This window comes from Nothoprocta perdicaria, unplaced genomic scaffold, assembly GCF_003342845.1.
Source record: "Nothoprocta perdicaria isolate Ctin4 unplaced genomic scaffold, notPer1 scaffold_34, whole genome shotgun sequence".
Classification (NCBI taxonomy): domain Eukaryota; kingdom Metazoa; phylum Chordata; class Aves; order Tinamiformes; family Tinamidae; genus Nothoprocta; species Nothoprocta perdicaria.
Genome location: NW_020455577.1, coordinates 2,356,646 through 2,564,531, shown reverse-complemented (window position 1 = coordinate 2,564,531; position 207,886 = coordinate 2,356,646). Strand labels below are relative to the sequence as shown.

At 37.4% G+C, this 207,886-nt stretch overlaps 2 protein-coding genes across 2 annotated transcripts; one reads left to right on the top strand and one right to left on the bottom strand.

The window, feature by feature from the left end:
• Positions 1-3,086: 3,086 nt before the first annotated feature.
• Positions 3,087-31,725, bottom strand: CFH (complement factor H). The gene is made up of 24 exons (XM_026043883.1): positions 31,555-31,725; positions 28,467-28,652; positions 26,059-26,164; positions 25,505-25,581; positions 23,318-23,512; positions 22,371-22,541; positions 20,287-20,466; positions 17,615-17,815; positions 16,803-16,982; positions 15,605-15,781; positions 15,106-15,285; positions 14,767-14,940; positions 13,981-14,163; positions 12,722-12,898; positions 11,276-11,458; positions 10,537-10,713; positions 9,054-9,260; positions 8,524-8,700; positions 7,793-7,969; positions 7,086-7,262; positions 5,877-6,059; positions 5,358-5,558; positions 4,346-4,543; positions 3,087-3,339 (listed from the first exon to the last, which is right to left on the bottom strand). Exons 1-24 carry the CDS (start codon positions 31,613-31,615, stop codon positions 3,326-3,328), a joined length of 3,942 nt encoding a protein of 1,313 aa, XP_025899668.1. The 5' UTR covers positions 31,616-31,725; the 3' UTR covers positions 3,087-3,325.
• Positions 31,726-40,415: 8,690 nt separating this feature from the next.
• KCNT2 (potassium sodium-activated channel subfamily T member 2) lies at positions 40,416-168,804 on the top strand. Its single transcript, XM_026043863.1, has 30 exons — positions 40,416-40,547; positions 71,626-71,705; positions 78,006-78,105; positions 81,934-81,990; positions 82,473-82,521; positions 84,088-84,147; positions 88,629-88,703; positions 89,159-89,242; positions 89,786-89,880; positions 112,315-112,495; positions 114,698-114,862; positions 116,275-116,411; positions 119,698-119,761; positions 126,658-126,766; positions 134,191-134,299; positions 136,089-136,145; positions 137,193-137,342; positions 138,410-138,639; positions 138,968-139,184; positions 140,650-140,755; positions 141,031-141,203; positions 143,755-143,826; positions 145,549-145,683; positions 151,529-151,640; positions 156,168-156,269; positions 157,766-157,849; positions 158,296-158,424; positions 162,095-162,386; positions 165,107-165,191; positions 165,678-168,804. Exons 1-30 carry the CDS (start codon positions 40,453-40,455, stop codon positions 165,787-165,789), a joined length of 3,516 nt encoding a protein of 1,171 aa, XP_025899648.1. The 5' UTR covers positions 40,416-40,452; the 3' UTR covers positions 165,790-168,804.
• The last annotated feature ends 39,082 nt before the right edge of the window (positions 168,805-207,886 follow it).

The following is a 207,886-nucleotide window of genomic DNA, read 5'->3' as shown; positions in this document are numbered from 1 at the left end:
TATGCGGAGGCTGCTTTCTGAGGATGCATTTCAAGGCTGAAGTGAGTGTAATGGAATCATTTATAGTAATTGTTCTGCCAATTAGAATATTTATAAATATCTGAGGGGAGAATGAAAAGATGATGGGGGAGGGTCCAAACTCTTCTGGCCAGCGACAGAACGAAGGGTATAAATTAAAATTAAAACACAGGAAGGTATAAATTAAAACACAGGAAGTTCCATCTCGAGATGAGGAAGAACTTTTCTGTGAGGATGACAGAGCCCTAGAAGAAGCTGCTCAGAGGGGCTATGGAGTCTACTCTAGAGATCTTCCAAACCCTCCTCGACGCTACCCTGTGTCCCGTGCTCTAGGTGTCCCTGCTGGAGCAGGACGTTGAACTAGATGGTCTCCAGAACTCCCTTCCAACCACAGCCCTTCTGTGAGTCTAATCATAATTCAAACAGTGTAATGCGGATAGGGCAAGTGTAGCATATAGCACGTGTGTCCCCAGCCAGCAAGTTCATTTACCACCTTTGAAATGTGATCAACTCTGTGGTGGGTTTTTTGTTTTGTTTTGTTTTGTTTTTGTTTTTGTTTTTTTTTAATGCTGAATTCTCCTTCTGAGGAAAGCAGACAAGATAGGACCATTTTTCACTCATGTTTTTAAATAAGTGAAACCTGAAGAAGCTTTTATAATGAATATTAATGGCACACAAATGTAGATAATGTGTCAGATATAAGGTTTCCTTACATCCATCCAGGTGCTGTATGTTTTCAGGCTTTATCCTGATTTCTTATGAGGAGCTCAGATGAAAGCACTCTTGGTACAATTATCTAGTTTTTGGATTTTGGTCTTATTACTCCATCAAGAATACTATGGTTTTATTTACATGTTTTTCATCGTAGAAGCAAGTGGGAGAGGACGGATGCATAGTAAGCCCAGTTCAGGACTTTTGGTCTTCTTTCAGCTCTGTCAACCACACAATCACTGTGTTTTGTAACTGTGTCACTTCTGAGACACACATACACACACACACACACACACACACACACACACACACACACACACACGTCTGTATCTGTTGAAAACTCTGTTGTGCCAGTGAACAAAAGCCAATGGTTGCCTGAGAGAGAAGGAAGAAAGAAGACATAACAAAGGARAGGAAGAAAGGAAAGAAGAAAGGAAAAGAAGGAGGGAGAGAGAGAGAAGGGATGCACAGCACAAGCTTGTTAAACAGAGGCATTGTACGATGTGTTGTTAGGCCATGCTGTGTCTTGTCTGCAAGCAGCTGTATGCACAGAGACTGTCATAGAGTGTTCTGGAGGTGCTGCATTATTAGTGTCTTTTTCCYGCTGTTTTGTGCAGCTCTTCAGTCTTTTGAGTTTATCTTTCATCTGATAACACTTTTATGTACATATCTAGACATTTTTTTCATAATATTTCCCCTGGATTGACCAGTGACAGTGGCTGATCATTATTGTTGCTTGCTGCTACATGATAAACAAGAAAATAAACTCTGTGTATCAGATTGTCAGAAAAGTAAAAATTGCGAGAAAAGGACCCATATCACTACCTGCACTTAAGCAGCATAAACAGTACAGATCAGAGGTTCACTTGTGTTTGAAGAAAAGGAAGAATAGAGAGAGATGTTTTCCAGAAGGACTGTGCATTCTCCATTCTTGCAGGTAATCCAGACCTGCTTGGATGTAGCTCTGAGCCAGTCTGGGTTGTGCTCTGAGCTGACTTGGCTTTGAGTGGGGACCAGAGCTTCCCTGAGCTTCCTTCTAGTCTAATTTATTCTGTGAGTCTATATTCAGGATTACAGGCTCTAYTCATCAACGAGAAGACGGAGGTGGAAGGAGGCGAGGAGGAGCACTGGCTTGGGAAGCCTGTCCCACGAACTAAAGGTTCCCTCCAACAGGAGGTTTGGTGGAGCACCCCTTACARTCTGCACCAGATCTTTTCTCCAGCCTTACTCCTCCTCTGCACTACGGCCTTCTCGAGGCCGGTTCTTGCAGCACCCACAGCTGCAGCCCAGCTGGCYCCTTGGGCTGTATGGGCTGGGTTCCGTTCCCTCAAGGAAGCCCTGACTCAAGCCTTAGCCTCTGTGGGTCCTTCTCCTCCTCCCCCTGGAACTTGGGACCCTGCTGCTAAGCTAGGCCTGTGAGAGCCTGTGGCTGAAGGCTGAGGCCCAAAGGCACGTGCTCCCTCAGCCTTGGCCCTGCCTCCTGCCAAGGGACACCTGCCCAGTTCAGTCAGGGGACACATCTTGCTGCTCTGCTCTTGCACTGAGACCGTACTGACATGCGGTGGGGCCTTGTTGCCCTTGAAGGYCTCTTGCAAGTTGCCATCTGGAGGTGACCTAACACCAGCCCCACACACATGGGCAATGCCACCAACAATGCCACCTTGCACCTATCTCTGCTTCTGCCTCCTTCTTATTGCTGGCTTTGCTGCACAGGAGGCCTGTCGCAACTTCCCAGGTCTTGCTGTTCTTCACATACTGCTGCCCTAAGCTTCATGGTGGGATGTTCTTGTGCCTGGAAGGAGCTGTCTTCAATGGCCTGCCAGCTCTGCTGCGCTTCTTTGACCTACTGAGCTGCCTCCCAKGSGATCTCACCTACTCAATTCCTTAGTAAGCCCAAAGATGCCCTCCCACAGGCCAGGCTCCCTACTTCGCAACTTGCCTTCCTCACTTGCCTTCCTCAGGCCTCAAGTTCCTCTACGTCATGGTCTCTACAGCCAAGGCTGACACTCATCTCCATATCTACAACCTCCTCTTTGTGAACTGTAGGGGCAGCTGTGTTTTACTGCAGGTTGGCCCAGACAGAAGCTGGATCATGGACCAGGTTCTGTCCTGGTCCCTCCCCTAWCTCTCAYCTCTCTCTGCCTTCCCGAAATCCAGTCACTTGSYSRTCYGTATCTTGYCCTGCCACCGTTCACTTCTCACCCTCATTAGGTGGCTGGGCACTCACCTCGGTCGCGGCACAAGGGTTTTTCCAGGGAGCTGCAAGGAGAAGCAGYTCAGAACAGACAAGGCCAAACACACGCACCTTGCTRATGAGGCAATTGTCTGTAGCCTTTAATTYCTGTCTCCACAGGCCACCAAAGAGAGCTGAATTCAGGACATAACAGGTCAACAAAGTGACAATTTAAGCAATATGGAATGGTTATAAAGAAAGGGGAAAGGCAATCATATACCAGGAATGCTGATGCAGAGCATTGCCTACGCTCATCGCAACGCACAGCAAAACAGAATCTCYCGTATAACATTAAAGCCTAATAACTGGGTTGGTGGAGGCATTTGTCCCTTCTGAAGCCAGGTTTCTTCATGTCACTTTGATTTATCCAATAAAATCTGTGGAGTGAAGAGAAAGAAGGGGAGAATCAATGAATACCAAGCCAGGCACAGGGCAGTGCTTCCTCACAGCARTCTGGAGAGGMTTTCAGCTGAGGCGCCAGCTATCATGYTGGGTGAGTCCAGCGGGCTTGGAAAGGAAAAGCCCACTTCCCAGGGCCCTCCCCATGGCAGAAGCTCAGCGAGGGACACAGACCAGTTCTTCTGCCTGAAAGGAACAAATCCTGTTCCCTTGTGGATTCCTTGYTGCTGCCACTCACAGGAGTCCTGTGACRTYTCCACAAYRCTGMAGTCCTCMCACTGCCCRTTCCTCACACAAATCCAGACACATCCCCATTCCTCATAATATTCCAACAAAAATCCCCATTCCTCAAAGGCCTGGAGAAGTCAACACAAGAGGCCGGAGTGGCCACTGAGGGGCCTGAGAGCTCCTCATTCACAGCGTGGAGAAGGTCAGTGACAAGAGCCCTTCCTCCATGGAGACACGAGCCCCAGCAGCAAGGAACCCAAGCTATCCGTCTGCCAAARGAGTGGTTGGTGCACACCACAGGGGCAGCTGTGCTGAGACCACAKGCAGTGAGTGCGGCCCTGCAGAAGCAGGGAGAGTGGGATGGAGGGAGAAAGGGAGAAGCCTCTCCACGACCTAGTGCCACCCGAGGGAGCAACCAGATGCTCCAGAACCATGCGAGTGTCAAGCAAGGAGATAATAACGGGAGCCCAACTTCTCTCTCTCTGGAAGCACTGCAGCAGATCTGGCCGCACTGCCAAGRGCATGATCATAGGGCCACTCATGTTGACACTCCCATTGCATTRGGAAGGGGCTGRGCCCTCCTCACACACCCTGTGTCTCCAAACACTGTTGGTGGTCTCTACCAGCAAGCCATGGGCCTCTGCCACTGAAGGGCACCAAGCTGCTCTCTCAGCTGGACTTGGTCTCCTGCCTAAGGCAAAAGAGTTACCTGGCAGGCAGGCAACTCATGGGTCTCCTCATGGAGGATCGACTTACTTTGGCATCTGGGGTACTTGAACTCTCCATCCAAGCACTGAACTTTAAATTCCTCATCTCTTGAAGCTTTTGTATGCCACCACTGTCTACATTCAAAATAAATATATTCCCTGGAGAGAAAGGTGGAGTACTGTGACAGGCTTGATTTTAGTTGAATTTTGTTCTTCTCCATATCACTCTCATGCACTGTACACGTCCCTGGAAAACAGAAAGCCCATTTATTATTGGCCTGTAGACCTCATGCTGGACAACTGCTCCTCTCATGCTGCAGGTGCCCAATGACTCTCCCCAAAACTTCCATCCTTCGCTGTCTTCCTTCATGGTCGTGGCAGGCAAGTACTGGGAGAGGGCTCCAAGGAGAACAGCAGGGCAGTCATGAGGAAAAGCATCCCGCTTCCCTCGGGCAATGCCCGGCCATCCCTACTTGCGTGGGCACAACAGGTTTCTTTACTGCGAGCTCAGGGGCCCTTCCACAACTGCCCCCATCTCCATCAACACACGGTGCAGGCCATGAAGGCCTCAGCTCTCGCCCTCTGCACTGTGCAGTGCCTGGGCTTTGGGCAAATTGGAGGGCAATGCAGGTGTAAACTTCCTTACTGAGAAGCCCATGAAGCCCTGGAGAGGCCAGAGAGGGCAGAAGGAGACCCTGCCACAGCTGCCAAGGAGGAGAGAGGCTGCTGTGGAAAAGCAGGTTGTGTGAAGAGGCAGGTATGGAGGAGACAGCGAGGAACCGGTCCCCTTCCTCTTCAGTCCCACCATGGGAAAGGGAAGAGGGCAGTTTTTGTAAAGAATATGGAGTGCATCCAAGATAGGTTCTGCCCAGCTATCTATCCCCAGGGTGTCTTCTAGGCAATCCCCTCCTCCACGGCCTGCAGCTTTACGGGGAGCTCCCTCACCTTGGGGCTCTCCCATTGTTTCCCCAGCCTCACTATCTAAGTACTCTCCTCTCAGCAGACCAGTGCAAAGTGCAGGAAAAGAACAGAGAAGCAGTGGCCGACTTCAGGTGACTTACTTCCYGGCTTGCAGTGGGGATAGACTAGTGTCCCCTCTACACACTGTACTCGGAATGGAGAGGAGGCTGGGTCCCGCACATATCCAATTTTACATTCAAACTCAATAAAGTCACCAGATTCTGCATACAGCTTGTTCCTTGCRRTCCATCTCAGCTYGATGTTGTTTCTGTCCATGWCCTCTTCAGATGCCGTACACGCCACTTGAAAAGGGAAGAGCAGGTTRTGAGATCATACAGAAGCACCACGGGGAGTTTGCTTCCCTAGGGCCTAGAGGAGGCCCCACSCTGGCTTCCCAGGCCCRCCAGGCACTCACACTCATCCTCCCCTCTCACAGCCCACTCACCGCAGCTTTGCCCCCGCTCCAGCGAGGGCTCTCAGGAGCCCTGCACCGTGATGGAGACCCCTCACACAGGGTCACGTTTGGACCTCAGGGTCACATTTGAGCCTCAGAGTCCAAACAAAAGGGCAAACACAGAAACCACCCTTATTATTGCCACAAAGGGGACACTTTAACCCACCTAAGCAAACAGGGGGATCTGTCCACTGCCCCCCAACACATGTAATAGTGGGAGATCCTTCCAGGACATAGAGACTTGGGCACTTGTACTSCACAGTTGCACCTGATGCGTACTCTTGCTGCGCAAACGAAAGGAGATCTCCATTCTCAATCGCTGGAGGTGGGCCGCATTTTTCGTCTCTCCCTTGAAGAAAAGTGCCAAGAAGAGAGAAAACCTTCAGGATTTAACTGCAGGGGAGTTAACCASGGCCTGGCCACAGCTGCATTGTTGGTGCTCTGAGGGATGTGGGGGAAAGGAGAGGGGAAACCTCCACCTCGATGCCAAACACCTGACAGGTGAAAAAGAGCARAAGTGAGTGTTTCCTTTCTCCACTGCTGGCACCCACTGCTGCCAGTTCATCCTCTTGGCATCACTCAAGAGCTTGGAGCTTCCAGCAGGCCTTTCTCCACCACCACGCAATGGTGCAGCGTGTTTGGCACAGCTCTTCTGCAKGAGCCTCCTGCAGAAGGAGGCACCTCCTTCCTCTAATGTGTGAGCAGTGCAGGAAGGAGGAGAAGCAGCACTGGAAACTGGGTGCAGAAGGAAACCTCCGGGAAAGGAGGGGTACTGAAACACTGACTAGAAGAACAGAGGTTGATTTCTCAGAAACACATAAAGGGAACTGTTTCTTCTGGCAACTCCCCCATGTTCCCCAGCTCAACACAGACTCCTTGGCCAGGAGCCTGCTGCTCTCACCAAGCACTTCCTGTATCCTTATCTGTCCTTGGAAATGCTGCCGCTTCGCCTGGCAGGGCCCCTCTATTCTGGAAAGCACTTGCAGGTTGACAGAGATGAGACTGGGGCACCCTCAGAGGATCAGAGCTCTCCCGCTTCCAGCTCCATACAGTTGCCTGGCTGCAATGCAGCCTTCACACCCTGCACTCACTGAGTGCTCACCCACTGCACACTGTGAACACAGCAGGCCACATGCTTGCCTTTGGGGGCCACCTGCTTGCAGTGCTRTATGTGAGCTCCAAGCTCAACTATCACCAAGGTGAGCGTCGCACTCTGCAGSAGTTTAGCCCTCGGGTTCTGCACGTGCCATGGGCAACGCCAGATCCGCTATTACAGACTAGGTATAAAAAGAGAGAGAGACAGGCAGAGAGAAGGTGGAATGGAAGAATGGAAGGAGGAAGGGAGGGAGGAAGAGAAGTCAGAGGGAGAAAYTACCTGTGCATTTTGGCCTCTTCGTCCAGGTCCCGTTCTCACAGGCTACAGTGGAATCGCCAGTCATGTGAAAACCCTGCCAGCACTGATACCGAGCTCTCTCCCCAGGCATGTACTTGGACTTYCTAACACCTTGAACTTTACCACCAGCAATTTCTGGAGGGGGTTCACATTTCAAATCTGAAATGAGACAAAGCGACGTTTTGCAGCCATTGAGGTCACTCCTGCTGTGGGGCTCACTGTCCCTAGCGGGTCACAGCTCTAGGACTTCCCAGTAGTGGGAGCAAGCAGGGGTGACARTGATAGCACAACTTTCTAGGCCCCTCATGACATGCAGTGAGATCAGTGAGAGTGACTCGACAACCTGAGTGTCCTTTAGCTCCACCTAAAGGCATGCCAAGCCACATTAACCTTCTTGTGAGCCCACATGCTTCCCCAGGGTGTGCTGGCATTCCTGAAAATCATGGAGGAGGGAGCAGAGCTGGTGCTCTGCTGAATGGCAGCACTCTGGAGCACTCGCAGCGCTGGAGACGCTTCTCCAACGGCACTGTCCAGGGACAGGCACACGTGGTCAGCCCCATGGAGGTGCGGGAAATGAAAGCAGCCCTCGCTGCCCCTGCCACCACCGACATGGCCTAGGAGCTCGGCCTTGGCACACAACATCGCCACACTTGAGCTCTGGAGAGTCTCTGGATGAAAGTACCTCCTACCTCTGCAAGTTGGTGGTTGGGACCATTGTCCATTTGTACAAATGATGTAATTTACACCTACAATCTGGAAGTTGGTTTCACATTCATATTGCACTCTGGCACCTGGCAGATACCTGTTGGCTTCACTGCTCCCAGTAGAAGCCCCGAGAACTACAGGTGGGGCTGTACAGGTGACATCTGAAAAGATAATTTAAAAAAATCTGAGCACAGCAGTATCCCTGTGACAGAATATTGCATTCAGAAACAGCATTATTCTTCATGAGCAACACCTCTTTGCCTCACTCAAGACACCAGGATTGTCAATCTGCTGTATTCCACCCCGTAAGACTGTCTTTCCTTGTACTGACCAGAAAGAGGAAAGGAGCTGCAGAGATTGGCCACGTTATCAGACAGGTGCTCTATTGATGGGTGGATCAAAGGACTGGAGAGTGGTTTGTTTACTGCCTCAAGTTACCTCCCCATGAAGTGCAAAGGCAATCTAGTATCCTACCAGCTATCTCATTCTTTGTAGCCAGTGCCCCTTTCTCCGTAAGCCCCTCTCTGCTCATCCTAGCAGCGCACACAGCGGCACCTGCGAGCCAGAAATGATGGCGTGAAGCAGTCCTTGCAAGCAGGTCACGGGTGGACTCTGCTGCCCTCACTGCCTGCGTGCCTGCAGGGTTCTGTGTTATTTTCATTAGCTTCATTAAAGACCCGGGAGGCTCCAGGATATTCACAAGCAGAACCAATACCTTCGCAGTAGGGTGGTGCTGTCCAGTTTCCTGCTCTGCAAATAATTTCTGGGTTGCCAACTGTCAAGAACCCAGCATCACACTGGTAGCGAATAGTTTCTCCAGGCTCATACATTTTCTTGATTCTTCCTTCTATTTGGGCATTGTCAACTGTTGGGAAACTTCCGCATGACATTTCTGAAAAGATAGACACATTTCATGCTTTGATAACGTGGTCCCTAGCACTGCAATGGGCACTCACAGACAGTAGAAAAAGGTTGTAGAAAAGGAGTATAAAAAGGCAGCTTGTGGAAAATTAAGTCATTACTCCAACCTGAGCAAAGATTGCAAGAACACCAAAGGATGATTCTCCTCCATCCCCAACTGCCTTCAGTCTTGTAAACCGATCAGAATTGCTTTGAAGCAACCATGAAGGATGATAAGGCTGTGCAGAAAAATCTGCAGCTACTGTCTCTTACTATTGAGCTCCAATATAAAATAATTTCAAATTCAGTAAGCACACTTCAAAAAGTAGTATTGCTTGATATTACCAGTGCATGTAGGAGAGGCAGTCCAGGTTCCCATAGAACAAGTTATCTCTGATTGTCCATCTAATATGAATCCAGAACGAGGAACATACTTAAATTTAGCACCAGCCAGATAAGTTGTTTTCCCTTCTTTTTCCACTCTTAAACTTGGATTTTCCAGCCTGGGATCTTCAGCACATTCTATAGATTGTGGTGGCAAACATGGCCTTTCTTTGAATTCAAAAAAAACATGAGGGTTAGTAAAAAGGCAATTAATATTCCCAAGACATACACAGTCAAAAACTTAAAAAAAAAAAATACTAAGTGACTGGAAACTTAGATGAAGAAATATTTAAGATTAAGTAGACAAATTGCACCAACAGACTGAGAGGTTCTCTGAAGACATGCTGAAAATACTACAGGAGAGATTTTTCAAGTATTATCGCATACTTCTTTCTGACAGCTACAGTGGACTGAAGCCCCATCAAGCTGGCCTGAGTCAGGACTCTCCAAGTACTTTCTTCTCTTCTATCACAGCAGAGTGTGCAGATTTAAATTATTACATGTATTGTGCATTTTCTGTTTTCTGTACATTTAGTTTTATCAATTGATACACCAAGTTGAAAATATATTTTTACGCTGAATTCCACAAGAGAAAATATACCATTTCTGTCAAAATTGTCCTTGTTCAGCAAGAAGAGCAACTGGAGTTGGGAATATTATTTTGTTAAAATTTATTTTATGAATATTTCCAACAATTTTACAGTTCTGATACTATTCTTCCTCCTTACTAGCAGAAAGGGAAGACCCCAAAACAATGAAAGAAAAACCATGTGCATCAAAATTTTCCAACTTAACCGTATAGACAGGCATAGCATCTGTCTGTATTAATCACCAGCTGGCACCTCATTTGACCTGTACTTACCTATGTACTTCTCATTTCTGAAAGTGTTCCACTAGCTCTTAAAGAAATTTTGCCAACAAGACATTATCTGCATCAGCAATGTTCTATCAAATGATTTACAGAAAGGATTCTCAGCATGTTTAAGAGTAGGTGGCCAGAATTATGTATTATCACATACACTCCTATAAGAGGGAAAGGCCAGGAGAAGGTGGGAAATCCAGAAACTCTCTAGGAAAGGATAAAGATACAGAACTTCAGTCTGCTACTGCTAGTACTAAATAATAAATAAAACTAGATTTTCACCAGGATACTATTATGGACACCSAGTGTCTCCTTTCTGCAAGATAATGAAGGAATAATCCAAAACGTAATTCCTGAGGACTATCTGAAAATTTTACATGCTATCTCAGATAGCTATGTCTGTCTAAATAAAAAGACTGCCTGCCTGACATTGGCGCCTTCTTTAGTAATTTACACGCTATTGCTTTTCTGCAGTTATGTGCTCTTGACACTCTTAACTCCACCTCATAGTACTAATTGCTAATTGATAGCAACGTAAATATCTAATAACATAAAATAACATAAAAAAAATGCACTACTAACCAATACAGCGTGGTGGTGATTGCCATTTTCCATGGATACATGTAATTTCATTCACACCATCAAGCTGGAAATTCTCCAGACATGAAAGCGTTACTTTACTCCCATTTCTGTAATTTCTTTCAACTGGTATCGGTTGAGCACCAGGCAGCTGAGGTGGAGGTGGGCACAACTTCTCAGCTGAGGAGGATATGTATTTATTTGGTAATAGAATATAAGATAGACTGTAACAGTTTATCACAAATTATAACATTTACAGTATTGGTATTCCGTAATTTTTAGCAGCTATCTCAAGCTTTAATTAATATCACTGTCATTTTTTATTGCCTGAAAAACAGCTGAGCTGTCTTCAGATGCTCTAAACCCCATGGAAAACACTTTATTACACAACTATGCTTTACTATATACTTGGCTAAGCATACATGCACAAATATATGTATATTATGTATACATATATATATACACACCTCTATAGGTGTGTGTATATACACATGTCTGTATGTGTATATATATATATATACACACACCTATGTGTGTGTGTGTGTGTGTGTGAGTGTACGTGTGTGTGTGTAAATACATATTTATCTCAAAATATACACACACATGTACATACACGTATAGAAGCATATAAGCATTTCAAGCATTTCAATCTAGTGGTACAATGATGCTAAGAAGTATCACTAATTAGCGTCTAGCATTCCTGCAGAAAAAGAAGAAATTATATGCAAATCTAAAAACATACCGAAGCATTCAATCTCAGGTGACCATTTTCCAAATATGCAAGTAGCTTTTTTAACACTGCTGTCATTTGGTTGGCATGTATACCATATAATTTTGTGGACTTCGGTCTCCTTATTTGGCCTGGGAACATTTTCAGTTTTCACTATGTTGATACCCAGTGGAGGTGCACACTTCTGAGATGGACCTAATATATAACCCAACATAAAGAGTCAACCACGCCCAAAAAAAAAAAAAAAAAAAAAAAGAAAAAGAGTTAGGCTAATATGTAAGTACGCATTTCCTGATGAAGGGGCCATCAATATTATAATGCATATCCATGTGAAACTGTTTTAATTACTGTGACCTGAAATAACTCCAAAGATTCCTAGATGATGAGAACAAAACGATTCTTTGTTCCTGTTATCTAAAGCAGAGGSTATTCCTACTAACAGAGCAATTATTTTAATTGACAGCATCCCTTTTTGCTCTGCACGCTAATAGAAAAATGAAGCATTCTTCTCCTAAGCCTGGACCAGGTCTTGCGCCAAGGGCTTGTGCTTTTGAGGCTCATAACACAAACTGCTTGCGAAAGCTAAGCTAAGCAAACTGTGCTCTGTGCCTCAACATAGCTGTAAAAAAAGGAACAAGGTATTCAAATCAGTAATGGATAGAAAAGCACTTCTGATAAAAGGGGAAATGAAGAGTAGGGCACATCATATGTTGCATTCTGTTAAAAATACGGAAGTGCTGGAGTAATTTATCCCAGCTCTGACTCCTTCATGATTAACATGGTCTATTGATCTTTGACCCTCATGCATACAATTCTTTTTAACTTCAGTAGAGCGTTTATTTAATTTTTTTTTTTTTTTTTGGTTGCTTGGTTTTTAAGATACCCTTTCGATAATTTATATACTGTGAATCTAAGTGGGATTTGAAAAAGGAGTGAAAACTACACGTCAGAAATGAAAAAGCCTAATGCACATAGAAACAGCACCAGAGGATGTGATTTGCCTACCAGATTGTGACTATGACTATTGTTTTTAAGTCCTGTTATGACTTAAAAATAAGCGAAGTGGAAGACATAAAATTACAACTAATTTACAAACCAGACATGCTCTTTTATTACTTCTATGTCCCAAGGTATCTAAAGGGTCTCTATTGGGCAAACAGGCAAAAGCTCATTGCTGGAAGTCCCTGGTACATCAAAGATTTAATCCCTATTTGATTCCACCCACTCTAAAAGGGTCCACTTCTACCAAACTACTCCAAGTATTTGCTACATTTCGAGTCTTTCCGGGATCACGGACATGAACATACTTAAAAGAGGGGCAATCAGAAAATCAGCTGAGGTGAGTGATATGACAGTGTCTGTAGATACACATCAATTAGTGAATTCCTTTCAACTTTGAATACAACTACATTATACCCATCTCTGAAATCTTACAGAAGTGCTATGGAAAGAGGTTACCTCCACAAGAAGTTAAAGGTTTCCATTCTCCATTAAGACATTTTAGTTTCCCATAAATTTCTTTTCTTGCTTTACATTTATAAGTTACTTCATCACCATGAGAAAACTGGGCTTGTTTTTGCCGATAGACAATCACATTCAGCCCAGAAGGAGGTGATCCACATGGCATTTTATCTTCTGTTGAAAAACAAACAAACAAAAGAAGACAGACTATTCCACAATCATACGGGTGCCATAAATGAAGATCTGACAGAACTTAAACAAAAATAATTATATGAAATTTGGTTAGGTCTGTCAGCCTTGCTGCGATAGTGAGGGTAAAGCGTTGCACTGGCTGTAGGAGGGCAGTAGTTCATTTCAGGGAAGAGAAAGGGATGGTAGGGGGAAGAGGACATACAACCTGCTCTCTGTAGGCGACAGAGATAAACCAAAAAATGGATTTGAGCAACTTCCACTCAAGTTTGGGACACTCTTGTTTTAAGCAGGCATCCAGAAACAGGGTTCTGTGCATCCAAGTGATTAAAGTATTGAAAAGACGCCAGCAGGTGAGGCCACACCTGGAATRTTGTGTGCAGTTCTGGCCTCCCCAGTATAAGAGGGATGTGGAGCTTCTAGAGAGAGTCCAGCGGAGGACAACAAAGATGATTAAGGGACTGAAGCATCTATTGTACAAGGAAAGATTGAGTGAGTTGGTYCTGTTTAGCCTGGAGAAGAGAAGGCTGAGAGGGGATCTTATCAACATGTACAAATATCTGAGGGGAGAAKGTAGGGAGGAGAGGGCCAAATCCTTCTCAGTGGTGGCCAGTGACAGTACAAATGGTAATGGGTATAAGTTGAAACATAGGAAGCTCCATCTCCAGGTGAGGAAGAACTGTCACTGTGAGGGTGACAGAGCCCTGAAACAGGCTGCCCAGGGAGGCTGTGRAGTCTCCGTCTCTGGAGGTCTTCCAAACCCKCCTGGATGCCACCCTGTGCCATGTGCTCTAGGTGTTCCTGCTGGARCAGGGGGATTGGACTAGATGATCTCTAGAGGTCCCTTCCAACCTTAACTATTCTGTGATTCTGTGCGATTTGTAGAAGAACAGGGCAAACCACTCTGGAAGAAAAATAGTATATATTGACTCTGCTGTTTGATCATCTGACTCCATAAGAACACCCTTAATTATTTTCTGTATTTCATTTTATCATATTTCAGATTTTCATTTTATATTACTTCAATATACTGTGAAACATAGATTTCTCACAAGTAACACAGTTACCAATGCAAGAGGGACGAGATGACCATTGTCCGTCAACACATTCTATTTCCTTTGATCCAAGCATTTTAAAGTTATCATTGCATTCGTATTCTGTTCTGTGCCCATGATGATACGGTTCCTCAAAGCCACCAATAATACTTCCATTGACAATCTCAGGTGGAGGCAAACAGTCTCTGGGGTCAACTGCAACGAAAAATCAGATCTATGCTCTGAAGTCAGTGCTTTCAGTGCAATTATACGTAAACTGCAGCAACAACAACAAACTCTGAATATGCTGTTTAACATTATAAAAATGTCTGAATGGGCCTTTGGTTTATGCCTCCGAAAAATCCAGATGCTGGCTCTGCTATAGATCACAGACAGACACGAGTGACCCTGTCTCACTCTACTCTCTTATTCACAGGATTTTTCAAAAGTGAAAATTCCTCAAATAATTTTAGATTCTGAGTAGAATTTTGTAATTTATCACTCATTGTCAGCCATCACAGAACTCCCRTTGGCATAAATAGAGCTTACATTATAAAATCAAAATTTTATATAGATGACTGCCACAGAAATTGTTCAATGTTTTGAGACACTGAAATGTGAACACTGAAAGTTCAGATGTTCAGAATCTGTCACAGCAAAGAGCAAAATAACATGAATGATTCTGAAGAGCAAGAGAAAGGAGGTTGGGGTAAATGGCCTTGGGAGTCAGACTGATATGCATGAGCTGTCCACAGAAGTGCTGGGGATCCAACCAGTTTACTACACTGGCTACTAAARTAAAATTAATAGAAGAATTACCTTTACATATTGGTGGTGATGGAAACCATCCAAAGTAATAGCATTGAGCAGAGAAAGGTCCCACTCTGGCATGATCTGCCRCACAAGTAAATTCCACAACAGCTCCATTCTGATATATATCTGCCTTCGGGGAAACATCTCCGTGGGACAGTATTGGCTTTTCACATTCTATTGCTATGAAGAGAAAAAAAAAAAAAACACTTTAACATATAGCATAAAAACTACAAAAGCATACGCAATATTACCAACTCCAACAAAGCCAAAGAAAGTCTCAAATCCAAAAGCTCTCACAAAGTGTATACCGCACACTTGTACTAGCAAACACACAGAAATCCTTACCAAGGCACTGGGGCTCTGGGATCCATTCACTGTCCATGTTACATCTTGCAGTACCAGTCGTCATATTATTTGCCGTTTGATATCCATCTGCACATGTGTAYTCAAGTGTGTCTCCAGGAAGAAACAGAGTTCTACTGCTGTGATAATTCAGATTCCTAAAGCCAGACGTACTACATGGTCCTGTAGAAATGAATTATATCAGGCCATTTTGTCAACCAGAAGCAATGCTCTTTGAATTCAACATTTCTGTATGTATTTTAATKAACTGGGGGAAAGGTGGACATCTCCCTGTTTACCCAATTCCCTTTTTCTTTTCTCCATTTATTTCTTTGACCCTCAGAAAGATCAGTCTCCAGCAGCCCAGTCCTCTACCCAAATTTCCCGCAGCAGAGGGAGAAACTYTACTGATCCCGAGAGCAAAACCCCGAGCACATTGGATGTTTGTCCATGCAGTGGCCATGACTCTGCCARTGACTCAGAGAGCCTTTATGCTACTCACTGATGCACTTGGGAGGAGGTGTCCAGCCATCCTTCTGACACGCTGTCTGTCCTGTTCTTCGCCTCTCTGCAGTCACATAGTTACCAAGACATGTGTAGCTCACCACCTGCTGCAAATTGTATGTTGGCTGTCTCACAGTCAAATAACCATGGTCAAACTGTATATACTGGCACAAATCTAAAGCAAAAAGACAGAATTTTGTCCAGATAAATACTGCTAAACCATACGGTTACAACATGAATATGAAGGAGTACAAATGAAAACAGCTGAAGAGTTGAGAACATTTCTGAGCACAAAAATTGCTGCCTCTGCACTGAGCTGTCTTCCTGGGGGAAAAGTGAAGAGTTCTCTTAACAACAAGCACACTAGTAACAGGGACAGACCAGGGCCAAGCTTTGAATTCTGCATCTCTTACGCTTCCCAAGACACTTTTRGACTCTGCTGGCAATGGCATGTCGGCTAGGCTCTATGCTGTGCTCCTATGAGGATCTCAGTGCTGGAGGACCTTGTTTCCATATGGCAAGTGAGGCACTCCAGAGATCACCACGGCGTTGAGCTACAGCCTCGGTTCTGCCACGGAGAAATCTTTCAGAATGATCTAGTGGGCACTGCAGCACACCTGACACTGAAAGCTAAGACTTGAGAAAGACGAGGAGATGTATTTGCACATTGGGGTAGAGGTAAGTCRCTGCAGGATTTTAAATAATCACATGTGATATTGAATTGGCATGCATACCAGGGATGCCTGCTATGGCCTAACRCATGAAATGATAAAACCTTATTTTACTTGCTCATGACTCCAACAAATGCTCTGTGGCAGCCCAAAACATTCTCTCACAGGTGTCTCCCTTGGGCTAGAACAGTTCTCTCCCCACAAACACAAATTAAAAGGAAAGGATGGGCTGCAGAATGAGAATGGTTACTATTTACTGCATCCTTATACTTCCTACTTAGTATTTACTACTGCACTACTGGGCTATCAAGGGTTTCACTGGTAGAGGCAAAAGAGACACCATTCCCATTCCCYGAGTTCACACTCCAGAGCACCTGGCAAGTCAGCTGTGAGAAGCACAGAAGTGCATTTTGAGGGCGACAGCACCTGGAATGAGGCTCATCTTAACCACTGGTCAGCAGTTAATGTGCTTCATGTATTGATTGCTTTTAGCTGGAACCTTGACAAGACAGAAGCACTACTCACTCTTGCGGATACATCTTGGAGGAGGCGACCAGTCATTCTTGGTGCATGTAACTTGACCACGTTCTTTTTCTGGGGTATAGTCAGCACTGCAGGAATATTTAGTTGTTTCTCCTTCCTTATAGACATACTTGTTTCTTGTTAGGAAAGCACCATTTTCCAACTGCTTCACACGACATATTTCTAGAGAGAAAGGGTGAGTACGTTTAACCACCATAATTCACACAGCTAGGACTGAGGAAAATTAACTCCAAGGAAAGTAATTACTGAAGAAAGGGTCCTCCTGACACCTTTCTGCATCATTCCACCCCTCCAAAGACCCCCAACCCAAATGTTGTTCATTTGTTCTTGTTCTCTTCCACCACCCTGAGATTAACGATCGCAGGAACAGGAGTGCAAGTGATTACGCAAGCTACAAACACACAGTCCAGCAAACTATCTTTCTCTCCTATTCTACCTGCAGGTACAACAAGCAAAACTGCATACTTCTAAGGCAGGCCTCACCAGCAGAGCATAATCCCTGCTGACTATCACATATGCATGCAGAAGAAGGCAACCGCACACTGTTATGTAGGCATGTAGTGCTGCCTTAATGACTTCTAGAGGTAACACCATAAGTACTGAAGCAGGCAACTCTCAGTGTAGGCTAACCGAGGGTCATGAGTTTTCACACATCTTTGCCAGACTGGCAAATGACATTTCTGACAAGAGAGAGARAGAGAAAAAGAAAACTCTTGTACTCCCTTAGTTCAGCTTTTGTTGCATAGACCTTCCCAATTATATAAGAATTAAGTATACCGTGGAAATGTACTTACTCATGCACTCTGGCTCTGGCCTCCAGCCTGAGGCATAACATCTGATTCGAACCCAGATGTCTCCTCTTGGGGTTGAGTAACCATCATGACAGTGGTAATCAACTTGCTGCCCAATTGCCATCGGAAAATATATGTGTGCATTTCGCTGCACAGCTTCGCTTAATTCACCATTTTCTATAACTGGGTAGTCACATGGTTTTGCTTCAAATAGAAGGGAAGAGCAACAGCATCAATGCTTGCACTGAAAAAAGGTGCAGCACGCAACATTCGGAACAGTCATTCAGATTTCATCGCGTTACGTGAGCGTTTCCTCAGCCTGGCGGGAGCCAGGCCTATTCAGTGGTGCAGGAGTCATCTCAGTGCGGTTTTGGTGTCTCTGTCAATTTGTGTGTCCATGCTGGTTGCCCGAGTTTCCATTGCAGCCAACTGAAATCCAATCAATATTCTTACTGGACTCCAAAGGCTGATTCATGCGACCACAGAAGTATTTTTTTTCTTATGAGATAAGTCTAGTCTTTTAGAGTGCCGTGATTCTACTGGCCATAGCGACCTTCATGTGACCTCAGACAACTACCTCACATTTGGACACTGCACTTGGGACTCACTCTTAAAATAGAGGAGAGGACTCCAGTCACAACCTTCTTTYGGACYRTTTGGGTCCCCATACCAAAAGCTCTTCCTAGCTCTTTTTCAGCTTCTTGAAATTTTAAAACTGTAGTGTTCTTYTTCCAGCTTACTCAAGAATACTGACGCCTGTCAGGGAAAATCCAGAGGCAGGAGGGAGCAACTCCCAGTGGTTTTCTCTCACAGTTTTCSCAGAGCAGCCCACTAGACCGTGGCAGGARGTTTGCTCCTGATGTGCCCTAAGCCAGAGCCCATATCCTGAGGGAAGGGGAGGTGCAAGAGGGATGACCCATTGAACAGACCATGCACTCAGGAGTGAAGTGGCCTCAGGAAGGTAGCAGAATTGCAGCCCCCGTACACAGAGGAAAGATGAACAGCTCAAAATGCACTCCTCTTGAACAGCTCAAATCTGCTTATCAAAAGGTCCATTTACCTGGCTGCAATCAAGACTATCTTAACTTGGTATTTGACAGAAGGCAGGGTGTGGAGTAAACCTGTAGTTATTTGTAATACACCAAACCACAACCRACAGAAAAAAAGCCAGCATCAGTTGGGGTTTGCTATTTTTTTACTCACACTGGCTGGCGTGCTGCTCCTTGGTTGGGCACATGTAACACCAAATATGTTCCTGTCAAAGAGCTGACGATAGCAACTTTTAACATATAATCTCACAAATACACTAATAGAGAATAAAATCATAGAATGCTTAAGGTTGAAAGGGACCTCCAGAGGTCATCTAGTCCAACCCCCCTGCATATGCAGGGTCACCTAGAGCACATGACACAGGGCTGTATCCAAGAAGGTTTAAAGATCTCCAGAGAAGGAGACTCCAGAACCTCTCTGGGCAGCCTGTTCCAGGGTTCTGTCACCCTCACTGTTAAGAATTTTTTTCCTAAGTTCCTGTGGAACTTTTGGTGCTTCCATTTGTGGCCTTTTCCGCTAGTCGTATCAGTGGCCACCAGTGAAAAGAGCCYGTCGCTCCTCCTCACTCCCTCTTTTGAGGTATTTATACACACTGATCAGATCTCCCTTCAGCCTTCTCTTCTCCAGGCTGAACAGGCCSAGCTCTCTCAGCCTTTGCTAATGGGTCAGATGTTCCAGGCCCCTGATCATCCTCGCAGCCCTGTGCTGGACTCTCTCCAGCAGCTCCACATCCCTCTTGTACTGGGGAGCCCAGAACTGGACACAGGCTCCAGATGTGGCCTTACCAGGGCTGTGTATAGGAGGACAATCACCTCCCTGGACCTGCTGGAGACGCTCTTCTTAATGAACCTCRGGATCCCATTGGCCTTCTTGGCCACCAGGGCATACTGCTGCCTCATGGTGAACTTGTCGTCTACCATGATGCCCAGGTCCCTTTCTGCGGGCCTGCTCTCCAGCAGGTCAGTTCCCAGCCTGTACTGGTGTCTGGGGTAATTCCTCCCCAAGTGCAGGACCCTGCACTTGCCCTGCTTGAACTTCATGAGATTTCTCACTGCCCAGTCGTCCAGTCTGTCCAGGTCCCTCTGGATGGCAGCACAGCCTTCAGGGCTATCAGCTACTCCTCCCAGTTTGTATCATCAGCAAACTTGCTGAGGGAGCACTCCAGCCCTTCATCCAGGTCATTAATGAATAAGTTGAACAGGACCGGACCGAGGACTGACTCYTGGGGGACACCTCTAATGACAGGCCACCGACCAGACTCTGCACCACTGATCACCACCCTAATATATCAATTAATATATSAATTGAATATGAATATATGAATTCATTTAATGCATTCATTCATTTCATGTATTCATTTTATGTAATCATTCAATTGAATATGAATACATGAATGAATATATGAATTTTTATATATGATGTAGATCTACAAGATCATACCTCTGCTTTTACAACTTTTTTTTCTCCCCCCAAAACCACCAAATTAAGCTTTATAAGCTCAGGAAACACTAGGAATGAGCATCTAATTCCTTTTCTGGTGAAGGTTTCCTTTGGCCAGTTTCTACTATGGTAGTTTGAGAACAGGAATTCTGCATGTTTAGTCTTCACTCATGGAAGTTACTTACCAACACATTCTGGAGAAGGTGCCCAGCCGGCCTTGGTGCATTGAGCTGTGTTTTGGCCAGTGACTGCTTTAAAGTGATATCCAGAATTACATTCCACGGTGATCTCACTGCCTTCTCTGTATACATTTGCTCGAGGGTTGAAGATCCCATTGGGAATTCTTGGAGGAGGACATAGAACTTCTAAATAAAAAGAGAAAAAACAGGTGTTTGCCTGAAGAATATCTGTGGAACTATTTCTGTTGTRTTAGTGCCCACTATAACAACATCTTTACACTATACCGACAGCAACTGCATAATAATGCCAAAAAGGGTCTTGTTAGGCCAAAGAAAAGGATACAACTCTTTTCCACTCATGGAAATACCCTTGTCTATTTGGAGGTTTAATCTTAATTGCAAAAGGCAGTGGTTGCGGTAAAGGAGATCGGGGCGAAGGAAGCTAGTCTGTCCCAGTAGGTCAYGGCCCAGCTGGAGCCCCAAGTGCCCTGTGCTGGGCTCGCCCTCAGCYCTCTGGAGCAGCATACCAAAGGAGACTAGGTTCATTGGCAGGTCCTGAGTGGAGACACAACTGCACTTAACAACAACCTCATTATGCAAAGGCTGTTTGATCAAGATCAAGGTGATGCACTGGCACTAGAAATATTTCACCTGAAAAGCTGAGAAGAATGTTGTTCTGAAAGCTCATGACAAGCTTTATTCCTTGGAAAAGCCAGGAAAACACTTTCTTTAAAGACTAGAGGTTCTTCTGCTTTTATTATCTACTTCCAATTCAGAATATCACCCCGACACAGMGGTTTGACCAACAGGTTGGTCCCTACATGAGTGGTTCTCCTGTGGATCAAAGGTGGGTGACTTAGTGGTGTGCGTGTACTGCTGGCTCATGCACGTTCAAGTGAYAAGTCAAGCAGGATCCATGGACACTTCATGGTGGCAGAAAGCTAGAGGACCAGGGCAGGAGAGAAACTCTAGCTTATTGTTGTACTGCTGAAGGATGCTCTTTGAGGGGACTAGTATATGAGGCCAGATAACAGGTAACAGAGGCCAGCAGAACAGTGGTCAAAAGAATGCTTGGCTTGGCAGTTTGCAGAAGCAATATGTTGCAAACCCAGAGACAAAGCATACCGATTAGTAGCCTTCCTAATCTTGAAGCAGAAAGTTCAAGGYTGGACCGAGTGGTGACGCTGATTGACTTATTACTGAAAGATCCTATAAATCTGCCCTGCCAATAGCATTTTTTTTTTCCACTTTCAAGCGTTCTTTGGCAATTTCTTGCAGATATTTCAAGGCATAAATTATTTCCCCCCAAATGAAATCAAACTACACAATGTATCTAGTTCTGTTTGTGAGATCTAGGGTTCTAACTAAAAATTTTAAGGCCTGTGGCTGAGAGAAATAAAAGTGAAAAGTGACCCAGTAGTGCTGAAAAGGTACAATCAAAGAGGACTAAACACAGAAGTCATGGATTCATTATGTTAACTGCAGAATAATTATTCTGTTAATATATTCTATTATTACAAATTTCTGATTCTTTCTGCAATTTGATTTTGTCTGGTTTTAATGCTTTTTTCTTTTCCTGCATGCTTTCATGTTCTTTTCTATGTCTGATATTTCCATGCCATAGCTAACAACACTTTTATTGTCCTCTGTAGAAGGAGGTTCAGCTTTTTCTTATTTGTAAAAACTACTTTTTTTTTTTCCAATTCATTAATAGCTTTTCTCTATTTTTTCACCATTCAGAATCCTAAAACAAACAAACAGCTACTCATGCTAGATGATATATTTTAGCAATCAATCTTGTTCATGCAGGATATAGCAGCAATAGTATCTTCCTAGACCTATCTAACTACTCACCTGCTGACGTAACTGMAGAGTGAATTGCCTACTTTTGCCATGGAAAGCTCATATTCAGTTCTTTCATCTCTTCAATGCACAGTGCTATGATATCCTTCATGGGATATTAGTCAGATGGGCATGGATTTTTTTTTTTGGCATTGAAAATACTACTTCTGAACACAGTATTTCTACTACTAAACACTACTACTTCTAAACACAACAAAATATGAAAGATAACTTTAGCAAAGACTGACCGGTGCAATAGGGGGTTGGACTCCATCCTAAGTCAGTACATTCTACTTCTGCTTTATCACCATGTCTGTATCCTTTATTACAGGAAAACCGCAGTCGTTCAGACTTTTTGTAAGATGCCTTTGTAGATTCCACATATCCATCCTGAATTTCTGGCCTATCACAGGTAGTTTCTGAAGTTGACAAAGACAAAATTCATATTTTTTTGCATATTCAGATTCACTGAGAATAACTGCCTATTAGATTTTTTTTTCCACCTGATATCAGAGAAATTGTGTTATGTCGACCAAAACATTTGCATTTGGAATCTGTTAGGAACTCCTCCAAGAAGCCTTCTATGACCTGTTTGTGGGAGCCAGGGGAAACAATGTATGGAAATGCATAGTAACAGTAGTAAAATAGTTGATAAAACARATTTCAGGGCTTTGAATCACCTCAAGAGGTCCCTTCCAACCTCAATTACCCTGTGATTCTGCAAAAACAAAATATGAATGAATCTTTTAACTTTTCCACACATACTCATTTGATCAAAAAACACATTGTGATTTCTTTATAGCTTATGTACTTTAGAAATATGAATCATACTTGTTTTTTAAACTAGCTTCACATAGATTCAAAACTGTTTATAATTACTTTGGCTAAATCAACACTGAAATGATTGAATTTTATACGGACATACCTAAGCCTGTTTTGATTAAATTGATTGCAGTCTGGTAAGCATACAGCTTTTAATAAAATTGGGAAAGAACTACATGGTCCATTACAACCAATGTTSTTTGGGTCTTCTTGCTTATCCGTGTATGCAGTGGAGATTGTTTACAAACTATGCTTAATTTCTGCAGATAGAAGTCACATCTTTGCAGTGTCCTCTACAGCAACCATTCTCTAGAAATCTGCGAGCATAAACTTTTAAAATCACAGATAAACACAGTAATAGTTTTCTTTTTACCTTGGCACTGAGGTACATCACTACTCCACTTTCCATTTGAAGAACAGTGTACTTCTTTAGATCCAATAAGCTTGTAATTTTTATCACATTCGAACTTTACTACTTGGCCAAAGGAAAATTCTTGGTCTAACTCAAACACACCGGTCACAATTATTCGTCCATTTGCTGGTGCTTGTACTGGTAAACACTTTGCCACTGGAAAGCAAACAACAAACCACCTCAAGCATTTTAAGTCTGTTCTGTTAAGTGAATTGACACACACCAAAGTTAAAACACAGGCAAAAAAACAAACAAAAACCCACACTGTAATTACCTTCAATTCTGAAAACAATATTTTTATTTATTGTGTATTCAGATACCAATAATAAAAAATCCTAAATAGAGAAATGGAACTGAGGGGTTGCTAGGAGGTTGGATCTCGTTATCCTGCTTTCTGCCCTTGCAGGTTAAAGGCAGAGTGTCCACAAAATGGGATGACCTCCTGAAGTCCCTGCCAGCCTGGATTATCCTTTGATCTTATGAACTCTGTGGATGGCAGGTAAAACTTTACTGACACACATAACCATAAAACCCTAGCAAAATAAGTTCATTTGCCTCAGAGTTATGCCAAACTAAATCTTCTATAAGCTAATGGTCTGGAAAAGTGCTGAGCCTTAGGGATTGACCGGAAAAAAAAAAAAAAAAAAAAAGATGTGTCTGCTTTTACAGCACTGTATTCATTGCATTGATATGCAGGATTTAGATATGACGAGCACACACCTGAACTCCAGTCACTAGATTTGATCTTATGCCGTTGACAAAAAAAAAAAAAAAAAAAAAAGGATATGCTAGCAAAAAACCTAGTTAGAGATAGCAGAACAATTGCACTACTAAAGTAAATGAACATCCTGTATGTCAGACCTGGATTTAGACTTCGTGTGTCTTATAACAATATAGCTGCAGAAAAGGGAGAAATCAATATAAGGCACCAAATATTTCTTCCTAAGTGGGAAGTGACTGAGATCACAGACCTTTTCATGCTGATATCACTGACCCCATCTGAATGTGCCTGATATTTTGTTTGCCACAGCTCCYGCTTTTCTCTGAAGATGCTCTCCATCCTATGTGCCATCTACCTTTCCTAGTCACTCATATTCTGTCATCTAGGTGCCCTACAATTACATTACAAAGGATATGTTCTAAACAAAACTCTTCCGCTGTGAAGGCTAAATCTTATGAGGACTTTGAAATTCCAGCATCTTGGTGACATGTAACAACAGTGTTGCTGTGTACTGTGCAGAGTATGCCTGAATGCCTGTATGCCTGAAATGGAAGATGCTCAAAATCCAGTAAACTGAAAGCGGAATATCTGAGATGAGCGATATTAGGAAGAGTACAGCACAGATGATACCTACCTCCAGACAAGAGAAAGATATCCAGTTTTATTAACTATTCTTAACCTAGAGATCCTTTCCTAAAATTAGGTGCTCATATGCAGAGAAAAAAAGAAAKCAAATCTACAGATATATGCTAAAATAGACACATGGTTTAAAATAACCTCTGGGAAGAAAGGAAGCCTCTTCTTATAAACACACAGGTCTGAAACTGGTAAAAGGTTCCCAAACTCAGAGCAGTATCCCAGCCCCCCTGCCTGGGGATTTAGGTCTTAGGGACTAGTTCTCCTTTTCTTACTGAAATTGTTCCACTGTATACTAATAGAAAGAGGAGCCTTTAATGAAAGCTTAGTGGCTAGAATATGCACAAGGATGAAGGGGAATTATGTGCTATAAACACACATATATTCATCTACCCAGATATCCCAGATAGCTTTTGTAAGAATGCTTTGTTTTTCTTAAGCAGGCCCTTTCTGTGTGACCCTCCAGAGGCCACAGAGCCATGAGGCAATACAGGAGGTGACACGACTCMATTTTTGAGGGATTTTTTGATAAAATCTCAAATGCCTACTTGATTAAAACGGCAACCAAGCAAGCATTTCAAGAGTTTCACTGCCACATAGCTTGGATTTAGACGGCTATATATCTATATGAATTCATACTTCTTAATCTGCACGGTTATTTATATCACAGGCAGTCATGGTGGCTTGTGGTGACTGACTGACAGTAGTGMGATCACAAACCTAGACTCTAGACAATATTAGACAGACAAAAAGTCAGACTGATAAAGAATTAAACGTCAAACCTCATTTACCTTCACAGTGAGGGACACTGTTGCTCCATCCATCTGCCTGACACTCACGGTAATTTTTTAGGTTGAGCATCTGGTATCTTACCAAAAAAAAAAAGGAAAAAAAAAAAAGAAAAGAAAAGAAAACAGTTCTAAAATATAGCCTCATTATGAGATAGAAACAGCAGTGCTGCTGTTATTGAAGCAAATGAAGTAGGTTTAATATGCCCTAGCATTGGCTAAAGCAAAACCCAATAAAACAGCAAAATATTTTTCTACCTGTGTCTATTCTATTTTTTGTACTTGCATATAGCAAAAGTAGGAAAAAAAGCAGAAAGCAGGAAAAAAAAGATATATTTTTGATTAAAGTGAAGAAATATTTAAACTGACTTATTATATGCACTATATTCAGTTACCCAATAGCATTAGAGAGGAGAAAGAGCGGTTTGTATTCTTCATGTATTTAAAACTAAACAATAACAAAATGYAGCTGTTTTACAGACAACAAATTTATTACTGACACATCCCTTAACATCTCCTGTTATCACCCACATACTGAATATTTAAATAAATATTACCCCTCATCACATCTGTACTCAACTCGGGCACCAAATACAAACTGATCTCCAGCGGTAAGTTCAAATGAACCAAACTGAATATCTCCAGGATGTCCACAGGGCTTAGCTGTTTAAAAACAAAACAAAACAAAAGTGCACACACARAAACAAAAAAGCAATATTACTTACTGCATATATAAGGATGCGACAAGTAGCGCTTTTCTAGTAATTTGGAGGCAATACTTTTAAAACTACTCTAAGYGTTAGATTGATTAACTCTTTTTTAATCACTGTTTTCAAAAAAAATGTGATTGGATTAAGGATCTTTTTTTAATTAAGTAACAAATTAGGAGCTTTTATTCCTTTAAAAAGACAGATCTGATCTTAAGTTTTATGACAACATAATGGCAGGATGTAACTTCGGCTTTTCAGGTAAGTTTCCACACAATCTAGGTACAAAGCCTTCCCCCGTAGAAGCCTCCCCGACTGGGAATGGAACAGCCTTTGTCTGACGTGGACTTTGCTGAGCACAGAAGATCAAAGGCCACGGGAGTCCTGTGCTCCTCCAAGTTCCCCATGTGGCAGCTCATTTTTCTGGCCCTAACTATTTGCACTGGTWCCCCAGAAAAACTGCACAGATGAACACATCAGCTCTCTGATGTGCCAACCAGAAGACTAAATAGTAGAATAACTTCATATAAAAGCATATAAAAAAATGTATTAGACCTCCTCCAAACAAATCCTTTGTGGACTCCACACCAAACTCATATATGCTGGAGAAATCCAGCAGCCATAGTTTTTTAAGGAAGAGATGAGTGAAGAGGCTCTAAGCCTTTTTACCATGTGACATGGAAAACAGACAAGCGGGCTAAGCAGTTTTGCTGTCTGGCAGCCTCATATGAAAAGGAGATGAAGGCTCTTAACCCACAGCAAAGCATTTTCTTTCTCTTTCCAACTGAGTCTTGCCAGTGTCAGCAGCTGCTTGCTGCATGGCACTAAATTTGTTAGCTAAAATTTACTGCTAAAATGCAGCATCTAATTTTGTGTAAGTCAAGGATCTRTGTGCACTGGTTATATTCATACATGTAAACCCCAATGTTTTTCAAGTTAAATAAGTAACATTAAGTTAAATAAATTAATAAGGTAAAGTTAATACTAGTTATTATAAGTTAATAATATGAAATGTCAAATAAGTTAATCTTAAACATAAAGAATACATAAATTTATGTAGAAAATAGTAACAACTTAATTGATATTTATTCRTGATTTATTTTAGTCTTTGTTTGAATGAAATATGGAACTTACATTACTTGACCGAACACCTGTATGTAATTCATCTTTTTACATTAGATATGTAAGAAAAATAAAAGYTTGTATGTCTAAACTTGCTTTGTGTTTAAAATTGATTTATTACAGAATATAGGTATCTTTTGTCTAATGATAATAAAGCTCAATTTCTTCACTCATAAACTCTGTATAATGGTGAGAAAGACATCCAAACTGTTTACATGGTATCCTAGAAATAACAATAGCAGCTCTCATCCTTATCATGAGTTTTTCCTCATAGATTGCAAAAGAAGGAGAATCCTGTCCTACTTCTTTTTATCTCCAACATTCTTTTCAACTTTCAAGAAATTAGATTTTGCATGGAACTAGTTGAACTAACTAAAAGAYAACATTGTCTCTTGGCTTACACTGGAAATCTGAGATAGTGCTTTATTCTGCTTAGACTGCAAATTTCATCCATGTAGCAGTCTTTTTTTTTTTTTTTTTAACATTTCATAACCAAGCCTCTATTAACTTCATAATTTAAAGTATAATAGACCTAACTAAAAAAAAGTTATGACCATAAGTGGCTGGGAAATAACAGAACTATTTTTTAAAATGCCCAAAAGAATGCTATTTTCAACCTGCAATTTGTAGGCTATAAACATGACTTAATATTTTTTATTTAATTTGATGGCAAAAGTGTCTGTATCATCAGTTGAATAGACTTTTCTGTAGTAGCACTTTAGCTTATTGGGAGCTAATCTCCCAGCTAACCTAATCCAGAAATAAAATTTCCCAGGCGTACATGCAACGATACTAGAACCATAAATATCTTGTGTATCCTTAAAACATTTCTACTCTCAGAGCAAATATACAAATTAGGTTAATAAAGTTGGCCGAGTGTATAACTTTCCCATGTAAACGGGAAGGTAAGTCTTCCCCTTTCAGAGAAGATAAGGAGATTTAGGGGAAGATAAGGAGAAAATGAACTTCTAAAAATGTTTCTTTATGCACATATGTCTTTTAGGATGGTTAGTTAAAGGATGCTGAAACAAATAATTGACAGGTAAAGATGCAACTGAAATTGGACACTGACACCATTGGCAAGGGATGCGATCTGCCAGGTCAAATATTTGCACATATTTTGCATAAATACTTACGTCTGCACTCCAGCAACTGGAAGGGTTGTTCCCAAGCTCCATCAGTGCACTCAAATACAATCCGTCCAACTTTTATATAGCCAGGCCGACACTTGTATGCTGCTTGAGTGCCGTGAGGATAGGGAGGCTTGTCCCATGTTTCTATAGGTATCTCTTTAACTCTCCTAGGAGGGGGTTCTTCACAGGCTAAAAATTGAATAAGTAAAATACTGGTGACTGAAGCACACACTACATATTCCAAAATACTTTCAGCAATACAAAAAAGTAACAAAAAACCATGAGGACGAGTGTGATAAAATGAGTGTATCTTTGCTACTTAGCCATAAAAACTACTGAGCTTGCGCCTTTTGTCAGAATAGAAAGAGACACTTAAGAGCCTATAAAAATGGGCATGCGCACAGCAAAACTAAAAACAAACATWTTGGGCAGAGTCCAACATCCATTAAAAAGAAAATAATCACATCAGCGTTTAGAGCCCATTTCTAGCCCCACACATCTCTTGCCCTTCCGTTTGTAGAAGCGCCTCCATTCCAGTCCTTCCATCACCGTGGAGGAGAACTCTGCACAGTCCAGATATTTCCTCACATGCTCTGTTCCTCATCAGCAACAACACTTTCTGACTGAAATTGAGTTCRTATGCTGCACTTGATTGAGGTCTGACAAATCTCCCTTAGCCTTTATATCCCCTAAACTTTCTCTCCAGGCAGATCACCCGAGTTTCCAAAACTTATCTCTTCCTGTCCATGGGATAATTTCTTATAGTGAGATACTTGTCACAAGCTCAATTAACTCTTGGTAATCACATTGACTTTTGCTATTTTCAAAACATATTGCCTCCATTTGACAGAGAGATTATCTAATATTACTCTTTAGATCAATGTTACACAGTTTCCTTCTCCAAAAGGCCCTTCCTGGACGTTCTTCCATTAAATGTACACCCAGGCCATATGGTTTATACAAAATGAACTTRAATTCAATTCATTAAGAAGCTCCCAAAAAAACTGCGATGGAAAAAGACAGACCAAAATACAGATACATTGCTCTGTAGASAGCGTGCACAAAAAGTGTTCTGTAGCTATGAAAATAAAGGAAAGAAATGTTTCTGGGGAGAGCTAATACCTTTCTCCAAGCTGGCTTCAGTATTGACAAAAAGGAGGCAAGCTTTTGAGGACACTGCTGTCCTGATGAGGAAGGGCGTGCCCATAGGTTTACCTTCTTTCCGACTACTTCAACTACTCAAAAAAAAAAAGTATTACATTTATTCTACTGGTGATTACATTTGAGTAARAACTCGTATTCTCTCTCCACTAGATGGTAGTACCATACTATCAAAAGCATCAGCAGTGACATCTGCTTTCATAAGTTTCATTAAAAAGAATAAAAAGAAAACACATTGTAATACCTTTTTTTCAAAATTAAGGAATAAGCAAAATGAAGAATATTGAATTCTCCAGTTAGTTCTCTCTTACAAATGAGTTAAAAATAGAATTACAACAACACACCATGTTTGGATCCCATTTGGATCCCACCACTGCCGACCTGGTGTCAGCCTATGTGAGCCTGTATGGGAAGCATTCCTGCATGCACATAATTCTGACTAGAGCAAATTGTTCCCTGTTTTACATTTTTTCAGTACTTTGAGAAACAAATTTTCCAAGGTGTGGACTTCAAAACTATACTAATTACATCATGTATTATATCTGTACTTACCAAAATTTGGAGTAATATTGTTATACTAGAAAGGATAGTCTAAACTTATACCTTCAAATATCATACCTTAGTGGAGAACTGGGATAGCTGGAATTAATCTGCAAATACTTCGTAAGTCATTTGACTTCAGCTAGGAATAGCTCAAGCTGCTCTCTCAGCATCATTAAACAAACCAGTAGCAACTTCAGCAAAACCAAGCACATACTACACATTCTCACTATAACGTTTGTTTCCAGGCTCTATGCAACAACCTGATCTCAAACAACTGACAGAGACTTTGCATATGGAGCTCACACTAAGTCCCTGTAGGGCTGATGGTAATAATATTTAATTGAGCTAGGGAAACTATTACAACTAGCTAGGGAAACTATTACATTTTGCAATATCTCTCATGTAAACCAAGTATTTGGAAAAGAAAGGGCAAATTTAAACAAATGTTCTTTTCAAATTCTATATTTTTTTTCTGGATTTTGAAAAAAAAAAAAAAGGCGCTAGTAATGGTGCTTTGAAACAATATGTATTATAAGTATATACACTTATACATGTAATACATTTCATTAACCTCCTGAWTTTTCAAATACAATCCTCTTTCCTATCAGCAAACTTTAAAATAATAAATATCTTTACAAAGGGCTCACTTCTACAGAAGTCTGGAGTAAAATCTAACTTTTTTTTGTAAATTATTGATTAATAAGGTTTTGCTAATCTTCTCATACAATTAGAACACAATCCAAACTGTTATCTATCTCAAAGATACACGACACCCTTTCTCCAACAGTCTGACAAAAAGCAAAGCTATTGAATTATTGAGCATATAAATTAAACAATATAAATACAATATTATCAAAAAAATAAATCAAGTGTGTCAAGGAAGAAAAACGAGACAGAAAATATTGACAGTGGCCAGAACTTGATATCTCTTTAACCATGAACAAAAGTGGATTAAAATAGAACCAAACAAGTTGTCATTCGACAAACACTTTGTAAACACCTTCTCAGTCAATATAGTACTCACTTCTCTTTTTCACATTTTCTCACAAGTTATTCCAGATATAAGAAATATTATTTTACTTTACGAACTATTTATAGTTCTATAATTATATAGGTATTTTGGAATTTTAGATGTTAAAATAATTATCAAACAAAACACAAATAACTAATGAGTTTATAAGTAATCATCACAAAAACGTACAAAATTATCCAGACAAATGAGATAAATAACGCCTGTGGTGCATACTGTATTAAAGGATCTACATACTGCTACAGCTCAGTTTTTGTTGACAGAGCTTCTGATAATCTGAACATTTCATTTAAAAACATATTTTAATAACGTTTTCCAAATATAAAAGAACAGATTTTTTCCATATTACAATCTTACCTCTTTGTGCAGCACAATATATCCAACATAACAGCAGAACCGCATAACCCAGAAGTGACATTCTAGAGACTCAGAAACGCAGCGAACACATTTATAAAAGCAGCAGTTTTGTTTGCTCTGTGTTGTACGCACTCCTGCTCTACTCAGTAACTGCTTCTGGGACTGACCTTGCAAAACATTTATACTTTGATTTCAGCAGTCACTTCCTCTAATCCTCTTGCAACACACAACTGTTTCTTTTTTTGCATAAACACTTTATGCAAACTTTGCTAAATGAATAAATAAATGAGTGCCTGGTTATTTCAGCTGACACTGCCCCTTCTGTTCAACGAGTTTTTACATCATACTTTTTTTCAATGTTAATTCTTTCTATGCTCAGATGAATCTTTTCCAATCCAAAAGAAATTGCTCAAAAAAAATTGCTTTGCTCCATTTTTAGGTGTTGCATTTGTGATGTCATGAGGCTTCAACCAGTCCTGGTTTCAAATGTTTTGGGATTACTAAATCACTTGGCAAAACATTAGTGGTTTGAACTACAGTCAAATTAGCTTCAGTGAGAGCTGAAACCAAACAGGAGATGAACTGAAAATTTACCAAGAATTTCTTGTTTGCTTTTTATGAACACAATGAATGTTAAAACTAGTTAAGCTGTGAGGTAGAACTATTTAAGATAAAAGATATCACCACAGAAGAACTGATATAAATGTCCTATGAATAAATTTAAATAGGAAATTAGAAGAATCACCTGAAAAGTGCACTCAGAGGTAATCTTTTCGAGAGCATATTGTAGACAAAAACAAACAAATAAATAACTCTTCAGCTTCAGTTGCAAAACAGACCAGATTCAGTCCATTCCAGCCCTATGTTATTGACATTAGGTCAGTGATAAGACTTACATTAACCAAATGGCAAGAAAATCAGGAGCTTAATCTTTCTTCCCCTACTCACATCCTCTGCAGTCCATAAATTAATTCAAAACCGATTTTCTTTTAAGCGTATCAGGATGCCACGGTCATCTCCAGCCTCTAAGGAAACGGAACATAGAGGAAAACAGAGTGGCCAAGAAGTGTCAGTGAGAATGGACTCAGGACAAGGCTAAGTCAGGCAGAGGGCAAGTCCTCTCTCAAGTACTATATCTRTAAAGAGAGGCTGGAACAGCTCAGTAATCGTGCAGACAAAGCTGCATGGTTTGCAAAGCATGTGTGACAAGGCAGCTGATTTCTGCCTATCAAAGCAGAAGGATTTTACTCATCGCCCTGCTTGGACAATTGGCGCACTACACTCAGACAATCTTTGTGGTCACAAGCAGACTGTCATAGACTTCCTACAGGCTGCAGATCCCCAGACCACCTCTCACTGAAGGTATGGATGCTTGATGTGCGCTTGGGCTGCTCCTAGCCGTGTGCTAATGCGCATGCTGCAAAGCCAGCACCACACAGGTCACATACGGGCACCCCACATGAGGTCCCTGCTGCTCAGCACCCACTGGCACTGTCCTGGCTGGCCACAGGTTGCCTGGCAGGGGATCATCCCACTTCCAACAGTGCCAGAGCAGACTGCTGCTTTGACTGCTGCCCACTTCGCCCACCAAGGCCTCTCCCTCCCGTATAAGTTTTCATGCTCCCTTTGCTCTTCCTTCCAAATTGACATCTCATTTGTTGGGAAAGTCTCCCTGTTGCTCCCTGGTTACTGTTTAATCGGGCTGGTGCCTGTCGACCCTTGAAGGTGATCAGCTGGGTTATGCCCTTTTAGGTGTTGGTACTCACACTCCTGTCCTAACAGCTGTTGTTATCCAGGGCTTTTCACCAAGAGTGGGCCACGTACACATCCCTGCACATGGAATATTCTTTTAGCATATTCTCTGCATATTCTTTTAGCTTATTTTAGTACAAATCAGCTAACAGCATGYGTTCAGGCAGGGCTTTGCAGAAATGAAGGCAGACATAGGTCAAGTTCTGCTAACGGACAGAGGTTATCCACATTTCTTTTCCCCCGTGCCCTGCTGCAGTGCTGTCATCCCTCCTGTTCCCTGTGCAGCTGTACAGGATTTTTTCAGGGCATCACAGGCCAGGTGATGCTTTGGGATCCGTGCTGTGATGGTTCAGCATATAAGAATAGATGGATTGGGTCATACTGTGCACTCAATTCCTAGAATTGCCTTCAAGGGATCGTGCCTAAGCGCAGAGCATTGCTCAAGGAACTGTAGCAAACATGCCCTCAACCTGTGAGCACTACACATGCTCAGCTTCCTCTCCYGTCAGGACTTTCTTAGCYACAATGTCAGTTTAATTGGAAAAAAAAAACACACACACACTTGGTCCTGCTCTTTTTGATCCTTTTCAAGRAATTCTCAAATCAGAAGGTTCCTCTTATTTCTATTTTTGGCTCTGGCTTTGTTGCTTTCAGCGTCRTTAGAACACTGTTCTTGGGATATCTCAGTTTACCACTGCTCCTGAATCACAAGCCACTTCCTCAGTGGCAGCAGAACAGGCTGCCTCGTGCACGGCCAGTTAAAAAAACAAGCACCAAGTGGAATGATAGAAGGACTCCCAAGAGCTATTCTTTCCTTTGAAGTTTAAACAAACGTTGTCTGCAGTGTTTGTAACTCAAACATTGCAGTAACTCAAACATTACTATGGAAGGTGTATCTGAAAGTAAAACTAAGAAGCAAGCAAAACATCAGCAGGCAGAATATATAATAAAAGTGAATAGGATCATTAAGGTTTTCAATTTTTATTAAATATGTGAGAAAGATAAGATTGTTTAAAAATATGCACTACTATGCAAAAAATAGACCTTATACTAAAGAGTTCTCAAAAAGGAAAAAAAAAAAAAAAGAAAAAGAAAAAAAAGGAAAAAGTGACATGCTTGTTTCAACCTGACCCGTTTCTAGTTCTTTTTGAGAAAAGGATGAGAAAGAGATCKTTAAGTCTATAAACATTGCATTGACAGTGCAGCAAAACTTCTTTTGCAGCAAGGGAGAAACATAAGAAAATGATGAAATGATGTCACCTACAACACGTGGGAACAGAGACTTGTTAGGGAAAGATGCAAGACTGAAACAAACGCCTGCCAATGACACGGTAAGTGTGGAAAAGTGAGGAAGCGAAAGGGAAATAAGCACTAGTGACGTAAGTACTAAAGTGTTGTGGTCACAACAACGGAGAAGGTGAACAACACTGCTTTTATTCAGGTTGTCACCAAGACAAAATTATGAACCTAAGGGAGAACTGTATGTTCAATTACATGAAATAAATGTCCAAGAACTGGATACTGTGAATGTGRGGCTCTAAAATAACATCTCAGAATATTGTGGGCCTTGTAAATGATACAAAGCCAGTAACGTCCTTTGCTTCCCATCAACCTCAGGAAGCGCAAGCATTGAGAAAAGGTAAATCAGGCGGCTATAATCCACACTCASAGGTCATCTTGACCTCTTGCCACTCGGAGCTACGTGTATCTAAATAAAGGTGCAAGCCACAGCTCACACAGGCAGAGTCTCAGTGTGCAGACACCCTGGCCTCAGCATTGTCTGAGTCATTAGTAATACACAGTGCTCATTAAATGCATAAATTAAGTAAGATTAAACAAATAAGACATGTATTTTAAAAGATCAAAAGTTCATTCAGGGAAGTTAAATGTAAGAGCACACCCTCCAGATAATCATTTCACACTGATATATTTTTAATCATATAACCCACATCATAGTAACACTCTGGTGTCGCCGTAGATCTACTTCTGTCACAGAGATGAGAAACCAAAGTCTAATCAGAAATATAGGTCAAAAGAGAGTTGTCTCCTTGAAAAGGGATAAAGGGTCTAAATTAGAAAAGATTTTGAGCTAGAGATGTAGTTTACACACAATGAACTACAGTTTGCCCTCCCTGTGGCAGGGCTGCAAATGGATGTCTTAGTTTGATGCAGTGATAGGGTCCTCTTCTATTTTTTTTTTATTTATATGTCTATACATACACATTTTTTATGTGTGTCTATACATACACATATATATTGTGTATTTAAAAATATATAAACACATTTACAAACATCATATCAAGCAATAACAAAGTACAGAATAACTATAGATAAATTAATAGCTATAGTCCTCTTCTGCTCCTGAATTTTTCATCAATTATTTTTCTGCTTTTCAAAAAACACTAATAGATTTCTTAAGAATACTGTTTTCTTACTGAATAATATATTTTTGAAACTATTTTCTGAGATACAGAATTCATTAGAAACACAATATTCATCAGAAAAAAAAAAGTCACTTCAAACTATAGTTAGGCATATTTAACAGATAAGTCATTATGCATTTTTTTTTCCTRTGGAAGACTTGCACCTTTGCAAATTCTTTTGGAAGTGAAATAGTAGAAAGAGTTAATAAAATACCATTTAAGTCATCTACTACTCTAAACTCCAAATACCCCTGTGAAATTGAATTCTCAGAGTCTTTCAAAGATTACATTCCAGTGGCAAAGCCGCAAGGCTGCCTCATGGAGGCTGTCTGATATTATCAGGACTCCAGTCCTCACTTCTGGTCTTAATCCAAAATTGCCACGCACACACTGAACACTGAAGTGAGACCTGACTGCCCTGTGCCTTGTCCCAAAAGTGCTCATGAGTTCTATAAACAGCTAGATACAAAAAAAAAAGAAAAAAAAGGCAAAAACCCACACCAAAACCACACCCAAAATAAAAACAAACCTTTTAGTCATTAACTTTTCAGTCAGAATTTTCTGCATGAAACAGGCAAATAGCAGAAAGTATGTAAAATCTGCAAAAACATCCGTGCTAAATGTGCAAATCTCCTTTTCCGCCACAGCCTAGACTTCTCCCATGGTAAATAACTGCCTTGTACATGGCCACTTCTCAGGTTAACTGAATCCCATTTGGACATAGTTAAGCTCCCTTGGAAGGACAGTAAGTGCAAGTTACTTAAATTATAAATCATCAGCAATTGATTAGCTAATGGAATTCTTAAGCACTGCTCCATTTCTCCTGCCATAAAGTGGATCTTCAGGATCAGAGTTAACCACCACGTAGTACTTGGAAAAAGTCATCCAGCCTGAACTAGCCAGGAAAAAAATATATTCATTGAAAGGTATTTTGGGCCTCCATATCAAGGCTGTAGAAGCTCCTGCCGGCTCTGCCTCCAGGGTCAAAGTCATCTSCTGAGAGTACCTGCACTTGTGCTCTGGAATAAGGGAGCAGCTCACAGCTCTTCTTTAACACACGAGCACAGCAAAAGGAAAGCCTAGCTTGAACAAAATGACCTTGTATAATAGCTCGTATATAACAGCATTTGTCTCCGAGTGGATGATTCAATGTCTCCTCAGCTTGAAGACATTCAAAGCTACATTTCCCAGGTGTCTTGAGAATGCTTAATCGCTATATTGAATCTAGCTACCTAAAATCCCAGCTCTGTTCAATTTTATATACTTAAAGCTTTTTAGAGTGGCCATGCCTCATACTGTCAGACACGCAAAAACACAGCTAATTTTATAAATGCAAAGAGCTTATATCATTTAAGAGAATAAAATTAAGTTTTTCTRTAAAAGGCATCACTATGATCTCAGTTATGAGTTTCCTCTGCTCATTCTTCTAACCACATTTTAACCAGTTTGCCAGTTAGCTAACACCATTTCGAAATGTATCTTTGTGGTGGAAAAATAATCCAAAAGCCTTCTACAGCTATTTTTCTCCTCTAGTATAAAAATAAGTGTTTAAATGATCAATTAAGGTGGAAAAAATAATGAGTCTGCTAAAAAATAGCATTAGTAGAGCACTAATTTCTCATCCAACCCATGATTCATAGATTTCAGAATGGGACATTTAGTCTAACCYCTGTTTAACTTCTACAACAAGTCATTATAACATCCTTATCCTCTCCTCCCTCCAAATGACGTGATAAGAATAGAGACCAAGGATATTTGAACAACATAAGGAGATCAGGGCCGAGGGAAGAAACAAAGTTTTTCATATAAAAGCCTACAGAAGCAGCTGAGAATTGTTTGCCCATGATATTCTGAAACAGATTTTTTCTTGAATTTTCAATATTTTATTGAAATTAAAATATTACCAGCCAAACCAAAGCCAACCAAACCTTAAACTTTTGCTTCATATGCGCCACAGATGTGTCTGTTCTGCTTCATCTAATGAACCCTTTGAAAAGCAGCCTACMAGCTCTGCAAAAGGGTGAGGCCCAGCGCACCAGTGACTTGCAGGCCTGGGGGCGCAAGGGCCTGTTCTTCAGAGCACCAACAGAGATGCTCTGCTCGAGATGGACGTGCTAAAGCAGCAGGCGTTATCTGCAACCGCAGCACAGACGCCGTTATCTGCAACCGCAGCACAGACGCAAAGCAGAGCAGCAGCAACCCGAGTCCTGCGTTAGCCGGCCTGGTTACCTGTTGAAACCTCCCCGCAGCAGTATGAGGCTCAGAGCTGGGTCTTCAGCACGTTAGCATGTGCTATGCCATAAATTACTGTCATAAAATACGTTGGCTTRTGTTAAAACAGTTTTAAAATTACCTGAGCTCCTACTTGGAGACTGACCTGAATGGAAAACAAAGGCCTGCTCTTCCACGCAGAGTGTGTGTATGCACCTAATGAAGTATGTGGTATTTAAACCACACCGAGGAAATAACTTCTCATTTACCACTTAGCTCCTAAACCAGCAAAGAATAAAAACAAACTCATCCACACTTAAAAACCACACCAGCATAATTATATAGCACATCAATGTCATTCTGGTAAGGAAATACTGCAAGCAAAGAGCCTGAGAGCAAGTGAGGTCAAGCCAGAACAACACAGCAGTGAGTATTTGTGTTTACCAAAACCAGCACTTTAGGTACCAGGTATAGCTATAATACGTATGATAGTCTAGATTACAGAGAATCTTTAAGAGCACATCTAGAAGTCCTGTAARATTTTAATTTTGAGACAGCGTTTCCAAACAAATCATGACAATATTGGTACCAGGTGCTTGAGCAAGAGCAGAAAAGAAAGAAAAGTCAAAGAGACCAATCTATAGCATCACCCGACTTTCAGTCATTGCTGGCAAATGTAATCCTTTGGCTTTTCCTGTACAATCAGAGGCTTTAAGGGATAAATACAATGTAAAGCAGCTTTTTTTTTTTACTTGAAAATGGGGATCATCCACAGACTGTTTGCTTGGGGTTATCAGCATTGCTCAAAAATACTTGCAGTCTGGGCTTTCTCAGAGATGTTACTACAGGAGAAAAATTTGCTGAGAAGAACTGCAGTTGGAACATGACTTGTATTTTTGATTTACATAAATTTACATTTACATAAATTACATTTCAGTGTTTGATCAGGCTGTGGCTAAAAATGACAAGTTTGAACTTAAAAAAAAAAAAGAAAGAAAGAAAGAAAAGGGAAAAAAAATGATAGAGGTGAGATTGGCAACACAGGGAGGAGCTATGGGCTAGAAATCTCTTCAGGCTTAGACCAGCTCAGAGACAAACCACGTTATTATTTGCACACAAAAGGCAAAGCAAAGCATAGCCACGGCCACTTGCTAATGTCCAGCTCTGCATTGAGCTCAAAACACTTGAAATACAACTTTGCTCACATACATAGATGTACAAGATGAAATATACTTTTTAACAAATAAATTTTACGTTTTCTATTTGTTTTGTATCAGCACAAGATTTCCTAAGTGCAACATGTAGCCCTATCATAAAAGCACGAATGGAAGATTACACTGGGAATTAAAAAAAAAAAAAAAAAAAAAGGCAGTAAACAACCACAAAGCGTTACTCCCCTATTAACAGTAAGAGGCACTTTGCTGGCCTTTGTTTATGCGGCAAACTAAACCTGTAGTTTAACGAAGGCTTTACCACAGCCGAGGAATTAGCGCTGCTCAAAGAGCGGGGCTTCCCCTGCCTCGGGGCGCTGCTCGGCACCGACCCAGCCTCCACCTGAGCCTGCGTGCGGAAACCTRCCAGAAATGAGCACCAGACCAATAAAATAAAAAAAGCCGTGTTTTTTTCAGCTGTGGGGGTTCATTTTTAAAGAGGGCTTGCGCCTCCGCACCTGATGATGATGATAAGCTAAACCTCTCCCCCACCCCCGGCAGGGATCGTGTAAATTGGCCGGTTGATGCGGTGCACCTGGAGTCTGGCCCCGCGCAGCACCAGGTGTCTTCCCTGCTGGGCCAGGCATGAGCAACGGGAAAATACATTTTTTTTTTTTTTTAAGGGGGCATTTAAAGGGCATTTTTAAGGAAGGTGGGGGAAGAAACATCTCCGAGGGCACAAGACCCCCAGGGCGCAGACACCAGTGCTGGAATTCCGGGGCCTTTTCCCCGCTCCTGCCGCACGTGGCACCCASCGAAGCCGCCGCGCGCGGCTGTGAGAGCCGGGAGCGGTAACGGCCCCGCCCCAACGGGCGCCGCGGGAGCGGAGAAGCCCCCGCCGCCCACGCTGCCGGCGGCGCCTTCCCATTGGCCGGCGGGCCGAGGATCCCGCGGCGTCACTGGCTGGCGCGGAGGGGCGGCCGCCCGCCATTGGCTGCCCGGCCGGCGGCGGCTCCGCACAACATTTGCATGGCACTCGACGCCTCTTTGTTGTCAGCCGCGGCGGGCGGCGCGTGCTCGTGCTCGCGCTCGCGCTCGCGCCGGGCTGGGTGGGTGGGGAGGGGGCGAGCGGGGAGGGTCGCGCGGCGCAACTTTAAACCCGCCGACCGTTAACGGCCGTTAGCGCCCCGGAGCGCGAGCCGCGGGCTCCGTCCCTCCTCTCAGCCCGCCCTCCCGCCGCCTTTGTGCGTGCGCGACCCCCACGCCCCTCCCTGGGCTTTTTTATAACATCATTATTGTTGCTTTTATTGCTTTTTGTTTTTTCCCTTTTTATTTTCGGCGCGGGAGCGGCGGCGGGCAGCATGGTGGACCTGGACAGCGAGGTGCCGCCGCTGCCCCCGCGGTACCGGTTCCGGGACCTGCTGCTGGGCGACCAGGGCTGGCAGAGCGACGACAGGTGGGCGAAGCGGAGCGGGACGCGGAGGCGGCGGCCGCGGTCGCGCGTGGCGGGAGCCGCGTGTTTCCCCGTTCCGCGGGCGGGGGGCACGTCTCCCCGCGCCGTTCGGCCGCGCAGCCTCGTGTGGCGATCGGCCGCGGCGCCATCCCGCCCGCGCCACGCGGGGACGGGGTGCGCGACGTGGTCGCAGCGCGTCCCGCGGAGCGCGGGGCGGGGAGGAAAGTTGCCGCGAGGCCGCCGCCTCGAGGGGCGGTGGGAAGGCGGTTTATACCATCCCAATTAAGCCCCTTTAACTCGGTCATCAGAAATATCGCTTATATTGCTGGGCTATATTCTGTGGGGTTTTTTTTTTTTTTTTCCTACTTTGATAAATGAAGGGTCTTGTTGAGKGGCAATCAAGCTCATACAGATATGCAACTAATTGTTACTTTAGTCTAAGAGAATATGATATGTGTTGAAGCAAATTGTGTTTATTCTGATATATTCAAATAAAAAAAAAAATGGAAAATGGTTGGAAATTACAGCATTAGTTAAACAATGGAGAGTTAGAAGATAAGTGTATCAAAGCATGGATTTTATATTCTGAAATTCTTTATATTCTGAAAATATTCTGAAAGCATAAAAAGTGTATTCTGTATTATCCACTTTCTGGTCACACTATTCTTTATGATTTATTTTTAATGTTTTTTTCTTTTTCTTTTTTTTTTTTTTTGGCATGCACTAGTCCTAGCATTTTACACCTACATTTTATATCTTACTGGAACTGTAAAAAAAACCAACAATCTTTCTCATTTCATCAACTGTTCGCGATAAGAGCCTTAACTAAAAGGAACAGAATATTATTTATACACCTCTTTGGATGGCTGTGTGTCGTGGCGCTTTTGCCCACTCTAGTTCAAATTTCCATCAAGCATGGCCCTAACTTCAGTTGTTCGGCTTTCTTAGGCATAAAGTGAGCTTCTGTGACCTCAAATAGGTGGTAGCGGGTAAGAACTCGTGCAAACTGTGGCATCAATTCAGCTTCTGTTTCATAAAATATGGAAACAGTTCTTGGGAAATAGCAGAATGACAGCATAACAGTGTTATAGAGCATGATTATTACTGGCAAAATACAACTCGGGACTAGCAAAAAATGAATAAAATTTGACTTTATTAATATTAGATAAAAGCATGCAAATATTACAAGATTGATCTCTGGCTGCTAAATTGTCTCCATTGATATAAGAGATACGAACTCAGGATTGGAACCGACTGGTGGAAATGACTTTTCAGACCTTCAGGTCTCATCCCCTGCTGGTGCTGGTCACAGTYGTGGCAAGGGTGCACAGGGCAGTTTTTTCCCCACGACATATTCAGGACAGCTCTGCATGAGACTGAGAGCAGAGCACTCTTCAGCTCTGGAAGTTACCGTAGAAGTCTCTCTTGTTACTAGCTTTACCGGTCAAAGTCCATGCTCTAAAATAAAGAATTTTGCTATTATCTATTATACCAAAAGCATATACAGTCTACATAGAAATACTGTCAAAGGCACTATTTAGAATATTAGACATCATTTTAGGAAATACTTAATGAGAGACAAGCAGCCTGTGGGCACTTGCTAATAAACAGTTTATTAGTAGTACAGATTAGTCGCAGGCGTGATATTATACAAGTATGCCATACTTTAATAGCTTTTTTCTTTTTTGCAGCCTTACATAAGGTGTATGAGTTTGTTTTTGATGAAGCATCTTTCTTGTGTCCTAATTAGCATGTAATACAGATACTGCCAGAAGTATTGCTTTTACCCCCTTCAACTGTATGGGCAGTAACAATGAATGAAATGACTGAGCCCTAAAACACACTTGAAGTAGCCTTCTAGAATGGTCACCCAGGGGCCAGTGATCAGGATCACACATTCGAGAGATTACTGGCCCTTCACTTGGGTGCTGAAAGTGATTTTGTAAATATTTCAAGTTTGCTGCAATGTCAGGTTGCTTTCAGTTCCTTGCAGTCCAATTTGTATTCGATACTCAAGTATACCAAGGGTATAAATGGACACCTAGCAGCTGAGGAGTATGTGAAACCTTTCTCCCTTTTCCTTCAGTACCATATGCAGAGCAGTGCACAGCAGTAGCTGCAATGCTTAATTTTCTTACTTTGCTCACCTACTTATCCCAGAATATCTAAGTCTTGAAGAAACTCTTGGACTAAAGGACAGAAGGGTTTTCATAAGGTTTTTTAGCGAGGGTAGACCAGGCACTTCATGGGACAGGAGGACTCAARTCAGCTGTATTGGGGATCCCAACTCTTGTGCTTTCATAAAGACTGACAGACCTTCCTACTTTTAAGAATACAGGTGCCATAAGTTAGTTATATTTTAAAGTTCTTTAATGTACCACACTTAACCAGCTCTTGAAATAGCTTTTCCCATGAAAAACCTTCCTGGCTTTCTTGACTATCAATTTGCCATTTAAAAAACAAACAACAAAAAAACCCACCCCTAATGAAAAACTGATTCAATTGTCATACCAGAGTGGGACAAAAAGTATGAATGAAGCAAAAAGTGTGAATGACTTGACTTGAAAGCTGGGCTTGTAACCCCACAACTAGGAACTGACTGGCAATTGACATGCAGAGACAGTGCTGCCTAACTTGAAAAGCCTAAACTAAAACAATGTTTCAATGTTTCATCTTCTTTAGGACCACAGATTGTATAGCAGTATTTGCAAAGCCTACATAATCTGTGTTTATATAAATCTGTGCACTTTCTCTTGTCTCCCCAGATTGGTTTTTGGTATATACACTGTATCAAAATGAGGTGTATATATACCCCCTCTCTATTCACCCAAGGTCTTATGTCACCAAATCTCAGTTTCAATGACAGTCTGCCAGAAAGTCTTATGGTAGCATTTAGTAATAATTATGATCAAAGCTACAGACATCTACTTTTTAGAACTTATATTAGAGATATTTCAAACAGTTGTCTTACTGAATTTTGAGATCTTACTGGTTGTTTAAAAGGAGGACTTCTTTATAGTATAGTCCTGTTTAAAAGGACTTCTTCTATAGTATAGCTTCCATTAGGCTTTTTCAACACTTGGTTAACGGTCCATTTCTTTATTGAAGTAACATCTATTTCATTGCTTTTGCAATTCTTTCTCAGTAAAATAATTCAGTTAAGGCTAGTTTCCTAATGAGGCTTATAGTTAGCCTCAGTAACAGATGGGTTCTTGGCTGGCTGTGATATTCCGCATACCAGCAAATTGGATTGTATATTATTTTTAATAAAAGAAGTTTCTGTGTGCACAAGAACATGGTGAATCATTGGCAAGCACTTTTTTTCCCCCTCAAAAATTGTATTTTACATAATTCATTGACATTCTTAAGTTGTTTACTTGTATTTGTGAATTAAATCAAGTTTGAAAAATAGTTTGGGCTTTTGGAAGGCTAGATTTTCAAAGGCCATAGTCCCTTTTGAAAATTATGGAGTGAAGCTTGATGCTTATAGCACAAAGGAACCACAAACGTGGAAATTTCAGCAGTAAATCAGAAAAAAATAAGAGCTCTCCCTTTTACTTTGTAAGATTAGATAGAGTTAAGTTGGTAAGGTTAGATTTCTGGGCTGTTCTGAGGCAGTCTCTTTTCACATAAACTTACTAGGTTTTTCACAATATACATTGAACAGCTATTTACTCAGTGATCCTTGTGCATAGTTCTGCCTTTGTAAGGTGACAGAGTTGTGTTCCTGTCGCTATGTTAAATAGTTAAATATGGCCCTGGTTCATGTGAAAAGTAGACGACCATGTGAAAGTTCAACCCCATAGCTAGAGTATATGGCACATAGATGATTCCTGCAGCAGGAAGGGGAAATGCACCAGTTTTCTTGTGGCCGCATGAACATTCCAAACATTGGGCTAGAAAGCAAGAGCAAACCTCTGACTTCTGTGAATCTCACATTTTACTTTCATTAGTCAAAGTATTTGAAACTGAGAAAAGCTGTTCTGATATGTTGAAAGTTTTGAAATATTTGTACTTGACTATCATGATACAATTTTCAGTTTGTCTGCTTGGAGAATCAGCAGAAAGGGAAGGCTTGTCCTGGCCTCTCCCATGCAGCAAACATCCATTTATTCAGTGAGGTTTTACACTTCTTAATTCAGTGAGATTTTATTCAAACATTATTATAACAGTAAATAATGTAATAGAACATTTCAGTTTTCATAAGCCTACTAATAATCAATTCTTAATCTTATTAGTTATGTTGAGAAGCAACACGGAAATATCCTATTAAGTGAAGATGTGTTTAAAAAACATTGCATATTTAAAAGCTTCAGAGAAAGGAGAAAATAGAATATTTATTTAAAATTCTCATGTAAGCTTGGGGTAGATATAATGAAAAGGTTATTCACAAGAAATATTTTCTCTTGTCACCCTATATTTTTTAAAAAAGCCAAGTCAGAGGATACTAATGTAAAGAACTTTTTTATTTTAAAAATAAAAAAGCATTTACAGGCTATGGATAACAATGCTTTTTTGGTAAGGTCAATCATAATGTTCAGTATCTTGCATATCACAACTTTTCTTAAGCCTTTTATGAACACATTTAACTCTAAGTATATTCTTTAGAAGTCAGTAAAGATACAGAGGCAGCATCTGTTTTAGCAGTAAAATCAAGCTAGTCAGGAATGCTCCTCACCCTTGAAATGTGGCTGCTTATACTAATAAACTCTTCAAATTTTGCTTAGTACACCTAGAGCAACTCCAGCTAACCAAACTTTTGAGCAGTTCCCAAGAATGATTTAGCAGTTTGAGCAACCTGGGAATCATTCCCTGCAGGCAGACTGTGGATAGCTACCCTGCATGGGAGACAAGACAGTTTATGGGTGGATATACTGGCATTTTTGTGCCACTTTATAGTGGTGCCTAGGCATATTCAACTTACTGGTACACGGGTAGCCAGAGTGGGTCAAAGTCTGTTATAGAAATAACCTCTGCACTTAGATTGTGCTGATCCTTCTCCCATCCATACAGTTACTTCTCCTGGTATCCTAGATTTACTTCAGTCAGACACTGGGATTATGCAGATAGGGTGGACTGTGTTGTAGGAAGATCTTTGTATAAAGCATGAATTTGTTTATGCTTGATGTCAGCCTTCCTCAAGTATACAATGTGGTTTGTAATCATAGACAATAAGTGGTTTTCATCTTAGAACTCTTAAAAGGGTGGGGAAAATTAGTTCTTGAAGAACAAATCTTAAAAAAACAAAGAGACTCTGGAATACACATTGTGTCAAATTATCGAAACGACTGTCCTATGACCAAGTCATTGTACAATCCTTCATGTCTCTTTCTTACTATTTCACTGTACTGCACATAGTATTTTAGTATTAGGTTATATGTAGACCTAGTATATTCTAGAAAAATCGCTGTGTCACGTATTAAAAATAAATTGGAGTGAAAGCAGCCAAGTGAACACAAAGACTCAATACAATTTTCAAAATCCCAGACAAATCAAAACCTCAGATTTCATAACTCTTCCATTTGCTGTTCCAATAATTTAGTTTTACAACCGTAAAACAAAAATATACATTTCCCAGGTCTCTTTGTTGTACATAAAGCTAGACATATAAGCTAGTGCTAGAAACAATATCTGAAATATATTCCTATATTGAGATGAAAGACTTGAGTCATTTTGCTGCAGTACATACTTACATGATGAAACTTTAGAGCTAAATATTACCTTTGTGAGAACTATACTTACATTGGCTACTTAAAGGATTAAATTAAAATTATGTTTCCTTTCTGATGTTCTTACTACTAAAATGAACATTACCACCTATTTGCAAAGAGATTCAGATAATATCAAACACCTCCACACATGGACAATTGTAGTGCTGGCTGTCATGTTTCCTGGTGGCTTCAATGAGCAGCTCCCAACTGTAAGTCTCAGAAGGCACTTGTAACAGTCATTTGTCAGTGTGAATTACTGAGTAAAGCCCTACTTTTGCCTTTCCAATTGCAAGTCACCTGTGCTTATTAAAAGGAGGATGAAAAACCCACACATTTCTGAATCAAAGTGAGTTAAAATATCAGTCTAAATTCAACTTGCACAAAAGTTCTATTACGGATTCCTCAAAAGAAAATTCTTTTGTGAGTTCCTCAAAATAATCCTCATTCTTCCATCAAGAAATATTTCAGTTTAGCCCCTCATTTCAGAGAATGTTAATTTTTAAGTTCTTCCATTTAACAGAGCTATAGTAAGCTACAAAATAAACATCCTTAAGCAAATATTGTCAAATTTATGTCAATTTATCATTAGAGGTAAATTTTCAAAGTTAAAGTGTTCTAGAAGACTAAATTCTATTTTCAAAGTTTGATTTTGATCAAAATTGCTCATCCTACTTGGTATCTGGCAGACACTATAATACTCTGTGGGGAACTGAAGCAGTTCTGTCCCAAGTGGTTTCCCTCATAATTTTATGATTATTTTTCTGTTGCAGCGAATGATCCTTTTTTTTTTTATCATAGTAAACTTCTTTCTGTGTTAAACCATATATTGTTCTCAGAATGACTTTTCTATAGCAAATGGTAGTATTGATTCATGTTGTGTCCTTTTTATCCTGTAACGGCAAGGAAATAGATCTACAGCCACTTGGAGAATCAGAAGTGTCTGAGGCTTCAGAATACTTCTTTATAATGATATGAACCATTTCAGTGCTACACATTGTTTCTAGTCTGTATTCACCAACAGAGGTATCTTTTTACTGAATTGCATGATACGTACAGTACACCCAAGAACTTGTACTGATCCATTACCCGTTTCATTTTGTTTCCTAGAAGCCTGTACACCACGTTGCCACAATCTCAATATTTGGCGAGAACGCTGCTGAACAACTGTACATGTTCTGCAGCACAGAATGCCTTTAAACAGCTGTTAAAGATTCCAGCCTCCCCCATGCAATCATCTGCTAATTATATTAACAGACAACTTCCTGGTGGGAAGTAGCAGTAAAACAGAAACACTCATTAAGAGACAAAAACAGCATTTATACTTGCAGAGATAAAAACAGTGATGATATTATTTACCCAGAAGTATCTCCTAAAAGACAAACCCTGCTTTCCCTTACAGAGATGTCTATAACAGATGTCTCATGTGGCAAGCCATAGTAGATGGGGCAGGAAAGCCACTGCAGGGACAAGTTATCTACCAAGTTGGCAAAAAAGAACAAGAAGATTTTATCTACTCCTGTGCCTGGACACATGCTGGTTTCATGCTAGCTCTAAATGATAACAATTGTGCACATCCAGTAGCTAGCATGAGCATCACATGCCTTGTAGAGGCAAGATTTGAGTTAGAGTCCCAGCTATGGGTTAGCTCTGCCAGGGAAGCTCTAGCCCTTCTGCAAGTCAAGCCGCTTTGATGTTCTGCAAAGAAAAGTTTGTCCTTTAGCTATAAATGAAGTTAAAATTAACAGCAGTTGACTTTCTTCAAATGGTCTGAAGATATAAAGTTTCTTCAGAGTAGAGCAATTGTTAAAATATTTAATGAGGAGTAAACACTATAAAAGAACTTCATTCCTTTATCATTTTCAACAGCCTAAATTGTTCTAGGGGGTTTTATGTTCTTTTCTCACTTTATTTTGCTTCTCCCCTGTGACTAAAGAAAATAGCAGCACACAGTAAAGCAGTGTTACCAAAGCCCAAACAACTATAAACAGGAGAAAACGCCACCTCTGCCACCACAAACTGAGTTGAAAATGGAAGACCGTGGTAATATTTGTTCCTTTTTGACAGCCCTGTTAATACTCCTCAATATTTCCTGACTCTGCAAGAGTCTCACCAAATTCAAAAGAAGCCAAGGGCACAGGTCAGTTGTCACTGCTGCCTTGTAATTCTCAATATCAAGCACTGACAGTTATAACAGAGATAGACTAAAGCCTAAGCTCTGTACGTGGCTGAATGTATCCTTAGGAAGGGTAAGCAAGCTCTGGCTTTACTGCATACAATGTAGCATTTGCTTACCATCTCCAAATAGTTTAATCACTTATATAAAAATGTCAAACAAGCAACTTCTAAAGAGGTATCTCTGTAGATGTCCAGTTTTTATTGTTATTTTTGTTCCCATAGTAGTTACTTGAGAAAGACAACATGAAATGGAACAAAATACTCCATAACATGCAGATGTTGATTAATCAACTAGATTTTTATAAACACTATTAAGCTCCAAGGAACTTTTTTCACCCATTAAAGGATATCAAGATAATAATCCCAAGAGAAGTGCCAGATATCCAGTATCTTATTGCCATTGAAGAATCCAAATTTTACACATTGAACTCAGATAATTTATTTTTACATTGAGACAGTAGATTGCATGAAAGTTACAACTTAGCTTAAAAAAAGTTTAAAAGATGCAAGCTACATTCAAATTGCATTGGATTAATTTTAAAGATTTAATTAATTCCTGCTTCCCCTTTTTACTGTTATTTGGCACTTCATATATCCAAGTCCAGAGTCCAGGAAAAAAATAAAGTAAATTTGTGCTGACATTAAATACAATGAATTGTGGCAGTTCCCGGTTACAAGAGCTGTAGTAATGGGATTTGCACGTGACCAGCTAAATTTGTCCTTCAGCGTGGTTCTTAGCAATGGGATTTTACCATGACCTCAGCATTATTGCACGTGGTGGAGAGAACAGGACTGGCTGCTAGAGATGTTTCAGAGCACAGAGGGAGCCTTTTCCAAGGGGTCAGGACAGCAGTGCCACTTGGCAATGTCAGGAAAGGCCCTATAGTGAAAAGAGCAAGCTGGAAGTAGCACCTTGTGTGGCCTAGACATTTGACGGTTGCTTATCAGAATACTTAATATCAATTCAGCCAGACCCTAAACTGATCTCTTCTTGTACCCTTGTTCTGCCTGAACAGTCTTAAAAATACCTCTTTAGCTCACCTCATCAACACACTGCTTTGACTTTCAAAGCCACACTCCAAACTTTGTGCTCTGTTGGAAACTTACATTTAAGAAAAAAATAGTTTTTGTACTGAAGAAGATAATTTTAAGGCACCTGCTTAATTATTAAAAAAATTACACAAGTCACATTATAAGAGTTACTCATTATTATTTTGAAAAATTCATACCTGACACAGAACTCTATCACCCATACTGCTAAGGGGTAATGCCACCATCTCTGCTTTCTGTAATGGGAGGTATTACTTAACAAATGACGACAGCTTTGGGCTTTTAACATTTTGTTAAAACATATAACTTAACTTTTTCTTAATCTAATGGAAAGAAAATTAAAACCATGTCTTTTGAAGACTAAATTAATGAGGAAGTATAATAGATGACTGACTAATGAGACAGATGTATTTGAAATTCATGATTACATGTACCTTGTTAGCTGTAAAGACACAATACCAGAGAGATGTTTTAGAGATAAGAATAGCTTTTAGAATTTGTTCTGTGTTCACTGTTTCTAAATCACTACAACTCCCTAATAAAATATGCAATGTTTTATTAAAAAGGGTTAAACAATCATATGCAATGCTTGTACAGTGTGGAAAGCTGCATTCAAAAGGAGGAATGCAGTTTCATACTGCACTTAGATAAGCAAGTATAAGCATACTGCTGTGGTGTAAGTTGCAAGTATCCTATGTATTTTATCCTCTAATTGGATGGTAATATTGAAGCCAAAGATGCTGTAAATACCAGAGAATAAAGACATGTAAGTATTAATGCACAATTATTTTAAGAGTTGGCATCAGCATTTTGTTAAACATTTTTCTCCCGTTGATTTGATAGAACAAATYGAGTCCCTGGTAAACATTTCTCTGCGGGAAACATTCAGGCAAGACACCTACATCATTTGGGATCCTTCGGTCCTTTGAACTTTTTTCTAAATATATATTTTTTGTAGGTGTTTTAAAACATCATCTTTGTGTTTTGTATAACTGCTATAAGTGTGATTGAGGGAGACAAAAAAAAAAGCAAAAAAAAAAGCATACCTCCCAGAATTTCAGGCTAACTGTAAGCTTGGTTTCAGCTCAGGTCATTACTTAGGCTTGCTGGCATGCTAATGGCAACCTCTAGTGTATTGTGGAAGTGTCTGCAGGTCTCGACCCTTTGGCTTTGTAACTTAAGAAATGACACACCTTTTTATAGGGCTACACTGGCCATGGCGATGTGTAAAAAGCAGGCACAGTATCACTTTTTTTTTTTCCCCCCTCTCTTTGTCACTTTTTAACACTTCAGCTATATATGGAATCCCAGAGAACTTCTTTCTAGGCCTGCTAAAGCGTCTGTGAAAAGTTCCAGATATGCTCAGTTTGATTTTTTCCCCCTCCAAATCAGACAGTTCCTCCAGTAATAATTTCTCAGTCTGAAATGAACAGGTATTGCTAATACAATTAAAGTACACGCAAATGAGCAGCTGAGCAGAGTACAGAAAATAGCTTGTAAGCTGCTATTATCATATTGCTTTGGAGGTTGTATTTTGCATCCCAACCTATTACTGATAGAAAAAATGCAGCTTGCAGAAGAAACATTTGCAGAATAAAATTGTATTTTAAAGTCTACTATGTTACTTCTCTTTCTGTGTAATTTAAAACAGATTAAAGCGTAGATCAGTACAAGTTTTTGGAATACAATCCAAAAGATCATGGTATGAAATATTTCCAGTTTATGAAATTTCAAAAAGTAAAATCTGGCATAAGTAGTTTTAGGACTGTTATAAGAGAGAATCATAGAATGTTTAATAGCACTTTTCCTTTAAGAATTCTATAGACAATGACTGGAATCAAGAAAGAGCTAAAAAGCAGACTGTTGCATATTGGGTTATTTTCCTCCTAAATGGAGTTCTTGGGAAGGTGAAAGTGATGAGAATTAACTAGGAATTTATTTTATGGTCAAAGAGTTGCGTACACTTTACCAAATACCTTGACAACAGATTTCAGTATTGACTTTCAGTAAATATGAAGAGAGTATTTTAATTTTTCTATCAAAGTAAAAAAAAAAAAAACAAAAACAAAAAACCCCTCTAAACTGTAACTGAAATACCAAGGTTTTATCTGTTTCATACCCTAAGTGGACTCCTGAGGAATTCTGATCTGTGCAGAGCACTGCATTAGTATTCTAGAAGATCCCTGTCTTGGGCAGAGTTTCCTTCCTTACTGTTCATCGAAATACTATGAAAGTATGAAATCCATATGAAGAGCATTAGCCATTAAAAGCATTCTAATGTGTGTGAGAAATTAAGGGTAAAATGTCACATGTCAAAATAAACTGAGGAAAAAGTGTTAACTTTTTAACAGTAAATAATACATCTTATACTAGAGCTAGTCCTGTTTATTTCAGTGGGAATAGTTATAGGTCAGTATGTTGTTTGGTATGAGAAGGGAATATTTGCTATTCTGCAGATGGCATACCAGGCAATGCAATATGAAGTTTCATGAAACAACTTGTTCCGTACTGTTTTTGAATGTATAGGACAAAAGTCAACTTCTTTCCCTTGTCCCTTATCATTGTAATAAATATAGGCACAATAGGGTCAAACCCAAATATAACAAATCAGAATGAATGCCCTATGAATTTACACAGTTTTTCCCCCCGCCCTCGTTTATTAAATGTGAAGTAATAGTTTACTGTGCTGTGTTAAGTCTCAGTTTTGACAGATGAACATAGTGTTTTAATTTGTTGTTATTTAATATGGACATTCTTCAGGCAGTTTTGAAATATTACTCCTCTATATGTACAGTGCTAAGAAAAAACAAACAAACAGATACCAAAATAGTAGCTGTACACCCTAACACTTGGATTACTTATAACCTTAAGCAACTGCCCCTTTCCAAGCACTGTTGTCTCTTTGCTAGAAGGTAAAAAGGTTAATGCAGGGTTAATGAAATCCAGATATGAAACAGAGCAAGTATTCCTATGATTTCCTTTGATCCTGAATTTGGACTTGGAAACTACCCCAAGCTGGAGATAATCATATTTTTTTTTGAAAAGAATATCCAAATGCAAATATCTGGAATCAGAGATTAGCTTGCGTTTCAAGGAGATAGTGTTTAGGTAGCTAAGAGAAAGATTTGCTCTCTGCTTGTAATACTGCAAGGAAGGATCCTTAATCAAGTTGCATCATTCTCTAGCCATATCCCAAATGCATTAAATCTTACTCCAAAGTAGAACAGAGATTTTGATTAAAAATTACCAAGATAAATTTAAAAGAGTGAAATTACAGTGTTAAGTTGATTCTCAGAATAAAAAAAAAAAAAAACACAGCGGTGATAGATATTTTAAAATTACTCCAGTACAAGCTTATTTATAGTTTGGTGATTTTCAAAGTCATGAAAGACAGTGAGCCAAAGCAGCATAGAAAACTTCCTGCTGGTAATTGATTATCTCGCTTGGAATATACATGAGTTGGAATGTTAGATAAATGCTGAAATACTAGCATAAATAAGCTCTATAAATGTTTAGGAACATGAAACCATTTTGATTGAAGTAGTAAGTGTTCAATTATTATTACTTTCAAAACAAGATTATCTTCCCTCACATAGGGACATGTGAAGTGAACTCCTACTTGTATTTGTAATGTGATTGCACTCTCACTCCCATTTCTAGTGGGGAGGCTGTTCGCCAGTAAACTGGAATAAAGTTATTCTATTGATAAATAATTTTATTTTCTACTGCACAGAGCCACTGAAGGAAAAAAAAATCTGAAAAAAAGAAAACCCCAAACCTCCAGCTAATCTTTTTATTTAAAATCTGAGTCTCAACCAAATTCAAGCAAATGTTTTCTCAACAAATATCTCTAAACCAGTCATTATTTCACAGCTCCACTAATGATAAGCTAGACTATTTGGGGTAGGAGAAAAAAATATTACAGTCAATCATTTTAARTCCAACTGAGTGACTCTTTCAGATTAGCCCATGTAATGTTTGTTTTACACTGTTGTGAGGTACGAGTTTTTTTGTGGCGACATTTCAGAGCTGGAGCATTGAAATAACGAAGCAACCCAAGAAAATACYTTAAATCCAGTCTGAGTAAAGATTTGAACCAGGCAACAGTAACGTATATTTTCCTCTTACCTAAACATCCTTAGAGCAGATGATAACATGTTTAAAACTTAGGAAAAGGGATAATACTGGTCTTCTGCTTTTCCAGTGCAGGCAATGAATTAAGTCCTAAGCTTTCCATAGTTTCTCGGGCTCTTAGTTTTAGTGGTGTGGGAGGGAAAGAAAAAGAAAATACAGGGACGGCCCTCAGGAATTTGAATTTTTGAATCATGCGAACTTGGAAACTCCATATTCTTTTTTCTTATTAAGAAGAAATGTATTTAAACTCTGACAGCAAAGGAAAATGTCTAGAAAAGAATGAGTAGTGGGATATGAGAAAAACTGACATTGAGATGTTACTAAAATAGACATTCTCTTTCAATAAAGGAAAGAGGGTAGAAAAGTGAACACAAAGCAGGGCTGTAGGGACTACTCTGTGCTTATGGAAGATTAAGTGTTAGCCCCCTTGGGATCTCAGCACATATTTAATTTCACTTCCTATGTTAGTATAAGGGGAAAAATAATCTTTTAAAAAGTAGTACTACAACTGAATATTTACTTTTTCATTCCTAATACTACCTTTTTCAATACTTACTATGCAAAGACAACTGCTTATCGTAACTAATGACATTCTTTATCTTCTATTATATATTTAGTCATAAATTTTTAATAGCAAAGACTATTCCTTTGTTTTATGTTTCTCAATGCAAAGCAATGTCTTAATCTACTAGAATTCCTAATGTTCTGGTAAAAATAATTGCTAATAATACAGTTTGAGAGGCATTTCTGCAGTCAGGGCACTAAGAAGTCTTTACTCAGACAAACTAAGCAGTGAATTCTGGTTAGCCTGGCTTTTTGTTYGACTAATCACTCTATTTATGCAGCAATCTGTTGATTTTGCTCTTACCTCTGCCTATAAGCGTACCACGTACTTTGCTTTCTCATACACATTACTGATATAAAATATTATTCACAGAGCAGACAAATGTATTTGTATTATCACTTGCATGCCAGATGACTGTTAGTTTATACAGATAATACAGAATTAAAAAAGTAATTACTAGCCATTTTTATTATGCAACTACACTATCTAGACATCTAATATATGTACCCAGGAACATGCAAAGCTATGACAGCTTTTTCCCCACTCCTTCCCTTCACCAGTAGCCTATTTGGCCTATCTTTGGCCTACTGTTAAAGTAGCCTATCCTGTACTTGAAGTGTCTGTCCCATTTCACAGGAGTCTCCCTTCTGTGACCAGATAAACAACAATCTGGTTAATAAATGCTGATCCCATCTTTAAACTACATTCAGTATAGTCACACAATAGGAAAAGAGTTGAAATATATGGATTTATAGTTCATTGTATTGCAAGGGAATGAACGTAGGTAGGCTGCAAAATGCTTATTCATTGTTGCTGGCCATTGTTGTTTTAGTGTGCCTGTGTCTGGCCTCAAGGCAAGCAAATATTAATTTTATCTCAATTAGACTGCTTTTCCCTTATGAGTGAAGCAACAAGCCCTTGCTTTGCTACATCTGTAAGAGGTCATCTGGCTTATTCAATTAGGATTCTCTCTGTTCTGGCTACAGAAACATTTTATATTCCTTTATAAAGAGGCTTTTATTATACTCCTCTCCCTCTCCCAAGTTATATCATCTTCCTACTCGGGAGATTTTTTCTTCTCCCTCTTTGACTTTAAGACTAATTTATGTTTCTTATATTAAATACATAAGGAGATGCTTTGTTTGCTATAGGCATAATGGTATTGTTACTGTATGTTCTTTCCTAAAGAAAGAAGTTTTGAAAGTGTTAGTGCTATTGACCCTGTTTATTTACTTTTTGGGTTGTTTATTTCTTTTCCTTATTTCAAGTATTTGATTTTGTACCTTCAGTATCAATCTCCAGAGAACCTTTTGAAATGCCTTATGAAAATTTAAGTACATGATGTTCATTTCAGAGTTCCCCCTTATCTATCTTTTCCAATTATCTCATAATGGAGCAGAGTGCTACAGCTCATACTCTATTTATATCTGTCATTTGTTCATTCCTAGCTTATTCCCAGGCTAAATCCAACTTGTAGATCTTGGCATGGGTGCTACCTATTCTTTTTCATCCTTCGTTGACATTCTAACCAGTATTTATCTTCACATACAGAGGGAGAGTAGTTTTTTGTTTGCCATGATGCTACTTATCCACCATTCTCTCTTAATATTATGCTAACAAAAACCCCACAAATTTGATGTCTGGCATTGTAACCTAGTTCCTGGGCCTGGAAGCTTTGCAGCAATACTGCAGGTATGACAGCTGGAATATATAGAACTTAACATGATCATGATACTTGTTAAAAAACATGAGTTGTACATCTGAGACTACTATCCCCATGCATGTTGTTTACATCTACTTAGGAAATGCACATTAGAGCTAAAAATATAGTTTATACAATACCATAGAGTATTACTTACTAAGGCTGTTTCCTGTCTAAAGTATTAAGGTTCTTTCCAATTTAAGTACCAACAGAACTTGATCTCTGAGACAATATGCTTTGCATTTAATTCAAATAAAGTATACATGTACATGAAGAGAAGAAGAAACAAAGCAGGAACAGAAGAGTGCTGGCAGGAAGGCCCTGGAAGTTTGCTTTTGAACCTCATATATATCTTTGAATACAATCCAGAGACCTAATGATCAAGGTCCTAGCACTGCAGGGGAACGTGGGAACATTTCCTTCCCATTTCAGAAAGAATGGAACAGAACTCAAGCAACATGCACTAAGTAGATGTAACATAAGACCGGAAAGTATAGATGGATCAATATAAACCAAACAATGAGGAATACAGTGTACTAAACTGACCTAATTCTAACAGCGTGCTTTTTAGAGAGATAAACATTTACAGGCAACAAAACTAAAGATGCAAGAATGATTGAAAGAAAAAAAAAAGAGACAAAATTACAGTGCTAACTGCCTCTTTGATGCCAGAACAGTGGGTTAGTAGCCTACATGTGCACATATCTACTTATGCAGCTAGAGCTGAATGAGGTATTCAGCTCTTAGCTGTGGGTAACTGTTGTTTCTTCAGAATCACTTTAAACATACGCAGACACACACGTAAACAAAAAATCACCCACAGTAGATAACTTATAAACTCTCCTCTTGGGAATACCGTATTTATATATTATCTTACTTGTACATTTCCCAAACATAACTCTGTAGCCATAAAAAGGATTAATTTTGATTTTATGAACTCAAATGGAAATTGGGAGCTGTATTATGCTTCATTATAATAAGCCATCAGGGTACAGCTCTGTTTCAGTTGACTGTAAATTTACACAGGTGGAATTAAAGTTGTAAGACCTCTAATTCTCTTAAAGGGGAAAGCTCTGATCATATTAATCTTTTGCCAGTCACATTTGGCTTTGTTTATCTAGATTTCCTCTAAAACAGAAGAGTAGCCACACAGAGAGAGCGTTTAGTCAATTATTTAGCAGACTAAATCGGCCCCTAGTCAGTTTAGCAGACCATAGTGAGCGATAAGGGGATGTACCTAAGAGCAGAACTAATACACACAGGTAGTTATCTTGATATAGCCTTACTCTCATATGTTCTTTTCTTTCGCCTACATCAACATTCCTTCCATTCCCATAATTCTCTCTTTTAACCCTACCATCAATACATTTATTACCGAAACAAACAAAAAGTTTCTATAGATACCGAGTGTTCTTGATGTTCTGAAATGCTGAGACTTTTACATTAGTCAGCAGTATAAAACCTTATCATGGACAGTCTAACGGATGCAATGATTAGAGACAGCAGAGGAAGAGCTGTACTTTCTTAGACTGGAGTAACTTGTGTTTCTGAAATAGGCTTTGATTAAATGATTATCACCACTATCAAGCAATACATTCTGCTAAAGCTACTCCTGTAGGAGCTCTAACAGAAAATGTGACTGAAACATGAATTTCCATAAATTTGCTGGGAAATATATTTGATGCACCTTAAGATCAGTGTTTAAGAATTTAGCCTAAAATAGATGATGCTTTCATATACAACTAATCATAAACAGTTATGTAAGATACATAATAAACTTGTCCAGAATTTTGAAGGAGACCAAAAAAAGTGAACGAAACTAACTAGTTTTTTTAAATGCTGAATTCATAAATATATGTTTGCCAATTGCAAAATATCTTAGTGGATATGCAGAAGAAAAATGCATTATGGTTAACAGATACTCTACAGAATCAATGGAAGGTTTTCCTAGAAGATACACTCTCTAAAGGGATCAATAGTGGAAATACATATATAACCAGGAAAAGTGTTAGTGGTAATGTGTACAGCAGTTTATTATGCCAAATCAAGCTTTTATTTTAAGCATAATTATAGATAACAAATTTCAAAATAAAGATTAAACCATAAACAACATATGTTATCATATTTATGGATGCATTGCCGTAAGCATCACACCGTTCAGTTTCCAGAACAAAAGTTTTGGTTGTCATTTCCCCATCCACCCTTTCCTTCCATTATTTTCATTCTCATCTGTAATAGTGAGCCATGGCCACTAAACAGAATTGATCATACACTTTGTGACAGCAAGTTTATGCCAAAGTAATTCTTAGCACTGCTACAGAAGGATGGTCTAAATCATCACAAATCAGTCCAATAATTCCACCATTCCGGAGCACCAGCTGTTTCTTTGCATTGATTATGATAATCACAGAAGTGAAGGAGAGCAGATCTGAAATCATCCATGAGTAGAATATCCCTTTTGGGGAATACCACATTCATCACCTGGTTTGCACTGGTCATAAAAATCATAGACTAACTTTACAGTACCTCACAACTATCTTTTAAAACACTCAGCACAAGTCCACCTTAGTGGTTGACAGAAACTCTATTTGTTTGCATCTAATTCATACACCCTGCTTTACCTTGTAGCATACCAGAATTCACCAATCAACACTGGATTCGTAAGTTTAATCACAGCTGGCAGGAAATTGCATTGTTGAGTAGTAGACAGACCAGTTAATTACATATTGATAAATAATCAGCCATCTAGTTCTAAACATGACTCAAACAGTTACTGCATCTGCAAAACAAAAACTGCCAATATGACTTTCCTGAAAACCTCAAGTAGCTGATAAATATCAAATAGATGGTTCACTGAGGACATGCATCTAAGTATTCTTTTATGATTTTGCTGCTTCTGTTAGGAGATCCTTAGTCTACACTAAAAGACTTTCTACTGTATTTTCTTTAACTGGAGATAAGTATTACTTGCAAGAGTTTTCTCCCCCCCCCTCTTCCTTCTCCCCCCTCTTTCCTTTGAGGGAATTGTGTGATTAAAGTTCAGAGGCATCATATTAGTAATGCATCATAGGAAATACAGAAGGAATTTCCCTAGCTTCACTTTGAAGCTAGGTTATTAGATTATCCGCAACTGCATTATGTTCAGATGTTACTTTCTTCAGGTTATTACTTCTGCACAGATGGCATAATTATCTGCACATCAGGTTTATAATTGTTTTAGAGCAGTAGGGCAAGCTTCAAGCTTCAATTGTCCTGCAGATACCAGCCACAGACATTTTGTGGGGATTGCGCCARGGGGAGGGGGAAGGAATCAAGTTTGCCTTGGTTTTTATCTTGAAGAAAACAGCTTTAGAAAGCAGAAAAATGCAAAGACTCCTGTCAGTTCAAATGGACCAGAGAAGACAGATTGCTTAGAGAAATCTGAGCGCCTACCTTCTCTAACAAAAAGACTTTTCAAAGGGAAAGCAGGATTTTGACATAACATGTTGCCATTTTTACCCTAACTCAGAATATTTTGTTTCTGAAACTTACTAAATTGACTTAGTAAACCCTGAAAATGCATTTTGAGACAAGTCTCCTGAAATTCATTTCTGACTTGACATAATTATGCTATGCATTTTTCCAATAAACAGTTGGTTATAATAGAACAATACCAAGCATAACTAACATAGTACCATGAAAACCAAAAGCAGAAGAGCCAGCAGGCATAAAGTAATAATAAAGCAAGATAGTAATAGGAAGGAGGAGAGCAAAGGTGGGGGGAGAAAGAAAAAAAAAAAGAGAGGGGGAGAAGTTTTTGGAGCTGTATTAGAGAACCATCAATGTATCTTCTCAATCTCACACTGATCTGACAGTTTTGCTGAAGGTACACTGTGGAAGTGAAGTGGAATAAAAATCCCCCATATATCTGTCAAAAGACAGTAATGAAATATTTGAAGCAGTGAGGACATGTCCTAGCGTAAATGTACCACACCTTCACTTTATACAACTCTAAGGGAAACCTTTTTGTCAAACTTGAGAGGAAACTGGGATAATGTTAAAGGTAACATATTTATGACTCAATTATCTTGTACACTTAACTGTATTTTGATTAAAGAAAAAAACAGGTGAGCAATATAATCTGCAAGTGTCAAGCTGCCTTGACTCAAAGGTGCTGGCCACAGATAAAGTAAACTATGTGTTAGTTTACACAGATAAAACGCTATATGTAGTAAAAGTGCAGACAAAACTGTTGTAGTTGCATTTTGTATGAATTTGAACTGAACGAGCAAACTGAAGTCATTTATGCAGAACACAAAGGCAACTAGTATGTCCCTAAAGCGAGGATCCACATTTGCATCCTTCCCAGAATTTGATTCTTCAATATCTGATCCAAAAAAGAGGTAAATGGTAACAAGAGTTTGGAGTGATAGGCTGTTATTCTGTTGGATTTTTTCCCCTTTGAAATCAGGTGCAGCTGACGTCATTGCATGTTTGTTCCTAATTGGAAACTGACAGGTATTTATTCTGTAATTGAAAGAATTTACTTTAAGACTAACAATATTTTTGTTTTTAACTAAACATTGCTATACAAGTGTCTGAACATTTAATGATGCTAAAGATAAATCTAGCCACGTAGAATTACCTGTTTAAGTGTATTCCTTTTGATTTACAACGAAAATAGAGAAAATTAAATACTTGCTTCTAGCCTTCTCCAAAAGGTGTACACCATGCTCCCAAATGGTACTGAAAAGCATAGCCTTGTTCTCTAGCGTAACGCCAATAGCTATTAGCAGAGCTTTGCTATGTGATTTTATGCTTAAAAGCTTTAATATTTCCAGGTGCTGTACTTAGCTTAATAAGCTCCAACTTATTTTCCATACACTTACAGAACATGCTACATGATTACAAACATCATAAATATTTCTAAGACATAATACATTACACTTCCATATTTTAATCCATGAAATATGTTTTTGTAATTGTACTAGGTCAAGTTTTCTCTGCAATTGAATGAAGCCATTGTGAATCTCATCCATTTTCTTTTCTCTTTCATGCATTCTTTAGTGCTGCAGTCGCTGCCAATGGGTTCTAACTAGCCTACTGATGTCACTAGTCAAGGGAATAATTCCCGTTAATGAACATGAGTAGTGCTAAGAGATTTCTATTTCCCAAATCAGTTATAGGCCACCAACAACCACGCAAAACCCCACTATATTAGAAGCAAACAGGAGATAAGTACAGTCTTTTAGTGACATGTTTTTGTATGCCGAACACAAGTAATACTCCCTTTCTGAAGTGTTCTGTAATCAAGTACATAGATAATGCAATAACTATTGATCAGCACAACTTAAATGAATCAAATTCATCACAATCCTCCTGTGTGAAAGACTGTCATATATAAAAACTTCACTTAAAGCATCCTTACATCACTTCAATCATCCTTGCTTCTAATTTTTTTAAGCATTTGTTTCTTCAACTTAAGCACTCATTTATATTCAAACCATTCATAATTTTGTCTTAAGTCTGCATAATCATTTCTGTGACCACCTGTTCTTATCGTTGTCTGGATAATCTCCATGACGATGTCCCTCAGCATTTAACTGCTAGCTCTATAAGAGAATGGAAAAAATAAATTGAAAGCACATAAACTGAAACTAAACACATAAATCTAGTATGAAATAACTTCATATGTGAAGTGTTACAGATAGAGGCGATCCAATGCTGTAACTGTCATCCATCTAGTTTGTAGCACGTACAGGGAATATTTTAAATACACTGACACTATTAAATTTGATTGCCTGACGAGAGCTCCTTAAAGGGTCATAGAGCACAGACAGCATAGCACCAAAATACCCACATGACATTTATGCAAAGCTACAGGGTTCATTGAAGCCTYGATAATTGCGGGCCATGCTAGTGTATAATACTAGAAATAGAAAATTAATCAAATAACCCAGGAAGGGAGGCAAGAGAGGCTTCTCAGAAAGCTCAGATCTTTCAAGATCACAGATTGATGGTTTAGCAGTAGTAAAGTCAAATATCCATGGCATAGGCCAGCGTTTTGATTGCTAGAAATTCAGATGGAAAGGAATAACTTTCAGTGTTACTATTAAGCTAAAAGATAAAGTGACTTGATAATATGGATAGTTTTGACTAGAAGTGGTTACATTTGTTCCTGACAAATTGCTAAGACAAGTGGAGATGCTGGCTTGCTCTTTGAAGGAGAGATCAAAGCTAAAGAAATGGATTTTGGAATTGTTAAAGAAATGTAATTGCTGATGCTATGGGAAAGAATGACTTCTCTCAAAAAATGAAAGAGATAAAAATGAAAGAAAGAACTTGACCAAAGGCAAAAAATAGTGAGAATAGTGAGAATTTGAAGAACAGAGTGTTGAAGAAAAGAAGCTATAGAAGTGAGTGTGTTATTTCCTCTAGGTTTTCAAACAAAAAGTAAAATTCCGTAGTATGAATTTGGGTTATCTGGACAAGCTACATCATACTATGCTTGCCTACCCATCTCAAAAGAGATGAGTCAACAAGCAGAAACACTGTTATTGTGTGAGAATAATCCGCCACCTTACACTTGCTTTAGAGTATCAGCAAGGAATAGGGACATGTAGTTGTGATACAGAGGAATACAGCATGTTAGACACACGCATCCTCCTCCTCACAAGGCAGTTTGTTACTCGTGAATCACCAGCTGTCCTGTTGCCTATCATAGTAAGGCAACCTTTTCCTTCAATCAGAAATTAAATGTTTGTTGAACAGTAAAGAAGAGTTRGTACAGAAAAATAAATCTCAGTAAAACAAGAGAAGCTATCCTAATGAAAATGTGTTTTGGGAAGAAACAAAATATAAAGAAATGGTGTTCTGCAATGAGCTACTGAGATTTTCACTCCTCCAGCAACTGCATAGTTAATCCAGATTGACTGTGGTTGCTATGTCTAACGCACAGAAATTTAATAAGTGTCTTTTTGACAAATAGTTACTAGCTCTATTAAAAGATACATACACACACGCAAACCACCTCCCCCAGAAGCATAATAAAAAGCCCTAAAAGGAAAAAACAAACAAACAAAAAAATCATACAAGCCAAAAGCAACTAAAAAGCACCACAGAATCCATAAGGACAAGAACCTCTCACAGAGCACCTCCCCTTCCATGCTATGCACATACATCTGACAAAGTTACATATAACTTTGTAGGATCTTAATCAAACACATGAAGCATAGTTCATTTTTCAGAGAGTTCCATGGTATTCAGACTTGCATAATTAAAAGGGCTCAACATAAAATGATTTAAGTTGCAACAGCTTATTGTTGTATATATCTTACAGGTGGAATACTTGTGCCCAGAGGTTAAAAAAAGTAAATTTCATGTGCAGTAAATYCACTTTAAGAAAGCATGCATGTGCTGTTTTACTCCCTCCCCCAGCCGTTTAATAAAACTTGTCAGCTTTTTTCCTTGTGTGTGTATATATATATATATTTTTTTTTTTTTGCTAAGTTTAGCTTACAAGTATACTTTTCCTTAGGGCATCATTTATATTTGATGTATTAACTTTCCACCTTAGGCAATACATTTTACTTTCTATTGCAGATCTATGTTATTTGTAGAGTCACCAAACTAGAGATGGCTTTGAGATTTCTTTTCCGCATAGTAACAATTTTCTGTAAGTTTTTTTCCCCCCCTCTCCTCTCAATATAAACGTTTCTAAAGAGAGGGAATATAGTGGCAGATTCACTGACTGTTGCTGCACCATCACAGCCATGGTGATTTTATTTTGTTACTGATTTTCATGTATGCACGATGGAGAGGGTAATTTCCTTTTTAAATTTTCAAGAGAACTGCAACTATTGCAAGAGCAGATAATGGGATATTTAATGAGGAATAAAGCTTCTTTTTTATTTAATTGAAAAGTATACTACCCAACACTAAGTCACAATCACTTAGTCTTACCCTGGAAAATTCCAGCTTAAAAATGAAATGGTAAAGTACATACAATGATATTTTGCAGAGCATGATTTGGAAAGTAGTTCCTCAATCTCTCTACCTTTATAGTATTAGATTGCTGCCACRTACTTGCACAAGTCTCATGAAGATAGTCACTTGCCTCAGGTACATAAACTAAAAAGGTCCATGAAGCTGAGAGAAGAGAAGACTGAGAGGGGATCTGATAAACATGTATAAGTACCTGAAAGGAGAATGGAGGGAGGAAGGGACCAAGCTCTTCTCACTGGTGGCCAGTGACAGGACAAGGGGCAATGGATCTAAGTTGCAACACAGGAAGTTCCATCTCCAGGTGAGGAGGAACTTCTTGACTGTKAGGGTGACAGAGAAGTGGAACAGGCTGCCCAGGGAGGTTGTGGAGTCTCTTTCTCTGGAGGAGGTCTTCAAAACCCACCTGGATGTCACCCTGTGCCACATGCTCTAGGAGTCCCTGCTGGAGCAGGAAGGTTGGACTAGATAATGTCTAGGAGTCCCTTCTAACCTTGAACATTCTGTGAAGTGGGTGTGTGTGCATGCATACGTGCATGTGTGTGTAAAATAAGCACATTACATATTCTAAGGAAGGAAAAATAAGCATTTTTACAGATAATGGCTAACATTTTTAGCATTTTGGCTGCTGAACCATTACATAAAAAGTTTGCTTATAAGAAACGTGTGGTAGGTTCAAAATTTTATTTGTGCAACCTGAAAAATTCTGCATAGCCTATTTTCTAGGTGCTATCTTTGTTTTGTTTTTGATCGGAATAGACACTGCTTTTTGGAAAAGAGATAACAATAAGATGTGTTTGAGTGCACATATGGTTCCTAAAGCACTGCATTTTTCATGCGGAGTTGATTCTTTATTCTGTCATTTGTGGGTAAGCTGAACTCAACACATGCAATTTCTATCTCCATTAATACTGATTCAGGCAGAATTCATATGACAACACTTATCTCTCTGTGAAACGATGAATTATGGGTAGCATTTTCTAGCTACATGTCAAGTGTGGGTATGTCCAGAAAAGCTTCACTGGACAGATTAATTCACATTTGCCAATTTAGAAACTGATTTTCAAAACAACCTTCCTGTAAAAAGAAAAGATTCTCACATGCAGATATATTTATAGCATATAGTCCTTGAGTATAAAGATAATAAAATGTTTTTGTCACAGTTTATATTTGAACTGGGTCATTAGACTGCATGCTTTTCTAGAGTATTATAGCAAGAGTTTAAAGAAAATAAGAGATAATACTAATTACTATAGAAGATACAGCAATTATTAGAAGGTACAAAACTTACCAGATATACTTTTATAATGTTAAATATGGTAGAGCATCTATATTTTAGATTTTCAAACTCCGAATACAGAGTCATGGAATTTGGAGGGGAGGTATCTCCCTTTGCACTTCTTTATAACACTGCAGTGCATAGGCCAGACCTAATGTCTTGCGTCATCACATCATGAGTGTTGCCCAAATCCCTCCTAGGGTCCTTAGTGGGACAGCAAAATAACCGGCTAAGGGACAGATGGAAGTACTGGCAGCCGCACTGGTGTCTGCCCTGACAGGCTGCTTCTCTGGGTGTGGGTGCATGAAATACTGCAGAACTACATGATAATGTCCTACAAAATGAAGATCAGAGATCATTTTGTCCACCTTGATACAATTAAGTGACATTGCATAATGCCATTCTAGTTTTAAACTTAAGATCATATTGCATTTTTGTAAACAGTAATAAAAATTGAATAATGCAGCTAGGAGAATAGTTGGCAGCAATTTTGGAATCTTAGGGCAACAAGAATAAGGAACACAGTACAGATGAAAACATTAATCTTGCAGTTRGTGTTTTAGAATCTCATTTGGATATCATTTAAGCTTAGTAAAAAGCAGTTCAGACTAGTCGTAGCTTGGATAATAAATTCAAGTTTGAAACAATGCAATTGCAATTCTAAAACTAGTAAATCTGGAATAGTTAAGTCAACAGGAACACCTGGGTAATATCTTCCTTATATCCAACAAGAATAAAAGGAAAAGTTATTTGATTCACCATTGCAAGAAAATGTTTCTTTTTATAATGAGGGGAAGAATTAAGGATAATAAAGCAAATGCAGCTATTAGATCTTAATTTAAAACCTGTGTACTTTCCAATCATGTCATTTTAGTACACTGCATTTTCACTTGGCATGCTTAACAAGACCCACAGGGGATGATGTGCCGCAACCCAGTAGCTGTTCCAGCTCTGCCTGGTTGATGGTGGCACAGTAGGCAACGGGGTCTGCAAGAGTAGAACGCAAAGGTAGAAGGCAAAACCCCAGTGGAAGTGTTTCACTACCTCTCAGAACTCAATGTTCTGCAGTTCTTGACAGCTGAATGACTGAATATTGGCAATGTAGTACAAGACAGGATTATATGGGCCTAATTCCTAGGAACTATTGAAAAATACTTAGACTCCTCGTAAAAGAATGATAGCTGCTTATTATGAGCAAATAGATAAAGATGATGATCTTAAGCTTATCACTTCAATTATTTCCCATTATTTGGAAATCATTTTTAAGAGAATGCACCGCCATATTACAAATGTTAGATTGTATCAGCGTAGCAAATAGCTCCAGTAAGGAGCTAATTAAAAAGTGTCCTAAGGTATTCAGAAAAACATTATAGTCTTGATCTCCCAAACTCCATTGTGTCATGCTCACACTACAAAGATGGACTACCAAGTTAGGAGGCTGCCAGCTGCAAGAGAAATAGCATCTCTTGTCTTTCCAATGAGTGGAAAGAAACAGGGCTCAGATTAAAAATAAATAAATATCGCTACTATTTGTTTTGGGTTCCTGTCATGTAGCCTAGAGAGGAAGTAAAAAGCCTCAGAACTTTGTTTGCTCAATGTGCACCATGACCTGTGCCAGAGAGCAATTTCCTACCAGGAGCAAACAGAAGGCTTCCTCAAGTGCCATTACTGGCACTTACTGCCATTTCCTTGGGCACAAGAGCATCATTTGGCAAGCAGTCTTGCTCTCTTGTATTGATCTTGAAGGAACAAATAGGTCTGGAAAGTCAAATCTGTTAGCGTGACTATTCCCATGTGCAGCTTTATACAAATCCAAGTTTTGGGTTCAGCTCTTTGAAAGAGAGCTCTAATAAAAAAAGCCTATTTCCTTTTTCTCCCACTGTAAAATAGTGAAACACTCAGACAAAACACTTCATTTTAATACTTAAAATGCATCTTTAAGCACTTCATCTACATCCCAGATAAAGGAACTTTCAGTCATTTCAAGTTTGAAATTTATTGGGATTTCACATAGTTTGAAAAATCCCAATTAAAAAGAAAACAAAACCAAGAATATTGTGAATATATTACAAGGCTCTCTCTTTCAGGAAAAACAGTGTGGAATGCCCCTTTCAACAAAGATTTAAAGAAATAGTCACAATTATCTCTAGATTGACTCTATTTGTATAAACGACATCTTTTCTTAATTCCAGAGTGAAAAAGTAGAGCACAGACATTCTAGCAGCTCTCAGTATACACACAGTTAACAAAAAACCCCAAATCGCCCCCCACACACACTCAGCACTTAATATTACTTTGAAAGGKTTTTTTCTGCCAAATCTGCTGCTTCCTTATAAAAGGAAGGGCAATTTTTGGATGTGAGGGTGTAAGGTAAGATTTTTACTATAGTAAAATATGAGGCTATTTATAATGTCATTCTAGATTCAATAGAAAAGCACAGGCAGAATTAGCTAAGAAACTCAAGTTTTTACTGCAGACAGATTGGCCCCAATTGTTTACAGTCATGAGAAAATCCAAAACAAGAAAAACCCACTTGACTGTTCTTGACATGCCATAATTTTTTGCATTATATTCAAATGTACTACTCCAATTACACTCTGGCCCAGTTCMACCAACATCATTGTTCTGTTAGGTTTAAAATAGGAAGGACCTCTTTAGCTGAGAGGTAATTAAAAAAAGCCTTTAAAAAGTCTATCTTTTAAAAGAGAATAGGGTGCTAACAGTTGTTTTTGTCAAAGGTCTATCAATCACATTTATCCCTTTCTAGTCAGGAAAAAAAAAAAAAAAATCAATAAAGCATAAAATCCTTCTTCAATTTCCAAAAGCAGCTCTCCATAGAGTACTTGATACCTATTGCAGGAGGGTTTAGCTGAGCACATTCTTGTACTTGTTTCTCAATGGGAGGAAGGTAGTCAGGGTGGAGTGGAAATCAAGTGTTTCTGTCCTGGTCACCAGCTTGATTCCTTTTCTGATCAGGGAGGACTGAATTACTTTAAAAAGTAAACCACAAAATCTATGGAATTTAAAAACCTATTCCATAGTCCAGATGATGTGCGTACCTTGATCTTCACTTAAGCCATTTCATGAAAACCATTTACCTTTGTTTGGAACTCAATTTCAAACATTTATTCTGTTACAGCAAAAATAGCTTATTCAGTTACTCTTTTGAAATATCTTACTAAGTCATGCTTAATGAGTGTGTTAATATCTGCCACACCATTAGACAGCATAAGCTAAAATGCCCTAAATGTTACTCGGTGAACCATCATAAGCAGCCACAGTATTTATAGTCCTGCCAACTTATGGTTACGGCCATAAAACATCTATCCAAAACAACTTCAACGCAGTATATATTTGAACAGAAGATTTCTAGGGAGTAACAAGAAAGACGAAATTGTTAGTGATTCAGCAGATTCTTCCTTTTGAGACTATGCTGGGGGCAAGGGGAGAAAATAAAATACCCTCCAGTGCAGGACGACATGGGTTACAGGGCTTTCTGACATGTTGGGCCTAAAGTAACATCTGTCTTGCAGACAGTATTCACTGTACTATCAGCTATGCTAGTTACAGACAAGAGATACAAGGAAGGCAAGAGAAAAATCCAAGAAAGTCAAGGTGTCCTGGGGTGTGCACATGCAGAAGGGGCTCTCACAATATTTTAACATTGAGAATGACAGGCACAATTTACTCRGGCTCTTTTCCCAAAACACTTATTTTCTAGGCTATACTTTAAATAGGAAGAGAGATAGAAGAACAAGTACTTAGGGCAAAATTGTAATCTTCAAAAATCACAAATGTTTGAGCAGGGTGAGCATTCTCCCTAGAATAAATAATAATAATGATAATAATAATAAAAAAATCTTCCACAGTGCTGAGAAAGAAACTGTATCCAGAGGTCTCTGTCCTGACCGTCACCAGTGGTTTTTTTTTTTTTTTTTTTCTTTTTTTTTCCCCTCAAGTGAATATTCACCTCCTATTTCACCTAGTTAGTTGGCAGCCAGCAAGACACTCTGTCTGGTAGGCAGACATTTCTAGTATTTATTATCTGTATTGATTGTATGTGCACAATCATTCACTTTCTGCAAGTGCAGAAGGCCAATATGGGCTTTCCTTAAGTTTTTTAACAAGTCGGGGCAGGAGCAGGCGGAGCTGAGCACAGGAGCGGCGTTAGCCGCATTCATAATCCGCTTTGCCATGGAAACTGCCGCACTGTGGAGTCCCAGCCTGCTCGGAGCACCCGTTGCTAAGGGAAGGCAAGCACAAGGAGACAGCTGCTAGAAGGCTATCAGAGCAATTCGGAATGGTGCTGATAGGAGGGTGATTAGCTCCCACATCCTCTTCCCTCATTACCATTAAATCATGGCTTACTGTTAACATGTTGTTCTTGCCTGGTAAGTGACTACTGTAATTTTCTTACCTAAAAATCTGAGATGCTAGTTTAAAAGGCATAAAAATAGTAAAAGCCACAGATTCTGTGCTTAAATAACATTCCTCACTTCAATAGCTTGTGCCACTTTGTTTACCTACCAAAATATGTCCTTGAAGAATAAGTATATACACTTAGCATGCGACAGCTGCCAAGTCAGGGGAAGTGTTTCCCACTAGAACTGTCATGGAGTTAACAACACTAAATACCTTGGGAAATGTGCAGCAAAGAACAAAGCATAACTTGGACTACCACATCCCAAGACTTCACACCTGATAATTAGCTCCTGGACAGCCTTCCTTTACTTGCCTACGTTCCCAGCTATGCAGAACTGTACTGTTAGAGCCGTGAGCAGCTCCTGCAGTCCTGAGCAGCACTACATTCTGTTTGAGCTTGATAAGGGCCCAGAGACAGGCTCTTCTCCCTCTAATGGCCTTTTCTTCCAGATTGTTGGGAGCTTCTGTGACATTCCTATGGATCAATTTCCTCAGCCTCTTTTAATTTAAAAAGAAGAAAGCAGATAGGTAAGACCCTTAAGTGGCTGCAACTAGGAAAGAGGTGAAACCTAAGATGATGTAGAACTTTTGAGGGGAGGCAGGTTTCAAGCTGGTTCCCAGTAAGGTTCACTCTTTTTTTGCTGAGCACACACCATTGCATGATAATATATTCAAGTTTCTGGAGGTTACTCAACTTGACTGTAATGTATATAAATGCTTAAAAATAGGCTCCTYTGGTTAGGAAGCAATGCAATTCTTGTTCTACAGGAAACACCACAAACCACATCAAAACCAAGTGGCTAACTAAAATTAACTGATCCTGGTAAGTGGGTCATAGAGGGTCTTTTATGAACTTCTGACTTCAGTGTGGTAATATGTAAACTTAAGGTAATAAGCAAGCATTAAAAAAGTTTTATTTTCTAGGTTGTTGTTCTTGACCTCAGATTGTAACTATCATTCACTTACACAGAGTTAGAAAAATACACATTATTAGACAACTACTTAGGGTAAGGCAATAGAAGTAATACTAAATTATATGAGTTATTTCAGCAATGACTTTACATATAAGAAGTAAATAACTAAAGTCCGGAAAAAATATACAACAATATATCTAACAACAAATAAGAATGAAAGATTACTGACAAGAAATTCTTAAAAGGTCAAATGCATATGTATTTCTGTCCTTAAGGGCAATTTTGCAACACTTACACTTTGCACAGAGAAAGTGAGAGCTGAGGAAGGAATTCAGTTTTACTGTGCTGCCAGTCTGTTCTTTAGCAAAGTATGGCAGTTCTGAAGCTGAGAACTGAAGCTCAGATACAGAAAATGTGCTGGAATGAAGTGAAAGGTGCTGCATTGCTGGCCAGGCAGATACAGCCATTCGGAGGCGGCAAGGAGTTCAGAGAAAGCAGAGCTCATGTTGCACTCAGACTGCAAGTGCAGCCTCACACCTCTGGAATGAGCCAAGTGTATTCTGCATAACTAACACCCCCACCCAGTCGCTGCACTAGTTTGAAAACCTGCTGAGGAGAACAGACATGAACTGTATCCTGGCATGTGGTGGGGAAAAGGGTGGTGGTGGCAGTGGGGGTCATTACTGTTGCTTTAGAAAGAAGGTTGTGCAGATCAGGGAGATCAGTGTATGCACATCATAAACAAGGTAAGAAGAAGAATCATTAAAATGGCATTTTAACAGGAGCAGAGCTAAAATAAGAAAAGTTAACCTAAACATCAGGGAAATATTGACAGAGATATCCATGCTAGAATAACCTCCCCCCACAAAAACCAACCAAGAAAACCAAGCACAGATGCTTTTGACTTCAGGATGCAGAGTGCAAGTATTATGAAGAGGATTCTACATTGAAAGGGGATGAACTAGATGAAATAAGCCAAAAAAAAAAAAAATCTATCATTACTCATTCCCATCTCGGTGATCTCTTGGCTAGACACTCTGTGGATCCAATTGTATGGGAAGAAGGGGGAAGGTTACTGGGAAAAGTCATTTTGAAATGTTATCATTTATTCTTTCATGCTCAATTCTAATATTTCCTTTTATATTTCAGGGTGCAAGTTGAATTCTATATGAATGAAAATACATTTAAAGAGAGACTGAAGCTCTTCTTCATCAAAAACCAAAGATCAAGTAAGCAGTTTATTATGCATGATTTTAATCCTTTGGGTAAAATCCAATTCTATTGAAGACAATTGCAAAGTTCTCACTAATTTTCTGCAGAACTAGAGTTTTGCCCAGTAGGAATCAGTTTTACTATTATGGGGAGGAAAAAAAAGAGAAATCTACAGACATATCTAGTTAAAAGTGCTTAGTCTTACTATTAGTTATATTTCAAATCTTTATCTGTACAGCAAAATGAAACTTTGAAGAGAAAACTAATGGGGAAGATGCACCTACTCAGTCTTCTGCAATGCATTCTCAGTTAAAAATGAATTCCATGCTTTTAGCCCAACTTAAGGCAGCTACGTGTAGGTCTGTGCTTGAATTCATAGGCTATCATAAAAGAGAACATGGAAGAACTAAAACATGGCTATATCTACAAAAATACGATGAAAACAAGTGGTGTAGACACTGATTAGTTATCTRTTTGTTACAGAATTCTCATCAGGATTAAGAAAACCAAACAAACTGAACAACCACCACCCCAAACCCCTTTCTCAGTATACAATGTGAACATAAGTCACAGTCCACAAAATATGAAGAGTAGATCAAGTTATTAAAAATAAGACCAACCACAGTATGTTCCATCCTAAAAAAACAAAAACAAAAAAAACCACACACAAAACCAGAAATACTGGTTTTACATCACTTGACAAGATCTTTTTATTAGTTGAGCTTTCCAATTATGATAGAAACAAGAAAGTTTAGCTGGGTTTACATTTAAGGTGTCACTGTTAATGTAATAAAACTCCTCAAACAGTTTTGCTTCCCCTGTACTTTTCTCCTTAGAACACTGTGCTTCTAAGTATTTTGTACCTTTATAATCTTCAGCCTCTAATGTTGTTCATATATCATATAATAGATTACTACTAAATATATGGATATATAATAAAAATACTAATAAAAAATACTATTCTTAACTGGAATCTTAGGATTCCAGCTTAATCTTAGCTGGAATCTTAGGCAGTCTTCAAAGTTGTAAACTAGTGAATAGCCTTCCTTCTATTTGTTCCTGCACTGTTGCACAAGACAGCAGATTGATGAGTGCTTTTTTACTTTAAAAAACAGCACTCTGACCTGACTCATTTTAAATCTCTTTTCATATATAGGAAAGATTCTTAATAGTACTTAATTATTTGAAGTAACTAAAGATGAGAAATAAGTTCTTGCATTTAACGTGCAAGTGTGTATGTGTGTGGAGGAGGCGCGTAGTATACAATTATATACAATATATAATCTTTGGTGGCAGAACTGACGAGTTTGTACACAGAATCATAGAATCCTTAAGGTTAGAAGGGACCATTACAGATCATGTAGTCCAAATCTAAGAGGCCAAATTTCTAGCATAAAAAATATAAGCATAAGCTAGTTAATTAGCATGAATTCACAGCTATTTTGGTGAAAGATGCTTACCCTTCTGGCCAAGCACATTAAGAGACTCGTAAGTTACTGAATCATAGCCCAACAGAGATATCCCAGTACTGGGAATATGATGCATTGGTCCAAGGGACAGAAATTATTTGCAAGATTATTTGACAGAGGTAAGAGTGGGAATGCAGCTGTTAATTCATCCTACTGGGGACAAGTTAACACTATAAATAAGAAAAACCAAGAGATTTCCTGCTCAGTGTGCTTGATGATTGCTTAAGAAATCCAGATTCAGATTATTTCTCCTATGTAGTATATTCCTCCTATACCATCTATAGGTGTGGTAAGTTTCATAGAAGAATGAGGATCTCACAGGCTAGTTTGSCTTACAGAGCTTAACTAAATTCTGCTCTACTGTATGAAAGTGATTAAAGAGAATCACACACCACACAATAATCAGAATTAGAAATTTTAGTCAAACCCTCACTTACTCAAGTGTTCAAAACAAGAATGCCTCCCAAATACCCTTTATCTCCAAGAACTGCATGTAGAAGAGTACCTACCACTCATTCCAGTTTATATTGAAATTGTAAGATTTTGCCACACAACAAGACAATAAGTTAAGACATGGCCATTCAAATCTTGGTTGGTCTCTAGCGAGATGGACTTACCAAACATCCTTCACGTATTATACTTTCCCCTGCTACCTCCTATCATTGCTGATGATAGTCTTATTTTCCTCATTTTTCCCCAGACAGTACATTATATCAAACCATTTGTGTTTGACAATTAAGCCAACTTTTAAGACTTTACAAATGAGTTTAAGTAATCTGAGAGTTAGAAACAATACTATGTATTCTTCCCAATCTGAACAGCCAATTCCAACATTTAGAGATTCTCTACAGAATATTATTCTAGTCTAAATTGCACGTGGATTTGCAGCATGAAATAGCAGCATTTCAGTCATTATGGTTTTTCAGCAGTTCTTTAAAATGAGAAAAAATAAGCCTTGCTCTAAGTCCAGTGTCAACCTAGCTTCCAATCAGTCTTTTGCAAAGCAAATGCATATTCAAGACCGTTTACAACGCATCAAAAAACATTTTATAACAGTATCGGCCAGCTACAGAGAAGCGATGACATATTAGTATGACTTGCTTGTACTTGCCAAGCTGACACACTGTATTATCACAGCTTCAAATATGTCTCAAATGGAAAAATAAGTGAAGTTCCAATTCAGTAGAGAAGGAATAAATGAAATAGCCATCTCCAGGATATGAATTATTAACCATATGTTTTCATCCAACTTCTAAAGCCAGCTGCTACCGAGATGAATTTGCTAAAAGACAAAACATGTTAAAGACTTACTGGAAACTTTATCAGGTCTCTTGAACTATCATAGTTACCCGATTTAGAGTTGAAAGGGAAGAAGACAGAAAACAGATGATAGAGATACAGCTGAAAGGTATAAGAAAAGGCAGCAGTAAAGTTTTCATCTGCCATCTTTGTCACTCTCACTTTGAATGAGATCGCCTCTCTAAAATGAAGGATTATTCTCCAAAATGCTTGTAAAAGCAGCAGTAGGAACTTGTATTATATGTGAAGGTCACAAGCCAGGCTGATAAGGTTTGATGCATCACTTTATGTATCAAATTGCATTAAAATAGGAGGTTCTTGTTCAAACCTGATAAGGCAACTATATCAAATGTTAATGTTGCATTTCATGAAACAAACAAGTTCTGAACCATTTATAGCAATGTCTTATTTTAAAAAAAGACAAAAGATATAATACCATGGTTACAGGGGTACAGTGAAATTATAATCTTATTAAACAGTCTATAACTCGATTAACAGCAAATAACTGATATGAATAGACATTTCAGGCACCAAGGTCAAAATATAGATAGAGACATTCTGTGCAAATGCCCATGCTACTTGAACAGTCTGCCTATGCATGGGGGGAAAAAAAGGAATTAAGTCAAGCAGACCATACTGATACACTGACAGCATGCAAAATAGAGGACAAAAATAGTCAACTAGCAAACAAACATGGACGGCTTGGTTTGTAACAAAAAAAAAAAGCCACTTATTTTTAATTCCATCATTTTGTGTCTACATTTTAGACTTCCTCAGTTGAAATCCTACCACTCCATAATGGCAAAAGAAATGCAGTTCTTCCAACTCACAGATAACAGCTCTAACTATCAGGTGACAGCATATTTTGATCAGGGAGAACACTGGCTTAGTGGCCCTGGGTAACTATTCCAACCTTGCAAGGGTGACCAAATAAACTCCCTGTTGCTGCACATGCTATTTCTAATGCCCAAGACTCATCCAAGTAGGAGACATTACATTCTGAAGCACGAGAAGCTTCTCTTCTCCCACATGAGTGTTCTGACTGACACAATTACACATTACAAAAGGCTCATCTTTTTACTGTTAAGCATATATATATGTAAAAGATATATATATAGAGAGAGATGGGCTATAGAAAGCCCATCCACAGTATAGAGCTGCCCATTAAGTATGACATAACATCTCTGATGACATAACATCTCTGTGAAAAGCCTACTTAGACTTGTGTGGTACATAGCTATTCCTGCTCAGATATTCAGGTCCTGGAGCACTTTGGGGCATATCAGAAATAGATTTGGGGAACTTATTTAAATGCTCTGTTTTTTCAGGGAGGAGACTTCAGAATTAAGAGCCTAACACAAGAATCCAGAACATGGCTTCCCTATATTGATTTAGCTTTATCATAAAGGCGCCATTTCCTACTGGCATTTAACCAACATAAGATTTCAAAAAATAATGAGAAGCTGGCCTAACATAAAAATGTTTCAGATTGAGATTGACATTTACAGAGATAAAACCTGGAGAAATTGCAGATGATGGACTTGCATACTCGCTCAACAGTTAGACAAGATGATACRGGTGGGGAAAAGAAGCAAGTCCTGCTCCCTCCTGCCCCATCATCTGTTCCTCTCATCGTGATAGCTTAGTTGGTATAGCAACCATTCATAGTGCAGGAGGCTTCCACAGAAGGATTAACACAGCCAGACAATTCATATCTTTTCAACAACAGTTCAAAAAACAAACCAACCAAAAACAAGGATTATAGCAGAATCTAAGAAAAGTAGCAAGGCTCTGCCCAGTGAAATAACAGCATTACAGCACATTTACTCACCTACCTTCCAAAGCCTCTAGATGCACTTACTAGCACAATCTCACCATTCTTCCCTGGGCAATAAATAGTCTGTGGCTAATTAGGCTTGATAAGGCAAGGGGAATCTCTAGGGTAATGGTCACAAATCTAATTGCCACTAACAGCTGTGGGGTTTCTCCTAGTTTGAACCTCAGCACAGGATTTAACCCCTAGTTTACAGGTGGCAAGATGCTATAAAGTTGCTTCCAGTTCTCATAAAAGTGAAACTTCATAGTAATTAATATTACATAATATTTTTTGTTCATTGTCTGCATTTTAAAATATTGAAGATTCTGTGTTTTATATTTTTCTGTATTTTCTATGTTTTTCTATAAATGCTCTAAGTTGCATTTTAATGGGCTGGGTGATGCAGAGGGYCATTTTTTCAGCTTTGTCTGTGTTGTATTATTTTAAGTTTAAGGCTGAATAAGGTGAAGTATGTAACATCTTAAGACATTCCTTAAAAGTGAATGTATTCACAGCGGTTTGGGTAAGCATAATGGGACTTTAATTCCTCAAACCATTGAACTAATTATATTGAATTCAGTGGGCCTACTAATACACTTGTGACATGTAAGAGATATCTACCTATGGCTGGTGCAAATTAAAACATATCTGTGTGAGGCTCGGTCACTGGTATTCTGCTTTGGTTACAAGGGTTCAGTTGCACAAAACTGGATTCTCAGCTCAAAAGTCTGAAGAATAATAATGCTTGAAAATAAAGTTGCCTTTTACCATCTAATCAACAGTCTGACCTTAAACCCGGAGTGAAAGCCTTTAAAGCCTAGAGTTAGACAAAGGTATTTTCAGGGCCGAAACTTTAAGACTACTGTATGCCATAACAAGACTGAGGATTTGAACTAATCCTGTAATGACTACAAAACCTGATTAAAGTACAGTTAAGTTGCACTGCGGTAAACAATGGCTCTATTAACTCCAATTAACATTGAATTAAATTGCCTTTTTTAGAACCAAGTGTCCATGTGGATCTATTTGAAAGAATCCTGTCTTTGTGCAGACTTCTAGGATTTAGGTGTACATTTTTAGGAAGTACTCTAATGTGGGAGAGTATTTGGGGGCTGTCACCTAGAATACTTCCATGTGCCCAGAGTCCCTAGAACAATTATTCAATCATTCAGTGTTCAAGGAGTATATTTGACATGATTTTCAGATGTCAGTTTAATATATATTTACAGTTTAGTATTTTATATTAAATTATTAATATATTCCATATGAAAAGCTGCATAAAGACTTCCAAATACTGATACTTGACTACTTGCCATTGTTTATTCTCTGCTTCTGACTGAAAGTATGTCGTCATGACATTATATTTTGCATTTCAAATAACTATATGTATTTTTTGTTCTCCTTTCTAAAAAAGAACTTAGAAAACTAAAAAAGGTCCAAATAATGACTTCAGCAAATATGAATGGCATAAAATGGCCTTTGAGGGAATGAGTAGATCTGCATATTAAAACACAAAGTCTTAATCCAGAGATTTATATGTCTAGTTGAGAGGCTTTTCTTGTGTTCTATCCTGTGACACAGACTAGCCGATATCAGAGACAAGTTAATAGGCTAGACGGATTTTTGGTACRATGCAGCATGGCTGGGCTGTCCTAGTTCCTTTTAAATAATTTTACTTTAAAAATGAGTTAAACTATAAAGAACTTGAATTTCTTGTTTTCTTTTAAAAATAGGTCTAAGAATACGGTTATTCAATTTTTCTCTCAAGCTACTAAGCTGTTTCTTATACATAATTCGTGTGCTCCTAGATGATCCTACGCAAGGACAAGCATGGTAATGTTTTATTTGTTATCTGTTCTCTGAAAACATTGTTTAACTTGAACTACATGAACTGCATAAATAAATGTTCGGTATTCTACCACAGGGATTTAGTTTTATGTCTTACAGATATTCTGAATGAATTAGAAAGCTAGTCTTGTATTTTGAATGGGAATCATAAAGTTGTGCAGTAAAAAAGTAACAGTTTCTTTTTACTTCAGTATTAAAATCATGTTGGCTATTTGTTCAGATACTGTGCATTTCATATAGTTGTGCAAAAGCACATGTATCTTTGGTTGTATTGCATAGAGCATTTGTGTCATATTTATGTTTATATTTGCAAAAATAAAATTCTAAACATCACGCCAGTTTCTGCAGCACTGATTTTAAATGCTGATAAGAACAGTGACTGGTATGTGCAAAGCAGGGAGACTTGAGCCGTGGAAAAATGGATGGTTAAGCTGTGTTTTGAAAGTAATAATGAACAGTCTATCAGATAATATATCTACCATACTTGTAGTCATAAGCAGACCAACAGGTATGCACAGGTAGTGTCCACACCAGCTGTAAGCCTCTGCTACTTCGGAGCATTAATCTTCTTATTTGGCGTGAAATAGTCCTAGATGACAATATCCTTCTGCTGCCTCTTAAGTGTGTTGTGTTCTGAGCCTTCCACTGAAAGGCAGTTTCCCAGGCTTCCTGCTAAAGATCCTGTATGCTCCTTGGCAGCTTTGTTGTTTTTTTTTTCCAGCTGCCTAAATACCTAGACCTTGCAATGTCATTTGGAAGTGCATTTAGTATATACTTTGGTTCTTAATTATCCGTGCCATAAATATGAGAATTTTTGCAGTTTTACATAAAACCCCGGATCCATGGGACAAGCTGATGAATACATGAAACTGAGCATTCAAGTAGAGGACAGGGATGATAATTTTCTAGCCATCCTGCTTTCCCTAAACAAATAAGAAAGGGAAACCAAAATTACATTCTGTAACAATGATTTTCCATGGTCCTAATGCACGATTGTTGCATACTCACAACTGGCATTAAAGGTATTCTGTGTGGATACTCGGATGTTTTCTCGTGCATTTTACAACCAACCACATAAAACTACAAAATAAACAATTATAATCTAATAATTCTATATAAAATGATAATAATTCATTCAATGTTGTACTTTGATTTTATTTTCTAATTTGAAGTTTAAACTAGATTAATTATACAGAATTGTAAATTGATTTCCTCCTTAGCCTAAAATGTCCGATGTTAAATCTTCTCTATTATTCTGCACGTTAACAAGCACCATTTTTTATTAACTGCAGTTTGTATCTAAAATGGTGTTATCTAACAGGATGAATTTGCTGTAATAACAATGGTTGCTGTGTCAGGTCAAGACAATATTGGCAGAAAGGCCAAGCAAGCTCCTGCTTGCTTGTTTCTCTGGCCTCCCCAAGAGCTCTTGCTTACCTGTATCTTCCATTAGAGTTCAGATCAAGTTGTGCAAATTTGCCAAAACCTAGTTTTAATATGTTTTAAATAGAATGCAACAACTGAACGGAACAATAACTTTCTTTGTTAGTGAAAAAACGGCAAAGGTCACAATGGCATCCAGGGACGTGGATACAGAGTCTCAACAGTTCCGTGCACCGTTATTCACTCCCGCTGTCCTTGCCACTAGTATGTCCAGTCAGCATCCTCCCTTTGTCTTATTTCAGAATACGTTCTGCCAATGGGATGTTGTGCAGAGATTGTAGTGACTGATGTAAGTTGATGTTGACCTTCAGGAACATTCCTACAAGATTCTTCAAGCTGCTACTTTTAATGCTTTAACTGGGGGAAAAAAAAGACGACAAGATTTCATAAAATAAAATTACAATGCAGGGCTTTAAACCGACATTATTTGCTATTCCTCAGTGAGAAGCATACAAATTCAGGATTGGAAAAGATGTGTAATGTGAAACCAGGGAGATATTTAAGTATTAAGATATTGAGAAGTATGCATAGGGAGCAATACTTTGTAATATAATGCAAGAGTACAAAACAGCTGTATTAATTCACATACAGTTTATAGCAAATAGAGCTGTTTTAAAAACAAAAAAGAACCCCCAAATCCCAAACCTGAAAAGGATATATATATATAAAAAAATGCCTAATATAATATCACCAAGGGATTTTATAAAAAGAATAAAACAATGATCTTGCTATACTCTTTTCGAATAAATTATCCATTTGGTATCAAAGCTTCCAGCACAATTGCATGGCAGAAAGTAAAATTGGACTTCATGGATCTAATTTAAAGTAATGTAATTTTCTAGTGGAAAAGAAATATAAAGTTCAGATGATGACTTCTTGCATGGAGAAGCTGCTGGTATTGTTTTGTTATGAGAACTCTTAATACAAAAGTTAGCTTAAATGAGAATCTTATAAGGCAAACATGTCTGGACAGGTAGGGCATATTAAAAAGTCAGAAAGATAAAAATATGTCAGTACTTCTATTGCTAGCAGATGTAGTTTCATACTTTTATATTCACACATAAAGATTTTTCTGCATCTTGCAGACTGCTTAATTCTCCAGGCCTTTCCTGGAAACAAAATTTTTAATAATTAACTAACGACAGTGTGTAGTCATCTTTTCTACATGTTTTAGTATAGTTTAGCAAAGAAGTTCCTTTGTTCCATCTCTGTATAGTATTTGACTGCCTTAGAAATATCTGATAAGTCATGTCTGCATGCTGCCAAAGCCTGCAATTTTACCAGCTGTGCCTCAAGTCCAGTTCCGTGCCCGAAGGGTATCCCATTAATGTCAATGGCTTTGTCCATCCTGACCCTGAGGGCTTGAGAACTCAGGCACTTACATAAGGCATCCCTCCTAAGCTGCCTTGCTCAGAGATCTCCCCCGAGGCGCTCTGTCACAGCCTAATAAAAGAAATTACTTGATTGCTGATAAGAGTAGCCACAGTTGTCTCCTAGTTGTTCCTGAAGTGACAGTTCTGGGAGGAGATTTATTGCCCGTCTTCCAGAAATGCTATGCAAGTTGGTATCTATCACTCACTCCTTCAGGGCCAGCAGCAGGAGTGAGAGTTTAAGATGCAAAGCAGCCTTACTAAGGGATACTATTTAGGCCTGTCCCACCCTTGTAGTTGGTAAAAATACAGCTATTAGTGGGCCAGAGCTCCCTTTCTCCTGATCTTGTTTGCCAGGGACAATGTTATTTGTTATCATTTACACAAAGATATTCCCACCTCCTTACATGACCATTTAAAGGGAAGATTTGTACCAGCCATTCAAGGCAAGATCAGACTATATGTACACAGCAGCTTTTATTTTTGTTCTTTTTGCATAGATGCCAACGGTTTCCCACTTGAATTACCAAGGCTGCCTGAAACCCAGGCCACCTCACAGGTGGATATGAACTATAGTTTGATGCAGGCTTTCCTGTTGAGAGAATAGCAATTACAGATACACATACGCTTTGTGTCCCAACCTGTCTTTGTAATGGGATTTCTAGTATCTCTGCATCTCCTTTATTGTATACTTGGTTCAACTTGAAAATATATTGTAAGTTATTTAGTTATTTTCAATTTGATCTTGTAAATGAATCTTTAAAAAATGTAACTTGAAATGCTTTATAGACCTTTACCTAAAACATATAGAATTATTTTATTAGAATTATTTTTGAATTACTATATCCATTATTCTAGCTAGTATTTTAAAATATTGAATCTATAATCTATTTTTAATAATCCATTTAATGCCCCTTCCCCCCTTTATATTCTTCTATGATGGTGTTCCAATTTTTGCTAATGAAAACGGACTTTTCATGGATATATTGGCAACCATCAGTAAGGAATTCAACCGGAGTTGTTCAAGTCAAAACTACACACCTGGAATGATTGATTGGTGAGTTCCTAATTTAGAAAAGACAAACCAAAAGTCTGCTTAGTGGTGGGTAGGGAGGGAAACTGGAAGACAGGAATGTGACATTTTAAAGCTCCTTAGCTGTCAAGCAATTACTTCCAGTCCTACCACAAATAATTATTCCCCTGCAGCTCTAGAATCAGAACCTCAAATTGAGGATTTCTGCTTTCTTTCTAGAATTGTGGCAGATGAATGAGCAGCCCTGAGGCCAATAACAGACTTTGGCATCACTGTGCATTAGATTATTCTCAAGGAAACTCAGTGATTGGCTCTGGATTAGAAAGACAAACAGAATGTCAGTACTAAGTAGATAACTTATTTCAAAATTTTATTACTGAGAACCATTTTTAAAAAATGAGTTTGCTTTAATTTCCATTGACATGTACACAAGATTTTTCCCTTTGGTGAGGACATTAATCAGATTTAGAATAACATCATATTTATTTTCTCATTATAATGAACAGGTCTCCTATTATTTGGGTGAATCGAAGTTTGCCTTTATGGGGATTACAGGTAATGTATGAATGGGCAATTTTAACTGTTTCCACTTAATAACCCTAAGCAGTATTGATTTGTAGCATTTTAGAGATGTTAAACGATAAATGGAAAAGGTAATATTAACAATCTACTTGATGACTGAGTACAAAGAAAACATAAAGTAAACAAGATACCATGATATGAGCTGTTCGATTTCAATTTATGAGGCTAACTGCTTTACAAATATGTTCATAAAGTATTGAGCATTACAAAAATATTGTAGAGTTAGTCTAGCTTTTTCTTCTAGAATTATCAAGGTGTGTTGCTTTAATAGTGGCTATATTCTATAATGGTTAGTTTATACTTTGTAATTGCCTAAGATTAGCTTTTGTAATGTGTTTTCTGGGCTTCTGTATTAAATCTACTAGAAAATTAAAGTTGCTTCATATTCTAGAAGCTTGTATGTTTACTGAAGTATATTACAGTAGATGCATTATATAAAATGCTTTATGGATCTCTGAGTGCTTTTGAATTATGTGGTTCAGTTTTCAGTGTCCAAGAGCCTGCTCATCGAAGCAACCTCTCTTTTTTACCTGTGCATGGCGTTGCATGTTACTGCCCAAAGCAGAAATTCATTCATAGTGGTCCTTTCTTTCACTAAAGGATGAAAGATTACTCTTGGGATTATAATGCTGGGAACTGAGGGAGACTGGTTTCATAACTGCTCTATAGGCTGGTCCTTAATCTCAAAGGAATGTTTCATGATTCATGTTTTTATTGGGTTTCCAGGGGAAGAAACAAAACAAACAAAAAAACCCAAAAAACAGTTCCCAAAGAATGTAATGTAGATTTACATACCCAAGCTGCATTATTGAATTTCAGTAATTTTATTTCCTGGAATAATGTTTTTCTACTGTTTTACTTTCCTTCAAAAAACAGGTGTAACTACCCTGTCACTACTTTCGGAAATCCAAATAACAAGCTAACTGAAAATAACAGGACTTTCAAATGCTCAACGGCCCTTAAAAGTGATCTAACAGTTATTAAAATTACATGATTTATGGTATATAGAAAATACTCTTTTACTTAAGTTCTCAATTTCTCCAAACTTTCAAAACCATTTATAGGAATTCTCCCAGGAATACTCCTTGTATTTTTCTATTAAAAATTCTTTATGCTTCTGGAATAATTATGCCATTATGTTCTTGCACTGGGCTTAATGCAGTGCCATTGTGGTGGTTTTTATTTGCATCAAATCTAACATTTTAATAAAGATTCCCTTAATGAATATACCTTTCAAATGCTTGGTTAAAGTAGGCACAGTTTGAGTAAATACATTCGGACCGAGGCATGCAGCTTACTGTGTCCAATTTACTTCTAAAATAGAGACACTGATAGCACATGGTTACAATCTTGCATTAAAGCCTATGCTTTACTCAAACAAATGAGAGTTTCTAAGCTTGGAGCTTTATGTTGTTGGCTGAGATGGTTTCAGAGGATGTATGGAAAAGCTGTTTTATATAATCTTTAATTTTTCAATTTTTTTATGTTATATATTCTTTAGAAGCTAGTATTAACATATGTTATCTCTCTTCATTTAAGGTTTCAGTGGCTTTAATAAGTCTGTTTGAAACGATGCTGCTGAGTTATCTAAGCTACAAGGTAAGCACATAGAGTTGCCTGACTTGAATCTCCACTGTATCTAAAGCTATAGAGTGAACCCTCTAACTAGGATTGGACTGCTGTTCCTGTTTTCAAGTGAGTACAGTGCCTCAGAAATACACCTTTGGTTTTGGATACTGATATTTCAAGTGCACAATTTTATATATCTATGGAATTATTATGCGATGGACACACAATTGTCAGTTGGTTCAAAGGCAAGGTTACTTAGTATCCAGAGCTCAAATTTCATGCTTTCAGAATTGGGCACCAAAAAACTAGGCCAAAACAGACCTTTTATTTTCACCTGCCCAAATCCATTTCTTATCAATTAGTACATCTTTGTAAAATGTCTTGAAATCTTCTGATAAAAGTATGTGAATACAAAACACTTTTGTCTTTGCCTTTCCCTTGAAAAGTTGTACTTACATGAATCTTCAGATAATGCATTCATTTGGTAAGCTTAGAAATAACCCAATTAAATTAACACATTGTAGTCTTATATTCAAAACCCACATTATAAAACAGCCATAATTTATACTGTCCCTTGTTGCCGGCGGGGGTCGGCAAGCCTTGTTTGCTAGCTGGACTGACCTGGGGTTGTCCTCACCCCAGGGCCCTAGAGCACAGATATCACTATGGGGGATGCGGCAAAATGGCCTTTATTGCGCAGTGCAGTCTGCCTATATACTCCAGCTGAATGCGGAAACTCACCTACTGCCCAATYGGGAGACTAATTTCTACTTTTCGCCTTGTATGGCATGGGGTTATCAGTAAACTGCATAAATTAATTAYGCTCCTAACTCCGGTGACATCGCGAGATCTTCCGAGCGCCATGCCCTAAGCTCTATGCCCTATACTATACTATATCATCTACTTTCGCTAAGCTCTCTAACTTATTAAGCCCTAAAAACACAAAAACGCCTACAGTCCCTGAATTTACTGAGCAGCACTTTTTGCCTATCCAGTGTGCTTGCACCTTGCACAAATTTCAGAGAGTACACAAGAGGAAAGAAATATCTACAAGTAAACTCCCTCGATGAGTTATTTCCTAATGCAGAATGAGTAGAGAGCTCTCCTATCCCGATTTGCTGCATATACTTTTCACAGAAAAAAAATTCACAGAAAAAAAAGAACTGTACTTGCTGTGGGTCAAGGAAATTCCAAAATATGTAATCAGAAGCTGAATAGTCATTGCAATTATTTTTGCATAAAAGATAATATTCTTACCTGACTGGCTTAAGTAAATTTTCAACGTTATAATTACCTGCTTCCTTGACGTCTGAAAAAAAAAAAAAAAAAAAAAACCCTCTTTCCATCTTACAAATTCAGGATCAAAGTAGAAGCTGAGCTGTTGAAGCAACATACATAGGAATAGCAAATACATAGGAATCTATGTATTCTTTTTTTACTCAAGGATATAAAAATATTGTAAGGAAGAATAACTGTACTGAAATGCACTTTGGCAATCCACCTGATGCAAAAACATCTCCCCTCGGGTCCTGGATCTCTGCTTAAGAGTCTGAAAACAACATCATGATAGAGCATTTAGTCTTGGCAAGCTAAAAGGACTATTTTTTTCACTCATTGTAAAGTCTTTCTGCACAGCCAGGGCAAACAAAGCAAAGCAGTCTTGATATAAATCTGAGACAGATCGCTTATTTCATGCCAACATTTCCAGAGCTCTTACAATTTTGGCACAGGTGAGAGAACAAACAGGAAGACAACAAGAAGAAAAAGATGATTTTATCACAAACATTGCTAGAATTTTACAGATTACCTCAAGGAGGAGTATAATAATCATCTGAGAGAATATTCCAAAGAATTACCTAGCACTTACCTATAAGTGACCTGACACACAAAAAATGAGGAGAGTATAAAGATATTAGGATACACTTAAATGAATTTGCCTGTTTTATTGCTTCTATATGGTAGGTTATGCAAAGAAAATAGCATTGTATTACACAGCTGATCACTTGGATCCAAAAACTTCATCACTTAGATTCAAAAAGTTTTACAAGCTGTGTTCCAACAGCCTACATTGACATGAGAGTTTGCAAAATCCTAAAAAAGACTATATTCTACATCAGAAATTTCCATTGCCAAAACATTTGTCACAGATATTTGGCAATTCTACCGTGTCACCAGGGCACAGGCACCCTTATCTACTTTGGTCAGTACCATGTGCTCTTATTGCAAGAGACAGTTTTACAGAAGACACGATGTACTTGTGTGTGGGAGCCAGAACGTTACAGCTGCAAGCAACACTAGGTCACTGAACCACATCAGCATTTTGCCTGCACAGATAAATTACTGTGTTTTGTTTTTTATTTTTTTTTCCCATTCAGGGAGATGAATGGAAATTATATGAGTATATGAATCGCCGGAATATAACATTTCAATAATGGATTTTATTTTACTAACAGAAAGACTAATTTTGCCAACGGAATTTGAATTTGTATGAGAACATACACAAACCTGTAGCATTAAAAGGCAAGACTAGGGATATATTTTCTAATGTAGAACATGCCAAAAGAATTAAGTTCCTTAATCCTGGCTCTGTATTCTCTTTAGAGAGGAACAATAAAAATACAAGGAAACATGAAACCACGATCATTATTTTCTAGCTTAGAAAAGAAGGCTCACATAAAAGATMAGGAAATGAGTGAAAACACAGAATGGGTTAATAAATTAAAAGATTTGGAGGTCTTTTTTTAAATTTTATTTTATTATTCCTACCAGTAAAAACTCAAGTCTGTAGACTCATAATTTTATTTCTGTTCAAAGGACTACTAGCATATCAAATATTTAAGATCACTGAAGTAGGTCTAACTTACGCCAACCACAATTACATTGGAGACATTAATTTCTGCCCAATAGCTACAATGAGCTCCAAATGTGAAAAGGAAAAAAAACAGAGGAATATTATACACAATGTGGCTTCTGTTTAAATTCAGAGGCTATACCAGATGGTTATTTTCAAAAGAAGGATTTATTTATCATTGCAACTGAAATTATGGTGCTGTACTGCAAATTCTTGCAATAATATCATATAATCTGCATTTTGATATTGCATTACCTATGATAGATTCATGATACATAGCGTTAGTAAAGCTAGAAGTTACTGAATTTTAAATATCTCTTTTTGTTTAATGAATGGATTTTCATCCTACCACCTAAGCATTCAGTCACAGCTCAGCCGTGTTAAGCGTAGCAGTATTATCTCCATTCTGTAACACGTGGTAAGCAGATCAAGAGATCAAGAGAACCCTCCAGCACCATAACTAGTGTATGTTGGAGCACCCTTCATTTCAAGATAAAGATCCAAACAGCTAAAGTGCCTATGGCAGAATTAAGCTTTGATTTTTAGTTCTAGTTCCAATATTAAACACTAGACTGTCTTTCTTCCTTTCAAACCAGTAGTAAGGCAGAAGATTAAAGATAAAAGAAGATAAACTGACTTGAAAGGAAAAAAAGACTCTCCATTGAGTGCTGCTATCTTTCCCTAACTTAACGTTATTTCTCTTCTTAATTAACGCTTAAATCAAAATTAATACAGAGTGACASCCAAACCTCTGAGACTAAGCAACATGCACAGGCTAATGAAACAAGATCAACAGAAAATAAGCTGGTATCTTCTTCTTGGAAAACAAAACATATCTACATTCCTCTTGGCTTTATGCTTTGCTATGAATAAGAAGACAGTACAGAGGGTGCTTCATCATTCTCAAGAAATGTTAGTTCGGCAGTCACCCATGGGCAGAGATAATCAAAATTGCTGGATATCATTTTATAGATTTAAAGGTTTCTAAGAAAAAGGGACTAGAAAGAGTTGCAAATAGAAGAGTTCACTGTCAGGWTGACCTATTGCTTGTTGAAGAATCAGTGAAAAACTAGTATTGCTGTAAAAATAAATTCCTAAAGACAACAGCTTCATCTCCTCATTTATCTGTGAATGTTTAAAAACAGAAGTCAACTAACCTTGAAAGAATGAAAAAGCAAAACAAGAAGATGGCTGTATATGATGTCAAGATACCTAAAAATGCAATAAGAGAAAAAGGAATATATTATTCTTTTCAAAATTTTGAAAAATTAATGTTCATTAAATGAGAACATTTCATTAGCTGAGAGAATGAGCTGGCTAGTTAATGCAATTAGAAATCTTAATTTAAGCTGTCTTGTTAAATGGCTCATAGCAAGAAAATATATGGTAATATGAAAACAGAGAACAACTGTAATACAAATAAAAATTTAAAAATCGATATTTTTACCTATGAGGTACATTATACAAAGTAGAAAACATAATTAGCTGGGGTGGCCTCTCTTCTCACTGTTTGACATATATGTGTAAATTACTGACAAATCATCTTCCTGAAATTCAAATAATGGGAGGAATTTCACTTGGAGCTATGGAATATTATGTGTATTTCTCATTATGAATCATTATCACATTATGTGATTTTCTTTTTTCCTTTTCTTTCAAGGGAAATATCTGGGAACAAATTCTGAGAATACCCTTCCTGCTGGAAATAATTAATGCAGTCCCTTTCATCATCACGGTAAACATGTTTGAATACCCTCTTGTGCACTGTACTTCTTTAGCTGCACAAATTAATATTCTAATTTTTATTGAACTAAATGGGAGTCTTGCATGGATGCTGGATTGGTGCCTGTGGGAACAGAATTAGACAACAACAAGAAAGTTCTTCCCTTTCCTTGCAAAAAGGAGACAAATTCAATCTCCTAACTTAAGATACAGCATAATAAATAAAATAGCTAGTTTATGATTTTTTGATATCTAAGAATCTCTAGTATCTTCACTGTAAACTGACTTTCCTTATTTTATCACATGATCTTGTATGCAGTTCATAACATAGAAACATAAAATTATTTTAAAGTCACGTCTGACACTGGAAACACATTAATAATATGGATTTTTCCTGAGTGCTTCATTTGTTAATATTCTCTTAAAGAAAAAGAGCCTTTAATATGTATGTGCTGATTTTTCTTTCAGATTTTCTGGCCTGTTCTAAGAAACCTATTTATTCCTGTATTTTTAAATTGTTGGCTGGCAAAGCATGCTTTGGAGAACATGATTGTAAGTCTAATGTATTGTTAATATATATTAATTGTTATTAATGGGATCTTGGCAGTATAGTTCACTGTCTAGCTTTGCTGGGAAACTAATCAGATCTGCAGTTAAATTACAGAAATGGTCAAGCCTTGCAAAAAGTGTTTTCTGCATCAAAATTAGAAAGACATCAACTGAAATCTTCAGTTAGCAGAATCTTCCCGCAAGTCAGACTGGCTGGTTCATTTGTTTCTTCTCCATTCACACACATTTAGAGGGGACTGAATTGCTCTGCCCTAATTGGTCCTTGCAGCCCACATAATTTATAAGCTGGACATCAGCGGGCAAARCTGAAGGCAGTTTGCAGCGTTATCAAAATTATGGCAGAATGAACGAAGAACCTGTTAAATAATCACTGAATCACAGCTGCGCCCCTCTAAGCGATCAGCACATTCTCAATGCATTTCAATGACTCCATTTTATGAGGGCACTATATAATTTCTCTATAGAATTAGCTCATGCCTTTATTAATTCAAATCCAAAAATAACACCTATTTTCCATTAATATAGAATGATCTTCACAGAGCCATACAACGCACACAGTCTGCAATGTTTAACCAAGTCCTCATTTTAATATCCACCTTATTATGTCTTATCTTCACTTGGTAAGTGATCAAAATCCTTTTGTTTTCATTATATATATGTATTTTGCCTTTTCTCGCTTTATTACATGCTGATAAAAGAGTTTCAGTAGAAATAATATATTTAGACAGAGTAATATATTTGCAATGAAAGTGTTAGCAGCTGGTACTGCTGGAGTCTGGAACTTTGGGGCTGGAAGCAGTATGTGCCTGCATGGGAGAGGGAAACGTTCTCACTCTATGGAAGGAAATACTGGCTATTCAAAACCACAAAGTGGTGGTGGTGGAGGTGGTGGTTTACATACAAACCAAGAGGTCACTCAAGTGTGTGGAGTCTAGACTCTCCTAATCTTCATTGAACTGGTGGGAAAGATGGGAGAAAATTCCACAGGATCCCAGCCTTCTCACTCCACTGGTAAGTCTAGCCTCTAGAAGAAATACAGGGGCAGATAATAATGAAGTTTATAAAAAGTAATAGGTAATAATCTAGACTACAGAAAGTAATAGTAGACTCAAACACCTAAAATGTGTTCTTCTGAGGAACATTTCGCTAGAAGATGTTGAAATCTTTTAAGATTACAGGGGTTTAAGATTACAGGGGTTTAAGAAGGATGGAGAAAAATCTATTGGGGGTATTAAATATAAAAATAATGTTGTTTTCTCATGAAATTCATAAACTGAAGATTATTGGAGGCTAGGAAAACATCTGTAGGAAATATCACTTGATTGCCTCTTTTTTTTTTTTTAGGGTGAGAAAGGGCTGAAGAAATATAAACCATATTAGATAGCTCTTTGGTCTCACACAATATGGTCATTTCTGTATTCTTAAAATAGTGTAGAGGTAGTGCAGCTTGGTAGTGTACATAACTTACGGAATTTTTCTGAAAGGAGCAGTGCCTGAAAAATGAGTGTCGCATGTAGAAAACATAGGGAGAATATGCATGTTGCAAGGTGGTATGCAAGAAGACAGTGAACAGAGATGATGATTCTGTGTGGAAATGCTGAGTAATGTTTGCTCATTTTGCCAGACTGGGAGCAAGTGGGTCAGTGCATTGATAAAGTCTGTTCTGTCATTTTGGAGACAGTGATTTGATTTTCTCCTACTTTATTTCTCTAGTTTATTCTTCTAATAGCCATGGCTAACCATTTTTGATAATAGCAGTGTAAAATAGCACTTGGCCTCTTAAGTTCTGTCCATCTTTATATGAGAAGAATAGTCTATTCCAGCCACTGGCTAAAATAATGGTCAAATTTTACTCTTTGTCTTAGGGCCACACAATTGCATAACGATAAATGCTGACAGTTATAAAGAAATACAGTTCTTTGTGAGAGTAAATTTCCTACTGAATATTGCAATTCTTCAAGAGAAAGTTTTATATAAAGGCTACAATACTTGACCAAGGCTGCATAAAATGCTACCAGTGTAACACTTGGACACTTTGGACATTATTTATTTTTTTCAATACAAAGTGTTCGTGAATAAAATATGCTTTTGTCCTTGTTATTGGCCTACTTAGTATTCTACTTAACTGCTGAACAAAATATGTATCCAGCTCTCTGTAAAGCAAGCTGGAAACAAGAGTATTTGCTGAGAACTCATTGTGAACATTGAAAAGGTAGAGAACCTGCAGCTAGAATGGAAYGTCATGTTCACTACCAGACATTATGATAACTGAAAGTAAAACATCTAGAAAATGGCAAGCAGACCTCCACTAATAAGAATAATGTCTGGTCTCAAGAGTTGCAGGTACCAGCTCATTACAAATCATTACATATTGACCTAGTATTGACCCTGCTAGACTGCAAAATCAGCTAAATACCATGAAAACGCCCAGTAATGCAGTAGCTAAGGAAATGAAATACTTTTGGAATTGCTAAGAATAGATGTTGAGGCATCTGCAGTTTGCCTAATACTGGAAATCTGCTCAGGCAATTGCTTCTATTGTTTGACTTGAACAGCTATAATGGGTTTTTTAGACTTTTTCACTCATCTTTGCGTAATTTTACATTTTAGACTATATTTTAAAATATCATTAAAATACTTTATTAACAGACTGCCAAATCACTTAGTCGGGCATCTTCAATTTTGTTCCATCCTTGGTAACAAATTTGAAGCAGTGCTTCATTTTAGGAGACGGTACTTAGACAGACAGGAATCMGAATCCAAAGTGTTTCTTCATGCTGACATGTGAGCACGGTCCCTTTCTGCTCTTGGTGGCCCTGGGGGTGGCTCCCAGCAGGCTTGCAAGCAGCAGCCGAAGGGTGGCCGCTGCTGCCGGGCGGGTGGGAGCCAGCGTTGCACAAGCACCTGCCTCTGCAGGAACGCCGGCTCCCCTGCACTGCTCAAGTCCACACAACTTCACAGCACAGAGCTCTGTTCTAAATGGGCTCTGTAGCAGGCACATAGCTCCCTTTGCGGGCTCTGACATTTTATAAGAAATCCAAGACTAAATAAGGGCCGAAAAGGTTCCCTTTTTTACCTCTACTTTTGTAACTGGTTAGTGCACTGAGAAAATGCAGCCATAAAGTGCTCGCTTATAGCTTTAAGTGAMCTGAAAGCTTTTCTGTGTCATGTTGGTCCTTTCTATGAGAAAGCTTAAAATAAATTAATACTGAAACATAACTGTTCTCCAACAGTTAGTTCGTATCTAACAGATATACACCTTAATCCATTTTTCAGAATTCTGTATATATTTTAACATATTTAAAAGCATGCTTTTGCTGAGTGCCTGAGGTGGGAAAGGGATGCTTTTTCTTTACTGTGCAATAACAGAAGTCAATAGTTCTGTACTGAATACAAAATAGCTGGATCAGTACAAGCCTATTTAAGTCCATATGTCTCCACTGGTAATTCCGAGGATATCATTTTGCTACAGAAGGCACATTATAGGCTCTTTCCTGAGGGGAAAAAGGAGCTCTGAGGGAAAAAAAAAAGAGCCTATTGTGTGCTTACAGATTAAGAGGATATTTATGTCAGAAGATACTTATCTCTGTTCTTTGGCACGTGTGCAAGCTGAGTGAGCAGCCTGGTATCTCTCTGTCATACAGGAAGTTCTAGGAAGAACTGAAATTTTGCTTTCTGCAATGTGTAGGAACCGTTCAGTTCCCAGACTCGTGCAAGTGCCTCATCACAYCCAGGACGCTGGGGAAGAATCGGGATGGACTTCCCAGCCTCCCACTGGTTTACTAAAAGGGAGAAGGCTAAGTGCAGCAGAAAATAGTAGGAAAAAAATACAGTGTTGCATTCATTACCAATAGATTGGTCATCTTTCTGAGCAGAGATTCACCTTAAAGATAAGTTTAAAGGGTCTGTGTTACATATGTACTAGCTAAAAAAAAMCTGCTGCATTTATAGAATACTACAAAAATGCATAAAAAAGCACTTAACTTTGCTAATGTTGCATCTTTCAAAAGTGTAGTTCTATCATAGCTAGCAGAAACCCCACAGAAGATGAATTAAATTCTGCCTAATGTACCATCAGCAAAACCATCAATTATGTCTCCATTCTAGAATGTTATGTGGTGATAACACATGCAAACAGCTTCCAGTTTATGTCTTACAATTTAACTGCAAGCTTGCAGGTAAAAAAGCCAAGAATTAATGTTTACAGCTAATTGGCTAATGTCACCGTATTTAGGAAAACATTATTCAGGCTGTCCTTTGCACTCTGAATTTATCAGGAAGAGCCTCCATCTGTATTTTTATCATCATCTAAAAATTCCCTGCATTATTACAAAACAGAAAAGTAATCACATTACCAAATTTCTCCTCTATGCAGCCATTTGATTTTTGATGAAAATTGTTTGTAGTTCTGGAGTTAGAACAGTAAGAAATGTATAAAGCCAACTTTACTTATTTATATTTCTACAGATAACATATGAAGACTTTTTTTCTCATTTCTTCTTTCAAAGACAGACCATCCCACCCAGTAATTTTCTTTAAAATACCTTGGTGGCCTCCTTGCCACCACCTTTTTTATATGTACCAAAAGAAGTGTCCTTTTATCTGGCACATTTTTCAACAGTTACTATAGACAGAGCCTTAGTGAAAGCTACAGAGCTAGTCAAAGAATTTGTTGTGTCATCCAGCCAATGAATGTTTGCACTTGTCTGCCAAATGAAATACTAACCATTTAATTATTTTGTAAACTCTACAAGACATAGCGCAATGAATGATTATTTCAGGCATTTTTCTATGCCACAATGAATTATTACTAAGACATTATTATTATTATTATTATTTTAAATCATTGCTAGCTGTATACCAGTACATATCAGCACATATCACCAGTGTAGAATGATCAGTTCRTAATAAGGTGACTACAGGCTGAGTTGTACATTTATTGTTTCGGTACTTACGACTTGTATTGATTGTTTYGGTACTTAAGAAGCTTGTACAAAAGCTTCGCTCATGTCTTCACTGAACGCTCACAGAGGTCATTAATAACCTTATCTCTGAAATGAAGTCGATTATCATGGACTTGCTTTCTTCAAAGAACAGATCTCCATTTTCTATTTTAAAATATATCTATGCAGTGCTCTCCAAACATAAAGCAATCAAATAGGTCTGACAAGTAAGCCAGGTAGCATGCTGCGAGCACCTCCAGCTACGTTAGTCTGCCAAGAGTGACAAGTGCCTCCCAAATCTATTACATCAAGCCCATTACTTCACTTCCCGAGCCCTTGTCCTGCTCTCTAATTTTATTGCTGAAATCGGGATGGGTGGCAGGAGGGAGCTTTCCTGTGGGAGTGGACAAGTAGGATTCCAAGTTTATCTGAACTATTGCTTTCTGGGAAAAACTGTGCACGTGAACACAAGGAGAAAATTTTCATTAACTTGAGTAGGAGAGAAATCTATTTACTAATATTTTGTTAATTATATTTTAGTAGAAGTTTGTCTCTGGAGGACTTCAGTGCTAAACTCAATATGTGGCATTAAAAATAAAGTTGAAAGCATCGTTGATTTCTTTGTGGCTATGCCACTCTTCTCTTTGCCCATGGTTACCAACTCATCAGGTGTTTCTGAAATGACATCATTAAAACTGTAACACTAATTTCTAATTAATGGTAAAATATTCATCATTTGAAAAAAGGGCCCCCTTCCCCCTCCACCCCCCCAAAAAAAAWGAAACTCTGAACATGCCTGAACTGTTGTCATTAAAGTATAGCCCAACAATAAGTATTTTAAGATTCAAACTATTAAAAAATCATGTAAGTAGCAAAGCAAATTACAGACTGCATTGTTGAAACAACACACCCAGGTGTTGTTGGTATGAAACAATGTACCAAGTCTACCTCTTAGACAGAAGTTGTTAGACCTATAAAGGGGACACTAGCTGATGCTACTGAATGACCATGCCTGACATGCTATCATAAAAACACAGTCAATCAACAGACACATGATTTTCTTCAGCTCCTTCTTCTACTAGGATGGTCAGTGTGTGGCCTAGCCAYGACACCAATGGCTAGGGGCAACTGAGTACGAGTCAGCACATTTTGAGATGCAAGTTAACTCTCAGCTTTTGGAAGGACCAGCACTCAATGTCCGTATGACAAATACTAGCAACGAGTCTTTGGCCAGAAGCAGTATTTCAAGTCATAATTTTACTGCAGAAAATATTATTTGCTATTTTCATATTCTGGAGAGATAACAAAATAGAGAAAATAGTCTAATGTTAATTTTTTCACAGATTYTGGAAGTTTGTTGGTAACTAGTTACTATGATGCATGTGACATTCCAAACATGTTGCCTATGATTATTTTATTGGGCTTGAATTCCACCAAAATGGTGCATATAGAGCATGCTATTTAAAGATATTTAAAGATGCTTTTACTGCTAAGCTTTTGTCAATAGCTGAATAGCTGTAGCTATTATAAATGAATATATGTAGGTCAGTAGCTAAATTGCCTAGCTTTGCCAGTTGAAAACCAGGCAGTAACCAGAGATATTTCTAGAATCTCTGTATGGTATAGACATTTAATTAATACTCTCTTTTTATACAACATATACCCATATACCAAGTTACTCTGTTTCCTTTTTCCTTTGAATGATAGTTGGTATTTCTCATAGTTCATTTATATAAATATTTTTACGTGTTTCAGTTCAAGAGTGGAGTTCTTTTAAAAGCATATAGGTGATTAGCGCTGTCATTTAAGAATGCAGGGTCAAAAACTGCATTCCTGAAAACCTGAGGCATTGTTTATGAGAGACAGAACAGAATTAATGCTTATTAAAGGCAGAAGTGTGGAAGCCCAATCCTACTAACCTTTGGAAGCCATTGACTACCTATTAAACATAGTTTCTATGGAAACCTAGATAATTGTACAGTGATTTTCATGGTATTTTTGTTATTAATTTCGTAGTGACATATTTCATTTCATTCAGTGATTTTAGATGCTTCTACATAGTTATTTCTAAAATAATTAGGTCAAAATCTTTCTCCCTACACGTGCAGAGAATTTTGTGTGTAATGGAACATTTCAAGCTATATGCAGAGACTTGTCAAATCAGTAATAATATTAGCAATAATAGCATATTTTATATGGTCTGTGAAACAAAGTAATAAAGATTATTGAGAGAATTCAGCCTAATTTTATCTGCTAGTGTGAAAGAAACACATTTGTGGTCCTTTGGCTTCTCCTAAAAAAAAAAAAGAATGACAAAATGGTATCTCAGAAAGAAGCATTTTACAAATTCTTTGTGAAATGGAGAGTCAAGAACAGATCATTTATAAGTAAATCCTACTTCTCTCTCTGTTTTTTTTAAATGTAGAGCAATACCTAATTAAGGAACTCCTTGCTGAAATTCATGGAGAAATCTGTTAGAAATAGAAAGTGTGATCCCAACTACAGATGGCTTAAAAACTCATTGATTTCAGTAGAGAAAGCATTCTTGAGACATTTCTCATCAGATTATCTCACTGAGCACTGGATCATATTTTCTAGTCACAACTGAAAAGATATGTTCAAGGACTTACCCCAAAACATAAAGGTAAAAGTAAAACAATGGCAAGTCTATCACCATATTTTGTGTAGTATGGGCTTCCCTGGAGTGTCAGAAAATGTCAGAAGATTGGAAAGTTGCCCCAGTGAGTTTCTAGGGAGATATCCAAAATTCATCCTGACATTTTATCCTTCAATTTCTGATATTTTTCTTTATTATATATATATATATATATATATAAAAACAAGGCTATATATTATATTACACGCAAGAAAAAGTAATTCTTACAAGTGCTATTTGCAACTGAAGTAAAACAGGTGTAAGCCACATTCATCGCTTTTGATTTGTGAAACAATTTTGAAATTAAAACCTTCAATTTCAGCAAGGAGGTATATTTATGATAAGATAGTAAAGGAGTAGCTGTTTTCTTTAAAATTCAGAAGAAAATACCATGGAATGTAAATGTATGGATCTTAGATATGTGTGCACTTATCTATGTTGTCACTAAGACAAACAGTAAATTGTTATGATGGGGAAGTGGGGCTTAGAAAGCAAGCTTACACGGCGAGAGTAAATTCCAGATTCACTAAAAGAGGAAAATGCCAAATGTTTTCTAATTTCTAATTGTTATTTCCCATTTAGAGACTTAAAAATCCAATTTTGAGGCTTTCATGATATTTAACTAAGATTGACTCCAGCTGTAATCTAGCACAGACAATTATACCTGCATTCTTTCATTAACCAAATTCTGCTAATAATTACAGTAGTTGGTGCAGCTTTTTATTTTTAAAGGTGCTTTGAGAATATTTGGGAGAAGCATGCAGTATTTTGCAAAACATATACTCTGAATATGCCACTGGGAAAACCACCTTTCAGCTGTTAAAATAGCCTTTTATTATCTTGCTGTCTTTTAATACAGTAATAATATTTCCAGATCTACTGGTATTATGAAGGGAGTAAAAARGGTAACTGATTTTGAGTCAAGTAACATTTACAGTGTTGGAAGTAAGATCCTAAAAGACTACATCTCCATAGCATCCTTTCTTTATCAACCATACTTTGAATTCTACAGGAGATACAAAATGAAGTCAAGCTGTTCCAGTATTAACTAATTATGCTTGCCAACCCATGTTTAAAACAACACATAAAATCCCTCAAAATGAATTTAAATCTGGTCTTAGCCTTTGAAAGAACACAGCAAAAGACAGAATGACTGCAAGGCATATGCAAAGCCTTAATTTAATTAAATTAGTAAAGCCTGCTTTAATTTTCTTGTGAAGAAACTGTGTGTACCACTCTGGTGCACAGAAGCAGAGCCATAACATGTAATTCTGTAACTATTAGATGAATACTGAAGTAATAAAGGGAGATAGAGCGAAAATGTAGAAGTGCTGGTCTGAAGAGTAAGGACAAATAAGAAGYGTCAAATAGTATATTCAATTATCAAAATCAGTTACCATATTTTAATGTTTACAATCTCATGTACTTTAGGTAGGCATGTCTTCAAAAGTAATAATTTTCAAAAAAGATGAAGAGTCAGAAGGAAGTCTTTGAGGAATCAGAGATAGACATGCACAAACATGATGATTATTGGGTAAAGGGTTCTTTAGTAAGCTTTGCTTTGCGCTCATGCACACACACCTGCTGATAAATCACAGATTTTTAAGTAGATAGTGTGTGAAAATGGAAGTGTTACATTTGTAAAATGTGTGTCACTTTCAGAACAGGGGGTGACAAGAATGGCTGGTAAAATAAGATTCAGGAATAAAATTAGATCTGGAATACAACTGGAGTCTGCAGATTGGGAAATAGTGTATCAGCGTATTGGTTAAAAAAAAATCTTATATTTTCCTTTGATTTGGGGGGGCTTGAATAGAAGCAAGTAAAGATCCYCTTAAAGGAAGAATTTAGTGTAAGTGTTAAAACTCATTATCTTTCATCTCTTTCTTGCACAAAGGCATTACATTTTACTTGCTTCATTTTGTCTTTGCAGTAAAAGGAAAAAGTTGATATCCAGATGCTCTGAGAATCTTGTATCACTTTAGACATTAGCAAATAGAGTGCCATGTGTAACAGCGGATGACTAGTTGTGTTGAAGATGCTGGTTCACCATTTAAAATTCAATGCCTGGCATTAAACCATCATCACTCACTACTCCTGGCTCAGAGATGAAGTTGTTATTAACATAAAGACTTAAAAAAATATATATCTTCCATTGACTGATTCATTAAGCTGACAAATTATTTATTACATTACTAGGGTTTGGTGTTTGTGGTAGCTTATGCTAACATAYTTAACTTTATTATTAGATGTCATTAGTTATTTTGTTTCTCTGGTGGAGAGTAAGATTTTATGCATAGTAATTTCAACACTTTTATTGTCTATTTCATATTCTAAGTACATTTTCAGAGCGTGGAATTTATCAAAATTTACATTTCTGAAATAAGGAAGAGTTAAAAAAAGATGTTGTTGCAGTACTGGCCATACCAACAGAATTTGGCATTAGCGACTAGGAATTGTTTGCTCTCATTCTACTCATATAAGAAATAATTTTATCGAATGATGAGAGGATGCATCAGAGGCTTTGGCAGAGCTAGAGATGTGATATGAGATGGTCTAAAAAGAAGATGAATTTTAGTGCATTTAGGATAGTAAATTTTAAAAGAACTAATTCTCATCTTTCTCTTCTGTATATTAGAAATTGCTATAATATGTAGACAGATATTTTTCAAACAGGAAAAGTACATGTGTAAATAATCTTCTAAACACAGTATCATATTTAAGTGATACAAAAATAGGTGCAAAATTATACGTCCTTTGCTTTTGGAGTCTGAACAGGACTAATGTCATGACAAACCTGAGATCACTTTGACATCCATCAGCATCTAGCATTCATTCTTTTCATGTCATTCTTTTTAAAAATTGATCATGGTGGAGGCATATGGGTTCCTCTGAGCTCTGTGTAATATTCTTCCATATTAGCTATAGGGACCCTATCTCCCATTCTGAAGCTGTCACATGACAAAATCACTTATTGAACTTAAATAAGGCAAGTAAAATTTAAAAATATGATTCATTCTGAACTATTGCATGTGATCTTAAATCTTTGATATCTGTTTGTAGACCTTAGCAAAAATCCTTAACAACACACACAGAACTGCCAACCATTTGACCTAATTATGGCAATCAAATACCAAGTTAATGTCAAAAAGTGCTAAAGATAAATCTCTGAATGGTATCTCAGCTCTAATGAATTTGAATTTCTAACACTGTTAATAGATATCACTCTTCTTTCTTCTCTTCCCCACCAAATACAACTAAATGGCAAAGTGATACATAAAATGCAAATATGAGCACTGTTGGCTSAAAGTTTGCTGAGTAAAGGAGGAGTTCTGTGCATCCTTTGGCAGTTAAATCCTTTTCCTAAGAAAAGTTAAGACTATGAGCAATTATTCATTAGTTTCATTACCTCTTGTGATGTTTATCTAATGGTAAATTTAAGTATATACATATAAAGGAACTCAAATGTAAGCTTTTAATTGGACATATTCTCCTCCTCTTTGCAAAATATGAGCTGTACTTTTGTGCTGGTGCTGTTTTTTACCTAGAGCCCATATATTATAGTGGAAGTACCTGAGTYACAGCAAATGCAAGAAAAAATAATTGCCATTCATTTAGTAAACACTTAAGTGCAAATCGTGGGTTGACTTTGCAGACTGAATACTTAACAACAGGCATGAAATTAAGTTGTCAGTTCCACTCGGCACAGTACGATGCCTAATTGCAATCCACAGCAAAGCAGTATGTTTACTAATATATTACAGAGGGATGAAGAAATCATATAGGGAACAAGTCTATTTAAAGTAACTATTGCACAATGGTGTCCTGCAATTTCATATATTCTACTGCTTTACATCACTCTAGAGTGCAAGAACAGGATTCATGATATTCCAGTAACTTTTGGTTCTGTTACCTTTTCACATTGTTGAGATATCTATCATTATTGGCATCCACTTACAAAAAACCTTAGTCAACTGTTATGTATTTGGAGAGAGAATAAAAGAGTGAACATTTGTAATTAATTTGCTTTTCAGTTTACAGTGTGTTGATATCAACAAATTAAACACAGCCCTATATTTTCCAAGTTTGTTACCATTAGTGATGGGCAGTGAAAACAAAATGAATGGGAAAAATTTATGCAAGGAAACTCAAAATATATATATTTTTTGCCCTTTGATGAGAGGGCACAGATGTATGTGGGTTTATGTACATTTACTAGAAGTGGGTAAATACTGCAAAAATGACTATGAATGATGTTTCAACTGTATTCCGTCACTCAATCTCATTTTTATTCACTCTACTAGTACCCTAATAATCCTAAATTCTTGCTAATATTCTAATATATTAATAATAAAAAAGAAAAAAGAAAAGTTAAAAAATGTAGTCAACAATGTTCAGTGTAGGAATCTAAGGGCTGTAGTGAGTACCCAGTAAGAATAAAATTTTACTAAATATTCACCGTGGGCTAGGCAATTAAGAGCAAACTATAGCAGGCAAAATATAGCAGAGGCTACTCCAGCATAATCCAGGTAGCCACAATGATCTTTTATTTTCTTCCTCTTCTGACTTCACCTACCAAGAATCATCATTGTTAAACCGATCTTGCTTTGCTGGCTACTTGAATCAGTTCCTCTCTTTCTTGTCTGCTGTGTTCCAGTCATCCTAATAGGATCTATGCTCCTCATTTAAATGATGAGTTCMATCAAATACTATATTGTGAAATTATAGCTTATGGGCAATTTATATACCCGTTATAAGCATACTTGTGACTATTAAATAGTCACACTTCATGCTTAACAATGGTCCTGTGCATCTTGGATTTTATTGACCTTTATGAAGAGTTATATGCATAGATCCATTTGAATTCTAGTCACTGAAATGATCAGACTTGAAAGTTTTTCTCCAAGCAGAAACAAGATCAAAACAGGCCTCCACAGAAAGAAACTCAATTGAACTCAATAAAAACTCAGGAAACTCAGATTATCGTAAAGTCCAGGCTTTTGTCATTCAACTAGTACATTGCATTGAAAACACCATCAAGTCTCCATCAGAGTACTCAAAGTTGAGGATCAGGAGAAAAATAGTGATGAAATCATGGACGTCACTGATCAAATCAAACAAGGAGACAGTCCTCTGACTCACAGCTAGAGGAACTGCTAGGATTCTGAGAGAAACACAAACTACTTCTCTAACGTGCAATGTAATATGTTGCTAGCATTATTCCAGAGAGGAGAATTCAAAGAATTTATAAGGGCCCTAGGAAACTATGAGTAATTATCTCCTTTAATTTTAGCTTGAGTAACAATATATATTTAATGTTTGCCCCCTTTTGGTACTTCTGCAGCCTAAGCAGTACTTGATCTTGTTGCCCTACACCTCATATATACCTCTGTGCCTGCTGCTTAATTATGTCCTGTTCACCGGCACTTTGTTGTTGCCCAAGCAACTTTGCTGTAGCTAAGAGTGACAACTTTGAAGCAGAGGTACCTTTCTAACGTGAACACAAACAGGAAGAATAAAYTATCCAGCACACATTTTCACATATGCTCTTGGTTTTTGATTTTCATAATAACATGAGTTTTTATGAAATATATAGGTCTAGGTATACCATACTATTATTAAAAGATAATATATTTTAAATTAAATGGCAATGTACTTTCCTTCATACTGCCCATACAGACAGCCATTTAATATATCTGCAAAATTACTGGTTAGTGTCTTCTCTGCCGTCCTTCAGAGAGCAGATGTTGTAGCATTTATTAATCACTCCACCCTTTGCCACTGCCCTGCACAATCTCAGGAGTTCTCTACAGAAATGAGGAAGAAGATGACAATAACCCAAGACTGGAATGAGCTGATAGGAGCAGAGAGGAGTCAGAGAAATAAAGCAATGCTGTTATTGATGTTGGCAAGGAGGCTACAGCTTTGACAGTAACTAGTGGCCTTTATTCCTTGCTCTACAGCAGTTGACCTCACTGGCAGAGGTAACAAAACTGACAACACCTATACATATGAAAGAAGTATAAATGCCATATTTGTGCAGATAAGAGCAACAAAAATATTGAAAGGAAGGGCTCATGAAGCATAATGATAACAGAGGAAAGACCATTGATGATAAGTGATTCCACAGCATACCTTGGTGTGCAAAGAGTGTATACCAATGTCCTCATGTCATTGGATTACAGTCATTTGCCTTAAACATGCTTTCTAAGCTTAAAGTTTTCCAGAAGGGGAAACAACGGGGTGTTTCCCAGTACCTGCACCCCATTCCTCACAGAAGCACATTTGCCCAGCATCCAGTGATGCAGAAAACTGACATATCTGTCTAACCTCTGACATGTAAATAAATTTGTAAGTTTGCTACATTTATAAATTAGAGATATACTTAAGAGAATTGCACCACTTCTGAATTAAATACTACGCAATGTAATATATGAAAATAATATAATATTTTTCAAGGATGTTTTCAATTTTATTTATTAAAAATACTAAGAGATGTGCTTATAAAAATAGTAGTTGTTGTTCACACCTACTGCAAAGGTAAAAAATAGTACAATAAGAAAATTAAAAACTGAGCAGAGATTACATCCTCATACGAGATATAAAGGTTTTGCATTCACTGATCTATATATATTAATTCACATATAGAATTAAATCCTAGGTGTGAGCATAAACATTGTGTAATAGGAGCACAGTACATCTATATCTCTATGTTCCCACATAATTGCAGCATTTCATAGTGCCCTTCATTCTCCGTTCTAAAAATGTTCATAAAAGTCTGTCCTCTCCCATCTAGCGCCTCTTCCTATCCATCTGCAAACCTCTCTCCTTTGTTCCCAGGAAGATTATATAAAGCACAGCAAGCAGCTGTCATGAGAAACAGATCTTCCTCATCAGTGTCTGTGCTTCATTTATTCACCCTTTAGTCTTCCAAATGCATATTCTACTGCTTTTCTTAAAAAGTGCTTTTCTCCATTTTGAGTGTGCAATGAACAATTTCATAAACTCAGAGACATATGAAAAGCTCCTGCTAGTAAATGATAACCCATGAGTAGCTTTTTTKCCTTGGTTATAAATCACATGGGAAAGGAAACCAAGACTCACAAATTTCATTTCTTTTTACCAGTGCAAGCAATAACAGAATTATGGCTGTATGGAATTATCTCTCTACAAGCTGGACTTGTCCTCAGACAAAAGGGAGCTGGAATGAGGAAGGTAGAATTTGGAAGGCCATYTGCTTCTAGAGGGCCTCAGAGGAAAGTCAGCTTTTGAGATCAGTCCTGGCTCTCTGTGTGGAGTACCACGTGAACATTATTGTTATTATAATGAGCAGGCCTTTTACTGATGAAAAAAAGTAAAAGTGTGATGAAAACAAATGAGAAAGAATTTCTGGTGAATAGATGAGCTTAATGCAGACAGTGAGGATTGGCTGCACTAGCAACCAGATTGTGAAGAGACTGTGTGAGCGCCTATAAATAGGACAAACAAGAATCAGTTTCTTCCACAGCCAGAAGTTAAAATTTACTTCTTCTGRCAGAGCTGGGGTTTAACTCTAGAATACAGTTTATACTTTATAGAAATTCAAGCTAGAAAGCCATATTTTACCTGTGAGTTTTCTGACTGGGCTGCACTCCTTATGCATGTAGGTAAGGTGGATACAAGTGGTATCTGCTGTGAATCGACTGTGCATTTGAGACCACTTCTAGTCTGTAATTACAATGAGCTTTGTAGGTATGAAAATGCTCTTACCACAGGCAGATTTGRTGCATAATACATGTAAATGTTTGAGAGGATACTAAAGGACAGGAGCTGCAGGGTTGTTTATAACAAATCAATGTTTGTTATGAGACTGAAGTACCTAGGCTAGGATGGAAACAGTGCTGATTCACCCTCWACCAGAGAAAAGCTGCTCTTGGAGCACCACTGAGCTATAATTAAGGTTCGTATGATGAATTATTATTGATACAGACAGAAAGGATGATCCCCAGGGGAGGATCATTCTGTACTGTTCCTTATTCTTTCACTAAACACATGCTACTCCTATCAGTAGAAGAGTTAAAAATAATTAAAAATACTTTAGACTATGATTTTTTTCTTGTAACAAAACATCAAATAATGGAAAAAAGCACAGAACRTTCACAGGTCACAGTCTTCCAACTAGGCTGGACACTGCTCTACTCACCTTTATTAACCGCCCACTGCTCTGAAGCAATGCATTTTAATCATTCAATGTCAAGAGAAAAGTTGGAAAGTCACCTGTGTTATGTTTTAACCTATTTTACACTTTCCTAAGAAGTGGAGAATGTGATTTTGCATTTACACTCATAGAGGATGAACATAAAATCGGATCTTTCATATCTCAGGTGGTAATCCAACCAATAATCGTTAGTTCCTCAAATAGAAACAAATGATAAAATTAATAAAAAGTAGTGTTTCCATAGTGAATATAACCTGCTTCTCCATCTCAAGGGTTTTGAAAGAATGATTTACAATTTCTTTATAATCATTGGCTTCGCCGAGTCAAGCTTTCATGAATTAAGATTTTTTTAAACTAATTTGATAATTAAAATCCAGGTTTAGTGTGCTTAAAATCTGTCAATTACATAATTAAACAGCTTCTATAATGATAGTAAAACAGTAGGAAAAAGATTTGGAAATACATCTTTTGTACTGTCTGCATGTTTCTATTTCCTGAATAGCTACTGATTCCTTGTGCAAGGAGGAAGACCTCAGMCTCCAGCGGGCTCTTATATGAAGGRGTAATGGCACATTGCATTTGGAATTCCAAACTCTTCATCAAAACATGAACRCTCTGGAGCAGACAGAAAGTGTTCAGAAATACAGATAGTTCTTTGGATGTAATGAATAAAGTGCACAATCCTTTTACAGAAATAAAAATGGCTTTCACTGGGCTGAAATCTGCCCACAGTAGGACTATACTTATGCCATCCCAAAACAGAATTGTTCGCTGCAGCTCTACTTCTCATTTCTCAAAATGTAGCAGCAGGGATAGGTTCTCACTCAGCTTCAGCAAATATTTACATAGAGTTGGTCATTTCATAATATTCTATTTTGCTTACCAAGCTGGTTTGCAGCTGCTTGAAGTCACRTGGCTAGATAGTAGAGGTTTGTAAGTTCAGCTTCTGTAACCGTTTGCTGCATATAATTCTTTGGGAAGTAAAATAATTGTATAATAGATTATGGATAGGAAACAGTCATTTTTGATAAAGATAGATCTGAAACARAAAAAGGTGACACTCTGAGCTGACAAAAAAATTGATAATTTCCGATATGTTTTTTGGCCTGGTGGGATAGCTACAAAGATTTCTGTATCCTAATCTCAGCTGAGGGCTTGATTCAAAGTCTCAGGAAGCTGAGCTTTTCTGTCCACTACCGTGATTCTTTAAAAAAAAAAAAAAAGAAAAAAGAAAAGAGAGAGAGAGAGAGAGATGAGAGATATTCTCTGCCAATCTCTGGAAAGGAATTAGCCTGGAAAAATATAAAGATTTGCATTTGGCTGTCTGATATAGCAGCATTTGAGAACTGCAAATAATTCTGAGGGAATTCTCAAGTCACTGATTTTCTCCTTAAAAATTAGGAAATCGCAACGTCCAGCAATATTTCTTCTTTTCCAGTCAGTCCTTACTTTGAATGTATTTCAGCATGTTCTATTGCACTCATAGGATCACTTGTTTCCAATTAAGAACAAGTATATTTCCCTACAGACAAAAGACAGTTTAATAACTGTTTAATAAACTACATCACCCTTTTAGTCTGCATTTCTCCCTCAATGCTTTCACCGTCTTGTATAAAGGACCCATTTCTAGGTTCTATAATTCAGTTATTCCTACAGCTTTAAAACCTACCTGTATGGAATCACAGTCCAGATGGAGACTTTTCATTGTATTTTCTAAAATTGTTACATTATACAAGATCTATTGCACCATATCCTGTCATTTTTAACATTTCAAAAAATGCACATTTACTTAAACTAGTTGATTTTGGTTTCTATTTTAATGTATGAAAAATTGCTTTTCAGAAAATAAATACTTAGAAAAATAGTTTTTGTAAATGACTTGTGAAATCATCACAAACCTTGGAAAAACTGTTGGAAGCAGTTGGTTTTCAGCAGCTTCAAATTTCAGCTTTCAGGGTTCTGAACAGCATCATGGCAGAATATTTTCTTCCTGTCTTTCACATTTATTCATTTATTTGTTGAAGATTTTACATTCCTCACCTTGTTCTTTTGTTTGACATGTTTATTTACACAAGAGGTTCAGAGAAAGCATTAGCTTAGTAGGTCACGGGTAAGTGGGTTAGCAACACCTTCTGTCTGCAGGGGCAGACTACAAAGCTCTGTGACATCTCAGAGGAAAATGCTAATTAAAGTTCAGAGGACATGTTTAATCATTCCGAAGCCAACATACAGCGTTTGTATGAGCAAATGAAGGAAGTCACTTTAGTATCACTCCAATTACATCAGCATTCAACACAGATTTTTGAGAAGTATAAATTCAGCATTTGATGGTTCTCTGGAGGCCGAGTCCACAAACACTGAAAATTGCTTTCCCCCTAACGTCTAATTTTAAAATACAGGGAGAAAAAATGCATCTGGCTCTACATCAGTACCACAGAGAAAACCAAACAACCCACAGAAACCGCTTCTAGTATTCCAGAAAAGCTACTTGCCTCTGTACAGAGCGGGGCAATCTCCAGGTGTAGCATTACTTCCCACGTTGCGTTTACTTTAGGGACTTACGGCTGCACTGTTAATCTATTAACGGTTAACACTAACATCCTAGGCCGGCAATAAGCACCTTTTCCCAGTATCAGGCAAAACATTATATGCCTTCTAGAGTGACGCTGAAGTAGAAACTGTTCTATAGCCGTATTTTATTTTGCTGAAAAATTCAGGAAGTTTCTTTAAACATCCTAGATGAACCCTGCCAAAGCTTCATGTCCTTAAGCAGATAATTCCAGCCACCCCAGAGACAAGGTACATCTCATGCAGCCCATGCAATTCCTAGAAAGTTAACCAGCTTTTTTGTTTAGTACTACACTCTGAACTCTACCCACAGACATCTACTAAAGTTGTGGGCATATCAGCAGTTCCAGTTTTTCTCATAAAAAACATTTTGTCTATAACATAATCATCAGATTATTTTAAAACAGCATAAACATTAACTGGCAGATTATTATTATTAGTTTGGTCTAACAGCATCATTTTACATTTAAATTTATGAAGACTTCCATGACTTTTAAGACCTAAGAAATCACTGGTTTAAATGGGAACCTTCACCCAATATGGGTTACAGAATGACTGTATTTCTGAGTTGCAGCTGAGTGCGTTTTAAATGCAGCTTCTACAGTATCTAAGCAATCAAGTATTACAAAATCTCACAGAAGTTGATAAAATTCATCCTGCTTGATTTTGCATCGGATAGTCCTAGAAACTAGCTGCTTAAAGCACTACGGGAAATAATCATGCCACTTGAAGTTCAAAGTTAAAATCTAAAGAAAGCAACACTGTTGAGTTGTTACCTAATATAGACAAATAAAAATACAAACTAATATAAAATTGATTATAAATAAGAGTAGTTAAGGTACAATATTTCTGAATTCCAATTCAAACTGCTTTAATTCTTGTGTCAATTCCATTCTATGCTACAGMAGCACTATAAAAATCTGATTTAATTTCACTGATTATTCCACACTGTTTGCAATAGTAGAATGCTCAGAAATAAGACAAAACTGGGTTTAAAATAAGACGGCAATACTGAAATACTTGTTTCCATATTTCTCTATATTTTAAACTGCCCAGGTAACAGACTTAGCAGATCTGTAGGAACATTCCAATTTTAAAATATTTTGGATAATTGTCACCTACAATTTTTACCATTTCCACAAAAGAACTGTAGCATTTTTTTTGTGTGATGCAGGGGACTATTTGATGCAGTTATTGGAATAGGTCACTATTTATACACCAAAACTGTAAAGTAACAATTCAGGATGGAAAACATTTGTCTAAGTCTATGACATTGCCTAATGTCATACTGAAGTACAGCAGTCCGGTCTGACCAGCAGTCTGGTCTGACCATCCAGAACTCTGAGGTTCCATTCTCAAGGCTGTATCTTCCCTGGGGAAAGCAGGATAAATGTGTCTGAACAGAGTATTGTTATTTCCATCTTATCCGTTGTTTGTTTTTTCAAGACAGCTGAAAAATCTACTAAGTGGTTAGGGAAAGACTGTGGCTAGTAGTAGTATGGTAAATATGTTGCAATCTATCCTTCTGTGTATTGAATTCTTTTATGCCTGAGCTTTTATACTGCAGTTGGAGATTTGGCTGTTTACAAAACAGTAGTTAGTTTTGGCACATTCAGCGTTTAAGTAAACAAAGATTACTGGAATTAGCAAAAAACTTCCAGTAAACAAAGACTGACCTCTCAAAAGTTCAAATGATACCTAACTAAACATGACTAATCCTCAGAGATGACATTATGTTCTTTTTATTTTCAGTTGCATGTGCTGTGGAGTGAATAAAATCACACTTCTGTTCTCCACGCATTTGTAAGGAGATCTGTGTTTTCTTTGGTAGACATTTCTTTTTCATTTCTTTTTTTTCTTTTCTTTTTTTTTTTTTTTTTTGAAGTAATACCAAATATCTTCTCCATTAAACTAGTTTTGTTGCCACTGTTTATTTAAATCCACTGGGAAATGACAGCCTTGTTGAAATTACAGAAAATGAAAATTAATAAAGGTGCTGAATTAGGCCCTATGTTTTAATTAGGGTCTTGTTTGATCTTGTCCAAATACTAACATAAAATAGCAAAACAGCCCAAAATTTATCTGAGTGTTATGGCACACTTAATTACCTCAGGAAATAAGAGGAAGCAGAACGAGGGCATGTGCTGCTTATGTTGTTAAATGCAGTATCCATGCACCTTTTAAAAATAATGCTTAATATTTAGTAACATAAGGAATGTAAGTTGCTGAAACAACTATTTTTAAACAAAACAGGTTGTAGCAAAAGATGTCGGTAACCGGTAGGAAACGGAGTCACTCAGCCACGTGTACAGGGCCTCGCGGCCCCTCAGTAGGTGACCCCAGCACCCTAATGAACGCAGCCAGGCAGCCTAGGTGGCAGAACATATCACGGTGCTGAGTAACCTTTCCCCAAGTGCACTAGGAGGGAGAGTGTAGGGCAGTACTCATGGGGGAAGAGTTAATCAGGTAATATTTCATTTGGCAATTACACTCCCACAAAGCTGTCTCTTGAAAGTAATTTTTTCTGCAATTTTGTGATCTCTGGTTCTAGGGAAATAAAGAGCAGAGCAGCAAATCAACCAGTGAAATTAAGATTTGGTCATCTAATCTTGGATTTATCATTCCTTTGTTTTCAGGACTAGGGCTTGATGTAAAATTTGGCAAAACTGCAGGTGAGGTGTAAATAAGTTTGAGAGGGAAAAAAAAAAAAAACCTTTTCAGGAAGTTTCAATGGAAAGGAAATAGCCTCCACCATTGCCTTTAGTAGTGGTAACTAAAAGTGAAAAGCCTTAGCTCATAACTTTCAATGAAAGTCACCTCAAATCCACAGCATTTATCAGCTACAAAATGATTTTTATGGTTTCAAGGAATAGGAAGGTATAGGATCATATAGGACAACATCTGGTGGAATCTTTCTAAATACTCATTAAATTCAAGGGGATTTTTGCAGTTATCCTAAACTGTAAGGATTCATGACATAGAACTTGCTATTTTCAGTTAAGTATTTTCAGTGAAGCCAAATGATTGGCTAGACTAGCCTACGAATAATACTATAGAATCCGTAAGGAATAATATTAATAAAGAAAATCTCTCCCTCATGAAGACTTGAGTTTTCCTGCCCGTAAATTCTATAAGAATTTTTCAAGATTCAAAGCAATCAAACAAAGTGCAAAAATGCCTCTCTCATTCCTTGAATATGTCAAAAAACCTATAGCAGAATTCTACCATCTTAGTCATCACATCAGCTAGTGGAAGCAGCAAYGGTAAAACTGACCCTTTTTTCTAAACAAACACCAGACAATTTCATAGGCACCACCAACAGAGAAAATACATTTCTACCTTTGCCAGGATCAACCATTGTGCTTCAACATAAACCTACGTACAGACATTGAATACAACCAGCGAGTGCTGTAGTAGTCCTTTTATGTGGGACAGCCGTATGGGGCAGTCCTGTCACTGTCTCTSTAATTACTACTTTGCTGCTCCGGGGAGCTTCAGCTCCTGAAGGTTAAATGCACCGGAGTGATCAGGAATAACAACAACCAAGACATTAAAATCCATCTTAATTTGCTTTTTAGGATTCCATATAAATTATGGGAATACTATTAAAACAGGCATACTTAGAATATGTATATTCCTGCAATATACTTCATTCTTTCAAATTAACACTGGAAAAGGAGCTAGCTGAAAAGCATCCATGGCTGGTATTAATAGAAAGTGTTATTCATTGACATACTTCCAAATAGTCCCTCTGTTAATATCTTCAAAGCCAAAAATATAATTAACCTAAAAAAAAAAAAAGTTAAATGAAACTCTGGGAACATAGTGACATTACAGAAGATCTAAGTTACAACTCCAGTGAAAAAATGTGGGACAAATAGGGTAGGAATATAGAAGTATCAGTTCTGACTGAAGGCTGAAACTTATGCAAACAGCAGCATAAAAACCTTTTTAGAACATTTTGAGATGTGTGAAAACTACAAATGCTAGAACTGTGAAAAGGAAACTGGGAATCTGATACATATGTTATGGAAATGCCACTGCCCACTGCTAAATTATTTTTGGAGATCAGAATGGAGAATAGGAGAACAACTGCTAAAGCTGTTATAAACACAGGGTCTCCCTGGCAAAGCAAAAATCTTACCATGGATGATATTAATGACTACTRCCATCTGGATACATTTATGAAGAAACCATCTTTGGTATGTTCCAGAATACTTACTAGGAAATACAGCATTGTTTATCTATTACATCTCTGATTGTCATTGCCCTAACTTGGTCATACCAAGCAAATTCCCTAAAAAAAGATTAATTCCCTAAAAAAAAAAAAAATCTGAATGGTAGCAGCTATGCAGCATCTGCCTTGTTCTAGTTCAGAAGAAATTGCATCGATCCATGATGTTCAACATACCACCTCTTAACTCACAACCACCACTAAGAAAAACCTAGCAACATAGTTGTGACTGTCTTATTGAAATAATGAAAAAAAAAGATTTTTTTAGGTTATAAATGGTGTTTGAAAATTACACTAATAACACTTGTGGCTTAATACTGATGATTTCATTGAAAGAAATGCTAACTGGAAAATGCATTCTAGAATAAATAATTGCACGCATAGCAGTCATCGAACTGGAATTGACCCTAAGTACAGTTTTTATTCTTTATGTCTTTATTCATTCTTTTTTACTAGTATTTGTGGAATTCAGCATCTGGAACGAGCAGGAAACAAGTTGACTCTCTTTGACTCCCTTTATTTCTGCATAGTGACATTTTCCACTGTGGGCTTTGGGGATGTTACACCCAAGATATGGCCTTCAAAGCTGCTTGTTGTCATTATGATCTGTGTTGCTCTTGTGGTGTTGCCCATACAGGTAAATGTAGATTTTTTTTCTCTTTAGAATTATTTTTAAAATGAAATAATAATTGAAGTAATTTACTGTTACTGTTATTATAGCATATTTATGTTGAAAGGGATTACATTTTATTTGCACATAAAAATGAAATATTCTTTTCTCCCCTCATTTTCTATGTCTGTCCTGTAATAAGTTTAAAATTACACTAAAAAAAACAAGTACGAGCAACAGTTTTCAAGCGCTGGTGAAAAATAATGGATCCTGTCTTGTACCATACAGCCCTTCTCTTCATCCTAAAATTTAGCTTTGGTATTAATGGACCGATTTCAAAACAAACAGTAGCCAGCACTTTCTGTATGAGCATAGCATTTCCTCCCCAAGATGTCCCTGTTTCTAATCTTGGTTCTTTCTGCTTCCTCTCTTGTTCTTATGGTCTGATGTTAGCTTGAAAAACTCTTTTTAAATTTGCAACTCAAGCAGATTGCCTCACAGCTGTGTGTGCCGGTACATACGCACACTCGCCCGCACACAGAGCCAGCAACGCGGGAACCTGCAACTCCTACATAGGTTTAAAACTTCTAACAGCTTCAAGGGGAAAAGGCAGATTTGTCCAAATCCCAATTCCCTATTTCATGGAATCAGTATAGGTTTCACTACACTTAGAGCAAACATCAGTCTGATTTCTGGCTGCAGAAATCCTGGGGCGTCCTGGGCAGCCCTGCCAAGATGTTCACTGTCCCGCAGCTGATGATCACACATGACCCAGACCTCCTACCAAAAGAAGGAGATGTGGGAGGACACTGCGTGCAGCTATTCCAGTAGTCCTGCTAGAGTGCTCCACATTGGAGCTCCTTACACGGCAGGAGCTTCCAAACTGCCTCTTTGACAGTGAGCTAAAGCTCGCTGTGTGTGCAGCACAGAAAACCTTGAAATCATATGAACATTCTCACTATATCTAAATATTTAACGTCTGTGTACATGAGTATATATGCAATTATATACCCACTCAATGAAGTGGAAATTTGGTAAAATACACATCCTTTTTAAAAATGTGTTTTAAGAAATTAAAAAATTCCTTAAACTTCCCAAGAAATTGGAATTTCAACTTTCAAGTAATTCTGATTTACACCTCTGCAATCTCAGTTAATGGCCTATGATTTACTGCTTTTTCTACACCAATTTACTAGAATTAGCTATTTTAATTTTATAGCTTTGTACTGATAGGGGCTTCATATAGTGTTCCTCATAAGATGTGGGAGGCAATCTCTCCTGCGCTTTTGTCCTGCTAAGATATGAAAACAGTTATTAGTCATGATTCACTCTCTCCATCATTCGAATGGGGATGAGGAAAACAGCTAWCACACAGGCATACAGTTATACTGAGCTCAGTATTAACTGTATACAACTTCCAACGAACTTTGAAATGATATTTACATGTTTTATTAATAGTACAGATTGTTTAAATATTCTCTTTTGCCTGAAGAGCTCTGTCTACTAAAGTGGTGCTCTTACATACTTAACGATTCTGATTCATATTTCCCAACATACTGCACACTAGATTTCCCATCCGTAAGAGCACAAGACAGATTTTGCTGGGAGCCTTCAAACGCTATTCAGCTGGCAAAGATAAAATAGCTCTATTAAGAGCTGCCATGTATTTAAGTGATATCTCTGTTTGTAAAACAGGTAAGAGAGTATGTACAGATTTGATCATAATATGCGCATATTCTCACCTTCAGAATACTATAAAATCTGTGAAGAAAGTCATTGCCCAGATCATAAATAAGATGGTGCCTTTATCAGACTATCTATGCTTATAGTCACCTGAGAATATGACAGTGTTTAGGCCAAATGGCAATGGAAAAAAGTGCAGAAATGTGAAATAACAGGAAGTAAATAAGGTACAACCTTTATTTGGTTTCTAAAATCTATAATTCAGTATCATCTCTTGCTTTAAGTCCTCCTTCCCATTATTTCTGAGTGCCACACTGAGACTAGCCACAGTGCTAAGTTTGTTAGCCTTCCTACTATCATTCATCTCACCCACTTAGTAGTAATTTTTATACAAAGAAGAAAGACCTCAGGAAGAAAGTGCTCCTGATAAGACATTCAAGAGCTAAATAAAAAATAAATTGAAAAATGCAACATTGTTAAGTCATGATCCAGTTGTGCTGCACATCTGCTTGTCTGTAATTCACTGATGTTTGACATCTATTGCAGTTTGAACAGCTGGCATATTTGTGGATGGAGAGGCAAAAGTCTGGTGGCAATTACAGCCGACACAGAGCTCAGACGGAAAAACATGTTGTGCTATGTGTCAGCTCTCTGAAGATTGACTTACTTATGGATTTCTTAAATGAATTCTATGCTCACCCAAGACTGCAGGTATTTTTACAAAAAAAAAAAAAAAAAAAAAAAGAAAAAAGAAACAGTTAAACACTAGTACTTTTCAGACAGTCTTCTGAAACTGCTTTTAATTTGTAAAACTGCATTTGGGAATAGCTGACTGGATTGGGACTCTATAATTGCAGCATGGATGAGAGATACAGTATGGATACATTCATTTTAAATTGAGATAAATGGATTAAACAGACAGAATTACTGTCTTGTTGAATTATACTCGTGCTTTTAGAAACAAGTATTTCCATGTAGCTTCCTTTTCTTTCCTGTATCAAAATAGAAAACTCTATAAGTATTCTGGGGACTGCATCCAGAACTCCTTCATAAGTCAAAGAGTTTTTTGGTTTGGACATTTTATTTGGTTTTCACTGATGTTATGTAGATTATATCCTCTGCAGTTAAGAAATAGATGCACATTAAATGACAAAGATCTACATAAATTATATATAAGATTTTTACAGTCTACACATTCCCTAACACTCTCAGGGCAAAATAATGTCATATGAGTGGGTCCATATTTGGATCTGATCATATAAAACCTATTTATATTAAATAGCAATTTGGATTCAATATTGTTATCTTTGCTACAGACCATTTCTTCTATTTCCATATTTTTACTAAGCTAACTGTGGTATCTTAATTCATTAAGTAGCACATAAAATCAGAAAACAAAATACTCAAGAAGCTGAGCAGCAGTTTGTGAAGTCCCAAATATGCCTTAAATTAATTAGCACCTAAGAGATATAAGCAAATGTACAAAGAAACTCTTTTATAGACGTATACAGAAACTGAAATCCAAAATTTAGTAGCTAGTGCAAATAATAAGTCAGCTTCTATATACACTGGAGACAAAAAGTCTTAATATTACCAATATAGTCTAAAAGAGTTTTAGATACATTCTTTTTACAGTCAGAATGGGAAGCAGGAGGGCACAGATGATCCACTAGATCCAAGAGATTGTTTTCTGAAAATATCCATGAGTAGTAAGGAAAGGTTCTGTTGAGCCTTTCCTAAGCCCTTGATCCTTCTCTTCCCTAAGCCTCCCATTTATCTCTCTTTCATACATACACCTACATAGATCTTAGAACAACAGAGTACAGTCTCTATGCAGAACTTTGTCTGCATAGAGACTGTACCACAGGAAATAGGGTTTGGATCTGTCTGTTAACATAGAGGAAAAAAATGTGCAKGTATTTAAGAGGTGGGGTTTTGTAAGTGCTGGACAAATCTTCAACCAGTATTTTAAACCCATCTATTGAAATAGCTTGTGTCAATGAAATTTGAGAAATTATCAGAGATGTTTTTGACATTCTGAGCCTCTGTTGTCTTATCCTGTAGCAACAACAGACGGTAACATCAAGTAATAACATGCCTATTCCCCCTTATGTTTTTGACAGGACTATTATGTCGTTATTTTGTGTCCTACTGAGATGGATGCTCAGGTCCGAAGGGTGTTACAAATCCCAATGTGGTCCCAAAGAGTTATCTATCTGCAAGGCTCAGCACTAAAAGATCAAGACCTGTTGAGAGCAAAGTAGGCAAATATTGACTAATACTTATTTTTTGCTTGTTTCACATCATGCTGTTTACTAAGTTTGACAGACAACACAAGCTTTGTTAGAAGGAAAGCATGTGTACTGAAGAAAGCAGAGATCTGTTATATAATCTGTTTTTTCTAATATATGAAAATTTTCAAGAGATAAATATTCGTAAGCTACTTATTTTGACCAAGCTTTTCTTCACTGTCTTTTCTGTCTCAGTTTTTAGAGGTGTTAAAACAAGAGTGCATATAAACAAATCAATTTCTTCCAGAAACAGTACAGAAAATTACAAAACTGCCAGAAATGCTAACATTTATTTCTGTTCCTTGAGCAAATGTGACAAATGTCACTAGTAGTTCTACTGATCAACTGAAGGGATAAAAAGTAAACAAGGTAATGATTTCCCTTTTAAGTCATCTCACAGTCTTATTTCCTTACCTAGTCCAGACTAATAATTACAAGCAACTATTCCATTATACCACCTCCTGCAGGACCCTCCTCTTGCCACATACTTCTAGAAGATCTACTCTGTCAGGTAATAGACAATAATAATAGTTAAAAGAAATCAATCGTATTGCCTAAAAAAAAATATAACACCTAAAACACCAAAAATCCTCTGCTGAGTTGCTTGAAGGGGGGAAGGCATCATCCCTTCAAAGGAGGATCGTCACTTCAAACTCTCCAAAGAGAGATAAAGGTGATTCTTAGCAATTAATGGATTTAGGTAACCTGCACTGCTCATATAAGAACTTATTTCTTTCAACTTAAAATAAGCAACTAATAAAGACATCTAAAATTAAGGCAATACCTGCCTGAGAATTCATRGCAGTCCGTCTTCCCAGCAGAATTGTTCCAGCAGTCAAATCAATCCAAGGAGCTGAGTGAGCGGTATTTTTTCAAATGTCTGCCACTGTAATTAGAGCTACTTTTGTATCTGTTTAAAAATTGAAAATTTGATAAAGCTTTGCTCAGGTTTAAGATTTTTTTTTAAAGGTTTAAAAAGAACATTGTGAGAGGGCTGATTTTTAAGAGATCCTTCTCATGTGGGATTTGGTTGGCATTTGTTCTACACACTAGTAGAAGAAAAATTAGGCTGTTCCCTAAAGATAATCATGAATTTCACTTATAATAACCTAGAGCTAGTCAACTGTGGAACTGTGCTTTTTCCTGCAGAACATGTAATTGAATGTACCTGTCATAGAATAATTTTTAACCTCTCCTGAGGGAAAAAGCATATGGGGAATTTAATAGAATATTTAATATGAAATATAATCCAGTACCTAAGCTGTTTGCTATTTTTCTTTTAATAAGAACATAATGCACTGAGAAGATAACAAGGCACACAGTAAACTCTTCTAATAAATAAAATAATTATTAGTAACAAAAAAGGCATTTCATTATCGTAATTTATGCATGTATTACACATGAACTGCAATATCAAAATAACATGAGAAAGGCTGCATTGAAAAAGTAAAGGAATACCAAAAGTGGGCTGACTGCATTGTTAGCAAATTATCAGAAAATTAAAATTACACTTTGTATGCCGTACAACACCATTTGACTTTACAAATATTATATTCATTCCTGTTTCCTACTTTTTGAGAGCCTCACTATGCGAACAGTATTTGTGCACCCAGGTGTAATAAACAGAATAAATTTTGTCCTGTGATACCACACTGGAGCTGACGTTGTTCAGCTCCACACTGGAACTAGAAAATGAGTAACGGTACTATGTTAGATTTCTTTTCCCCTTCATCTTTCTTCCATGTTCTGTCGTGAACTCAGATATTTTTTTACCCTTCTCCTTATATTCTTCCTCTTTCTTCTCATAAACCCACCACAAATCTTCCTACTGTTAACATCAGTATTTTTCTTTATACTTCATCCTCTCACATTTTCTCCTCAGTTTACCCTGTCCCTTTAGTTTCTGCCATTTTCTAGCAGTGGAACTACTGTTCTTTGTCTCAAACTCAGATTTTCTGGCATATAAAAATAGTGTAATTGCCAAAAAAAAATCTTTCCCAATTGTTAGGACATCAATAACACTGTTCTCTCATAGAGAGTCTCTGGGTTCTAATAAATGTGTTCAATAGAGATGCTATTAGCATTTCTGTTGTCGACATTCAAGACATTTATAGAAAGTTAATCTCAGGCTGTTATCCTTGTCATCTGCAGCTGAAATGATTCAAGAAGCTTCAAAAAAAAATTCAAAAAAGGAAAAGAATGACTATGATCCCATTAGCCTCATCTAGTTATGAAACCATTCAAATATACTGTTGATCCCAGTTTCCTCACCAGCTCTCATAAAAATCCATTCCCTCACTAATGTCACTTGTCTTTCAAGGCTCTCCTTGTCTTCCAACTACTAGGACTAGTTACTGTGTAAAGGTACAGCAATTAGGAGTTATTAATGATATAGAATCTTCTTCCCCAAGCTTCTTTCTCCTTGCTCTCCTTTCCAGGAAATCCATTTTGATCATCCTGTTTCCCTTTGCCCAGAAAGTCCAGTTTTCATAAGCAAGTTGACCAGGTTCCTCTTTCCGTACTTCCCAACACCAGTAATTGGTGTGGGATTCACTTGGAGAGGATATTAAAAACTGAGGCAAGAGTGCAATAATGAGGTCATGAGACCTTCAGTCAGTTTGTTTTTCACCCCTGCTTCCACCTCAAGTCCTTATTACATGACTGCTGCACCTGCTGTAGAATAATTGCACATCAGAAGTTCTCGAAGGACTGCAGCCAGAAAACAATTCATTCAACATAGGCAGACAAAGCCACTTGTTATTTATCCCTAATGCATTGCATTGTTTATGTATCCATCATTCCACTAGCACTGGACAAGACAATTCTATGTTATGGCTGTTACCTGCCATCTCATATTCATTCTTACCATTAATGACTCCTCATTATGGTACCTTTATGCAGTAAGGTACAATAAGTAGCACAGAGTGCTGCTGCTTACCCACATTTAAACTCATGGCAAATAAATATTTTGCAGAGTAAATGTGCTGGGGCCACACTGATGTTCCTATTTTGGCACCTCTTCCACTGGCATCAGAAGTTATCTTGCTAGAACCTCGTCAAGAAGCACTGATAAGCTGTGAATTTTCTGCACAAGACAACTGCTGCTGACATTCAGATAATGGGTGAAAACAGATAGACTAAGCTTTCTCAGTATTCAGTTCCTAAGGATATATAGCATTATGAACTGTGAAACACAAGTCCACAGAAGTATTTTATTTGCAAATAACAGGCTTTTTTCTCTGCCCCTTCTTCTAGAATGGATGATGCTGAAGCTTGTTTCATTCTGAGTAGTCGCTGCGAGGTGGACAGAACAGCAGCTGTAAGTTTTGCAGAAACAACTCACAAAGAATGTGCATGCTGTTTATACTGTTACCAACTATATCCCCTCCCTAGCCTGAGACTTGTGTGCATGCAAGATTAAAATTAGCTGATTTACACAGAGGTTTCGCATGAGTGCGATGAACTTCTGCTCTCAATTAAGTTATTGGAAAGGCTTCTATTGAATTTGTTAAGGCCAGGTTCTCACAAATTCAGGAAATTAGATTTAATGTCTCATTTCACATGACGTATCTACTACTGCTTTCTTAGAAACTAAGTTATATGAACACTACCAATGAAGCTATGATTTTACAGTGTACGTTAGTTATATATTGAGAAAAGATTTTTAGAAGCCTGAAGATTTATATGTATACATTTTCTACTACAGTACTCTTTAAAAACAGAGTTCACTTGCTGAACTGTGTTTATAGTTTATGAACTATTACACATTTTTGTGCATTTTTTTTTCTTTTCATAGAATAGCAGCATATAATTATAACATTTAGGGATCATTTCCATATTTTATATTTAAGTATATAAGCAATATCCTGATCCTGTACAGATTTGTTGACGCTTGGTTATTAATCACTCTAAAGAGTAGCACTCCGTCAAAAATAGAAGTTTTATTCATATTGTCTGGACTAATTGCAGTTTGCTGTCAGTGTCTAATTTAGAGAGTTATATTTAATAAAGCAGAAAAGAAGTACACCAGCTGGCTGGTATATCCATTCAGAAGCTTTAAACTATCAAGTGCTTAGTGTGAACAAAGTAAGAATTGAATTCAACTTTATAAATCATTCAGTGACTAATATCAAACAACCAATACCTCTAAGAATAACTTAATACTTTTCATATTTGTTAATAATAGATGTGAAAAATGCAAAGATTCTTTAAATAAATTATGTTCATGCTAATAGTTATTTGCTGTCAGACTAGTTACTATCCAAAAASGGCAGTGATATAACTATGCAGCATATCTGTGGTAAAAGAATAAAAATATTTTAGTATCAACTAGAACTTATTAAATTGGTGAATTATCTATTGATTGCAAATAACTGGGGAGAAAATCGCTGAGGAAGAAGAGTTCATGAACTCAATTTCACTGTTTTCACCATGATTCACAAGGTAAAATATTGCACACTTAGCTGTCTCTTCAGTTCAGTATTGAAGTGCATAGCAAGATAATCAAAATAGGTTTAAGAATCCACAGAATTAAATTAGGTTGTTTGCAAATTGCTTGACAACATCAAAGTTGTGTCTTCAAATCAGTTTATCTCAATTAAAAAAAAAAAATAGGATAGTAATATTTGAAAACAAAGCAATGCACCTGTATAAAGAGTTTTAGTTTAATTTGTATTTGTTAATATTATCTTTTACAGACTACTGTTCTACTGTTAGATAATAAGGAATAGCCATTAGTTTCCTAAACGTTAAAATTGGGAATAAGTAAACACAGGAAATAAAGACTGCATCAAATACGTAGAGCTTCTTAATATATTGCCTAAAACTTGACTTCTTAATATATTGCCTATAACTTGACATAACAACGACTTCCTTTGCCCTCAAAACCTATTTACCACCCTCACTATACCTATAACTGAGTAGAAAAAAAGTGACAGAAGCAGCAACAAAAGCTGTAGTTAGCACAAAGAAAAAAAAAAATTCCCTTTGTAGAGAAATGAGCCTCTAGAAGCAAATTTGATTAAAAGTAGCTTTTTTTTTTTTTTTTGGGTAGAATATCACAATGCTATAAGAAGTATTTTACTTCAGAGCTAAAGATCCTGGGCTAAACTTCACTCACATAAAGCCACTGAACTCTCTTGAGAAATAAATCTGCTATGATATTCAGACTTTTCCTGAACTAATGGCATTGAATTCGATTAATCAGCACTAGACTCTTGAGTAGTGAGAGCCACTGAATGCAGCAATAGGTCCTAGAGAAAATGTTAAGGCAAGTACTCAGAATGTACTATTTGGAAGTGAAGGAGGTACTAGGGTATTTATATATAAGAATAGATAGTAATTCCTGCAAATACCTGTGAAAATACTGCTTTATGACACTGAAGAAAAACACCTTGCTTAAATTAGCTCARTTAGCTTAAATTAGCTGATTCTGATTCAGCTACAAAATCTTGTTTCAAAGAATATACTGGACAAAACAGCTCAGAAATGAGAAATCCCATAAACCAGAGGATGTGAATCACAGCCATTCTTGTACTCTACCTTTCCACAGCTGTAAGGACATCTGCGCTGACGTAGGAGTCACTTAGACATAAGCTCTACATCTCTACTCTGCTCTAACCCCTCCAAAGCTTACACCAAGAGAGGGCAATTTTCAGCTCTGCCTAGATTTCCCACAGGGCAGCCAGTGGACTCCAAGTATCTTCCATCCATTCTGGCCAATCCTACTCGTTTCTGATTTCAAAGCTGCAGCCAGCTACAGTTCTCTCCATGCAGCCTTTCCACCCTCTTGGCCAGAGTGCCCCAAGGAACAATAAAATATTTTGTCCCATCTCTTCCAATCGAGGCCATTAGCAACACTCAGGTATCACTTTATCCAGACATCCAAAATGGGAGATCTTACTGAAGAAAAGATCCCTCTTATCTTCTGCTGTAGCAATATGCCCTTTTGGCTAACTAGTCATAATGTGGCAGCAGTTAGCAGATGGTTTTCTAGATAGAATAAATAACATGAATCAAGCTTTTCTTATCCTCTTTATTTGAGTTTTGTACATTTTAAGAACTTTCCTCCCCTACAATGCCTTATGGGGAAGGCCCTTGTCTTGGCAGCACTGCATACACCTACACTTCCCCCTTCCGCAATACAGACCTCAACAATCTGCTACCAAGCAAATAATATTATTCGCACAGCCTGCTGTGGTGTACAGATCAATTTTTGCCACTGAAATCAACCATCACTCTTTATAAGGAGTTGTGTCTTCGTTCTCTATGATTTTCAGAAAAGTTTTCTTATGCAGGTTTATACAAAACGAAAAAAATCCTCTTGCCACAGAGAGATGGAAAAGGATTCCCCATAGAGAGGATTCTCCCAAAAGATGAAATGATTCTCCATCTTTTGTAACTATTCATGTAAAGCAAAAATAACTATTTTGATCTCTTAAATTCAGACTTTCACTTGGCCAAGTGCATTGAGAAACTGATTATGCATGTCTAAACTCTATCCCTTATTCTRTCCATTCTACACTATATGCCACCTGTCAATAAACAGTGTTTCTCAGTGAAATGGCAAAAAAAATGATAAGAAAACATAAAAGAGCAGGAATATGACTAAACGGTGCTTATAGTTCAAAAGAAGATATTATCCTAGGCTTGTGTTACACATTTATCAAAGTCAAGTATTTGCTACAACTTTAGTAAATGCCACTCTCTGAATGAGTTAGGATTTTTCCAAACAAGAAATGTTTGCTCGGAAATACCAGCTAATGAGAACTGGACTGTGTCCAGAAAGCCTAGCAGTTTCAAAAATGTCTAAGGAAGGCCAGCTTGCCTTGAGAGTTGAGAGAGAGCTTAAAAACTTCCTTCAAGTGGGACCCAGTCCTGCCCCGCAGGCTCCCCAGAGCCACTGCTCCCCAGAGCCACTGCTGCGGCGTCCTGCTCACGCTGGTCACGTCTTGCCTCTCAAGCGTGTCACCGGCCCGGCAGCTCGGCACTCCTGGGGTACTTCAGTTCAGAGACATGATTTATTCTGTGGCTCCAAAGCAAATGGCATAAATCAGGAATCTGAATTGGAACAGTGAAATTGGGCTCTGAGGGTCAGTGTGGTTTTTGCTCTTCCTTTTCGTTGTTGTTCAGATCCCCTTTTCACATACTAGAATTTATACTTTATATAATAGGGCAGTTTTTTTGTCTCTGTTTTTTGTTTCATCTTACTGCCCTCTAGAGCTTTGAAATGAAATAGAAACTTCTCTACTAAGGAGTATATGAATATAAGTTACTGTTTGATACTGAGCTAAAAAAAGTTCAATTTTAAGCCTATCTCAGTAGCTGCAACTGATTTTTCACCCTACTTTGCCTGGGAGACTGACAAAGTGTTAGGAATACCCCAGATCCTGTCCTACATCTGACAGTTGCTAAAATAAAAGTTAAAAGACATGTTTAGGAGACCCCTGTCTAGAACAGCTCTTGTTACTCGGGGGATTTTTCGAAGTCCATGAGGGTTTTCCTCTCAACTGCAGTCCTTAGAAGAGGGAACTGGCTGTTCCTTGCCTGCCTTTGTGTTCTTAATACATTCTTAATACATTTAATACATTTAAGCAMCACAGTCCGGTACTTCTCATCCATGATTCTGAACTATAGCTCATAAGGAAAGTTCAACACCAGGTGACAGGCAGCTACTTTATAAAAAATTATCAGACCAAGAATCTGTCAGCTTTTCCGTCTCCTACCGTGCATTTTCTCTTTCCTGTCAAGACAAAGCTCTACCAAATTTTATTTTATCAAATGTCGTTTTGACATCTCAGACCAAGATATAAGCTGCTCATCTGCCACAGTAAGCAGAACAGTCATCTATTTCATATATGGAGGATTTTATTAAGCATTCTTTACTGTTATTATAATTTACTGTATTATAAATAACAGTATATAGTAATTTAAATAACAGATAGTTTCAGGGAAAAATACTTTTTTCAGACAAAAACAGTTATGCTTTCAAGAGAAAATAATTTTTAAAAACTCATAGAAAATACCTGAATAACCTGGAGGAAAACGGAAGGACTGAAATTATACTTGCTGGTCTAATTTTGGTTTATCACAGCAAATTCAATCTTAACTTATGGATGTAATATATGGGAATGAAAAACGCAATTCTCTTCGATTTTATTAAGTCTCAACTCTGTGTCAACAAAGCAGTTATTCAAGAAACCATTCTTTCTCATCTGTTTCAAAAATCAATGAGGTCTGTGCCAGGCTGCTATGGAAAGGACAGGGAGGAAGCTAGTTATGTCAAACCCAATGTAATGAAGTAGTATTATCACTGCAAATGACTGAAGATTATGTTTCCTTGACACTGTTTGCATAAAAAGGGCAGATAAACCTGTGTTGTTGCAGACAGGTTTTCATATCTGCCCTAAATCTGCCTCCCAGCTTCTTGCTCGTATCAGTGCTTTAGCATCCCATTACCCAGTCATTTGCTACTTGTAAGGTGAGTTGGGATTTAGCTCCCTTCAGACAAAGCAACAAGAAGCCCAAATGCCAAGAATCATAATACAGGGTCATAAGTCATATGTGGAAGAAACAGGGTTGAAAAAGTGACTGTAAAAGAGGAAAGCTTAAAGCAAGTTCTCCAATCTGCTGCGTGGCCAACAGCAAACATACATAATCTTTCATAAAAGTGTTAATAAGATAAAACATATACTAATCTATTTTACCATCCTCAAAAGGTCTTCTCCTTATGACTTCATTCCAGTATTTCTAGCAGAAGAGCTACTTGGTACCATCTCAATTGACATTAAAATATTATGGTTTGAAAATGTCAATTATGCTCTGTTCCAGGCAGAGATTTTCCCTTGTGTTCATGAGTCTGAAAGCTTTCCTTATTGCTGATGCTGCAAACATAATGAATTACTCTTTATATTCTGTCTTTTAATAGCACCAATTTCATGACTAGGCAAGGCATTTCAAACCAAAAACTGTTTCCAATGTGGAGTTCTCAATTATTCCTTTTTATTTCTGAAGTAAATAAAAACTATGTTGAAGTGAACCATATTTCATGGAATTCAATATATTATCAAATACTTTTGTGGGATAGCAGCTACTTATATTTAACTCTCACTTGACATATAGTAATGAGCACAAAACCTCTATCTGTGAATCTGTTGAAATCCAGTGGCCAGTAGATGGTAAAATTCTGCCATCAGTTATGAATATGCGCTAGCAGCACAAAAATGCAGTTCTATTTTGAGTTTTGGTGTTTAGCTGATATTTTGATCCTTGGTGTTTAGCTGACAACTTGTGAGACTTACCACTAATTTAACATTTTAAAACTGATATCTTTATTCTATATTACTCAAATGAGGAGTCTTTTTCTAAATACACTAATATATCCATCCAGATTAATTATGCGTGGCTCATCGCTACCATCTAAGAGTTTTCACACACGTTTTCCCAATCAAATGTCAGCCCTCTCAAATTAAGCTATTGCTGATACTTGCGAAAGGATGAGAGAGACAAAATACCTCACATGCAGAAGGTTTTCGGAAACAAATCTTCTCTTGCTCTTTCCAACAAGTAAAACAGGAGATCACAAAAGGTTCATAATAGTATACTACAGGTAGGAGAAGAGCTTATAGGAGGTCTTCAGCCCAATAATCCTTCTCAAAGCAGGGTCAGCTATGGGCTCAACCGGTTTTCTGGTGGGCTTTATCCAGTCAGGTCTTGAAAAGTTGCAGCACAGCCTTTCTGGACAACCTTGCTTCAGTGCTCGACTATCCTAATGGGGAAAAGGTTCGTTATATCCAGTCTCAACCTCATTGCAACCTAAATCCCTTGTCCTTTGTCTCCTACCACACAGTACTGTGGACAAGTGCTCCAGCCTCCTGACCACCTCGGAGGCCTTTTGCTGAACTCACTCCAAATTGTCCAAGTTTTTTCCTGTGTGGAGGAGCTGAAAACCCCGCCCAGTATCTGAATGCAGTCTAACTTGGGAGGAGTAGAAAGGGATAATGACTTCCCTCCATCTCCAGGCTGTGCTCCTGTTAACACAGCCCAGGATGCTGTTGGTTGCCCTTGCCCACGGGGCACACTCTACTGTCTGCCCAGACCCCCAGGTCCTTCCAGAAGAGCTGCACCCAGCTGGTCTCCTGCCTGGGCCAGTGCAGGGTGTTACCCCACTGTCCTGGATCTCACTGTCATTGTCTCATACTCTTTATTTCATTTTAGGATCATCAAACCATTTTAAGAGCATGGGCAGTTAAAGACTTTGCTCCAAATTGTCCTTTGTATGTCCAGATATTGAAACCCGAGAATAAATTTCACATCAAGTTTGCAGGTAAGTGCCATATTTCAGCCATGTAAAGAACCTGCTAATATTCTTTGGTCATTTGTTTTATAAACATGTAAACAAAAAAGTCAGATTCTCTAGAGATATTTACTGCTTAAAAAGAGCCTCTAAAAAGAACAAAATACTGTAAAAGACCATGCAATGTACCTATCATAACAACAGCAATATGTCATGCTTTGCATTAATGCCTTATTCATAAGCATTTAAAGGATTACTGTATTCACACATTCTGTTTTATAATGTATTATATAGAATTGTTTCATATATAGCACATTTTTACTGCATAACTAGAAAGGCAGGTTGCAGTATCAAGATCAGCTTGCTGAATTCATATTTTTAAACTATTTCTGTTGTTTGAATCTTACTATTACCAAGAGCCATATGGAAATAACAGGTAAGAAAAGGCCAAAAGTCAGCTACAGAATGAACTGAAAAAGGATGCTTGTTCCTGTGCGTTTTTTTTTTTTTTTTTTATGGTATAAAAACCCATGATTTTATTTACTTTCAAATATTTTTGGAAAAAAAATATAATTTAGTTCTAAATCCAGTAAAACGAGTATCTCAGAAACTAGGAATAAAAAGCAAAAAGATGTTAAGAAACCAAAATAAAGAATTCTCTCATAAGAACAGATTACTAGCTTTTATATGGCATACTTTTTTTTTTTTTTTTTTTTTTTTTTTTTTGTCAGTATGTGGGCAGGTCTCACTTTCTCTCTTCATACATATATATATATATACACACACACACACATACTTTTTTATTTATATATATCTATGTATATCTTTATCTACATATGCTCTAGGTGTCCCTGCTTGAGCAGGGCGGGGTGGACTAGATGCTCTCTAGAGGTCCCTTTCAACCTCAACCATTCAGTGATTCTGTGATATATACACAGATGCAAACACACCCATATATGCACATATTTATATGCTCATACAAACACACACATACGTGCTTATCTGTGAAAACATGCAAACACTTTCCTAAGAATAACACATTTTATCCATCTTTGCAAAAATATCTCTGTAAGTAGAAGCAAAGCTTTCCATTTCAAAGGTAACGTGAAAAAAAACAGTTTTCTTGAAGTGTATTTTGAGCATAAAGAGATTGCTGATTCATGCAAAATTCAGAAATCTCTATGGAGAAATATTAGTCTCCTTCATCATTTCAGAATGTGATAAAAAAGCAAATTTCACTGCAGAGCAATTCCAGAGCAGTAGTTAAAACTGTTTTAAAGGCTACTGGATTTATCAATAGATTCAAAAGAAGGCAAAAAGCATCAATAACAGTCCCCAAGTCATAAAAGTGCAATCTTAAAACTATGATTTGGAACAGCAGGGAATAAGACTTATACTGTGACAAGTATTACAGATTTTTTTCCCCCTTCTCCTCCTTTAAAACAAAAAGCATCAACATAACCTCTTCTCTCTTTAGCTACGGTTACATTTCTTTACCGTAACTATGGTAAATTGTCATTCCTAATTGTCTTATTACTCCAACTCCTTTATTCTTAATGCCTTATCTCTGTAGAAGCTGATACATAACTAGACTTGCAAAACACAGATATGTTCTAATTCTCAAATTGAGAATTTGGACCACATAATAATAATAATAATAATAATAATAATAATAAAGTCAACCTCCCCCCCCCAAAACAACAAAAATCTTTTTGAAATCTTTCCTTCTGTTGAGCTTAACCGAACTATTATCTCACTGTTGTCTTTTATATTCTGTAGTTCCTGAAGGGTTTATGAAGACGTTATGTATTCTGAGATTCATCAGCCACCTCCAATATTAAATACAAAAGTGCAGTGTTGTAGCGTTAAATATTTTTACTACATCTTACATCCCGAAAGAATTTTTGAGCAGCTTAGGGCAATCCATTTCCATATGCTCTGTGTGAAACAGTATTGTTGCCTTTAATTTAATGTCAATGCAAAACAGTAAAGACCTGAGAATTACAAGCTTTTTAAACTTAATCTTATTAGTCTTACTGATACAAAACACAGGAAAATTAAAATTAAAATTAAAATTGGCCAGGTTACCAACCATATAAACAGCATCATTGGATGGTTTATCTACTGCAGGTAGTCAGACAGTAAGTGTGAAACGTCAAAATGTTTGTTCACACACCTTTGCGAAGGGAGATCTCTTCTGGTTACTACCCTAGTCCAACTCTGCTTCATTCTGAGATATGCACCCAGTGGGGGCTGCGAACTATAGCCCTGCCCAGAGTCCTTACCAAGCAAATCTGTTATAAACATATGCAACATTTTTCTAAGTGCTTTTCTTATTATTCAGTACTGCTTTACTACTGCCTTAATGTAAAAGCCTTCTTTTAAATTTGATTTTCCTTTAAAAATGATTCTTCTGAAGGTTTACTGAACCAGTATTTTGCATTTTTATGAACCTGAAATCTTCAGTAGTAAACTTTTTTTTTTTTTTTTTTTTTTTTATGGGCAGGTTGCAATACCATACCTGAGAAAACTAAAGTTTCTTAATTCAATGGGGAAAATGTATCAAGGAAGTTTTTGCAACAGAAGTCTTACTTTAACTACACTGAAAATCTCTAGCACTATAAACTCAATTTCTCAGCCAATTATGTTATACTATTTTAACAACAGGTTGACCAATTGCCCAGGTTGCATGAGACAGTCCGAAATGTAGTCCCTGACTGCAGCATCCCAAGAAAAATCTCCAGGATGCTATTCAAAACAGTATACTGGAAAACTACCTGTTATAATTTATTTCAGACCGGAACACAGGAAGCCAGGCACACCTCCGCATCCTGTCTTCTCTTTGCACCTATTATTACTTTTTACATTAAAATTTGGTTACCTTTATTTGAAATGGCAGTAGTTCTTTGTGCTTGGATATGGCACACACCAATGGAGTCTGAAAAGCACCTACCATAAAGGTTTGCCCAAGCAAATTACTTTGCAAATGAGTATGAAAACACTGTAAGTATACAGTCACTAAAACAACAACCCTCAGATAGATTAGGAAACACTGTATCACCATTGTTAATAGTCTCATGTCTTGAACTGAAATACTGTGCTTATTCCTGARCAATTTCCAATACACAAATGCCCTGGCTATTCTTGTGGTAATATTCAATTTTCCTCCACTGGCAGTTGCTGATGGTTTTCTTATTCTTTTTCGCTTTTCTTTCAAACAGAGGGCTACAAAAGGCCCTCTACTCTTGATGCATCCAACTGGCTCTGCATTTAAGGACAAATATGAAAAGTAAAAATTATCCACATCTTAGCAGTATCTGCTCATGCAGTACAGATACTGAAGAAAATCTTTCTACATTTTAATTATAACTTCTATTCATTTTCTAGCAAACATATTAATCACTTTTACCTTGAATATTCAGAAATCACATACAAACAATTCCAGGAACCGGGAACATATTTCATCATTGTTGATTTATTCTAGATATCCCAATGAATTAGACTGGTGAAATCTGACATAAAATCTATAATACTTTAGCAGAAAGGAGCATTGTCCAGATTCACTGAAATGATTACTGAATGAATGCATGCGATGATGAATATAACCAATTACAGATAAAAATAGGCTAATGGATGGGCAGTTTTCTTTATCTGGTCTGGTAGTGATCATGTTAAGTTACAAATTATGAAAGTAAGGTTTCTCAGAATAATTTTGTCAGTTCTAGGACATTCTTACCACAAGACTGATGCTGCAGGCATAAATCAACACTTCAAGTATGTTTGATTTTCAGGAACATTACAGAAGTCACAGCTTACTACACTATGTTCCTACATCTATTTGTGACAGTGGCAAATTTTCTCTCAAAATATATTTTCAGTAAAAAATATAGTTTCAGAAAATCCTAAATTGTCTATTTCTTTAGTATTAATGCAGTAGAAATACTTCTATGTGATAAAATGACTTGACATCTTTAAGATTCAATTCAAGACAAAGTGCTTTTTTCTCTGACTGTTCTGTGGCAAACTGAATGGTAATTTGGTGACACTGTCACCTGATGTCACGAGACGTGAAGTTTGGGAAAACCATCACTCAGCTTCCTCCCTACCCGCATTACAGGAAAAAGCATCAGATGCAGTTGCTCATAGCCTAAACCGCAGCTCCAGAATAAAAGTACCAAGAATAAAATTAAAACATAGTGAAGTTCTAAGCACGCCATAATCTGTCAAATAATTGCAGAGACAAGTAGATTATCCTTGACCTCATCTGTGTGTAATACAACTTGGCTCCAGATAAGAAGAAACCCATAATAGTATTTCTCCTGTTTCAAATGACAGAGAAAAGACAGACAATGGAAGGCTTTTATAACACAAAACATTCATTTTTATAATATAAAAAAGGCAATTTATGAGAGAGCCAGACAGTTCATGCAATCGGGCATCTAGCTCATCAACAAAACAGAGCACAAAACAATAGCTGGACAAAGAGAAGCGCCTTATCATGAGTCAGCAAACTTTTCAAAATGTGTTTATATCTTCTGAGCCAACATTAATATTTACTCAGAGCAGATACATGAATAATTTAGCACAAAACTCTTATTTCAGTGAATTCATTTCCAGAAATGCAATGAGAATGGAAAAATGAGATGTATTCTAACAATAAAGATACGCTTGTTTCTGGAATAAATCAAAATTACTTCCAATTATTAAAGATCATGTTGATCCAAGCAAGAACAAAACATGTCCCTAATATGTTAACATCCAGTTTGATTCCATATAAGCGTTGAGTCCTTATCATTACTCAGAGAAATTTATAGGATTAGATTTCTTAAAACCTAGTTTTCCAAGCACGTCTGTAAGACTGACATTGACATAGGACCTCATTAAACAGCAGATGAAGTTAAAAAGAAAAAATCTGAATCCTGTTTTGGAATTTCCTGACCCCGTAAAGCTGATGTCCCTGTTTAAAAATGAGTATTTTACAAAGCATTTGATTTCCTTTTTTTTTTTTTTAATTCCTGAAAAGGAATCAACTAGACCTGTTCTGTTACATAATCTGAAGACTCTAGTTTTTAAAGAATTAGAGTAATAGAATGATGAAAATTAGGGCTCTGAGGAACCTGATGTTCTCAAACTACCACTAAGAATTTCTTAAGCTTCAAAATACTTCTGAAGAAAGTAGGATATTTTTATCATCCCCCCTTTCACACATGCATAAATAGCTGTTGAGGGCATAAACGGCTCACACAAGGTCAAAGACTCCAAAAGAGGTGGAAATAAATCTCAGCGTGCCCAGCTTTGTGGCTCTTAATTTAAATACCTGCCAACACAATCTCTGCTTACTCCCTAAAACACAGGAGATTAAGATGACTATTGTGTCACAGCAATCTACTTCCTTGGTGCTATATTCTTTKCCAATAAAATAAATTATATAGCTACTCAAAAACAATATTCAAGATAAAAACACATATATATTAGATAGTGCAGCCTTTGTGTTGGATTTAACTCTGAGGTATAATTTTCATTTGTATTTTGCCAACTCTGCTTTATTCAGTTTCATTTATATATATATATTTAGATCATCAGCGTGTACCTTTCAGTTCAGTACTAGAGCTGAAACAGCAGATGATTAAATAATTTTTCTATATTTTGTTCTTTTTTTTTTATTTTCCAAATATCATATATATTACTTTATAAACAACGTAAGGGAAAAGTATTTGACAAAATCCCATAAAAAAATAAAAAACACTAAGATTTCTTATTCATTCAATTTCAGGAAGTCAGAATTCATTTTCATAAACCTCTGCCATCTGACTAATGTTCATGGAACACAGATATTCTGTGCAGCAGCAGACTATGCCTTATCCTGTCAAAACTCCTTGTTTTGAATTCAAATAGAACCTTTTCAGATTTATTAATGGCACACGGTCAACTAAAAAAATGTGTTTCTGTCTGCATACTTTTTGCAGCTAATACTTAATTGTCATAACTGAAATATAGTTAGGGGAAGAAAAATCTAAGATTATCCTGCATTTGACAGCCTCTTCATATAACTAAATTCATTCTTTCTCTATAACATTTAAGTAGGCCCCAATCTTCAGAAAATGGGAGAATTAATTTGTCCTTTCAGTGACTGATGACTCTGCTGTTGAAAAGTCTTAACAAATTCCAAAAAAAGAATAGAGAAAGCATACAAAATATGCACTCACTTTTGTGTTCAGGGGGCGTCATGCAAGTAGTATGGACTATAGACTGGCTAGGGTGCCCTTGTTACAGAAATAAGGTGTTTCTAAGTACTAGAAGGTGCAGGTGTATCATGAATAAATCCCAAATCCATTAAAAGAAAAAAAAAAAAAAAAAACCGTTAGGATGCAGCATACCTATACAACCCTTGAAAATCTTCTTTATGACTTTGAGTTCCTACATTGATGGGAAATTAATTAAATTTTAACTTTGCACTTATCCTTCCTTCAACTTGCTTAAAAATTGACAGGTATACTTTAATGACATTGAAGAATAAATTTATTTTCCTTTTCATGCCGTCACCAACAACAAGAACTTAATTTTAAGCATGAGTCATCTAAGCTGGATAATACTTCATCCTATACTGTAAGCAGGTACAGAAGAGTTTGTATTTTGAAGTATAAGCCAGCGTAGAGGACACTACATCTAATGATTCTGTCGCTTTCTCTTCTCACTTCCTTCCCACTGAGTACCATTAAAGCCCAGAAGAAATAGGTATGTGCATAGCCCTGTTCCATCACAGAAAGTACTGTTCTGCAGACATACTGTTCTGCAAGTGTGTCGTATACGAAAGCCAGACAGGGACTAGGATAAAAGGAACAGTAAGCTGTTAGAAAACCCAAAAAAAGTTAAATCTAAAACCCACATGCCTAGATGAGGAGGAGGCAGCAGTTTCCGGAGGAGATAATCAAATCCACACCATACGCTCAAGTGCAGTGCAAACATCCCGGAGCTCCTGCCAAATGAGCACTGTGCAAAGCCAGCAGAGCCTGCCTAGCCAGCCTGGCGCTCCCGCTCCGCCCTGCCCTCAGGATGCGCCTGCCCAGGGACAGCACTGGCTCTCTGGGCAATTCTTGGTGTCCCTGTTCCAGCTCAGGCAAAGCTGCAGAAGGTGCAAGGAATCTAAACTGGGTTATGTTACACCGGCTACTCCTATCACTAGTGCAGCAAGAGAGTGGATGCAGGATYCATTCCTTACTGGGAGCTGCAAGACAAAGTAGGCACTGGATGGAAAATTAACTCTAATTAATGAAATCTAAGAGGTAAGCACAGATGGGACAAATCATAAGCAGCTACAGCACAAGTAAAAGAGGAAGATCCAGAGGAAAATTCTCATTGTATCTTTTATAATCATTTTATTAGGAGAGCAAGTGACAATTTAGTTCAATTGTTTTTTTGTAAGAAAATTTATATAACTTTTTTTTTCTTTATAGATCATGTTGTGTGTGAAGAGGAGTTCAAATATGCTATGCTAGCTCTAAACTGTATATGTCCAGCTACTTCCACATTAATCACGCTGCTGGTTCACACATCAAGGGGACAGTAAGTATATACTAGCATAAAAACCCTTGTCAAAGTTATAGCTGAAATGCTTTGGAAATAGCTTACCTTGAGCTCCCAGACAACCACTACAATTTTTAAAAAGAAACTAGAACAGAAGTGTCAAGATGCTTTACTTGAGATATTATAATTTCAAGGAGAACTCTCCCAAATATTTAACAACTAACTTCACCCTGTTATGCCAAAAGCACAATATAAAATGTGAGAAATCTATATTTCCAGTTCAGTAGATTGAATTGTAGATATTTTGCACGGTTCTACTTAAGAAAAACAAAAAAAAGAAAGACTATTCTAGCATATTCGATTTTACACAAACATCAAAATCCTCTTAACTTAAACTAAGATTTTTTTTCTGATAACATATAAAATAGAATTTTATATTCAGTGTCTCTATATTAAAAAGGAAGCAAATATAAATATGAGGAGAGAGATAAACGCAGTAGCCCTGCTGTTGAGAATGGTACAAGATTACAGTGTCTCTACAGACTTCCTAGTAGGACTTATCTCTGTAGGCAAACCCCACCTATACAATCTGCCATACTACATTCTTGGAATAATAAGATATTCATATTAAGGCAGCCCTGACAGAGAGAGGTGTTAAAGAGTAAATGTATCTGTAGATGTGGAGTACGTGAATACAGACAGTACATTTGAGAGTCTAGTAAAAATACATATGTTTTATTGTAGTAACCATGAGCCCAGGAATACCTTGACATTTACAGACTTATTTAACCTTTTACATGGCATTTGCAGTATTCCCCTGTGCCCAGGACAGGGAGCACCAAAATTATTGGTAAAACTTTTACTACTGAGAACAGCAAATGTCAAGATTTTAATGGCACTCTCTGTACTCTACAGTCTGTTAACAAGGTGACAACAAAAACATTTCCACGCCTTCTGAGAATCAGGAATAAATATATTCATCGAATACCTACCTTTCATTACATGGCATATGCAGAATTGAAAGCCCCTTTTAATTATTCTATATTACAAGTACATGAAAGGGATTCTGTTTTCTGATGTATTAAAGCACTTCAGCACTTCATTTCTAACTTGGCCATACTGATCTTACATACAGATTATGTATATCTGATGTAGCTTATTCTAATGGCATTGAAGAGTTCAGTGACAATTCATAGATTAAAAAATTGTCCACAAATTTTACAAATGAAGTACCAGCTATTATATGTAGAGTTCTGGATAGGGATTCTCTATAAGGTTTTTGTTAACAAATAGTTTGACTCTGATAAATATAAATTTATTTCTGATCATTGTGAAGATAAGTACACTGAGAAATCACCAGAAAGTGAATGGAATAAACAGCAGCAGAACACAACAAGAAATAATAATTATGTATTATTGAATTTTCCTTGTAATTAGGATAAACAGAAACAAATATATGTAAATTAAAATCATTTTATCTTCTGGAATCAATATGTGATGGGATTGGGAAAAGCTGATTTTCAAAACAACTTTGTTTAGATCCAGGGGAGGTTTAGATTAATGGGAGGTTTTTTGCTATTTACATGGTCTTTCATATTATTCTTCATATTAAATAAGTTATATATAAATAATTTACAGAATCTAAGATTTTAGGATAGGAAAATTTTACCTTTAATTGCAATCATAATGTCATTATTGATCTTAATTACTAATTGTCATACTTATCATTAAACATTTACAATCTAGTAATAGAATGCTATTAGGGCTTGTAATATGACACAAAATATTGGAAGAAAGTAATATTTCTGACTTCATGTGATCTTTACAGAACAGCACCATGGGAAACTTTCAAACAACTAACTGGAACCAAGCAGACTTTAAACAGGTAAACATTCGATTTTTGAGGGAAAAGTGAAATACGCAACAAGTTTCTTTTAGTTTTTAGTTTTGTTATTCTATATCAAATGCACTGTCTATTAATAATGTTACAATAAAAATGAGTTATTTTCATTAATTTTGAAACAAAATATTTTTACATTAAGGAGAAAAAAATGGTAAACTGAAGAAAGACATAAACTGATTCCAGAAACTGAAAATGTGTAAAAGAGCACAGAGGAGTAGGGGCCAGCATTAATAGAAATGCTAGCTCCAGGAGGCAAAGCAGCACGTTTTTTAGCTTTACGTAAGATCTATTGACCTTTTATATCTCGTAAGGTTCTTTCAAACAGAATACTATTTCCACATGAAACTTTGCAAAGGTAGAGGTTCAAAAAGCCCCCAGTCTACCTGCTCTGATCTTCCTAAAGGTTTATAACATTTTCTTTGAGTCTCCATGAGATAAAGAATTGGTCTACATACAGTAACAAATCAGGACAATCTCAACGTGATTAAAGTAATAATTTCTTTTTTTTGCACTGCAGAAAAAAAGGTATTTACTTGTTGTAGAGTACAAGGCACAGTAGCTAAAAACATCCTTTAGGGTTAGGGTATATACTGACGATAGGAAACTGGCAAGCAACTATAGAAAATTCTTCCTTACCATAAACGTAACCTAAGTCAACTGGGCCTTTTCTACATAAACTGCCTACAAGCAGTCAAAGAGCATCAGACAGGGCTTTCACAGAGAGCTCACACACACACTGTTGGAACCGCAGTGCATCAGCTTATTATCATGTGATTTTTAACTAATTCAGCCRTATTTCTCCTGATACTCAAGTACATAATCTTAAAATGCCTATTACTTAACATGCTTTTTAATGCATTAAAACAAATCTCTGCACTTCAATATTATTAAGCTTTGATYTCAAATATTTCTTTCAGCACAGTGGACCTTTTTACTAGGCATTTGTAGCTTCTATTGCTATGAGAAACTGCTCTAATGAGAATTTTACATTAAATTTTAAATTATTCTCTTTATCTGTACATGTTTCAGGGAGGGGCAGCAATCAGCAGAACAATGGCAGAAAATGTATGGCAGATGCTCGGGTAATGAAGTATATCATATTAACTTGGAAGAAAGTACATTTTTTGCTGAATACGAGGGGAAAAGTTTCACCTATGCTTCTTTCCATGCACATAAAAAGTAAGTTTATTTTCTCTACAAATACTAAATGATCAAATAAATAATTATTTGCTTTGCCCACAACATAGCTCTCTAATTGAAACTGCAAGATTACTCAGTACTCTTTGTTTGGGTTTAAGTATTTGGCTACTGAAATATTTCATGGATATTCTTCTCTAACATATATGTGGTCAGGTAAAAACTTATTCTGCATAACTCAACTCAGAGAGTAGAATATAAAGGATATATTGGATAAATCAGACAACAAAAATAGACCCATACCTTAAAAACCAACTATATTAAAACACTAGATCTTTTTTGGTTGAGTCAGGTGGAAAACTGGCGTGCTCCACTGTGTGCTCATTTCATGCACAATGTTCAGTTGGGAGGTGGTACACGCTATAGCCTAGCAATCGTCCAAAATAAAAACAATTTCTTCTGTTACAGTGAGCCTTAAGAATGATGTTAACATATCTTCCTTATTTAGATCATGCAGAGCTTACTCATTGTTGCTGTGAGGTGAATATACAGGCTAAACATAAATCTCATATGTTTATATATCAGTAACAAAATGAACCTATACCAAACTCTAAACAGAGAATTCTTTTGTCATATTTGATAAGGAATTAAAGCATTTCTGCCATTGACCAAGTAGATTTTAAATTGAATATCAAAAATGAATTCTGAAAATGGTTTCCATTACATATGAATAATAGAAGACTTTATTATGATGAATACTTTCTCATGTCATATATCCAGTCTTCTATTAATACATTCTCAGAAGGGAAYAGTCAAGCTAATAGAACAAATTAACTGGAACAAGAGTAGAATCAGTAGAAGATCATTACAAAGATTAAAAAAAAATGGACTGAAATGTCTAGGGATTCATCACTCTGTAAAAACAGTGTTTGATCACAAGTGGCCTATTTAGGAGATAACTTTTTTAAAACATATTTGTCATCCACACCTCTAAAAAATATTCAGAATCTGCAAAATATAAAAATAAACGGAAGTTACTTTTGACCCTGGAAATCCGAGTACATACAGAACTATGCTTAATGAACTATGCCTTTCCTTTTTTAATTAAGGTTTGGAGTCTGTCTGATTGGTGTTAGAAAGGAGGATAACAAAAACATTTTGCTGAATCCAGGTCCTCGGTACATCATGAGCTCTACAGATATATGCTTTTACATAAATATCACTAAGGAAGAGAACTCTGCTTTTAAGAAGCAAGAAAAGCACAGAAAAAAACATGAATCAAAATTATCTTATCATGGAACTTCTAGGTTGCCCGTACACAGTATAATAGCCAGCATGGGTAAGTAAAAAAAAAAAAAAAAAAAAAAAAAAAAAGCCGTTACTTATCAAGTTTATCAAGATTATTTGTACATTTATGGTATAAAAATGCAATGAACAGCAACAAGAAAAAAAAGCTATTAATAGAAACTTCATATAAAATTGCAACTTCGGGTTGCTTCTTCAGGTGTAGTTTAATCATTTGTTATATGGCTATATAGTAATCAAAATTCCTGCATAGTTTTCCTTTCAATCTTTGTCTGCAAACGCAGACAACCCTCACTAAATGGGGGAATCTCATTCACATGTTTGGTCAACCCCACTGAGAGGGTCTTTTCCACCTTGCCCAGGGACGGTGGCTATTGATTTGCAAGACACGGGCTGCCGCACTTCCAGCGGGCCCACGCTGGCCCTTCCCTCCGAGGCGGGCAAGGAGGGCCGGCGGCCCAGCATCGCCCCTGTTCTGGAGGTTGCGGACTCCTCCTCCCTGCAGACGTGCGACCTGCTGAGTGACCAGTCGGAAGATGAAACTACCCCGTCAGACGACGAAGTTTCGGCAGGCTTAGAGTAGGTATACTTCATTATAACAATGTCATCTGAAAAGCTACTGTTATTGAAAACAGCACTGTTTTTCATAGGAATGGAAATAAAACACCATTTGATTAGTGATGGTCACCTTATCTTTTGGATGTGCAGCTCGATCCGAGCAGTTGTAGCCAGCAGGACACCTAAAGGCCACCTAGAAAATTATTTCTGTTCAAGAAATACTATATTATATATTAACTCAGTGCTGTTACGACTGTTTTGAAATGAAATTAATTTCTCTATCTGCTGGAAATTTGCTACGCTTAGTAATAAGGACGTAACTGTATATTGCAATTTATTCTATAAGATAGAGGCATAACATTTTTCTTATGCTTGTTAGCCATAAGGATAATACTCAACTAATTTGTAAACAGATAAATTCTTCCGTCCTGAGAATGCATTGATAATCAGTTAACCCTTCAACAGCCTTGCTGAATACCTAGGAACAGGTACTCGAGTTCAAAACGCTGGAACAACAACAAGAAAGAAAACTGTATGAGACAAAATTATTGCTTCTAAATTACACCATTAGTACATTACTGAAATAATGATACATTACTCTGCTCTGATGAAACTAGAGCAGTCAGTCCTGTAACTCTCATACCATGAGTAATTATGGTTAGTGCAATTACTGACAGGAGTATTAAAACTGAGATGAAAGAAAGCCTGTGCCTCACCTAGCACCCTTTTCCATCTCCAACAGTGGCAAATATGAGAAACCTCAGGGAAGATCATAAAACTCCAATAAGAAAATTAATAGTTAATTATCTTCAATTTTCAAATTGAAATACCAAATTTATAGGTCTGCTATTCCCTGCCCCTGCCCACTCCAGGAGCGCTGGATATTCTGATGGTGCACATGCACCTGAAAAACCTTCCATCTCCTACTACAGGTCTCAGCAGCATCGCACCAGCAAGAGCATTTGCTATTTTCAGATAATATGAGAGCACCAGGAGTACTTAAAAATATCCTATGTTGAAAATATTAGGAGAAGAAAAAAAAAAGTTGTTACTTGAGATTAACATTTGCTCATAATCTCACTCTTCATTTGTTTTTGAAAGGGAAATGAAGAAGGCGGAAAAGTATGAGGCCCACTATTTTTCTTCCTTCTTTTCCTTTTTTAGAAGGTTTCAGCATAGATGCTCAAAAAAATAGCATAACACTTTACATCAGGCTATTTCCAAGATGCCCATGTGCAAAATAAATCTAAATTACTTTTGGTAATCCAAAAACATGATAGCTCTCAGTAATTTTTATAGAATTGCTCTAAGCTACAAAATACAAATTCTTTGATCCTAATTAAGGATATCTTTCATATGCTTCACTGTTAGTTTAAGTAACTACCAAAATGAGTCACAGATATAACACCCTCCTAAAACTATTATTTCATTAGTCAGTTATTTTAGCAATTGCCTATACTCAAAAACTTTTATTCTATTCTTCTAGGTATGCCAAAGGATATCCTCCTTACTCTCCTTATATTGGAAGTTCTCCTACATTTTGCCATCTTCTTCATGAAAAAGTGCCCTTCTGCTGTCTAAGGCTAGATAAGGTAAATGGAGTTTTTGTTACAGCATAAAACTGCATTTACGTTCATCTCTTGAATGCAGCAGAGTTCGATTCTGGTTTCTACTTAGAGATAAGATTTGTTTAGTAACTGCTAAGTTACCTGTTTTCTCACCCTATTCATCACCAAAAACACATTTGTATAGCTGTAAAATCACCTCAACCAGTCTAGTTTTTTATTTTTTTAATTGTAAAAAAATTGTCTTCACTGTCACAGCTAAATCTGTAATCCACTCAACTTGTTTCCTATTCTGATCTTAGGGGTGCCAGCATAATTACTATGAGGATGCCAAAGCCTATGGATTCAAAAATAAATTGATTATAGTTGCTGCAGAAACTGCTGGAAATGGTTTATATAATTTTATTGTTCCACTCAGAGCTTATTACCGACCAAAGAAAGAACTAAATCCTATTGTATTACTCCTGGATAACCCGTATGTAGATTTCAATTTTTTTTTTTTTTTGTGATATATTTTCAAATCAATTTAGCATTACTTTGATAGATGGTTACTCTTCACATGGCCAGTTTACAATCAAAAACATTATGGCACATATATCTTTGAGAAAGGTTGGTGACAAAAATAATACAATGCGTTAACTATCTTGTACTAAATTGACTTCTTGCTTATTACAGATGGTCAGTTTGAATTTAGATGACCTTGTTCTTCACGGGCAATATTAAAATTAAAAATTCCTTATAGTACGACAAATTACATTAATATTATTGCATCATGATAAAACTAAAATACTTTATAAATGCTGTTAAAAAAAMCCCTATATAACAGTAATTCAGACACCAAAAACCTACTTACACTTAGTGGGCTAGACCACTTAGGCATATTTTGATTACTCTAATACAAGTAGTTCTATAAACCTTTATCTATCATTATATACAATTATGGAAGAATATTAAGCCTGAACTCTCCAACTGCACAGCTCCAAAATAAACCCTGCCTTTGCAGCTATATCATAGTACTATCCCTGTGCAAGCTTAATTCATGATTTGGATTTTTTTTTTTTTGTTATCTCTCCCCAAATTTTTTGCTCAAATCTGAGATGTACATGATAGCATTGCATAAAGTATAGCCAGACAACGTGGTATAAGAAGATAGGTAGACGAGGATCCACTTAAGATTTCTGAAAAATCAGTAAGCTAATGAAATAGATTGCTTTCCCTCTCCCTTTCCCTCTGCCTTTCCCTCTGCCTTTCCCTCCCACCTTACTAAAGCCAAAGGTCCTTTTCCATGTTTTACTTACAGAAAAGACTGGGCTAGAGTGAGTGATAGGTAAATTGCTACACAATACCAGGGGCAAAACTTAAAATGGACTAACCACTACATTGCAGGAATCACCCACTAAAACAAATCTTTATTTAAAAACTCCTCCAGGAACCTTCTGTCCCTCCACTTCTGCACCAAACCACATTTGAACACATCCTACTGAGAACTCCAGGAGAACCTCCTGCAGTTATCAAACTTCCTCCTCCAGACCCAAGGATATGTTAGGAAATATTCCTTAACCTTTCCCACAGGTTTTCGTAGCATTGGAAAAGACAGAAAAATAACATATTGGAGATATAGTTTTACATACATCTACATAAGAAACATAGTGAAATCATAAAGTCTAAATGTGTATTTTCATAGAAGGCATCCAAACAGAGAAAGGTAATGCCCCAAAGCAGGACTGACATCTCCCTGGTCTTGGAAAGGCTGCAGACACTTCAGAGAGTACTCAAACCTCTCTGATCATAACAGTAATTAGTTTTACTGTCATATCTGTCTGGAAATCTCTGGAACTCTTAGTAGCTGCTTGATGATAGTTATTAATGTGATTTATTATAAAGATCTTTAGTGAAGCAGTATATACCTAAGTTTGCAAAATAGAAAGTGATTTAATTATAGTTTATAATATGACATAAATTACACAAATTGTTAAAGGTCTACAGTATTATTTCCGCTTTGCAATTTCGTATTAGATCGTATTTAAGATTAGACATACAAGTCAACAGTGCCCTCTAGTGCTTATTCTCTTTTTCAGGGTAGTGCTTGACTTGGTATATTGATACATATTTTTATGCCATTGTCACATTCCAAGCCTAAAAATGCTACTTCTCAGCATAAAGTAGAAACCATGCCAGCTAATTAAACTAACACTCTTAGTGTTGTTTCTCTTTACAGAGCAGAATCCTCTGAAAGGCACCACTTCTGTGGGGCCACAGGAGCTGAGCTGAAAGGCACAGCGGTGCTTTTCTACTGCCCGAGGTGGAATCCAGGCTGCCATTCAAGTCAACCAGCACTTTGCAGTTAACCACTTTAAATTAAAATTACCTCCTCCTTGCTCTTATGTGCCTATTTTCTCTGGTTACATAGGCAATCTGTTACAGCACGCTTACTCTACATGGCATGCCGATACTCGTGTATTTCATGGGTTTTAAGGTATCAGTTGTTTTTGAATATGTGAGATGACACCCATAAAGTAAATTTTGTAACATAAAAAACAATACTACAGTGTATTTTGCTTTCTGCATTCCTTTTTGAAAATGAGGTTTCATCTAAGATTATTGAACCATTGACTTGAATGGAGCTGATGTCTCTAAAACCAAATAATCATTGGATTCCACTTCACATTTTTATTAAAAATTTTCATGGCTTSTTTTAATTATACTTACGTCATGCATTGGAATCACGCATGTAGAAGGTCTTTGTCATCATTCATTCTTATAAGATATTTGGAATTGAATTGTGCCATAACATTTCTGATTTAAGTGCATTTATTAATAAGTAAGTCTGATCACTCTTTTTGATCAGGACAACTGTTGATTCACAGCTTTCTGCACATCTATTTCCTGTTTACAATATTAAACGATACTGCCAAAGTTTTAAAAAGCTTTTTTCTTAAACAAGCTACCACTGTATTGATGTACTTTAGAAGCGATGCTGCTTTTGTGATGTTGTGTTTCATTTTGTAATCCCATCTGCTGCTTAGGCCAGATATGCATTTTCTGGATGCAATCTGTTGGTTTCCAATGGTTTACTACATGGTGGGCTCTATCGACAAGTAGGTGAAATAACCGTCAGAAAACTTAACCTTGTAGTGCTCAGTGGTCTGTCGTGTGTATCGTGACTGCATGCTCAAGTTTGGTGTCGTACTGGAAGATGATCTTTTTGCATGCATAGCTTGTGTCAGTGTGCAATAATTTTGGACTTAAAATTTCTGGCTACTAAAAGAAATCATTAGTGAAAAATTTCTTGTAGTTTGCACAGCCACTAGTAATACTATCAAAAGCTTTAATTAATAACAGGTCTCTGAGGATGAGTAGACAGGGAATGCTGGTTAGCTTCAAAAGAAGGATTAAAATAACACATATTTAGGTGCATAAATACGTTTCTAGAAACTGACAGATTATAGCCCTCATTCTAGTGCCATCCTGTTCCTGGGTATTTGTCGGCATGGAAATACTGACTAAGGTTTTGTAAAGATACCTACAGGATGCAGACAGTACTAATAATAACGATAATGGTAGTTTAAAATGTGCCTAACAGGCTTTGCTCTTTACTACTTGAAGTATCACCTACTTCTAAATTTCTGTCCTAACCTCTTCCAATACATATTTGCATTATAGGTTTAGCAATATAGCTTTAATGTAAAAATCAGACAGAAACAAGAGAAGATGGGCCCACTAGCTAATCTGTAATCCTCAATGTCCAGAGTATCAATTCAAGAAAGAAAATGGTTTGCTTTACTGCAGTTAATACTGTGTTGGAGGTCCCTGGTGGAAATCAGGAAAGTTTTGTCTAAACAGTGTCATAGGTAACTAGTATTTACCACACTCTCTCTCAATTTCATAACACTTAAAAAGAGAATTTATACTGACAGAATAATTGAATGGGCTCAAAGCTTCGCAAATAATTAATTACCCAATGTTGTTAACCTGTTTTTGTTAGGAAGGAAAATTAGGTTTTATTAAAATTTACTTATTTATTTTCAAAAAGGAAAGTGCCATTTCCTTCCTAAAGTGATTTCTTTTCAATTTCCAAGCTAGTTTTTCACAACAATTTTAGAATTGAATGCATAAAAATGAAATGTTTTGAAGCAATTATTAGAATAGAATTCCTCAGTTTTGCATAAGCATGCGGATCATTTTGGACAATGCAATCACTTTAACCTCAGATGCAACAACATATCATATATAGTAGATGTTTTTCACTGTCTGGTTGTATAAATAAAAAGACCTATTAAAAAAATGAGGTTCACATTTATTTACTATGTTTCTGAATATCTGAAGTTATGCAGAAACAGATTATCTGGTGGCAATTTATTAACACTTTGAAAGTGAAGTATAATTGATACAATGGGAAAAAAACAACCCAAAACATTTAAAATTTTTTTTTTTTTTTTTTTTTTTTTTTAAGAATAATACCTGCAGTGAGATAAATGAGGTTGCTTTAGCATCAGGGCATACAGCCTTCCCACATAATTCTTAAAGGCTTATTAAAAAGTTAAAACAAATTTATCTTTCTCATGAAGGGAGAGGGATCTTAGCAACCTAATGAAATTCATTCTGTAGGGCATCAAGAATTTTTAACGTTATATAAGTTCACTGAAACAATATATTTAAGTAGATTACACGGGAAATTGTGGTATGTACATGGAGATGATAAAATGGAGGGAAGCAGAAATTCAATGTATAATTTACCAATTCCAGCCAGCCATAATATTTCAGTATTCCATATTTAAGTTGTTTGTTTGTGTCTTTCTCCCTCTTTCTCTTTACAAAAGCCTAGATGACTTATTAAGATGTGGGGTCACCTTTGCAGCTAATATGGTGGTGGTGGACAAAGAAAGTACAATGAGCGCTGAGGAAGAATACATGGCRGATGCTAAGACTATAGTGAATGTTCAAACACTTTTCAGGTAAGAGACTTTTACAGTCTTTATCACACCTTTGGTAATCATGAAATATTTAACTATGCCTTTCATTTTATTTATATTGTTTATGTTTTATAATATTTATATAACTATATTACAGTGATATTTACAATGTTTTGATACATATTATTTTCCTTTACTTAGTGATAAACTGAGCTTCCTAACATACAGAGGTATTTACCTGAAATCTCAATTGAAACTCCTGGGAGGGACAAAGGGGCGACAAAATATTCTAGGACCCTAAGATCTAGGACCTAAGAGAAATGGAAGACGTAGACATGCTTCAGCGCAGCAGTAGCGCACATCAATAATAAACCAAGGAGGAAAGGCAGATCCATCTAAAGTTAGAACTATGACTTTAGCAAGGCAGCCTAACATATTAGTAGTAGGTGTTCACATTTTGAATTCTTCATTTTGAAAATTAGCTATATAAGTTAAGCAAGCTGAGATCTCCTAATTTTTTCTCATTAAGGTCTTGCTAGTGTTAAATGTCTTGATTCAACAAGTACTGAATGATATATGCTACTATAAACTCTGAAACAAAGTTCCTAGTTATTTAAGAGGAAAAAACAATAGAAAACAAAGCAAAGCACACACCACACACACAAAATGCACCATGAATTAAGCACAAAATCTCTCCCAAATTTCAGTTCTAATTCCTGCGCATCCTGTCGTTCATTCTAATCACATGTGGGCAAGGATGACTCAGGGATTAGTCCTTCGCTGCAGTTCAATACCATTCAATATCACTACCCTTTGCTGTGTCAAAGCTTCTASACCTAAACAGAGATGCATAGCAAGTCTTTTGAATATGACAGTTTTTATAAGATATAAACTCATGAAATCAAAATGATTTTAATAGCTTTTAAATGCAGTCACCTGTGACAATGCAGTTAAATGCCGTTTGCATTACTGGATGCACTGATAAGAAAATCAGTGTTACCTGAGAAATTTTTATTCTGTCCTTTTAAAAAAAACTTTTAAGTTTTAAGTTTTGAATATGTACCTTATGTTTGCAGAAATGTATGGGTTTTTTTCATAGTTACATCTACATTAAAGGCATAATGATTTAACTTAATGTTTGTGTCATTAAAATGTGCTCTTAACTGTGGAGCACTAGGCTATCTCACTGAGGCGTTTGTATAGATGGTGATATTTTCCAATATTTTCTGAATATCTCAGATCTTCTATTCCATATCACAAAAAGCTATGAAGTACTGTTTGTGTTTTAACTTGTTAAAAACAAACAAAAAGAGCAGCAATKCTACAATACATACAGTAAGATATGCATACAACTACAACTGCTATCTAATCATTCTGTTGTCCTGCACTATGCTTACACTAGATGGCAGATTTAACTCATAAAATATATTTCTGTTTCTCAATAATTTTTAGGTTACATGATTCCTTTTCCAAATATTGAGATAAATATCTTTATGACTTAACATTGTCTTTTCAGAAAACTTCGTAAACTTTCACAGGTATTGTGGTTTATATAATTTTAAAAATTTTACTACTTTACTACAACACGTACCTTACGCTTACTGAACTTTTTAAATAATGTCAAAATTATATAATAATTAAATAAGAAATAACTAAACTCTGGGGAAAGGTATGAGGTAACAGTATTTACCTGTTCTACTGAACAAACTACATTCATTGCACCAAAGAGACAGTTTGGTAAATATACTTTAAGAATATGTTTAAAGGTCTTTCATTATTTAAACAAGAGGTAATAACATAAATAAATACTAAATAAGAAGCTGTACACAAGCTGTCACATTAAAGATTGTAASTCAATTTTTTGCTCAAAGATTTTGCTGAGATATGCTATTTCCATATAGCATTACTGAAAAAACATGACACCTAAGGCACACCAAGTGAAATGATTCAGAAGATAGAAGCTAATCTGCTTCATTGATTTGATCGACTCAGATCAGTTGACCTCCCTGAGGCTGCAGTTGTGTCCAAAAAGATGAAGCAAACGTGCTGCAATGCACCCAAGGCAAGAGGCCATCTAGCCTTATGTACAGTCCTCACCCCTTTTGCTGCTAGAATGCGCTCTGATGTAAGGTAGGAATTTTAGTGATGCTTATTTTGAAGCTGAGTTCCTAATAGAAATCTTTTCTAATAGCTCAGTGATAGTCCAAACGCAGCTTTAACTGGAATAACTTAGAATTTCTCTGTAAGTTAGGTGTATTTTATCACTAGATCAAGCAGAAACTCCCATCACTATYAGGTGTTATATTGTTAATATTCAAATATAAAAACGCATTCCCTTAGTACAGTAATGCAAGAAAACTTCCAACCAGCAAAAGCTTAAGTAATTTTACATTTCGGGATGCAGAATTAATGCAGAAGAAAACAGAATTTAAAAGTTGTAATTCCTTCCTCTTCCTCAGAACTTTAACAAGTTTCTTGAGCTACCTAAGAGTAGTTCATGTCTATAATATATAACAACATCAGCACTTAAAACATTTTAGTATAAAACTCAGCTTACGAGTGAAGAGATAACCATGGCTATGAGATGCAACTGTGGTACCATGTATTTAAACTATGCACGTAGAACCTGTTCTCAAGTGCTTAATCTGTAATAGGTCATAGGCAAATTCTGCATAACACTCCAACTCTCACAGCTTGTATCAAAGTCTGAATAAAAGAGTTGAGTGGCACAGAGAACTGGTGCATACGCACACCACTTTTTAAACTATAGTGCACCAAAAGGGTCATTTTTAATTATTCAGATTCTCACCAAGTTTAACTCCCTTTTTCCTTGTATGGTCACATTTAGTATTTGGTTATTCAGAAATGTAACAGCTGCTAACATGATAACCTCTAGCATTTCCAGCCTATTCAGAACATATTTGAGGCCAAGTTATTACAAGCCAAGTGACCTCCATCGCTGTAGGATTTCAAGGCCCAATGGGATAAAACCTGGAACGACTTGGTCTGAACTCACAGCTCACCCTGCTTTGAGAAAGCAGTTACACTAGACACCTCCTGTCTTCATTCCAACCTGATCTATCCCATGCTTTTTTTCTGTAAACAGCATCAGCTTTGAATTCATTAGATTCTATAATAATCTCAATCATGTTTGCAAATCTTTGCTAATTAGACCAGCTGTTCATATTCACCCACTAGAGACAGCCATTTGTTTTGGTTTCAACCAAGAACCTTCCTAACTGAATCATTTGGGAGAATGCTTTACAATACTCAATCACTGGCACTAAGGACTAGGACAAGTCAGGCAGCAGTTGCCATTTTGCCTTCAGAATCAGCAAGTTCTATTTCAAGACGTGCACAATTCTCCAAGCTGCAATCAGTAGCACAACATATTGGCTTTTTTCCTCATGATAGCACCTAACGAGAATCTCTTCATTAGTGTCCTTGAGTCATTTTATCAGGATGTAAACAGTATTTCCTAGGTTTGTGTAGTGAAGAGGAAGAAAGACATGCCAGTTATTCTGGAAAAATCTGATATGAAAAGGGACTTACGTGATTGCAAAAAGTGCCACTTCTTCCAGCAGAAAAAAATGCAGCCAATCTTACCAAAAGAGCTAATGGCTGCACTACTTTAAGAGAAATATTTATCTCTGACTTGAAAGACTCAATCTGTTCGTATGCTCCCTTTAAATTTCATACCTGAAGGAAAACAGTTGATATTGATGAAGACTGGCCAATGTAAGAGATAAGCAAAATTTTTCAGTAAGTACCTGATGAATCCAGTTGTCCTCAATTATAGAGAGCATCCGTGGAGACACCGGATCATCAGGAAGGCTTAACATTAGTTCCCTAATCAAAATGGGCTGCTCGAAATTTGCTCACAGAATCACAGAATGGTTAAGGTTGGAAGGGACCTCTAGTCCAATCCTCCTGCTCAAGCAGGGACACCCAGAGCACAGGGCACACACTGGCATCCAGGTGGGTTTTGAAGATCTCCAGAGCARGAGACTCCACAGCCTCCCTGGGCAGCCTGTTCCAGGGCTCTGTCACCCTCACAGTCAAGAAGTTTCTCCTCACCTGGAGATGAAACTGCCTGTGTTTCAACTTATACCCATTGCCCCTTGTCCTATCACTGGCCACTGGCTCACTTTGGGCAACCAGAAATGTTAGAATTGATGATTAGTGATCACCTTCAACATAGGGGTACAGCAGGCCATATTCCCAGTGTAAAACATTCGCAGGACTTGACTTTGTCTTCCAGTATTATTTTTCCCAGTAAGTGAATACAGATTCGGCGTTAGCAGTTAAGTTTTGTGTATTTCTTGGCAAATATTCCTTTAAATTGAATACACTGATGGCATACACTAAGGTTTTATATAAAACCCATTATTCAACCCAAGGTTTGGAATCTTTATTTTAACCTACTTTTAGGTAAAACATCTACTTTTAGAAAAATGTCAAAAACTATTTCAGAATTTTAAGACCTTTCTGTGTGTCCAAACTGATCATCTATATGCTAATGCTTATTTTCTAAGTCTGTTTTCATAACATTCATTATTTCTACAAAGGTCTTCTGTATTCATGCAAATTGCAGCCTGTTCCACCAAAGGAGAACATTTTAGAACTGATAAAGAAGGATTTCTTCCAATGAAACAGCTTTGGAAGCTAAAAATGCTTTAAAGAAAGGAACATCTTGATTCTAAGATGAATTTTCAATGCTAAAAAGCCAGAACATCTGGCCCCTGGCTTTAGGCAATCGATAAGTATAGATTAAAGTTACTTATAATCATCATTCTGTATATTGTATCATTCTCTTTACTGCAGTACATCCTTTAAAAATAGAGAAAGCATTAAATGGAAAGTTTTGTCTCACTTCTGTATACTACTTTCTGTGTTAAATGCCTTACTGTATTCTCAGGCAAATTAAATGTCGCATCTGGCACTTATTTTTATGCTGTTGCTAAAGGTAGAGTGCAGAGGAGCACTAGTCAACTTTTGGAGATGCTCATTATTTACTGAGATGCTGATTTTCCCTTGCATACAGCACTTGAGACAGCGTGTCTGCTTGCCTTTCTGCCCCAGAAAGAACACTCTGATGTCCTGTAAATAAAGATACTGCTTTATAGCTTTTGAATAGTATTAAGAGCAACGTCATAAGCGAACTGTTCAAGTAATCTGCTTGCTTTATATTATGAAACTAGAGTTATTAAAAAAGAGTTGCGTTCTGTCTATTGAAAGTGACTAAATAACCTAATTTTGGAGGAAGCCGAGAGAATCTTCCATGATTCACAAATACCCTAAAGGCCATAAAACTGTCCCAAACTGCTAGCTTCCCCATAGAGGTGCTATGCATATTACATCTGGAATCTGGAGTTTTATTCCAAATTATTTAGTATTTTCATAACCTAAATTAGAAAACTTTCTGCTTCTCAGAGCACTGAGCGCTGTGTGTGTGATGGGCAGGTTCTTTAGCCTGCTTCATGAAAATTTGGGTAACGTAGACAGAATTTTTTCCTCCCCACTGCTTTTCTTTGTTGTTATTGTTGAAAGTCTGAGTAATGTATTTTGCAAGCATTTTATATATGTAGATATTGCAAAGTGAGTATTCAAGTAAAATCTATGGTAACTAAAATATATGGTCCCTCCAAGCATTAAAATATTTATAAAGTCGACAGTTGAATATATGCTTCGGGCTAGTAATCTACAGAGAACGTTTTGTACAGTTCTCTGCTATTATACCAGCATTTCATTTTGCCAAATGCCACAGGTCTTAGGCAGTTAATTAAAAGCATAGACATCAACAAAGAGACACAGCATTACTGCAGAGCCATACAATAGTGAATTGTCATAATAAGACCTATAACTGCAGCATTCTTTTAAAATACAGGTTGTTCTCAAGCCTAAGCATTATCACAGAACTAACTCACCCAGCCAATATGAGATTCATGCAGTTCCGAGCCAAAGACTGCTACTCGCTTGCTCTATCCAAACTGGAAAAGGTAAGAAAGACTACTTTTTTATAAACGTAATAATTCTACTCTTTCTCTAATTTTGTAAACTCTTCAAAACAAATGGAAGCAGTGAAAACGCATTAGTTGCAAGGCTAATGCAATAATTGTTTTATTTTTCCCTTAAATCCTACCCTCATTAAAGAATGAAATTCGGTTTCTGTAATTCTGTCAATTTACAGAATAAAAATCAATGTACCAACTATTTTGACAATATAGGTATACACACATTTTGCTTAAGCAAATTTGAATATTTTTATATAACTAAATATTTAAACCTGATAATATTTTCCAGTAAGCTTTCAGACCAATAATATGGAAAATATTCAACTGACTAAACACTTTTCATTTTACTAATACTAAAATGGCATGTTCTTCATTTTAGTGAATGCACTTGTTTTCAAACTGGGGAACAGGAAGGTTATATGGAGGCTTAGGAATGTGTAGCTTAATAGCCAGATTAGTGTGTGATCCTAGGCCTGTTCAAAATCTTATTGCTAAAACACTCAGTAAATCCTTTTCTCAAGGATGATCTGACCCACATACCTCTGGACTCCACAAAACTTTCATCATCTCCACCAGGATCTTTCAGGCCTTTTTCTGAGTTACTTTGTTAGAGAAAGACCAGTGTTATCAACAAGGCAGTATTCAAGGATAGAGATCTTTCACTTCGCTTTTTTGTTCTCCCTGCTGTCAAACTAGATATTATTGTTAGATTCTCTCATGTAGCTCCCACAGTCTCCTCATCTCATATATAAAGACTGCAACTTCTTCTACATCTTCATTTATTGTACAGTTGCAAGACTTGTGGATATATGCTGGAAGCTGAACTGTTAAATAACTTATCTAAATTATGTGGGTGAAAGAGAGGTAGATAATTTATCTTCAAGGAAGAACATTTTCTTCATGCTGTTGAAGTTGCCTGCTGTTGATATTTCCCATTCATTTCATCTTAACATTTGCAGGGAACACTTCACAGGTGGTGCTGTAGTTCATTAGACTTTTCAGAACTCCCTCATGCAAAATGAAAGGCAATTAAAAACTTGAGTGAAAATTATCTGATGCAGTCAAATGTGCAGTTGACTGTTATTTCAGCATTAAGTGCCTTTTTTTTTTTTTTTTTTTTTTTTTAAGAAAGACTACAAAAGCCAGGGACTGGAGCTTCAGCTAGCAGTCAAACACACAGGGAAAATTGACTTTGCAACCTAATGGGCTGCAGAATAAAGATATGCAAATCAGAGAAGTCCATCTGCTGTTACAGCTGCAAGATTCCTTATTTTAAAACTAAAGTTGAGCTCAACTCAGCATTGACATGAGAGAAAAGGGGGAGGGGGGGGAGGTCAGTGAAGAAAAAGAGGATAAAAACAGCCTGAACTTCAAACATTTTCTCCATTTACCGTAAATGAGAAAAACACGAAGTGACCACAGCACCTTTCTTGAAAGAAAGGATTTATAGTGTCCTGGGTGAGCTTCACGCTAGTTTTCTATGATCCTTATTTTGTATGTAAAATTTCTATGCACCTTCTGGAAGATGAAAGCTCTATGCCTTTGATTCGTCATTTTAAAATACACGCACACATTTCTATCTTTTAAACAAACCAATACTGCCATTTCATATCCTCTGCAGAAATAAACACATACCTACAAGGTGAGCTGCAATCCATCTCAGAGAGCCAAGTACATTTGTTGCAATGCACAGAAAGGCAGACGGATTTTCTTAGCTTCAATTAAGAGTAGGGCCTGCTGTCACTATTACTATTTACTATTGTTCAGTTGCAAACAGATTTGAAGTAGGAAAGAGCAAGCAATAATGGCATGTGGTATTTTTAAGTAGCCAGATCAGTACCTGAAAACTGGTATAACTTGAAATGGATCTCTATTGATTTAGACCCACTACAGTTCTGATCAAAGCTATATAAACCCTTACTCCACTGATTTGGCTGCTGAACTGACAGATCTTCAGAAAGCTCTTCCAGATCAGCAACAGAAGATGAACCTGTTGTTGCCAAGGAAGGCAGAACAGAAGAGAGAAAGATCAAACAGCTCAAAATACCATAAACTGCCCAGGAAGAGAAATTATAGCATCCTAGGTTTACCACAACTAGAACAGAACAATTCATTTCTCCCCAGAACTCCACTATCTGTTACCTTTGCATCCTCTAGCACAACTCCCAAATTATGTCACACTCCATCTTCTAGTGTCTTCCCTGTGACTGTTTTTGCCTTATTGGTTCACAACAGTCAGTTCCCATGCTACTGTCTAAACTGAGAAGAATATTTAAACTAGGAGGGCCCTAGACCTCCTTAAACAACTGACGGGCTGTCCAAACAGGTTTTGGGTTAGTCTGGGATGGTACTTTCAGTCACCGGTATGATAGTATTAATTGTTTTAAAGGAATATGTATATATTTAAAAAATAATAAGAATATAAAATCAGGGTATATGAAGAAGTGTATAAGGAATATAAAAATATAACGAAATATAAGGAGCTAGAAAAGAGGGAAGTAAACAGAAAAGTTTATGAACTTGATCTAGTCAGAAAATCTCAAATCTTTTCTATGATACATAAACCCAAGGAAAAAAAAGTAATTAACTTGAAATTAAACAGTATATGTAGGTGTGCTATATATTAAGAACTTAAAGACTGCAAGTATACAGTTGCTACTATTAAAAAAATAATAATTCTGAACTCCATAACACTGAGCAAAGTCATAACCATTGGGAGACGATGGAGGACAACAAATATCTCCATCTATAAAGATCTTTATCTCATATATTTGCAGTTCTACAGGATATACTCATGCCATACTCTGCTCCTGTTTCTGGAGATGACCTGTGCTGTTGCTCTAAGGAGTTATAAACCCTTCCTGATGACTGAATTATGTGCTCTAGGTGACCCTGCGTGAGCAGGGGGGTTGGACTCGATGACCTCTGAGGTCCCTTCCAACCTTCGGCATTCTATGATTCTATGAATTCCAAAAGGTGTCAGGAAAAGAGCTATCAAACGTAATGTGGAATGAAACAGTTGGGGCCATTCTGATATATTTCAGGCTTCTGTGGCTGCTGTATTCTCTCAGAAGCCAGTGAGACTGCAGGTAATAAAGCAGAAGTTCAGTACAATATGCCTTAGTAAAAACTGCACTTCTCACTAAACTCTTAAACAAGAGGCAAGAAAAACTAAGCCTATAATAAAAAAGACAGAGAGGAAATGATACAAGTTTAATATAAAAATAAGCCTGCGGTCTTCCATTTTAAAATAAGCCACAGAGAAATGTCTTTATCTTCAGAATCTTGGATACAAACCAAATTAGTCCCAAAATATTGCTTGCCTTTCCTCACCTCTCTTGGCACAGCACCAGAATCTGCTGCAAATTATTCTAAACAGATGGAAAGATAAACATAATACCCTTATTTACCTGATGTGAAAACAGTCACCTCACAGCCAGTTCCCTATAAAACATTTTATAGCAGGAATTTAAAAGGATTTAATTCAATTGTAGATGCGGTAAATATGCATATAATTTTAATATCAAAGGACTCGATGTGGAACAAATCGTACATCTGCCATAAATGCACACCCCAAATCTTAATTCACAATAGAAGAATATTTCCAACTTCATTCAGTCACACTAAAAAGAAAAGGACTTAAGAGCTATGGAAGAAATGCATAAGCTCTTGTTTCTGTGGCCAGTTACCCCAATAAGCACAAGGATGTGCTTTTTGAAGTAAGAGATGGCTTGAGAGATGATGGCTCACCTAAGCCTAAGCATGCTCTTCATACCCTTAGGCTTTCTTTGCCAATTTTCCATCTAAGATTACTCCTTGCCTGCTTTGTTATTATAAGTTCAAAACTATCTAGCAACACGCATCAGAGCTTGGGGGGATGGTATAAGCATGTATATTTTTCTTGGGGCAAGGGGATCAAAGATTCAGAAAAATATCATAGAAAAATGAGACTATAAAATACAGTATTGCTCCGATCACATAGAAACAAAAAATAAATTAGAAAAAAAAAATCAACCGTAACACGCTTATTTTGCTGGGTGTTTTTATCTGTTCTTTTTTTGTAACATCCGTTTCAACCCATCTGAAGCCCTAGAAACCAACATGGACGAGGAGCCTATCCAACCCTGACAAAGGGGTTGCTGCAGTTCAGCAAAACTGGATGATGCACAAGTTAAGCAGACTGTTCATTTGCATGTAAATGTCTTTAATTTCAAGACCTGCAACATTTCTGCACTTAGTGAATACATCTTGCTCCTCATGACATTTCTAAACTGAAAGTTTGATACTTCCTCTCTTCTTGAAATAGCAGAAAAAATCACTTCCAACATGCTTTAATCAAAATTATATTTAAAAATATATATTATGTAATCAAAAGTATATAAAATGATATTCACAGAAAAGGGGTTTTACATTGTAATTTCTTTTAAATTCTTTTAAATTTCAATTTGATGTTATTACTGTAATCCTTTCAAAAACAGTACTAAAGTTATTATTATTTTTATTCCTGAACAGAAAGAACGGGAAAAAGGGTCTAACTTGGCATTCATGTTTCGCCTGCCCTTTGCTGCTGGCAGGGTTTTCAGCATCAGTATGTTGGACACGCTGCTTTATCAGGTACCGGGAATTACAGTGTGCCTCATCTTGCCTCAGACATGCATTGCCACCACCTATTTCTTGTTTGCACTTGGTTGGTASATGACCCTGGCTGTTCTCCTGGGCTTGTTTACTTGATATTTGGTGCTTTAAAAGTTTTCAGTTCTACTTGAAAATTAATTCTCTGAAGGAAGTTTCAAGGTACAMGGAAAAATTCCTGGAGCTAGGCTTTTCTCACTAATTCATTAATATATAGAAGAGGCAGAAAATGAAGATTAGCCAAGAGATGCAAATCCCTTTACCCAATTCTACATATTTTAGAAATAAATTTGTTCATGAAACATGTTTTTAAATGCAAGATATCAACACTAAACATGGCATTATTTAAAAACAGTAAATAAATGAGGGTACTTTTGTAGAAGCAGTTTGTCATCAACTCCTTCCAGCACATAAATAACTAACGTATTTTATAWCTGTTCCCAGCCAAGATCAATCATGCTTTGGCTTGACAGTGTGAAACTATTCACTAGGCAGTATTTAAATACAAACAGACAAAATAACAACAACAAACAAACAAGGCCCTTAAGTACCAGCTTTTCTGTCTTTGAACTCCTGCTACTCAGGAGTCTCATTTTTCTAGAATTATCTTTCCCATTCCAAGACACACATACTATGACAGCAAGTTCTCACCAGTTTTCTTCTAATATACTATTTCAAATAATGCCTCCTTCTTCTAAGGAASAAAGTAAATATCACAGAACCCAGTGAGATTCCCATTCAATAGCTCCTATTTCAGGCCAAAAGAAAAATCTTTTAAGATATCCTTAAAACAGTAAAATACGAAGTTGGTCATGCACATCCCTTACAATACGCTTGTCAGTCTAATGATAATTCTGTAGCATAAATGCATAAATAGCAGTCAAAAATTAAAAAAAGACAATTGTCCATACTGTCCCAAAATAAATAACTGGAATAAATAATATGTACTGTCTGCAGTTATTGGTTTTACCTAGGGTTCAGAAATGCACAACTTAACTGCATTTTCCTAAAAAACAGGTGCATTGGTTAAGGCAAAATACTCCAGTTTGGATTAAAATAATAGCAGTCTCCCAGTACTGGTTACTACTCCAGCTCCATATAACCAAAAAACATCATTTCTTATGCACAGAAGATAGTTAACTATCATTAATTCCACACTTCAGCCTAACACCTTACTTCCATTGATTCATCCTGCCTAGTTCTCGTGCTGCTAAAAAAATCCTTATTATGTCTTAGCCTCCAATTCCTGTGACCACTGCATGCAAATACACAATGAAGTAAAAACCCATACTCTGTTAGTAGATTCAATACTCAAATATCTATTTCTTCGGTGCTATTACCATACTTGATATAGACTGATTGTAAATGTAAACACATATATGTATAATTTCTTTGAAATTCACACAGTATTCATGGTTACCTAAYTGTCTGCTCATTAAAGCTTCTTTCTTCTCTTTCTCTCTGTAAAAATCCTGTAGTCATTTGTGAAAGATTATATGATCTCTATCACACGACTTCTGCTGGGACTTGATACCACACCAGGATCTGGGTTTCTTTGTTCTGTAAGTTAAAAATAAATACATAAAATCAGATTGGTGGAAAGTACTAGAAAAGAATCTGTACTGTTTGCAAAATGTCACCGTTTTCTCTGTATACCCATCTCCATCCCAGGAAAAAACCCCAATGCATTCTTTAAGATGCAAATAAAAAGCACAAGTATTCATGTATTTAACTATAAAAAATTAAAAACAAGAAAAAGGAAAAAAAAAGAAAAAGAAGCCATTTCATGAGAGTCGGGCTTTTGTACTACAGCATCTCCCAAAAAGGGGGACAGTAATGAAAAGGGACGGTGTGTAAACATTTAACAGAAATTTCAGTTTTTTCRTGGATTATCAGTGCAGTACTACAGTATGGTAACTACCAGTGTATGTTTTATTTTCCAAAATTTTTCAATAGTAGAATAGTGAACAAGAAATGAAAGACTCCATTCCTCTTATTATTTGTTCAGATGAAAATAACAGAAGAGGATCTGTGGATTAGGACATATGCCAGACTATACCAAAAACTGTGTTCTTCTACGGGAGACATTCCAATCGGAGTCTACAGGACAGAATCCCAAAAGCTTACAACATCTGAGGTACAACAGTTTATTATACCTTTTATGTGGATTTGATTACAGATACAACTTTAGCCCTTACAAGATTCTGAAGCAGTTGGTAAAAAGACTACTGGAAATACAGTGGGTCTCCCTGCAGTCCTTCTGGCTACATGAACATAGACACGTATACCCAGGACCCAGTTTACATCCTGATTTTTATTCTGGAGCTTGTACATAGGAAGCTGATTGATCAGGACAGCCTCAGCACCAGTAAGACAAGTGAGAGTTAGCTCCAGTATAAAAACTTGCATATACAAACTACATCGAACAACCTGTATGAGCAGGTCCTGTAGCAGGTATGTCACAGGAAGGTTGTGTTAGTAATCCACCCAAACCCTGAAATATTAATTAGAAATCAACAAGAATAAATCAGTGTTACTGAAAATACTGTGGGATCTCTCTGAGGTTAGCTGCCAAACAGGAGGAATGTGGGTATATGTGTATGTATATGTCTGCAATACATATGTATGTTTCTSCCAACACAAATATAAGAGAATGACAAAACTGCATGCTGATGATGGTAACTTCTGCCAGAATCCACATGCTAAGATTATACAAATGTAGCTTACACATAACAGTCTGATAAAATACAGAGATTGTAAGCTTCAAAATCTCTAACCCTAAATTGCTTAATACAGATTTATAAYGTTCATTCTGTATTGCCACATTTATCTTCAAGTACTCTTCTTTTACGAGTTTTGTTTTTTAGCGAGTTTCCATCCTTTTCACARCTTTCCTGTGATACAAAACTAAACACATCCAACCTCCATTCTCTGAAGTTCTGTAAATGCTTTCAAAACCAACTGCTGCCACTCAGACATTGGCTTGCAACTAGTAAATACTTTATTTTTTAACTCCTTTACAGACTTTTTTTTTCTTTTGTAAAGCTTCTGCAGGAGCTTTATCATTTTCAAAACTGAAGTGCAAAGATCCTGAGTAAACTAGCTAAAATTCAATGGCCATGTGTATTTTGCCACAAGTCACTGATTTCATAGCACTACCTATTTCTGAATTGTTTTTAACAAAAAGTTTAAACAAGAACCTAGTACATTAAACACACACACATGCAAAAATTAGAGCTGCTAAAMTGAACAGAGTGAAAAAGTTTCCCTCCTCTGTAAACAATGAAAAWTGGCTTCTTCAAATTGCTGAGTTCAATACCTTCCATTTGGTGGCTTTCTTGTAACCAGTACTTAACTTAAAATGTACTTAACTTAAACTTAAACTTAAAATGGGCTGCATATTTACCCCTTACCATCATTTAGTATCAYCCAGCATAGCAGACCATTTTAACATGACCATTACAGTCAATTTATGTTATTTAGAATAATTTTTACACTTACATTATACCAGCTTAGTAAGGTGCTATCCCATTTACTAATAACTCCCAAACTTGATAGATCCTGCTTTAAATCTTAAATAAGTYCATAATAAAAGCAAATAAAAAAATTGTGATAAAAGCTGGAAGCAAAATTTCTCTGGAAAGTACTTTTTTCAGTCCAGTCATATTCAATACTAATGGAAAYTCAAAACTTCAAAAAGACAGATTTTAAATTTATTTCCCTACTTATTCATTTGCAGTAATGCCATATACTTCCTGATGTTCTAGTGAGATACCATTCTCCAGGTTCCATTTTCTCACTATAAATAGGCTATGTTAAAAATCACTTTCTTTCTAAAAATGCTTATATACCAGTATAGAAGATGCTACTGCTATCTGCCATGCAATAATTGCTTCCATCGACTGTGCTCCCAATTAGATATACTGTAACATGAGGCAGAGATCTTTGGGATGCAAGTTGAACCATTTTGCTAAAGCAGCCGCACACGCAGCATCAATACGTGGCTGCGGAAATTACTGCAGATGAAACACCCGAGCTGCAATCTGTCATCAGTCTGACAAGCGACTTGTCCAAACCATGCCACGCAGAGCAGCAATGATTATGAATCCAGTGATGTAGCTGCTAACACACATCTAACATGCCACTCAATGACATGGTCGTATGATTCACACTGCATCCGTTTCAGAAGAAAGCTTCCTTATTTCTTGTGTAGTTTCTGTGTTTGCAGTTAAATCCTGCATGTTAAACCAACCATTTGCTCCTTTAGATTCACGTCTGTCTAAATTGTCTTGTTTTCTTTTTCCCCTTCCTTTGTCAGTCACGAGAAATGGCTTCACAAGTAAGTATTTGTTTACCATCTGCCTGTTTCCAAGTAAACTCAGGGAGCAAAACCCTTACTAGTTCTGAAAAACTGAATGGGCTTAATATAGGCATTTTGTGAGAGCATATTTGATTAGCATCTACTTGTTAGGTACATGGCTAAGTGTTTATCTTCCAGTTGCACTTGCAGAAAAGGAAGCTTTGCAATATATCTGTTTGATTAAGTTTAAAGTAATATTGTTCTTTACACAAAAGTCTTAAGTACCTGAAAGCTGATAGGAGTTAGATGGGATGACTCCAGGGAATTCCAAAGGTAAGAGATTGCCTTTAGCGTGCTGTAAATAAAAGCTAGTCAGTACAAAGGGAAAAAAAATAGTGTCTTGCCCATACTTGTAGACTTAGTGATGTTGAGCTGTAAGTTATTGACTCCAGGAACTCTACGGGGGGATAAAAGGAAGAGATGGGCCTCTTAAAGAGAGGTTATATCCAAYACTGATGAGGACAGCAGCATCTTGCCTTCAGGAGCCTGCCTAGTTTTGAATGGGGAAAGGCCTCTTAGAACCTCAAAGGTCAAGAAATCAGTAGCTCTTCAGATTAAATTGCTTTGTTCACAAATCACTTCCAGCATATTGAGAACTTTCAGCTCTTTGGATTCCTATTAACTGAGTGAGTTTTACTTTTAAGTAAGCTTTCTTCTGCACATTTGTTTCAGACTTGTTTCCCAATACTCAGCCTTCTGAAATCAGTAGTAGTTTGCTAATAGGACTGCACTGATACCACAGAAGACTCSACTACTTGTTATTATTTCAATATCAGTAAAAATTCAGCATAAAATAGTTTTGAGAAAAAAGCTGAAAATATTAATCTGACAGTGAAATTAAAACAATTATAAAAGTTGTCTCAAAATGTTTTCCATTTCATTCCCTATGTCCTTTTTGTATACATTACAACTGCATATGTAGCCCATTGACTTATTTCAGTACATACTCAAGTGCTGGGTGCATGAAGAAGCTACTGCAGTAGAGGGTCAGATACTGGCCCTTCCGAGGGTTTTTGCTACAACAATGAAAAAGCAATGCAGCTTTGCTTGCATATAGAAACTACAGATTAATTCTTTGGCAAGGGCTCTGCCAAGTCATGAGGGCTACAGCACCCCTCCGTAGGATCATACACACAGGCATTCCTTAAATCAAGCATTGGGAAGTCAAAAGTACTTAGGAATTGGAGAAACGGGCATTAACGTGTAACTGATTTGGCAACTAATAAATACATTCACATTATAAATGAGTATTTTACATAAAAGATGAAAGTGCATAGCAGAGAATTGCCCATTCAGCAATGCTTGKTAAGCATCAACAGCTGAATCCCCTCAGCTCCAAATCTGAGCAAGAAATCACGTGTTCACCAACTCTATCAAAAAGGCAAGAATATCTTCTTCTGTTTCCTGTTTTTAAAGCCCTCATCCCTCCTGTCATTTTCCTTTCAAGTCTCAAATCTCTATCAGTGTGGAAGAATGGGAAGACACCAAAGAACAATTTAATTATCGCAGTAATCATCGAAACTCGACATCCAGCGACCAGTCAGATCATCCCTTGTTGCGACGGAAAAGCATGCAGTGGGCCCGGCGCCTCAGCAGGAAAGTCCCCAGACACTCGGGCAAGACAGCGGACAGGATAAGCCAGCAGCGCATGAACCTCTACAGGCGGTCAGAAAGACAGGAACTTGCCGAACTCGTGAAAAACAGAATGAAGCATCTGGGTCTTTCTCCAGCAGGATATGGTATGACTGTTGTAACAACTTACTAAAACARTAGTATTATGCCAGACATACTGATTTCTAATCTTTTGCAGGCTAACACTGCCATAAAGGAAACTTGAAATTTATGGTAGTGTTTTTCTGTTTTTTATTGAAGAAAACTTGATGAATTTTTTTTTAAACACACACATCAATAGTTCTTTCCTATTTTCAGATGAAGAACCTCACAAGACTGCATATCAGTTACATTTATATTTTACATCCGTTAGATATGCAAGATGAATATATAAGCATTCCCCTGGTCCATGGACTTATATTACTTTCCCTTATTCCCATTTTTTTTTAAATGAAGTGAAAATATTGTCCTGTGAAATTCATTTTCCACATGTGTTACTCTAGGTCTGTAGGTGCTGTTTCTATCCAATAATCCTTTTCCTGACGAAACCAGGAGTCCCGTGACATCTTTTTTAATACATGCAAACATAGGCAACTGGATCAAGATCATTTATAATATATTATTGGAAGAATGGTTAAAAATAACAAAATAACATATGGTTAAGAAATAACAACTTCTATTTATAGTTTTTACCTTTCACTCCATTGGCAGGAGTGGTAAGAGAAAAAAAAAGTAACATCACTTACTTGATACATATGGAAAATGGGGGGAAAAAAGGTATATTGACCAATCTGTGAGCATGGATGGGAATGCCATACAACGGGCTGTACTCACAGCATTGGCTATGACCAATGTTGACTCTAATCCACAGCTGGGAATAAAAATCCCTACTTCCCAAATACTAACAAAGCTAAATGACAGGCTTCAATTAAACTGAAATTATGTTGCATTAAGAATTGCCATCTACTAGCGTAAAAAAAAAAAAAAAAAAAAAAAGAACACACCGAACTTTTTCAAACACTCATAAAGAAAATACATCTTATAAGCTATCATACCTTGCTAAGTTCATTTCACGAGGCAAAGGTGGCAGGAAAAGCATAAATGAAAAACTGAAGCTCTGGCATATGCCAGAAGCATCCCCAAAACATCACAGTGCTGCACTGTACCACTTCAAACATTCTCAGTTGTGGCACCTTCTCCCTATCACCAGCAGCGTCCTTCTCTCTAACTCACTTAATGTCTCCTTACAATTCTGCGGTACATKAAAGGTAGGACAGAAACTTTAGTCTTTATATAGATAGATATAGAAGGTATCAAGTTGAAGAACATGTTTATACTGACRACAGAGAATTTGTTGTGAAATGAGAATAATGTGTTCTTCACCTGCAGAAGTATTTGTTCTGTAGAACTTGCCTCCACTGATTCCAGCATGAAGAGCAACATGAAGCAAGTAAAACCTCTACTGAGGTTTTAGAAAGCAAACACACATGAAATAATCCTATAATCCTAGGTCTTGTGGATGGAAGTCTGCTGCACTGCCTAACGGATACTGCATTATCCCTGAGCAGCACCCACAGCTGTCAGCTTTTCATACTGTGGCTGCTTTTCAAGTGCCCTCCACCAGTCTCACATTCTGGAAACTTTGCAGCATTCAGTGACTTAAAAGGATTCCCAGCAAACTATCTTTTCTTCCTGATTCAGTGAGGCTGTTCCCAGCTGCTGACATGTATTTCTTCCCCAGTGATAAGAGAACATTCAGCTTCCTCAGTTCACAGCCACAAAGCTGCTCAGAGTGTCTGCTCAGCTTGCAAAAGCACAGTCCTCTCACCACATGAAGCTGAAGGCCATACATCTACCAGACACTATATTAATATATGGTATTTTATATTTATATACACACACACTTCTACCAGATACCAACATATTAATATATATACTTAGTACTGCTCTGAAAGCGGCACTGAGCCCGTTTCCACTGTCAGTGGCCTAGTGTGGAAGGACTGCCTTCAGTGCAGGCCATGACAACTCTTAACTTGAAGCTTCCCTTGTACTCAGGAGCATGGAATCCTTTCACTGTCATGCAAGAATACAGTGTATTACAACAACAGCTCAATTTAAAATATTCTATCATGTTGCTATCAAAGCTATTATTTAGAATCACAGTTCAAATCCTAGCTATCTTTGTGCTTCCCCAGCACTACCATGTAGTATATTTTGTGAGCATCTTTTACCTCTATTCTTTAACCTCAGTCTTCTGTAGAGACTCTAGGAAGATAAGAGTTAAGATTTAAAATATAAGAATTATATAAGTAATAGTTTTAAAATGAGCATGAATGCCAACATTGTTTTTCCTCATCTAACATATTAAACATTCAAGGAGACACAATCATGAAACAGTATTGTATGTATGTATGCATTGTATGTAATGGCTGCTACATAAAACTAGATGTATAGCTTTCCAGATCAAAAATGCACCTGAAGAGTGGCAAGGGGATACCAGATAYACCAGATACGTAACTTGCCTTCAGCTATTTTAATGTTAATTATCAAATAATAAAGTAAAGTTAAATGGTAATTTGCCCATGAAAAAGTGAAATAACTCTAAGTTTAGCTGTGATGATGCTATTTGATATATTAAGAACTGGCAACTTGTAAGATTGTTATGTTAGTTTGCTGCAAGTACATTTGAAAGAAAATCATGAAAGTTATCACTAATTTTTGATACTTCGTTTTGGACAACTCTATGAGCCAAAGACAATCTTTATGAAAATAATTCGCTAGCTGTGATACTCTGAACAGCTTCTTTGTAAATACTTTGATTAATCTGGTATTTCTTTTTATCGTTTAGATGAAATGAATGACCATCAGAATACCCTCTCTTACATCCTGATYAATCCTTCTCCAGATACAAGATTAGAACTGAACGATATAGTGTAAGTTAAAGCATAAAGATGACCTGCRAAGTTTCTTGTTCACACTTCTGTCWGGTTTTTATTTTACTTAATACTTTCCTGCTAGAAGACCTACTCCTGTAAAACAAAAGAAAGCTAAGATGAAGATTCTGTTTCAACAGACATTAGATTTTATGTACTGTTTTATATATCCACACAAAACACACTTTTTCTAGTAATCCTTTGTATTCTCTGGTCTTTCCTTCACTCCTTTTGTGTATCAAAAATAATCCAAGGATAAATAAGTCTCCTGGATAGCTTCACAGAATTAATATTCTCATTAGATTCCTGCTTTTAACTAGCCAGTCTTAAAAGAAAGCTCCAATAGGAACTAGACTGAGCTGCTTCAAAATAAGGTTCACGGTCTTCCATCAAATCTTTCCAACAATGGCACAGCAGCAGGAAGTTCTGTCCCTACACATACCAAGTCTTCTCATTAAAAGTTTTTTGTTGTTGTTTTTAATACAGATACTTGATCCGACCTGACCCTTTGGCTTACGTTCCAAATGCTGCACCCAACCGAAAAGACAGTTTCTGCAATACASTGGGACAAGACACCAGGGAAGAAACACAACTTTGATGTGGAACTCATCACAAAATTAAGAGACAGTTTTATACAAATATGCTGTTTTCAGTATCCATTTTGAAAAGTATTTTGAATGATGCATTTCATTCAAATTTGAGAGCCAGAGAAAGGGATAATGGTAAGTGACCGTAAGTGACCAGCTTTAGATAGATGGTCTCTAGGAACTCTGATTTTCTGAACTGTCTGCTTTCTAATACAGTACAAGTATCAATACAGTAAACAAACTTTGTTACCTTAATAGAATTATGAAAACTATCACTTCTTAAYTGATATGAACAAATTATTTCAGAAGAACAAGTTCAGACCGATTTCACATAGAAGCTAAATATATTTATCAAAGTGACAACATAACAGTGACTGAGCTCCTGACCTATATCCTGAAGCCACCTGATGCCTGTGGAAAGACTACGCACAACTTGTAGTAGTAAATATTATGTTAATACCTACTTGTGCCAACGAGGCTTTGTGTGTTAACAGTCCAACCTTTCAGATAATTTTCAAGCTTAGCTTGTCATCCATTTATATTAGAACAKTCTGACAGCAGTCCCATTATAGGTGCTGGGACGGGGGTGTTGGAGAACACAGATTAGGCTGCACAACACAGCCTAGTTTCTAATTTGAGGTATATCTGCTGCCAAGGTATTTCACAGGATCCTATCTAGAGGAAGTTTCCCATCATCTCACACAGGCATTTCAAGTTATAGTAGTTTTCTAGAGCTACTGAGGCATACCTTCCTTTTGTAGGGATATAGGAATTTTTTAAAGGCAGCCTTCTAACATCTGTAGAAACTCAAAAACTACCCTCAACATGATGCCTCAAACAATGGCAGCTCAAGCAGAACATAACCCTTTTAATCCAAACAATTTGTTAGTGAGAAGCCTGTATAGATTTTGAAACAGAAGCAAGAGCACCCCTCCAGGAAACATTCCATACCACAGCTCCAAGATGCCAGAACTGTTACTGTTCAACAAAAACATCTAGATGCTCAGTTAGTCAGATTAGCACAAACTTGGTAACCTCATATGGAAACGGATGTATCATATTGAAAATCAATCTATTGCCCATTCCAGGAAATGAATAGAATACTAAGTTGCATGAAAAGGCACAGCAGATTCAGTTGTTCAGCTTTTGCATTTAGTGACCAAGAAAATATCAGAAGCTGCTACAAAGTCTCCAATCTGCAGATGTCAGAATGCCACAAGTTTGGGTCAACCTTTCTACAGAATAAGCATGTCTGTAGATGGTCTTCCAAAATTACATTCTTCCTTTGCCATTTGTTACAGGAAGAGGAAAGAGAACACACAGAAAGGTAAAAGCCCTACTGTTAAAGAGATCTATAGATATCTGTTGTATCTGTAAATTTGGCAGGCAGTCTACACTTGCAAAACTGATTTCTTTGAACTTTCTTCACGTACAGATCTTGATTCTAGAAACTACCTATCCTATTTTATTTAGAAAAGCAACTACATGGCTGGTTTTGTTTCAAAATATAAAATGTCAACTTGTCCAATGAACAACACATGGATTTGAGCATGCTTACCAGTATTATAAGTATGCTGATACTAAATCACATTCASATTAGTAGTGTCTGCTATTGTCCTCTCCCTTCTTCCTAATCGTTTTAAAACATAACTACTTTTTGTTAAGTCAGAAATCCTAAAGCCACAATTACAAAAATTCTCACAGTAGACTGAAGTCATTTTGGTATAACCATCAGAAGAGCAGGAATTAAAAGTTTTGACAAGAAAAAAAAAAGTAGCTGGAAAGCACCATTTCTTAGCATTTTTTCCCTCCAGATATTAAAGCAGTACTGGAGTTCAGAAAGGTTTCAAAGGTTTGCTTAGGACCTGGTGTTCAGTGCTTCTCCACCCCMAAACCAGACATCTATGCAAATTATTCACAGCTCAAGATGAAATATTTCAAATACCATGTCCCTTTGGGACATGAAACAATTAATATTAACTGTTGGCTGGAGCCTGAACAGCTAAAATAAATGAAAAACCTCACAATAAATGGAACAGAATTGCATTCAAGACCTGGCAGAGCAACTGGCCCAGAAAAGACTGTGTAATGTCAAAGAGTATCCATTTTTAGTACTTTCACTTCAGTGAGAAAATTCAATCCCAGCTGAATTCTCAAAATAAAAGACCCCATTTGGGTTTTTGAAAAGCATTCTCTCCAAAACGTTAGAAGAACCTTTGTTTCATACTGGTGGTGTGTTCTGATGGTCAGAAGTAGGTATTTCAGAAACACGCTGGCAGGCCAGGCTGGCCACTTTCAGTGGCATCCACAGACTTTCTCTAAAGGCATCCAGTGGTGCAAGTGAACTGGGTAGGGTACCTACCACYGAGTGAAGGACTCTGCGGTAAGACCTACAGCTAGGATTCAGAGCCTGGCAYTTAACAGCTTACACACCAACAGAAAAAGCAGTCAGGCGAACCATCTCTTTGGACCCACCTCAAAGGAAATGCTCAGCTACAGGGAACAGTAGCAGCTAATGTCACCTGAAACTACCCTTGCTTAATGAATTTTAAATTGCATMTTAGATCCAAAAGATTTGCTTGAGCAAACAGGAAGGCAACTGGAAACAGATGGCAGCCTTCCTTATAATTAACGGAAGGCAATCTCTGAACAATATAACATCCAATTCTCTTCAGAATCTGCTGGAAGCTAAGCAAGGCAATAAAACTAAGAGCAGATCTTCTGAAGCAGCATTGCTAATAATCCATGAATAAACACTGTTGAAAATACATTGTCTTTGAAGTCCTGAGTAGAACAGTTCCATTTCTACTGACGTATCTTCACAGAGAGTCTCCCAACTAACTAACAGGACTTCAAACCTTCAAGAATCATCCTGAGGACTTACATTCACATGGAGACATTCCTTTGGAGGTCAGGAAAGAGATTCCTAGAGGGTCACACCACAGGTACTGTAATGTTCACCCGCTTTCTTTGGATCACGATAATCATAAGCKCAAGACATGGCTTGCTGGTTCGGATATTCTGCAGTGGTTTTCTCCAGGCTCTGTGCTGAAAGAATGTGAAGTTGGGAGCCAGTGCACCAAAACAGCAGTTGGGCAGAAGAGTTTTGCCTAGTTCACTTTGAATTAGTATCACTAGTGACAGTTCACTTTGGGGATACAGACACTAAAAGTTATGATCACTGACATAAGCAAAAGATTTCATATTAAACTATTTGTCAAGAATTGCGTGGCCAGATAACCTACAAGTATTTCTTTCAAAGATGGTTGATTAAATCTGTATTTAATTGTATATATATATATTTTTTTCTCCTAACCTACTTTCACTTATAAATAGACAATGTTCTCTAGCACAAGAAGTAACTTGTTCCGGGAAGACACAATCTCAGTGAACAAAGCGATAGCAGGTGATAATTACTTCTTTCTACCTATCAAACATGAGAATTTATGAAAAGAGAGATTTGCCTACAAAAGTGGTCTGCGATTAAAGAGCAAAACAAAGCACAGAGGAAAATTTACACGTGAATGCAGGTYGTCTCCTCAAGTATTTCACTCCAACTCCAGAACAAACATTCACTCAAATGGGATTATAATACAAAGTAGAAAGCATTTTCAGAATCTGCAGCAGAATTAGTTATGTTCTTGCATCATCTTGACTTGAAAATTGAAAGAACATTTATTTCCCAGCATACCTTTTATCTCCCACAATTTCCTACTATGAGAACTCTTTTTATCTATAAAGCGCACAAGTACATTTGTTAATTTTTTGTTTAACATTGCACCACTAAAATGTTAAGAACAAATGAACAGGTTACAGCAGGGGAGATAAACTGAAATGATACAAAGTGCCATCAGCAACAAACAGTTCTTTAGTTAGCACTGACCACAACCATTTTGTGATTTTGGAGCACCGATGGATGAGGTTTTACTCATTCTATTTCACTTGCTATCAGAAGGAATTCAGTCACTGCAATCCAGAAAGGAGTTAATGAAAGCCTCCCAAGCAACACTGTGTAGCAACATGCAATGTACAAAGACACAGMAAAAGCCCTTTTCAAGACAGTGATATGACTGCAAAATTATAAAGTCAGACATGTATAAAATACTGTTGCATAAAATATTGTTGCATATAGTTGATTTTACAAATTGGGAATGGCCCACTCCATTTGGCACAGATATGCAGTAATGTCTAAAGGCTGCACTCAAGTTTTCATCCACTGTTCCATTTGCTTGAAGAAGAACATGAGTTGCAGGGTAACAGGAAAAGTGTAATTAATTCATATTATGATATCAGGGATGACCGAGACCTCACTGATGGGTATCTTGTGAAYTTAACTGATAATATTAAACAGTAATCACATCTAAGCATCCARTGTTGCCACTAACAGTAATTCATCACAGGTTAACTCCGATGTCCTCTAAAGAAGCTTAAAAGTTTACAAATAAGAAYTTTTTTTCCTTCATAAATAAAAAACAAACATTAGAGGTTTCTACAAAATTTTCTATTGGTTCTATAAATGCTAGACTATATACTTTTGTAGCACTGTAAAATAGGATAAATACTCTTCTTTGGATTTGTGTCTCTTTGGACAAAAAGTAAAGGGTCRAGATATTTATTTTCAATCCCTTTTTTCCATAAGCTCATTCAACAGTTGCTCTGCATTTTCACTGCTGAAAACTGGAAGGTTTTCAAGCTCTTTGTATTTGTCAAAAAGAGCTGTTTTTCTCCTGAGCAGCTCTTCCCTATCTAACACAAATAAAGAAAACATGTTGAAAGGAATAAAGTGCATTCAGAAGATTCTTGTCTATTGGGAGCTTTTGTCCTTGGCTACATGAACCCCACAACACTAAGGAGACTGTTTTTGCTGCAATATGACATTTGTCTCAAAACATGACATAGRTAAAAGCATTTTCTCAATAATATATGTCAAATCTATGTCATCTATATCGGCTTCTTCAAGTTTTAGGTTTTAGTTTTTATCTACAGGATAAAAATACTAGTTATTCCAGTACAGAAACTTACTTCAAAAACCACAACCATAGTTTCAATGCACATTGAATGTAGGAACCTATAGATAGATCTAGTTTGCTTGGACAAATCGAATCAGAAAGTCTTCAAGTCAATGTTTTGGTTTGTTCTTCCCTATGACAGTGTTCTAAAATTGTAGAAACAAGTGATTAAACTGATCTAATAACTCTTAATACTGCAATTACTACCTCCTCTATCAATGGATGCAATTACAACCTCAGGTTTCTGTCCAGAAGCAGAAAAGGGACAGCAAATATGCGTTTAGTGCTTCATTTCATGCCAGACAGACAGACGGACAAATTTAGCGCCAATGAAAGGACATTTTCTTGAACATAATTGAATTGTAAATGGTCTATTGCAACAGTTTTTTCCAATACCTATTGGAAAAATACCAATTTCAGTTGTTGGGTTACTGTGCACACTGTTGGTCTCTACATAGCAGCTATAGCAGTTCTACAAGAACATGTATTGCTTATGCTACAGTACTTATATTAGTACCTATCTGGGGCATCCATATAGCAATTATTCATAGATGCTCCCTACACTTAGGCCTCTGACAGAGAGAGGATGCAATAATAAACCTTAGGAATTTGCTTATTCAGAATATATTTGTATTCCACTATTTTAGCCAGAAATTTGAATTATCTACATCTAAACTCATAATGGAGCCAACTACAAACTAAAAAAGTAAATTCTATTTCAGCAAATCCAAACTCACTAAATATAATTCTTTTAATGTATAAAAAAGTCAGTTAAGCAGAGCCCAGAGCACTGAGGACTCTGAAGTTTTCCTATAGCRGCTAATTGCACAATCAGTGCAATTTTAATAATCCCAAGCTGCTGGAAACCTAGATTCCACTGGAGTTTAGATGTGTGTCCTGGTCCCTTATCTACCGGTTAATTATCCAACCACACATGTTGGATGTGTGGCAGRCTAAAAACAATCTATTAATTGCAACCAGAACTAATATCCAGTTAAGCATTCAAGCACCTTGGATGTAAAAGAATCAGGAGACCAAACCTACCCTGAGCCAGCCTATTGCACAAGGTGTCTCAGCTGTCAGAGATAACACTCAGGAGGTGGATCCTGTTGCTTTYAGATGCAAAATAGTTGAGTTCCAGGCCTTATCCTAGATAGTTAAGTGTACAGATTTGAGGATATTCCTGCTTCCTACCTGACATCCGAACTCTATGACTGGTGAGAACTTGAAGTGGAAATAAGGTAATCTCAAAAATGTATCCAGGCCAGGCTGAACAGAAGATGTGAGGGGAAGAGTTGCAACAGGAAAATGCCTAGCCTAACTCGTGTGCCCATTTTCTTAACATGYTCCCCAAAGAAAAACCATGTACAGCGAGTCCCTGACTGTAACAGGGACTCATTCCTTCTGCAGGGTAAGCCGGAGGCTGCCGAATGCAACTTTCTCCCTATGAGCCTGAAGAAAAGCGACACCTCCCGCACTCCCCTTGCAACACACACGCACTAAAACCAATTACAACAACATTGAGCAGTAACCTCAGACATACAAACACACATTCACCAACTTACTATAGGTAATCCACCCCTGCACTAACATACCCTTTTCCCCATCGTTACCCAAAGAGCTACTGCCAAACCTCCCTCACATGGCCGAAGCTATAAACATTTCCTGTAAATATTTAGTAATTTTGTGAGTTTGTATAACCCAGAAAACAAAGAGTTCAATACAGCTTTACCACTCAGCTATGATAAGCTAACTGTAAGCTTTTTAATTAAATGGAACCAGTGACTCATGAACTAGAGCAATCCATGGGCTTTTGAGCTGTTAAGTATACCTGACGCTTACTCCACCTTTGTTAAGCCCTTGTGATGACTGTAGCATATAAAATACTACTCCATACCCCACAGTTTCAGTTTTAAGGCTGACCTCTTCAAATAATTTATTGACATGTCTGGAAGGAAAAGGAATACATTGCAGCATAAAAACAGCTCAGATAATGAGTTCTCCCCAGGCACCTTAGGATGGTATGCAAATGTTTGGAAAACAATCCTGATTATGAGTGCAAATCAATATATCTGCAGCAAGAGATTACTCTGATGGGATTGCACTAGTACTTCAGATGAACATACCCATGAGAAAAATACCTACACTGAATAGGCAATGGGGAAAGGAATGTTCCTGTAAACTGTGGTCATTCTAAATCAGAGGAAATTTGATCAGAAGTTCTATAGCCTTCTCCAACAGCTTTTAGGGATCAAATATCCTTAGAATGCAGATCAAAAGAGCAAAATCCAAGAGACAACTTTTTATAGATCTGTGGCGCAGTAAGCAGAATAGCAGAGTAGTAAACAACCTGTCAGCAACCATAAGAGCAACTATAAAATCTAGTTGGTAATTAGCTTTTTAGGATTAGCTCATTTCCTAGTTATCTTTAGAGGCAATACATATAATATATCCTATTTTTACCAGCCAATACCAGAATTAGAAACAGATAATCTTGGTTTGGTATTTCCTGAAGCCTTACCTGAATGCAAGAATTGTCTGCAGAGTACCAAGGAGCTCCCTTCCCAGTCCAAGGCTTGAGATGCAACTAAAACTTCCTGGCAAAGAGGCTCCTGAAGGCACAAGGGCTTGCACAGCTGCAGGCGCCCAGCAGCCCCCAGCCAGGTCACACCTCCCACACCTGAAGCCAATCTTTCAAGCAAAGGGGAGCTCCTGAGCTCCTGCCCAGACTCTAAAGGAGACWGGAGACTCAAACTCATCTCACCATAATCTCTTTCTCAGGAAACTTGATAAATCTTTCTATTAGCATTTTGAAAGCACCTGAGCTCACACATAGAACCTTCTAACCATGCAGCCCTGGCCCTTTCAGATCCCATACTGCAGGTCCTCAAATTATTACAGCCCTCCTACTGTTCCTATGACTTTATTCATTTCAGCAAGCCATCCACCCCCCACCTCCACCCATTTAACACTTAAATCAGCTCCAGGACTCCATTCTCACCTGTGTCCCCTTCCCTTATCAAGTACCTAAACCACTCTGAGCAGGAGTGTCACCTGTGCCCGCAGGCAGAGTTAAAGTGTCAGCACCATCTTGCCACTTGGCAGGACTTGGCCACTTAGCAAAGGAAAAACTAAAAATTCCCCACAAGTCCAACAACATAAACATCGAACATATTGAAGGGCTTTGGAACCATGGCTAACGTCTCATCAAATCTCACTCGTTTTTTAAGGAATCTATTGTTTTAGGGACAGACAAAAATGTTTTGAAATGTCTGAGGCAAGAGAGCTTACAGAAACAAAGCAGCTTTTAACAGCWTGTTCTCTATTTCTAGTGCCAAATACGCACTCCACAACATTCTAACTGCATAGCCATAATAGGGGTCTCAAGCTGACACGCTCATTAAGCCTCTCCAAGYAAGCACTCTTCATTGACTTAACTGGAAAATTTGCATCAGTTGGTGTTGTCAGTGCTAGCATAGTATCCTGAATCAAGTTCTTTTTCAGTAAAAAGAATTATTCCCTGAATATATCTGGCTCAAGTGGACCAGACGGACAATCAAACAGAATCTCAGCACGCTTTAGGTAAGTTCCTATTCTYGTGCCCTGTCACAGACTCAGAAGATCACAGGAAGGAAGCTCAGGAGACCTCTAGRCCTGCAGACTAGATTGCCCCCGACTTTATCCAGCCTAGAATGACTGGAAGAATGGGCCAACAGAAACTTCAAGAAATTCAACAAAAAAAAAAGTGAAGTCTGAGGAAGAATAATGCTGTGCTTCAATGCAGCCTGGGGACAGGCTGGCCGGGGAAGAAGCAAGCTGAGCACGAGCCAATAATGTGCCTTGGCTGCACAAAAAAGGCCAGCAACATCTTGGGCTGTATTACCTTGAGAATTATATATAAAGGATTTATCTATGGATCATAGAAAGTTTAAAACCATTTTAGAGAAGGGAAAGTTCCCTCAATAGTCACCACCACAGCATTAGAGAACATGCACAGGGGAGAGGGCTTTTCTTAACATGTGCTGATGTGAGTAAAGTTGTACAAAGATTTAGTTTCTCTTGAGAGACTTTGAGGAGTCTGTTTTTTTTTTACTTTTCTATAAGTCTGTATGATATATTTTGCTGGGTATTATAGCAACACATTTTTTTTTTTGCCTTGTACTAAAAATCTATCAATAAATGGGCTTCATTTATTTCCCTGACATGAAACATAAATCTTCTTTCCCTTCCAACTACATTTTTTCCTCTTAGTAAATCATAAGTGTGAAAATGTGTAGTAAATAACTAGGTCTTATAAACTGGGCACAGAGAGTGAAAATTGTGAAAATTCTTCATCCAAGGGAGGCTTCCACCAAGTTTGTATAATGCTTTCCCATTGAACATACATTACTAGAAATATGATGACTAGACCTGTCCAATTTTGTAATAATAGTTTTTAGCAGCAGTTTTTCAGGACCATATCACATTTCCTGCTGAAATCAATGACAATGTCCCCTAACATGCAATTTTTATTTACAACTCACTAGGAAAAAAGCAATAGCAGCTGGCAAATATACAATATGAAAAATMTTAACACAGTAATTTAAAACTTTAGATAGAAACAGACAGAAATACTGTTTTCCTCTAAGATCCTGTTCTATTACATCTGAACAACTCCTTCCTATTCAACAAAACAAAGAAAAATAAAAAACAAGCACTTGACAAAATGTAAATCATGTTTTTTATACACATGATTCTGATCTTTTTGTATATTCAACTTTGTCTCCTTTTCCAAAATGACTTMATTGCTGTATCCCATGATTTTCTTTTATGACAATAAATTATTTGACCAGAAAAAAAGATTAGTAGTCACATAAAATTAAAAATTATTCCTAATTATAAGACTGTGATGTACCACCTTGTTCAACTCAATAAATCTGAGTGCTATGTAATATTAGTTACATTACTCTGAGCACTACATTACCTCCTTCCTTACCCTACAGCTGACTATTGTGTTATGGCTAAACTGACTCCTGCATATTATCARCTCATAAATCTATTGAGTTTCATTGAAACATTGCAGTAATCATATGTATTATTTAAGTCATATTAGAAGATAGTTTCTAGATAGTTCTATCATTAGAAGAGTTTAAATTSCCAGACAAGTTCTTAAAACTTCCTACACAATTTCAATATGCACACCAATATTATTATTACTTCAGACTTAAAGACTGGAGTACTTAACAAGCAGGGCACTTTTATATTACAAAATGTGGTAGTTAGAAATAAGCAAAGCTTGAACAGACTTTATCGACAGGATTAGCCTTGAGTTTCGGTCTTGAAAATTGTGAACAAGCAAAAAGAGTACGAGAGGAGACAAAACTAGYAGGAGTTCAGCTAAAATTAGAAATACTTGAATTCATCATTTTATATAAATGAACAAATTGAACTAGTATCTATGTCAAGAAATATTACACAATTAATACCCTGAAAGGTGACAATGTTAGAAGCTGTTATGTGGTCCATCTGCCAGAGTAAAATGTGCATATTTTTAATACACATTAGGTTTAATACACAGGTTCAATCAAGTTTTTAAATGACCAGGTTTTACATGTCCAACACCATAGTCTATATAATTCTCATTTATATTTTAAGAACAGTCTTGGAGTGCATCCTACTCTTGCATGCAGCGTGATCCTAAGAATTCCTCTACTGAACCGACCAGAAGGCACTGGCAGGTGTCCCAACGTAGCCAGTGTCATGGAGTTTGTCTAGATATTCTCCTGATCCTGCCAATTTCAAATTGAAATTTCACAAACCCACCTAATGTACCACCTAAAGTACAACCAAATACTCAATCAGCTGAATGCAATATTACAATCAGTCTTTCAATATGATATATGCAAAAATATAAGAATATATATGCAAAATACTGTCAATCTTTGCATATGGTTGTCTTTCATACTAACGGAAGTATACTGAACATCTGAGTGATATAACATATTGCAGACTATATACAATATTCCAAAAGTATACATTTAGCCAAAAATACTAAAAAGACTTCTAAAATAAAATAATTGATATTCCAATTTCTATACCACTTCTGGGCTAAAAAAACACGGGGAAAGGCAGGGGGAAGGAGGGATATGGCTTAACTTCATTTTTCAAAATGTTATTTTATAACTGAATGAGTTTAAAGCTAATGAACGATTATGGTTGATTATGGATTCACAGGCTTGGAGACTATTGTGATGAATTACACAGCAAGAATCTTTCACAATTTCAGAACTGGAAGCAGAGCTGACAGACGCTGTCTAGGTCACATCAGATGTTAATGCGGAGAGAGGGAGAACATTTCCAGAGGATAACTCAGACATCCAAAGACGGGTGTCTGACGTGAGATGAAGGGCCCTCTGGCTGTGCCTGCCTCTCATCGCACACTGTACAGAGCCTTTCAGACAACCAGCTTAGGCCAGACCTGCACATATTGAATGGCTGCGATGGAACGAGTTGAGTCCAACGCTCACAGACTGCAAGGTCAGGAAGAAGGTACTGGCCCAGGGAATGCAGCTATTAACTGTAGCTATTTTTAGAGCTTTGAGTAATTCTCTGTTTTTTTTTTTTTTTTTTTTTTTTTACAATAGCCACCATTTTTTTACAATGTCCTCCCTCACCTAAGTGATACAGAAGTTTATCCAAGTCCTGGAGTTGCACCAGCGTTTGCAAGAACAGGGGACATAATCACACGTTTCACTTTTCACACACCACAAACTGCTAAGAGCCAAGAAGGCAGTTTACGAAAATGTTCAACTTACCTGTGCTGAACTGCTTTTTACAAATGAGGCTCTGAAAATCTCTCTAGAAGTGAGCTGCAGAAGCATAATTCAGGTGCATAATTCAGGTGAAATACAGATATAATTTAATCAGGATAAAACATATGTTATTTAATCTGAAATTAATGTAAGTACAGACTATCTGCCTTGGAGAGAAAAAAAATATCTTAGAAAATAGTGCAGATAGGAAAGCAGCTGCAATAAAACATTCAGACATCTTTTTATCATTTGCACCTTGTGGGGATTTTCTTCTAACTCTATGTTTATAAACATGCATTTATAAATCTGCATATTAGTACTCAGCAACTTATGCTTGTATTTGAAATTTTGCAACATAACATTAATTTACCAAGCAAATATTTTAGCATCTCTATATATTTCTAGATAGAATATTCAACATTATTTATGTATTTTAGCATGGCGATTTTACTTGAATAAGTTAAAAATGCTTTGTCAAAGTTTATTTTGATTTGAGACAATTCTGTTTAATAAAACCCTGATTCCACAAAGAATAGGAACTCCTAAGAAGACTTTTCTAACAAGCAGCTAGAATGTTCTTTGTTGCAAGTTTGGTAAAGTTAYTAAAAGATAAGCAGAGAATTCATGTTGCAGAAGAGCAGATATGCAGAAGAGCATATATCTGAAGAAAGAAGTAATTTATTTTACTTACTACTTCTAAAATGCTAGGAAGCTCTCAAAATATACTCCTCCTTTTCTATTACAATTTCCCCTCCAGGAAAAGGAAAGGAACAAAACACATTTAGAGAACAGAAAGTTTCCAACACATGATATAGCACCTATAGTATTAATCAAAATGATTAGCATTCATAGAGGTTTTGTTTCTGAAACAGGGCAGGGAGCACCACTGGATTCAAAGAACCATGCACATTAAGGTACCTCGGTGGCCCAACACCTACCCCATCTGCTTCCACATGCTCYACCTTTGGAGCCTCCTTGTACATGGATTCTGTCCCTCCGCAGGGGACAGGATTTAAATCACAAATATCCTGTAATTATATCTTTGGCTATTTATTCAAAACTGGCACAGCAGCGTGTTCGCCCCTTGTCTCTGAYGAAGCCACAAATATCTTTGATCAGCTCGTAAGATCTGCATGGCCCACAGAGCTGCTCCAGCTGCCGTGCTGGCTGGTTCYGCCTTTCCCCAACTTTGGCTGAAGAAGCCAGTGCAACCTCTGTGMGGTCCCTGCAACGACCCTTTTGGGCCAAAATGATCATTCCTCATCTGCACACAGAGAAATATGTCACAACAGGTRTATGACACTTTAAAGGTGTACTAAGGTGTATATGTACTCATATACATAYACATATGAGTATGTAACTCATATAATAAACTCAAAATAAAGCAGAATTTCTTATATTAAACCTAGAAAGAGTCCTACATGCCTAAAGGGTAAAATACAAAAAAACCCTACATGTGGAACTTTTTTTCCTATTTACTTGACATGAACGGTTTTGCAATGATGCCATCTTGTGATCATATTGGAAATAACATCATCTCTAAATACAGTCATACTTCATTTAATTCCCATGTATTTTTAGGCTAAGGCAGCTACTGAACAGACAACGCTAGGATAAAACTAACGATTCACAGGTAAGTTTCTTAAAATTCAGAGGAAAAAAGAATTACCCTACTTTAATAAGGAAATWTCAAACAACATGTTTTTGACTTTTGTTTGTTTGTTTTCCGCTTATTAACAAAGAAATGCCAGCAGAATGATCTCTTTACTCTTTATCACGTAACTTGGCCAATGACACCTGCGCAGCAAGGTGCTAGGGTGCCTGCCTGCTGCCATAGCTGTTACAAAGTTGCTACCTCACACTTCATTTCTAAAGAAAAGGTGCGAAAAAGATGAAAATATTGAAATCCAGGGTTAAAAAATCCCTATTTTACTTTCCCAAGTAAGAATATATTATGCCTTTTCCATCTGCTCGTTCAGGTTTCTGCTAGACTCCAGGAATTTACTTTCAATCGTGAAATCCMAAAAGAATTCCTAAGATTTTCAGTGAGTTCTCTTAACGTACTCAACCAGTTGAGTTGCCAGTTGTCCATTTTCGGTACATTTGCTGAAAGGTTTTGGCTTAAGATGACAAAACTTGGGTCTATTAAAGGCCTTAAAAACAGCAGCCAGTTGCAGTGACTCTTAGAAATTAAGTACTATCTGAATTGATTTTTTTAAAGAAATTTGAAGAAGGACGATTTTCTAATTTTTATTTTAATGTTATAATTCAATGGAAAACAAGATTTTGCTTAAAGTATTGAATTACCCTAATGGGTAAATATCCGAACCCAAGGGATCCATAGGTGTTTGCAGGCCCGGTGGTGCTGAGCACTGAATTGGAGGTGGGACCACCAAGTACGAGCGCGAGTTGCATTCTGGCGCTGGGACCGACACGCTGCTTGCCCAGCACTGCAAACCTTTGCCATTGATAAGGAAAAGCTTCACTGAAATGTTCTAGGAGTAATGGGCGTGTAGGTGACTAAGTCAAAGAGAAATTAACATTTCTGAATCAGCATTTATTTGTAGTCCTTTAAATCTTAGCTGTGCCTCTAGATGGTAGTGTAACACCAAYATACACAGCAGAGAGGAGTCACAGGAGTGTATGAGCACTTGCTCTTCTATCACTGGCCAATCTTCAGCTTATACTAATAATCAGCAATAAAATTCATGCATTACCATCCTCCATAAAAACAGTGCCTCGTCCCAGCTCAGATTTTGTTGGACATCTGTTTTGTTCCACTATCCCAGATTGCATTCTTACCAGCACTGACAGTGAAATTACTCTTTTTTTTTTTTTTTTTTAGCGTAGACCATGCTTAAAAACTCTAATAAAATACATATTTTCTATATATTTCTCCGGAAAATAAAATTAAGGTGGTCATTATATCTTAGCAATCTTCAAAATTGCAATCTTAAAACCTTGTGGAAAAGAATGAACTTCTGAGTGGATTTATATATATATATATATATGGTGTTCCGTTTTCATGAACATACCAACATATTACATTTATATGAACAGAAATGAAATTGTGCTTTAGTACCTGAAGTAAAAATCTACTGCAGATTTATAGTTTCAGTTTTAAGGTCCAAATTATGTCACGCTCTTTCTAATATTCCACTCGTTCTTTCTGATGAATAGCTGTGTTTTGCCATGTTATATTTAGATCATTTTTATTTTTCACTGATAGATCTGCACTAGAACTCATTTTCTGATAACTTTCAGCAGATAAAAACACTCATACTCTTCCATTCCAACTTGGCAGCATTATGCGCTAGCTGGTGTAATCCTAGTGTAAAAGAATATTTTGTATAAACTCATCTAGAATGAGCTAAACTACTTTAAAAAAAGGAAATTTATCCATGGTCCTGTGTAAAAAATACCTGTACTTGCACTGTTGCACTTTCACAGAAATGCAATACCACAGAAATGGTGATGATAAACAAATAAAATCATCTAAAGGAAGTAATATATGAGAAGGAAAAAAAGAAACTCTTACCCCCTTGGTAAGAAAACCATGCTTTTCAGAAGGATCTATTTTTCATTGCTAGCAAACAGTTCAATCAGTTGGCTCTGAGCTAGGGTAGTTCATGATCCGTTTTAAAGTCTCTTCTACATGGGAGTACAGATTTTTACACATAGGTATAAATCCCACTAATACTAGAGCCCAGATATAAATTGAAACATTTAGCAGAGCTCTTGAATTTTAATATCACAGCTCACTACATATCTAAAATCTTTGAGGATATGTTCAGAATGATTTCTTCCTTACATTCAAAATCATTAGCTTTCTGCTCAAAATGCACCTAAAATTCACAAAACAAAATGCTCTGTAGACTATACTAGAACCCATGGAAAATTCCTATGCAGAATAATAGATTCTGATGCAACCTACTGTTTTTATTGGCTTCTTTCCAAAAGTACTTTGGGACTGTTCAATAAAAATTGCTTGATAACAGCTACCTTTTTTTTTTTTTTTTTTTTTTTTTTTTTTTTTTTCAAATGTTTGGGTAATATTTTAAGTTCATTAAAATCTGAGTTTAAATCTATGGTATCACTGGAATAAAATCCTGCTAAGTTGAATTTGGTGATGCAGCAATAAGGCCTCACTTAAAATTTCGTTTGGGAGGGTCCTCTGGAGGTCACCTAATCAAACAGGACTAGCTTCAAAATTAGAACAGGCTCTTGAGGATCTTTAAAATCTCCAGGGATGTTCAAAGCTTCCATTAGAGGCCTGATCTCTCTCATGGTTACTGCAAACAAAGCTGCTGTTCTCTTTCCCACTTGTAGCCAGTTCCTAGTCAGAATTAGCAGAACTACTGCTAATGACGTCTTCACAACCTAAACTTCGTAGATCAAATGGAGGATATCCTAACACTTTTTTTCAGGTATTTGCATTCTTCTAGGATTATACTTTCCCTGTTCCTCTTGATTTTTGATGCTGTTGTGAAGCRCTTGAAATAACTGCAATTGAAATATTTAACGGAAATCACCTCTTCAAGTATAGAAAGTTGTATTTAGACATGCAGAAGTTTTTCACCAACTTCTCATATTCTTCTAACTGCTACTACACGTAGAGCTCTCATAGCATTTTTATTGGATCGAGAATTCAGTTTTGCACTTCAGAATACTACTACAAGTAAATCAAACATATATAAATAAAGCATAGTTGCGAACTGTCATAGTTATTTTTTCATAAAGATAGAAGTAGCATGCACATGGTAGTAAAGAGATGCTAGGTTCAGCAGCAAAAGCAATGCAAAGCAAAATTCATTAATACTGCAAAGCAACGTTATCAGAGTACTCAGGCTAGTATTTTGTTGTGCATTTCCCTTACAGTCAAAAGATTTTTTTTGTTCTCTTTGCAGCAGTCTCTGCTAGCCTTAAATGATCAAGTCATCGAAAAAGGGAAGCACACGCAAAAAGCTCCAACRCGAGAATTTTGAGAGTGCTTCTGAAATTCTTCTTTACTTTGAAAGCAGAGAGACATTTTCAGATTTCTATTTTGAGGCTGCAGAGGGAAAAAAAATCACTTCAGAACTTTGAAAGACTTTTGCCATATATCACTGAAGTTACAAATACTTTTTAAAAATAGGGAAGACTGCCAAGAAACTGTCAGCAGCAATAAAAATAATTGATGCCTGTTCATAAAATCCTGCTAAGCTAAGTTTCCTCTCGAGGTATGACATTGAGGAATGCAGATTTGGGCCCCCTTTCTTCAAGCTATGTTTCTGGAGTGTGGGATACTACCAAATTAGTATATGGAAGTCAACTACTTCTGCACAGCAAAGAGCACAATTTCTGGTACCATAATATTACTTCGCTTCATTATAGGAGTTGTCAGAGTCACTTTACCTCCTTATAGAGATGGTGACATCCTAAGGTTTTTTTTTGTTTTGKTTTGGTTTTTTTTTGTAAATAATACTAAGTGGTTCTTCTGATAGGCAATTCAAATTATTGCTTACAAGTGCCATCAAGTTATAGATGCATTAAAGTGCAGCAGGAATGAAATATCTTTCAGCTCACTGCTCATGATGTGTCCAAAAAGCTTGGTTGTTTTAATAGACTGTAATATATTTTGTCACTGTAAGTCACTTTCACAACTCGCGGTGCAGCAAATTATTTAACTATTACCAATCTTTTCTCATGTAGCAAAGACATTAATTTTCAATTGCATGCACTTCCTTGGTATTGGCAATAATTTCCTCCCATCTCCTCACAAATAGAAGTCTATAGTGAAGAAATCTCTCCTGAGGGTAAACTTCAGGAAGCACAGAGAAAYGTACTGGAATAGGCTCTTGAAATAGTCCAGAAACAAATTTCACAGAGTTTGTAAGCATTAAGGCTGTGTCTGTGATTGTTTACATGAAGGTATTATGTAGGATATGAAAGTAATAAAATCATTATTTGAGTAATAAATTATTATTTAAGCCACTTTTTTTTTCCCCTTCTTGTCTCAGCTTATCACTTTCCTTTTCTTCTTCCAATTTCAATTTAACCTTTATGACTTGTGTAAGAATATTTATTTGAAACTGAAATCTTAACATCTGTTAAGAAGTACAAAAGATACGGCCTGCTCCTGAAACAAAGGTCCTGCCTGTCATTTTTGGATTTTAATATGGAAACAACAAACCAAAAAGAGCTCTTTAGAGCGCATATAACAACATCTGCATGCCCCTTTAACATCATACATAAACTTTATTTTCTACCTGTCTAGCTGCCTTGCAGCCTAATATACTTTACATTAGCTATTACTTCTACAAATTCTCATTTTCTCTGTCAAATGATGCATGAAAGTTAGAATCACTGCAGCTTAATGGAATAAGCCTCTTATCAGCGCTATATATCAAAGGCATCCCTCTCTGAACATCTAAGGACAGAAGAATCGCAAGCTCTAAAATGATTTCAACCGAACTTGCATCCACAATTTGAAGTTTTGTCGCAGCTGTTTACATTTCCCTTGCAGTGGAGGTAGTAGATATTGTTATGTTATTATTTTGTTTTCTAGACATTAAAGTGTGCAGCAGGACATGGCAGATCTGCCTGGCACCAGAGCCAAAATAAAATAAAATACAAATCAAATTTTGTTGTTACTGAAGCTCTGCCCTAAGAACTGAAGTACTGATTTGGGACAAACTGCAAAGAATGATGAGACAGAAAGGGGAGAGAAAGAAGATTCAAGCCCATGAATACCTTGAGCTGGACTCACTGCCTCCACACCTCTTCTGAGCTGGTGGTAACACGGACTGACAGATGTAAGACATACGATGATTGAAGTCCCATCCTAGAAAACAAGAGTCAACAACAAAAATTTCAGATGAAGTCATAGATGAACACTGGCTTTTCCTGACTCTAGAAATATTCTTAACAAAATCTATGCAGATACGTGTTCTTCTGTGCTGATCAATAACCACAGGCAAATGATGTTTAATCAGCTACAAAATATTCCAAATATACTTTTGCAGAGAAAATAGGAGTCCAAGACTTGTAAAAGTTTCAATTAAGAATGACGAGAACCAGTTCAGTCAACATAACATTTCTTATGCTTCCTCTTTTTGCACAAAGTACAAAAACAAACCTTTGTTTTTAGTTTCCTAAATCATACCATATTTGTGATGTTACAGGAGAAAGTCTGGTTGCCAATTATTATCTCCTTTCACAAAATCCCCTTTTCATTATAAAGCTGCATCTTAGATAAACCTTCTGTCTATAAATTATCTTATAACAACTCTAAGTTCAATTGTCTTAGTTTCACCCTCTTTTGGTTTCAATTAACCAGTATCTGATATTTCTCCAATTGTGGTTGTAGTTTACACTCTCTATGCCAATTGCCTTGGACTTCTTTGTTGGTTTTGCTTTCACCTTTAAAACTAGAATTTGTCAATTTGGCAATTCATTCTCAGAAAGTATTGCTGTAGCAATCATTCCAAAAAAAAATAGCTATTGCTAAACAAACAAAACTATTTACTCAGAAGAGATTATTTATTTTCTGCTTTTTTGGGGTTGGACTTCACTCATTTTTCTTTGTTCTTTTTGCCTGAATGTACAGAGGAGACCCCAATGGCAAAATCTTTTTCCAGATGCCTGAATTACCTCTGCAATAGATGAACAGATTCTCCCCAAAACGCAGCTGGACAGAATAGGGCTTTTGTCTATGAAAAGGCTGCACAGAAACAGTGCAGATTGTAAAACTTCCCTTTGAAAAAACAGACTTTTTGTTAGGCATGAGGATTTTAATCCTCATTTTAATACTTATGTTCAACTTAGCTATGAAGAAGTTTGGGAAACRGGAGAAAAAAAGAAAGCCAAACGCAGAAGAGCATTACCAAATGAACTTTCAACTCTCCATTTCTGCATTCTCAAATTCATTCTGTTTCCATCTCAAATGCAGAGTTTCTACCAAACCCATAGCTTGATTACTATCTTGGAAAAAACAGTTACAAAAATCTGAAAAACAGCCACTTTACTGCTATGGCCAATGAGGCATATTTGTTTTCCTTGTTGCACCCATGTGCAACTGTAAATATTCGTCATTGTAATCCACAAGGAACACTCCCTCAGGGTGCATTACATTGTCCTCTCAAATATTTACACAGAAGAGTTTTTATGATGTTTCAGATTTCTCCTTTCCAAGTCTGATGGGTTCAATTCCTTATCAGCTAGGATCAGTTTTCTGACCTGAGACCCTTCTGTGGGGAAGACCCATCTCCAACACAAGAACTGAAGAGGTTGCTCAGAGATGTCTAGTTCCCATTCCCAGGGAAGGACTTGTTTCCCAAGCCCTTTATGTGCAAGTGCTAACTGATATTCCTTTAATATCCTTGCAAACAACAGTATTTCATCCTCAGGTARTAACACAGAAATTCCACTTTCTGCATTCTAGCTTAAATAAACATACAGAAGGAAAAAAAAAAAAAGAAACAAGAAACAAATACAGAGATTGTTTAGAAAGCCTGAGATGAAAGGCTTCATATTCTAAAAATTTCAGATTCCTTCTTTCATATTCTGTCTATGCTTCACTGCGACTGATGAGTACAGCATGTTTTGCATTGSGACTAAACTCCCTTTGTATACACAGACCTTTCCTCAAGTTGAAGATGATGTCAGCAAGAGCATTTCAAAGGAAGCAAATCACAATACCTTTAATATGTGCTAAGCTAGTCAAGTAAAAGCCATGACTTAGCATCGATCCCAGCACATTTTAATGGATTTTCTTTTATTTAATCTTCCTGCTGCACCAGTCCCTGTTGGGCTCTCCAGTCCATTGCAGGATTCAGTGCTGGTACAGATGGGACATGAGCGAGTGACTGATTGGGGCCGCCCTGATGATCTTCCCCAGCCTTCCGTGAGACCGCGGGGGCTCTGCCCTCCTCCTGCTCCTGCTTATTTCATCATCTGCTTATTTTTCATTTCTCCTCCGTGCAGTAGTTGCCAGGGTGAGGACTCCGGCTGGCACAGGAGAGCGGATGGCTGCTCATGACTGCATAGCTGAAGCCGTTACCATCTAATCCTTCTCCATCCCATCTGCTCAGGAATCAGCTCCAGCACTATTACAGTTTTCTGCCTGGCTTATTAAAGTAAACTGGCTGAAATTCACATGTGCAAAAGGTGGCTACAAAGATGACAAGACTATTTTATACATAAATAAATTCTAAATATGCATGAAGATTAAGGTAGACTTGATGAAAACTTTCTACCAGCCAAGGCATGAAGCATCAGACCAGATTGCACAAGAAGATTTTGGAGCCTCTAATACTGAAGAACTTTAAGAACAAATATGACAAACTTGTGTCAGGAGCAAGAGCCTGTGTTGCAGCAGGGGAACACACCTGCTTATTTCTGAAAGTCTCTTCTCACATGATTTTGGTGTGATCCTAGAACACATTCATTTACAAAAAGTTTGTTTCTTTAAAATCTCTTAAAACAAAAGCCTATTTTTTTTAAGGAAAAAGGAGTATATTTTCCTTAGGTTAATTTATTCTCAGCGCACAGGTGAAGCAGCATGAGCAACACTGGACCCATATGAAAAAGCACTGACAGCTGGCAGGTCTGCCCACTTCTCACCACAGAACTGAGGGGGTTGTGCAGCTAGAGCAGCAAAACTGATACTAACTCTGTTCTCAAATAGTAAGACCATGAAGGTTTTACTGTCGTAAACCTTTATTTCTTGTAGCTTTCATAATGACATGCAATTTAGTTGAATAGCAACCCTGATTATTAAAGGTGAAAACAGCACTGCCAGTTGCATGCTATAAAATCCAGTGTGTTTGTGTGAAAAGCAGGTCAAGGACTATTTAATTGAAATTTCAAATTCTGCCTCTACATTTGCAAGTGCTTATTTAAGAACACTGATTCTGAGATTTAGCTCTGACAATGTAGTCTACTATTTCTTTGGGGAAAATATAGCAACAGTTTACAGCAAATGAGATATTTTCCTTCTTTTTGTTCACAGGTTGTACACAAACTTCTCCTCAGAGCTGCATTTCTGGTGAAAAAATTTATCAAATATTTGAACGAACAGTTCCTGACCACAACATTCTCGCAACTGCTCAGACTGATGTAGACGACACTGAAGTAGCGCCTGCTATGTTTCATTTTGAGTTATGATATTCAAAGTGTGCTGTCTGTCGACATGCAGTATTACTTGCATAAATTCACCTGCAGTATTAATGGAGAAAGTATACAACAAGTAGAACGTAGATAAGGGAAAAAGAAAGAGTAGGTATAAGAGTTGTAGGCAGAAGGAGCAATATGCAAAACCATGCAGCAATATGAGAAGAGAAATGCTTCTTTGTCAGTACTCCTGGCTATACCTTGCTAGGCACCTGACAGTTTGGAGAGCTGTTGAAATGTTTCTATTAATGTGCTGGATCAAGCCCATAGGGACCTGCTCATTCTGTCAGCAGAAATACCCACATTAGGAACATGAAGTTCTGCCCTGTTCCCTGTTACAGAACTTTCTCAGCGCCTGCTATAATCAGAGTGAGCAACTTCTCCCTCTTTGTAGCGTCGCTACGGACACGTGAAGACCCCTAGGAGGCCAGTCTCCTGCACAGCCCACCTAGTGTTGCCCCCTGAGTACAGCCACTCATTTGGAGGGGACTTGAGGATCACGTGCCACCTCTCTAGTGATTCTGTGCTGCCTTCTTCTACCTACCTTCCTTCCTCTTCTCTCTGCTGAAGCAGGATTGCACGCAATGGGATATGCTGCTGCAGGAATGAGGAAGAATACAAAGCTAAAGGTCTTTCCACAAAACTGCAAACCTGAGATGTCCCATAGCCCAGGGAGGACACAGCTCCCTGCAGAAACCAATCACCAGTTTTTCTAGGAGAACTTTCTCYGGTTTTCAGTGGGGTGCAGAAGACCCATGCAGATGCCACTTTCACAAAGGAATTTGCTGAAGTGTCTCAAAGTACATGGACTAGGGATGGCCCAGTGAGACAATCTTTCTATTGCAATTCATAAAATCAGATTAGGACTCTTCAAACCCAGTGATATAAATGGTACCTTTGTATTCAGGAAAATGTTCAGATTCCTGACATTTCCAGAACATTAAACATATCTTTTTTTTTTTTTTTTTTCCAAACTGCCATAGTGGGCACTTGCTGAGTGTAATGTTATTCTGTGATTTTAAAAGTTCTGAAGCAGAGAGCAGAAACAGTGCCAGATGATTTATGTGCTCCATTACAGAGCACAAAGTCAACATTATCCCGTAGTGCCCAAATGTCGCATATAACCTATGTACATAAAAAGGGGTCTGTGAACAGGAAGGTCAAGAACAATCTGACCTGGTTATTAACCACAATAGGATTGAAATGATTGTACATACTAGTAATATGGAAATATTCTCACCATCTCTAAAGACCTAACAGTTCTGTTAAGTACAATTTTTCTAATCTTTGGCATAGGATGGAAAACCATTATYTTCCTTTCTCTATACACCTCTGAATGCAAGAAAATGACTACAAATCAGTATTCTGTTCAAAAAGAAAGSAATTTTTCACAGGACCTGCTTCCTCTGAACAGGAAGTTGCCTGATCACTTAACGATACAGTGTAGTAATGCTGATGTAATTAGAACTAGTACAATTAGTGGCACCATGCAAAATTCTTCAAACATATCTATATGCTCTATGCTATACACTTTTGAACAAAAATTTCATATTTAAGGAAAAGTGTAGAGTCAAATTTACAGTGTCCAACAGAAAAGAAGACCTGTCATTCAGCCTTAGTGTCAGAATAGAGAGTGCAAAGAAAGTCTGAAGATATTTAAGGACACTGTGCAGTGGAACAGAAGAATAAGGAGAACAGGGACACACAAAGTAGAAGCCGGAGGAGCTAGTGAAGGRTGAAGTAGATTCATTTCTCTAAGGACAACATTTCATTTTAGTTTACATGTGTTGCTTGCTGTGCAGTTCCACAATTTGGCAAGTATAATGTGGCTGTTGTGCCACGTGCCAGCTACATAACCCCACACTTTGCAAGAATTAAATACTTTCAGTATAATCTGACATATGGATTAGGGCACATTTTTATTTATTTTTAGCATCTCATTACAATGACACTGTAACTGGGTACTCAACCCAATTCTTAATGGCAGATACTGACTACTGATACACTATTTCCTTACGTGTGCAGCTCATTAACTGCAACAGGTTTTGCCCTGATGGCAATGAGATCAGAATCCCACTTTCTAGAACAATAATCCAAAGAGACTAAAGCTGTAACAGACAAGAATGTCCCCAGAGATGTCCATTTGAATTAATGCAACTAAGGCATTACTTAAACTGCTTTCTGCTGTATATAGAGCACTGATTTAATTTTAGCTCAGGGTAGATGAACTGTGACTTGTGGGGGTTTAAGTTTTTTTTTTTCTGGAAAATTGAAAATTATACTCAATGTCAGAAATGTAGACGTATAGAAGAACCTTTTACATATGCATTAATTGCCATATGGATTTTTTTTTTTTTTTTTTTTTTTTTTTTTTTTTTTTTTTNTTTTTTTTTTTTGTCATTTCAGTCACAAGAAAGTCATCAAACCATGACAGGAGGATAAATGTATCATCAGAGCTGTTTCTAGCTCTAGCAGGGCCATCTCTACTTGAATCATTGCAACAAAAAGAGTAGTGTAGATTAAACAGAAGCCTTGTTTGAAAGCACACTGCAGTTCCCAAGCTTTCTCCAATCTATAACATTATTCCCTCGATTAAAATCATTCATTGAGGACTGGATCGCTGCAATAAGGTTCACAATCTATCTCCCATTTCATCAGCAGCCCCCATGCTGAGTGGCCTCCTCCAGACAGCCTCTTGAGTCTAATCCTATTCTTTTTAAGTCTTCCTTCTGCTGCTTGAATCCTTGCAGACAGCTGTCACACAGGCTCTGCAAGATACCCGTAATCTATTTTCCCTTCATCCCTTCCATCACATTTTTTTCCCTTTCCTTTTATTTTTCCATCTAATTTTCACATAATTTTCCACTACCTAATTTCTAACCTGCTTCTCTCTCTCTGTTAAGTGCCACTAGAAACTTTTTCATTTTTCCTCAGATTATGAGACTTATCTCTAAAATTTCAATTAGGTGTCCAAGGATTTGTCTCACCTACTGCCTGACATGAAACACACCTGAAAGAATATCAGCGCTCACAGCAGGGCTGCTGAGCTTGCCTACTAACTCCCACAGGAAAAAGAAAAGAAGGAAGAAAAAAAAAAAAAGGAAAAAAAAAAAAGGTTTGAGGGAGATTTGAATTTTTCCCATCAAGAGTTAGCCCTTGGTAACTTCCTTACCCCAGGAAGGCACTCCGTGCAGAGCCACACTTGCTGCTGAGGTCTGACAAGCAGAGCCACGTGTGCTTTTCTCCAAGCTCTGGAACCAAAATGAGTTACCTGACCGTGGATCAGCCCAGGTTAGGGTAAGGAAAACTGGAGAGCCAGATTTATTGTTGGTTCTGACAYGGAAGACCTCTCTGTGGTCTCTGAATATGGCATGGTCACTCAAAACAATGTCTTAATTTTTATTCTTAAGCATACGTGCTTGCCTATCCAGAAGAATTATGAATACTAATGTAAATAAGTAATACAAAGTAAATAACATTGGATTTATTCACTGTGATYATCTTTACTAATCTGAACCACCCACCCCTGAAATTTCCAAAATAAATAGATATTATTCTCCTTCCATGTCCATCTAGGGCTGACTTCCTTAGATGCTGACATTTTATAAATGTCATAGTTTATGAGGAAATAATAAAAACCCAGATAACACRGCACAACTCTGTGACCTTTACCTGAGGGATTGATATAAGTTCTTAAGTAAGCCCAGTAAAGAAATTCAGGAGTAAAAATTCAGGTTCTAGTAAGTAATTGAGGACTTCAAAGGTCACAGATTTACCAGCAATCTTGTGTATAAGCCAGAGCCAGCAACAGTTCTATTACCTCTTGCTTGTGATTTGATTTTGCAAATGACCTGCTTAGCTACATGTTGTAAATAGCTTCAACTGAAAACTTGGATATTTTAAATTATTTTTTGGAACTGAATTTGTTTATAGTGATAAGTCTCATCAAACCTAAAGAAATCCCCAATRTTAATGTTCTCATTTAGGAATTAGATTTTGTAGATATATTTCTATGACAATATTGCTCGCGTACACTCACAACAGGTATGCATTTCCATTTAATGAGCCATTTATTCCCAAAATATAGTTAGACAGTTGATACTACCAGGTATATCTTCTGCTCTTTAATTTGCAGGAAAAACGTCTATTTTGTAATCAGATACAAATCTGTCTCTTCCTGAAATCTTGAAAACGAAATTTGCAGCTACAGAATTTCCTACTTGCAAATGTCAAATCCATCCAAACTTATAAAGACTGTGCAATAAGCAGGGTTGCCACTGATAAATTATAAATGCTTTGCCAATATAAATGTGCATTTTGTTAGACTCAACATGTAGTGATGATGAAAGGCAGCATATGAGATTTATCACAAAGTCCCTAAGGATTTTGCAGTGTGACTCATTCATAATAATCTTTACTCTTTAAGCAAAAAACTATTAAAAAATAATCTTACTGTCATAGCAAAGAGCATTTTTAATACATTTTGTAAAATTAACATCAATTTATACCTTCCTTTTTTTCCCACAACAGTATATTGCACATATATGGCAGTTTCTACAAAATCAAATTTAGAAGACCTCTCCAAAAGTGGTCAAGTCCAGTTCATAAGGCAGCTGTGATGGGATATGATAATTGTTGGATATTAAAATTAAGACATCAGGTTTCATAAGTACAGCAACGTGGAAAAAATATTAACTAGAGGTTATTAGAGTCTAATCTGAGGATCATTTAGGAAAGGTCAGGTGAAACTATTTTAAAGAGGAAATGGAAAGACTATGAACATCTCTCCCCTTTCCTTTCTATCATTAAGTAATCATTATGAAACACAATTATGCAAAACATTTGAAATTCTGCAACCAGTTGATCACTTAGTCTGTGCAGCAGAAAGTTCATGACTGCTCAGTGTTACACCAGACCATCAGACCATCTAACTCTGATGAAGATTTTGTGCAGCATTAATCTTGTTCTTGAAAAATCCAGAGAGATTAATTTTCTCTATGGGGCTTTTTTTTTTTTTTTTTTTCCTTCTTCTCAAGACAGAAGATGATGAATCTCTTTACAGAGTCATTAATCCTTAAATGTAATTTGTGCTATAAAATGCTGAGATTGGGAATACAAAGCTCATTTCAAGATTCACTGGAAAGAGAACCAGGTCAAGACTTTTCATCACTCATTCATTAAGAATGAGTTTAAAAGAACCTCTTGCTCTCCTGCTCAAAGAAGCTCAAAGAAAAACTCCTGCTCAAAGAAAAACTCGCCGAGTTTTGCAGCTGCAGCGAGGCARCCCCTCCAAACAGGGAGCTTTGGGAACGGGCGACTGAGAGGTCTTTGGGGAGGGATGTGGGTGTCTGACTGAGACTTGATTCTGGTCCCTGATATTGTTGATTCTATTCTGTAGATAAGAGAGTCTCTGTCTATCTCCTTGCTGCTCCCTTGAATCTTTCCTAGCTAAGCTGGTTAGAATGTACAAGCAATGTACCATTGTTTTTTATGACTTTGCAGAACTTCTGAAATACAGGATAAAACTACCGGAAGAGTCTAGCATTTGGAGACAGTGTACTCTGCTATGGACTCTGCCACACATATCAACAGCACTGATATGTCACAAATGGTATTTATTGTCATTTTTGTTGTTTTTATTGTCACTTTCAAGTAATATTCACACCCACAAGATATTCAGTCCTCACTCCATTACTGCTTTACATGATAGGAATTTGCCTCCAAGTAAGAGAAAAACTTTAAATAGGCAAGAAAGATGGGAGGGCAGTCCAGTGCTATTTTAGCCATATAGGACCTGGTGAAATGCTCCATTTTTTTTTTTTTTTTTACTGTAAATGCCAATTTGTTGAAATAAAACCTCACTGTAACATTCATTAGCTTCTATGAAGCTTTGTCAAAGAATTTTTCAGGGATGAACTTGGAGGAAAAGGAGGAGAAAGATCTCCCCAGACTAGTCTTTGGGCAGCAACCTAAGGAAGCCATGGAGACAAGTGATTAAGTTCCTCTTCTCAAGAGCAAAGACTTTGAACTAATCTCCCCAGGTAGCTGGTGAGGGCCCTAATTATTTAGCAGTTCATTTGATATAGTCTCTCTCATTTCCATTCAAAAGCATTTCACTAAATTTTGATATCTCAACATTTTTTGCAGGAACAGATTATTGCTTTATAGGCAACTTTTAACTAACTCTCAGTTTGCCTCCTAAAATATCCTCCAAAGATTTCCTTGTAAGTTATGCTTTGAATCTACAAACATATCAATCYTTTCTTTTCCTGTTACACAGACAAAATTATTTGTAAAAATTTCTTTAGAATTCATAAAGCAAGCTGAGCTAATATGAAAATTATTTTGCAAATACAAATACTGACTGATGATCTTCATAAAAATCATAATATTCTTAATCTGCACACACAGTATCACAGGGCAACTATACTCTGGAATTTAAAAGGTCAATTTGCTGAGAAAAACAAAGGAATACTGAGCTACACAATCCGTCATCCTATAATATTCCAGCTATTATTGTTAATCTCATTACTTATACACCACTTACGCAAAAAATCATCTAAGCCAACACTTACAAAGACAGCACACACAACCCAAGTTGGCTTATCCACACAGCAAATACCTGCGTTCCTACAGGACTTTCCCAGCTGCTGGGGCTCACCCAGGACATGATGCTCCCTTATGCTGCCTGTCACACTCAGGGAGGTAGAAGGTGTCCCTGAACCATGGGAAGCTCCTCTAGATCTGGGCCACYGTAGAAGCTTCCCATTCCCTGGCAATATCATGCAGGTAGAGGATTCAGGAAGGCAGGTTCGTCCTCACTCCCATCAATGGGCAATCCACTGTTGGGTCTCCTTTGGAAGTGCTGAAGGAAACTTGGCCAACCTGTCTCCCCCTTGACCTGCTTCGACTTGTGCTTATATTGGTGACCTCTGCCTGCCCACTCAGACATATCCTCACTTATCTTGCCCTAATTTTATGCAGTCATCATTAGTCTCCAGATCATGCCTGCTGTTTTTGACCAGAGACCTTAAAGGACAGCATTCATTTTCCCTTTTTTATCTCAGCTGTTGCCTTACAGCTCAATGGTTAATTTTCCTTCTGAATCTATCACCTTAAAGCTGCTGTTCACAGATTCGTCTTTAGGAGATTTCAACTGTCAAGAAAAGGCTCTACTTTGGCACTTCTGAGCATAAATCAGTATTTAAATCTTACATTTTTAAATGAGCAAAAAGACATTCTATATATTAGCACTCCAATCAGCAAATGAAAACAATGACATTTGACCCATGTAATAAACTACATATCCTAAGAGTARAACACCTTGAACATCTAAAATATATGCTCAGGACTAGCTATTACACGCCTAAACTTTGTAGCAAGTAGTGAATCAATGTGTTAATTAGTCATTAAAAGTTCTAATTTTGAAATAATTTTGCATTTGCTTTTGCTAATTTTGCAAATAAACATTTGAGCTAGTTCTCATAATAAACTGCAAAAAAAGTTGCTGCTGTTCATAACAGTTAATGACTGTCTCTCCAGTGCATTAGAGCTTCTTTATATTGCAAACAAGACAGAAGCCAGCTGCTGTGGGAAACGATGGCAGGAATATTCCTTAGAAGTAATTTCAGTAATGCTTCTGGTTGTAATAATTTCTAGCTGTGTCTTCTTCTGTAATATCTTGTAGGTGTGACTGTAAGAAACAGCCAAGGAAAACAGGGTGCAGTTTGGACTCTCCTCAAGCAATCCTTTAAAACTGGAATGTCTTCTATAGACTACAAAATAGACTTCAACCTACTTTACTGATATGCATCACTTGGTAAGTGCCTGGATCACATTTATTAAGTCTATGGAAAAGCCACTACTACATAAACTGCATGGAGAACCTGACAGCTGCTGCTCAAAAGTCTCCTGCAATAATGCCACCTCAAGGGTGATGCTGGACCAAAACTTGGACCAAATTACTGATTTAGATCAGCTCTTTCACCTCTCTGGCAGGTTTTTATTTTAGCTGTTATGTTATTGGGTATGAGGAGTTAAGTTAGTCTTCTTGGGAGCTTCACTGCCCTTCAAATCAAGCAATGATTGTYGCTAAAGACATCCTGAATAGAGCGCTTATAAAAGGTAAACTCTCTGCAGCGGCACCGAGGGTTTACCTCTAGGTTTGCCTCCTACATCACAATACCCCAGAGATGGGGTTTGAATGAGCTGTGACTATGTGAAACTGATGCAAAATGTCCATCCCTTCCTTGAGCTGGCAGCCTACAGAAAGCTTATCATCTATGCATCTAGAGCACTCTAAACTTTCAGCTACTCTTCCAAGAAAAGTCAAGTATTTTTCCTCACGAAAATTGCTATTTCTCTCTGTCACACTCCATTTGTCCATCTGACTTTCTTCATATGCCTGCCTAGTACTTCACCAGAAATGGGAGATGCTCTTTCATTTGTTTTGCAGCATAATTTCCATTATGCCCAAGAGCTACCTTTGATCTTCACAAAGTTCTCAGTTGTACCATGTACGCCATAGATTTGCAATCATACTAAAAAAAAAAAAAAAAAAAAAAAAAAAGAAAAATTTAAAAAAAGAGAGAGAGAGAGAGAGAGAGAGAGAGAAAGATTTATACTGTCCTTTCCTTCTCTATGGCATTCCCAGGTTCTGTTGAAATTCAGCCATTTGCTGAATAGAAAGTATGACCAACTGATTAGGAGAGCTCACTGAAAGACCGCACAAACACATGAAACGTGACCCTATTTGCTTTTAAAATCAGTATTCAGATGAGATTGCTCTGTTCTTTACTGCTAAAAGGCAGTTACTGTACTGCTCCTGCAGCTCTTTGGCAGCTGTCGACCTTGGTTATATTTTTAGTTGAGAGCCTAAAAAGTACACAGTTCAAATGAAGACATAATATTCTTACATTTTAATGTCCAGAAGTACCAAAGGACCAATAGATGGTGCAATTATCCAGCTTATGACCTGGCATAGCTAAGCACTGAATTGAATTCAAGTCCTTAGTGAGAACTAATGAGAAACTGAGGCTGTGTCTATTTTAGCTTCCTTGATGCCACAGTGAAGCAAGTCTGTACCCTTCATGCAAAGGAAAGGTTAATTGTGTGGTTCAGGTGTATAATAAAAATGGTGTTTCCCACACACTTCCTTTGTCCAGTTTCACAGTGGACAAATCAGTCAGTCCATGATCCAAGCTAGTTATTCATCAGATTCTTACCGACTTGGCAACTTCACCTGAAGAACATAATGAGTTAACATTTACATTGCATTGCCCTAAGGATAAAGGTATTGTAGGTGTGAAAAATGAGTATCTTGTTAACTGGGTATCAGGTGAACATAAGCAGGCAGAACAGAAGATGGATGGATGTACTGACTGTGAAAACAGCAGTCTTGCTTATTGAGGAGGAACAGGGAATGAAGTGGAACTTAATCCATCTGCCCTGCAAAACAAGCTGAATGTTTGTAGTATTCTGACATTTAAACCTAACCACTTCGACATCCTCCCCTGACTAGAGCCTTCCTTCAAGATGAAGAGATTTATGCTCAGAAGTTTATGAAACCAAGGGAGAGCCATCTTCCTCCCTAATTAATTTTTCAAATGAATTGATTTATTATTTTGTAGACGGGAAACATTTGAGAGTCTTAATCCAAAACCGAAGAGACCCAAAAGACTTTCCAAATGAGATTGCAGTCAAGTGTAAATAAGAGAAATTAAATGGAAAATACCAGAATTCATGGCTTAGTTCAGTTTGCTGATGAACAAGTCACATATATTGCCCTGCCACTGGCTACTCTCTAYAAAGGAAGGGGAATGCTCGTATATATCCACATCAAATTCCGAATTTCTACTGGAAATATTCAGATATCATGAAGATGCTGGGTCATACATGTTCCTTAGCACTCCCATTTTGATGTGTCACACATTCAGCAGATGAGACAGATTCTTGACCCTCATATTAAACCCAAAGCAATCTGAACATTTAGAGTCAACTGAGATTCATATTTCATGAATTCCCAACGACATTTGACTGTTAAAAAGGAAGTGTAAAGTGTTACTAACAGGAAGCAATATTCACTGCTAATCTTCCTTACCCCTCTTAAGTGATGCTTAAGATGATGTTTACCCCTTTGGGCCACCTCAGTCTAAATTTACATTGGAAAACAGAATTACAGTGCTCTCTTTTTTCGGCAGGTTAAGAGCCTTGGTGCTGTAACATGCCACACTGTGACAAAGTCTATGGCAGAGAAGAGAATTCTCAGCTATCAAGGTAGCACCCCTGCTCCACATACCTTTCTAGGCACTGCAGAGAGATCTGCTAGTCCAGCAAAACWTTACATGGGAAGAGAACTGCCCTCTATTTATTCAGTTATTTATTAGAAGGGTGATGAGCCCACCCTATCAACACTCATCTTAATGCTGAGAGGTATTCACCACCTTTGAAAACAAGACTCCTAATTTTCTATATGGAACAAGATAGATGCTCAGTTAGTCTCAGGAATTACAATTTTATGTCATTAATGTTTATGTCTATGTAGTTTAGGCTACTTTATTTTATTACACATAAAACAACATATCATTGGCTTGACAATGCTCATATTGAGCAGACAGTCATGTATCTTTTTCTAGACAGATTAATGAGAGATTTTATGAAGGAAAGAACTCATTTAGGAATTATGTCTGAGGCTGTACTGCAAAGTCTTCTCTATACGAGTACATTAAAAGTGATAAAATATTTAGAATTACTTTAATGAATCCATTCTTATCTCTAACAGAAAAGCAAGGTGGGTAATTCATGCAGTTAGTGTTTAATAGAAAAGGTTTATGTGCCGATACACACTGTTTTGTTAACCTTCTATCTAATTCATTATGTATTATTGGGCATTGAGAGAGGCTTTCCAGATGCAATAAGCGAGCTTCTCCTGTAAGCCAGGCAAAATAAGTAACATGGTAAAAGTGCCCTGAGTACAGAGTGCACTTAGAAATAATAATAAAAAAGAACAAGAAAATGAAATTAAAGAAAAAGTCCCAAAATCTATGGCCGCTGTGGACCATAATTCACGTCATCTGCAATACTACCACAACGTTTTACAGCACCAAATTTCTTCAAGAAACCAAGGATAATTGTAAAAGACATGACACCATGACACTCTCTCTCTCTTTTTCTTTCTTTTTTTTTTTTTTCTTTTTAGTTAGTCTCTATATTCATAGAGACTTCTATTCAATTTTATGGGAACCATGGTAGACTGGATATTCCAACCAACCATTGCTAGACTGCCTCTATGAAAATGGATTTCCATGGAATCTTTGGTAGTATCACTTATTAGGTGGCGGAAAAGTCTCAATGGTAACGAAATACATTTTTCATGTGATAGTGAAGCTTTATTTGCCATTAAAGCACAACCTTCTTCAATGTTCGTTCCATCAGGCAGTCAATTTAGATTTCACACATTCAACACAAGTGAAAGTCAGGTCACTCATCCAAAGCCCCCACATCATACACACTTTACAAGACAAACCTTAGAATCTCTGTGTCTCTTTTCCTCCTCATCTAAGTTTAAAAATATTTTGAGTCTTTTGAAAAGGTATATAATAAGGCCGAGCTCATTCATTTAATATAGTGCTATTACTAAATAATTAAAGCTCTTCAAGATCCACAGATGAAAGTTGCTAATGAAATACTGTTATTAAGAACCTGGTGCTAAGAAATGTGCAGCTCATGGCAGCAATAGTAAGTAGGTTTTTGAGGTCAAAACACATTCCTTCCACTTCCTCATGGGGTATAATCCATTTGCATTAGAAATATAAGGCTTACAGCTGGTTCTTCTTTTATGAATTTGACTATAAAATATGTGGAAAGAAACTTTCCATCTCATTGCTGCAGATTCCAATTCTGAATGGCTGCCAAAATCATTTTAGTAAATGCATTTCTGTCTGAAAGAAGGCATTAAAGTTTTAGAAAGAGGAGAGAACAACCTGGAGTTCAACATTATTCTCTCACCTGCTACATCTAATGACTAACTTGGTTTAGGATTAGAGGACATGTCCAGATGGGACACAGGAAAGTGAAATATGAATGATGCAGCATTTTTGTTTACCGACTATTAAAAGCAATTCCTTCAGACCAACACTCCCAGCATCATTTCCAGTGCTCATCTCCAACACATGCTTAGCTATACAGAAAGAATGGCACTTTCCTGAGGAGCTGTGAGACTTTACTCAGTTTGTGACAGCATTCTAGAAGATAAACTAGAAATACCCATCACCATGAAGAATCTTGCAGGCTTTAAATTCAAAATTGCAATTTGAAGTTCCTTCTCTATTTGTAATACTTTTCATTAACAAAGGCAGACCTTATCTGTGCCCTACACCTCGAGGTGCTCTCAAGCAGGTTGTGCTCATGAGTCATCACTGTAACTACATCTGTTTATTACTCTACAAATCCTCACAAAATTTAAAACTATCAAGGAAAAACTAGGACACTGAAGCTGAAGGCTCCCTTYAGACCTTGATTTTGTACCAAAAAGCCTTTGAGTACAGGCCAAAGGAGACTCCAATTCACTTTTCTTCCAAATCAGCTGGCTTTGCTGCACTGACTGAAAAACTGGTAAAGAACCATTTTTTTTCCCTTTTTTTTTTTTTTTTTTATTATCAGAGAAGGAAATGAAAATCATTAGGCTTGAAAAACCTCACGTCCTGGATATGAAAGCATTACAGCAGATACTTTTCAGATTAGAAATACTTTTAAAATACAAACTAATGCCCAGTTTCCCAGGTCATTAAAAATTAACCTCCACGATTTGCTATTATGCCAGGGAGTTTCAAAAGCAGCATTTTACAATGTTTTTTTTTKTGTGTGTGAAATCTTTTTTTGTTTGTTTGAAAATAAAACTGACAAAGCCAATTATTTTACATAAAAACATCAGCACATCAGCATCTATAAGCTTTGTGATATATTTAGCAGTTCATGAAGGCACACATGTATACAGTGTTAATTGTTTATGGCAGTACCTATGATTTTGCTGCATGCTTTCTAGCTCACCACTTCCACAGAAAATTCATAGTGACTAAGGAGATGATATAATCTAAACCTGTACTCACTAAAGCCAGTTTTTGTAATTTTTACCTCGGGCATATTGAATTTGGTTAATATAAAATCTGTAAAATAATGCCACATCATTAATTATTTCAATATTAATTCGGTTATCATATGTAATTACAAACTATAAAAGAAAAACAATATTGTTTTTCCCGGCATATTAGCACCAGAGGTAGGTTTTTTCTGCCCTCAGAGTCTGTTTAAATCTTCTGAGAASCAAATAATGTTTGAGAATTCATTCTTAGGAACTGCTACAATCTATGAGGAAACTACTTTTTCATGCAATATTTAGTTACAGCTTCTATAATTTACCAAGTTTTGTAATGCAGAATGACAAACTTGCATCAGGTAGATTCAGAGGGAAAATCTGCCACTGTGTTACGCTACTTTGTCTCACGTGATGGACTGGAGGCCCTCATGATTTAACTATGCATTTTATTTTAAAAGACGGTGGAATGAATCTGGACATCTGAAATGAGCAGACGTGTCATACATCTGAATAAGATCTTGACAAGAAAGATGTCACCATAACGTAGAAGCTTCCTGGTAAAGTGCTACAAGTTAAAGAACTTGCAAGGGAAAGAGATAACAGACTTCAGCCTCTATGGTTTGAGGAAGTTTACCAAGCATCTCCAAAGCATCTGGCTTAAATGGCAACAAATAAAAAACAGATGCTGAAATATTTTTGTAATTTAGAAGAATAACAGCATCTCAAGRTGATCATTGGTGTGTATAACTCAAAGGAGAAGCATTTGCTAGAAGAATGGGGATAGATGATGTGAATACGAAGAGTTTATTACTTTCATCCACATAACTCAGAACGCAGGTATAGCCAAACTGTGAAGTTCTTTTCTCCTGAGGAAAAACTGAGGATAAGTTGTCATGCAACATCTTTCACTACCAGAAGCACTGCAATATTAACAGTGAATAGATGTACTCTTATGAAATACAATGTACACAGACCTAAAGAGAAATAAAAGTCCACCACTAGCAGTTGATGACCTGAGTGCGCAGATGCACTCTACAAATACCCTTTTTCTGTTGTTCACATGGCAAATAGTACCATGTACAAAATGGTCCCTCCTTCAGTACTGTTGGTGTGATAAGTCACTACCAAACTACACACACAAAAAAATCACCACATAAACTTAAGACCCAGAGTGGTAAGGATTGAGTTGCAAAGGCCATCAACAGATCCTGGTGCAGCCTGCACCTCCTTCTACTCCGTAAGATCTGTTTTCCCAGGCAGTGCTGTATCTCATCCTAAAAGTTTTCCCTTCTAACTGAACTATCAATGCTTTAGGTCCACTCTATGCCAAGGACGCTGCTGAAGACCATGGAGGGCTCCAGCACTGCACCTGCTTGAGCGAGTGCGAGTGCCAAGAAGGATCGCTGCTCGGAAGGGCATAGAGTAAATACAGACAYGTAGAGTCCCGAACTGACTAAAGCTGCCTGAAGCTGGAACACAGAGAGTACCACAATAACATTTCTTTAGAACTCTATTTAGGAATCACTAAATCATAATCACTAATCATAATTTCATTTTCTGCATAAATTTGTAGCAAATTGCTTTTATTTCTTGGTTAAAATTCATAGTTAGAACCTTATGGTACTTATGGCAACAGATCATGGCACAAGGAAGGACATGAGGGGACATTAGCGAGTGAGGAAGTGCAAATCCATTTTTTTCCTGTCACTGGAAYGGACAGCTGTCAGCTCAAAGACAAGATCAGTAAAAGCCAACTGATGCAAGTGTAACTGAAAACATAACTCAGTGAAGGGTTACTAGCACAGACTGCTATTCTCTAGAGCTCTTGTTAACTTACGGCATTAAAACTTCTTGAAGGAAAACCAGGACATCCTTGAGATAATTCTACATGTGCTAAACCTCTACAGAAGAAGCAACTCATTTACTCCAAAACTCAGACTGACAGATGGGATCCCTTAATCACTCAGTTTTGACTCTAATGTTCTCTTACAGAGGTCAGTCAACATGTCATGAATTTACAAGTAACAACCACCACACCACTCTGCAGCAAACCCAAATTTTATCATCCCTTTTCCCTCATACATATGACATTCTAGTAATAAAACAGTTATACTCACTTCTAAAATCACATGATTGGATGCTTAGGCTCTGCAGTTTGTTCCCTAATTCATGGGCAAATCTGCAAATTCAYGCAACAACCTTGATTTTGGTGAAGCAAAATGTGCTGCAGGATCACTCACATGCAGCTCTTGCTTTCAGACAAGCATGTGTGAGCTCCGTGATGGTACAGATATGTCAGCCCACTAAGGCCACCTTTGCTGACAATTACAGAAACAACATTGGAATAACACATTTAGAATATATTGTAGGCAGTGAAATGGTTTTCCTTCTGCAATTTAAAGCTCAGTGAGCACATTGAGCCTTTGCATATTACCTGTAGTGATCACACTGTGAAAGCAGTTAGAGGAACTCTGTTAAGGCAGGAAATTAACTGGCCTACATATTAATGGAAATTTTCTCTGAATTTTCAAGACACAATAACCATTACAATGATGCTTTAAACATCTAGAAAAAGAAATCTCAAAATGACAACAATCATCTTCCCTCATAACGCAAATTGCAAACGCACTTCTCTGGAAAACACAGCTATAAGAAACAGATCAAAATCTTAACGTAAGCACATCTACTACAATTGAGAAGACTGACTTTAACAAGAGGGCATTAGGACTATTTTTGTTAGAGAACCAAATTTAGTGTGCTTAGACAAGATACTCAGCTATTTACAGAGCTCACAAAACCCCACAGTTACATTCCAAATGGAAATTACTTTAGCTGTAGGTAACACTGGGGAATTAGTACCATGATTAACAACAAATAAGATAATGTTGACAACTAATCTGCCTTATGAAAAACAAGCCTGGCAAAATTCCTCCCTTGAGGTGAATTTTATGAGAGCGTGTTACTATCTGGATTACTATTTATCTGGATTAATATTTCTTAAGGGATCCAGTACATCTCTCTTTTCTCCTTCTCAACACAAATGTGCTCTTTATAGGAAAAGGGAGATCATTTTTATAGAATTTGTTGGGTTTCTGTTGGGTGCCTGTACACACAGGCAACTGCTCTGAATTCACAGGACTGTTTCATTATCGCCTTTTGCGAAACTTTTTTTTTGCAAGTGTTGCTAAGTCCAAGCACGTAAATGCTGTTGCTGCTTCTGTRTAACTGGTGCTTCACAGCTTGGAAAAGAGAAAAGAATCCAGAAGATCCACATGGAAGGAGAAAAGCTGGAACAGATTGAACATGTTTTTCCACTGAAGTTCTCAGTGGAAACAGCATCAATGTGATTCAGCTACTTGTAATGCAAGGCAGGAACAAGACTTTTGGCATAATGGCACTTTATTTTTGGAAATATAATTTTGTATAATCACAAACACTTGCAGCAAAGAATGCGACAGGCTGTTTTCCCGGTTTTACCTCAATTTGAAAAATGCAGACGACCAGATATCTTTCAAAGGCAATAATGAGGTAAGTACTTTTGTGTGTTGAAAAACTTAATTACAGTATCAGATATAGAAAAGAGTGCTTCTTTTTAGAACAGTATGCATTTTTTTTTAGAAAAAGAATATAAACTATTAGCACATGTTTTCAGAAAGGGACAGATTTTTATTGATTAGATATGCAGTGCTTGTGATTTAAAATGTGATTTGTTTATATCTGGGATACTTTAATGTCGTTAGGCTTCAATAGCACTAAAAATAGCAAACTTAGAAAGGAGGCTAATTTCAAACTAAACTATTTTCATGTAAGAACACAGACAAATTTGGCCTGGAAGGTGAACAACTGTGGGATTTGACGACTTAGGTTTTATCTTTGCAATCTGTGACAATTTGAAGCCAGAGCATTCCAAAGATCCTAATAGCAATACTGCAGCTAGCAAGTTGTATAAAACCATCTCTAGGTAACTATTTTTTTTTCCCAATGGATAAAAGTTCCTATAAAGTTTTCATATAAAGTCCAAGAGTCTAAAAATTTCAAAATACTTTTATGTAAGAGGGCTCACTAGAATCCACAGCTACCAAGCTTTCCAACTTCATACTCCCTTCTGACATTCAAACCTCAACGACTTCAAGCAGAGCTATATTTGTATTCTCTGCTATGTAGAGGTCTGTCAGCGTGCTGCATCACTAAGCTCCGTAACTGCTTCACTCCATCATATTCCAGATGTCTGTTGTACAACTTTTGACCTTTCAGATATTACTAGCATCTTTAAATCATCTGATGACAAGATTTTCTTCTAATCTTCACTCCTCTTACAGAATAATTTTTTTGTTGTTGTTCAGTACCTACATCTGCTCTAAGTATACATCGGGGGAAACAATCGCAGCAAGAAAACTTCCTGTATTCACTTTCCAGCAGATCCCTTTTCAATAGACAGCTATAGACTCCTGCCTTCCAACTCACTTCTCCTACGGAGAGTCATGACATGGAAGGAGACAGTTTGGAAACTCAGTTATTAGCAAAAGAAAACTCATGGGAAATCAGTGGTAGAATTCAAGCTCTCAGCTGACATTAAGCATAAGTTGGCATTGGCGTCATTCCTAATATYCCTTTTTCATCAACTTTTTCAATTATTTAAGCCTAAACATTGTTTCCATTGGTAGGTTCATTTATGCTTTTAATAGATTTATAATTAATACATGATCTAAAAATATGCATGTGTGCCCTTCTATAATATGCAAGTCACACAGATAGTGGTGGAAATTCACGAGCATGTTGTCTCTAGTAGCAGCTAGTATTTCAGGCAAAATGTGTAAGAGGACAGCGTGCATAATCAGCTTCATAAAAATTCATTTCAGCATACAAATTTACTACACTCCATACACTTAATTCAACTTGCAAGAGGTGGCACCCAACATTAGAAAAAACATAAAGCAAACCTTTAACCAGGCTCCTACTTTTACTACTGGATGAATGATTACTTGCTAATTTCCCCTTGCTAGTCCACAGCTTTTGAGAGCTTGCCTGGAGGTGGAAGCCCCTGGCAAACATTGTTGTGATTCACAGCTTTGTGGTGAGCAGCATTTGCTGACATTTTCCCTCACCATGCAAGGACCGTCCTTGCCGCTGACCAAGGTGCAGCCCGGYGGTTGCTATTCTGCACGAGGCAGCTGTGCCATTCCGTGGCATTTGAACCTCCTGCCCTGCATTGTCACGTTGGTCACTTTCATAAGACGCTGCACATTTACAAGAGATGACAGCCAACACAGGACCGAGTGACAGTTTTTGCTTCTGAAAAGGCCTGTTTTAGAACGGGAAAGGATTCAGAAACATCCTTGCAAACGTGAAAGCTGTCTCTGATGTGTGCTTGAGACATGATTTGGAAAGCCCTTTAAATGAATCTCTAGCAACTGTTGTTACCATTCACCATCTCCTGAGTAACAGTTTAACTATAATTCACTGATGTTATGATTTTATTCTGACATCTGTCTGCTCTGAGGCTTTCGTCTCATCTGAACAGAYAGGAACCTGTGAAAGGCTTTGTCTGTGAGTTGTGAATCCACTTTTCACCTCCTGGTCCATTTTTCACCTCCATATGTTTTTGTTTTCAGACTTTACATTTACCATTGAGCAGGTTGTCTCTGCTTTATGGGCAGACATGCAGCACAGCCCGCAGCTGAGGAGCTTCAGTGGCTCACACAGTGACTGCTGACACAAGCACAGATGACTAACGGCAGGGCCTCCTGCTGCTCGCAGCCAGGGAAGCAGATATTCACGGCTATAACAGATGTTTTCCTTTCTGAGGGCTTCAGAAACCATAACTGGGCTTGAAAAAATAGATCCCAGTTCCACTTTAGTCTTTGTTCCTACCACTAAACGTGATTCACACTCTTCCTCCACATACCCCTGAATTCCTGTACCACACTCATCACTACTATATGCAAGTGCTGCCTCAAGACCAGAACTCAATCAAATAAAATCTTTTTTGACTTTTCCACTCCATATGGAATGATAAAAAGTAATAAGTGCTTGGGAGATTTCTCACAGGATCACAGAATGGTTAAGGTTGGAAGGGACCTCTAGAGATCATCTAGCCCAATCCCCCTGCTCCAGCAAGGACACCTAGAGGTTTTCTTCTAAGTTCACTATTTCTTCTAAATAATTTTCTCTATTTCTCCTATGTTTTCTTTTATTTCTAAGTGCTTGGGAGATTTCTCTGTGACTACATGTGTATAAATGCTGTATTCTATCACCTATGCCTAGGTTTCCTGTCTTCAATACAAAATATCAACTATATCAGATAGCTTTATACATGAAACTACTTCCAACAAATACAAATGTAGGCAGTTTTCTATGTAAAAAGAATATATTAATACCAATATGCCTAAAATGTTCATCAACACCTGACTGGAAGCAAAGCTGAAAGTATCCATAGCACATAAACAATTAATTATTTTGGAGGAGGAACAGATGGAAAAGTATTCTATAAAGCTGCATGAAGCTGCTGACAGGAGGGCTTTAACTTCCTCGGCAAGGGGTGTCATTCCATGCAAATGTACAGATAAAAGTTGGGCTTTTGTGTGTCTATGAGTGCACATACACAACTGTTTGCATACTTACATACTGCACCTCAGGCAAAAGTAAATAACCTGCTCATAGTCTGACTACATAAGGAACCATTAGATCCATTTTTTGAGTATGAGTTTTACTGTTGATGTTTTACAGTAACAGCTAACAGATTCTCTATTTTTTTTTTTTTAATCTTCCTCAACCTTGATTAATACCTTAACCCTCACTGTTACCTACAGAGATATAAACAAAGCCAAATAACCATGGGAAGGATTTTACAAGGTGAAAAATAAACACAGTTTTAAGTGTTGACCCCCAACAATTTCTAATAGTGTTTCTAACACTGGTGATCACCTTCTGCATTAAGATCAACCCTCAAATCATCACAGTCAGTCAGCTTATCATCAAACACAGTGGTGACAATTTTGTAATACCCGCATGTTACGCAAGACAAAATCAGATTGATCCACAGGTAATTGAAAAAAGATTTTCA